The sequence below is a fragment of the Canis lupus genome, chromosome 15 (assembly GCF_003254725.2).
Source record: "Canis lupus dingo isolate Sandy chromosome 15, ASM325472v2, whole genome shotgun sequence".
In the NCBI taxonomy this organism is placed as follows: Eukaryota; Metazoa; Chordata; class Mammalia; order Carnivora; family Canidae; genus Canis; species Canis lupus.
In genome coordinates, this window is record NC_064257.1 from 51329397 (window position 1) to 51617754 (window position 288358).

Here is a 288358-nt window from a genome sequence, read left to right on the forward strand (position 1 = left end):
TTATTTCCACTAATATCCTGCCTGAGGCCTCCGGCCGGGCGCCGCCGCCCTCGCTCGTGGGTAATAACCCGACTGCGCCCGCGCTGCCCCAACAGAGAGGGGGGCACCCCAAAGTCCCTCCAATCGCGCCTGGCGACGGCGGCCCGGGGGCCCCTCCCGACCGCCGCGGGCCGTGCCGGGGGCCGGCGACTCGGGGAGGGCGCCGCGGGGCGCTGGGGGCGGGCGGCGGCCGCGGGGTCCGCGCGCGGGAGGGGCGCCCCGGGCCGCCGCGTTCGCACGGTCCGCGCCCCCCGCGCCCCCCGCGCCCCCCGCGCCCCGTCCCTCCCTATCGGCGGCGCACACGCGCGCACAGCCGGCGGCGCGCCCCGGGCTGGAGGCGCAGCAGCTGCGGCGGGGGCGGGGCCGGGGCGTGGCGAGGCGGGGGCGGGGCCGGGGCGGGGCGGAGGCGGGGGCGGAGGCGGGGGCGGGGGCGGGGCCGGGGCGGGGCGGCGCGGGGGCGGGCCCGGGGCGAGGCGGCCCCGGCGCCAGCGAGCGAGCGAGCGAGCCAGCCAGCGGCGAGCGCGGCGAGCACCCGAGAGGAGCGCGAGCACCAGCATGGCGGGGCTCCGACGCCCGCAGCCGGGCTGCTACTGCCGCACCGCCGCGGCGGTGAACCTCCTGCTGGGCGTCTTCCAGGTCCTCCTGCCCTGCTGTCGCCCGGGAGGGGCTCAGGGACAAGGTCAGCCGTGCGCCGCTGTGCTCGCGCTCGCTCCCCACCCCGCCCCCCCTTCTCTTTCTTTTAGGGAACTGCTGAAATCTATAAGAGGGCGAGGGGAGGAAGGGGAAAGGGCAGGGGGAGGAAGGAAGGCGGTTGCAATTCTCGGCCGATAACCTCTGCCGGCCGCCGCGTCCCCTCCCGCGCCCCCCGCCCCCGGCGGCCGGAGCCGGGCAGTGGCGGACTCGGGCACCGGCGCGGACCGCTAGCCGCACGCGCCCCGGAGCCTTTGTGCGCGGGCCCCGGGCGCCCCGGGCGCAGCCCCCGCTTTGTGTGGCGCGCGCGGGGGCCCCGCCGCGGCCCGGCTTGCTGCAGCTTTGTTCCCCAGCCCCGCCGCCGGGACCCTTCCCGCGGCCGCCCGCGCCAGATGCTCGGGATGCGGCGCGCCGGGTGGCTGCCCCGGCACCCCCGGGCCCGCGCCCCCTGCCCTCCGCCGGAGGGGCCCGACTCGCTCCCCGCCCATTGTGCGCGCGGCCCCGGGCGGCTGGTCGGGTGGCCGCGGCTTTGAGAAGGAAGGGGTGACTTGTCTGGGGGAGGCGGGTGCTCGGGGCACGGGAGGGAAACAGGAAGCGTCTCTTTTCCGTGCATTAAAACGCGGTGTGTTTTTTTTGGTGTCCGTGCAGCGATTGAGCCCCTGCCCAACGTGGTGGAGCTGTGGCAGGCGGAGGAGGGGGAACTGCTGCTGCCCACTCAGGTGAGGACGACCAGGTGACAGGGCGGCTGCGGGTGCGCGAGGGCGGAGGGGCCGGGAGGCCGCGGCCCCCCGGCGGCACCGGCGCTCGGGCCACTTTGCAAGGCAAATAAACGGTCGGGCCGAGCCTGAACACCTGGCAACGGTGGCCTGCCCAGCCTCCTCCCGCGCCATGTGACAGGGCGTGAGTCACGCCCGCCCCAAGTTCAGGAGCTGGGAGCCGAGGCCACCTCAGCAGGGCCGCGGCCCGCGGCCGCCTGGAGGAGGGGAAGGGCGGGCCCCTGGGCGGCCGCGGTCCCCGGAGCGCCGCGAGCCCCAGGAGCCCCGGGAGCCCCGGGAGCCCCGGGAGCCAGGAGCCGCGCCGCGAGCCCCAGGACAACAGGAATGCTGCTCTCAGACGTGTTAGCGACTGGCACTTGCCACTAGCCTTAAGCAGCTTCTGCAGGGAAGATGTGACTTTAAAAAGATTGTCGTCTTGGCTCTTTTCCAAGTGCCTTTAATTCGTGTAGGATACACCCTCTTTAGCAACTTGAATTTCAGGTTTCGGGGGCTCTCCCCCCTATGATACAGTGATTGCATGTGGAAAAATAATTACTAGCATTTCATTGAGAATCTGTGGCATCCTACCGGGTTCAGGGCTGCAAGTAGATACAGCCCCGCAAAGCGTCGTGTTAGGGTTTAACTTCTAACGTTTGTCTGCAGATGTATGCATTTAAGCATGATACGGTTGACTGCTTTTCAGCAGCAACAGTAGTGACCCCAAATACTTTTTTTTTTGGCGGGGGGGGAGGGAGGAGTTGAATTATAAGGGAATAGTTAGCTTGTGTGTGGTAATTTTTAAGATGTTCATTACTTCCCACATTGGTGGCAGCACTTAATTCTATGTTGTCTCTTGTGGCTGTTTGGAAAAACAGGATGTCTAGCTATAAGTTCACGGCTCTGCAGTTTTACAGTTGAGTTTCTCCAATCTGTGTGAAGCATTAGAGTGCTGGTTTTGAGACATTCAGAATATTCACTTTAACCAGGACTAATGAATAACAGCTTCAAGGCAGAGAGGTGACTTCTAGAGGAAAATTTTTTGTGGACCTTTCCTGAAGGCCAGCGAGCTGAAAGAGACCGGTCCTTTGAGAAAAAGCCTCATTGGGATGGAGAGCAAATAGTCTGCCCTTCTCTTAAAAGTTTATTCCCAAATGGGTTTCTTTCCCCTCCTCTGATCATAAATAACAGATGCGTATTGTTGAAGATTTGGAAAATACGGAAAGATAAAAAGAACCAAATAGAAATCATTCATGATTCTACCGGGAGACCCACATTTAAAATTTGACGTTTTTCCTTTTTTAAAATACAGTTATATTTGTGTCTTAATCATGATTGTTCAAAAGCAGCATTCGTGAGGTTCTGGGCTGGAGACTTCTGTGTTGCGGGGGCCTGTCCTGGGTGGAATTCTGTGTCCTGTGGGCTACAAGATGCCCAGCAGTTACAGCCTCGCTGTCCCTACTCAGTAGTTGCTGGTGGCACTTTCTCCTCCCTCTTGCCCCCAGGTCTGACAGCTAAAAATGTCCCCAGACGTTGCCAAATGTCCCTGGGGAGCAAAAGTGCCCGGGTTGAAAAGCACTGGTGTATATCTATACGTATTTGCATTTTTACTCATTTGTAGCCTGTACTCCTTACTGGCTAGTGTTGAAAGTCAACCCAGACAGAAAGGAAAGTAAATTGTAGACTCTCATTTGTTGCAGCATTAGTTGAAGATTTAGTCACTGTGCTCAGAGATGGAAACGTCAAGGCCTGTGATATGATCAATGATTATGTTTATAGCCTTAAAATTTATTTTATAAAATTCTTAATCTGTGGCTTTGTTTTGTTTATATGTGTAATATAGTTTGTTTTGGTGAAAAAAAATGCACACAATTTAGAAGCTGTCTTTCTGGAGTACTCACTAGAGAAGCCTTTGTAACTAAGCTATTTTAATGAAAGCTATAATGAAAGTGAAACTGATATTCAAAATAATTTTCTAAATACTTCATCTCTATCTATAGACACATCTTTTAGAGACTATTTACCCTGCTTGTACTGGGGTGGGGGTGGGGATATATGTGGATCTATCTGTATCTGTCAGTGTAAACTGCAGATATATATGCATATGTATTTATCTAAACTGCCTATACACTCACACACATATGTATATAAACTGCAGAAAGTTCTGAAGAAAGTTATTTTTAGAGAATTCTCTTCAAAGTATTTGGACTTTTTTTTCCCACAAAAAGCTCCCTTGTGTGTCATGGAGTCAGCTGAAAAAGAGAGTATTTATAGGTGTTTTTTAAATTTGAGGGTTTCTGCTTAATTAATTTGTAGGTTGGGTTCCTTTCACTCAGAAAGATCCCAAGGCAGCTGCAGAAGCTAAGATTTGTTAGTGATGGGAGAAATGGGAGTACCAGAAGGTGTGGCATCAAAAAATTGAATTTTTAAAAAAGGTTTATTTATTTATTTATTTTTCATTCATTCATTCATTCATTCATTCATTCATTCATGAGAGACACAGAGAAAGGGGAGGAGACACAGGCAGAGGGACAATCAGGGTCCCTGAGGGGAGCCCGATGTGAGGACTTCATCAGGGACTCCAGGATCACACCCTAAGTCAAAGGCAGACGCTTAACCACTTAGCCACCCAGATGCCCCCCCAAATTGAATATTAACATTTGTCACCACTTATTATTTATACAGTTGATATTTTTGGAAATGTTTTCTGGTGATTGGGTCTTTTTTTTTCTTTTTAAGTGAGCAAGGACTAGAAAAATGCATCTTTGGTGCATTTTTGGTGCAAAACCAAATAAAATAATTGAACTGTTATAATCTTCCAGACCTGCTGGATAGGTTTCCAGGATTTGACTCCCGGTTCCGTCCCTTTTCTCAGTTTCTTCATCTGCACAATGGGGGTGAGAATGGCCCTGATCTCAGAGGATTTTGTGAGGATTAAAACTGTCTTGAACTCAGCACTTCATGTCTGTTACCTATTATTTTGGTATACTTCTCAGCTGATTCCTAGATTTGGTCACTGGAGGTCATGGGAGTTTTCCTGCGTTGAAGAGGTTGAACCAGTGCAGAGAACTCAGTACTATTACTTGCTCTACAGTTGTGTAGATAGGTTATATTATTCACATCTTTTTGTTATGTGCTGTTTTTACATGGTAAGATTTTTGGTGTTCGAACATAAACTATGGTGATAATGAGAAGGAAGGGAAAAAAAACATGATTCTATTCTTAGATTTACAGAACTTTTCCTCTCTTCTGGCCTTACTTCACCTATACTTCAACACATTGAATCCAAAGTGGTGATGGTTAGGAACCAAACACACGTTTTCATTAGCTTATTATCAGGAAGTAATCCCATGTGTGCAAGATACTGCATTGCATACCTTCTTACTTTGCCTTCAAATAACCCTTCTGTGCTGGCCTGTGATGCCCTTGACCTGCCCTAGCTCTCAGGGCCTCCCGCAGTCTGACCCTGTGTATTGCTCTAGGCATTCCTCTGGGACGCAGGCCCCAGCATGACCCTTGGCAGAGCAGCTCCCCTGTGTATCTGTTGAATGAAAGAACAAATGTGATTGTCCTGCTGTTCCCATAGAGCCATCCTCCCAGACTTCTAACTCCGTAGTGGCACTATTGTCATTTCTCGCTTTCTGAGGTTCTTGAGCGTCTGGATTTTTTTTTTTTTCTTGGCCTTGATGTTCCTACTTGCCCTAACTGGATTCCCTGTAAGAGTTTGGGCTTTTCTAAGCTTGGTGGTCTTATTGCAGCCACACTGTTCTGCATACAGTAGGCATTGAGTAGTTAGCCCAGAGCTCTTCCTGGGGGGAGGAGAGGCAGTTATCAGTGTCTTGTCCTGTTTCTGAGGTTAGTTTCAAAGATGGTAGGCTAAATGCCTTAAGTGTTGATTTTGGTGGTTGTTTGTTTTTTTGGTATCCCTTCTGGCAGGAGGAAGGGCAATCTAGAATTGTTCTTTTAATCCATTCAGACTCTGCAGAGATAGAAGCCTCACTCCTAACAGCCCTGGTTAGATTTGGGACACTGACATTGGTGCTGAGTAGGAGCAGGAGTTACCTGATACAGAATCATGTTGGTCTGGTTTGGGGTGGCTGGGCTTAGTGCTTTTCTGGCCTTGTCTGTTCATCCCCCACGCCCAGCAAAGCCCCGGGATACAGCGATAAAGAAGGACGTCTCTGCCTTTAAAAATCTCATGTCTTACCCCCTTAAGTCTGTTATAGGTAACGGAAACTGGTAGAAAGTGAAACAGGAAATAGTACGCTGAGTATCTAAATTCTTTATTATCTCAGGTACTGTGTTATGTAATAGCATCTTGCTCTAGTCAGTGAATCATTGGCTGGTATTTGGAAATCTTTTTGTTATAGAGATTTATTTTGGGTTTAATCTACTTCCACTATCAACATAAAAAAATAAAACCTAACATGAATTGAATATTACTGGCATTAAGTACTTTATGAGTTTTTAATACTCATGTTAATACACTAAAAACCATGAAGTGTTCTGACCTGACATTACGGATGAGGAAATGGAGTCACAGAGTCATTAAATAATTTGCCCAAGGCTGAAGGAAAGTGGCAGTGGTGTGATTTGTACCTGGGAGGTGTTGAGCTTCAAAGCTTCTGCTCCTGGCCACTATGGCACTGTATGAGTTTTAGCAGTCTGACTGGGAAAGTATTGTGGTGGTGGATTTCCTGTGTTTCAGGGAGATCCCTTCATATTCTGTTTTGAGTTAGAAAAATTAGCTTAATGAAGTTTTAACAAATGGTCAGATCCACTAGTATTTCTGAAATTTTTGCTTAATATTTTTTTTTATTGAGGGATAATTGACATAGAACATTACATTCCTTTCAGGTGCACCACATAACAGTAAGTCTAGTTACCATCTGTCACCATACATATTGCATAAATTTTTTTTTTTTGTCTTGCGATAAGAACTTTTAAGATTTACTCTCAGTAACTTTCAAATTTGCAATACAGTGTTATTCGCTGGCCATCATGCTAAGTATTACATCCCCAGGATATAATATTTTAACTGGAATTTGTACCTTTTGACCAACTTTACCCATTGTGCTTCTCCACCGCCTGCCACCCCTGGTTCCCCAGCAATCACCAGTCTGTTCGCTGTATCTGTGAACTTGGTATTTGTTTTTTGTTCTTGTTTTGTTTTGTTTTTTCTTGTTTTGTTTTGTTTTGTTTTGTTTTTTAATTTTTATTTATTCATGATAGGCACACAGTGAGAGAGAGAGAGGCAGAGACACAGGCAGAGGGAGAAGCAGGCTCCATGCACCGGGAGCCTGACGTGGGATTCGATCCCGGGTCTCCAGGATCGCGCCCTGGGCCAAAGGCAGGCGCCAAACCACTGCGCCACCCAGGGATCCCTCTTGTTTTGTTTTTTAAAGGTTTTATTTATTTATTGAGAGGAAGCGCGAACAGGGGGAGGGGCAGAGGGAGAGAGAGAGCATCTCAAGCAGACTCTGTGGTGTTAGCTTGATCCCATGACCCTGAGATCATGACCTGAGCTGAAACCAAGTGTTGGAAGCTCAACTGACTGAGCCACCCAGGTGCCCCTGTTTTTGTTTTTTAAATTCTGTATTTGAGAGCTATCATCTATCATAGGTATTTGTCTTTCTCTGTTTGACTTATTTCACTTAGCACAGTGCCCTAAGGGTCTACCCATATTGTTGTTGAAATGAGATTTCATTTTTTTATGGCTGAACAGTATTTCATTATATATATGCACACATATGTATATATACAGGTACCCATGTATATGCACATACATACACATCACATCGTTATCCATTTATGTCATTAATTTAGGTTGTTTACATATCCTGCCTATTGTAAATAATGTTACTATGAACGTGAGGGTGTAGATATTTTTTTGAATTAGTGTTTTTGTTTCCTTCAGATAAATACCCAGAAGTGGACTTGTTAGATCGGTTTATAATGTTTTGAGGAACCTCCGTACTGTTCTCCACAGTGGCCACACTAGTTTGCTTTCCCATCAACAGTGCACAAGGGTTCCCTTTTCTCTACATCCTTGCCAACACTTATCTCTTATCTTTTTGATACTAGCCATTCTAACAGGTGTCAGGTATATATCCACGAGTATTTAAGAAACAGCGAGACTGCACTTAGCTCTATGGATACTTATTGAGTATGTACTGTGGCCCAGCACTGGTCTAGGTGCTTTGGATGTTGAACAAAAAAATACTGCCCTAGTGGAGCTTGCAGTCTAATAGTGGCATATAGATGGTAAAAAGAAGTAGAATAAATTGTAAATTCTTTAGTCTGTTGTTAGAAAGGCATCCATGCTGTAGGGTGGCAAACCGGGGGAAGATTAAGGTGATGGGAGCTGGAGTTTTAATTTAACAAGGCAAAGTTGGTCCCTTTGAGAAGGCCTGTATTTGACATTTGAGCCAACCCTCGAAAGCAGTGAGAGATTTAGAATAGCTAGTGCAAGGGCCCTGAGGCACTGCCAAGGGCGAGTGGGGTAGGGAGATTACAGGATTTGGTTCCCTCCTTTTGAGAGCCTGGTGGTGTTGGGGAGATAAGGCTGGTAATGCCCTGAGATAACACTCAAGTGCTGAAATGTAGCAACTGAGAGGAGAGAGGAGGAACCGTGTATATTGGAGGGGTCTGTTAAGGCTTAGGAGTAGGAGGGCTGCTTAGAGACCTGCATTAGCAAAAGTGTGAATGGGGCCTCCTCTAGATCCTTACATGAGTGACAGTGTTTTTAAGTTGATGCTTTGAACCGGAGCCCGGAGCTCCTGATGAAGTGTGGCTGTAGAGATAGGGATGTGTATGTCAAGGTCAGTTGACAGTTGCCCGGTTCCAGGTTAAGGAGCTTAGAGTACATCTGACTAGCAGTTAGTGAGTGGTAGTAGGCTCTTGAGTAGAGATTAACATGGTGACATTGGATGCTTGGTCCATACCAAGTGGGTCGTTAAGTCGTGGCTGATGTTGAAGAAAATTGGTCTTGCAGTGACACAAGGGATGGATTGGAGGCAGTGGTCTTCAGCAAAGTGAAAAGCCCTGTCTGTGATGGTAATGGAAGCCTGGAGTATGGTATACTGATGGCATACTGATGGTATGGGCATGGGCTACTTTGCTGGTGGACGGGGTGGAGAAGAAAGGACAGGTCTGTACCATGGTTCAGACAAGTGAGTAAGTCTTTATGGCTAGAGGTGAAGAAAGAGCAGTATAAGATGACCCTAAGGTTTGCCCAAGGGTCAAGGAGGGTGATGGTATCCTTGACAGAAGGAGGCTGGTTAGAACAGAAACCACTTGGGACGCCTGGTGGCTCAGAGGTTGAGCATCTGCCTTTGGCTTAGGTCATGATCCTGCGGTCCGAGGATCGAGTCCCGCGTTGGGCTTCCAACAGGGAGCCTACTTTTCCCCTCTGCCTGTGTCTCTCTTTCTCTCTCTGTCTCTCATGAATAAATAAATAAAAATCTTTTTTTTTTTTGGTAATAAATACAAATCTTAAAAAAAAAAAAAAACAGAAACCACTTGGCAGGGGCCCCATGTGTTGATAAGTCAGTGTTGGTCATAACTATTTTGGGAGAGAAAAAGTGCATATGTGCTGGAGGCATTTGCCAGTAGGTTTGGAGTTGCAGATGAATTCATCCTACAGGTATTGTGGAGTACCTGCCACATGCTGGCCACATACCAAAGCGGCAGGAGTCTTGCTCTCAGGAAAGATAGGCATTCCCTGAGTATCTACCCGTGTGATCGAGTGAGGAGTTGGGGTTGGCAGTAGGGATTTGGGCCTCACGGTGATGAGCGTGGGTCAGCATTCTGGGGGAATTGGTGTAGGGAGTCAGGGCCCAGGACTGGCAGTGACGAGGAGGAAGAGGGGGCAGAGAGGCATTAAGTGCCAACAGCCAAAGGTTAGGGAGAAGCTGGAGGACCAGGAAGGCTCGGTATTCCTGACCCCCCAACAGTGGAGAACTTTGGGGAAGAATGGTCAAGATTGTGTCCATCAGTTTACATGTAGGATTTATTTGGATCTGGCCTTTTGTTTCTATTTCAAGTTCCTTTTCTTTTTACCTTCCTGGTACATGACATGTGGTCAGATTTTGGTCTGGTTATCTGGGGGAGGATTTTGGAAGTGCTTTTGACGGTGATGTTTATGCCATTTATACAATCGATCAGCCTTTCTATGTTGATGTCAAAATGTATCAGGTATCCATGTAGGGGATTCTGAGCTAACCAAAGGCTCTTGGAGAGACAAGATGTCATCCTAATTTGGAAATTATGTTTAGGTCAAAATTTTAAGCAGGGAGAATCTGACACTATCTAAGGGATCACTTGGCAACTTACGGCTTTTAGGAGTGTCATTCTTTTTTTTTTAAAATATTTTATTTATTTATTCATGAGAGACACAGAGAGAAAGAGAGAGAGAGAGGCAGAGACACCGGCAGAGGGGGAGGCAGGCTCCATGCAGGGAGCCTGACGTGGGACTCGATCCTGGAACTTCAGGATCAAGCCCTGGGCCGAAGGCAGGCACCAAACCGCTGAGCCACCCAGGAATCCCTAGGAGTGTCATTCTTTCAATAAATTCATTGAATGCCTGCTGTGTATCAGGCGCTATTTTTATTTTAAAGATTTTACTTATTTATTGAGAGAGAGAGAGCGCGTGCGAGAGCGAGCACAAAAGTGGGAGAGGAGCAGAGGGAAAGAGGGAATCCCAAGCCAACTCCAGGCTGAGGGTGGAGCCCAACGTGGGGCTCTATCTCAGGACCTCCTCTGTCTCAGGAGATCATGACCTGAGCTGAAGAGCCAGATACTTAACTGACTGAGCTGCCAGGTGCCCCCAGGCAGTATTTCTAGACGTTCTTTACAAGTTCATCATCCATGTGAAATTTAAGAATTGCTTCTTTTCAGATTTCTGTGTTCTTCTTAAACAACTGTTAAACCATGTGTTTTGTTTTGGTTTTTAATCAATAGGGTGATTCTGAAGAGAATATGGAGGAGCATTCTCAAGAACAGAGGTAAGAAAAACCACAGGAGCAAATACCTGCATGCTGAACATTGCTGCCCACTTTGGATGCTATCTGAAGTCTTGGTATATGTACGTTTATGTTTATGTGTTTAATATATCTGTGATATACCTTGATCTTTGGCGCTTGGGATATCTGAACTCTAATAATTAATATGTCTTTGTTTTAAAATAAAGTTGTGCAGAAAGCTGTTAGAAATACCTCCTGCCACCCATTTTCTTTTTCTTTTTTAAAATTTTTATTTTATTTTATTTATTTATTCATGAGAGACAGAGAGAGAGAGAGAGAGAGGCAGAGACACAGGCAGAGGGAGAAGCAGGCTCCGTGCAGGGAGCCTGATGTGGGACTCGATCCTGGGTCTCCAGAGTCACGCCCTGGACCGAGGACGGCGCTAAACCACTGAGCCACCCGGGTTGCCCTTGCCACCCATTTTCAACTTTGCATTTTCCATAGCACACCTGTGCTATCCTGCTTGTTCAGAAATGCCTGTTGAACATGAGGCACAGTGCTGGGTGCTGGGCATGAAATATTGAATAAACCCTGTGCTGCACGTAGTAGTGGAGCCAGACCTTACTGTAAACAAAACAAAATGGTTGTGATTGTAGTAACTGTCAACAGTTGGATTGCCGTGGTACAGAATAACGAGGAAGATAGGGTGGTCAGGTGAGGCCCCTCTTAGGAGGTGACATTTGAGCTGAAGTCTGGAGGATGCAAAGGAATAGCCAGGTAGCAAACAGGGAGAGTGCTCTGGGCAGTGGGAGTGGTGGCAGATGCAAAGGCGCAGAGTTAGGAAGCACTAACAGTATTCCAAGAACTTGGAGAAGGCTCATGTGGTTTGTGGGATCGTGAGGTAAGATAGGACCTTAGAAAACACAGTAAGGAGGTTGGATTTTATATTTTTAACGGTGTAAGATTTGTTAGAGGATCTAAAGTAGGGGCTAGGAAATCGAAAGGTGTCAACTACATTTTTAAGAGAATGGTCGCGGAGCAGTCTCATGGTCACTTTTCAAACTGGGATGTCTGGTCCCTTGAAGGTACATGGAGACTCTAAATGGTACCTGGACATATGAAACTTTCAGGGAATCAGCTTTTAGATCCTGCCATCCAGAAAGTCTTCTGAAATTGAGCTGAGGTTGCAAGTTACCCTTTTCCACCTCTTCTTTTTGTAATCTCTCTTCCCCACTTTATAAAAGAAAGGCATACTTCTTACCTCGTCCACATCTTACTATGTGCTCAATGTTGGGCAAACAGAGGTGTGATTTAAAATACCGGCATTGGTCAGGAGAAGTGATAAACTCTGATTGGGTAACAAATTCTTTTGTAACTCTGGAGGTTTCTGAATCTATTGACAAAATTGAAGGGCACAATCAAATTGGCATTTGGTCATTGAAAGTTATTTTTAGGGGATCTCTGGGTGGCTCAGCAGTTTAGCGCCTGCCTTCAGGCCAGGGCATGATCCTGGAGTTCCGGGATCGAGTCCCACGTCAAGTTCCCTGCATTGAGCCTGCTTCTCCCTCTGCCTGTGTCTGTCTCTCTCTCTGTCTCTCATGAGTAAATAAATAAAATCTTTAAAAAAAACGTTACTTTTAATGATCATTGCTTTTTGGATAAACAGTGAAGGAGTTTAGAGAATATAGGGACAGTATTGTAACAGTACTCTTTCTATTCACGTTTTAGTTTATGTGAACAAGCTTTTTCAGTGCTTACACTTTTTAAAAAAGTGGACAAGAAAAATAATAGTCACATGAATCAATGACGAGGGGGTAAGACACTTTTCATCCATTTCACTAAAGAATGCATTTTCAGTAAATTTGTCTCTTTATGTTTAATCGCCTATCAAAATTTATGAAATTTCTTGATCAGTTGTATACTAAAGAAAATTATAATGACAGCTCAGTTCAGAAGAAAAAAATACTTAACACTTAAACACTGTGGTCATAGGAAATTAAAAAAAAAATCTAATGTTTCAGTTGAAACTCATAGTTTTGTTGCAAAAGACTTTGAACATTGTGATGTATGTATTAGATTTAAATACTTGGAGGGAATATCCAGTAATACAAGAATGCCTATTGGTGTGTTTAAAGAAATGGATGATGGGGGCACCTGGGTGGCTCTGTTGGTGAAGCGTCTGCCTTCAGTGTTGGTTATGATCCTGGGGGTCCTGGGATCATGCCCTGCGTCAGGCCTCCCTGCTCAATGGGGAGTCTGCTTCTCCCCCTCCCTCTGCTGCTCCCCTTGCTTGTGCTCTCTGTCAAATAAATAAAATCTTTTTTTAAAAAAGGATGATGAGGGGATCCCTGGGTGGCGCAGCGGTTTGGCGCCTGCCTTTGGCCCAGGGCGCGATCCTGGAGACCCGGGATCGAATCCCACATTGGGCTCCTGGTGCGTGGAGCCTGCTTCTCCCTCTGCCTGTGTCTCTGCCTCTCTCTCTCTCACTGTGTGCCTATCATAAATAAATAAAAAAAAAAAAAAAAAAAAAAAAGGATGATGATAGGGCGCTTGGATGGCTCAGTTGGTACAGCATGTGACTCTAGATCTTGGGGTCATGGGTTTGAGCCCCATTTTGGGTATAGAGATTATAAAAAAAAATAATGGTGGATTTCATTGCAGTAGTATTTGAGTTCCATTGAATGTATTTTAAAAAATGATTATGAGTTGAGATGCCTGGGTGGCTCAGTGGTTGAGCGTCTGCCTTTGGCTTAGTGCATGATCCCAGGATCTGGGATTGAGTCCCACATTGGGCTCCCTGAATAAATGAATAAATAAATAAAATCATGAATAAATGATTGAGTTTTATTAAAAATGCCCTCATTTATAATATGCCAGAGATTACGTTCTTTGAAGCCTTTTGAATTTATAGTACAAAATTTTACATGTGGGCTGAATGTATGAGGCAGAGTTCAGAGTTGGTTGCAGTCCTCTGAGTGTATGGGAGCAAGAAGAGGCAAGGATTGCCGGTAGTGGTTCAGGCGAGGCTGGTGGGAGTGGGGATGAAGGGACATGGGAAGTTCTGAGGTGAATTTTGGGGGTGGAACAGATTCATTACTTGTTGAATCAGTAGTAGAGCAAGAGGGACTAGACTGACTGACTGACTAGAATTTGGCTTGAGCATCTGGAGGGAGGACAGCTGAGATGGGAAAGGAATTAGGGGAGGGAAATCAGGAATTCTGGTTGGTTGTCTCATAGGAATGTCAGACTTGATATGACACGTCCCTGTGGCCGTGGCGCCTGAGCCCTGAGCTTGGAAGCCCTGGGCGGCCTCCAGGCGTGGGTGTGTCCAGCCTGTAGACAGCCTTGTTGCTCGCCTTAGCCTTTGTTCTTTCCTTTCTCGTCAGTCAGAACTAGTTTCTTTACCTCAGTTTTGTGTCAGACTCTAAGGTATTAGTAGGTTTTATCCCTACTGGTCTTTTGACCTAGTGTTCGATTGTTGGTGAAGGTGGTGGGGGGTAGGAGAATGATTAGAACAGTGGCTTTGAAACTTGTTGCCAGTGACTCACAGTAAGGGATGCGTTTCACGTCATGCTTACCTACCTGCTCATAGGCACATGCGTATGGCCGTATGAATGTGTGTGTGCGTGCTTTATTGATAAAATAGCGTGTCCCTTTACTACCTGTGACATACTCTTTTCTATTTCATTTTTTTTTGTCATGGTTAAATGTACATAACATTTACCATTTAAACCATATTTAAATGTACAGTTCTGTGGGATTGAGTACATCCCCGTTGCTGTGCATCCAGTCACTGCCGTCCATCCACAGAGGTTTTCTAGTTCATCTTATTTCATTAAAAAAAAAAAAAAAAAAACTTGGTTGCCACTACTAGATTTTAAAATTTCTTAATCATGATTCACATTTTGATTGGCCCTGATTTATATATTTTAATCTTCTCAATATCAGATATTCCAGTGTTTTGTGTTATATTATCCCTAGTTGCTTTCCTTTTAACTTGACTTCCAAGCCTCCTCCTCTTTGTTTTTTCTGGCCTTTTTTTTCCCCCCTTGGGATTTGTTCCTTATGTATAAAGACTAGATGATGACATGGGTTGGATGGCACTATTAGAGAATTTTCCTTGTGTTCATTTTTTGAAAGTGTAGGTTCTGGAGCTCTTTTAAGAAGTCTCTCTGTAAGTGTAATGTCCTGTGATAGCTAAATGAATAACCTAGGTACTTAGTATTCATTTACCTTTACTGTACAGTTGGGAATTTTCTTAAAATGAAAATTTTAGTACCTCCAAAGCTCATACAATGTTACTACAGTTAAAATAGATCTTTTGTTTCAGAATATATTTGGGTTTACAGAAAAACTGTGAAGACGGTACAAAGAGTTCTCCTATACCCCTCATGCAGTTTACCCAACCGTTAACATCTTCCATTAAGGTGGCACATTGGTTATAACTAGGAAACCCAACATTATTGGTATGTTACCATGAACTAAACTCCCTGCTATTTGAACTTCATTTGTTTTTCTCTGATGTCATTTTTCTGTCCAGGATCCCATCCAGGATGCTACATTACTTGTAGTTGTCATGTCTCCTTAGGACCTCTTGGTTGTGACAGTTTGTCAGACTTTCCTTGTTTTTGAGATCTTGACAGTTTTGAGGAGTACTGCTCCGGTATTTTGTAAAATGTCTCTCTGTTTGGGGTTGCCTGATATTTTCCCTTCTGGTTAGACTGGGATGTTACGGGTTTTGTGGAGGAAGACCGCAGCTATAAATTGGTATTCTCATGACATATCAAGGATATCTGCTATCAACATGGCTTATCACTTTGATATTGACCTTGATCACTTGGCTCTCTTTCTTCACCTCTTTCCGTGCAACACTCTCTGGCGGCAAGTCATTAAATGGAATTAAGCTCCACCTACACAGATTATTTGGCATTCTTCTGTATGGGAGATTTTGTTTATCTTCCCTCATTATTTATTAATTCATTTACTTATATCAGTTCAGTCATATGGGTATTTTACTTTATATTTTGGATTATAATCTGATATTAGATTTGCCCTGCTAGTTTTATGTCCATTATCCTAAATCTTATTTTTGAAGTTATTACTACCTCTTTACACATTTTATAAGATTTTATTTATTTATGCATGAGAGACACAGCGAGAGAGGCAGAGACACAGGCAGAGGGAGAAGCAGGCTCCATGCAGGGAGCCAGACACGGGACTCAATCCCAGGTCTCCAGGATCACACCCTGGGCTGAAGGCAGCACAAAACCGCTGAGCCACCTGGGCTGCCCTCTTTACACATTTTAAAAACATTTTAGTGGTTTTCATTTTGATCACTACTGCACAACGCCAACTCTCAATGATAAATAGGACTTGAGGTCGGTTGACCCAGTGCTCAGGAATTCTACAACATGAATGTCTCATCTCAGAGCACCCATATAGAGGAACACCTTGGGCCGCAAGATAGATTTGACCATAAAACAGAGTTTCAGGAGTGTGGGTGGCACTGACCTCTAACCCTGGTAAGAATCTAGATCTGAAGACGCTCTGTGTCTCACTCTCCCGACTGCCCAGGGTGGGGCCCAAAGCAGACCACCATTAATCCTGGGGTGGAGGGTTCTGGAGTCGCCAGCCTATGATCTCAAACAGTTTGGGAAAGCTTTCAGGGAAATTGGCCTCACTGAAGATTTTGTTTGTATTAACTTGACTTAATCTTCTATGAATGCTATGTAATTGTATTTGGTTGAAAGCCAGGAAAGCAATATTTGAAAGACTTTCTCCCCTCTTGCCTCTGCGTCCCCATTTTTCTCTCGGGTGTTCTCAAATATCAGCAGTAATCTTTTCCTTTGCTGAGAGTGAGAGATTGCATTTGGGACTCAGCGATGAGAGCAAGTGAGAGCGGACTTCAGCTCTTGCTGGAATTGAATACTCTCAGGGAAGCTGGTCTGGCTCTCTGTACATAGCTCCCATAAGCCTTGTTGGCATACATTTGTTAGAATGTGAAAAGTGTGAGCATTGGCAAAGTGAATAGTACAGCATATCAGCTTTTAAAAATAGTTACATAAAAATCATAAATACCGACTGGTCAGGTACAGTGTCTATGGGAGTTGTCATTGTGTTGTCTTTTTTTTTAATGTGCTTTTTTATATGATCAGTAACCGCAGCAAGCTGTGTTCTCCTGAAGCAATTTACATCAGTTAAAGGCAGATCCTAAGAGTCAGAACACGAAGAAAGTCTTGTTAACCTTTCAGCAACATACTGAAAGATAGAATTGCAGGGCAAAAATGACCTAATCGCTAGGGAAACTTCCTTTTGGCAGTGAAGGGGGTTTCAGAGCCCCCACAGGGAATGGAAGTGCTTTTCACTTTTCTTTGTTCTCCTTTAGAAGTTGAAAGCTGTGTTTTCAGTACAATCCTGAAGTTCATCATCGGTTGACAGGGTTTTAGCTTTCTAACCTGAGCGTGCCACTCTAGTAGGGTTCCATTGTGGGTGTTCTCTCCCTATCTGCCATTTCCCCAGGTGATCTCACCTGTTCTCCTGTGTCTTTCGCTGTATAGAAGGAACTTGACCTTAGATTGTACCTCTTAGCTGGGGGTCTCACCTGTGCAGTTGCCCACAGAGAGTTCCTTTTAGCTTTCAGATGCTATTAGCTCATTGAGCTCTTCGGCTCTGTTCCCTCTCAGCCTGCACCCAGCTGCCACACCATGCATTCATTTGTATAAACCAGAAACCAGGATCCCCCCCTCCCCAACCTTGATTCCTTTGTACTCCCACCCTAGTAGATGTCCAAGTGTGGCTGGATCTTCTTCAGATGGTCAGCTGCCTCCATTTTACAGCTACTCCAGCCTGTTAGGCACCTTCCTCCCTGAGGAATGTATCTCAGTTATACCTCCTTCCCCGTCATTCCTCCTACACACAACCCTGCCTTCATGATCAAGTGCAGACACCTGAGTGTGGCATAGAGGCCTTTTGTGATCTAGGCCCTGCTAACTTCTTCAGCCTTCCTGCCCCTGCTTCTCCCTTCCCTTCCCTTTCACATGGGCTTATGCTCTCTCTTTTCTCTGGCTGAGCCCCTCACCCAACCAACTCCATATGGCATCATGGCATTTCTAATACAGGGCATCTCCGTTTTAAAATTCACTGTCCTGAGTCTCATTTGACTAATTCCTTAGTGCCTAATCTAGTACCTAACACCTAGGTGAAGAACTGCTAGATGAAGGGATGCAAGCTCCTGATACAAATTTAAGTCTTTTAAGTTGATTACTTGTAATGATTCGCATGTTCTTCATATCCAAGCCCATGAGGCCCTATTTGCCCCTGAAATTAAAGCACTGGTATTAGTATTAGAGGTGTGGTTTTTAAATTAGGTCATTGCAGTTGGTGTGTTTTTAAAGAGAATGGGTTATTAGCTCTATCAGTGTGTGCCTCATGGTACCTTCTAGAGAGTCATGTGGGCCCCGGGAGGGTTGCAGAATGAATGCATTAAGTCATGGTCTTCATGGCCGTAACAGTGTAAATTTTCTTTGATTGTAATGGATTTCATAATTTAGATTGTTAGAATACAAGCTTTTTTTCAAGTGTTCTTGGTATAAAAATTGTCTTCAAGTCACAAAAACCTTTTTGGTTTTTTTTTTTTTTAGGTTGTGAAATTTTTAGCAGAGCTTTTGAGGCTTATTCATATAATTATTTAGCCCTCAATTGGAATTAATTAGAAAAATAGTGTAATAGGATCAGTATCCTAATTCTGATTTTCATTGAAATTATTACTTCCCCTAGATTTATCTTTTATAGACTCTGGAGTGATTAGGCTTATGCTTATTTATATCTTTTTATTGAAAAAGGCATTTGAACCAATTTTAATAATTGTATTTTGTATTTCCAAGTGTATACAAATAATTGTATTTCCAACTGTATTTTGAAGGGTTAATCTGGAATAAAAATAAGCAAAACATTTCATTACTATTCACATTCCCGAAACAATAAAGTAGAATTGAAGTCTGGGGATTGTGGATGTGGGTATGGCCCGTAAACATGGCATATCCAGGTTTGGAAAACTTGGTGTTCATTACCTTAGACTAGAGATTGCCTTTAGGAGAAGTGTCTTCATTCAGCATTTGAAGTGGGACTCTCAGCTGGCTTCATTCCACATGCTACCGGGTGGCTTGTCTGATTATTGCTACTGGTCACAAATATTTAACAGCCAAGTATCTCTGTGGAGTCTGTTCAGTCAGGTGTGCATCCTAAAGTAAGAGCTAGGCAGGTTCAACAGCCCAGGAAGACTTGCCTATGGAAATGACAACATGGCTATTAAAAAGTACATAAAAGATTTGTAAGGAGCTTGTATCAGACCAGAGTGAAGGTACCACTGTGAGCAAGAAAGAGGGACTTGGGTGTTTTGCCATTGGGAACCTAACTTCTATCTTCAAGAAGCTTATAGCTATATAGTTAGAGGTGAGTGGACACTATGGTTGTCTTAGGCGTCTTTTATACAGTGAGAATTGTGCTTTGGGTTGCCCTTTGCTCGTCATGGTGGGTTGATGAGAAATAAAAGTACTTTTTAGATGGATCCCAATATGTTGGCAGCAGTATCGGTCAATTCTGTGAAGGCATTCTGGATATGATGTGACACCAAACTTCTTATTGCCTAGGAGGGTGACAGAGCTTGGGATTTCAAGGTTCAGAGGAGAAATATAATTTCCCAAGGCAGTATTCTCTGTCTAGGAACACAAGTATTAAAATAATAGGGTCTCCTGGGAGCTTGTTACTCTAGTTTTAAATGAATTGACATCAAATTATTTGATTGTTGTTGCAGTCTTCCACATGTGACATACGACTCTAGAGTAATAATGATTCCCACCCCCGCTCCAGTTAATGTGACAAAAGAATGTTGCCACTTCACGAATAATTAACTAAGGTAGTCTAGACAGTACTTCACAGATGTTGTGCTCAGTAAAGATGTTTTTGCATTGCCTTTGCAAACTCATTTATGAATGATACAGGGAAAGTCTTGTTTGTTTATTGTGGCCTTTCTCAGTGTTTTCCCCCAAGTAGTGGGGATGTAGTTTTAAAAAGTTTGCTATAGGGACGCCTGGGTGGCTCAGTGGTTTAGCTCCTGCTTTTGGCCCAGGGCGTGATCCTGGAGTCCTGGGATTGAGTCCTGCATCGGGTTCCCTGAATGGAGCCTGCTTCTCCCTCTGCCTGTGTCTCTGCCTCTCTCTCTCTCTCTCTCTCTCTCTCTCTCTGTCTCTCTCTCTCTCTCTCTCTGTGTCTGTCTCTGTCTCTCATGAATAAATAAATAAAATCTTAAAAAAAAAATAAAACGTCTGCTATGAACGTGAAAATTCTTTGAGATTAAATTTTTTAAATTTATTGAGAATTTTAAATCATTTTAAAATTACTCATTGATAGTTCCTTTTTTCTTCGTCCAAAAATCTTTTAGTAAAATGTAAATTTTGGGAAGATAACCATATTTACCTCATGACATTATTTTCTCTACTACAAAAATACGTGTCCCAGTTTGAGGAACATGGTTGTACTGCCGTATATGCTTTTTCCCTGATGGCTAATTCCTGTTGTTTTTACCAGTTTTTTCAGATATTTCAATCAGAAGACATGGCTCTGGATGGCATGTGACTCTTGGGCTAAAACTAAACATTATCTATTAATAAACTATTGAGACTATACCAGACTAAAAAGCGTCTGCACAGTAAAGGAAACTGTGACCAAAATAAAAAGGCAACCTATGGGGACGCCTGGGTGGCTCAGTGGTTGAGCGTCTGCCTTTGGTTCAGGTCATGATCCTGGGTTCCTGGGATCGAGTCCCCATCAGGCTCCTTTGTGAGAAGCCTGCTTCTCCCTCTGCCTGTGTCTCTGTCTCTGTCTCTCTCATGAATAACTAAATAAAATCTTAAAAAAAAAAAAAAAAGGCAACCTATGGAATGGGAGGAGGTATTTGCAAATAACCTATCTGATAAAGTGTTAGTATCTAAAATATATAAAGAACTTCTACAACTCAACACCCCAGAAATGAATAATTCAATCAAAAAATGGGCAGCAGACATCATGAATAGACATTTCTCCAAAGAAGATATACAGATGGCCAACAAGGCACTTGAAAAATGCTCTATATCACTTATCGTCAGGGAAATGCAAATCAAAACCACAGTAAGATTCCACCTCACACTTTTCAGAATGGCTAAAATCAAACCCACAAGAAACAACAAGTGTTGGTGAGGATATGGAGAAAACGGAACCCTTGTGCACTGTTGATGGAATGCAAACTGGCGCAGTTACTGTGGAGAAGACTATGAAGGTTCCTCAAAAAATTAAAATTAGAAATACCATATGATCCAGTAATTCCAATGCTGGATATTTACCCAAGAAAATGAAAACACTAACTTGAAAAGATACATGCACCCCTATGTTTGTTGCAGTGTTATTTACAATAGCCAGAATATGGAAGCAACCCAAATGTTCCATTGATAGATGAATAAAGAAGAGATAATATGTGCGCATGTGCGTGTGCACACACACACAGGAATATTATTCAGCCAGCCATAGAAAGGAATGAAATTTTCCCATATGTGACAACATGGAAGGACTTAGAAAGTATTATGCTAAGTGAAATAATTCAAACAGAGAAAGATGAATACCATATGATTTCTCTTATATGTGGAATCTAAAACACAAAACAAATGAACAAATGAGAAAACCAGACTCTTAATTACAGAGAACAAACTGGTGGTTGCCAGAGGGAAAGTGGGGGGGGGATGAGTGAAATAGATGAAGGGGATTTAAGAGGTACAAACTTCCAGTTATAAAATAAATAAGTCATGCAGATGAAAAGTATAGCACAGGGAATATAGTCAATAATACTGTAATAATATTTTGTATGTTGACAGATGGGACTGTACTTATTGTGGTGAGCACTGAGTAACATACAGAATCGTGGAATCACTGTTGTACACCTGAAACTAATATAGCATCTATCAACTGTACTTCTGTAATTCTTTTAACTTCAAAAAAAACTTCACCCTCCAAAAACTAAACTTCTTCTATGGGAAAGATGATTTTCCACCTGTGAAATGTCCAAAGAAACCCACAACTGAAGGTAGTTCCCCGAGAATAGCTTCAGTAAAAGCAAAGACATTGTGCCTCTCACAATGACCATTGTGCAAATGTACATAGTAAATAATTCATGTTGATGTTATGCCTTGTACATCATTGACTTTCAGGGTTGTCCTACCTTATGGATGTCGGCTCCTTTCACTGCCACTAAATTATTGATAATAAAGTCCAGTTTGAATCACAATCCAGTGGCCCAGTTAATAGTTATAGCAGATGTATGTAATATGAAGCTTTGGTGAAGTAATTCCTCTGGGATTATGATTGATCTACCTCTTAAAATCAGGCCTTGCTAATCCAGTTAATCCATTAAAAATTGGATTTAAGTAATTGCCCTTGTATTATACTTTTTTTTTTAAAGATTTATTTATTTATTTATGCTGGACACACAGAGAGAGGCAGAGACACAGGCAGAGGGAGAAGCAGGCTCCATGCCGGGAGCCCGATGTGGGACTCGATCTCGGGACTCCAGGATCGCGCCCCGGGCCAAAGGCAGACGCCAAACCGCTGAGCCACCCAGGGATCCCCTGTATTATACTTTATAGTTTACAAAGTACTTTTACATGCATTGTCCCTTAGGTAACCAGGGATTCCCATTTAATAGATGAGGAGACAGGTTTTAAAAAGTAAAACAGTTTAAGATTACAGAGTATGAAGTGGCTGTACAGGCACATAATCTGAAGTTTCCTCTTTCTAGATACACTTGTTTATCTTGCATCTAAAACAGGGGCACCTGGTGGCTCAGTCGGTTAAGCATCTGCCTTTGGCTCAGATCACGATCTCAGGGTTCTGGAATCGAGCCACACTTAGGGCCCCTGCTCGGCGGAGAGCCTGTTTCTCCCTCTCCCTTTGTTCCTCCGGTGCCATTCCCCCCCGCCCCCCCAGCTTCTGTGCTCTATCTCTCTCAAATAAATAATAAAATCTTTTAAAAAATAAAGTGATATAGTTTGGGACACAATTTTCCCAATTAGTCTGCCCTCTATAGAAGGAGACCAAATCTAAGAATGATACGTGAAAGCAACTGAATTCTTTAGTAAACCCTGGTATTGGGCAGCCCCGGTGGCCCAGCGGTTTAGCGCCACCTTCAGCCTGGGGTGTGATCCTGGAGACCCAGGATCGAGTCCCACGTCAGGCTCCCTGCATGGAGCCTGCTTCTCCCTCTGCCTGTGTCTCTGCCTCTCTCTCTCTCTCCCTCTCTCTGTCATGAATAAATAAATAAAAAGTTTTTTTAAAAAAACAACCTGGTATTATATGGTTCATAGAAAACCCCTGAAGAAAATGAGCATGCCTCTTGTAAGAGAGATGCAGAGTTGGGACTTGGGTACAATGACACTTTACTGTGTGCTAGAGAGCTTCTTTCATTTTCTGTTTTTTTAAAGAAGTATTTGAGAGAGAGAGAGAGAGAGAGAGAGAGAGAGGGGAACACACACAAGCAGGGAGATGAGAGAGGGAGAATCTCAAGCAGACTCCTGTCGAGCTTGCAGCCCCATGCAGGGCTTGATCTCACGACCCTGAGATCATGACCTGAGCCCAAGAGTCAGATGCTTAACTGCGCCATCCAGGCACCCCATCATTTTCTATTCTGTTCTCTAAGTGCTGCTTATCCGTGACATTCAATTGCATAGCTTTTGAAAAAATTGGGAAATATAAATCTGGAATTTTAGGATTACTTTGTGGAACACATACCACTGTCGTGTGTGCTCTGAGAGGTTGTCTTTAGTCCTCGGATGGATATGTTATCCTGTTTGCTTTGCGATTAGATATTTTCAGCTTCAAGTAACAAAACCCTGACTCAACCAGCTCAGACAATGAAAAATGTATTATGTCACCTAACAAGAAGCCCGGAGGCTGGGTGGTTCTAGTCTGGTTTACTCAGCAGGTGAGTGTCAGCACCAGGCAGCCAGGTTTTTCCAACTCTCAGTTCTGCTGGCTCAGTGTGCCGCATGGCTCTCTTCAAGGTCCCAGGAGGCTGAGGCCTCACAGCCTCCTGTCCTCCCAGTGGAACATCCAATGGCAGGTTAAAAGAACCCTCCTCCCGTGCCTCTTTCTCAGGGGCACCCCTCAGCGGGACCCCCCCCCCCCCTTATATCTCACAGGCAAAACATGGTCCATGCTCACCTTGGCCGAGGGAGTGGTAGGACTACCCAGTTTGCTTTGCAGCAGGATTTACACAGCCACCAGGGAGTGGCGCTTACTGACCTCACTGAGGCTGTACCGTGTGGGAGAAGGTGATGGACTCGGGAAGGCCAGCAGCAGGGCCTGCTGTGTCCAGCTCGGGGCTTGTTCTGAGTGAGGAATGACAGGTCTAGGGCAGTGTTTCTCAAAGAGCAGTCCTGGGACCAGCAGAATCAGCACCTCCTGGGAACCTGCTAGACCAGTTCCCAGAGCCCACCACAGGCCTACTGAATCAGAAGCTCCAGGGGAGGGGCCTGTGATCTGTTTTAACAAGCCCTCCAGGTGATTATGATGCATGTTCAAGTTTGAGAATCATTGGTCTGGGGTGAGGCATCTAAGGAAGCACATTTCAAAATTTGCTTTGGTTGAAGATTAAATAATGGGCAGCAGAAATGGTCTTGTTGGTAAAACAGTGGAGTGGAAGTTGGGAGACAAAGGTTGCTTCCCCCTCCCCCCCGCAGCTCCACCCACTATCACTGGCCCAGGTTTTAGCAAACCTAGAATACTTACATATTCTTTGCAGATGGTATCAAGTTGCAGCCAGTTGACTTCAGTTTTTCTAAAAGGGTTCTGTCCTGATTATGGGGCTTGGAGGTGGGGTTCCAGGTTGAACTTTAGTGCCCACCCATTGGGGCCACCATGCTCTGGCACGCCTGGTAAACAGGTGGGTTGGGCCATTGCAGGTCAGCTTCCAGGAGAACTGAGGAACTTTCTCAGGGATAATTCATTCATTATAAGGGAAGTGAGTCTGGCAGGAAACCTTGGCCCAGTAACAAAAAGTCTCAGTTATTGGATGGGAGTGGCCACTCCCAGGACAGGGTGGTGTGTGTACTCAGATCTGCCTCTTGGCCCTGCTCCCTCTGGGCACGTGGCTGTGTGTGTGAGAGTGAGAGTGTGTGAGTCTGTAGGGTGTGGGGGGTGGTGGTGTTGGGGCATGAGGAAGGATATTACTGAACTAAAAACTGAAAGAAGCGTTCTAAAAATTCTGTGAGAAACTGGGGTGGGTGGATGCCAGAAGAGGCGCCGCCCACAGGGAAGGGAAGTTCCCCATCCTGCCCGAAGCCCCCCACGGCCACCCCCACAGTCCTGGACCCTTGGTCAGGAGCAGGATGGTGCTCAGGGGCAGGGTGGCCGCTGGAGAGAAGGAATAAAGCCCAGACGAGCGCCTATCCTAGCTTGCTTCGCCTGTCTGTTTGACACTTGAGTTTCCCCAACCAAACCACAGCCTGGGGATTCCCTGCAGCTCTTTCATGGTGCCCTGGGAGTATTTGCGCTGAGGGGGCAGGAGGAGGAAGAAGCCCAAGTTCAAGGGCGGTGCATTCCCTTTTCCTAGGGCTGCGTAACAAAGTGCCACAAACTGGGTGTCTTAAAACAACTGAAATTTATTCTCTCTCAGCTCTGGAGGCTAGAAGTCTGAAAGCAAGGTGTCGGCAGGGCCACGTTGCCTTTGAAACCTAGAGGGGATTTTTCCTTGCTTCTGGTTTGCTGGTAACCTTTGTTGTTTCTTGACTTGCAGCTACATTCGTCATTCTGGTCTCTGCCTCTGTCATCACACGACATTCTCCCTGTGTCTCTCCATGTCCTCTCGTGGCCGTCTTCTTAGAGGGACACCAGCTGTATTCTTTGAGGGGCCCACCCTACTCCGTGATGGCCTGATCTTAACAAATTATGTCTGCAAGGCCCTATTTCCAAATGAGGTCTCTTTCTGAGATACAGGGGGTTAGGACTTCAGTACATCATTTTCCGCCTGGAACACCCAGAGATTCTCCTCATCTCCTTTTCCTGCTCTCCCCCAAGTTTGGGGCTCCTAGCAGGTAACTTTGGTGTTGAGCTGTTGCCTTAAGCAGCCGTGATTTTTCGTTTCTTAGAGCTGCACTCCAGGCCCACTGCACTGTTGGAGGGCCGGAGCTCCAGAGGCAGCTGCAAGCCCTATAGATTTTTTTGACCAACTCACTGACCCTTTGGTTGAATGGCCTTTTGATTGAATGGACTTTATATTTCTAAACATTTTTTTTGCACATCCATAAGAGCCTATCTCAGGGAATTCTTTATGCTATTTACACATAGGCATGAGCGTTGGAAACAAGTGTCTTCTCTTCTGTTTTTATTTTTTTTACTTGTGGGAAATAAGTGGGAAGATTGACGAGTATTTTAGTATATACTGAAGCTTAACAGGCAAAGCCTTGAAATCGAGCCATACTCCTTTGACGAGAATGCAGAAAAATGCAGTTCCTGAGACTGTTGGCTGGCTGTGTGGTGTCTGTGTAAGTGCCTTCAACCTGTTTCCTTACTGGCTTAAACGTAGCACAGACAAGCACCTTTGGGTCGCCTCACAAACCAAAGCAGATGCCTGTGAGATTTGAGTCAATTTGACTCATTGACTCAAATCTCATTCATTGATTTGGTAGGGGAATCCTTTTGCTGTTTCTTGGAGATGCTTGCATCCACATTAGTCCCTTTCTGCTTATTTTAAAATAATAAAATACGTTATTTTAACTGCAGTTAGCCAGATGTATCCTAGTGCTAACCATAGGAGTAACTCTTATTGTGAACTTTAATACTTTGCCCATCAGTCCACTTTCAGGTGGATGAATGTCACATCCAAATTGCCTGTTAGTTTGACTTTCATGTAACTTAATTAGCAGATTTATGTTTTGGGAAAGTCTGATCTGTGATCTTGAAATTGGTTACGGTTGGTGTAATTCATGGGTAATTGGGTACCTTCAGAGTGACTCCTCCAGTCATTAGAGGGCTGGGGTGGTTTGCGGTTGAAATGGGAGAGGGGGAGAAAGCAATGGCTCCCCATGCCTTAATCTTTTAATCCATTTAACCTGGGTTGTCAGTTTGGGCCTCGTTTTAATTTGAAAGTATGCTTAGGTAGTTGGGAAGGGGTTTCATTAATTCACCACATTTAGACCATAATTAAGGGAGGAAGGATATCCCTAATTGCCTAAATTTCTTAAAGTTATCATGGGCACTGTAAGGGTCCATTAAAGTTATGCTTCTCCTTGTTGGAAACCAAAATTCTAGTTAAAAAAAAACAAAAACAAAACAAAACAAAAAAACGAGGCTAAAACCAAACAAAACAATCACAAAACCAAACTCCAGTTCAGAGATGTTTTGTGAGCGTGGTCCTCATGGATTCAGAAATGTATTTGTGGAATATGGAATAAGGTTTATGGACACACAGCAAGTTACCTGTTTCTTGCTGAATTCAGGGTCTGTCACTCGAATGCTCATTATTTACATTTTCTTTTTATTTTTGCTTTTGGATTGGGGATTAAAGGGAAAAATGGAGAAGGAGATGCTCCCGGACACCTGCACACCTGTAATATTGGCTAATAAAATAGAAGGGGGAGTAGGTGTGAAGTAAGTGGGGCAGGAAACTGGCTCAAGAAAGGGAGAATCTAGACGGTAGATGGAGGGCAGTTTTTGTTTTACACCCCTGTTAGGGGTTTTGATTTGGTAGATGGGGATTATAGTGTTAATCCTATGAAATGAAGTCACCAGGGTTTTGTAGAATTTTCTCAGTGGTCCATGTCAGTCTTCTGTTCCTCTGTAATCATTCAGGTGGTTAGTAAAAATCATTTTACTCCTGTAAGTCTATTGAGGAACAACTTTTAAGTATTTTTCCCTATTAGTCATTTTATTACAATTTGTGCATTTATTTTTTAAGATAGTACTCTATTTTTTAAAAAGTCTGTTTATTTAAGTAATTTCTACACCCAGTAGGAGATTTACAATCCTGAAGTCCTCTGCCAGCTGGGCCAGCCAGGCACCGCAACATAGTAGTGTTTTTTTTGAGGTTTCTTTTTTCTTTTTTTTTTTTTTTTTTAAGATTTTATTAATTTATTCATGAGAGAGAGGCAGAGACATGGGGAGGGAGAAGCAGGGAGCCCCATGGGGGACTCGATCCTAGGACTCCAGGATCATGCCCCGAGCCAAAGGCAGATGCTCAACCACTGAGCTACCCAGGCATCCCTAGGTTTTCTGAATAAAGACTTTGGTTTTCTGAATAAAGACTTTTAGTACCCAAAGGTTATTCAAGCTATTACAATATTAATTTTCTACACCAATACAGCTTTTAGAGTATTTTTCTTGTCATGTCTAGTTTTGGACATATTTGGCAACACTCAGTGCATGTTGTTTCCACCATAAAGTAGAAACCTGATTAAGAGACGTTAGCATACTTATTATAGCAAATAAATTAAATATTTAGCTTTTAATTTTTATGGAAATCAAAAACTCTAAAATTTTCATAGAAATTGAAGCCTTGGAAAGTTAAGTCTGTTCTGGCCTCAGGGAGAGGGACAGGTTGACTTGTGCATTGTACTTTATGGCACTGTACACAGGGTTGCCAGGCTGGACTGCTGCTCTTGGAGCCACATCCTCTCAGAGGAGGCATCTTACTCCCATTTGTACAAAAGCACCATATGGGCAAGTCCTGAACTTAACTCTGTTTAGCTCTGCTTACTTTTATTATCCTAAGCATGTATTCCTTTCGTAGCGTTAAAAAATTCAATTAATTAATTAATTAATTAAATCAGAAAGTTATTTAATAAATTAATTCATTAATTAAATTAGAAATTAAGTCTAAATGTTAATTATTAAAACTAAGTATACTTTCACATGCTGGGTTTTCAATGCAGTTACTAACATACCACACTTTTCGGTTTAAATCACATGGCTGTTTGTTCTCATTTGGTCTGAATAAGCTTGTAGAACAGATCTCATATGGAAAATGGGGATAATGAAACCAGGATTCTGGGTGTAGAAACATTTATTAACATTTCACATTTCTGAAGTCTTTATATATACTAGCTTATTTAATTCATAGGAACCTCCCAAGAGAAAATAGCCTTATTTCAATTTTACTGTATCTGTTGAGACTCCTGCCTCTCAAGGTTTCAGTTCTCACCACAACTGAGAGGTGTTGGGGGTAAGACCAGAGTCCAGGGATCAAGCCACCAGCCTTTGAATTTCGCACATTCACGGGTGTGATGTCAGTTGAAATGATTAGAAAATTCTCACTTGCTCTCATTTCTTCCTTTAGTTTCCTTCTATTCTGAGAAGAAAGAAAAACAAGATAGAATAGTATCATGTAGTTATAAATATTGAAATGTTAATGTGTGTAAGCTGGGGAAGAGGCAGTAGAGTTATAGAAACTTTGACCTGAAGATTATTAAAAGAAATTTTTTAAAAATATTTTTTTAGGGGCACCTGGGTGGCTCAATGGTTGAGTGTCTGCCTTTGTCTCAGGTCATGATCCTCTGGGATCCTGGAACAGAGTCCCGCATCAGGGAGCCTGCTTCTCCCTCTGCCTGTGTCTCTGCCTTTCTCTGTGTGTGTCTCATGAATAAATAAATAAAGTCTTTAAAAAAAAAAACCAATAAGAATATTTTTTTATTAGAGTGCGTGAGTAGTGGGGGGAGGGGAGGAGGGAGAGGGAATCCCTAAGCCGACTCCCAGCTGAGCACGGAGCCCAACCTCAGGGCTGGATCCTACAACCCTGAGATCACAATCTGAGCTGAAATCAAGTTGGACACTTAACCTACTGAGCCACCCAGGTGCCCCTAAAAAGAACATTAAAAACAACAAAACATAAGTTAGCTCAAGGAGGCTGATCAAAACTTCCATAATGATGGTAACTTATAATTAACATGCTGGTTTGATTGTAGATATTCCTAATAGTTAAATGCCTAGTACTAACATGTTTTTCTTTTGAGTTCACTCTGGATTAAAAATAGAGGGAGCTTGTTGAAAATTTGAATTTTCACTCACTCTTGTCCAAATCATTACATTTTCCAAATTAATAATGCTTCAATTAGATTTTTCAATGAGTATTTTGAATCTATTACATAATGTGTACAAAACTTTGCATAAATCATCGAGTTTCAAGGTTATGCATAATGCATAAAATATCTCAAACTTGCCAAATTGGATGTAGGGAAAACGAATATTCTGACTGTAATGACTGATTAAAAGGCAGGATGCTCCTAATAGGAAATGGGCATTGCAGAGTTACTGTAACCACCCCCCACCAAGCTTATTGGTTAACTAGTAGCTTATAAACACAGACTCTACTCTCAAGGAATGTATAGTTTTAAGAGAAAGAACACATGACTTTGGCAACACGTGAAGAAGTAATGTGTGCCTGTGAGCTGAGTTTTGAGTTCTTTCTACTTGCATCTTTTCTGGCTTCATATAATGTTGGGTTAGGGCTGTGGGTAGGGTGGAAAAAAGAACAGAAGAGAAAGTGGGACAAGGATGGGTAAGTGGAAGTGTAGTGCATAGGAGGAAGAGCAACAGGCAGAGGTGAGGAGGATACAGCTGGACAGGAGAAGTAGGGACAGGAAGCGAAATAAATGAGCCAAGGTCAGGAACCTGAGGTGGTTCACATGGGTTGGGCTGTGAAATAAGGTAGGTGAGACACAGACGGATATGGTACTGTTTATCTGAGGTGTAGGGTGTATTTTCCAACCTCAGGGTTGGGGAGTCACTCAGGGGCTAAATGATGTGCTTGGAGCCAGACCACCTTGGTTTGAATCTGACTTCCTACTTATTAGCTGGCCACTTTTGACAAGTTGCCAGAATGTTTTGTGCCTTAGTTTCCCTTCTTTAAACATATGAGTGTTACTAACAGTACCTACTGCGGAGTTTGCTTTAAGAAATAAATACAGGTAAGGCATTCAGGACAGCACTGTCCATGTCGCTGCCCCCATGTATGGCCTGCCGGGATTGAGAAGGTCCCCCTCAGTTTAGCTGCCCTGTCACGGTGGTATGCTGGCCCACACCCTTCCCTGGCTTCCAGGGGAGGACACTCTTTTTAGGCATTATTGCATCTGAGAAGCTGGAGCTGATGTGCACAGGATGTGAATCCTGTCTCTGTAGCTTACCAGGTGCGTGACCTCTGTTTCCTCATTTGTAAAATTGGGACAATTCACAAGATTGTGTGAGGATCAGTTAAAAGGGTTACATGTAAAAGATACTCGTAAGATGGAATATGCGGTTGGCAGCACGTATCAAAACACGTATGCTTTAAAGATACTGCACTCTTAAGAGTTTAAGGAAGCAGTGGGAAAAGTTTACAAAGACGTACTTAAAACGATGTCCATTGATTTATATTGGAAAAAAATTGTAACTGACCTAATTTACATTGGGAAAGAGGTAGAAGCAACTTGTATGTCTGACAGTACATCCACGTAGATCACCTCATAGTATTTAAAAGGGAAAGACGTTCACGATATTGAATTTTTGATAGAAAAAAATGGACAGATGATAACTAGATCCAATGCGATCATTTTGCAGTGTGTACAGATATCGAATCATTACATTGTACGTGTACGTGAACGTAATAGAATGTTGTATGTCAATTTTACCTCAATAAAAAAATTGTATAATGAAAGGTAGTAATGTTGACTGAGTCTGTGCCAGGTTTTGTGATAGAGTTCCTCAAATATTGCTTTGCTTTGTCCTTCTAACGGCTCCCAGGGGTGCCATTCAGAACCTAGAACTCCCTGTGTGACCCTGGGTAGACAAGCAGCCAGTGCCCTTGACAGCATCCAGTGTTTTCATTTGGTAGTGAAATGTTACTTTATTTCTGCTTATTATGCCATAAGGTTCATTAGAAACTAAGATGTGTGGAACTAGGGAAATTCACAATAAGGAGAGGAAACAGGTAAAGGGCGGATTATAATCCTCCGTACACTCTGAGTGCTGGGAGCCAAGGAAGCCCCTTCCTTCGGCCAACATGGTTTTTAATCTACATGAGGACCTTGCTTCAGGTAGTCTCTCACCTGAACAGTGGGGAGTTGTCTTTTTTTTTTTTTTTAGATTTTATTTATGTATTCATGAGAGACACACAGAGAGAGGCAGAGACACAGGCAGAGGGAGAAGCAGGCTCCCTGCAGGGAGCCCACCGCGGGACTCGATCCCAGGACCTCGGGATCACGCCCTGAGCTGAAGGCAGATGCCCAACACTGAGCCAGCCACCCAGGCGTCCCAGGAGTTGTCTTCTTGTGAATGAGGAGTGATTGTGGGGCTGGGAGGGGAAAGGTGGGAATGGCTATTTAGTTAACAGGAGTTTGGGGGGATCCCTGGGTGGCTCAGCGGTTTAGCGCCTGCCTTCGGCCTGAGGCGTGATCCTGGGGTCCCGGGATTGAGTCCCACGTCGGGCTCCTGCATGGAGCCTGCTTCTCCCTCTGCCTCTCTCTCTCTTTCTCTCTCTCTGTGTGTGTGTGTGTCTCATGAATAAATAAATAAAACTTAAAAAAAAAAAAGGAGTTTGGGATTGTGGAGGCAGAGCCGGCCAGAGCCAACAGCAGGGGCTGATCGGGAGGCAGTGGAGACCCAGCTCTGACACAGGGGTGCTGGAGGCAGTGGTGGGGGGGATGCTGGGCCAGGCGGTCACCCTTAGTTGCTCGGGTCCCGGGGAGGGGTGAGGGGTCCCAGGAGAGAAGTAGCTACTTAGCAAACAAGTATGAAAGCGTCTGAGCGTGTTAGCAGGGGTGGCTGTACTTGAGCTCAGGGGATGCGTGTCTTCCTCGGCGCAGAAGGAAGCCTGGGGATGAATTCCTAGAGTGCCAAGCTGGCCTCGCTGCACGGGGCGTGACTGAAGATCGGAAGGGTGGTTGGTTAAAGAGAATCCTGTTCAGAGTCAGAGTATCAAATTAGATTAGGCTATAGATTTAATGGATAGAAGTTCTTTAAAAAGGATCAACTAGTACTTGCCCAGGCGTTACTTCAGACGACTGGCCTCCACCAGTTTCAGAAAATGAAACACAAGATTTTAAGTCACTGAACACTTCATTTAGGCAGAATTTTCTGTGGAAGCCTAGTGTGAGAGATAAATACAGGCTGCTCCATTACAATGGGGATGGGGAGACCCACTGAGCCCAAGGGATGGACAGTGGGGATGGGGAGACCCACTGAGCCCAAGGGATGGTTACCTTTCAAGAATGTGGCAGGGAAAACTAACCTTGACCCCAGAGACGTTTCTTTTTTTCTTTTTTTTTTTAAAGATTTTATTTATTCATTCATAGAGACACAGAGAAGCAGAGACACAGGCAGAGGGAGAAGCAGGCTCCAATCAGGGAGCCCGACGCGGGACTCGATCCCAGGTCTCCAGGATCACACCCTGGGCTGCAGGCGGCGCTAAACTGTTGCGCCACCGGGGCTGCCCACGTTTCTAAGACAGTCCCCTTTGCTTAGATGTGTGTGTGGTGTGACCATGACAATCTCGCAGTTCCCTCAGTTTTGCCAGCGACAAATTTAGGGTTGGATGTTTATGAATGACAGTTTTGAAGGCAGAGTTGTTTGAGGACTTTGGGGAAAGTTTTCCTCACCTCAACAGCAGTTAGGATGTGATGCCGAGGGGATGGCAAGGTGGGGAGGTTCCACAGCTGGACCCCCCAGCCCTGGAAGTGTCTAGGACTTCAGGTCATGGGAGTCATGGGAGAGAAATACTCTTTATTTACCTTGTTCTGAGTTAGGCCTCATGCTGCTTGAAGCTGAAAACATCCTGTTACACCTGTGTTTTCCCATCTGGCCCTTGAGAGAAACCTGTGACTCTAACCCAGTTTAAAGCTTTTTGCTCCACGGAATCATCTACCCAGAGAGTTAATTCCACTAAATTAGGTCTCCCATTTTGCTATTCGTGTTTTCAAAGACTTGTTTTTAAAGTCTGCGTTTCAGGTAAAGCATTTTCCACATTGTAGTTGAATTACCTGTCTGTTGGAGCTGCTTTGTCCTATTCTGGAAAAGAAAGTTGTTTGTGTGCCGAACACACAGATTTGAAATCGGAACGTGGTGACACAAATGCCACACACATACGAACAACCAAACGAACCACACAAACCTCACCCACAACATGCATAGCAAGCAGAGCACACGCTCCCCACACTCGGACAATAAACATACGCCCCAAACAGGTTTTTTTTTTAGGTTTTTATTTATTTATTCATGAGAGATGGAGAGAGAGAGAGGCAGAGACACAGGCAGAGGGAGAAGCAGGCTCCATGCAGGGAGCCCGGCGCGGGACCCGATCCCGGGACTCCAGGATCAGGCCCCGGGCTGAAGGAGGCACTAAACCGCTGAGCCACCCGGGCTGCCCCTAAACCGGTTCTTCTTGTCATGGACTATATTCTTTCTATTCTTCACTATTTTCTCTATTTTCACACATAGAGAAATACTTTAAAAAATTTATAAAAGATTTCAAAAATAAAGAGAACTTGAAAAGACTGTGCAATGAACACCCAGATACACATCTCCTAGATTCAGCTTCTCCTGCCATCCTTACAGCTTTCAATAGCAGGGGCCAGTGTTTAAGCATTTTGAAGTTTTTGGCTAAATAAAGAAAAATGTTACGTTGCCTTCTTTTTTTGTTTTGTCAGATTGAAGGCACAGCTCCTTTTCAGCCTGCCTGCCGCTGCTCTGGGGTTTTGTGAAGCGTGAGGAGGCGGGTGGGAGAGGATGTAGGAAGATGGAAAATGAGCATCTTGCTTTTTCACTGATGTTGCTCAGTGGATCCTGGATGGAGGCAGGGGTTTTGAGGAGTCCTGCACAGGAGGCTCTTGCTCTTCAGCCCATTTTATGCTCCCACTGCTCCCTAAGAGGATGAAGAGGCGGCGAGAGGCCCTCCCCTGCTGGGAAGTTTTCCTAAAAGTCCACTTTGGGTAGAGGAGCAGATTGCAGCCGCAGAGCCAAGAAGGGCCGAGGCCAGCCTTCCCTGTTCTCCCACTCATTTCCGGCTCGCTGTTTAATTTGAAATCCTGGAACATGTGTTTTAGTGAATCGGTTCATAAAAATGTTTTCTTCAGGATTCTGGAATAGAGGCTGTGCATTCTTTAGTACAGCATACATGGATAATTGCACTCTGAGTGTGCGTGCACATGTGCAAGAGAGACTGTGTTATGTAGATTGTGTTTTTGGAGGTTGAGTAGGGAGGGAGAGGGTGAAGGTAGTTCTTCTAAACTCTCTCTTCATGTTTTCTCCCTTAGTACTTATGCAGAGAGTGCACAATGAAGAGTTGAGATTCTGTGACCTGCTGGGTCCCCAGGGTCTTCTCACTCGGCCCTTCTGGGCAAGGCTGGGCCTCTCTCTTTTTTTCTGTTTCAGTCACTTTGGAAACTAGTTAGAAGCTGGAAATTGAGAAGTTGCCATTTAGAAGTTTATACAACATATGCAAGAAAGAGTCTGTTCCAGACTTTGCAGTTACATCCACTTTGAGCTTTTCCCAACCTTTCATGGAATAAAGCCCACCAGAATTAGGTGAGAGCTCACAATACTGCACAGCATAGCTGATTCTGCATTAATAGTATCTGTGTAGTGTGTACGCCTGGATTGTGTGGTTTTTTTCTTTGCAGCCTGATGTGGAGAACTTGGGCTGTCTCTCATTTTCTGAAACCTTTATCTGGCTTATCCTAGACACAACCCATTTTTTTTTCCTCCCTTTTCTTTAGTGTTTAGGGGTGGGTTGGGCCTGAACTCATTGTTTTGTGGTACCAACACTGCACCTTATACCTTATGAGCACTGACTGGTCCCGGGCAGTCATTTTTCCACAGGGACTCCTCTTAGGTGCTATAGCTCAGCATGCCCTTTGGAGCTCTGGAAGTTGGCCAACTCTCTTCTGCCCATGGCTGCTGACCCACAGCATCATGCACCATGGCGAGGCAAGGCTGTGGTACATCCTTCTCTGGTGCATCAGTCTGGACAAGAATCATTTGGCTCTGCCAGTGAAGAAATAAGTCCTCTGATAACACCCTTCACACTTGATTGATTATTCAACTTTAGTGGGAATACTTCAGGTGATTGGGAGTTCACCACCTCGGAAACTGACTTCCCGTTTTTTGAGCCTCTCTCATTGTTAAGATGATGTTTGCTGGCTTAGGCCTCCCACCAGTTGATTCCATGGAGCCTGCCTTCTCGAGCAACACAGAAGAAGTCCGTGCTCTCTGCCGTCAGACAGATGGCAGTTCTGTGCAGATCTGGAGACCATTATCAAATTTCATCTCTAGGTTGATTATACCTAATTATTTTTTGTCGCTTCTTCAGGTTAAATTATTCCTCTCTTTTTTTCAGTTCTAATGTTAATTTGATCTGAACTTTTTTTTTTTTATTGTAAGTTTGGCCAATACTGGATAAAGTGATTTAGTTGAATCAGAATGGTGCCATATGCAGTGAGTTCTTTTTTTGGGGGGGTGGGGGGCGGTCTGGACTCTGCTTATCTTAATGAAGACGAGATTTCATCAGTACTTGTATTAGTCTCTTCCCATTTAGACCATGTTGATTTTATGGCCAGACAAAACCAAGGAGAAAGCCTCTACAAAACAACCCTTAAGCCTTTCTTTTTCTCTTTTCCTTTTTCTTCTTTTTACTAGGAACTGTTAAGTTCTTTTTCTCAACATATCTATGTTAAGGAAGTTGAGTTAATTGTTTTCTTCTTTTTTTTAAAAAAAATTATTTATTTGACAGAGAGCACGAGTGAAGAGAAAGGCAGAGACAGTGAGGAGAAGCAGACTCTCCACTAAGCAAGGAGCCGGATGTGGAGCTCCATCCAGGACCCCAGGATCACAACCTGAGCTGAAGGCAGACACTCGACTGACTGAGCCACCCAGGTGGCCCTAATTGCCTTCTAAAAAAAAAACGCCTTTATATATTTACGTTTGGTCTTATTAAGGTTCCATTTTGTTGATTCAGACCTTCCTTAGCCTTTTGAGATCAAAGGAAAATATATACACAACAGACACACACATGGATGCTCTTTTATTGTTAATTGTGAAATCGATTCCAGAGTGATCACATGACTTAGTCTTCTTTCTCCCCCAAGACCTCATTTAATATGACAGGACAGAAATTTGAAAGATGGAGAAAGCCCATAATGAATAAATGTTTGGGAGAAGTGCTGTCAGTTGTTAGGAAATGTCAAAAAGAGATCTGGAAGGTCAAAAATGGGTGAAGATGGTAACTGAGGGAGGAGCCAGAGAAAAGACTACAAAATGAAAGATTAGGGGGCTTACCAAACATATTGTGAAATGTCAGCATGACAGGATAAAGAGAAGATTCTCAAAGGTTTTGGGGAGAGGATGGGTGGGGTTTGGCAGGGAACAGTTCACTAATGAAGACACCACAGTGGGAACTGGGTGCTTGACTGGGGACATGGGGCGTAGTACGCATACCTCCCAAGGTTGTTGCAAGTATTGAAGTAAATAATCTATGTACGGTATTTTCTGGCACATGGTAAGAGCTCTAGGATGTGGGTGCGGTTGTTGCTCCTATCCTGACCATCCCTGCTACTACTGTGATGGTGAAAAAGTGTATTGGGATTAGGATCAGCTTCATAATGGCTAAAATTAACGACTCAGGAAATGACAGATGTTTGTGTGGATGAAGAGAGAGGGGAATCCTCATACACTGTCAGTGGGAATGCAAACTGGTACAACCTTATGGGAAACAGTATGGAGGTTCCTCAAAAAGTTGAAAATAGAGCTACCTATGATCCAGGATTGCACTACTAGGAATTTACCCCAGAGATACAAATTTAGCGATCTGAAGGGGCACCTGCATCCTAATGTTTATACCAGCAGCATCCACAATAGTCAAACTATGGAAGGAGCCCCGATGTCCATCGACAGATGAATGGATAAAGAAGATATGTGTGTGTGTGTGTGTGTGTGTGTGTATACATACACACATATATATGTGATGGAATATATATATATATCATATATACACATCATATATATACACACATATATATATGATGGAATACTCAGCCATCAAAAAAAAATGAAATCTTGCCATTTGCAACAACATGGATGGAAATAAGTAAATTAGAAAAAGACAGTTATATGAACTCACTCATATGTGGAATTAAAGAAACAAAACAGGATCATAGGGGAAGAGAGGAAAAAAATAAGACAAAATCAGAGAGTAAGACAAACCATAAGAGACTGTAAATCATAGGAAACAAACAGGGTTGCTGGAGGGGAGGGAGGAGGGGAGTGGGGTTACGTGGGTGATGGGCATTAAGGATGGCATGTGATATAATGAGCACTGGATGTCATGTAAGACTATTGAATCACTAACCTCTGTCTCTGAAACCAATAATATATGTTAATTACTTGAATTTCAATTAAAAAATGGTTCAGTTTTATGAGACAGGAAACCCAGTGGCATAAACAAGATAAAAGTGGAGTGAATGAGCTAGAAGCTTGCTTCTAGGCTGTTCCTCTGAAAGCAGGGGGCGAGCCAGTGCCCAGGTGATAGCTCCATGGTCATCAGGTTTGGCTCCTTCTGTCTCCTAGTTGAACATGACTACTCAACCTGCAAGATTGTGTCTTCGCTCCCAGCAAAGAGGAGCGAGCTGCAGTGGCGTTTGGCCTTTGATCATCCTTTAAGGTCATATCCTGGGAGTAGCCTCCAGATTCTAATATACATTTCATTTCCAGAACTTAGTCAACATGATTGCATCTCCATTGCAAGGCCAGCTGGGAAAAGGAGTCTACTCTGCAGCCATATGCCTAGTTAAGAATGACTTCCAAGGAGGAAGGGAAAACAGCTATTGATGTTGGCAGCCAGCATTCCCTTTGTCACAGTATACCTTTACTTACCAATATATTAGGTCCTCAACTTCTGGAATATAAGATTTGCTCCAGCTCTTTGGAATTTAACACAAAGGTCCATTAACATAACTTATATTTTGGTCAAGCTGTGAATTATTACGTGTTAAACTGGGCATTAAACTACAGAAGCTTTTCATATGGCTGACGCACATTGAAATATGCCCTGCTGAAAATACTCAGCTTAACATTACTTTTGGAAAGATCTGCAGATAAGGGAAAAATTGGAAGTTCCTAAGACTGTCATGTGCGGTTGGTAATAGACATTATGCTTCTGGTATGGAGACGATTCATGCAGATTGCTTTGACTGTTAGGTGCAGTTACAGCATTTGGTGTTTGTAACTTGTTATTTGATCTCTCTGCACTGGGAGTGCTAACTCTGCTGTCATTCCTTGGAAATCTACATCTTAGATTTTTCACATTATTCTCTTCTGTTTGGAGGATAGCAGTGGGATCCATGACCTTATTTCTAGATAAGAAATTTCTAGAAAGCCAATTATTGTGAAGTCTCATCTTGCTGGATGATTTTTTCCCCCCTGGTCTTCCTGACCATGTTTATTTCTATTGACCCAAATGCTTGAGATTTATTTTTAGTTGGAACGACTCAGAGATGCCTAAAGGTTAATCTTAAATTCTATAAACTATGCATTGAGACAAAGACATAATTTCAGTTTCTCACACTTAACTTGGAGAGTGCTTTCTCACTTAGGAAACTTTTCAAGAACCTTAACACTTAGCAAATGTTCATGTGATGTTTTCCATTGCTATAACTTTCTCGTTTAATTCACTTTTTCCCTTAATCATTTTTAAAACGCAAGAGAATTTTCACATTTCAGGGATCTGGTTGTTATTCCTTCTTGTCCTTGGAGCATAACATAGCTTTTAAACAAACTAGGACAGAATTAGCCATATTAAATAGGAAAGAAAGTTAAGTGGCACAAATGGGCGGCTCTTTGAAATATAACAAAATGAGTGAATTCTATGAGTTACTATCATTTTTTTATTTTATTTATTTATTTTTTACTATCATTTTTAAAATTCAGACATTATACAACTGCCAGGGTATAGCTTTGAAAAATCTGTTAGGATGTACTTTGTACTTTTGCATACACTGAAATAGTAATAGTTAAGAAAAAAGTTTTTGGTACATATTAAATTAATGCCTTAATTTGGTTTTGTGGCCAGAGTCAGGACCAGGAGTCAGAGAACCTGCGTCCGGCAGTTTACTAGTGATGTGATTTGGGACAAATCATTTGACTTTTGAGCATTTCATTACAAGAAGCAAAATAAGGCTAATGTCTGTCTTACCAGCCTCATAGCAAGAATGTAATAAAACACTGGTTGTAAAGTGTTTTGAAAATGATTAAGGGTCAGGAAATGTAAGATCATGTTATGAAAGAGTCATTGCTGAGACTAGAAGCAAATCTTTAATAAGAAACAGAAAACACTGCTTTTCAAAATACATTGTTTTTTTAATACACATATTGAAGCCTTTGCTATTAAATGTATAATGAAGACTAAATGTTTTGACTTTCTGTGTTTTATCCTTACCCAAGAGAAAAATCGGCTGATTAGATTGATGATTATTTTGTTGCTTGGCTAGTGTAATATAAATTTTCTTAGAAATGATCATTTTTTCCCTTTATTCCATAGAACTAGCAAAATGTGATTCTTTTAACTAGATTATAAGATTTGTTTCTACAAAAAGGCTTTTTTTTTTTTTTAAACAAATGAAATTTAGGATATATGAGAAATAATCCTTGACTTTTTGCCTCCTCATCCCTTTTGCCACTGGCACATGCCATTGTCAAGGATGGATGCATTCACTTAAATCTCAGCTTGTTTTTCCAGAGTGACCAGCCTTGCTGAGTAGTAACAGAGGTTATGGTTCAGGGGCCCATGTGGGAGGAGAAGACAGGGTTGGCTAGGTGCAAACTGTAGGTTTGTAGAGCCAGTGCCAGGGGACCCTGGTGGGAGGACAAAGACAACTTAGGTATATTTTGTGTTGATAAATATTTGTAAATAAACTATACTAGTCTGTAATGAACTCCAAAACTGTAATTTCAGTCTTTAACTACAATGGGAGTAAACACACGGTGCATCATTTGAATTAGGATTTGAAAGCATATTATGTACTGAAGGGGAAAAGAATAATGTTCTGTTTCTCAGTATTCAAGTTCTTTTTTTTTTTTAAGATTTTATTTATTCATGAGAGACACAGAGAGAGAGAGAGGCAGAGACACAGGCAGAGGGAGAAGCAGGCTCCATGCAGGGAGCCCAACATGGGACTCGATCCCGGGTCTCCAGGATCACACCCTGGGCTGCAGGTGGTGCCAAACCACTGCGCCACCGGGGCTGCCCCTCAAGTTCTTGTTCTGTTTGGAGAATAAGTCTTGAGCTCATGACCTGGTAATGGTACGAGATAGTACTGCAGTTTTATCACCCAGCTAAAATGTGTCATACCCCTAAAATGAGTTGAGCGATAAAATTGTAAGAATTCAGAAAAAGGGAGCCAATTTGAGATGAGAATGGTAAGCAGGGGGCTCATGAAATAAGCAGGTAAGGACTTAAGAGGAAGGAGAGACAACCTGGAAGCAAATAGGGCATGCTTGGGATGTCAGGAGGAGTGCCTGGCCAGAGCATGGGGCATGTTTTGTGGTGTTAGACATAAGTCTTCTAGATAAGTCGTAGCAGATTTTGATAGCTTGAATTCTTGCCTGGGAATTAAACTATTTCATGAAGCAGAGGGAAAGTGTTAGAAATAGAAAATGGTACTAAAGAAATAACAACTTATGTATAATTGGGATGTGAAGAAGAAAAACAGAATAGTGCAATGGTACTCATATTTATTTATTTTTTAAAAAGATTTTACTATATATAGAGAGAGCACAGGGGGAAGGGCAGAGGGAGAGGGAGAGAATGTCAAGCAGACTTCTCCCTGAGCACGGAACATGACAAGGGGCTCAGTGACCTTGAGATCATGACCTACCTGAGCTGAAACCAAGAGTCACACATTTTAATGGACTGTGCCACCTAGGTGCCCCAGTGGTACTAATATTTAAAATCCAAGAAGTTTCAGAAAAGAAGACCTGAATGTATAAATTGAAAGAGCCCATCAAGTACCTGACAAATTAACCCAAAATGATCAACCCCGAGATAGAGTCTAGGTGAAGTCTTAGACTTCAGAGAAAAGGAAACAACATTCCCAAGGACTGCTTGCAAAAAGATTAAATAGTATAAAAGGGCAAAACAAATTTGGCCATCATCACACTTCTCACAGTGACTTCCAAAGCAGGTCACAGTGGAGCTGTTATCTTCAGAAGGTCTTATGGAAACTATTACTGTGCAGTTGTGTCCAGCCAGGCAGTCCTTCAAGTATGAAGGTAGACAAGCAGCTTTATGCATATACAACTTCAGGGAAAAATGTATCTTTGAGCTGTTGTTGAGGAACCTATTAAGAGGCTGAACCTCATGTCAGCAAGTGTGACTAGAGAAATGGCAGCAAGGTGACTGAGCCTGAGCACCTCATATTTTGTTGGCAGACCTAAGACTCAGATCTTAGGAAGGGGCAGGGATGGGAGAATGAAAACCCTCCCCATAATTGTAATTGGGAGCTCTTGGAGATGGTTTTCTGTCTCAGGGTGTCTCTTAGAAGTCGTTGTAGAGACAGAGTTTGGTGTACAGGATATTTATGAAGGATTAACACCTGTGGAAGAGTCGGGCAGAGGAAGAGGTCAAATTGCAGTATAGGTCTGTACCGCTGAGCCAGCCCCACAGGGAACTTTAGAGTGTTTATGGCCTATCAGGGCTGTCGAGTGGTGGGCACAAATGGTTGGGCTGTTACACCCTTGTCTTTGTCAGTCATTGGATGTGGACTGCTCTTTGAAGGGCATGTTTTTGGATGGGTGGCTATCTATGTCCGAGGCATGCCCTAAAGGAACTCCCTGCCCAAGGCTGTCTGCCCACAGCCGTGTGGGTAGCACATGTCCATGTCCACCTTGTTTGCTTTTTCTTTAGTAGGAGGATTACGGTCAAAGTAATCATTTAGAAGATGAATTTCTTCTCATTGGTGATGGTAGCCACTCCCTTACCAGACCAGTTCTAAAAGTGATTTCTGCCTAGATGCTAGGACTGGCTGTAACCTAGAATCTGGCTGCAGTTAATAATGCCTTCAGAACCTGTAGAATGAGGGGTGCCTTGGCGGCTCAGTCAGTTGGGCTCCTGACTTCAGCTCAGGTCATGATCTCAGGGTCCTGGGATCGAGTCCTGAATCGGGCTTCCTGCTCAGCTGGGTGTCTGCTTCTTCCTCTCCCTCTGCCCCCTCCCTCTGCTTATGCTCTCTCTCTCTCAAATAAATAAATAAATAAATAAATAAATAAATAAATAAAATCTTTTAAAAAAACCTAAAACATGTAGAATGGATTCTGTCATTGGCAACTCAGAACCTGACACATGAGTAGAATGGATTGTGGGGAAAACAGCCTAGAGTCTGGGGGAGCACTTAAAAGACCACTGTGTAGTCCAAGTGGGAACTAGTGAAGGCCCAAACTACAAGAAACTTAGTTGAACATAAGAATGGATTTAAGGAGAGTCTGAAAGAGGGAATGCATCACACTTAAGGTCTTTAGAATAAAGAAATGGGGGATCCCTGGGTGGCTCACTGGTTTAGCGCCTGCCTTCAGCCCAGGGCGTGATCCTCGAGTCCCAGGACTCATCGGGCTCTTTGCATGGAACCTGCTTCTCCCTCTGCCTGTGTCTCTGGCTCTCTCTCTCTGTGATAAAATCTTAAATAATAAAAAAAAAGAATAAGGAAATGGTTGGTTAAATCAGATATCATTCATCCTTACCTCTGGGGAATGGATTTGGGTGTGACATAGGGATGGTTGGGTGTATGTAATAGGTAGATGTGCTTTTCAATTTATACCCTACTGTATGTTATGCTTATTATATGCTAATAATACTTTAATGGTTTAAAAACTCTAAAAAATAAAAATAAAAAAATTTAAAAAGCTCTAAGCTTTGAGCCAGGAAGATTAGAAACATTGTAGTGTTCAGTTATCAAAGTTTGCTTTGTATATTGTGCGTGAATTTGAGCATATTTTTTTTCTAATTCGAGAAGTCACAATAAGGCAAATGAAGGAAGGCTGTGATGACTGGCAATGTAAAGTTAGAAAACTAGGTACATGTTCTATCTGAATCCTCAGTGCAGAACTTACAAAGCACAATTACTGAGTTTCTGCTGTGTACCAGGCAATGTGCTAGGTTCCTTAAATGTTTCCTTCTCACATCTGTATTGTAGATAATATCATCCACTAAATAGATTCCCAGTGGAGAGTGATTGATGATACGTCTCATTGGCTTCCTCGAGTTGAGGAAATGTTATTTAATGTTTGCTTTAGATGGCCTCTTTTAGTAGAATCAGATCTATAAATACAGAGAACAAACTGATGTTTGCCAAAGCGGTAGGAAAATGAGTTAAAGGGGAGTGGGAGATACAGGGTTCCAGTTATGGAATGAATAAGTCAGAGCATAGGGAATACAATCAGTTATTCGAGTGATGTAACGGGACAGGTGGTAGCTACACTTGAGATAAACACAGCATAATGTATACATTTTGTCAAATCACTATATGTTGTACACCTGAAACTAATGTAACATTGTGTATCAAGTATACTAAAAAAAAGAGGCCTCTTTTCATAAGTCCAAAAGATGGTGCATTTTATCTGTATAGAACTCTGCCACCTATAATGCTTTTTAAACTATTAATAATATATCTTAAAAATTAAAATAGATTAACTATGGGCGAATTTGCAGATCAGAAATAAACATCACTCCACAATTAAAAACTAATTTTAATATTTAGATTTTAATTCAGTGGTTCTCAACCCTCGTCATATTACAGAATCACCTGGGGAGTTTTTTAGGGTGTTTGTTTGTTTTTTAACACTGATGTTACTGGCCTCACCTTGAACTAATTAAATCAGAATATGGGCAACCCGAGTTGAAACTGCTGCATCGGATTGCTTTTGTAATAGATCAACAGCTGCTTTTATGGTGCCCTTGTTTTGCTCTTGCTTAACTGGAATATGATCTGTCAGGAAGGAGATGACAATGTTCATTTTGAAGAAGGCTGAATTTTCATTTTAAAATGAAAGCACATCTGATGATGTGAAAGGGCATGAAAACATATCTCGAAGTTAAGATTTTGATACCGGACTCTCGGTTGTCAAAGAATATATGTGAAACAGCCCAAATTAGAATCAGACTTTGTGTGATTTTTTCTTAATCTTTATCCTGTGCTTCTCTGTCGTTCCCATCTGCCTTTGATCTTGAGGTCTATCCAAGACTCCTATAGGAGTCATAGAGCACTGGCTTTTAAATCCAAGAGGATGAACATCTAGGGATACTTTGAATGAAGCCTGTTCAAGGGATATGCAGGCACCTATAATTTAAAGAGAATCAATTTCAGATTCTTAGACCTTGAAAGTAATCAGTCCTGAAATTGACCTGCCTCAGAAAATATTTGTGGCCCAGGATGTCCGCTGGTTCTCCTTTCTTACCTCCCCTTTCAGAATATCTGTCTTTAAAGGAAAGGCACACCTCACGCTTGCCCTAATCATCAAGGTGCCAAGCAGAGGGATAATGAAAATATTGGTGTGTCTGCTGAGAAAGGGAAAATGGAAAATGGTCCTTTTGCAAATAAGTTTCCTATTCTTTACTGTCCATAAAATTGAGAAAAGACTTATGGAGTGGTCAGTTGATAAGTTATTAAATATCACACCCATGGATGCATATTACTACTCTCTGCTAGAAAAATCTTCTATTTCTGTCTACCTGTTTATGTGAACCCATATTCTCAGTGTGTACATCTGAAAGAACTAAATATAATAGATTTCATGTGGACTCTTGTCTCGTTCCAGTAATAAGTAATAATCTACAAAGAATGAACTAATGAGAGGGGAAGTCCCCTCCATGTCATTAAGATACACGTTTCCAGTAAAATTTTGAATAATTGTATTGAATAATGAATAATTGAATAATTATATTGAATAATTGTATTATTTTTTTGGGTCACTTTTGTCCTCATAATAGTAATTGTATTGAACTCAATTTAGAAGAAACTTTAACCCTGAATTTTATGGTTAAATACCTAAATCTCAATTTGTTTACAGATTTTTGTTGCAGAGAGGTAAGATGGTCTTAGGCATAAAAGTATATAGTAAGACAATACTGTAGGGAAAGTAAAATGGAAAGATGAAATCAAAGAGAAAGGGAAATCATGCACCATTTCCAACTTTTGAAAAGTTTATTCATTTATTTTTCAAATGGATGTTGATATGTAAAAACTGCTGATGGAATTTAGACTAGAATAGATATATTTAAAAAATGATGTAATAGTTTTATTTAAAACTCTGTATTTACAATATACAAGAAATTACATTCTTTGCAACCATTTCAAATTACGGTGTGAAATTTTGAATGTTGACTCTAAAATGGTGTGGAGTACATAGTTTTTCCGAATCCTTTTTGGGATTTTGCAAACACAAACATGAAGAACCGTAGGCCAGGCCTGTTGTGCGTGATGAGGGGTGATGAGGAAGACATGCTGATTTATTTTATTCCCTGGTTAAAATACCTGGAAAGATGATATGACTGGATGTTTTTTTAAGCCTCTCAGCAATATTTTAACAAGAAAAACACAATTGCCAAACTGTAATAGGGTGTCCAAAAATGCACTCTTCTGAGATCACTTAACTCCTTCTTCCCTGAGCCTTTAGGCCATTTGTGACCTGTCCATCTTCTGCCTTCCTCTTGCTTTTGAAGAATCTCTTTTAGAGGTGTTATTTAGATATGCAGGCCGTTTGTGTTATCAGGAGATGTTAATGGGTTTTGTTTTTCTAAAGAAAAACTTTATTTTTTTTTTTTTTGCATTTTTCGTAGTTGACACACAATATTACATTAGTTTCAGGCCTACAACATTGTGATTCTACAAGTGTAGCTACCATCAGTTAATGGGGTTTTAACTTACCAGTTTGTCACATACAGATGGCTTCACGTTCTAATTTTCATTTTTTATCTGCTGGTTTTAGTTTATCAAAGAGTCTAGAGAGATTGGGAATGCATAAGGAAGTAGTTGGAGCCCTGGAGAAAGAGTCTGGATATACTGTGGTCTAATTTTGGCTCTATTGCTAGCAAGCTGCTTGAATTTAGTTACTTTGCAGACTGTCCTGTTAGCCTAAGGGCGAGGCAGGGGTGCTGGTGGTGGGGTGGTGGGGGGGGGGGGGCGGTAGGGGTGGTGGTGGTGGAATTTGCCTTTCTTGTTGCCTTTGGCAGAGCACATTTGTGTACTTACTAGAGAATATCGTAGGATTGAGCTACAAAAGCTTATTTCTTTTGGTTCTAGGTCTCTACGCTGAGTAGAATAGGAGTTCTATTCTATCATTTTTGGGTTGACAATTTTGAAAAGATATAACCAGAAAATACCAAATGAGTAAACTGAAGATTGAAATAGGCAGAAGGCATGTGGTTTGCTTTTTTATATTTTGTGAGCAGATCATGTATTGGGGAAACAGTATAGATAGTCTTGTTTTCTTATATTTATCCTCAATTCCTGTACTGATGTTTCAGAAGCTGTCATAAAGCTATTTAATAATACAACACTTGTAAAATTGGTCTCCATTCAAACATGTCTTCCTGCTTAGAGGTGGCTTCTGTTCACCCACTTCCCAACTGGTCGGTAACTCTGGTCTTTGTGTTGGCTGTTGAAGATTAGAACATTGACAAAGAGTGATTATTGATGCTTCAAAAGAGGGTGATTTAAATATCAAAATATTAAGAGATGCCCTTGTAAAAATGACTATGGCCGTTAAATAGTCCTGGTAAAAATTACCTGCATGTGACTCCTATGTCCTATTATGCTAGTATTGGTCAAGAATTGTGCTAAAAAGGGCAGCCCTGGTGGCGCAGTGGTTTAGCGCCGCCTGCAGCCTGGGGTGTGATCCTGGAGACCCGGGATCGAGTCCCACATCAGGCTTCCTGCATGGAGCCTGCTTCTCTCTCTGCCTGTGTCTCTGCCTCTCTCTCGCTCTCTCTGAATGAATAAATAAATAAATCTTAAAAAAAAAAAGAATTGTGCTAAAAATTCTCAACTCTTGACTCATTCTTTGTTGCTGCTGAGACTTAGGGTATGGTTGGGATTTATAAGAACATTTTTAAAATATAAAATGCTTATTTTCATAGCTGAGTTTTGTTTTTTAAGATGTCAAGTCCCAGATAAGTCTCTTTTTTTCTCTTGCTCTTACTGTTGTGGATTTTAAGGGATTTCCTTTGAGGAGCTTCCTCTCCTGGTTCCGTACAAATTTTTCCTCAAATACGGCACAGCACAGGCTTTGGAAGCATAAATGTGGGTTTGAATTCTGGCTCAGCCTTTGGCTGGGGGCAGCCTTGGCCCAATAAATTTGTGCAAGCTTTAATTTCCTCCTCTGTAAAACAAGACTAATGGTACCTTTCTCAGTATTATTGAGAAGGTTTACTGGCAGCATACACATAAAGCACTTAGTGTGGGGCCTGCACAATAGCCAATGCTCCGTGATAGGACCAGAGGCTGTCATTAATTATTTGCCATGTTACTCTGGCATCTCAGTTGCTTTGCACTTGACATTTGTCTCAGCTGAGATGAGAATTGCTTCTTAATGATGTGAAACAAATCAAGAATGCGCAGTGATGGAAGTAGGAGGGCATGTTTCTGTTTTCAAAGTGAAAATACAGTAGTTTTTTATTTTAAAGGTTATAATCATAATAGCTTATTTTTGAGTGCTTTCTTTGTGCTGGATACTCTTTAAAGCCCTCTACAAATGGAAGCTCATTTAATTCTTTGACTAAAACTGTGAGCTAGATACTATTAAGATGGGTACCCATCACTAGGCCCATTTTGTAGTAGGAAATCAAAGTGACTATTTACTTAGGCCCAACTGAATAGTGTAATGCCTGTTGTTAAAAAATTTTTCTGAGGCACCTGGGTGGCTCAGTGGTTGAGCATCTGCCTTTGGCTCAGGGTGTGATCCTGCGGGTCCTGGGATCGAGTCCGCATCAGGCTCCCTGTGTCTCTCATGAATAAATAAATAACATCTTAAAAATTTTTTTTTCCTTAGGAAATACTATATAAAGAAGAAAATTAAAGCCACCATTTAAAAAAATAGCTTTATTTAGATATGATTCACAGTTCACACAGTCCCATGTAAACGTACCTGTTAAGGTGTATAGTTCACTGGTTTTAGTATACTGGTAGTTGTGCAACCATTGCCACAATCCAATTTTAGATCATTTCATCACCCCAAAAAGAAACCTCATTCCCACTACCAGCCACTTCCTGTTACCTCCACTCTAGTCCTTAGCAAGCACTACCCTATTTTCTGTTTCTTTGGATTTGCTCATTCTGAATATTTCATAAGAATGGGATCATACAACACGCAGCCTTCTGTGACTGGCCTGTTTCATTTAGCATGTTTTTGAGGTTCACTCACATTGTAGTATGTATCAACGCTTTGTTACTTTGTATGACCAACTAATATGCCCTTGTATGGATACTGATTCTGTACATTTGGGGTGGTTCCAGTTTTTTGGCTATTATGAGTAATGCTGCTGTGAACATTGGTGTGGACATATGTTTTCAATTCTGTTGGGTTATTTATCTAAGAGTAGCATTGCTGGTTCATATGTACTCTGTGTAACATTTCGAGGCCCTGTTAAACTGTTTGCCAAAGTGTTTGCACCACTTTACATTCCCACCAGCAAAGTAGGGGAAGGTTCCAGTGTCTCTACATCTTTACCAGCACTTAATTACTAGACATTTTGATTCTAGCCATGCTAGGTGTGATGTGAAGTGATACCTCATTGTGGTTTGGATTTGTATTTCTTTAATGACAGGTCATGTTGAGCATCTTTTCATGTGCTTAAGGGCTGTTTGTGTATTTTCTTTGGAGAAATACCCAAACCCTTTGCCCATTTTTAATTGGATTAATTGTAACTTTATTTTTAGTTGCGCAGTTGACCCTTGAACAACTTGGGTTTGAACTGCATAGGCCTAATCACGCATGAATTTTTTTTCAGTAAACTCAGTACAGTATTGTAAATGTGTTTTCCTTATGATTTTCTTCGCGATATTTTCTTTTCCCTAGCTTACTTTTTTTGGCGAGACTATAGTATAATACATATAACATATAAAACATATGCTAATCAACTGTTTATGTTATTGGCGAGGTCAACAGTAGGCTCTTAGTAGTTAAGTTTTTGGGGAGTCAAAAATTATATATAGGTTTTCAAGTGTCAGCCATATACTGTAAAGTTTGAACTTTTTTTCCATTAACAGTGCATATTCTTTTTACTGCATATTTTTGAATGGGATTATTTGACATGTACAATTTTGTATTTTATTTTTTCTTTCTTTTTCCAGTCTTACTGAGAAATAACTGACATATACCACTGTATATGTAAGTTTAAGGTATACAGCATGATGGTTTGACTTACCTATGTTGCGATTACTGCAGTAGGTTTAGTTAGCATCCGTCGTTTCATACATACAATAAAAAGAAAAAGCAAAAAAAAGAAGAACTTTTTTCCCCCTTGTGATGAGAATAACTTTTAAGATTTATACTCTTAACAACTTTCCTATATCTATACAGCAGTGTTGGCTCTAGTTATTTACTGTATGTTACACGCCCAGTGGTAACTGGAAGTTTGTATCTTCTAAACACCTTTCTCCAATCCTCTCCACCTCTGGTAACCACAAATCTGATCCCTTTTTTTTCTAGGAGTTTGGTTTATTTTTCTGTTTGTTTTAGATTCCACATATAAGTGACATCATACGGTACTGGTCTTTCTCTCTCTGACTTATTTCACTTAGCATCGTACCCTCCAGCTCCATTCATTTTGTCACAAAAGGCAAGATTTCCTTGGGCTTTTGTTTTTTTAAGGCTGACTCATATTCCGTGTGTGTGTGTGTGTGTGTGTGTGTGTGTGTGTGTGTTTCACTTCTTCATTCATTTATCCATCAGTGGACACTTAGGTTGTTTTCATGTCTTGGCTATTGTAAGTAATGCTACTATGAACGTGGGGGTGCAGGTATCTTTTTGAGTTAGTGTAATTTGATTTTAACTTTAATATATTGTGGCCATCTTTTCATGTCTGTATCTAATTACATCACTTGTAATGACTGTTTTGTAGTTCATTATATGAATGTTCCATAATGTCTCATATTTTATATATGGGTTTTATTTGAAAGGAAAGAAAAAAAACTGACACTGCATCTGCATCTTTGAACACTTGTGTGGTCATTTCTTGAGGATACTTTCCTCACTAGAACAGGAATTCCTGGGTCAAGAGATGGGCAGGTTTTAAAGACTTTGAAAAATATTCTCTAATTGCCCTCCAGAAACATGGTTCCAGTTTATACTCTCTTGCCAGTGACTTAGGACTGCCGGTTTCCCCACAACCTTCCCAACACTAAGCATCAGCATTTTTGTTAATTTTTAATCTGAGGGCCCCAATTGATATTCTGTACTTCTTTAAATTGGCATTCATTTATTAATGAAGTTGGTTGAAGTCTTTGTTTCCTGCCATTGTTCCCTGAGCCTGGAGATTTCCTCCTGTGCCTCTTCCAGATAGCTCTTTGCCTGGGCACCCCTGATATAAGAAGCTTTCCCAACCCTTTCCCCTGCCCACACAGACCCAAACATATTTTCTTATTCTCATTTGCATGGTTCCTTCCCAAGGCCCTGGGAGGGATCCAAGGAATGTGTTCACCTCGTGACATTTTTTAATACATTTTCAAAAGTAAGATATATTGTGAATTTTTTTCTTCCTGGAACATTCCCTGCTCCCCCAATAACTTTCAAAACCCCATAAATGCTGGATATCCCTGCCTGGGACAGGTTACATGTTCATTACAAAGTTAAGCTGAATGGCACCCATGAAGTTTAGTGCTTCATTAGTTTTTTTTAGCATTTGCAAAGGAACTTTTGTTCATCTGTGGCTTGGTTCCTCGTAGGCTCATGAAAAATATGGTAGCAGCCAAAGAAATACACTTTGAAGGCTTTTAACAGTTAAGATTAATTTTGTGGGTGGTATGTGTGTTTATGCAATCATGTGTTCCCAAACCTTTTTAACCAGAAGTCAGAAATCTATTTTGGTACATTACTGATTTCCTGTGATAACCCAGTCAAATTACTCATTGTCTGTATAGCCTCTTTCTTAAATCACTCTGATTCACCTCTTTTAAAGCCTTTACACTGAGGAGGAGTCTTTTAGAACTCTATTTTTTTTAATGTCTTGAAAATTTGCCTGGTTTGAGTGATGGGGCTTCAGTGTGATTAACTTTACTAGTTTTCCACATTTCCTAATCTTACTCTGCATGTGCATTTAATAATAGGGTGAAAAAAAACCAATAAACTGTTAAATGGAAAATTTCTGACTTGCTCCCAGTGAGACCTGAGACCTGGAGCATGGCTTTCACTTGACTCTAGTCTGGTTTGTGTTTAGAAGTGAGGTTGGTCAGCAGGTGTTTCAGCTCTCACAGGTTCTCTAGAACATGCTGTGCACTGTGAGTGGAGGATTGAGCCCTTAAACATTAGAATCTCTCTTTTGGTTAGATACCTGTGTTGGATCCTGCTGAGTATTAGAAGACAGTGTTTGGAGGATGACAGAGAACTACAGCAGCCAGGGGTAAGGGGGGATGTTCAGGAGCTGAGCCAAAGAGAAAATAGAATCGGAAGAAGCTGAGCCCATGTGGAAGTCTGTGAAAATAGGAAGCAGATACAATTAGCTGAGAAACTGTTAATGGAATAGAAAGGTTTGAAAACATAGTGAAGAAATCCATTTTTGTTTCAACATTAGATCATTCTGGAGAGAAAAATGTATGTAACAAGTGCAGTGTTGCAGGGTCAGGGTGTAGACTGACGAGACTTTAGCATGACACGTGGAAAGGGAAAATCAGGTAAATTATTAAGAAATTTCCTAATGATTAAAGTCATATCTGGCAGTTTCAAAAAATTATAATAGGCTTTGGTGTATGTTAGCATATGTTTACTTGCAGAAATCAATAGCCTCTCTTGGTGCTCAGACTCTATTTTCAGTGTTCCTAGGATATATCAGAGCCAGCTTTCAGCTTTCAGATGGAAGCTGTGACTCCAGGAACATTAATTAGCTACTTGCTGATCAGGCCTCCTTACTCTTGTTTGCTCCATTCCGAGGCAGGCACCTGGAAATCCTAGTGTTGAGGCTGGTACAGATCTCAAGAGACTTTAACCTGTGGTTTGTGTGTTGTAGTTTAAACTTTTGAACACCTTTCTTATTATTTCCTCTGATTGGTCTTTAGTTTCTATGTGTAATACTCTTTCCCCTGCTTTCCTGGGGGAGGGGGGGGATTCTATATGTAAGGGACCTGTTAAATTGGTGATATGGTCAGGCAGCCTTAGGAAAAGGTGAAATGTGTGCTGGTAAGCCAGAGAGGTGAGTGGTGGCTGTGTGGGATACTTTTTGTCCTTTGCTGAAAGATTTGGTAGGGAAAGTTCTCTGGGATTTCGACAGCAGTTGTTCTGAAATCTTATGTAAATATTGTCTCTTTGAGTTGCTTACTTGGGGCGGAGCTTTCAGTGAAAGTTGCTGAAGTGATAGAAGCTGTGATAGAAAATTGTTTAGTGGCATGGCATACTTGTTTATGAGGTTAAAGACTTTGTACTCGATTTGCATACTTAGGTCTCTCATTTTTTGCTCTTGCCACAGAGATTGTGAAGTTTTACTCAAACTTCAGGTGACATGAATGCCATAGAAGGAGAAGAGCTGAGATAAAAGTATGCAGATGCTTTAAATTGCTATGGAAGAAGTTTGACTATTGGTACCTGTCCAGCTCTATTGGCCAACACATTTAGAATATGGAAATGAGTAATTTTAAACTTGAATGCTCGGCTTGCATAGGAGGGGAACAACAGGCAAATATAATTTTAAAGCAGGTACATGAATTTAGTACACGTATAATTTGGCCAGGTTCCTTTGGCAGGGACAGAGGGAATGAGGCTCCATTAGTCAGTAGGGTAAATCGCTGTTCTTGCGTCAGAAGTAAGGGGCTTATCAGGCTTTAAGACGCAAGTTCACTGTGAGTCTGTAGGAAGATGGCCTGTTGGCTCCTTAAGCACTTTTTCTGAAGAACCTGCTGTACTGAGAATCTGTTATGTGTGAGAAATAGGACTCAGTGTGGTGGACAAATAGGGAAGTTTGGCCTTCCTCGATCACAGGGAGTTTACACATTTCTGCATGTGAAAACAAAACCACCAGGGCAAAGCCCAGTCTGTCAATGCCAAGCGAACGATGCACACAGACGTCATTCGCTCAGGGGAAGGTCTGGTCAGGAATTCACCACATGGGGGCCTTTGATGTGAACTCGTGGGAGGACAGCCAGGGCCTGTTTCCTCATCTGGGCTAACTTTGGGGGCTACGGGGTCCCTGGAGGCCTTGAACATGCACAGTCCCATCTGCCTTGGTTGCCACATTTGCTTAAGGCTTGGAGGGATGATTCAGATATTAAAATAAACCCAACAGTGAAGAGTGGATGTTCAGTTTGCATCCATCTTAAAAATAGACAACTAGCCTTTAAATATTTGTCACACTTCAGTTGGGAAACCAAGAAGGCCCTAGATCCATGGTGCCGTTCACCCCCCTCTGCCAGGGGCGTTTGGTGGGGGAGAGTTTGAGAAGCAGTGCTGAGAGAATAGGAAGGACCTGTTCCTGCAGCCTCGTCTCCTTTCCCCAGTGACTCAGTTGGGTGATAGAGGCCTCCGGTGGGCTAGGGTTCTTGAGTGGGATAGATTCAAAATTAAATGCAAAGAATTTGGCGCTGCTTGAAGTATTTTGTCTTCAGGGTGAGTTAGCGATCAGCATTGTGGAACCTTCTGCTATGTGACCTGATCAGAGGGGAGGCTGGGGGTGGGGGTGGGGAGTGAAAGGATTCACTCAAGACAGAACAAAGGAGATAGAAATGCATGGAATACACTGCAGGGGAGCAGCAAGGAGGACAGCAGATGAGAAACTGTATGCGGTGAGGTTGGGGGTATTGCTATAGTTCAGGCAGGGGAGTGAGGAGCTATGGGAACATATGGAATTTTACTTTTTGGGTACCTGTGCCTGGTTGTAAGTCACCCATTGGTCAGTAGGGTCTATGGCTATTTTGAGGTGGGTCGCCTGATGGGCCTGCTTGCATTGGTCACTGTGAGCCCTCTTACCTCACTCAGCTTTCTGCTGTTCAAGTCTGTTGCCCAAAAGCAGTCTCCATACCTTCTGCTTTTTCAGGAGTTTGGGTCTGGCGTTGAAAATAGAGCCCCACAGGTCTAGAGCAGGTGTTCAGGGTATATATACTGAGGGGTGGCGCAGGAAGGGTGAGGTGACTTGGCTTTGTGCGTAGGACTTTAGAGGGAGAAGGCAGTAATGGAGAGCCCACATGGGGGAGCTGCATTGCCCACAGGTTGGAGATGCACAGACTTCAGCCACCTTGAACCATGTAATCTTGGGCCTTTTTTCCTTCAGATACTGAAAGGGGACAATGCCTCCTTTTCTAGGGTAGTTGCAAGGCTGGAGGTGTAGCGTGTGTCAGGTAAATATATATTAGGGACTCAGCTAATGGTGGTGGTGTCTGTGTTGAGGATAACAGTGCTCATATCATTGGGAGGGTAGAGGGTGGCTGTTTCTCCAGGGAAAATTCTGGGCCTTTGTCTAGGCAGGACTCTCTCAATATACATATCCACTCTTGATGTTCTAGTTAGGAATTAGATAGGCTCTGTTACAATTGCTAGATCCACTGCGTATCCTTCAAAAAAGGGGATGTGTGGTATTAAAATACAGGTAGACCATAGTTTAGATACAATAAATTTCTCAAGACTGTTCTTTTAAAAAAATTATTTGTGATAAAATATATGTAATATAAAAATCGCCATTAGCCGGTCACATCACCGGGCTACCGTCACCAGCATCAGTCCACAGGACTCTCTTCATCATTCCCCCTCCCCAGCCCCTGACAGCCACTTTCTGCCATTATACATACTCCTCTAAGCACCTCATGTAAGTGGAGTCATGCAGTTATTTGTCCTTTGGGGACTGACTTATTTCACTTAGCGTAATGTCCTCAGGGTTCATCCATGTTGCAGCATGCGTTCCTTGTTGTTGTTTTTACTGTTCCTTGTCTTTTATTTCGTACTCTTATTTTTTATTTATTTATTTATTTATTTATTTATTTATTTATTTATTTATTTATTTATTTCTCTTATTACGAAAGGAAATACACGTTTATTTTAGTCTTTCAACAGTATAGGGAAGAAAAACATCCTGTATTTCTCCTACCTGACACAGCTTTTGCTATATTTCGGTATGTGCTTCTGCTAAGGCTGCCTCTGCAAGCAGAATGGTCTGGAGTAAATCCCACATGTACTGGGGCCTCTGGCCTCCCTGGATGTAAGGGGGGCTGTTGCATGGAAATTTGGAAGACAGTGAGAAATCAAGCAGGAGCATCTGTCAGCTGTGGTGACAGAGCCCGGGGAGAATGTGGGGCCGTGAAGTGGGAACCCGCAACCACCTTTTATGAAATGGGACATTCTCATCTTTGAAGCTTGAGCTTGTGGGTTTTGAGTTCCTGTTTGTGCCCTTTAATTTCAACTTTCTAAGTTCATAAGTTAGTAGTAAATAGGTGTCCTGGCTTTCATTATGTGCAGATATTAAGGAGACGTCGGAAGAGCAGTCTCTTCCCGCCAGGTGGGTGGGTTGGGCGGGTTGGGCGGGTTGGGAGGAGAGCTGCTGTGCTGAAGCACTGGGGAAGGAGGAGACCCAGCACAGAAGGAAGGCTCAGGGCGGTGCTGGGAGGCTGTGCTCTCCGGGTCCCCTGAGATCAGCCCCGGGGAGCTTCCAGGAAGCCCCAGCGCCCTGCTCCTTCTGCCAGAACATCCGGTGCTCGGCCTGCCTCATTCTCTAGTCTTTTGTTTGTCTCCACCTGGTGAGATGGAATTCTTAAGAGCACAGTCTTCTGTTACTTTCTTATTTTTGAGTACCTAACATGCTTAGCTGGGTGCCCTAGCCCTGGACTTCTATGGCCTTTAATAAATGTTCCCTCGAATGGAGAGCCTGCCTAGAAGGTAGTCTCCTGCTGTGCTGTCTTGATTCTCACTGCAGTGCTCCCCAGGACCCCCTGTCCCTCCCACAGCCCCCCCTTCAGCACCAGCCCTGCCTTTGGTGATTTAGATGATTGAAACAAGGCAGAGGAAATCCCCGTTGCCTCTGCCTCCGGGCTGCAGAGCTCCTGGGTTTCCCCGTAGCCCACAGTGATACTTGGTGGTTAGACTTTGCGGGACTTAAGGATTGAGTAGGTTTTTGTGGCTCCATCTAATTAACTTAACCATCGTGTCGTATTTCCATGGTACTGTGTTTTCTTTGGTCTGAAAAAGTGCTTAAAGACCATGTGACTGTAGGATTACCTGTTTTTTTTCCCCCCCTTTAGCTTTTGTTGTGTCTTTAGCATTTTCTGTCAAAATAAGACCTGAACTACAGTTTCCTGTGAATGTAATTCCCAGATGTTATGTTAGGCATTGGCAATTAAAACTACCTGAATTCTGTTGCTTTTTAAGTAGAGAAGTATTTATGAACCTTAGGTATATGTTCTAGGTCTCTCTGTTCCTGTCTGTTGAATGAAATTCATTCTGTAAGACCTGAGGTTAGGAGGTTTGCCTTAAGTTAGGGAAGGGAGGGCAGTTGTCTCAGGAATGAAATGAAGAGCGTAGAGAAGCATAATAAGCCAAAAAATTAAAAATTCAGAGGAAAACAGCACTGCACTGTGTAGGAGGAAACCAAATCTGATGCATGTTTGCAGGTAACACTTGTGATGAAGAGAAAGGGAAGTGTTTGAGGAAGAGGAACTGAGGCTTTAGAAATGCAGAGGCAGACATTTGCAGAATTGGTTGGCTGTTTTGCAGGGTATGTTGAGGAGAGCAGTCAAAAGGAGGTTGGCTGTATGCTTCTAACTCACCTCAGGCTCTGTAAGGAGTTCTTGTGTGATCATTGTTTAACACAGTATTATTGCTAAGACTGTGGGAAATGTCTACAGTTAGCTGGCCTTAAAAGAAAATTAAAACTTAGGTCGAAATCAGGGCCACAACCAGAAATGAAGCTGTCACCCCCAGAGATGACAGGGAACGTTTTGTTCTTGACCCCATGCTCAGACTGATCCCCAAGGTTCCAATCAGAAGAAGTCGTAGACATTCAGTAAAGGGAATCCATTCTAGTTGAATATCAACCCTGCCCTTCCTTCATGACAAGAGTTTTCAAAACCCTTGTATTTCTCATTACAAAATTCGCGTTTGTGGTCACAAGCTTAGGTAATTCAGAAAAGAACAAAAAGGGTAAGAATCATTTTCCCACTCTGCTCACTAAGACTATTTGCCAGCACCTCTCACTTTATGTATGCGGGGCTGCCCTTTATTTTTCCCAGATTTCACTTGTTTGACTTTTTCTATCTCTCCGGTAGAAAGTCTGATGGAGAATTTGATCACTGGCTGTGCCAGTGCCCTTCTCAAAGCTTTGCTCCCCAAGAACTCCCTTACAGTTCACGTAGTCTGGGGAAGGGCCCTGATGGATCTGGTGGGGTCACATGCAAGCCCCTGTGGCCAGGGAGGCTGGGTCTCTAACTGGAAGGAGGGCGTGGCCGAAAGCCATGGCTCCTCTGGATTAGCAGTCCAAGTATTCTCCCACAATACTTTGTAAATTTTTAAAAGACCAAAAAAAAAAAAAAAGTTGTTAATAACAAGTGCACAGATACAGTAATCTTTAATGGCAGGCATTGTTTGCAGGTAAAATGTGTTATATGGGAGTTATATTTTTATTTGCTTTATGTATGTCTTTTTAAAGAAATAGTTTATATAATAACAGTGTATACTTTCTGTCTGCTTTAAGGGACTTTAAGAAAGTAAGCTTGTGTAGTAGTGTATGGATTGGTTAGTAGGAGGCCTGGGTTTGTTTCTCAGTTGGCTTTGAACTGCATTTCTGACCTCGGGCAAGTGGTCATTTGGGTTTTCATTTACTGGCCTAGAGAAGAAGAAATTTAGACCCTGTGGCCTGTAAGGTCACATTTTACATAAAATTCCAATGCTATGGCTTGATTTTATTACTTTATATTGTTTAGAGGGTTTGGAGTTGTCTCATAGATTTTGTGCACCATTGTCATTACTATGATTTATTTGGTGTCTTTGGCCAGGATGTGACCCTTTGATTTTAATGTAGTTCCCATGGGAAGATATGATTGTCTTTATGTTATGGTTTCTAGGAATGTGCTGTGAAAATAAAGCAGGGATTGTCTCTGTGTAGGAAACTTCATTGGGTGGCTCATCTTTTTGGGTAGTGACACACAATGGCTAGTGACACGCAGTGATGCTAAGTGTACTAGGACAGCACGCTGTTCAAGTGTGACAGGTGTCTTTTTACTGTCCATGTGTTAGTTTTTCCTGCCTTAGTGGACTACCTTGTGTTTATTTCTCTCTAGTTTCATCTTTTTGGTATCAAATTTTTGTAATTTGAGAGGCTTTGGTTTTTGGTCTTGTGTATTTTAGAGTGTTAGCCATATCATTAGTGTGAGCAGCTGCTATTTCTCATGGTCTGTTCTGAATTTTCTTGGCATGCTGAAAGACATTGCCTACTGTGGCTGTGACATACATTCACTCCGAGTTTATCATGTCTCTGAAATGGAGAGCAGTGTGGATATGTATGGAGTTCTAGAACTGAGAGTAAAATATTGTAGCCTCAGCTTACTTCCAGCTTCCTCTTCAAAGACTGTATTATTTAGTCTTAAAAATGGAAATTTATTGATAGGGAGAATCTAGTATATGAAAACAGAACCGAGAGTAAGGCTGTATTTGAGCTCCTAGCAATTGGCATTGGTAGATTTGTGTGGGTTGAAAACATAAGTTTTAAATTTAGTGTATCCTTTTCCAGTGACTGGAGAAAACTATGTGGCATGTTTTAAAATACTGAAAAAAAGAGGACCAGTTTTAAAATAAGAGTGTCCAGTCTCATTGCAGTATTGCAGATAAACCCATTCACCTTGGAAATTTAGGGGGAAACCTCTAAGTTTAAAAACAACAAGACAGTTAAAAACAAGGTGAGAACAAGTGTCAGCTTAAAAGCAGGTAGAGGAGGAAAAGACTTATTTTGGAACTTAAGGAGGAAGTAACTGTCACTTCCGTTTTCTCTTATGTTCTTCTTACTTTCTTTAGAATACTGGTCTTGTCTCTTGTAGGTTCCCTTCCTGGACCTGTTTCATAAAATGTTTGTATTAAAGTTGCTATATATCAAGCAAAGCAGAGTTTCCAAGACTAAGAGAAATAGCAGAGCGATTTGGTTGGGATTGGAGGAGCTGGCCCCTCCGTCAGACTATGGCCTTGAGATAGGGTAGAAACTCGAGAAATGTTAGCTATAGTTTCTTATCTGATGATACGTGTTAGAGATCACACCAGGCTTTGGATTTGTGCTCTCTTTCTGTAGGGCAGCTTTGCATTTTGTCTGGTCTGGGAGGATCATGTCCTCTTGAAATAGGGTTCTGTGAAGTGAGGAAGAGCTTTCCATTGCTTTTACCCCACAGTCCAGAGGACTTCAGAGACCATTCATCAGTCCTTAATCTTTGGTGATTTGCAGGATGGTTCATAATTAATTTTATCTCAGTGCTTGTGAGAAATGGCACTTAACCTAGTGCCTGTGAACTTTGACTTTATAGGACGTGGAAATGTTCTGTTCCATATAGAGTTGGTTGTATTTGCGGTAGTAAAAGAAGTGATTCTTTTGAATTTTCTATTTAAGGAAATTGCATACAGCATGCTTCTAAAACGTGGAGGATGAGATGGAATCCTTTTACAAAAGAAATGGAAGTAAAGTTTTCACTTAAATTAGCAGGTTTAAAAAGAAATTAGCAGGTTTTTGTGGATGTGCCTCTTCTGCCTTCAGCATAACTTGAAGAGAAACTTACTCTGTGTATATGTGTCCACTTACTGAGAGTGAATATGGACAGTGAGGAACTTAATGTGGACTTCTTATTTAGAAACCGATGCTGCTGCTTTGGAAGGCAGTAGGCCAAAAGATATGAAAAGCCAGTGAGAAGAGAAAACTGAATCCCTCGGTGGGGGGTAGTGGTGGGGGTGTGCATCTTAATGCAAGCACAAATATGTTACCAAATATGTTAAATCTAGGAGTAAAAGTAGTTTAGTCACAGGAGAAAATAAATTAAGAAATTAAGGCTGCGTGTATATCTGACATACTGTAATATGCTCTCTGGCCTGGCTCCTTGGTGTTAGGAATGATTTTCTTTGCTTTAAAGATCTCCCTTCACTCCTCACCCTGGCCAGGTAACTCTGGGAGGTTTTCTGTTATTCACATAAGCTCGTGTTTGGAAGTCACACAGTGGTATTGTATTAAGTAAGATCTGATTGCAGAAATGGACACTGTGGGCTGTTACACAAGATGGTACCATATGTTCATTTCACGAGACCTCATGCATGCTTTAAGGAAGGAACAAACATTATTCTTTCAAATCTGAGTAGTTTATAGTTAATACTGGTGTCAAATATTCTAGTAAGCACCTAAAATTCTTGCTGTCTCTACTGTTCTTTTTTCTTAGGTCTCTGCTGCTCTTCTGAGAATACCATCTCCTTGTGGTCAGGGACTTTTATGCATTCATAGCACTTATGCTGTGTTGGACATATGGTTTAGAAAATACTGTGTAAAAAATACTGGTTGCATTTGTGCAGATCTTGATAATGTGATTATTGGAGTTGTCCTGTAGAGGTGGTGTGAGTATGTTTTTTATTCATCCTGTCTTGTTTAGTTCAAGTGGCATTAATTTGGTGAATGATGGGACTTGGGGGCAAAGATCCAGTTTATTGGATGATAAAACTAAGGACCTTATAGAAGACCTAGATGGGCTGGGGCTGTATTATGAGTGGAATCAAAAAAGAAGCTCAGAAGATACTAGGTACAGTACTGGGATCTGAATGAGCAGTTGTCCCCCCAGGAAGGGGAAATAGAAGAAAGGCCAGAGGAAGTACTGTTGGTGAGGGAGATGTGAGAGTGTTAAGGACTGTGGAATAGGTGAGTGCTGCATCAGTCTGTTGCAGAGTTGAGGTCCTTTGTTCAGGGGAGGCTGGCATGCTGGGCTTGGCTCTTGTGACCATTGTGTTTTTTTTTTTTTTTTTTTTTTTTTTTTTTTATTTATTTATCCATGCGAGACACACACAGAGAGAGGTAGAGATACAGGTAGAGGGAGAAGCATGCTCCATGCAGGAACCCGATGTGGGACTCGATTTCAGGTCTCCAGGATCATGCCCTGGGCTGAAGGCAGCGCTAAACCGCTGAGCCACCCAGGCTGCCCTCTTGTGACCATTGTTCAGGGCAGTAGCATCAGAAGCACATTCAGCTTATGGAAGTTCAACCTCTGGAATGTAGCAAAAAGTGAATGATTCTTCCCTTGATTTGACTTAGTGGATATGTGGCATAGGACCAGCAGTGGTGGCAGGGGCAACTCTCAGGTCCTGCGATCACAGCTGACAGGATGTTCCTGACTCAGCTCCAGGACTGCTTCCTGAAGTGGTACAGCTTCCCAGTGTGGCAGAGGTGCCCGTATCCTTGGTTGGGTCGCGTTCCTGTTTTTCTGGGAGTCCTTTCTGGAGGGCCCAGCAGAGAGGCTGCTCCCTTGAACCTTGCAGCAATCTCATAAGCATCTAATTCCCTATATTAAAATCTCTCTCTGCTTTAAAATAGCTAGCTTGTTTCCTGCAACCTGATTCTGAGATTGAAGAATTTTATGGTGAGAATGAATGAGCTGATTGGAAACAGAAGTATCCCTGGAAGGATCCCAGAATGAGCAGCAGAGGGATAGATAGGTGGATCTGTAGTTCTGAAATGCATGTGCTACTGCTTTCCTAATGGGTGCAAGGACTGTGGGATTGCCTAAGGGAGCTGTTCTCACAGTGCAGGTTTCCAGGCTCTGTCCCCAGAGATTTTGATTCAGGAAGAAGTGATGGAGTCCTAAAGTCTATATTTTTAAAAAGCTGTTCCTGGTTATCTCTGAGACATGGGTAAATTGAATACCAGTGGACTCATTTCTTGACTCTATGAGCTATGCTTATGATAATCCTTTTTTTTTTTTTTTTAAAGATTTGTTTATTTGAGAGACAGTGTGCTTGCATGCCCACCATGCTAGCAGGGGAGGGGCAGAGGAAGAGAGAATCTTCAGGCCAATTCCGGCTGAGTGCAGAGATGTCAGGGCTGGTCTCACCACCCTGAGATCATGACCTGAGCTAAAACCAAGAGTCAGGGGTTCAACTGACTGAGCCACCAGGGTGCCTCATGATGATCCTTTTTTTTTTTTAAAGGGAGGAAATGTTTAGGAGTTACACATTTTGAAAGATTCACTGCTGAGGATTAACCTTTTCTTGAATTTAATGGGATTAGCTCTGTGACTACTGCCAGAATGTGCTAGTATTTCTCGAGTGGAGTGTACAGGATTTCCTTCTTTTGTTATAACTAGAGGAAAGAAATATATTTCTGAAGTGTTACTGAATATAGGATAAAAATTGAGTTGTTTCTAATGAAAGTTAACAACTTAACTGAGTATAGTATTTTCTTGTTATCAATATGGTATTTTACAGTATAATACTTCCATTTCATTGTATAAAATGTTGTTAGTGTATTTTCTTACCTCTGTTTATAGTTAAAGGAAGATCACAATGGAAGCTATTTAAAATACGGAAATGCCTCCTCAGAAGAGAGGTCAAAGGATTATTTGGAGAACTGGCAAATTCAGAATAATTTAGTAGTTTTTAGAGTTCATTGAGCTCTGGAGGCCAGGTGGTTTAAGGATCAGGGCTCACATGTCCATGTAGATGAATACGGGGTTGGGGAGATGGCAGGGGAGAGAACATGTCTTGGTGTAAACACTCGTTCTGCTTTTGATTTCTTCACCCCCGCATTGTGCCTTCCTCCCCCCAAAGAAAAGAGAAACACCAGTCCTGATTTCTGCCCTTCTCGTTCATCCTCTCATGCTGGCTTTTTGAAGGTCCATGCTAACAGATGAAGAAGGAAGTCACCATTGTTCTGTGGTCGGATGGTGCCTACTTGATTGAAATTGATTAGCCCTAGATGATTGGAGGCCTTGTAACAGCGGGGGTTATATGTCAAACGGGCCTCCACTGACGGGCAAGACTCCTTTTCCTCTGCAGCTGCCAGACTGCTTGAAATTAGGCAGAATAATTTTGCACTTGGATAATAGGCAGGAATTAACTGCAGCTCACCAAGTGCTGCATAATGATGGGAAATGTGGATGGCGCTAATCAAATGCATCTGCATATGGCATTTTCATTATGTATAAGAGGCATCTGCGCGCAGAAAGGAAATGAGCTTGTAGGGCTTGTATGGGTGCATGTTTGAGAAGATGCATCTGCAGAAGTGGCCTCCTCTTTCCTTTGCTGCATTGAATCCTGACAGAAGTATTGAATTAGGAGGCTGGCACCATGTGGTTGCTATAGGTTCTTAAAAAAAAAATAACAGCTTTATTGAGACATAATTCATATATCGTACAGTTCGCCCATTTAAAGTACACAGTTCACTGTTTTTTCGTTTATCTCTGGGGCTGTGCAGCCATCACCACAATCTAATTTTAGAACATTTCTGTCCCTCTTAAAAGAAGCTATTGGTTCTTTTATAAAGAAAACATAGTTTGCACTTTTTAAGAGATATTGTTTCTGCTTTTTTTTTTTTTTTTTTTTTTTTTTTTGCTTTTGTTTTTTTGGTGGGAATGCAGATTTTCTTAGGCCCTCTGCAGAATCATCCTATTTCTCAGAAAGCATGTGCTTTTATAAACAGTTATAAAATATATTTAATGTTCCAAAGGTTACTTGCTTTTCTGACTTTTGGACTTAACCTCATGAATTATATGTTAGTAACTGGGTTTATCTAACTACTAGCTGGGACCTTTTCAGCTTCAAGTGATAGACTCTAATCATTTGGTTAAGCATTAAAAGACATTTGTTAGCTCTTAAAACCTGGAAGGAGGGTTGTTGGGTTCAAGGAGTGAGTGGATTTAAGGATTCTCCCTCCATCTCGCCGATGTTGATCTCCATGTTGACCACATTTGCCCCCCTGGTAGCCAGAGGACTCGTGTGGGGCTGGTGTGGGGCTGGTGTGGGGCTGGTGTGGGGCTGGGGTATGCATCGGCTCCCCACTGGTGCTGGTCCGGGGCTGCTGCTGAGCTGTTGGAAGTGAGGCTGAGGGTCAGGTGCCAGGGCTCACCTCAGCTTGCCTTGGTTTTTGTGTAACTGTTTTTTTATAAATACTGTAGGTTTTTATTTCTTCATTCTGGGATTATGAATCTACTCATTTAAGAGTGAGACCAAAGCAACCATCTCAGTCATATTGTAGTAACTAGTGATGCTGATTCAGATGGTTCTTCTGAGATTTGAACCAGGCCCAGGCCCCGGATGCTGCTTCTGAAAGATTCTTCACAGCCAGGGGTTAACAAAGCGGGTCTCCTGGGGTGCTGGCTTTTACCTCTCTGTGACGTTCAGTGCCTGAACCACTGCCGTATTTTCCTTAGTAGGTTCGGTTCTTTAAAATTTCTTTGTTGTGTTGACATTTTCTTAACAATTATAGCATCTGTGATTTTGTAAGTCACTCTAATTTGTATTCTCTTGATGTGACTAGGCCTGACTTTTTTTTTTTCTAAGATGAATAAAAAATATAACTTACCTGACATGGGTTTTTACCTGACATGTATGTTCTATACATAGTTTGCTCCCTACCTTTCTTTTCTTTTCTTTTCTTTTCTTTTCTTTTCTTTTCTTTTCTTTTCTTTTCTTTTCTTTTCCTTTTCTTTTTTCTTTTCTTTTTTCTTTCTTTTCTTTTGTTTTCTTTCTTCCTTTCTTTCTTCTTTCTTCTCTTAAAATTAGATTCAGTAAAGCTTTAAATCAAAATTTAGAAAACTTAAAAAAAAATAATCCTGTGGTACTGCTGTGTTATGGTGAGGCTGACTTTATGCTGGATAATTAAAAAGATATTCTGAGGCCTGAATTGTGATTTTCTAAATCCATGGCATCAGCTGAAAAGGTTTTCTTTTACTTAACAAGTCCTATTCAGCAGCCGTTCTCTAAATACTTGGGACACGTTGGCACACAAGACAGACCAAAATCCCTGTCCTGGTGGAACTTGCCATCAAATTGGTTATGGGAATGAGACAGCAAACCTAAATACAATAAACAACTGAAACTCATGGATGTTTGAAGACAGTATGTGGTATGGAGGAAGTTGCAAACTAGGTCAAGGGAAGAGATGAGGGTTGGGGGTAGGTTGGGGGCTGTCTTTAGGGTGTGGAGGCTTATTCAAAGGAAGGAATTTTGTACAGATTTGGAGGAGGTAAGGGTATTTGCCATGAAGCTGTGTGAGAGGAGAATGTTCTGATAGCAGCTAGTACCAAGGTACTTTAAGGTGGGAACTTAGGCCTGGAATGATCACAGAGCTGACCCTGTGCATAGGAGGGGCGGGAGTCTAAGGCAGTGAGGTCACTGGGAGGGCCCAGCAGGTTCGCCTGAGAACTTTGAAGTAGGCAGTGCTTGGGGGGGTTCTGAGCCGAGCACAGGACAGGATCAGAGTTAGATTTATAAAGGTTGATTTGGAGCCTAGACTGGAGGGAGGGCAGTTGAGGCCGTGCACCTGGTCACCAAGACATCGGGGAGACGAGGGTCCTCTGACCATCCAGAACGTGGTGACGAGGGTGGTAAGGGTCTGAGGTTCTGGATATGCTTTGAAAGCAGAGCTCACAAGATGTGGGGTATAAGGTAGAGAACCGTCCGAGGTGATTCCAAGATTATTGGCTTCAACAACTGGGCTCTGAGATGGCTATTGATGGAGTAAATTGGGGTAAGGAGTTTTGTTTTAGACTTTTTTTTTTTTTTAATGTCTTACAGACCTCCAGTTGACCTGTGGGTGGGCAGCCAGAGGGCTGCAATCCAGGAGAGGGCTGGGCCAGAGGTGTAAGTTTGGGGTGATGTTGGGACTCTGAGATTATACATCAGCCGGCGAGGGCCTGCAGGAGGGAGAGAGAAGGCTGGCAGCTTAGGGGTCTCAGTCTTGAAGATGTGGTGGAGGAAGAGGAGCCTCTGGGGGGCTGGAAAGTATAATGGGTGAGTTAGGGAAATAGAGCAAAGTACCAACCAAGTCTTCTGGAATTGAAATGTTAGCTTTTAAATAACTTCTAAAAGTGGAAATTTGAATTGATTTTAAAAATGATGACGTTATATTTAAGAAGAATGTGCCTTCCTATTGCTCTTGAGTTTTCTAAAAGCATGTAACTGAAAAAAATTTTTTAAAAATATTTTTATTTATTTTTTCATGAGAGACACAGAAAGAGAATGGCAGAGACACAGGCAGGGGGAGAAGGAGGCTCCATGCAGGGAGCCCGACGTGGGACTCCATCCCAGGTCTCCAGGATCAGGCCCTGGGCTGAAGGGGGCGCTAAACTGCTGAGCCACCCGGGCTGCCTGAAAAAAAATTTTTTTTAAAGATTTTATTTATTTATTTATGAGAGACACAGAGAGGCGGAGACATAGGCAGAGGGAGAAGCAGACTTTCCCGTAAGGAGCCCGATGTGGGACTCCATCCCAGGACCCCGGGATCATGACCTGAGCCAAAGGCAGACGCTCAACCGCTGAGCCACCCAGGCTGCCCATAACTGAAAAATTTTAATATTCTCAGAGACACAGAACCGCTTAACGGTTTTGGATAATCCGGGGAGAGGGAGATGTTACCGACTTCCCACCCGTCCTAACGTTGCCGTTAATATTTGGTAACTGTCTTCTCCTGTTCCTCTGTGTATTCTGTAGTTGTAGTCATTGTGCACATGACAGTTTTGTTTCCTTTTATTTACTTGTTAGCAGCTTTTTTTTTTTCACGGTGCTATTATTATTTTCAAAACAAAATTTTGGGACGCCTGGGTGGCTCAGCAGTTGAGCGTCGGCCTTCGGCTCAGGGCGTGATCCTGGAGTCCTGGAATCGAGTCACACATCCCTGAGTTCCTGCATGGAGCCTGCTTCTCCCTCTGCCTATGTCTCTGCCTCTCTCTTTCTCTCTGTCTCTCTGTCTCTCTCATGAATAAATAAATAAAATCTTAAAAAAAAAAACCACAAAATTTTTGTTAGGGAGCTCCGCTTATTTTGCAATTGGTGTGCCTTGACAAAAGGATTGAGTGGGTAAGACAGCTTTGCCACCAGCAGATCTTTGCTTTCCCCTCCCTTGTCTGCTGGGCCCTGGAGTCTGCGCTGGGTTCATCTCCTGTGCTTTGTCTGGGGATGGAGAATGCTGGAAGGAGAGGGGGAGATGTTAGAGACGGAGCTGGGGCTGCAAGGCTGGGTCAGTTCTGACCAGTGGGAGGGTAGCAAGCTTGCAGGGCCAGACAAAGGGAGGGAGGAGGGCCTGTGAAGAGGGGCCTCTCCCCTGGGCTTGAGGGACCACGGGGCCACTCTTTCTTGTGACATCTTCAGCAATAACACTTCAGTGCCTCAGGGGTTTGAAAGAAAAATTACAATTTAAAAGGAAAACTCTTCATGCACTATTTGCATATGAGTGGCGCCTGTATAATTAAGAACAATTAAATTCCCTGGGCTGGATTGAAAGGGAGGCTCCAGCTACTTGTGCTGCTGTTCCAGGGGAGTGCAGCCTGGAGCTGTCAGCTCCCTTGAATTAAGTTGGAGGCCTTCTGCCTGCCTGAACTGCCCCCCCCACCATCTCCTCCCTGTCTCCCTCCCAATAAATTAAATTTGAAAACAGACACTTTCTAGCCTTGTCCTGATTTATTTCTGTGGAGTCAGTGGAAATCAGAATATCAGTCTTCCTTATTTTGCTTTTCTGCTGACCTTAGAACTGACACTCCTCTCTCTACAACCTGGGCAAACACTCTGCTGGGTGCTTTGCAAGCTCTTTCCATACAAATTTCATTTAATCCTCACAGTGGACCTACCTGCCTTAATTTTACAGTAGTAGAAACTGAAATTCTGGTTACAAGAACAGTAGACGATCTCTTACACTTCTCTTTCTAGTTAATTCTCCTCTTGTGGGTTGGTTTCTGATTGGGATCCAGTCATCTGTAGGCCCTGGGAATGCTGTAAACTTATTTCATTGGTAAAACCTTTTTGTCCCTTGGATTCCTTCCTCCCAAGATGGAGTAGGAAATCGGACACCATTTCACCCGTTCTTCCTCTTCTGGTTTTGCAAGAGCTGTGTAGTTTGTCATAGTGTTGAAGGACATTGAGTGGAGCAGGAAGGTAGTTGCTTTCCATTCTAGGTTTCCTGTCATCCATCCCCTGGGGAGGGAGGCAGTGCATATCAATAATTGAGTGTGTTTCAAGTGCCTTTGAAAAGTAGAATAATTTTTATTCCTTACCTTCACTGAAGTGTAAATGGGTTCTTATTATGGGCAAGGCCCCTTTGAGGACTTATTCCTACAAGGCCAGGTGGGGACATAACCTGTGTGTCCCTTCTAGCACTTCTTATGTTTCTGCTGTGGTCATAAAACCTTCCTACCTTGGGTTTCCTGAAGTGTCTCACAGAGATCTCTCAGGTCCCTGCATGAAATTGTTCCTTCATTGTGTGGTCAGGAGCAGAACCATAGGTTCTAAACTCGAAGGTAGCTCCTGTGTGCCCAGTCCTAAATGCAGTTCATACACAAGCATTTCTCAGTTTACAACAGCTTGTGAACAAAGTCACCAGGAGCTTACTACCACAACCAGTGACTTTTCCCAGTGAAAGGCAGCCAGGAGCTATCCTTTCTTTACTTAAATTTTCTTTGTTTTGTCATCAGGTTTGGGTTACTTGTATTGCTTAACCATGTAGCCTTCTGATTCGTTGGGAAGCTATGGTTCTGGGCCACATGGAAGGGGATGCCACTGGGAGCTCATCTCTGAGGGTCAGCAGAGGTTAGAAGGATGGGAAATTACATAGTATTAGTTCTGTTTGGCAGTGGCCCCTTTCCAGTGTTTGAGAAGGGTGAGGGGTGCCTGGGTGGTTCAGGTGGGTAAATGTCTGCCTTTGGTCATGATTCCAGGGTCCTGGGATTGAGCCCTGCATCAGGCTTTCTGCTCAGGAGCACGTCTTCTTCCTCTGCCCCTCTCCCCCATTCATGCTCTCTCTCACTCTCAACTAAATAAATAAATCTAAAAAAAAAAAAAAAAAAAAAGAGAGAGAGAGAGAGAGAGAAATGTTTTAAAGAAAAAGGGTGAGAAGCTGTTTCAGTTAGAATTAGGTTTTTAGATAACAGAGTTACAAGATATTAGTGGTTTAAAACAAGATATATCCAAAATCTATGAAGAACTTATCAAACTCAACACCCAAAAAACCAAGTAATCCACTCAAAAAATGGGCAGAAAACATGAATAGACATTTCTTCAAAGAAAACATGCAAATGGAAAACAGACACCCAAAAAAATGTTCAATATCACTCGGCATCAGGGAAACTAGAGATCAAGACCACAATGAGATACCACTTCACACCAGTCAGAATGACTAAAATTAACAAGCCAGGAAATGGCAGATGTTGAGAAGGATGTGGAGAAAGGGGAACCCCCTTACACTGTTGGTGGGAATGCAAACTGATATAGTTACTCTGGAAAACAATGTGGAGATTCCTCAAAAAGTTAAAAATAGAGCCACCCTACAACCCAGCAATTGCACAACTGGATATTTATCCAGAGGATACAAGCACTGATTTAAAGGGGCATGTGCATCCCATTGTTTATAGCAGCAACACCCACAATAGCCAAACTATGGAAAGAGCCCAGATGTCCATCAATAGATTAATGGTAGAGAAGATGGTGGTACACACACACACACACACACACGTACACACACATAGGACTATTACTCAGGCATCAAAAAGAATGAAATCTTGCCATTTGCAATGATATGGATGGAACCTAGAGGGTTTTATGCTAAGCAAAATAAGTCAGTCAGAAAAAGACAAATACCACATGATTTCACTCATGTGGAATTTAAGAAGCAAAACAGATGAACATGGAGAAGGGAAAGAAAAATAAAACAAGATGAGAACAGAGAGGGAGACAAACGGTAAGAGATTCTTAACTGTAGGGAACAAACTGAGGGCTGCTGGGGGGTGGAGTAACTGGATGATGGGCATTAAGGAGGCACTTGATATAATGAACACTGGGTGTTGTATACAACTGATGAATCACAAACTCTACCTCTGAAACTAATAATATACTCTATGTTAATAATTGATTTTAAGTAAATAAAGTAAAAATACAGCAAAAAAATAAAAATGAAAGATAAAATTTTCTTCCTTCTGTGCAAGTATGACCTTTTGCATCCTCAGGCTCCAGGAAGTCTTAAGGACCTGTGCTCCCTCCATATCACCACATTTTCTTCCCTAGGGTACTGGGCCTGGTACTCAGGATGCAAGTGGAGACATTTGTGTTCATGGCAGCAGGTGAGAGGAAGGGATGAAGGAGAGAGCCAGAGGGCTCCTGGAAGCTGCTGCACAATACTTGAGCTGAGCGTCCATTTGTTGGAACTTGGTCCTATAGCTGTACCCAGCTGCAAGGGAGCCTGGGAATGGTGCCCGGCAAAAAAATATATGAAAGAGGGAGAGGGGGCATATTAAGGGCTGTAGAACAATCCCTGTCATACAGAACCCTGGGAAAGAAACCATGAAAACTTTACCATTATTTCTCAAGGGAAGATTGTTTTTGACATAACACATTTTTAAGCTACCCCCACTCCCCACCCCAATCCCTAGGGAAAAAAATAACTCAGCCCCTCTGATTTGTATTAAGGAGTACTTGTCTTTCTGGGAACATTCTAGTCTAGTTTCTCCAGTGTCAGTATTACTTGGATTTCACATGAGAAAAATCAGCTTTTAAGCTATTCTGACAGTGGGATTATATCATACAAGAAGTGAGCTTGGCAGTAGTAAGTTATGCTCTGTAGGCAAGTGTGTGGTGTATGCCCAGTGTGCTTAGTGGACAGCTTGACAGTCCAAAAAATCCTCTAAATTTTTTTTTTTTAATATTCAGAGGGTAGTTTTTTGTTTTGTTTTTAAAGAAGACTTGATCTTGTTGCATAATGACATGTCGTCCAGGTATTATAAGAAACAGGAATGCCAGGACACACGAGTTAGTATTGTACAGGACTAACAATCACCGTACTCTTCCCAGGAAGCTAACACTGGAGGTTCTTCACTTGCTCTGGCCAAGAAGGCCACAAGGCTGGCTGTTCAAGGAACAGTTTTTAAGTATAGAAATTTTTCTTGAGAGTTTTCCGACAGTATTGCTAATAATCTTTGTAATTGGCTGAAGATCATTTTGATATATCACTCACATTGGGTTTTTAAAAAATTGGGACACCTGGCTGGCTCAGTCGGTAGAGCATCCAATTCTTGATCTTTGGGTCATAAGTTCGAGCCCCATGTTGCATGTAGAGATCCCTGAAATAAATAAAAACTTGTTTTTTTAATTTAAAAAATTAAAAAGATCAGTTCATCATGTTTGAATTAAATGTTGTTCTGGGATGTGAAGTGATACAGGATTATTCTTTCATCCTACCAAGAAACTCTAAGAAATTACCTTATGTATGTCAGTTTTTACCTTATTTGCTTTTCTATAGTCTGTGTCCTCCATTTGTTTCTCCCCTTGTCTGGAATGCCTCTTCCATTTTCACCGGGAGACAGCACATCCAGCCTTCCAAGCCCCACCCCATGCCACCTCTTCCAGAACACTTTTCCTAACCTGCTCTACATCATTTTCCTCCTCCTATGGACTATGCTCCTCTTTGTATTATATACAAGATTGTAAGCCCTTTATTCATCTCTGGAGGCTTGGGTCCAACAGCCTTGACTGTTGTAATATCTTAATGCAGGACAGCTGAAGAAATTCATGGCAGTGTGATTTGGCATTGCTGCTTTTATAATGTGAATAAGTATACCTACCCAGTTGCTTAGAGGGTTATAGATGAGCTTTAAAAAAATAGCTGGTTCACGTTCAGAGAACTAGTATCTAAAGTATACTAGTATACTTTAGTATCAGTATCTAAAGTTACATGGACACTTCTGGGAGCTCAAAGTTGGTTTTCTAGAAATAGCCACGGTATATTGCAGGAACTTGCACTATCTACCTGTGATTGAGAAGGGCAAGTCCTTCATCCCTAATCTCCACATTCGCTTAGTGTTCATGTGAATTTGCCTCAGCTTCTGCTTCTGATATGTAGCATCTGGCCAACTCCATTGCTGTTTCGAGACTTCCTTTTTCATCCTAACTTGTTGTCCTAGAGCTGAAAGGTTGAGCACAATGCATTTTATATTCTGATTTAAAAATCACATTTAATTATTTCAACTTATCGTAGAATCTAGAAAAAAGATGTTAAATCTTTAAACCATAGATGAAAAGCTAAACATTGCGCTAAGGCATAAGTTGGAACAGGAGTTAAGAAACATGGGCTTAATTACTGGCCTTTTCTTTTCTTTCACTTATTTATTTATTCTGCCTTTTCTTTTAGAAGTTTTTGCAAATTTAATGACTTAACTAAAGGAATTCTTTATGGCATGTGGACTGTGGTATGAATAAATGTAATAATATATTTTTAAAATTCTTTGGAATGCAAATGTCATGTTCTTTTTGGGTTCCCAGACCCAATTTCAGTGTGTGTGGGGGCTCCTCTACATAAAACACCAAACAATTCTAGGACACCAGCAGGATGTCCAAGAATTCAACTCAGTTCTGACACTGCATACTCAGAGATTGCACAGGTTAAGGGGTCAGGTCTACAAGACTGCCCTCTCCACTTGGCCCTCCACTTCAGATGCCAGTCACCAGTTCCAGACTGTTAACCTGTGCTTCTGACTGACAGGTGCAGATTGGCCATTCTATTGACCTTCTCCTTAGGTTCAACTAATTTGCTAGAGCAGCTGTCAGAAATCAGGGAAACACTTAGGTTCACCAGTTTATTGAAGGATATGTTAAAAGATGTGTATGAATCAACAGCCAAATGAAGAGATACATTGGGTGAGGTCCGGGGAAAGGGTTCTGAGCTTCCATGCTCTCTCCAGACTACCACTCTTTCTGCCCCTCCACCACCTATACCTGTTTAGCAACCCAGAAGCCCTAGGAACCAATCTCTTTGGGTTTTTGTGGAGGCTTTCGTACATAGTAAGGATAGACTAAGTCACTGGCCATTGGCTGAATCAACCTACAGCCCCACCCCTCTCCCTGCCCAGAGGAGTTTGGGGGGTGGGTGGTGGTGACTGAAAATTCTAAGTCTCTAATCACAAGGTTGGTTCCCATGGCAACAGCCGCTCACCTTGATTGAGGTCCACCATTCATTAACATAACAAAAGACTCCTTTATCACCCTTAACGCAGGAAATTCTAAGAGTTCTGGGAGCTGTGAGCCATGAATTGTGGATAAAGACCAAATATATATGAGAAATAAATACTGACAAATCACAGTATTGCAAATGCCTTTTGAAGATAAAGTCCTGTTAGTGCCACTAGAAGGAGGGGACAGATTTGAATGGTGTGAATGTGTCATTTCAGCATCCATTGCAAGGGGAATTAAGTACAGGAGTCAGAAGCTCTACAAGTCTCCAGGTTGGGCGGGGTAGGAGGCCATAATTCACCAAGATAGGCATACGGTAGTCCGTCTCCTCTGAGGATAAATTCCAAGAACCCCAGTGAATGCCTGAAAACTGTAGATAGTATTGGGCCCTGTCTATACAGTTGACCCTTGAACAGCATGGGGCTGGGGCACTCATTCCTTATGCAGTTGAAAGTCCACATATATCTTTGGCTCCCCCAAGACTTAACTACAAATAGCCTACTATTGACTGGAAGCCCTACTAATGACATAAACAGTTAATACATTCTGTATGTTGTATGTATTCTATACTGTATTCTTACCATGAAGTAAGATAGAGGGAAAAAATGTTAAGAAAGCCATAAGCAAGAAAATTCACTTACAGTACTGTGTTTATTGAAAAAAATCCATGTATAAGTGGACCCATGCAGTTCAAACCTGTGTTGTTCAAGGATCAGCTGTGTTTTTTTTTCTGTAATCGTGCATACCTATGAAAAAGTTGAATTTATGAATTAGGCACAGTAGCAGGTTAATAACAATAATAAAATAGAACAATTATGACAATGTACTGTAATAAAATTTATAAGAATGTGATCTCTTTCAAAATACTTATTGTACTGCATTCACCCTTCTTGTGATGATGAGAGATGTGAAATGTCTACCTAATGAGGTAAATGGCATAGGCTTTTTGACCTAGCATTATAATGGCTAGTATTGACCTTCTAAGCGTATATCAGAAGAATAATTACCTGCTTCTGGACCGTGGTTGATGGCAGGTAACTGAAACCACAGCAAGCAAAACCATGCATGAGGGGGCCTAGTGTCCAGTGCTGGTGATCCAATGGGGAGTCTGAGAGAGATGTTGAATTCCACCATGGATTCCATTTGGATGTGCCTGTAGGCCATCTGCGGGATGGTGTCTGGTACATTTGGAAACCCGAGTCAGGAGCCCAGCAGAGTGGTCCAGGCCACAGAGACACAGTCTTGGGAAATGAATCAGTCAAACCACAGAAGCCAGCTCTGGCTGATTTAAGCAGAAAAGAAATGTATTGAAAAGATGTTGGGCAGCTCTCAGAATCTCTAGGAAGACTGAAGAACCAGGCTCAGAAAACAAAGAAAGAAGAGGGGACTTAGCAGGATAGAACCACAGCTAGAATTGTGCAGTGGAAGCAGATGCCCAGAACACTTCTGTCCTTGACATGTACCCCACTGCCTGACTGCCGTGGTTGTGACCAGAACCATTCTCACTTTCTTTCCTTCCTCATGGCACCAGCTCTTGATGCTCTGCTTCAGGCAGGTGAATCTGGCCAAGTCTGGGTCACATGCCAGCATCCTGGCTATAAGCAGGGCTTAGAAAAATTAGTAACTGGCCCTTCCAGAATCCAGGAAGGGTAGTAGTGGGAAGTCTGTGGTTGAAGTAAGGAAATTTGCATGCTGGGCAAAGAAATAACAGATGTCCGAAGAGGAAGCATCCCCCAGTAGGTGACAGTTGAAACTAGGGAGTAAGTGTGACTGGCCATAGTGAGACTTTAGGGAGAGCTGAGGGGTCAGTAGAGTGGGAGAGAGGAGCTTGGCACGGAGATGAGAAGGAACAGCACAGAGGGAGGAGGGAGACTGGGCAAGATTTCCTAGAAACCAAGGAGGGGCACTTCAGGAGAGGAGCCAGTGGGGAGATTGAGTAACCTCAGCACTTGCCTTCCCAGCTTGTCCTCACCAGTGACCTCAGAAAAGCATTTTTGGTAGAGTGAGGGGGCAGGACATCAGAGGCATGGATGGGAGGCAGTGTAGCATAGGGGCTTGTTCCCGTTAAACCCTCAAAACATCGGTTTCTTTGGGTGTGGAAATGGGATAACAATGGTATCCACACAAGGTTCTTAGGATTATATGGGATAGTGCTGCACACAACATCTAGTACACTGTCAGTGCTCAATAAGTGTAGTTCCTATCATTGTCACTTTCACTCACAGTTGGAAGGATGAAGGTCAAAGAGTGTTCTCAAGTGACAGGAGCTTGAGTCTCTCATGTGTATAAGTGGAGGAGAAAGCACAGGAGGGGATGCTGAGAATCCTGGAGAGGGTAGGATGGGTAAGAGCCTAGAATCAGCCCAGGTTCTATCCAGAAAGGGGCTCTTGGGCATTAGTCTTTGAGAGAAGGAACACCTCATCCGCGGGAGCTATGAATGGGGACAGATCTGTCCCTTCACAACTCGTGGGACAGATCGGCATGTCGGACATCCGCTCTGGCCTTGGGCAGGCCTGGCCAGCAGTGTGCAGGGCTGGTTTAAAACGCTGCATATCTCATTATCAGTGAGAGCACCTCTGACAGACTGGTAGTACTGCTCCCAGGATTTTCCTTTTCACTTTGACCTTGAAGTCTGAGGCTCCTGTACTAGAAGAAGCTAGAAAAATCATGTCCAACCAAATGATTCCCCCTACCCCCCTTGGGGATTCAATGGGAGAAAAATACTGGTTCCTGCTTTCATTGTTTTTTTTTTTAATTATTTTTTTTAAAGATTTTATTTATTTATTCATGAGAGACACACACACACACAGAGAGGCAGAGACACAGGCAGAGGGAGAAGCAGGCTCCAAACAGGGAGCCCGACGCGGGACTCGATCCCAGGTCTCCAGGATCAGGCCCTGGGCTGAAGGCGGCGCTAAACCGCTGAGCCACCCGGGCTGCCCTCCTGCTTTCATTGTTAAGTGGTTCTTTGCCAGTAGTACTATGCCAGGAAGATTGGCAGCTCTAACTTGAGTAGCCTTGCTTGTGTCTATCCTATCTTCCCGCCATTAACTTCTGGGTGAAGTATTTTTTAAGTTAGAAGTAAGAGCCGAACAAAAGCAACTTGTAGTGCTCAGATGATGATGTCGACTGTCATAAGGCAGGCCCAGTAAGTAGCTCAGTAGCACAGGATGTCTTTCCGTGAAGACTTCAGAGTCTAGACAATAGTGTTGTTTTGCTCCAGTCTCTTGTTACCTTTCTGAGGCAGAGAGGGTTCGTGAAATGTGTGGGAAGCCGGTCCTCTTGTCCTTGTCCTCATCGGGTGGCGGAAGCCTGGTCATGGCTGCTCTCTCGAGGTATTAGAAGAGTCTGCATGTAAAAGGCAGCGAACCATAGATGCTGGGGCTCTGAGGCGGATGGAAACCAGTCCATTGAGGAATATGGGAAACCAACCGGGCAGTTCCATCCTCCCTATAGGAGTCACTGTCAAATGACTGTCAGAGGGTGAAGGGAGGGTGGAGGGTTACCTGTTCAGAAGGGACTACAAATAGCCTCTGCAGGCCATCTTCTGCACAAACTGGTTCAACCTTTAGGTTCCTTTAGGGGGAAGGCCCAGCACAGACCCATGGCACGTGAGACTCATGTCACGGTGTGTTGTGGTGGGTGTCTGGCTCATGGACCGTCCCAGTGTTCTCATCCTCCAGTAAGGCCTCGTTGTTGGCTACCCTCCTGTCCTCACTGTTCATGCCCACCTCCCTTGCTGTATGCTCCGCACTCCCCTGCTCAGTGCCGCCAGCCCAGCCCAACTTTCTGAAGTGTTCTTCTTGCTTGGATGGGGTTCTCCAGATGTGGCCTGTGTATCTTAGCCTTTCCTTAGCCTTTGTGTCTTCCCTCTTGCCCTTATCTCAGTTTCCATTTGAGTTAACTGTTCTTTGAGGCCCCTGTCTCCCCCCACCCCCGGCCCCAAGCCTTTCCTGAGTCTTCCAGACATTTCTGTTCCTTTCTTTGAACTTTCTTGATCTTTGAGTTTTGTGAGTTGGGATGCTTCCTGGATTGTAACCTTGATGGGGAGACTCTTCCTAGAGCTAGCCACCTGCCCTGGTGTAGCAGCTTCTTCCTGAATTGTCAAGAGCTGTTGAGCCTGGGTCTGCAGTTCCTAGACCCCATTGCTCCTTTCCAGAGAGGTGGAGCACTGTGCTTGGGATGATTTGGTCAGATAACATTTCTGAATGGCCAGAACAGTTTGTTACAGTTAATTCATTTCCATATCGAAGTCACCGGACTGAAATTTTTTAATGGGTGTGTCTGATATTGGCAGATAGATTTCCTTTTCCTAGGAACACAGAGTCTGGGCATCTGAACGCTCCTCTTGGGATCTCGGGGCCACGCAGTCCAGTCCAGCCCCTTCAGTTTGCCAAGGAGGAAACTGAAGCCTGGTGTCACATGGGCACGCATATCATACCTGGGACCTGGACCAAGCTCTTCTCATTTCCAGAGAAATTTCTTTTCTCTTGTACTACCCACTCTTTTTGGAACTGTTTCTTTGTCTTACATATAGAGAAAAAAAAAAAGTTACCTGAAGTTTCTGAAAAAAGAGAAGAAGACAAAAGAGGAGAAGTCAGATAATCTCAGGCAGTGATACTCTTACCAAATAGCGTGTGTAGAATGCCTCGTCCACATGTCCCAACGCTGAGGGAAGAGTCAGCTCTTTGTGGAAGGCCGGTGTCTTCAGAAGGGCTACAAGAGAGTGTGGGACAGGGTCCATATAAAGAGCCCCCTCCCCTCAGATTACTGTCACCTCTATTTCTTCTCCCTGTGCTCCTTTTTTATTTTTCTCTTCTCATATAGGGCTTTTCCTTAGAATTATCTTAACTGGTGAGGGAGGAGTGAACACTGGAGAGATGTGGCATGAATTTAGCATTTGTGTTTACAAGATGCCTGAGTTTATTTTATGCCAGATGAGGGGACTCTTTAGAGGGAAGGAGGCAGGTGAACTGGGACATAAAAGAAACATCCGCATTATTAAGAGCACACATGCAAAAAGGTTAATGCTGACTTTTGAGTAAAGGAGAAAAGGGAAGGAACTTTGTCTTTTATTGCTGTAGCTCGTAAAGCTTAAGTTACTTTGATGTCATCGATTTGGAAATGAAAACTTTGGCGTCTTTAAACACAGTATAATTTCTTAGCTACCACTGACATTTGAGGATGGTTGTTGATGTCCATGGTTGGCTAAATTTTGGCAGTTTGCTGCCTTTTTCCCCCCTTCAGTCTTTAACAAATATTTGAGGGCATGTGCATGTGTGTGAGTACTGTCCAAGACCGTACCTACATCTAAATGGTTTTGTTGGGGATCCCTGGGTGGCTCAATGGTTTAGTGCCTGCCTTCAGCCCAAGGCATGATCCTGGAGTCCCAGGATCGAGTCCCACATCGGGCTCTCTGCATGGAGCCTGCTTCTACCTCTCCCTGTGTCTCTGCCTCTCTCTCTCTCTCTATCATGAATAAATAAAAAAATCTTTAAAAAAAATAAAATAAAAAACAAATTGCACAAACTGGTTCAACCTTTAGGTTCCTTTAGGGGGAAGGCCCAGCACAGACCCATGGCACGTGAGACTCATGTCACGGTGTGTTGTGGTGGGTGTCTGGCTCATGGACCGTCCCAGTGTTCTCATCCTCCAGTAAGGCCTCGTTGTCGGCTACCCTCCTGTCCTCACTGTTCATGCCCACCTCCCTTGCTGTATGCTCCGCACTCCCCTGCTCAGTGCCGCCAGCCCAGCCCAACTTTCTGAAGTGTTCTCCTTGCTTGGATGGGGTTCTTTGGGAGCCAACTTTTTAACTTAGTGATGTTAAATCTCCGTGTAACTTGGTCTCCTTTTCAAAATTGTAAAGTCAAGTGAGCCGAAACTGACCAAAGAGAAAAATGAATCTGTTCTATGACTTTTAGGCAGAAATATTGACATGGTTTTACTTCTCCATAATGAGATTGAAATAGAGTTTTCTTTGAAGTTAAAGAAACTCTGGTTATGTCTAGTTTATTACTTTAGGTTGGACCTTACATATCTGATTTTTGTTAGGTGTGTAAAACTTCCTGATTGTGGGATTTAGAAATCTCTGTTATGATATGAGATGGCCCTGGTTTAGATTTCATTTGTTCTATTCAGAGATAAGTACTGCTGCCCGTTTGGGACTTTTAAATCCCCAAGTCAGCTCTGACTCAAACTCAATTGGCTTCTCCATCTGTTCTCATTACTTTTCTTGTTAGATGACAGTCTTCCTCTTAGTAACATGATCTAATATTTATTGCACTTAACTCTGTGCCAGGCACGAAGCAAAGGCATTATTATCTCATTTTAACCTCAGGATAACTATGTGGTAGATATCTGTTGTCATCTTCATTTTAAGATAGTAAGGCTGAGACTTTTGAGAAGTTAAGTGATTGACCCACTCGGGACTACAGAGTGGTGGCCTTGGGCCTGGAATCCGAGTTTGTTGAGCTCTGAAGCCCAAACTCTCACCCAGCCGCTAGACTGCCTGGGTTCCTTGGGTAGGTTCCTGTGAACTTGAGTAGGCCTGAACTCCATACCAGCTTCATGTTTCTGACCTCAGCAGATCTGCATTGGAATTCTGGCTCTGACTCTTAGTAGCTATGTGATCTTGAGTGAATTACTTAAATACTTAAAACCTTGCCTTCATTCAGAAATTAGGTGTGAAATCTAATGATAAATCCACTTTTGGGTGTACAAGACAGGAAGAGACTATCTTTAATTATTTTACTTATTACTTATATAGTAGCCTGACTTTTCTAACATAATTTTTGGCATGTGAAATTGCCTGTTTTCTTTTTCTTCTGGAATGCTGAGCCCTGGCCAGCTCGATCTGGAGTGAGTGGCTGTGGTGCATGACATCCATCACCTCTGGGGGTTCTTCAGAACATTTCTGGAGGCAACTAGGTGTGTTGGTGACCTTTTTGTACACAAGTCTTGGAGTTAGTCCTGGCCTTTTGAGGTTGGAGGGAGACCAGTAAACAGCATACCTCTTCTCTGCTCAAGTTCAATGCAAGTGGAGAAGTGGCAGAGGCTGGGCAGATGGAGACTGAGCTGTCACCTTGATTTAGTTAGAGGCAGAGAAGTGGAGGGTGGAAGGAAAGATTGCAGCCAGGATTCTTCCTATCAGATGAGGATTTTAGAAGGGGTTCTCTGGTCTGTGTATTGTTTGTGACTTCAAGAAAAATGGGAGGTGGGCTTGCTGAAGGTCACAAAGCTTCTATTGGCCAGCAGCTCAGAAACTCAGACGTCTACTCCTGAACCAGTCTGGGGACCATGTTTGGTGGAGTGCTAGGTGGTGGGACGAGACAATGGAATGATTGTATTTTGGAAAGCTTGCTGGAGTCCTTGAAAACAGCTACACATGTTACATTTAAGGGCTTTTTCAGTTAAATATTTTGGATTACATGGCTTTTAAAATGTCACATGACCGGGGGCCCCTGGGTGGTTAAGTTGGTTTAGCGTTTGACTCTTGTTTTTGACCCAGGTCATGATCTCAGGGTTGTGAGATCACGTCCTGAGTTGGACTCTGTGCTCAGTGGGGAGTTTGCTTGAGATTCTTTCTCTCTATCCCTCCCCCACAAGCCCTGCCCCCAAGATACAAGAGCTCTGTCTCAAATAAATAAATATTAAAAAAAAAATGTCATATGATCATTGATAGTTTCTTGGTGTACATAATATACCACACATATATATACATACACACATTCTGTATTTTATGTCTTTAAGTATGTTTATGTATGTTATACATGTACATTTTTTCTTCTATTTTTTAAATATGTTTTTTGGTATGTTAATTTGTCTTGACTCTGAAGAAAAATCATTGTAATGATTAACATTTGTGGAAAGTATGACCTGCCATGTGGGTTTTTATGTGATGGTTATTCTTAAAAATACAGATTTGATGATGGGTTCAGCCTTTAGGGGCAACCCTGGCTGTGTTCCCCTCCCCATCATAAATAGTCTAGCTAATTTAGAGGCCAAATCTCCTTCCCTCCCAACCCCTCACTCCACTCACCTTACATGTATGTCTTTATTTGAAGTTTATGAAAATAGTCATGTTATTTGAATGCATCTAGAAATGAAGCCTATTAAAACTTAAATGCATCCCCATATTTGTTTTTTTAGTATATGTGCTGCCGAAGCAAGCACATATTTGTTGAATGCTTACAGAATCTGTACATTTGATATGAATTATACTAACCATAATCTAAAAGTATCTTGAATTTTTGCAGCTGTAGAATTATATTAGACTTCCAGTAATTCAATTTTTTAAATTTAAAATCTAGTTCAGACTCATCTATGAGGGGGTAAAATGATAGCTTGTAAGAGCCATTGGCCTAAGAATATACTTTAACTCAGCATTCAAATTTCAAAACAAAACAAAAAATAATGTCTTTTCTTTTCTTTTTTAGCTTCTCAGACAAACTATTTAGTGGAAAGGGCTTACATTTTCAGCCATCAGTTCTGGATTTCGGGATTCAGTAAGTATCTTTTCTTTATAATTTTTAGTAACTTTATTTGCATTTTTTGCTTTCAAGATATCATATATATTTAAAATATATTAATGTATATAAATATATTTTTATATAACACATATCTATATATAAAATGTTAAATACTTTTTAGGTATATTAGTAATATGAGGTATATTGATCCTAGGACTTGTTAAAAGGAATATTTTTGTGAAAAGGAGAGTGTAAGGTTGTGTTAGCCATTTCACCAATATTTAATAAATACACTTTATAATATTTTATAGTGATTGGAATTTAATAAGAAGTCAGTATTAAGTCCCTGTTTTTCTATAACAAATCAGGTTATTTTATAATGAAAAACACTAAATATTTATGGTTTCTGAATTCTTTTCATTAGATTCATTGGCTTGTTTTTACTGCTTGCTATGCTTTGAGATTCAGAATTGCACTGTACAACTGTTGCTACAATTAAGACTTTGGAAATGAGTTAAGTGGGGAAAACAGCATAGAAGCTGTAATTACTTACATCGTGTTCAGAACTGTTAGGATGAAGGGGATGTGATCTGAGTGTTGGTTGAGGGACGAATCTGGGAACTGGGAGAAGTTAAGAGAAGAGTGATGCTGTGCAGAAGGGGAGAATTTAAAGACTCTTTTTGGCTGTGACACTTAAAGTGGTTGAAGTTTGAAACTTCAGGTATTAAACTCCCTGGATGCAGAATATATCAGCACTGAAGAGATACAGTTTCACATTTGTAGAGATTTGAGTATGGAAGTAAAAGTATTTCAGATGTCAAAGCTCTGCTTATTTCAGCAGCCTGGAACATCACTGCAGTGTTACAAAGAACTTTTTTGAGTTACAGGAAAAGTTAGGTGAATGAAGTAGGCATGGTGCTAGGAGAGCATCTGGGGTGAGTTAGTGGTGGGCTCCTGGTGTGCTCTGCTTTATTCATCTGGATTTCCTTCTTTCCCTCTCCTTCTGATCAGCAAAAGATTAGAGCTGCAGGGAAGGAGAAGGAATTTTAAATTTAAAGTACCTTGTTGAGCTTTTAAAGGAGATTCTTGTAAAAGGAAGAAGAGAGAAAAGTGGGAAGGGCTCTTGCTGACTTTACAAGATTCTAGGTGTCTGCTTTTTTGTGTTTGAATTTGTACATTTTTATTCTTAGGTAAAGAAACATTCGAAGCTGCATTTTTGATCAAACCTCACTGGTTTGAGATTCTGAGAGATCACTTTACTTTGGTGAAGAGTGTTTATTCTAAAGAATTTTAATGCAGGACCTACTTTTAAAAATACATATTGCATAAGATTGTACTGTATGTTAACGAAATAAAAATATGGAAAAGAAAAAATATATGTCACAGATTGCTAAATATAATAAGATGGATAATAGTAAGTACAGTTAGATCAGGATAACTCCAGTTCATAGGACACTGACTGTCTATGATATATTTACAATTCAGTAAGATAAAAATCCTGCAATCAGGGCACATGGATGGGTGGGTACATTGGCTAAAAAAATTAATTAGCTATATGTATCAGATTCTGGTCCTGATAACTGGAAGCAGGTTGAAAAGCAAATGTTTAAAATCTTTTATTTGAAAAGGTTGCTACATTTTAGACTTGAATCACCTTTAGATGATTCATTTTTGTTTATCTAGTATTTTATACTTCTCAAAGTACAATCGTGTCTCTTGTCAGTTGTGTCTCCTGTCAATCCTGGAAGGATAGTGGAATAATGGGTGGGCGGTATTATCTAAGAGAGAGAGAGAGACAGTCTCATGTGTGTCATTTTCAAATCTCTCTCTACTTGAGCATGGACTACAGATGCTCATGAATTTGTTGCTGAGCAGTAATGTATTTTGCCCAAGGGCATTTCACTAAAAGCAATAGAATAAGTCCGATTTTTTTTTTTTTTAAATAAGTCTGATTTCTAAGCCAGCACATACCATGCTATTTTTTTTTTATAAGTGAGCTCTGGGATATAATTATGGGAATAAATTATTTTTGCTAAAGTTTTTTAAAAATCTCGATAACTGTAGTCTAAATTAGAACACTTCTAAAATCAGTCAAATTTTTCCTTACTTTTAATAAATGGTCTAATTTATAGGCAGTATATTCAAACTTCAGGCAGAGCTCTCATTTCTTCACTGCCCGTACAGCTTTTGCTATTGTTTATTTCAAAGTTGACCTTGGGCAAACCCCACCCTTTTTCATAGCTTTGGTTTCTTCTGGGATCCAGAATCAGGATCATGTTATTCACCTGCCTTCTGCCCACGTCTCAGGGTTTATTGTAAGGGTTAATATTCCACTGGTCCTGAGATTAAAAAGTGCTAATCATTCATAAGAGATTTTAATCATTCTTTTGTAGTATTAAATTAATAGAGTATCTTCCAGTTGTCACTAGTGAAGGAAATTCTTATCCTCATAACACTTTTAAAAATAGAATTAAAAAAATAGAATAAAAATAGCACAGTGGTAACTAGGTCTGTGTTAGGTCTGGTGAGGTTTCTGGTGGATGCAGTCACTGGACCTTGTAGAATTGCAGTTTGAAGTCTGATTTTCTAATGTGTTTTTGTTTGGGAAACATACGTATTTTTTTAAACTAAAAATCTTATATTCTGATGATATGAGTGGGATATAAAGCTTTGAGGATAAGTAGTAGTAACTTTGCATATTGAGTTGTATTATTTACCTAAAACCTAAAAGTATGAGGTCTTTATTTATTTAACTTAATGGAGGGAAAAGGGAAATGTGAGCCTGGTACTCCCAAGACAGGGCTCTCTGAGGTGACCCTTTATGCTTATGGTAGTATAAAAAAATTTTAGTCATATTAGATAACGCTAAAAAAAAAAAAAAAAAAAAAAAAAAAAAAAACCAAGGTTTTGATCACATTAGTGCTTATTTTTAAAAATACACATTGGCTGTATTAAACCTTCAGTTAATACTTGTGATTGAAAGTAGGAGGAGGTAGGGTGCCTGGGTGGCTCGGTTGGTTAAGCATCAGACTCTTGATATTAGCTTAGGTCTTGATTAGAGGGTCATGAGTTCAAGCTCCACATTGGACTCCATGCTGGGCATGGAACCTACTTTAAAAAAAAAAAGGGAAAAGAAAAGCTGGAAGAGGAATGTGAGGGATTTGATGGCAATGATACAGTAGTTTGGAAATCCCATTGTACACAGGACAGTATGTACTTCATTTTCCCTAAAACACACAACTCTTAGTATTAGAGAACTCAGAATAAAATCAGAGAAATACAAGTATAATTGAGATGAATTTTTGCTGAATTTAGATACAGTTTTACTTCTAGGCCATATTAAGGAGAGCTGTATATTTGGGTCCCTGCCACTGAGGGCTTTAAAACTGGAGAAACAGCTTCAGTGGAATTTTTGTGACTCTGTTTATGACGTGAGAGTGAATTTGGTATCAGGTGGTAGGAATCAGAGGGAAATGATTCTAGAGAACTTGGCAGGTAGGTGGGTCAGAAGTTAGCTACATTCCTTTGCTAGCCTTGCAGGTGGAAAGAGGAGGAAGGGAAGAGTCAACATGAATGTCCTCATCAGTTAGGGTGTTTGCTGGAAAGCGGACATTCTTACCTTAGTGCACGAATATTTTGATTATGTCTAAAGCTTGTGTGTATGTGTCTCTTTGTGGAGGGAAGATCCAAAGATTTCATCAGAATTTTCTAAAGGACTCATGATTTAAATGGATAAGAGCAAGCGCTAGAAAGTGCTGCTGACCTTCTTCTCAGAAGAATGGTCTTTAGCACCAATTAAGTTTTCCTTTCCTTAGATTTAATAGTCTCTCTGTGAGTTGAAATCCATTCCCCCAATCTTAAACTTACTACTTAGAGAAGAAACTTTTAAAAAACTGGGTTTTTCTAAGTGCAGTTTCTTTATCTAAACATATTTTCATTTGAATTAGAGCCCCGTCAGGCGAGCTCCTAGTTCCTACTCTGTATATTTGCAAGCATTTAATGGCCTATGCAGGTTGAATTCTTCTAACGCAAAAGTCAGTGAGGTGTTACCATTGGTTGGCTTAAGTGCCTCATAAAAGAAAGAATTCTTTTAACAGTTTTTGACGTGTGAATTAAATGCTTTATTAATAGCAGGATTTAATCATTGTTGCTTTTAACTTTAATGAACATCAACAGCTTTTTGGGTTTATTTTATTTTATTTTTTATTTATTTTTTTTAAAAAGATTTTTATTTATTTAATCATGAGAGACTCAGAAAGAGAGAGAGGCAGAGGGAGAAGCAGACTCCATGTAGGGAGCCCGACATGGGACTGGATCCTGGGCCTCCAGGATCACGCCCTGGGCTGAAGCTGGTGGCTAAACCGCTGAGCCACCTGGTCTGCCCACTTTCTAGGTTTAAAGTATATATATATGGGGATGGGTGGAGGGATGAGTGAACGGATAGCTATATTTATGACCACATAATACATTGGATTTTTTTTTCTCCTTGTTTCCCTTCTAGGTTCCTGGGTCACCCTGCAGCAAAGATTCTCTATGCTTACAACCCTAGTAGGGATAGTGAGGTCGTGGTGAATTCAGTGTTTACAGCTGCTAGACATTTTCATGTGCCTCCTGTTCATTGCAGGGTAAGTGTTGATGTACTCTTGGAAACTATGCTGTGGCAGGCTGCCAGGTTTTCTTGCTTTCTTTGGCCTGAAGTTTTTACCCTCTGCTCCCTGTCTCCCCTTTTTCTGCTACCCAAACTCTTTCCTTCTGTGTGTTTGCTTAAGCATTTATTTTTTCAGTTGTCCATAATTTTGGTGGGTCTTGCTATCTACATGGAAAAAAAAGTTTAGAATCTAAACAAGGTATAATCTTGTATATCTAATGGGACTTTTTCATGGTTAAAGAAACTTAGTATTATGTGTCTTGAAATGACTACAAATGCAGAACCATTTAGTAATTAGTACAAGGTTTATAGTCATGATCTCTTTGCCGGGCAAACCTACTAGAATAGGAATCCTTTCTAAATGTAGGAATGGGAGGTAGTGAATGGCTCCTTATAAAGCTAATTTGCACCATAGCAGAGAGCTCCAAACCCTGGTCTTCTGGTAGTTTAGATTTCAGTGGTCTTTAACTTTTAATGAAGATCCCAGTTAGTAGTGGGTTTTTCTTGTTTATTTAGCTTACTTATATCTACCTGATGCACTTTCCCTTATTTATTTATTTATTTATTAGCATTTTAAAGGACAACAGCTTTTTTTTTTTTTTTTTTTTTTAAGATTTTATCCATTTATTCATGAGAGACAGAGAGAGAGGCAGAGACACAGGCAGAGGGAGAAGCAGGCCCTGTGCAGGGAGCCCGACGTGGGACTCGATCCCAGGACTCCAGCATCACACCCTGGCCAAAGGCAGACGCTAAACCGCTGAGCCACCCAGGGATTTACTTATTTATTCATTCAGAGAGAGCGAGAGAGAGGCAGAGACACAGGCAGAGGGAGAAGCAGGCTCCATGCAGGGAGCCCGATGTGGGACTCGATCCCAGGTCTCCAGGATCACACCCCGGGCTGCAGGCGGCGCTAAACTGCTGCGCCACCGGGGCTGCCCGACTTTTTCCCTTTTAAATACAGGACCAAGGAGTTGGTGCAAGAGGGAGCCCAGTATTTTATGGTAGTCTGTCCAGATTAACACAGCTCCTGACTTCCATTAGGTATTGACAGGTTTGTACATTGGAGGCTCCTTTTACTTAAGTATGGTTAGAACTGTGTGTTTGGTAAAGGCCATTGACCATGTGGGTGTGGAGGAGGTGGGAAAAGGAAGAACACGAGGGCGTAGGATTCTCAATCCGAAGTGAAAAGACTTGTCAGCTATCCTGCCATAAGTCTGTGGCATATTCTTTGGTACATCCTCTTAGATTGTTGGATTTTGATCCACTTGATGATTCTCAGGGATTTGTGATACTTCTGAATCAAGGATACAGGATATACAGACATCTATCAGTGGAAATAGTCAAAAAGAAAGTCTCTGACTTTTTTTTTTTTTTTAAGAGGTCCATTCCAAATGACCATTTTGGTTCTTCCTTTCAGGTGATTCCAGCAATGGGGAAAACATCCTTCAGAATTATTTTCTTACCTACTGAAGAAGGAAGCATTGAAAGTTCTTTATTTATTAATACCTCCTCATATGGAATCCTTCACTATCATGTAAGTAACGTTTCCCTCTGGTCCCTTGATTTGTCGATTTAATAGAGGGGTTTGGATATTTTATAAAAGACTTTTGGAAATGCTGCCCCCTGGTTTATGTCATTAGAATATAAGATTGTTAGTGATAGTGTTTGTTAGTGATAAACTCGCCAGCTTTCCCCCCTTCTTCTGCCTCCCATGCCATACACAGTTGGCTGTCTTCTGCTCAGAGCACAGAACTGTGACTCTCACTATGGATCTTTGAAGGGCATTAGAACAAAACAAAGAAGCCTACCATATTATGTTTCTATTATAAAAGAGAACGGGCTTTCAGAACTCTCTGCCCTGACCTCATGAACAGGCCAGGGGGAGGAGGTATAAAAGCAGTTCCTAGTGATTTTTGCCCCCTTCCCTCCTGGGCTTGGGAATATTTTTGATCAGGGGACATGGATTGCATGCTTGGCAGCCAGTTCTCAAGGAGCTCACTATTCATATCAAGGCACCAGGGATGGAGTGTGAAGAATCTTTTTGTTGTTCACAAAAAGTAGTTAGGAATTCTTAAGTGGTATCTGTGACATCTTAAATAGGATGTGGCATCAAGCCAAGATCTATCATTTCTGTGGTTATTTCTTACTGGTTTCCATTAACCACTTGGTCCCTTATGGGGGAAAGTTGTTTATATCTGAAAAGATTAGCAATAGTGAGGAATATTCAACTTAAATATAGCAGCTTTTGTTGCTTTCTTTTGTAGACAAAGATATATAATAATTGGATTAATAGAATCTTAAAGGCCAAGGTGGTGAATACAGATTCCTTTGGAAAGGTGTTTTAACATTATGAGAAATATGTTTCAAAATGAATCAGGGAATGATTAACTTTTTTTTCTTTTTCCTGAAGGTATCTGGAATTGGCACTCGAAGAATCTCTACCGAAGGGTCTGCAAAGCAGTTACCAAATGCTTATTTTCTGCTTCCACAGGTCCAGAGCATTCAGCTTTCACAAACGCAGGTAATTTTAATAGATTTATTTTGAATTCTGATAAACACCAAACTTTGTAGTCCTCTAAATTTATCTTTTGCAGCCTTTTTTATATAGGATTATTAGAGATGTTAAGCTCATTAGCTTTCTGCCTTTAGAAAAAAATCCTGATATATAGATAAATTAAAAATATATATGTAAAGTGTCAGTGGAATCCATGTACTTCTTCTGAAAGGCTGTATAGTCTATGATGTTGCTTTCTCATAGTTAGCTTAATCTCATATTTGATCATTTGAAAACTTTCCAGTTTTTCATTATTATTACCATTAGGCCATGTACATGTTTTATAAGTTTCTTTATTTCCTTTTTGGATTACCTATTTCCTTGGGGTATATTTTGTAAAGGGAGATTCTGTAGTTAAAGAGTATGAACCATTTTATAGAGCTTGTTAAATCTTACTAGGTTGCTTCTCGGGAAGACAGAACCTCTGTGGTCACCAGTAATGATATTTTCTCAGAAATGCCTTACTATCTTCTCCTCTCTCAGCTTCCAATCTTTCCTGAGTGTGGCTTAGTGGAAAGAAATGTTTTTGATATTTTAGAATGTGTATCCAGTCAGCCCGTGAACAGTGCAGGGATTGTGGGTGCCCACCCCCTCCGCAGTTCAAAATCTGTGTGTAACTTTTGACTCCCCGGAAACTTAACCAGAAGGCCTACAGATAATGTAAAAAGTTGATTAACATGTATTTTGTGTTGTAGGTATTACATACTGTATTCTTACAATAAAGTAAGCTAGAGAAAAGGTTATTAAGAAAATCATAAAGACGAGAAAGTCTGTTTACTGTACTGTACTCTATTTATCGAAAAAAAATGGCCTGTAAGTGGACCTCTGTAGTTCAGCCTGTGTTGTTCCAGGGTCAAGTGTAATATCTTAATGTTCTTTCAATATGCATTTCATTAATAGCATATAGGTTTGATCATTTTTCCCTTTTGACTTATTTCCTGGTGACTATGGATAATGTTTGAAATTGAGAAAACTCTTGAACCAATGTATGATGAACTTTGCCACCTTACCTACCTACCCTTTACTTTCTGATTAGTGAATAAAGAACATTGCTTAGATCTTTGTGTGGGTCGCAGCAGTACCTGAGGCTCTCCCTCATTCAACAGTCTTATTGAACCAGTGCTATGGGCACACAGTTTCCATGTTCCTGGAGCTTACATCCCAGTGGGAAGACAAGACAAGCAAAACTAATTTACCTGTAATGTAATGTCTGAGAGATTTGTCATCATTTAGATAATTCTTGGGAGTTTTTGGTATTACTTTTATTTTTATAAAATTGAATAACCCCTCCTCCCAGGATTTTAAGGACGATTTCTTAAGGTTTGTGAATTTGGATTTGGTTTAAATCCTAAGACCAGCGGGGATGTATTGAAAGGCTTTAAGCATAAGAATGACGTGATCTGATTGCATTTTTGTAAGGGGTGAAAAGGACTGGAGTCAGTATAACTTACATATGCTGATAGCATGGATTTTTTCTGCTGCACATTTTTAGTCTTATCTCGGGGCTGTCCTTCAGCAAAGGGGGTGGCTGAGAATGGCCAGGTTTCGCTGGTTACTGAGACTGGAAGCTTTGAATGCCAGATGCCATATTCGTGGTGATAAAAGTATTGAAACAGAGACAGGTGTTCAGATATCCTAGTTAAGAGGTTAATTTAAGGATACAGGGAATTAAGAGAGAGGGGCAATGACCATGCTGTCCTCCCTATGAGGCCTGCAGGGGATCTTGCTATGAAGAGAACTTGCATGTAACAGGCTGTACCTGCAGCTCTTGTCTGCTCTCCTTGACAACACCCGCTACCCTTTCCTGCAGCGAGGCTGTCATCATCTCTTCCAGGCCACTCAAGTAGCCCCGAACAGACCCGCCAGCATCTACTCTGGCTCTTTCAGAAGTCTCTGTCCCCCAAATGCAAGTTGGACCACACTTGGTGGTAATATGAAATGAAATACATTTGAAATACATTTCAGATAAATGGAATACATTTCAGAATTTGTAGCTAAAATTCAAATTTGGGTGCTGATCTTTTGTTAGAAACCAGTATTTTGGGACGCCTAGGTGGCTCAGTGGTTGAGCGTCTGCCTTCGGCTCAGGATGTGTCCCAGGATCTAGTTTTGAGTCCCACACTGGGCTCCCTACATGGAACCTGCTTCTCCCTCTGCCTGTGTCTCTGCCTCTCTCTCTCTCTGTGTGTGTGTCTCCCATGAATAAATAAATAAATCTTTAAAAAAACAACAACAGTATTTTGAAGATCTCACAATCAAAGAATATCTCTCAAAAGGCAGTTATTTTAGTCTTCCATTTTGTACTGTGATTCAGAAAAAAGGACATTTTAAAGTATTTTTCAAGGCTTACTATACCTAAAAACCTGCAACATTAGACTAAAGAAATCATTATGGTATTCCTCAGAAAAAATTCTGACTATAATATTTCTGCATTGAAACCACATACATATATATGTGTTTGTGTTGTGTTTTTAGTGACGATAAAATTGTCAGCTCTCCTTCCTCAGAACTATCTTCATTTTGATATTCTGTCTTAAGTTTTCTTCTTTCTGATTTTTGTTTAAGAGGATTTGGAAGTATCACCTCTAGCTCAGTTTAGAGCTGGAAGGTAGATCTCTTAAAACACGAAAGAGTAAGAAGGTGTAGGTGGAAATTAAGATGTCCTCAACTTTGCTTTCACTTACCTCCTTAGCTCCACATGAAGAAAAATAAATTTGTTGTGTTTAGGACTAAAGTTTGAAGTTGAGAGAAGAAATACAGTTGCTTTATGTGAGTCCATGGAGTCATAAGAAAACGGAGACTAAGGTGATAATAACCATTTAAAAACATTTTCACTCAAACAATAATAGGGCCAAATACTTTTTAGATTTTTTTGTGTGAGTAAAATAGATAGCCTGCTTATACGTTTGGGTTACATATGGGCCTAAATAGAGTTGTATTTTAGTATATTTAACTGAGTATTAAGAAAAACTAACTGGCTTAAACATAGGCAACAGGAGAAAAGGACATGCACCCAAGGATTCCTGAATATAAAGTGTCTAAAAGGTGTAGATGCTGCTTGATTCTTCCAAGCTAGAAATGTTGACCAGAGAAAGAAAAACAGCAGGAGTATTTTGTAAAGCCATGAGGGTGGATCAGCAAATGTGCTTCAGGTGCTGCATTGAGGAGACGTTAATCAAATGGGATTTTTAACTTGGCCATAAGCTACCATTTCAAAACTTGAAAGAAATTTGAGTTGTTGGAATGATCGTGGAGGATATCAGATATTTTGCTGCTGTAAACCCAACAAAAGTCCATCATGAGAAATTAAATCAGAAACAAGAGACAGATGTGTATCTTTGTACAGTGTTGTGACATATATGACCTGAAACACTTGATGCAGTTGCCTGCACTGTAACTTAAATTTGTAAAGAAACAAAATTAGGTTTTGGTCATGTACCAGGATGCTAGAGAGCTTGAGAAGCTAAATACGAATAGCGAAAGCTGTTTATGCCTGCCCCTCACTTAGAACATCAGCTCTGCAGGTCAGGGATCTTTATTTTGTTCACTGATGGACACATTGTAGGTGTAGGGCACATGCAGGCATGAAGGCATGAAAGTTATGCTTAAGCATCCAGGGATAAACAGGAAAATTCTTAGCACATAAGATTATACAGAGCAAAAATATACATAGTTTCAAGGAGGCTTTAGAGAGATTGTTAGAAAAATATAAGTAGGTCATTAAGGGAGAGCTAGGGTGACACAGGGAGCATTTCCCACACCTTCAGGTTAAGTTGCATGAGTATAAATGGTTTCTCCCTCCATGCTGTACATTACATCTCCAGGAATTATTTCTTTTATAACTGGAAGTTTGTACCTTTTGACCACTTTCACCCATTCTCCTCCCCCTACACCACCCACCTCTGGCAGTCATGAATCTGTTCTGAGTTCAGTTGTGTGTGTATATGTGTATGTGTTTTTTTCCCTAGAATCCACATTTAAGTGAGATCATATTGCATTTGGTTTTCTCTGTCTCATTTCACTTAGTATAACGAACGCCCTTCAAGTCCATCCATGTGACACAAATGGCAGGATTTCCTTCTTTTTTAGGAGTGAATAATATTCTGTTGTATGTACATACCACATTTTCTTATCCATTCATCCCTTGATGGACACTTAGGTTATTTCCCTGTCTTGGCTATTGTAAAAAGATGCTAGAAGTGCCTGGATGGCTCAGTCGGTTAATCTTCAAACTCTTGATTTCAGCTCAGGTCATGATCTCAGGGTCGTGAGTCCAAGCCCTGTGTTGGGCCCCATGCTTGGTGTGGAGCCTACTTAAAATGAAAATGCTACAGTGAACATGAAAGTGCAGATATTTTTCCAAGTTAGTGTTTTCATTTCCTTTGGATAAATACTCAGAAGTGGAATTGCTGGATCATATGGTAGTTCTATTTTTAATACTTTGAGGAATGGTTGTATTGTTTCCATTGTGGCTGCACCAATTTACATTCCCACCAACAGTGCACTAGAATTCCCTTTCCTTCACATTCTTATAGACTTGTTATATGTATATATATGAAAAAGTGAATGTTGATGGAAGACCAGGGAGCTCTTTCCACTGGGGATCAGCTAGCTATACTGAGTTTTTCAGATAGAGGGGATTGTCACTGCTCTTCCCTCACACTTTCTTAAAATTGCTTCCTGAGGTAGCAACTGGAAATTTTTTGGAATCAGAACACCTTAGCTCATGTATCCTTGCTACTTAATACAGATTACCTCATGTGAATATACTGTGATAGCAGTTGGTGTTACTCTCCATGCCCAGCATGGAGCATGCATACATACATACATATATACATACATACATATATACATACATACATACATACATACATACATACATATTCAGATAGCTATGACAAAAGTCAAGTTTAAGCAATGCTTAAAAATTATGGATTTATTTTATGGATACAAACTGGAGGAAAAATTAATTACTATATGTTTCCAAGCCTAGGAATCTTTCCGCTGAGCCACACTGCTTGTTGGAAGCATTAAATGAGCATCTGTAAAGCACCTAGTACAGAGCTTAATCCCTAATCAGAGTATAACTTTATTAAAGTACTCCAAAAAGGGCATTATTTGATATTTTATCCTCCTTTTCTAGAAGAGCATGTATTATATAAGAGCATGTATTTATTTTATTTGATATTTTCTTTACTAGTAGGGGAAAAAAGTGTTTGTAATGTCACATAGATCATGATTGCTGCTCCCCCCCCTTTTTAAAGATTTATTTTATTTTTATTTTATTTTTATTTTTTAAAGATATATTTATTTATTTATGATAGACATAGAGAGGCAGAGACACAGGCAGAGGGAAAAACAGGCTCCATGCCGGGAGCCTGACGTGGGACTTGATCCCGGGTGTCCAGGATCGCGCCCTGGGCCAAAGGCAGGCACTACACCGCTGAGCCACCCAAGGATCCCCAGATTTATTTATTTTAGAGACAGTGAGAGAGTGCAATAGGGAGAGGGAGAGGGAGAGAGAAGCACAAGCAGACTCCACGCTGTGCATGGAGCGCAGTGTGGCGCTCCATCTTATGGCCCTGGGATTTTGACCTGAGCCAAAAACGGAGAGTTGATCACTTAACTGACTATACCACCCAGGCGCCTCTGCTTGTGCCCTTTTAATATGAATATCCTAAGTTTAAGATACCAGTTTGTTTCTTAGAATAACAAAAACAACGTGTCTATCTCATGACATAAACTAGGGTGCCAGTGAACAATTGTTATCACATTTTTTTTTGCAGCATGAGCTCATTTTGATCCTTTTTATTTGGTCTTTTACCCATTGGTGTCTGACGTTTGCTTCTTTCCTGCTCAGTTGAATCAGATAAAGTGGTTCAGTCTCGGGATCCCTGGGTGGCGCAGCGGTTTAGCGCCTGCCTTTGGACCAGGGCGCGATCCTGGAGACCCAGGATCGAATCCCACGTCAGGCTCCCGGCATGGAGCCTGCTTCTCCCTCTGCCTATGTCTCTGCCTCTCTCTCTCTCTTTCTGTGTGACTATCATAAATTTAAAAAAAAAAAAAAATTAAAAAAAAAAAGTGGTTCAGTCTCTTTTGCTGGAAACAGAAGTGTATGTGTGTGGTTCGTCTTCTCTCTAGATTCTTGCTGGCCCAGTGTGTTGTAGTGGCCGCTGAGTTTGGTGGGGAGGAGGATATACACTTGACATGTGGGTCTGCTCTTAGGAAGAAAGTAGGGGAGCAAGAGAACTTAAGATTGCTTTTTACTTTTTAAACCTTTTCATTTGGCCCTTCTTTTTCATTTGATGGAAATGAAGTGAGGGTTCCTAGCAGATGAGAAGTCACTGTTACAGTGGGTCCAAGTGAGAGTTTTAGGTTAGTCTGCTTTTGCTGTGCTCTTGTCATTATTTGTCCCTTGTCTTATCCTAGTCATTCTCTGCTCCAGTCCATGCATTACACTGCTGCTCTGATGTCCTCCAAAACAGTGCCATTCACTGCTTCCCTGGTGTCTGTCCTCATGGGGTCCTGTAGCGTGGTGTGTGAGGCCCTCGGCACCTGCTGCAGCTTCCTCTCCAGGCTCCGATGTCCCACCCTTCTCTTCTCTGCTCTGGTTACTCACTGTCAGAACATGCCGCATATCTCTTTTTACATGCCTTACCTTCATAAACTTTCACCCCATTCTAACTTGAATGATTCTTCTCATTCCATCCTTGGAGATCTGGTTGGGGTATCACCTCCTCGCAGCCTCCCCAGGGTCCTAGGCAAGACTGTGTTCCAGGTCCCCTGGCACTTGGTTCAGGCCCCTGCTTGAACATTTGGGGTCCTGTGTCATCTCCCTCTCTTGTTCTTCCACAAGGCCATCTAGGATAGGACCTGTTTCCTTTTCATTTTTATAATCTCAACATCAGTTTAGTGTATAGTACACTGAGGGCCTCCAGAGTTTTTAATAGCTACGTGAGTCAGTGGGCATCTGAGCTGAGGTCCCCAAATAGCATATCTACCTGTCTTTCCATGTAAGATTTGTATGACTTCACCTTTTCACCGCATCAGCCACTTTGACCTTCACCAGATTTACTACCAGGGCAGGTGGTAATATTCTTATTTTAGAAACTGTGGAGTAGACTCAGAGTTTAAGTGACTTGGTGGTAGCTGAGAGCAGAGCTGGAATTGGTAGTGCCAGCTTAATCTGCTGCCGGATTTTCCCCATATCTAGTAAGTGTTGTGATGACTTTCATATCTGTTGACTTAGCAATTCATTGTCCACAAAAGACAAATCGCAAATAAAATGGGATTTTTTTGCCGCATTTTTATAATGGCAGTAAAATAGGAACAGCTTTTAAAGGCTCAGCAGTATAGAGGATCCCTGGGTGGCTCAGTGGTTTAGTGCGTGCCTTTGGCCCAGGGCATGATCCTGGAGTCCTGGGATCGAGTCCCACATCAGGCTCTCTGCATGGAGCCTGCTTCTCCCTCTGCCTGTGTCTCTGTCTTTGTCTCTCTCTCTCTGTCTCATGAATAAATAAATAAAATCTGTTTAAAAAAAAATAAAGGCTCAACAGTAGAAAAAGGATTTGATAAATTTGATTACATCAATAGGTCAGACTATTAAGTAGGTCTTCCAAGTTATGATTATGATCCTTAATCTGACAAGTGAATAGTAGAATAGAAGCTAGACTATATTTGGTAATTGTAACTGCCAATATATGGTGGGATAGAATACATAAATATAGCTGTGTTAGGTTTATGAAAAAGTGAGAGTTTTTATTTTTTAATGTTTTTTACAGCACTGTTTTGATTCCAAACCATTGAGATTTGAGGAGTGTTTTAGTGGTTTATTTTGGCATAATTCAAACAATATTTGAAATTGGCATTGTCTCAGAATCTGGCATATATATAGGCTCACTGTCGCAATAAGCTCTTGGAGATTTACAAGAACTTAAGTTACTGTCATTAGAATCATTGTAAAATAATGTTTATTTTTTTAAAAAGACTTGTTTTATTTGAGAGAGAGAAAGCACAAGCAGGGGGAGCAGAGAGAGGGAGGGAGAAACACACTCCTCGCTGAGCGGGGAGCCTGATGCAGAGCTCCATCATGGGACCCTGAGATCATGACCTGAGGTGAAGACAGATGCTTAGCTGACTGAACCATGCAGGCACCCCTATAAAATAATGTTTACTGTTAAAAATAAAATGATAAGGCAATATGGAAAACCCAGAGAAGTTTTAAAATGTGAGGAAAGCCCATGACACACAGCCTCACCAAGTAAAGGGGTGTGTGTTTGTGTGTGTGTGTGTTCTAACATAGGATCATATTATCAAATTATCTAAAAGTGAGATTGTGGTTATAAACAATTATAATGTAATCATAAGCTAGCATGGGTAACCAGAGAAGTAAAAGATTAGTAGTAAGCCCCAAGACCCTGGTCACACTTGGCAAAGATAACTGGGATTAATGTTTTATCATCTGCTTTCAGTGTATTTCCTGAGTATGCATGTATGTGATGAGGGGTTCCCCTTCCCCACCACAGTATAGTGTTGCTGGCTTGTGGAAAGGAGAGATTCTTTCTGGGTGTGCTGTGTGGTATCTAATGCATTTCAGACCAGGAGTTCCTAACCTTTTCAGATTGGCACAGCCTTTGCTTTTGGAGTGGCGATATCGGGCCCTTGTGCCTGCCTGTCCAGGACAGGTGTTGGGCAGGGGCTGCATGGAGTCCAATGCCTGCCAGGCTGGGGGGAAGGTGTCCCAAGTTGCTTTCTTGCTTTTTGTCTCCTGAGGTGCTGATCCTTGTCAATTAAGTGTGGTGATCTGCAAGGGAAGCTGTAAAATCAGTATAGGGAGGGGACCTCGGAAAGTTTTTTCAATCACAGTTCAACGGAAGAGAAAGGGGCACATTTCTCACTAATAAATTGTAAGAGTCTGGTCTAGGATTTGGAGATGAAACATAGAGAACAGGAAAAGGTTCTTAAACCTCTGAGGCTGTCCTATTTTCTGGATGGGCTTCCATAATTAGTTAAATGAAAGAAACACTTTCTGAATGTGATAGCTGAGAATTCCTACAAATATATGTGTAATCAGTAATGTATTTAATATTATTTCTTTGCATGATGAAAGCTGTTTGATTTTCCTTTAACATAAAAATGATAGAGTATCAGAGTCTGGAAAGTACTACTATATGTTAGGTGAGTATATGCCAATACTTAATTTTTGTCTACCTACCTGAATATGGATTTTATTTTTTGAAATAAAATCTTTGTAAGTGCTGTGTGCATTCTTTAAATTAATAGTGGACATTAAGAAGGAAAAGAGACTACTAATATATCAATAATGAATACAGTGGTATGGAAAGTAGTATATATAAGAAGGAGAGTGTGGAACATTTGTATGAGTGGATATGGCTTTTAAAAATAGGGAAATTGGAAAACAAGGAAATTGCTTAATTTGTACATTTTTCTCTTTTTCATCTCATTCCAATGAAGATGATTCAAGGGGATGGGAACGTGGGAAGTGGAAAGTGGAAGGAAGAAAGCATGGGAAAGACTAGAGAGAAATGCCTAGATGTGTGGGGGTGGCTGTCTCTCTTCCTTCTGTTCTATAGGGCAGGGAGTCCCCTCCCCTCTGTCTTACCCTTGTTGCTTATCATCGAAATTCTCTGCTCTCTTGGCAAGAGAGAACAGTTCTTGGAGAGCTGTTTCCTGGTCTATCCTTTGACTCAGTGCTTCCTGTTTCTCTTCTGCCTCCAGGGAGAATTGACTAGCTCCTTAGGGAAAACCCTGAGAGACCCCTAGTGTAGCAAGTACAGTACTTAAAAGCTTTTGTTTTTAAGAGTGTCTTTTCCTTTGCCAAGATTATAAACTCCTTAAGGGCAGGAATCCTGTTTTAGCCAGTGTTTGTTTTCTTATCCAGCACGGTTTGGCCATATAACATGTGGTAAATAAATGCTTGAAAATTGAATAAATGATCTTAAAAAGGAAGAAACTATAATTTTAACATTTATGAACTTATGAGTTATGAATCGTTTTTGGCCTCTTTCAAACATTTATTATATTAGAATATTATAGAAACTTTTATTGGGGTATTTGAAGATGCCCAATAAATGACACCTGTATTCCTGGCCAAGTTCTGAACTAGTGGACATAGAAGAATCAGGAGTCAGGGGGTGCGCCTGGGTGGTTCAGTCAGTTAAATGTCTGACTTTTGATATCAGCTCAGGGCTTAATCTCAGGGTTGTGAGTTCAAGCCTCAGTTTGGGCTCCATGCTGGGCGTGGAGCCTAGTTAAAAAAAAAGAAAAGAAAAGAAAAGAATCAGGAGTCCGGAAACCAAAATGCCACTGTCATATTGCTGATAAGCCACATGCTCACATATCAGTTGAGGTCAGAGAACCAGTTACTAACTCCCTGTCCCCTTGGGTAGATCATGAGGTGGCCCATCAGAAGGAGGTTTGAGTCTGAAGGACAGAGATACCCTTCTCTAGAGTAGAGAGAAAAGAAACCAGTTCCTCCGTGAGCCCCCTACCCTTCTTGGTGCTGTCTACCACACATCATCATGGTCTGTTGCCCACTGACAGGCAGTCCCATCTACCTCCAAGTGGAGAAGAAGACTGGGGGCAAAAGGACAGGTGAATTTAGGGAAAGAGAATCCTTTCCTAATAGCATTCCTCATTTTTTTGTACCTGTGACTCATTGGGCTTGCCTGTGATCAAGAATGGGATCACCCGGGCAGCCCCGGTGGCTCAGCAGTTTAGTGCCGCCTGCAGCCCAGGGTGTGATCCTGGAGACCCGGGATCGAGTTCCACGTCGGACTTTCTGAATGGAGCCTACTTCTCCCTCTGCCTGTGTCCCTGCCTTTCTCTCTCTCCTCTCTGTGTATTCTCATGAATAAATAAATAAAATCTTAAAAAAAAAAAAAAAAAAAAAAGAATGGGATCACCCTTCCTCTGACAAGGAGATCAGCCGACTTCTGGCAACTGTGCCCCCACTTTCCTTAGTTTCTTCCTCTGTTCCTCCTCCCACTGGAACCAAACTCCCATTTCTTTGATCCTCCTCACACTGTTGGGGAGCATTGTTGAATTTGTCCCTAGAAAGCTCTGAGATAGATTAGAATAATTCATTAATAGTCTGTTCCAAAGCCACATTGCAGTCAAGGTTGAAAGTTCATGTCATCATCTGTTTCCTATTCTGAATTCTTTTCAAGTATGCTATCCAATACAGCTTATCAGTTTTTGCAGTGGGATCAAATAACAGAGTTAAGATACTCCAATAAAAAAAAAAAAAATACCAGCCATGTTAAGTGTGCCCCATCATAGAGATGCATAGTATAGTGAATAAGAAGGTGACTTCTAAAACCAGACCACCTGGGTAAAAATCTCAGTCACCTCTGAGTGACCTTGGCCAGATTACCTAACCTCTTCATGTCTGTTTACCCATAAAATAAAATAACACTACTTTATAAGATTGCTGTAGCTGTTGACTAAGTTCATGCTTGTGTACAACTAAAGTGCTTAGAACTAGTACCTGGCACCTAATTAAAATGCATTCATCACTTAAAAAAAAAAGTTTTGAACATAAACCTTCTGTTGTGAAATTCTTGGAGAATTTTTAAATTTAGGGATTCAGTCCTCTGGCAAGATGTGAAAGTTCAAGGCCATAGTCCCATATCAAATTATCTTGGCTTGTGAGTTAACATTAAAACAATTTGAAGCCCTCCCCAATTTCTTATTTTTTTGGTCTTAGCCCGAGAAGTTGTCCATGCCTGAGTGACCTGGGGAGCTAAGAGGCTGGCTCTCACTAGAGTGTGTGTGGCTTCCCCAAATTACATTGGCTTAATATTAAGTAACTTGGGGTACCTGACCGGCTCAGTTGGTCGAGCATGAGACTTTTGATCTTGGGATTGTGAGTTCGAGGCCCATGTTGGATATAGAGATTACTTAAAAATGAAAAAAAATATTTAAAAAAGTATCAAGTCTTTCTTGAGCTTTGCTTGAGTCTAGAATCTTAAGACATACAAGAATATCTGATAATCAACCTTACATCTACTGGATTTGGAAAATATGCCTCCCATCTCAGCCCTCAAGGGACTAATTCTAAGCAGAATTGTTTCCATACTTCATTTTTGCCAAAAAGAGGGATGGAGGATGCAGAGTATCACCTTGGTTTTGGCTTTAGTTTACGCCAGTTGTTTTGATTCCAAGACCTTTGCATTTAAAATCAATGGGAAGAGATCGCCTGTCCGGAGGCTGACTTGAGACCTCAGTGACTTGGTGAAGCACCACCTGCACTTACCGGCTCCTCTCAGGAAGTAGCCCGTGAGGCCCTGTAGTCTTCCCTCTGAGTTAGCAGAGTTAGTACTTCGTGGTGGTGGCAGCCCAGGCACAGATATGTCTTTGTTCTCCTTTCCTTCACGGAGCCTTTGTTTCTGGCATTCCTGTGCTGAATGATGTGGACATCCTGTTGGAGATGGAGCGGCTGCAGTGCCTGGGCAGGGGCATATGGGGATCTGTGCACACACTGGTTTCCATGGCCTCTTACAGTAGACTCACTGAGGCTTCTAGAACCTGCTTCTGAGAGAAGGCTTTTCCCTTTTAGTGTGCCCCCCCCCCCGCTTTTTTTTTAAAGATTTTATTTACTTATTCATGATAGACCTAGAGAGAGAGAGAGAGGCAGAGACACAGGAGAAGGGAAAGAAGCAGGCTCCATGCTGGGAGCCCAACGTGGGACAAAGGCAGGCGCTAAAACGATGAGCCACCCAGGGATTCCCCCCCCCACCCCCCTTCAAGTGGAGGATTGTTCTTAGCAGATTCTTGGAGGGGAGCTGCTATTGACCTTTCAGGAGCTTATGGCCTGGTGGGGAGAGCACCTTGGCCGTGAGCCGCTCACCGTCTCCTCCGGGTTGTGAGTGTGCCCCCCTTTCTCTGCAGTCAAGGGCTATGCCTCCAGGATGTGCTTGTCTTTTCCTGTCCCCTCTTCCTCTTGGGAAGGCTCAGTTGAGTTTTTAGCTATTTAACCAGCTTTTTTTTTTTTTTTTTTTTTCGGTCTTTTTATTTCTCTAACATCTGTAAAGCTGCTACTTTTTTTTGGAATCAAGTCGTTCCTTTTTCTTTTTGATCTAGATTATATATATATATATATATTTTTTTTTTCTCTCTCTCTCTCTCTCTCTCTCTAGATGTTCCTCTAGATATTTTCTGGTGAGTTCTCCTAAAGGGAGAGAGATAAAATCAATCAGTTATGGGTCTGCTGACAGCATCTGTTGTTCAAACAAATCTCTTCCCTGGGTTGGAGAGTCTTCCACAGGAGATGCTCTCCTATCATGCCAACATCTAAATCAGGCCTGGGGTCAGTCTTTCTTGATTTTCTTGCCTGGTTCCCCTTTAATGGGTTTCCTCTTTTTACTGTGCCTTCTCTTAGACTGAGTCCTACTTCTGTAAACTTCTCAGACATGTTCTCCCAGGGCATGGGCATTAACTGTGTTTCAACCTAATACTTTCAGAGCATTCTGCTCTGACTTTCCTGTCCCCTGCCCCTGTGAACCTGTCCAGGTCTTCTCTCGTAACTGGGTATAGCTGTCTCAGTACTCAGTTGGCTCTTACTAGGGGTTCTGCACCTGGCTTTAGAAGTGCTTGCCTTCGTAACTCCTATTACCGAATCCTGGTTCCTTCCTGGGGAACAGTTCCCATCTGCTGTGGTCTTGCTTTTCTTCCATTTTTTAAAGCTCCAGTGAGCACAAAGATCTGTCTCCTTCATTTCAGTTTGCTACCAGGCTTTCTCCATCTCTGTGTCTGTTGGACCTTTGAGGTCTTGTTTTCTCATTCGAATTTTGTCTAGTTGTTCTCTAAGAGATTAGTCTTTCTCTCTTTTTTAAAAGATTTTATTTATTCATGAGAGACAGGGAGACATAGGCAGAGGGAGAAGGAGGCTCTCTGCAGGGAGCCCGCTAAGGAACTTGATCTCAGGATCATGACCTGAGCCAAAGGCAGATGCTCAAACACTGAGCTACCCAGGTGCCCCCAGTTAGTCTTTCTCTCTCTTTTCTTTTTAATTTTAAAAAAATTTTTTAAGTCTTTCTCTTAAGGGGAACCCTGTCTTCCTCCTGCTTCATCAATCTGCCTTTTTTTGTTTTGTTTTCTCTTCATCTTGCTCTGATAGGAAAACTAAACCATGTTTCTCTAACCTTTTAGCACCCCTTTGATGTCCAGAGTGGACTGGATTGTTCCAAGGACAGACCTTCATGGTTGCCTTCTTTGTGCATGCAATAATTGTGTCACATTGCTTCTCGGACTCCACCCAAGATGAGAGCATATCTCTGTCTTCTACCCTTATTGCTTCTTTATTTATAAAATCTGCCATCCATCTGTGAATCTGTCTTTTTGGATCTTGAGCATCTAAAGCAGCAGTTGGCACTTAAGGGATTAATAAATCTAGAGCCAGTGAGTTGGGGAGGAACTTTTGAGTCTATGGGCCAGCCCACGTGAAGTTAAGCTAGACCCTTTCATAGTTTCAACTCTTAGCCATGAAGATAATGTATGAAAAAGGAACAGAATTCGGAGCAACTTGTCTGTACTGTCTGCCTGGAGGTGGACCCAACAGTCTGTTCACAATCTGACTATAAAAGCAATTGGTGCACTGGAAGTTCTCTCTATTGTGGGGGGAGCTCTGACTGTGACATCTTCTGCTCTTTCTTTTTCCTTCTCTCCTTTCCTTTCTTTTCCTAGTGGTAAAGTATATCATAAACTCCCATTTTAAGTGTGAGTTGAGTGGCATGAAGTACATTCACCCTGTTGTGGAACTGTCACCACCGTCCATTCCAGAACTTTTTCATCTTCCCTAACTGAAACTCTTATACACACTATATAGCAGCTCCCCATTAATCTCTCCTCTCAGTCCCCCATGACCATTACTCTGCTTTCTGGCTCTATGAATTTGACTATTTTAGGCACCCTCACATAATTGGAATCACAGAATGTTTGCCCTTTTGTGTCTGGCTTATTCCACTCTGATACAGCTTTTCAGGGCTTCTCTGTGTTGTCGTATATGTGTCAGAACTTCCTTCTCTTTTAAGACCAAATAACACTTCATTGCATGGATACACCATGTTTTGTTTATTCATTCGTCCTTGGATGAATTTTGGCTTTTGGTTTCTGCTTTTGACTGCTGTACATAATGCTGCTATAAATTTGGGTGTACAAATTATCTGTTCGAATCCCTCCTGTCACTTTTTTTTTTAAGATTTTATTTATTTATTCATGAGAGACAGAGAAAGAGAGAAGAAGCAGGCTCCATGCAGGAAGCCTGATGTGGGACTCGATCCCGGGACTCCAGGATCACGCCCTGGGCCAAACAAAGGCAGGCTCCAAACCGCTGAGCCACCCAGGGATCCCCCCTCCTGTCACTTTGAAGTAGAGTTGGTGGATCATACAGTAATTCCATGTTTGATTTTTTTGAGGAACCACCATACTGTTTCCACCACATCATCCTTTCTTCTATAGCCATAGCTGATCTTTGCCATGGCTACACCTGTTTAGGTAAAAGCTATGCCCACATTGCTCAAGGTCAAGCTACAAAGGCCTGCATCACAAAGGCTGAACTTTTGTTGAGCCTGGACCCAGGGTCAAGGCCGGAGCTAGGCCTTCAGTACCCACTTGTCATTTGCTTAAGGCCAGCAGCATCCAATTGTATAAAAATAGCTGCTTTGCCTTTGGATCAAGCCACCATATGCTGCATGATTTACTAAGGTGAAAATCCCACAAGGCTCTCCTGAAACTGCCAGCCCAGTTTGTAACAGTTAAAAGCTAGCTCCCCAAGTGCAAAAGCCAGAGTGTTGCACAATACAGGCCACTGTCACTGGGTTCAACGAAAAGTCTCAGTATCTAAGTGTTAACTTGTTCTCCACATTGCTTTTTGTCTGTCTTTCAGGGTTTTTGGCACATTTCAGGAGGGTGGAAGGTTGTGGGCAATAAATGGCTCTTCTCTCCTCTTTTGGGTTCTGAACCCAAAGTGAAATAAGACGAAAAGAATTTGAAATGTTTAAGAAAAAAACAAAAGAAAACAGCCCTCTTCTCTTAGAAACCAAAGGGGCATGGAAGAGGAGTTTCCCCTCTTAAAACTTTTGATGTGGGTTTTCCCAGAAGCATTTAAGTTATTTCTTGTGGAATTTTATTAATTTAATGCATTAATTGTGAATGAATAAGTAAAAACAATAACGCTCCCTTTTGAAGGTCTACTCTGCCTTGTGCTTGTCGTCTGTATCTCATTTAGGGCTCGTAACTGGCTTGAACTCACTCACTGTCTTATTGAAGAGGAAACTGAGTCTTAGGCAGGGTATGAGATGTCCCTAAGCTTTTGTGGCTGGAGTTTCATCTTGAATTTAGTTTATGGCAAAGCTTTTTCTAAAAAAGATGTGCATAAGAGAAAATGCAAAAATGTGTGTTTTTTAATCCCTCTTCCCTTAAAACAGAAAAACTAATTTCAGCCACTTCCTAGGATTTTACAAATATTTTAGTGAGGGGGGCCTGGCAATGTAGGTGAATTTTGTTTCCGTGGCTAAATATCTGAGGATTAGCACAGCAGTGGGGAGGGCTGAAGCACAGCCGCTGTTTAAGGGTGAAAGCAACCCTACAGTGCTGACTAATAACTCAGCTGAGTCCCTCTGTTGTGCAGGAAACACTAAATTAGGAGTTTGGTTATAGAGCATGGCCATTGTGTGGAAGGGACCCAAGAAAGTGTCTGTGTTATGCAAAATCACTTGCTGTGTAGATTCTGTTGTACGTAGCACTGTATATGTGGGCTACTGACTGGAATAGTCCCACGGCTTATACAGAATCTGGGTTCCTACTGATATACGTGCTGGCATAAGAAAATTGACCTGTGTAAGAACCTTTTAAAACTTAGCATTCAAAATTGTGGAGGAGGAGAAAAATAGGACCTAATATTGAGATTTATCTATAATTCTTTCATATTTCACAAGCTATGTTCCTTAAATACAAGGTTTCTGTGTGTGGTCATTACTGTGAACATCATAATTTCAAGGCTTTTGATCATTCTCTCTGGATTAATATATTATAGATTCTTATATACTTTTGTTAGGAGATTGGTTTATTCTTGTTAGTAAAAGTCATCTAAAGTGACAGGACTTGAAAGTCTCTCATTTTGTTTCCTCTTTACTTGTACATCATCACCTCAAATAACACTCTGCCCTGGCTTGGTGTGCAAAGACCAGCTTCTTAGCAGGTACAGAACTAGGTGATTTCTTCTCTTTTAGCTCCAGTTAACTAGACATGTAGCATAAAACCAAGGGAATATAAGCCGTTACAAAAGGTTTGTTTGTTTTTTAAACACTTCCATTTCCTTGACTATGGCATTATCTCTTGGTATGGTTTTCTAATGCATGTTCCCCATGGTGAAGAACTTCCCAGCTTTTAAATTCAGGAGAAGTAGACTTGGTCTGTTCTGATTTACTTAGAAAAAAAGTACTGACTTGTGTTAAAAGATCTGCTTTTTTTTTTTTTTTCCTTATTTCTCCACTAGCTAAATTTAGGATCTTTGATAAGTCATTTAACCCCTCCAAACCACATTTCTCCCCATCTTCTACAAGGGAATAATACCATATACTTTACGTGGAAACTACCAAGAAATTATTTGATTTTTTATCTGTAAAATTTATGAACTAATTTGTTAAAGTGATTTGGGGGATTTGAAAAGTAGAGAAGTTGGTTTCTATTTTCCTTTTATAATCTGCCCAGGCACACTCCTGGATAAGGGGATGTCCCACGGTCACAACAAATATGCTCAGCTGGGGCCCTTTCAGAGAGAATTTAATCCCAGTATGTGTGCAGTTGCCCCAGAGAGCTCATGTTTTGGTTATGGTTTACTTTCCTAAGTTAAGATTACAGTAGTTTTGGTTTTTTTTGATAAAGACATGAACGTTTAAATTGCTCTTTGAGAAAAATTGGCCCGCTTCAGGGACACTTTGGAGGTGCTGGAACTCCCCCTTGTGGGACTCTGAAGTGTTCTACAACAAATGAAACAATATAATTTATTTTTGTTACACTTCCAGCTAAGAGAGGAATCTTACTTAAAATGGTAAATTATAGAGTCATCGATCCAGAAACTTACCAAGAATGACAACCTACTGGGCTTTATAGTACATCAGGTGACTGTGCAAATTGGATTGTTTAATTGTTTTCAAAAATTATAGTTTTGAAGTTATAACATTTCAACATTTGAAGAAATATTTTAGGTAAGAGAATTACCTTGTGTGGTTAAGGCCTACAGTTAAATTGCTATAACTTTTCAAAAAATATAAATACATATGTTGAAAACGTGTTGATAGGTGGTTTTCTTTAAACTTTTTTTTTTTTAAGTTTAGGTCAGAAGTACATGTCAAATACAAGATTTTGGTATATTTTTTTACTTTATAGCCATTGTTTATTATTTTTAGTTTCTTGTCCATTTCAAGCTTGCCTTTTTATTTATTTTTAAGATTTTATTTATTTATTTATGAGAGACACAGAGAGAGAGGCAGAGACATAGGCGAGGGAGAAGCAGGCTCCCCACAAGGAACCCGATGTGGGGCTTGATCCTGGATCCTGGGATCATGCCCTGAGCCGAAGGCAGATGCTCAACTGCTGAGCCACCCAGGCATCCCTTAAGCTTGCTTTTTTCAAGCAAGCTGTCTATTGCTGTGTGCCCACTTCTTGTCATTCACTAATTGCATATTGAATTAGGTGGTAGGCGTTGTGGTAAAAGCATCAAACAAGGTGGTTACAATCTTCTGGCGAAGACAGACCTTGAGCCAGGAGTGTTATTATACCGAGGAGTGTTAAGGAAGGTCAGGGAAAAGGTGCTGTGGGTGTAAGTAGTGGACAGTTACCCTAGCTGTGGTGTCAGGGAAAGCCTTGGTGAAGGGGATGTTTAATCTGGATGTGAAGGTTTAGCTAGGTAGAGGAAGGATGGATTTCGGGGTGTGAGTTCACAGCAAAAGAGTAAGTTCGGAGGTTGAAGGCAAAACAGAGCAGAAAGTAGGCCAGTGAGGCTGGAGGATAAATAAGGAGGTGGAGACTAGGCAGGTGCCTGAGTTTTGAAGCTACAGTAAAGGAGTTGGTTTTTGAAGAGTTTCTAAGCAACTAGTGGCATTGCCTGATTTGCGTATTTGTAAACTCACTCTTGTTGCAGTGTGGAGACTGGAATGGAGAGGGCATAGGTAGACACAGGGAGACTAGCCTACCTGTCCCCTTCCTCCGTCTCCTACCTTCAACAAGGGCAAGCATCCCTAAACTTTTTCTGTAAAGGCCTTGAGAGTAAATTTTGGCTTTGCAGGCCATGCACTCTCTGTTGCAAGTACTCATCCCGGCAGTTAGAGCATGAAAGCAGTCATAGACAGTACACAAAGGAATGAACATGGCGGGGTCCCAATAAAACTTTATTTACAAACACAAGCAGTTAGCTAGATTTGCCCTTGGGCATAGTTTGCTGACTCCTGATCTCCAGGGTATTAGGAATGAAGAGAAGTGCATGGATTTAAGGGCCACTAAGGTGGGATTAGTATAATTTGGTTATGGGTTTGTTTGAGAAGGGTGAGGAGGTGGAGTGAAGTTGGTATGCAGGCCTCAGCCATAAATAACTTTATCAGTGATGGTGCCAGGGCAACATGCACAGCAAAGGTAGCTATCTTGACAAGTGTGAGCATTCAAGAGGATGCCTGGCCATCGGCTGGACATGGGTGGGTGTAGAGGTCTGAGCTGGAGAAAGTAGTGCAGGCAGTGTCAGTGTGTCACAGAGCTTCCGTAGAGAGAGAGTGAAGAGGGCAAAAGACAGAATCCAGAGTAACTAACATCTTGAGAGGACAGTGGGGAGAGCCACAAAGGAGGAACCAAAGAGGAAGGAGAAAGAACCAAGAGAAGCATATGTGGATAGTGGCAGCGTTAAATTGGCAGAAGAGTTGGGCAAAATGAAAAGTGTCTATTGGACTTGGATATGAGGAGGTCATTTATAACTTGGGTTAAAGCAATTTCAGAGAGTAGTAGGCTTTTTCTTGTTACGACTTTGATGGTGGAACTTGTTTACAGAAAGACAAATTCAGAAATCTAGTTCTTCCTTAAGATTTTACCTTTAGGGTTGCCTGGGTGGCCTAGTGGTTGAGCATCTGCCTTTGACTCAGGTCATGATCCCAAGATCCTGGGATCGAGTCCCACATTGAGCTCCCTGCACGGAGCCTGCTTCTCCCTCTGCTTATGTCTCTGCCTCTCTCTGTGTGTCTCTCATGAATAAATAAATAAAATATTTAAAAAATATATTTTACATTCAGTTTACAAATGGTATTAAGTCTAGCAGATAGTAGCAATAACTTTTTAAGAGAGCCTTTGGTTAATATTTGGTCCCATTTACAAGCTTCGTTAAGCTTAACTATCTTTACTGAATTTTAAAATGCTTTATATTACATTGTAGTTTTGGTACTTTAGTTGTTGAATGCAGTGGTTAAAAATGTTTTTTTTTTTTTTTTAAAACATAATGTACTTAGGTAATTCTTAATAAATCTAACAAATTAAATACCATCATGTTGGTTCTACTTAATACTAAATCTTCCTGGAGTGAATAAATGCTTACCAACAATTAAGTCAGCCAAGGATTTGGGGAATGCCTTCTTACCTTACTGAGATTTCTTGGAGTCCTGACTATGGCTGCCAAGCCAAGTGCCTTTTTATTTTATAATCACTATGCCAGACACATCAAACTGAACGAAAAAGGAACTCTCCCAGCTTTGGTTGTTTGAATTTACATGCCTCACTTCCTGACTTCCCTGTGCCTTCACTATCTATGCGCTGCCCCCCCCCCCCCACAAGCCCCCCACCCTCCTGTCCAAATGGCTGTATTCCTGGATTAGAATTTTCATTTCCTCCTCTTAAAGCTATGTCGGTTCTCATCTCATGTGGCTGTTAAGATCTTTGAACTTGACAAAATTCTGCATTCTTTTCATTTATTTTGGTCTCTTCCATCTGTAGCTCTTTCACATATTAAAAATGATTATGACAACCAGTGGCATTTTAGACTGTCTTACTGTTTTGTCACAGCTTCTAATGTCATTCTACTAATGGAAGGCAGACATAAAAACAAGTTAATTGGCTATTACTGGGTAAAGCTACTTTGAAATGAAAGACTCCTATGTTGAAACAAAGTTCAAAAAGTATAAGAAACGCCAAACTACAGTATCCTGTGTATATTTAGAACATATTTATCTCCTTATTGCCATAATAGGAATTTTCATGTTGCCCAAGGGAGAGTTTATGATTTCCATTAGAATGTAAGCTCAGTGACACATTTTTTTGTCTTATTCATGTTTATTTCCAGCTGCTAGAATAATATGCATTTAGCAGATAGTTCAATATTTATTAAATGAATAAATGAATGTCCTGAATAAATGATAGATTGTTCACTATGAATATGAGATTGAACTTTTTGCCTCTTGTAAGGTTTTTTTCCCCCTTTTTTTCCTTCTTTTAGGCAGAAACCACTAATACTAGCCTCTTGCAAGTACAACTGGAATGCAGTTTACGTAATAAAGTGTGTCAGCAGTTAAAGGTAAAATAAAAAATTCATTGTTTTTATCTTTCCTTTCCTACCTCTTGGCTTGGAAATAAAGAATAAGATGACACATTCTGTTTTCAGAAATATACATGCCCTTACCATAAGTGCTTTTCTTTTTTTAAATTTTGAAGTCACAAAGTTTGGATGATTTTTTTGTTGTTGTTTTTCGTGTTTTTCCATCCGTCTAATCTCAGAGTTGCTATATGGAATCTGATGATGTTTTACGGCTACAAATGAGCATAATTGTAACCATGGAAAACTCCTCAAAAGAATTTGAAGAAAACACACAAGATTTGTTAGATCATCTTTCTATTATTTATGTAGCTACAGATAAATCTGAGACCTCAGGTAAAGTGTAATCTTTTAAAATTTTTATTAAAATATGTTTTGATTAACATACATCATCATTCTCGTGGCATTTACATATTGATTGTATCATTGCAATGTAAGACAAAGAGCCTTTGATTTCATCATTAAGAGATTGAAACAGTAACTAGTTCTCAATCCGCAACTGCTAGTAAGGCTGTATTATTTTGGAGTAAATTAAGAGTGACTGCAAACCATTCTGAGTTCCCTTAGGATTAATTTTTCTTGGGATCCTGGAGAGAAACAAGTTAAATGGGCACAACAATCTAATATAAATATTCACAAAGTATTTTAAGTCTCATATCTCTTGTTCTATTGTTACTGGTTTGCAGAAGCTCAGTTAAATCATGCTGCTTTGTGTTTTTAATAGTTGATTGGGTGCCGGTTGTTCCTGGATGCCTGACAAGTTAGGATAGTGTGAACTCTAATGTCCATTTCTATGAATTTTGTCTTTGAAAATGTGTGTCCTATGTACCAGAAATTACCTAGTTCATCAATTTAAGTTTCTAAGAACTTTTGTAGGCAACACGTATTATATGGTCCATGACACTTATAACGTGGGGTTTGCTATTATCCATTGGTTAGCAAGACTGTTCTGGTATATATGTATATTTATATGTATGCGTATATATGTACACATATGTACATGCGAATGCACATATACACACTCATGTATATACATATACATATACACACACACACACACACATCCTGTACATATTTGGAGAAAGATTTGGTAGCAAAACATAATTTCATTTGGCAGTCTTAACTTTTGGTCAGACATCATTTACTTTCCATTCCTTAGAATTGATTGTAGTAGTAATGGTTCAGCAGGAGAGCTGTCCTGTCCTTGGGTTCATAGTTTTGGTGATTCACAGAATGGCCAGGTAGACAACAATGTAGAGAAGACCTCTGTCCCACAGGGAGCTCTTTTGGTGAAGGTTAAAAGGAAGGCTATGTTTTAAGATCCCAGGGTTTTGTTTTTCCACAAATATAATCTAAATAAGGAAATGAGGGGTTGTCTAATCAACAGGAGGACACAGCTTTATTTAAAGCTGTCCAATTAGTTAGTTTCATCCAGAAGAGTTCATAGTATGACCCTAGACTCAGAATTTCTCCACTGGTGGTTCATCATCCTTGAGGGATCCTATATTGGAAGGTCAATCTTTTTGTATGGATCTTTTTTCTTGTGTCTTATAAGAATATCCAACAGAAAATAGCTCCCAGCTTCAATTGTAGTGTTGAAAATCAAGTCACATTTTGTATAGAAATATGTGATGTGGTATTTTAACTACTATATTAAGGTGTGAGAATGAGATGGTTCTTTGTTTTTAATCTCATTGCTCTGATTCTTTTGGACAGATGATTCGGCAGTAAATATGTATATATTACATTCAGGAAACAGCCTTATTTGGATACAGGTAATTGTAAATGCTTACATTAAATTTTAAACTGACAAGTATGTGTTTAATTACAGAACATGAGGATTTTTCAGGAACAGATACAAAACCACTGTCTCAATTCTCTTTTGCTTTAATTTACACTCCTTTTCCCTTGCTTGAACCCATATTAGGATGAAGGTTGCCAGCACCCCCTTCATACTGTTACAGGCATATGCTGGGCAGTTGCTTGTATGCCAGTCTGAGCTATTTAGTTCTTTTAACAGAGTCAAATTGGATAAATACCCCTCTGAAAATACTAATGTGGATTTTTTTTTTTTTTTTGGTAGGACGTACATCATTTCTCACAGAAAGATGCTCTGTCTCTGCAGTTTGAACCAGTACTCCTTCCTGCTTCTACAACAAACTTTACAAAAATCGCCTCTTTCACTTGCAAAGGTACAGATTTTAAAAATATTGGAGACTGTCTATTTTCGTTATCTAGTTATGATAGCAATTCCTTCTGTGAAATGCCTTAGAACTGCAGAGTCAGCAAAGTTTTCAGAAAGTGAATGGGTTTGATTGTAGTACTGCAGCCTTAGTAGTTAACTACTAAGAGACAGAATGACAAAAAAAGAGATTGTTGATGCCACTTCTACCACACATAGGATTTTGCATTTAAAGCTTAACTGAGTTGGTGATTTGAAGGAGCAAGATGCAAATGTATTTGGTGGAGGTGCTGCTTTCACCTGTAGAGAGCTCTGCTGCCCAGGTGGTGTTTCTTGGTGCACAATGCTATGCAGATCTAGTGAGTATAAACCCAGTCCTCATTTTAGGTTCTTATTTACGGTAGAGTTCTGTAAAGAAATGCAAATGATTCTAAACATATGAACACATGACCTGCCTTACTTGTATTTCAAAAAATGTTAAAGCAACAAGTGAGATATAATTTTTTACTTAGATCAATAAGGATAAAAACATTGTTAGTATTCTGTGTTGGTAATGATTAGGGAAAAAACCCAGATATTTTTGACAAGAGTATAAACCAATGCAGGCTTTTTTTGGAGGGAAAATTGACAATCGCTGAAAATTTAAAATGCACATATATGCTCTTTGATCCTTAATTCTATGTCAAGGACTATCTATGGATATACTCATATATGCATGCAAAAAAGAAATGTGCACTGTTGGTGATAACAGAACAATGTAAACCTTCATTGATAGGAGGAGCCTGGTTAAATTGTAGCGCATTTACAGGTGGGTGTTCCCTGCAGCTTTTTGGAGGCATATGTACAGCAGTGCATGTGTGTATACTTGGTATTTTTATTTTATTTTATTTTTATTATTCATGAGAGACACAGAGAGAGAGGCAGACACACAGGCAGAGGGAGAAGCAGGCTCTACTCAGGGAGCCTGATGTGGAACTTGATCCCAGGACTCTAGGATCATGTCCTAAGCTGAAAGGTAGACGCTGAGCCACCCAGGCATCCCCACTTGGTATTTTTTAAAGCGTATTTATATGCTTGTGTATGTATAGAGCACTGGATAGATGTTTAAGAATCTACTAGCAGTTGTTTAAGATAATTGGGAATTTGGGTGAACAGTAGACTCTATTTTCACATTTTTGATAGCATTTGAATATTTTTTGGAGCCATATATGTAGCTTAAGGGGAAAAAAAAGACTAGAAGACTCTGGGTAGCTTAGTCAGGTAACCATCTGCTTTAGGCTCAGGTCATGATCCTCAGGTCCTGGGACTGAACTGGAGTAGGGGGTAGGGGGAGGGTCCCTGCTCAGTGGGGAGTCTGCTTGTACCACTTCCCCCTCCAGCCCCCCCCTCCCCGCCTGCTCTCTCTTGCCATCTCTCTCTCTCTCAAGTAAATAAATAAAATCTAAAAATTAAAAAAAGGCTTGAGTGTTAGTATCAGAGTTAGGAATTTAATACCAGTGCCTTAATGTTACGACCAAGCTCAAGGAAAGCTTAAAAGTGTTGTTTTGATAATTCACAGTGTTTTGGAATACATTGTGCTTTCACTGTGAAGCTCCTTCTTGCTATTTTGGATGTCTTCCTTTCTTGTTCATGCCTCCACATGCTCCTCTTCACCCCACCCAGTTGAGCGTCATTTTTCACTTTTGTCATTCCTGGCAGTACTAAAGACTTTCCTCTTATATATGGTGAATGCAGATCTTTGTAAAGAGAAGCCATAAAATGTTCATTCTCTCCCCCCCCCCCCCCCCCCCCCCCCCCCCGCCAAAAGAAGAAATGAGAGGGTGGTTTTAAAAAGGGGTAGATGGGGATGAGAGACTCCTGACTCTGGGAAACAAAGGGCTGCAGAAGGGGAGGTGAGTGGGGGAATGGGGTAACTGGGTGACAGGAACTAAGGAGGGCACATGATGGGATGAGCGCTGGGTGTTATACTATATGTTGGCACATTGAATTTAAATAAAAAAATTTAAAAGAGGGGTGGTTGGGGGCTGGTAGACATGGTGTTCTGGGTGATTAGCAACAAGGCAGCAGAGAAAAAAATGGGAGTGTTTGAGAAAGGATTTTACCATTGATATCTGATGCACTGTTTTAACGGAGACTGAAAAGCAAAGTAATAAGACAGAAATAAAATATATATCTTGTTTTTGTTCAGGGTAATGAAAGAAAAGATACTTATGCTTCACATTTATTTCTTTGTATCTCAAAACAGCTACATCATGTGACAGTGGAATTAAAGAGGACATGAGGAAGATAAAAAGCACTTCAACACTAAAAGCATGTCTCTCCTCTCCTGTGGTTCAAGGGTAGGATGATTCCACTTTCCCTTTAATCATGTTTGTTTGTTTGTTTGTTTTCATCTAGCAATAACTTAAAAATATAGCTGAGAAGATGTATATGACTCTCCCTCTCTGGGCTTGCCTTCCACACTTAACACTGCTTACCAAGCAGTGGGAGGGCTGAGTGCAGAATGGGAGCAGGGAAACAATGATTCAGTTTGTGGAACAGCTTCAGGGCCTGGGAGCCAGGTGTGGATCCTGACTTGGCCCTGGTGGCCTCTTTGAGCATCCTGGTCTTGGCCTGGTCACTCATCCTCTGGCCTTTCCGATGCTCCACTTGTGGGCGTGGAGGTTGAGGAAGGCAGTCTGAAGCTCGTTCCTAACACTAACATTCATTCTCTAACGTTTTCTGATGCTCCTCTTTTTGCATTCAGAGGCACCTTGAGTGCTGAACGTTGTCTCACACTCAGGCCTGATAGCATGCACGTCCTGTGTTCACAGGTATTTTAGAATGGACTCCTCTGCAACCCAGTTTCACATAGAGACTAACGAGAACACTTCAGGAGTTTGGTCAATGTGGTACCTCAACCATTTTGACCGTAGTGTTGTACTAAATGATGTGTTTGTTTCCAAGGAGACCAAGCACATTTTAAAGGTATCTATAGTATTTTTATCCAAGTTTTAGCCTATTTTACGATTTGTTTAAGGTCAGATGCTATGAAATCAATATTTATATTATTTAATTTTTATTTCTGATTTTTTAAAGCAAGTGTTTTTCTTTGAATATTTTCAGTTTCTAGGATCTCTTTGTTTTTTAAACTATTGTTTAGGGACCTCAAAGGGACCAAGATAAATTCTTAAATGATATTTGCTCTTAACATTATTCAAAGAGATTACAATGTATAATTTATACTAAAAAGATTGTATTTATTAAAAGTAAGCCTGAATAATGACACATAGACTTTTTCAAAATACCACCCATGAAAATTTTGAGATTATTTTTGTGAAATTTAAAAAGTAGCATATGAAACATTTAAAAACTGTCATTTATATTAAAAAAATTCAATCTTTGACCTGGAAATAATTGAGTAAAATTATGTTTTTAAAAGTACAGAAGAACCTTAGTATCATACTTTATAATAGTTTTAATCATAATTAGTGTTAGAAAAAGTAATTTCTCTTACTTTTTTTTCTTTTTAGATTCTGAATTTCACTGGCCCTTTATTTCTACCTCCAGGCTGTTGGAATATATTTTCTTTGAAACTTGCTGTTAAAGACATTGCCATAAATCTATTCACCAATGTATTTTTGACTACAAACATAGGTGCCATTTTTGCAATACCTCTACAGATTTACTCGGCCCCAACCAAGGTATTGTTTACAGCACTATGTGTTATAATTTTCATATAATTACTGTTTATTTTAATTCACTTCTGGTGCTTGGGTTTTATTGACAGAGTTTAAAGGCCCTGTTCTTTAAGACTATCTGAGAAATTTGCAGGATATTGCCAGGCTAATTGTAGATGATTGGTTGTTTAGATATAGAACTCTTGATTTGGAAAGAGTTTCTATTTTTCATAAAGTAATTTGAGGTTAGTAAATAAAATATTACAAATAGATTAATTTCATTTTCATTTATTTCCAAAATTTGAAGAGCAAGGAATATATGCTTGTAATAGAAAACACAGTTGGGCTTCTAGTGCATACTAGCAATGAATTCAAATAAATGAGATGATTAAATGCTTTAGTTAGGCCTCTGGTAAGTGACTCTTGGTTGCTTGTAATCCTTGCATTTCTTTAGTGGGCCAAATCAAAAGCCTTAACGGGTTCTCAGTTAAAATGCTTTCTAACATCTGGGTTAGCCGCATTTAATTTAGGTCTTATTAAACATGCCTCATTTTTTTCTTAATGTTTATTTATTTTTGTTTGGTTACTGTTATTGCTTCTTTTTTGATCCAAGCTATTCTGTATAACGCTGGGTTCTAATTTTTCACTATGAGACGTTCATGCAACCATCTTTATGATTTTTCTCACTTATTAGCATTGGTGTTTCATAGATAGAAATGCCTCATGCCTAGCTATAAGCTTAAAGGTAGGACCTCTAAAATTAAACTGCACAAGATGTAAGGTTAATTCCATTCATCTGTATTTCAAGCAGGGGAGATTTCTTAGAAATTTCCTTTTTCCGATCAAGAGATGCATATTAAGAAGAGCTACTTGTGGGAGGGAGTAGGCAGGTTTCACATATATATGGAAGTAGCAGGTCTGTGCTTCCCCAACCTGTAGGAAGTGGAACCTCAATTTAAGTGTCCCAGGCGGCTTAGGAGTTACTATAGATCAGTGTACTGTTTTTCAGAGGATTAGAGTACAGTAAAAAAAAAAAAAAAAAACCTATCAGGAATGTCCTGAGATTAACTTCTAATTCAGAAGGCAGCTCTGTGTCTTTGGGGCCCAAGGATCATCACTATGGGCATTGATGATTGTGCAGGATCCACCGGCCTGGTCCTTCTGTGAGAGACAGTTCTGAGCTCTCATTCAAGAAGGGAAGCCAAGAATTCACGTGCTTGTTGTTTGGCTTCTGGTTAAAGAGAAATTCACCCAGGTGGAGGCCATTGTCTCCTTCACATTTGAGTGCATTAGGATTTTTATGTTTAGTGTTGTGTTTTAAGTTATTCATATATTACTTTTCAATCTAGGAAGGGAGTCTGGGTTTTGAAGTGATAGCACATTGTGGCATGCATTATTTCATGGGAAAATCAAAAACAGGTAAGTATTTTGCCCTTAGATTTTCTGTAGAACTCTAGTTTGGGATTGGGTGGGAAGTAGTGAGGAAAAATAGCATTTACAGGTGGAATAATTAATACTGTAAACACAGCTTTGTCATATTTCATTCTAAAAGAGCATGATCATTCACAGAATGACTTGAAATTGTTAAGAATCCCCCCGAAAACACCCAACGTGCTTGTGTAATGGCCCTTAAGTAGCTGGAACTTTTCGTAAGGGATTATTTTTCAAACACTTTATTTGATGGTCACAGCAACCTCATGTCCAGGAAAAATTGGAAAACTGTGGTTCTTTTATAAAAGGGCTGACAACAAGTTAGTAAAAATAACCTAGACTTGCATTTGAAGACCTTAGTTATAGGAGCATAAACATCTTACAGGGGGCGCTAGTTGTTGAGTGTGAATGAATGCCATGGTTTTCATACAGAAGCTCTTTCTGGTCCCTTTCCTGCCTTTTGATTTATGAAAATAATAAGGATACTGTTAACACTACAGAGATTTCTCTGGGGGAGATTGCCATTTTTTTCATCCCGGCACACTCTTTAGCACAGATAAGACAGAATGGATAAGTGGAGAGGCCAAGGTGAACAGGAGGCCAGTTTGTAAATATAAACAGGCACCTTCTCCAGGCCCAGCCCCAGGTCTGTGCTCTTCTTTGGAAGGACCGCTGTTTTGTCCATCAGCACTGATCATAGTAACTGAAAGACTTAGTTAATGACCAGTTCTGTTTACAGGGAAGCAGTTTAGTCTGTTAGGTTGAAAGCTGTTAAAAATGTTTCAGGAATAATCTTAACTTGTTTCAAGCTATATTCATGAGCCATGTGTCTTTTATGTTATTACCTTTACATAATTCGATTTAGTTTTGTTTTATACATGTTTGTTTGATTTAATATATCATTTGCCATTGGGTTAGAGGGACTCTTAGTAAAGCAGTCAGAGGAAAGTGGGGGGTGTTTATTCACTCGGTGGTCCTCTCAGTTTGAGAAGTTTGACAGTCTGTGGCATTCTTTCCTAACTGAATTGCGTTTTCTGTACACTTAAATATTAAATATGATCTAACTTTTAGAAAATCCTAATTGGGAAGGGAGTCTTTCTCTGGATCGGTCAACCTGGGACGTGGATTCAGAACTTGCCAATAAATTGTATGAAAGATGGAAGAAATTTAAAACTGGTGACGGCTGCAAGTATGTCTTCTGTGTTCACCTTCCCTTGTTTCTTTTCTTCAGCACTGGTTGAGGGGGAGGGATCACTTACATAGTACTTCACTGAAATTGCAGGACTGAATTTTTAATAACTGGTATTTCTTTTCAGCCTTTTATTTTGACAAATTTCCAACCTCAGAAAAGTTGAAAGTGTAGTGCAGTGAATACCCAAATATTCCTCATACTGGATTCAGTAATTGTTCACATTTTACCACTCCTGCTTTCTTTCTCTCTCGACCTCTCTATCTTTGTAGACACACACATTTTGTTTTTGCTGAGTCATTTGAAAGTAAGCTGTAGATATCGTACTTCAACCCTCAATACTTTATTAGAAGATAGTTTATTTCCTCAGGAGAATATCCTCCTACATAGAACTATAATACCATTACCTACCCAACAAATTTAACATTGGTACAGTTATATTATCTAGGATACTATCTGTTTTCAGATTTCTCTCTTTGATCCACGAATATCCATTATGGCTGTCTTTTTATTTTTCCTTTTTTAAAATCCAGGATCCATTCAAGGATCATGCATTGCATTGCTTGTCATGTTTTCTTAGTTTTCTGTAGACTGTTTATCTCCGTGCTCCACCCCCCTTCCTTCATCCTTCATCATGTTGATACTTCAGAGAGTCTTAGCCAGTTATCTTATAGAACCTTTGGGGATCCCTGGGTGGCGCAGCGGTTTGGCGCCTGCCTTTGGCCCAGGGTGCGATCCTGGAGACCCGGGATCGAATCCCACGTCGGGCTCCCGGTGCATGGAGCCTGCTTCTCCCTCTGCCTATGTCTCTGCCTCTCTCTCTTTCTCTCTCTCTCTGTGTGACTATCATTAAAAAAAAAAAAAAAAAAAAAGAACCTTTAGCACTGTGAGTTTTTTGAATTGTTTCTTCAAGTTTACATTCACATTAAACATTTTTGGGAAGAGTGCTGACTACTTGGTTGATCTTGGGTCCTTACCATTGCATTACCTGGGAAGGGACTTATATATCAATGTGTCCCATTGTTGGTATTGTGAAGTTGAATCATTTGACTCACCCCATTGTATGTGTGACAGATCTCCATTATAGATAAATTTTTCCTTTAATAAGTAATTAAAAATTAAGTAATATGTGCTACAATAATTTGAGATCATATAAATTTCCTGTTCTCTAAGAGCATGTCACCCCCATAATTCTTGCCTGAATCAGTTAGTTGTTAAATTGATGGTTGCAAAATGGTGATGTTTCTAATTATTTTGTTCATTCTACATCCTTTTTGAGCATCCCTGCAGATTCTTTGTTCATTACCATTTACTGTCATTATTATTTTTGATGCTAAATTGTCCCAGATTTGGCTATTGAGAGCCTCTTCCAGCTAGCTTGTGGGTCCCTTAAACCCACAAGGGGGTTTGTGGTTTGTGATTCTTATCATTCATTCTTTGAGCACTTCTTGCTTTCTAGTAAAACAGAATGTTTTAGGATCATCTTGTACTTTCTCTTCCCCAAACCCAGAATAAGCCATATTTTCCCCCCAAGGGTCCTTGTTCCTTTTAGTGGGAGTGATATTTAATGATTTCCTTTTTTTTTTTAATGTCAAAATTATTTTTCCAAGTAATTTCTTTCTTTATGAATTACACAGGAGGACTGTTTTAGGAATGACTCGGTTTGGTCGCTTGAAGAAATCCAAGGAGTCAGAATCCTTTGTTTTCTTTCTGCCTCGTTTGATTGCAGAACCTGGCCTTGTGTTAAACTTCAGCGCAACTGCCCTAAGGAACAGTGTGGTGAGGATTGTGTGTCTCCTTGTCAGTGACATCCCAGCTCTAGGGTTTTTGAGTTACCAGTGTCTTCCCACCTTGAGAATACTGTTTCAGAACCAAAGAGAATTTAAATTCGTTTTAAGTGATACACATATGCCGTTAGGTGCACTTAGTAGGGAGGTGTCAGAAGAACAAAATGAGTAAAACTTCAACCAGATAAAATGCATGAAACAAATATATTTTCTGAAGTTTTTTTCCAATTAAAAATCTATGTGCCAAGAAAGTGTTCAACTATGAACAACAGAGAAAGTTTTTTTTTTTTTTGTAGGATTTCATTATTATTTTTTTAATTTGTTAAAGTAGTCTACACCCAATGTGGGCCTTGAATTTATAATCCTGAGATTGAGAGTCACATGCTCTTCCAGCTGGGCCAGCGGGACGTCCCACAACAGAGAAAACCTTGACTAGCACAGGCTCACATAGGAATTAGCTTGTTGCAGAATGAGAAGCTCAAAGCAGAGGAGTCCAAAGCTGATGCAGCAGCAGTGTGATGCCATTGAGAGCCTAGGCTCTGTCTGCCTGTTACCCTCTGTCCTTGGTGTGCTGACTCCCTCCCTGTGTGTGCTTCCTTCGATGAGCTAGGGAGGCCCAGAGAAAGGCACAGAAGTGATACCAGCAGGCTTCCATGTGTGTCTCAAGTCTCACTGCCAAAGAGCTGCATCACATGTGGTCTGGGGGATAATTTACACTTCATGAGGCACTCACTGGATTTCTTCGGGGTGGCATCTGAAGACTTTCCAAAAAATTTTCATTTTGAAATGATACCATCTTAAAAGTTTCAAGAGTTGTACCGAGAACTCCCAATCACCCTTCACAGAGATTCCCAGTTTTCCATGTTGGCCACATATGCTTTATCATTTCTTCTCTCTCTCTTTGCACACCCCCACCACACGCATGTTTATGAGCCATTTGAGAGTGTCAGGTGCCATGCCCCTTCTACCTCTACTTCAGTGTGAATTTCCTAAGAACAGGAGCATTTTCTCCCGTACAAGGATGTAATTAATCCTCAAAATCAGAACATGTGACATTAATCATAATAATGTTATCTAGTCTGCAGTCCATATTCAAATTTTTCCAGTTCTCCCACGCACATATCTTATGATAGTTTTTTTCCTCCCCAGTTCAGGATCCAGTTCAGGAGCTTGAATTGCAAGATCAAGTCTTTTTTGTCACCTCTAGTCTTCCTGAACCTTTCCTGGCCTTCATAGCGGAGACAGTGTTGAAGCAGGCAGGCTATTTATTCTCTAGAATGTTCCTCGATTTGATGTGCATTATGGTTCCTCGTGATTAGACTCAGGTTATGAATCTTTTGCAGGATTATTTCAGGGGTGACCTGTGCCTTCCTTGGGGTTTTGATTTTCCTTTCCCTGTATCTAGGTGAAGTACTTTGTGGTGAAGAACCCTTCCTCTTGGCCAGTCTCCTTGCAGCTCTTGCCTCTCTCCTTGTATCCTAAACCAGAAGCGGCAGTGCGCCTGCTCCACAAATGGTAAAGCGCCCAGTTGAGGACTTTCTGATGGGGTTTGGGAAATACTCTTATGACTCAGAATTATTCAGAGTCCTTCACATTTTTCACCTGGCCTGTACGTAGGTGTACGCAGTATTAACCCCAGTACCTGGACACCCAGCTCCTTGGGGCATATACATATACCTTGATGGAAATTGCCACTTCCCTTTGTTAGGTGGCCTCTTGAGTGTTACTGTGTCTAGTCTAGTTCCCAGCAGAATATTGTTTTTTTTGGCCAGGAAATCTGTACAATTGTGATTTTCCCACATGTACTCCTAAAGGTTAGAATCTAAATTGCAATGATCTCTGGGCAGCACAAGAAAATGAGTTTAGTGTTTTAGTACATTTCAGTCAAGTATTAAAAAGGATGATAATTCTCTTAGTTCATGTCTAAAAGATGTTAGACATTCACGTTTTATCTTATTTTTACAGAGCAATCACCGATTCTCTTAGAATGTTTCCTTCTTTGGCTTAGTAGAATCTACCCTGATTCCAGGGTGTCTCAGCTTCGGCATTATTGACATTTTGGACAAGATGATTTTCTCTTTGGGGGAGGAGGAGCTGTTCTGTGTTTCGGAGGATGTTTATAGCAGTATCCCTGGCTTCTACCCAATAGATGCCAGTAGATCCTCCCCAGCTGTGGTAACCAGAAATGTCTCCAGATACTATCAGATATCCACTGGAAGATAAAATTGTCCTTGGTTGAGAGTCACTTCCTGTCAGGTTCCATATGGACCATTTTGGGGGGAAAATGCTTCCTATTTAGAACTTTTGTTACCATATGCTTCTTTACATATGGTAAAGTGCTGGGCTGCCAAAGTCATTCATTCAACAGTATTGAGCACTGACAATATGCCAGGTACAGTGCAAGGGGCTGGGACACAGTAGTGACAGGATGTGACATGAATTGTGTATGCAAAAATATGTGCTCACATAATAGGTATATGTGCACACACGTATTAGTCTTTCTTTATTGGCAATCTGAATGTTAGTTCAAACATTTTTTTTCTCTTTATAGGTTTGGCACCGATATGCAGATGATTAATTTCACAACTGGTGAATTCCAGCTCACCAAAGCTTGCCCTTACCGGGTAGGATGTCATCTTTAAATAGAAAAAGAATGCTAACAAACTATACACATAGCATATGGGCTTTGCTGATTTATGTTTCAAGTTTCTTTACATAATATATGCAGCTTTCTTATTTTTATATTCTAGGCATTAAGTATACATAGCAGATTTTTCCAATTAACGAATACAGCAGGAGCTGCATGGTTCATGTTAGCCTGTAAATCATTTTAATTTGATAGTTTAGATTCATGTGAGTGAAGAAATAACAACTAAATCAGGGCTGTGTAGAAAACCATAAAACTTGAGACCCCAGAATTTATAATTCTCTTTTAGATTCCCCATCGAGTTTTTTTTAGGGCAACATAAGGTAAAAATGCACTTAAAAAAAGAATCTTCTCCTACCAAACTGGCTTCATGTTTTAAGCAAGTCACCCAGTTTCTTTGATGGTCGCCTCATCTGTAAAAAAGGATTTCTCTGAAATTCTTAAGCCTCTGGGCACTCATGAGGTCTTGCACAAATACTTAGGAGGAGGAGTAAACATGTCATGTGGTGAGGATGTTGTCTGGGGACTTGGCAGCCTTGTTTCTTAGTTTCCACTCAGTAGTTCTGTGGCTCTTTGTACTGAGCTGAGTGTTTTCCTCTCAAGTATCCTATGTGTGAGATCAAGTAGACTTGAAGCATCTGTTACAAATGTAAAAGCACACACGTAAGACTCATAGGCATACAACTATATTTCTCACACACACATATTTAAGTGCCTTGGGTATTTTCTTCTTTCTCCACATTTATCTCTCCAAAGATACCCTGTTGGCTCTAGATTAACTTGACTAGCATAAAGAGAGAAACCAGGTAACCTCCAACTAAGAGTTAAAACTCATCAAAGCAAGTTAGAGATTTAAAATAGGAAACACATTACAGCAAACATTCCTTGCTCTCTGTAAGTGGTCTAAGCGGCAGCATGGTCTTGTTTTTGTTAGTGAGCCTGTCCTCATTCCCTCTCATTCCCCTTTCCACTGAGCAGGCTCCCAGGGCTGTTGGGGGGTAAATGAGTCCAGAATACTAAGAGATCTTTTGCCCCAATGGTATTGAATCATATATAATTTAAAATTCCAAAAATAATGCCAAATTCCTTTTACATATAAGTGTTCTGTTCAAATTTGAGCAAATGATGTGACTCATTTGGGAAAAGACTTTGCTCTGTGATGGAAGGTTTTCCCCAAGGATATTACACCTTTTGCCATAAAGGACACTGTTACCTTCAAGAAGTTGTTACACTGACAAAAATAGTATCAGTGCCTTTGAGATACTTAAAAGTTTAATTCGAAATTCTTACTAAAACTGTGTCATGTAAAGAATGGCATGCATTTTTATGATACTGATTTGCTTTTAGAAACATAATTCCTGGGGATCCCTGGGTGGCTCAGCGGTTTAGCGCCTGCCTTTGGCCCAGGGCACGATCCCGGAGTCCCGGGATCGAGTCCCACGTCAGGCTCCTGGCATGGAGTCTGCTTCTCCCTCCACCTGTGTCTCTGCCTCTCTCTCTCTCTCTGTCTATCATAAATAAATAAATATTAAAAAAAAAAAAGAAACAGAATTCCTTTAGTTAAGAGCAGGGAAAATTGGACAGTCAGGGTTCTGAATCCAGGCTCTTCACATGTGTGCTGTGTGACCCTGGACAGCTTACTTAATCTCTCTATAGCTAGCCTCCTCTCTCCCACTTATAATAATGTGAGAAGATTCAGTAAGGTTTATGGAATGCTTAGCATCTTATGGACCTTACTATATTCTAGTGCTAGTATATAAGAACTATTTAATAAAGGGTGTTTTTATTACTAAGAGTTTTAATACTAAAAATCAGCTTTTTATTCAATATTTATATTAGATATATGTAAAGCCAGGTTCTCCCCTCAAGAAGTTTAGAATTCTAATGAAAATGAATCAAATATCATCACTATTTTTTCTTTCAGATAGCATGGGGACATGCCAGCCACAGTTGGATGATAAAACAAATTTAAAAATGAAGGGCTCAGAAAAGAGAATTATTACCATGTAGATTGTATGATCATAGTGCTAAAAAATTAATAAGTTGTTTTTAGTGAGAAGGAGCTGGAAAAAGCAGTGGAAAGAGGAAAAATAATGAAGAGCGCAATTTTGAATACTAAATTTAGAACACAAGGTTTAGTCAGAGAGAGTTAGAAATCTGGGGGAAGGTAAAGGAGGATGTGAATAGAGATCTTTCTCCTGAATGCAGAGACCAAATGTAATAACGATGGTTTCTGTATAAACCATAGCTCAATATTAAAGAGAAATTTAGGGTTGTCCAGCAGTGGATGAGTGTTGGGTCAGGTCCCTATAGCATTCATCAGAGGCTATTTGGTCTGTTTTCTGAGTGATGTTTTACAGTCGGAGCATCTTGGCAGAGAAGGCTGCTTCTGGCTGCAACTCCCATCCAAGCCAGGAAGCAAATCCCCTTTCCAGCATCCGTGGCAGGTAGTCCTGCAGCCTCTGCCTGCACTTTCTCAGCTGTGGTTTGGGAACTGTTTATTGGTGTGAGCTCTCAGGGTAAACAAGTTCAGCAGGTCGATTCGGGTAGTCACATCTGGACCTTAAAAGAAGAGCAATCATGGTTATACACTGTCATGCACATAATGAAGACGAAAGCTTTGCTCGACAGGACTCATTTAATTGCATTTATTAAATTTGCAGGGCATGCAGTCTGAGGAATCCAAGTTTGGCATCCTCCACTTGCATTTGCAGCCTCTGGAGATGAAAAGGGTCGGTGTAGTTTTCACGCCAGCCGACTACGGGAAAGTTACATCACTCATACTAATCCGGTAGGTGTGTCCCGTCACGGAGCCCGTTTCTTTCCCTCTGATGCGTCCAAGTCTCTGTCTCTGAAGAATACGTAATCTCTTTACTAAGAGCTGATATTCACCTCTTCGTCAGGCAGGTAGGGATGAGGCTGTGTTGCCTGGCAGATAGAGGAAAGGCTTACCTGAGGCTCCACACTTAAGTCCCCTGGGCTTCTGACCTTGCAAGGTAGGGGCCGTGTGCCCTTCCCTCCAAAAGCTGCATCTGCTGCTGTTCCCCACCCTCACCCCCCGCTGCTGCACACACACACACACACACACACACACACACACACACACACTTCTCTGACCTTAGCTCTGAAAAGTAATTGAAACTGCTATGTTCGTTTTCATTCCGCAGTGTTTGGATTTACTCCACTCTCATAGTTGCCTTGCTTCTGGAATTCTCTGTAGCCCCAAAGGACAGTGGACTAAGGACTCTCTTTTTTTCTTTTAAATGACAGTGGCTGCTCATTTTAAGCAGCTAAATGTTTTTCATTATTAAATCTTTTTCATCTTTAGGTAGTTTTTATTTAAAGTCTTCTTTCAAAAATGTACAGTAGATACAGATCTATGTGGAAGCTCTCTGCATTGGTGAGAAGTCTAATTTTTAATACATGACATTTTAGTTACTTTTTAAAGCTCTTCTAATATCAGACCAGCTGGTAAAGACTTTCTTATTCTGGACTTCCTTTAACATATCACATGAATTTGTTCTTCTGCAAGTGAATGCTCTGAAAAAGGGAAAGGTATTAAAAGTTTTTGAAAGAATATGTTCTACTGAGCATTTTAACCAAGACTTCTAATGCCTTGTTGACAATGTCTTTCATTTTAAACCTATTCTCCACTGAGGAACTAAGGTCCTGGGAAGTGCAGAGATAAACTTTACCTCATCCCAGGTTAAACTGACCTTGAAAAGTCTAAATTATTTCTAGTAGTTAATTTATTTTTGATGTTTCTGTATAGATAGCATTTTTCTATAGACAGTATCAGTCATCTGACGTAACTTTAAAGGCTTTTAAATGGTTAAGGATTCTTAATCCTTTAGGAAAAGATGTAAAGATATTGGTATATGTTGCATAATAAGGAATGAATTCTTTCTCTGCTTTTATGGTATTTACATTAATGAAGACTGGTTTTTACTCTAGTCTGCATCATTTAAACATCTATTCCATTTAACCTTTTTTGTCCTAGGAATCATGATTTCAGTTACTGAAAAGGTAGAAAGCTAGTCTGAATTTCTATTTGACGGCTAAGAACTTGAGTAGATATATGTTGTTGGTGGGATGACATAAATCTTTGATTCAAAAGAAACAGTGGGATTTTGTTTCTAGAATTATCCCTAAGGCAGAATTTCTTATGGTCACAATTACTATGAAAACTCCTTAACTCACCCTGCAAATGATTTTTGTCAATTAGTCTAAATTTATTAATATTTGTCTGAGGCCCCCAATTTATCTCCTCCGGTTTTTTTATTTTCTATTTATTTATTTTTCACTTGGAGGTCTGATCACCACTCTGGTGGCTGGTAATTAGAAAAACACGGCTTTTGCATTCTTGGGCCAAGGTGGGAGAGTGATTGTGAGCATTCACTTGTTCTTGCGGTTGTCAGCTTGTCTGGGCTCTTCTGAGCCCATTGGCAGCCTCCATTCCCTGGGACACCCTCTCATTCCATGAGATGGCAGGAGATGCTACACTATTTAAATTGAGTTTTCGCTTTCACAACTTTTCAGATGTCCTTGCTAAGTAGGAGTGTTTAAATCCAAGTGCACGGTATCTTGTGACTCTGTTGTAATACCTTTGTATTTGTGTTGTCCCAATAGGAACAACCTGACTGTTATTGACATGGTTGGCGTGGAAGGGTTTGGAGCCAGAGAGTTACTGAAAGTGGGCGGAAGGCTTCCTGGTGCAGGAGGTTCACTCCGATTCAAAGTGCCTGAGTCCACGCTGATGGACTGCCGGCGACGTGAGTTCATCCGTGTGGCACTCAGACAGGGAAGGCTTGGTGCTCAAGCCAAGGGCAAAAGAATTCCATAAGATTCTTTTTAAAATTTACAGTAAATTCATGGCATTGATGCAAATAATTAAATCAGGCAAACATTTGAGCATATTTAAGAGGCTGCTTAGGACAATAGCCTGAGATATTTAACCCAACTTACATGATACATATATAAACAGCGTAATTGTGCTAAATTATCAGTATAGTGACAGATATTTAAGATAAATAGTATGAAGCTGTCAATTTAGTTGTCAACTACATTTTCATAAAAAAGATCACACCAAAATGATGAATGCAGAGACTAAAGGTCTACTAACAAGTAGAACTTTATGCAGTAATGGAAATATTCTCTGTGTCACCCAGTGTAGCAAACACTAAGCACGTGTGATTAGTGAGCACTTAATATAGCTGGTGTGAGTTTTTAAATTTACTTAATTTTAATTTAATTTAATTTAAAGTAGTACATCTAGTGGCCACTGTATTAGATAGACATCACAGATTTAGAAATTTACCAAAATGTTGCATTAGAAATTTTCAAACCATGCATGTATTTAAATTACATGCTTCAAAATTATTTATGTTTGTTTCAAGAACTTCCTCAGGAACTAAGACAAAAATCAAACAATAGATGTAAAATTCTGTCTTGTTTTCTTATTATTATTTCCTATTATTGAATTTCTGGAACACACTGAAAGCGTTTTAGTGTTAATACTGTGCTTCCTATGAAGAAAGCTGATTGGCGAAAATATTGGATGATTTGAGACACTATCTAATGCCTGACTGGGATTTTTTTTCTTTTAAGAAAACTAAGCTAATTGAGGTTGAGAAGATTTACTGACCATTTGCATTCCAAATTCATCAGAGTATTCACTTTTCCATTCATTCAGAATTGACCTTGAAAGATGGAATTAAGGAAAATTCTAAAAACTACAGAACTAGATAAAATTTTAGTCCTTATGTAGAAAAGATTGTGGGTTATAAATTTATAGGAATAATTTAAAATTGTGGTAATTCTTTCTTTTTTAAACTCCCCATATAAAATGTGCTCTCATTTTTTTGCAGGGACTTAGCCACTTACTTCCTCTGAATGTAGTGGGTGTTTGAACTGTGTTTCTAGAGGCATACACCCTTGCTCTTTTTTTTTAAGGATTCATTTATTGATTGTAGAGAGAGAACACACAAACAGGGGGAGGGCACAAGGAGAGAACCTCAAGCAGGCTCTGACTACCCCCTAAGTGCACAGAGCCAGAAGTGGGGCTCAGTCTCACCACCCTGAGATCATGACCTGAGCTAAAATCCAGAGTTATCCACTTAACCAACTGAGGCACCCAGGCGCCCACACAAACTTGATTTTATCTGGTCCCTCCCTGTTCAGTGTGAAGATCCCAGGAGCAAAGTATGCATGGTGGCTAGGAGTATTCTAAACTACTTAGCTTCTGAGAAGAAGAAACTTCTAACCTTAACCTTTAATAAGTAAAAGAACAAAGGAGAGATTTTGATTACTTTTGGTACCTCGGAAGGTCATAGAACTTAAGAAAAATCTTGACTAGTTAAATGTTTTTATTGTATTCTCGTTGTAGAAGAGAATCTGTGACTGTTCTAGAAATTAGAGCTTATATTTGAATTCTTTCACATTTTAATACAGGTCATGGTTTATTGACTCAGTAAATTATTCTGAATAAGTTTTACAGTTCACACATACTAAATATCACTTTTTATCCTTACTAGAGCTGAAAGACAGCAAGCAAATTTTATCGATTACAAAGAACTTTAAAGTTGAGAATATCGGACCACTTCCTATAACTGTGACATCTCTGAAAATTAATGGGTATAATTGCCAAGGTTATGGATTCGAAGTGCTAGATTGTCATCAGTTTTCCCTGGCCCCAAATACATCCCGAGATATCAGCATCGTGTAAGCATTGAGTTTTAACCCCACTGAGGTTTTGTGGTGCATTCAATAATGGGGGGTGTGGGAAGAAAACCTATTTTGCATTAGTAAGACATGTTGTTTTCATGTAACTATTTTAAGTAAGAAATACGGCTGCTATTGGGATTATTTTGTTTTGTGCCTAAAATTAAAACAACTAAAGTCCATAAAGTTGACTCTTTTGCTATCAGGTTTACTCCAGACTTCACCTCTTCCTGGGTCATTCGTGAGCTGACTCTGGTAACTGCAGCAGACCTTGAGTTTCGCTTCACTCTCAATGTGACCCTCCCTCATCACCTGTTGCCTTTATGTGCTGATGTGGTTCCAGGACCCAGCTGGGAGGAGTCGTTTTGGAGGCTTACTGTCTTCTTTGTCAGGTGTGCTACTGCCTTCAGGAGACTTGCATGAAAATGTATTTTGCTGGGGCGTAAAAATGTATGAATAATCAAAAAACATATTCAAACCATCTGAATTGAGTGCCATTCGATGTCTACATAAAGTAGACAAAGCAGTTAACCGATAAGCTTTCAGATCATAGTAAACTAATTGTAGGGAGATTGATGAGACCTAGAAGTATAAGAGATCACTGTGCTCCCAATTCTTTCTTGGGCAGTCACAGTGGAAAATACGGAGGTTAATCCTATTGGCTCAGTGTGGTGACAATTTGGGATTGGAAGACTGAAATGACTCTTTTAGAGTGATTTTATCATGAAACTGCCTTTAAAAATGGAATTGGAATGTCAAACTTACAAATGTGCACGTTTTTAGAAATGTGGATTTTTAAAAAATCTTTAACGTCAGAAATTATTATTCCGTTTTATGGAATTTCTGTATCATATCTTTAGTAGACATTGTGCATCAGTCATCTACTGTTCTTCCATAAGAGAGCTAGTCTTTTTAATGCCCACCAGAACCATGCAGTAATGAACCTCATTGCTTTCTTCTTCAGTTTGTCCCTGTTGGGTGTGATTTTAATAGCCTTCCAACAAGCACAGTACATTCTTATGGAATTCATGAAAACAAGACAGAGGCAAAATGCTAGCTCATCTTCACAGCAAAACAGTAGTCCGATGGATGTAATTAGCTCCCATTCTCACAAGTAAGAATTTGTGTGTGTGTGTGTGTGTGTGTGTGTGTGTGTGTGTGTGTGAGGGAGGAGCTCTCACCTTTGATACTACTCAGTTCTGATTTTATTTTAAGGTAATATAAATATTACTCTGATTCCAGATTTGTCTTCATAAAATTTTCTTGAAGTTGTTGTGTGACAGCTGTAAGAGTTCTGTTGCAATAAGATAGACTTCATATTTAAGGACTTGGTTTGTTAAACTCATGGGCCTTTGGAAGAAGTAAAGATAATACTTCTTAATACACAGTATCGATTGCTACTTCTTTCTCATGGGTTTAGAAACAGAGGGGTAGGGTTTGAATCCATTTGGCTTTGTGTTAAATGTTTTTCTTCTTCAATTCAGAAGCAATTGCAAGAACTTTCTTGATACCTACAGCCCTTCCGATAAAGGCAGAGGGAAAAGCTGTCTTCCAGTAAACACTCCACAAAGCAGGATCCAGAGCGCGCCAAAGAGGAGCCCAGCTACCTACGGTCATTCTCAGAAGAAGCATAAGTGCTCAGTCTATTACAGCAAACACAAAACCAGCCCATCTGTCACCAGCAGTGCCAACACTACTACTGAGGAGAAACAGACTCCGGCTGTGGGCAGCTCCCTGTCTGCTCCTAAAGAGGACGTGTGCACTGATGTTATGGGTGAGAACTGGATCAAATATGCAAGTGGCATAAATGTCAACTTGCAAAAGAATTTAACCCTTCCCAAAAACTTACTGAATAAAGAAGAAAACACACTGAAAAACACAATTGTCAATAATACTTCTTCAGAATGTCATATGAAGGAGGCAATACAGACCTGTATGTTTCCTAAGGAAACGGACATTAAAATTTCAGAAAACATAGCTGAGCTCAAGGATCGAGAGCTCTGTCCTCTGAAGACTTCTAAGAAACTACCTGAAAATCACTTGCCAAGAAACTCACCTCAGTACCAGTCAGACTTGCCAGAGATTTCCAGGAAAAATAATGGTAATCTTTTCATCCTCCTGGATGATTCTTTTCTCCAGTTTATCTTCAGTCTTTTTTTTTTTTTTTAACAGAATTTGTTCTCACCTGTGACTTTAGTTTTAATCCTGGATGCTGAATTTTTAGTTCATGCACAAAGTTTAGCAAGATGTAAATGTTGAAATACAGTTTGTAAAATGAGAAGTTTAGAATGAGGCACCACATTTTTAGAATGTCGTGGCTAAGACGTTTACGTTTTAGTAACCTACGTTTAGAGGGATGTTAATGCCATATTTTGTTGTTGGGAGGATATGGACACCGTTTAAAATTATTTTCTATCCTGGATGTTCAGACTCTGTGAAAATTAATCAGTGCATAAAATGTTTCTGACCGAACAGAACTTACCAGCTTTGTACACGTAACAGCTGCTACCATCTCACGTTTCCTGGCCCTCATTCTTTTCTAAGTGTGTCCCTTGGTTAAAAGAAGATAGATGTTCTCTCACAGCAAATACGGGATGAGACTCAGAAAACCACCTACGTGTAAAGTTGTCATTAAGCTTTAATTGACCCCTTTGGCCTTTGGTAATAAGAGCCTGTGCTCATTTTTTTGGCCATTCTGACCATTTTAAATTGCACATTTCTGTACCTACTGAAAGTCAGATTTGGGGGGCACCTGGGTGGCTCAGTCAGTTAAGCATCTGACTCGATTTCGGCTCAAGTCATGATCTCAGGGTCGTGGGATCGAGCCCCATGACTGGTTCTGTGCTCAGTGGAGAGCCTGCTTGAGATTCTCTCCATCTCCCTCTGCCCTTCCCCCCTCAAATCATCCATCAATCCATCAGGCTGTCTTTTTTTTTTTTTTAAAGTCAGATTTTTAATACTTTTTAATCTGGAAAAATCAGTTACCTTTGATCTTATTTAAAACATCTAAATATAAATAACTTCATATTTTTTACTCCCCATTACCATAGAAAAGGAAAGAAGTGTTATGAATTGGCCAGTTCTGATGAGCTTTATGCATTTAGTTAAAAACCCAAACTGCATTTTAAGTGTTCCAAAAGAGGACATCTCCAATTTAAAAGAAAGCCGGAGTCCCCTGCATGGAACATGGTTTAGGCAATTGCACATGTACTCCTTAGGTACATCTTATTCCAACCAGTTTACACCGATTCCCGGGCGTCAGGTGACTCCTATCTGCAAGTCAGCGCCGTCCCCTGTGTTCTCCCATCTGATGTGTGATTCTCACTCTGGATGATGCATTCAAGCAGATCTTTAAATGAAATCCTAGCATATGTTGTCTGAGGATGTTTCATGTTGGGGTGGGTGGGCTGCCTCTTGTTCTATTTTTGTAGGGCCCCTACAACAAAACCTTTGTGAAAGGGTGTAATTAGGGGTGAGCCCTACCGGGCTTTTCCTTGTTTTGTGTCGTTTAAGCCCGAGTGCTGTGTTGACAGCCTTAGAATCATAGCTGTTTGAAGTGCTTCTGTGGTCCATTGCGTCCATCAGATGTCTGCATAAATGTGCCTCCGAACGCAGCAGCTGTGGCATTATGAATAGGTAGATGGGAAGGACCTTCTGCTGCATTGTAGTACATTGAAGTGGTTGAAATGTAGAGGCGTGGACCCACAGGGCAGCAGTGCCAGAGTGGGTCAGAGGATTTGAATCTGTGCTTCAGGATCTCCCTGTCCAACACTTGATATTTAATGCCCATTGTTTGAGCCTGGATGACCATGTAATAACACTTCCACAAGTGTGAGTATACTTAATATGGGAGTCCAGAAACACAGGATTTGCCTGTACCATCGTAGATGGCAATTCCACCCAGAATCTTTCCCTCCTGTGCAGATCATTAGCCTAATTTGCGTTTTAAAGGGAAATGGGTATCTTGCTATAGGAAGTTTTTAAAAACTGCTCTATGGTGGGATCAGTAGCATGTGAGGTGATATCAGAATGCTTGTTAATCAGATCAAATAAGAATTGATGGAAGAACTTTGTCTTCCTACCGTATTCAGACCAACATATTCAAAGGTGCTAATTCACCAGTGCTATATTTCTGTCCAGAATGAATAGGTCAGCGGGGAAAGCCATGCACTGACATGTATTTTGTCCTGACTGTTCTCTGTTCATGGCACTATTCTAGGAAAATATCAAAGAGGTTAAAAAAACCAAACATACTGCCTGCCATCCATTTACAATGTAAACATTTTAAAGAATTAACAGTGTTAAAAAAGGATGGAGAAATCTAGAGGAAGAGAATTGTAGTTTGAAGGTAGGATGTGGAGGTTTTATTTAGTAATATCAAGGATCTGGAGTTCTTTTTTTTTTTCAGATTTTAAAGGAAAGCATTGTAATAAACTGGCAGATGGTGAACAGGCATATATAATCGGCAGGGAATCCATAACGTGTGAAGAATGCTCAAGGATGAGAAAACCATGAGAATTTTCCCAGTTTCCGCTTCCAACTTTGAGTTTTAGTTCTTTTTTTTTTTTTTTATTTTGAGAAGTGTTTTACTTTGTGAGAAACATGTTTCCATCTTAAAATCATTCTAGAATCTGAGGAAAACAGCTTCAGTCTTAACTGCTGAACTCAGCCCACTCAATGGCGGGAAATCCCAAGTTCCTCGGCCTCGTTCCTCATGTCGCCCACCAGAGTGGGGAGCTTCCCTGTGCTCAGGGGAAGCCAGCCAGCGTGTTTGCCACATCCTGGCTGTTTCTCCTCAACTACACACATGTTCCTTAGAAACCAGTGTAGGGATAAGATCTCCTTTGGAAAAAGGGGAAGGGGGCAGGCGGTCTGTCTCCTAAGAGTACTTGAAGTGGTTTTATTAACCTGACAGGTGTCCTTGAGGCACCTGAGGAATTGAGCCTTCTCCTGTTCAGAGGCTTTTTTATTTTTCCCGAGGGTAACATATTGTGTGAGGAAAAAAAATATTCCAAGGTGTATATTAATGGCTCTGGCACTACATGCTCATTTTTGTCATTGAGAAACAATATTTTCTGAATAACAGAAATGTGTCTCATCCCTTTCCTGTTCTTTCTCTGGCCTTCTTCCGAGAGGCCTGTAGTAAATCATAAATTAAAATTCCCCGTAGAAATGAAGTCTGCTGACAGATGCTTCAGAGCTCTGTTTCCACACACTTGCTTTTTGGCATCCACCTGTCAAACAACAGCTCAGTTTTTCAGATGTTTGTTATGTGTTCCAGAATCTCTTAAGCATCTGACAAGAGTTGAGCCTTATGTGTCACATAAATGATCTTTTAAATATGCCTCTTTTCAAATGTTTATTTAATTTTTTATTTGTATGATCAAAATTCTAGATCTGAATTATTTTCATCATAGAGTTAAAGAGTAACGGACTCTGGAATTAAGGCTAAAGATAAGCAGCTGGCCTCGGCACTACAGAAGAGGAATAGTGACCAAATTATTTTATTGCTTTCTGTTTATAATAATGTAAAGGAGAATACATTTTTAAATTTAATAATACCGAAACCTTGGAATTAACAATACATGAAAGATTTCACTGAATTCAATAGATATGTCCAAATTTCTGAAATACCAGTATTTGAGAAATTCAAAAAAATAGTCTCATTTACTTATAGATACTAATAACTTGAAGATTAGCAGTTTACTCAGAATATACTGTGACTGGATTTGATACCATAAAAGTTTAATAAGCAGGATTCTGGTGAATTCATGTGTTCCTTGTTTTACTTGCTTTTTATCTTTGTGGCTCAAACACTGACTCTGTGAGATGGGTGTAAGGAAGTTGTATAACACTGTAAGTCATCATGCTTAATAAGATGACATGGATTGGCTCCATGTATTTTTTTTTTTTAATTTTATTTATTTATGATAGTCACAGAGAGAGAGAGAGAGAGAGAGGCAGAGACACAGGCAGAGGGAGAAGCAGGCTCCATGCACCGGGAGCCTGACGTGGGACTCGATCCCGGGTCTCCAGGATCGCGCCCTGGGCCAAAGGCAGGCGCCAAACCGCTGCGCCACCCAGGGATCCCGGCTCCATGTATTAAATGAAGAATGTACTTAAGAAATTTCTAAATTCTTAGATATTGTCATGCTAGAATTTGTCAAAGACTTAATGAAGAACTTGTTATTAGAATTCCTTTTACTATTTGTCCTGATTGCCAGCCCCACAGAAGGCGTTACTGAGAGTCTGTGCTTTACCACTTTTTGGGGGTAGTTCAGTGGTGGATATTAAGTTTGGATCCTTCCTGAGAAAGTCTGATGACGGATACTTTTAGTGCTGTTCTTACCTGAAAAAAACTTAAGGGAATCCATTTTCTCGTGAATCAAGACTCTAGGAAAGTTAGTGGCACGTTTTGGGGGGAGAATGTATGCGTTCTGTTTCATACATATGGTTTCCAGAATCCAAAATGATGTCCTTATGTATTTCTTTTTCTGTTTTGGACCCTGCCTCTTTTTCTCTCAGCTCTTTCCTTTACCACTTCATCATGGTGGATATTTTCCTCTGTACATGTCTTAACACCCAATCTGTGTCATAGAGGAATTAATGCTCCTTGGTGTTTTTATAGTTATGTAATATTATTTACACAATATTCCGTTAACAGAATAAAAGTATGCTTGCTTGTCAGTGTTATTTGTAAAATGTAAAATGTAAAATTGTAAAATGTATCCTGCTTTGAGTGAGGTCAGCTTCAGAGTTTCAGAATCAGAGAGGATTTGACTGCTTCTTTCATTTTGTGGGCAGAGACCTTCTCTGCCCCAAGTCCCCAAGCAGGGCCAGATTGGAGCCTCTGCTGAAGGCTGGTCAGGCGTGCATCTCCCCGGAGCCTGCAGCCTGCTTTGCTGTGAAATCTTTGCACTGTGGTCATCTAAACTTTCCCAGATTGCAAAGATATGGTAAGGGATTCTCTGTTAAAGAAAAAAGGAGAAAGTGTTGAAATAATTGGTTTCATATTAGGACACAGGCCAGTTATTGTGGGGTTGAAGTTGATTTGATTTTATTTTGACATAAAGGATAGAAGAAGAAATACACTTAGGAATGAAATCACTTGAAAGAAAAGTGGAAGAGTTGTGTTTTCAGGTGAGGTTTCTACCAGCACCAGCTGTTGCCACACGATTCACCTGTTGCTCATTTTCAGCATGGAGGTGCTGGGTACTGGGGGCAGGTGGACACCAACTATGGGAGGAGGACCTGCCCTGAAACAGGTCATGTGTTTTTGGGGTGAACTTTTCCATTTATAGGTCTTCCATTTTCATCTTTTAACGGTCAGGGTAGGCAGAGAAGGTGGTGCTTGCATTTTATAAAGAAACTGAAGAAGCTTAGGCAGTTTGAGATTGACTTTGAAAGCTAATTAGTAGCTGAGTCATGACTAGAAGGCAAGTCCTTAACCCCTCTCTCTCCCTTCCCCAACTTTTAAAAAAATTATGGTAAAATAGAACATAAAGTTTACTGTTTTCGTTATAAAAGCTCAGCGTCATTAAGTACATTCACACTGTTGTACAGCCATCACCGTCATCCATTTTCAGAACCTTTTCATCATCCCAAAAAGAAACTCTGTACCCATTGAACAGTAAGTATCTATATTCCCTCCCCTAGCCTCTGGTGACCACCATTCTACTCTTCATCTCTGAATTTGAGGACTCTAGCTCCCTCAAACAAGTAGAATCATGCAATGTTTATCTTTTGGGGACTGGTTTATTTCATTCAGCATAATGTCTTCTGAGATCATCCATGTTGTTACGTGTATCAGAATCACCTTCATTGCCCATCTCAGTCATTTTTGAGTGTACAATTCAGTAGTAGTAAGTATATTCACAGTGTTGTGCACTGATTCATTCCTCTTTGAGGCTGAGTGGTATTCCAGTATATGTATACCACGTTTTCCTTGTTTTTCTCTCCATCCACCCGCAGACACTGGGGTTGGTTCTACCTTTTGGCTGTTATGAATGATGCTGCTATGAATAATGGGGTACCTCCTCACCTTTTTTCCTTGAGCTCTTTTAAAGACTGCTTGTAGAACTCTTAATGTAAACACTGGTAAACCGGTAAATGCATTTCTAGAGTATCGTGAATGTCAGAAACAATCAAGTCTAGATCTCACTAAATTAGATTGTTTGGTGTAGGAAAGAGATTTAACTATGGGAACATGAATGGAAATAATTAGCTAGAGATTCAATCATTTTTATTTATTCAAGGGAATAACCAGCAAGTGCCTGTCAAGAATGAAGTAGATAACTGTGAAACTTTGAAGAAGGTTGACACAAAGTCTTCCTCAGAAAAGAAGATTCACAAAGCATCTAAAGAAGACATATGTTTTGAGAAACAGGATGTTCCTCCAGTCGAGGTCTGTATTCCATTTTCTCTTGCCTATCAGTACAAAACTCATTTTTAGGGCTTAGATGGCAAAGCTGTGTCATGTGTATTTCATACCTTTCAAAGGGGGCTAGTTATCATGCATTTGAATCTGCATTTATAAATTGTAAGTTGAGATGTTTGAAAAGTTTTGTTTATCTTCTAATTATATACAAGATATTAAAATAATTTATAGTAACATCAGATAGCTCTTGTTCTCAAGGGAAGCAGTCCTTAAGCAAATGGATTAAGGTAAAGATGGTAGAATAGAAGCAGATCACCTGTCTCTTCTCTCCAATTGTCCAACATCCATTTTAGGGTCTACTCTTGCTGAGTTGGAACCATAAGCCAAAATCCACAGGAGAGGGATGCGTATCTAGCTTGCTTGAGTGGGCCCTCATACAACAGAACCCAGAAGAGAACACGTAGTTGCATGCTGTCCTGGCGAGCTTGCTCTCTTCCTATCAGTGTAGGCTAATGAAAATCATCTGAGCACAACTGAACCTGTAACTCATAGGTGAAAGCAGATAGGTCCACGATAAAGGCAGGAAAGGTATTTAGGAGAATTTACCTACTTTACATCAGAACAGAAGTATTCATGTGTCAATATAAGCCCAGGGAAAACAGCATTCTGACTATGCAGATACATACCATGTACTATGCGCAGGTACACACACACATACACACACACACACACACACACACACACACACACTAAAAGTGAATGAAAGGAATAGAACATGGAAGACAGGTAAAGATCCTAATCTAGAAGAAAATATATCTGGAGACCAGAAGGAAACTCTTTACACTATAGATAATGAACTCAATAAAATAAGAGCTTTTTTTTAAAAAAAATATTTTATATATTTGAGAGAGAGCAAGTGAGCTCGCAGAGGGAGAGAGAGAGAGAATGAGAGAGAGAGAGAAGCAGACTCCCCACTGAGGAGGGAACCCGATGCAAGGCTCGGTCCCAGGACCCCAGGATCATGACTTGAGCTGAAGGCAGATGTTTAACTGACTGAGCCACACAGGGACCCCAAAATAAGAGCTTTTTTAAAAAAGAAAATTAATGGGACGCCTGGGTGGTGCAGTGGTTGAGCGTCTGCCTTTGGCTCAGGGCGTGATCCCAGGATCCGGGATCGAGTCCTGCATCGGGCTCCTTGCATCTTCCTTGCATCAGAGCCTGCTTCTCCCTCTGCCTGTGTCTCTGCCTGCCTCTCTCCCTCTCTCTCTCTCTGTGTGTCTTATGAATAAATAAAAATCTTTTAAAATAAAAATATGTAAGTAAATAAAGGGAAATTAATATATTTATAAAGCTAAGTCAATGAATGAAGACCCAAATGACATTACGCATTCTGCCAAAAATAGAATTACTGATGCTGAGAAAGACTTTGAGATAATCCAAATGAGTATGAAGGAAAAAACTGAAGAGCTGGAAGCATTTAGATACGGGACAAAGGAAGACAAAGCAGCCCAATGTAAGAATAATGAGTGTTGAAGTAAATGGCCCAGCAAATGGATCTGAAAGGTACTCAGAGATGTAATAGAAGAAAATTTTCCTGATATGAGGGAAGAATTAAATTTATAGAATGAAAGGGCACACTGTACACCAGGAAAAACTGACACATAATAATGGACATAGGCACAGCCTATGATCTTAAAGCATAAAGAATGGAGAAACACCAACTCAGGCTTGCCTCAGACTTTATAGAAACATCGAATGCCAGGGAACAGTCATATCATTAAGAGAATAAACATATGAACAAGAACATTCAAGCCAAGCTGACACTCAAGTACAAAGGCAGTGGACAGACATCCTTAAAGACAGTGAACTCATCATGAATCTTTCTGAAAAAATGAAGTTAATGAAATGTAGCCAACCAAGATACAAATAAAAACAAAGACCCAGGAGTACAGAAGCTGTGTCAACAGTCTGTTGAGATTTCTATCCATTTTGTATCTAGGATTAAGACTGAACAGTTGGCAATCATAATTGCAGTACAGATTGCATCTATTAAAATTCTAATAAAGCAAAAAGGTAACATAATCTGCAAAAAACGGGAGAAGTATTGAATGGTAGGTGACAACCAGTTTTAATTTTATTTTTCTTGGTAGAGAGTCAACACTATGTAAAACAACGTGTCATTTAATAGGGTGACAACTTAGGAAAATATCTTTCACAGTCTTTTTCTTAACCTTAGAGAGATCCTTAAGGAATTAATACATCATGTGGAGGCTAAACAATGATTTGAAAATTGGCAGTTCCCTGGGTTATACTTCAGTTTTTTATGTCAAATTCAAATAAAACCAAACCTTTAATTTTTATATAAAAAAATACATCTTCATTGTGCTCGCTTTGGCAGCACATATACTAAAAAAAAAATATTACATCGTCCCAATGTTATACATTATTCCCATCATCTCTCTTGCCATCCTGATGTGTCTGTAGGTTCATAGATGGTAAAAACAAGCTTTTCCAAATAATCCATGGCAGGCCGTGGTTTTCCTGCATGGTTGAATTTGGGGTGGTTTTTTCTTCTTTATATTTCTGTATTTTTGCTTAAACTTTATAACAAACAGGAATTTTTCCTTTAAATAACGTGAAAATGATGCAAAATATATATATACTAGATATCCCAAACTGGGAATTTGCAGTCTTTTAAAAGGACAGGATATTTTTAAGTAGCCAAGTGCCCTAATCAGTATACAGTGGAAGGGATTTCAGAGAGTGAGAAGTCAGTGTAGCCTGCAGCAGGCATAGGAACCACTGAGTCCCACAGCATAATGGGGAGCCGGAAGAAATCATCTCTGGGAAGAGGCCCACTCAGGAATGGGAAGTAATGGGAGGGAGGAGCGAGAGTCCCTCAAGGTGGTGAAGGTATGGCACACCAATTCAAAGTTTAGACTTTCTCCCCTAGATCTCAGCTAGAAGCACAAACAGGAACGAGGTGAGCACAGCAGTGAGAAGTGATGATGCCCGTAGAGTGTGGTTGGTTGCCCACTAAGGAACTTCACAGTCAGGTTTTCAAAAGCATATCTGTCCAAACAGAAGGTCTTTTTGGAGGATTTGGCTTGAGGATGGCCAGTTTGAGGGGACTCTGCTGCAAATGATGGGGAGCTAGGGAAGGTTTCTGAGCTGGGGGGTGAGCAGAGCGTAAATCACAAGTGGGAAACAGCCTGTAGACTGTGATTTTCTTGGAGGTCATTATTGAATATTTTTCAGTTCAGGTTGACAAAGATGGGCAGAAGGTCTATTACAGAGATTATAAAGTGTAGGTTAGTAAATGCTTGAATGAAGATGTGAATAATGCATTTTTGGAGGGTCAGTGTGAATGTTTTGAAGGCTGGGCTGGAGAGGGCACAAATGGACACCAGCTCTCTTGTAACAAGGAGGCTCTCACTCTCCTGGGAGGTGTGACACGAGGCTACATTTGGGCAGGAGCAAGGGGGAAGGACAAGGTGAGGAGGTAAGAGATTAGAAGAAAAACTACCAGAATTTCCCTGTACCTAATTGCATAAAGGAGAGGAGCTATCTTTTCTTATATAACTATTTGTAAAAAAAAAAAAAAAAAATAGCTCCAAGGTCGCAATGAGAAGATGGGGAATTCTGATGTACACAGTGAGTTCATTTTTATGTTTATCAAAGCAGTGTTGCATGTTTTTTTTTTTAAGATTTTATTTTTTCATGACAGAGGCAGAGCCATAGGCAGAGGGAGAAGCAGGCTCCCTGTGGGGAGCCCCATGCGGGACTCGATCCCAGGACCCCGGGATCATAGGCAGATGCTCCACCACCGAGCCACCTAGGTGCCCCTGCAGTGTTGCATATTAAGAGCATGGAGTGTGCAGCCAGACTTCTTGGGTTTGAATCCTAGTCGTCATTTATTTGCTCTATAGCATCAGGCAAGTTAGTTAAATGGCAGTTTCCTCATGTGACAAATGAGGGTAGTAACAGTGGGCCTCTGCGCTGGGGCTGAGGCTGGCTGAGCCAGCACGGGAAGGGCTTAGGGGAGCGCGCTCACCAAGTGCCGACGAGTGCTTGGTACAAAGGACAGGACGGCGTGTGACCACATCTGGCAGTGGGAAGGGCCGAACTGGGGCTCATGTGGCGACTCGGGCCTGGAGCTCGAGATTTGGGAGCTGTACCTGTTGGAGCTGGAGGGCGACGCTGAATTCTCGGAGGTGTGTGTGCACCCAGAAGAGCCGGGCCTGCGGGCGAGCCTGCGGTGGCCGTGCAGCTGCAGGTGGCCCGAGCGTGCGGTATAGCAGACGCACAGAACTCGAGGCCAGAACACTAAGCTGGGCCACGGGCTGTGCTTTCAGGAGCAGAGATGAAGTCATTGGATTTGAGGCAGGAGGGAATGGGTGAAATGAAAAATTGAGCCCTGGCAGCCTCTTGCCAAGGGCTTCGGGACTTCATGTTGCCCTGCAGCGAGACCGAAACCAACACTGAGATGGGATGACTCAGTGGCTGCGCAGCCGGCATGCGGGCGGGGCAGCTGGAACTGCTGCCAAGTCCCGCCGTCTGAGGGCCACAGGAGGAGGTGGCTCCCGGGAGCTGTGCTGCGTGGGGCTGCTGCTGCTGGCACCCATCTGCTACGTATAGGTGCCATTTCTGGATTGCAGACTGCGTGCCAGCCCCCGTGCCAGCCCCCGTGCCAGCCCCAGTCCTCTACGCTCGACCCCTTGCTTATTTTATGGCAGTTTTCGTAATTTATTCCTGTTGTTTACTCTGCGTATCTTCACTATTCCATCTTGGAGGGCACGGGCCTTGCCTTTTTTTTCTCTCCGTCCCTGGAGCTCAGATGTCGCTTGTGCAACAGTGCCAGGGGTCATGTAAGCTGCTCCTTCCTCTTCTGGTCTGGGAGCCTGTGTAAGAGAGACATGTGCGTCTGAGGATGGCGGCCAGCTCCACAGGAAGGCCACAGGGAGCTGGAGAATCTGGGGGAGGACCATGGTCTATTAACTTTTTTTTTTTTTTTTTTTTTTTGCTGTCTCCGTGACTCACTCCCAGATTTGCAAAGCTCTTCTTTAAAACCCTGCGAGTGTACTTTCCGTTTCATTGTTCGTTTGGAGAAATCGTTCTCAATAAACACATCCCCAAGGGCAGTACTCAGTGTTTGTTTTTCTTGTACATTCTTAGGGCCTAACTTTGCAGCTTAGAAAATTGTATAAATCTGTCTATAGTACATGGGGAACATTCCTCTCGATTTATTGGCAAAGAAGGTTGAAGCCCAGATTTGAGAGCTGCAAACTAAATTTTAACCCTAGCCCTGCTGTGTTTTTTTAGCAGACTTTTTTCCCCTTAGAAAAGGAATTCATGATTATTATAAAAAGGGAGAGAAAAGTCTATACAAAATGAACTACTTTGTACATATTTCTGTATTCTATTTTTTATGCAACTTTAAAAAAAAAACTCAGGACCATCATTATGTATATGTAGCATTGTTAATAATGTCGTAATTCCAAATTTTCTCATGTTCAGAACAAGGAGAACTTTGTTTTCAGTGGTTATATAACATTCCATCATTTAGCTATGCCCTAATCCTAAACCGTTCCCTTGCGGTTGGCCATTAAAGTTATTTACAGCCTTTTGGTTTCATAAATAGGACTATGATGAACTACATTGTTCTCAAGTCTTCCTTGTATACCTGGTATATCTTTGTTAGAGATTTCTGGAAGTAGAATTATAGAGTATCGTTATGTGTGCCCCAGATTGCTTTCCAGAAAAGTGGTCCTGATTCACATTGACATGGATGCTATAGGACAACACTGGCTTCCGCAGCTCCTGCCAGCACCATGTTTCTTGCAAAGTCTTAGCATGATAGGGAACTGTTTTGTTTTTCATTTCAATTTGTGTTTTTTTCCTAGGGAAAAGTGAGCACTTCCCTTCATTTCCTTTTTGGGTAAAATTCTGAAAAACAGGTAAAAAAAAAAATCATCCATCCGGGACGCTTGGGTGGCTCAGTGGTTGAGGGGCTGCCTTCCGCTCAGGGCATGATCCTGGAGTTCCGCTCAGGGTGTGATCCTGGAGTTCTGGGATTGGAATTGGGATGAGTCCCGTGTGGTGTCCGTCCTCCCCCCCAACCCCATTGGGCTCCTAGCAGGGAGCCTGCTTCTCCCTCTGCCTATGTCTCTGCCTCTCTTTGTGTTTCTCACGAATGTGTAAATAAAATCTTTAAAAGTAAATAAATCATCTATCCAAAATCCTACCCCCAAAATCCATCCATCCATCCTTCCTTCCTTCCTTCTTTTTTTTTTTTTTTTAAGTAAATTTGGAAGTGAATGACTCCCCCAGCACCACTTGTGCTCGGAGACAGACGCTGTTAATGGCACTCTGCCTCCCCGTGCTCTCCCCCCAGCTCTCTCCTGGTGTCTACAGGCAGAAACAGGCAATGTAAACACACTCGTGTTTTTTAAAACCAGCAACGAAAGATGAGGTACAGACTGGTCTGTAATTTGCCTTTCCTGAAAACATACTTTATTAAATATTTTGGATGGAGTCTTCATGGTTTTTAGCCTCTTATATTTCTTCTGTGAATTTGCATTTAACATGCTTTGCCCACTTTTCTGTTGCATGTGTTCTTATTTTCCTTGAGAACATATGGCACGGTATTGACTCTACCTATCAAACAACGTGTTTGGTTTTTTTTTTCTTAGTCTGCCCTTATTTTTTATTTGCTGTTACTTTTGTACAGCAGCTTAAAGAACGTTTTGTGGAGTCAGTCTGTGATTTCTCTTCTTTGATTTCTTTGCTTTTATAAAAGTTTAGAAATCTTTTTATTTGCCTACCCTGTAATCAGTGAAATTTTCCCTTCTGTCAGGAATGTCAGAGAACTTCTCTAGTTCAAGTAATTCAATAATGTGATAATAGGCATGTCTTCTATAAAGTGCTTGCTCTGTGTCGGGTCACTGACAGATGACCTCTTCACAACAGCCTGTTGAGGATGACGCAGGAAATTGAGGCAGAGAGAAGCTAAGTAACTTGCTGAGGATCACACAGCCAGTAAAAAGCGTGGAGTGAGATTCAAATCAGGCCATTTGGCCTCAAGAGCTGTGATCTCACTTGCAACTCTACATGGACTCTTGCCCTGGTTGGCACTGCCTCCCTCTGTGTGTGACACCCTCTCCGCCAGAAAGCCAAGAGCCAGATTGTCCTTTTATTCCCCCTCTCACTTCTTGACAAGTCTGTTGCTTTGAGTGTCTGGTTTCCTCCCCTGCCCCCCACCATCTGCTGCGTCCTGTGCTGGCCTGTTCTCCCCAAGCTGGACTGGGGCCCTTCCTCTTCACGGCTGTTCTTTCCTCCCTCCCCCTTCTCACACACACACAAACACACACACACACACACACACACAGGCAGGCCATTCATTGGTTTTTCATTCCTCAATATGTCCTCTATCTCTTCCCTCTTTTGTCTACACCCTCTTTCAGTCCCTGACCCCCCACCCCACTTTGTTTGCTCATGGATGCTGCTTCTTGCTCATTTCACTCACCTGAGTCCCGCGTGCAAAGCACTCTCCTGGTCATCACTAGCCAGTACTCAGAGATAGTGACTGTGCCTCCGACCACCCACTCCCACGTCTCTGTCTCTATAGTCCCTCTTGTTTGCACAGGATGAAGCTCTGACCAGATTGAGTGGAGGGAGACAGCCAAGTGTCAGTGTGACTACTGACCAGTTCACTCTGTCTCTGACCCAACTTAGAGACAGATCCCTTCTTTGTTTGTGACTCTGGAGGGGCAGAAAGACTAGCTGTGTTGAGAAACCTTTCTTGGCCCAAGGAGAGGGGAATTCTTTTCTCCTCCGAAGCTAGAAATAAGCAGGGAACAGTACATGAATGAATACGGTATATAGCTAATGTTTAACTTTGGATAATATCTGATCTTATGTTGTTAATGTGTTTGTTTAGCATCAAACATAAGCAGTTAGCATTAAGACCCTGTGAGGTAGGGCTTTGTGTGTTTAACTTGTGTTTTTAAAATGCCCTCAGAATCAGAAAAAAAGTTAATACATATTTATTGGGGGAGAAACTAAAGGTTATCAAGAAAAAAACACAAAAATCCCATTATCCCACCACATATATAGTTATGATTTCATTTCATTTCTAATATTAGTTTATTATAGTAAGCCTGCGGCTTTAATAGATACATGAGGCTTTCAGTACCCCAGATGTGTAACATGTAGGCATTTAAAACCTTTTATCTTTCTTCTTCCAAGTCCTGTGTGTCAGTCAAGTGTATGTTAGAAACTCATGATTTCCTTCTCTGATTTCTGGACCAGCCTTCTCAAAAAAAGAAGGTAAAATGAGCCAGTCTTCATTCTTTATGAATTGTGAATCCTAAAGGTCAACAGGAAGAGGACTCTGAGCTAGGGGATTTGCCTCTGTGAAGTCTCTGAAGGATGCATTTTTCAAGCCCTAGGGTCTCCATTTGTGAGCTCTATACCACCTCCCACATGCATGCAGATAGTGCCTCTGCTTTAAAGAGGCAGAGTGTTAGAAGGAAGAGAAAGAGTGTAAGGGACTTTGAAGGCAGGAGCTACTGCAGAATGTTAACAGGCAGGGGAATCCCCTCCCCTTGGGCAGATTAACAGATTTAGCCTAATGTACAAAAGGAAAAGACCCAAATTAAAAAATGATTACATATGTATGTATATATATTTATATATGTGTGTATTTATACACATACATATATATAATTTATAGATATGTATTTCATGCTAAATTAAGTTTTTCGAAACCACATTTAAAACATCAAGCATATTCTTATTTACAAAAGCTTAAATTACGTGGCACACTCAGTGGAGACTGGCTATCCTCCTAAAGGTTTTCTGTAAACAAATAAAAACGTAAATACACAAATTATTCCTACATTGAGTTTTTACATGATTTTTCTTCAGTAGTAATTCATGTGAATTGCACATACCAAATTAACAGGTGAACGTTGGAGAATTTATTGCTGCTGAAGTTAACAGCAAGCTGACCCTAAATTGCTAACAGATGTTTTTCCTTTTTAGCCCCTTTGGAATTTTATAGGCAACAATTGTTTCTTCTTTTTGCAGAGATTGAGGGAGGTAGAGCAAAAGGGAAATGAAAACAGGAGATTGAGAAATGCATGTCTCCATTTTCACCAGTGTTGGAGCATTCTAAATTCATATGGAGTTGATCTTCAAAAGCTGGGGGGAAAAAAGTCTTTTAAATGTATATTTAGTCACTTTAAAGCTTCATTTCAGATTTCTCTTTTCTCTTTAGCAAGAAGATCCTTATAAGAAGAAGAAGCTTCAGGAGAAAAAGGAAGGAAATTTACAAAATTTAAGTTGGAATAAAAATCGAACATGTAGAAAAAACAAGAAACGGGGTGCTGCTCAGGTCTTGAGGTGTGTAATTTTTACAACCCCTTTAAAATGTTCATCTGTTTTTACCCTCTAATTTTATACTTAGCTATTATCTTTAAATCTTATTTTTGTTATGTTGGATACCAAGAATAGAATATTGACATAAAAGCATGTTATTAAAATTGATATATATTCTGGTTATGTTTTCATTTATTTTGTTAAAATACCTTAAAGTGAATAGATTTTCTGTGTGTGTTCTTACTTTAAAAGGTGCTCAAAGCTATGGCAAGTTTTAAAGAAAAAGCGTAAAACATCCCCTGTGCCAGGCCCTTCTTTTCTGTGAAGTGCAGAAGCATTTGTGGGCAGGTGACAGAACAGCTGGGTGCTGGCAGGCCCCCCAGCTTTCCCCTCCCCCACGTGGGGTCCTATAGTGAAAGAGAATAGTCATCATTCACGGAACCGAGGTTCAGTCCTGCAGAAGCTAGGTTCTTATGTGTCTGGAAAGTGAGGTGTCTAGACACTGTGTGTCTTGCTGAAAGCCCCAGAATTTAAGTGGCAGGCCCAGAACTGGTATTCTCCTTTGGAAACCTTGCTTCCTGAGGTCACTTTAATCTCTCTGAGCTTTCATTTTGTTATCAGTAAAATGAAGGCACTGGATAGTGTTTTTGTGGAAATCCCATGTTTTTTCAACAGGTCAGTAGTGTGTACTTTTTTTTTTTTTAAGATTTTATTTATTTGAGAGAGAGAGGGCATGAGAGAGGGGAGGGGCAGCGGGAGAGGGAGAAACAACCCCCCCCCACCCCCCCTAGCAGTCTCAATCCCAGGACCCTGAGGTCATGAAGGCAGCCTCTTGCTGGACTGAGCTACCCCGGTGCCCCAGTAGTGCATGCATTCTGACTCCAGATCCACACGGTGACCTAGTCTCCGAATTATGTATATGTGCTGCCGAGCAAGCACTAGTCTCTGAATTTTGATTGCTTGGGTTAGACTTCTAAACACCCAACATGTGCCCAAGCTGAGAGCCTCCAGTAGAGATGCTTTCTCCTGCCTTTTCCTCCCTAAATCCATGGATGGAGCTTTTCAGGTGTCCCTCGCACTAACAGTGCCTCTGTCAAGGACCCCAGTTGTACTTAGGAACCAGTTCCGGCTCCCTGATTCCTGTTTGTGACTGTCTTGGAGTGGGAGAGGGTGGGGTATAATTAAACCCTACCCCCTGGGCTTTAAAGCCTGTTTCCTCCTGAGTAATCCCTGCATCTTCACCCACTCTGGCTTTTCCTTCTTTTGAGTCCTGGCATCTGGGGATTTCTTTCTTATGAGCTCAGCTAGGTATTTATATGTGTTTCTGCCAGATTGTTCTCTAGTGGCTCCAAATCTTCGTGTGGAAGGGGCTCCACCTTGCTGCGGATCTGCTTGTTGTTGGAAGGGGGCTCGGCCTACATTGAGGCCACGGCCTCGGGACGGGAAGCACACACGGTGCAATTTACGGTGTGTGTCCCTAGGTCCCTGAGGGCTAGCAATCTGGAGCTCAGAGCCGGTGATTCAGCGTCGTCGTAGCAGCTCCCCGGCATTGTCACATGTACTCCGCTGGAGAAGGCTCAGGCAGTTCCAAGGTCCCTAGTTCTCACACTGAGCAAACCGCAAAATACAAACATGAAAAAAGAACAGACTTGTGGTTTGTTTGCTAATACCAAACACTAATTGTTGGTAATTCTTTTTATTAGGCTAAATTATTTAAAAACTGCATTGTGGCATCTTGTAGAAAGGAAAGTTACACCTCATATTCCTTTTACATGTATTTTCAAAAAAAATTGACTTAGGTTACTCTAAAGTATTGTATTTTCCTAATATGAACATACAGGAAGATAGAAAATTTGAGTAGAATTTCACCAATTAAAAGTGTCATGGTATATTTCTACAAGCAGATTTCTGACATGCTAAAGAAACAAGTTGTTAAAATAGAACTTTAGCTTGTAGCTATTCAGAATGTTTTGATCACATGATGCTTAAGAAGTAGGTGGTTGTCAGATTGTTTCCTTGGCTCTTCTTCTGTTGTACTCTTTACCTTGAGTAGTCAGAAACCAGTGGAATCATGTGCTACAGGCCACATATTTTGTCGTCTTAATGGGCATCCTACAAACCTGCATGAAGTACTGAAACTGGACCATGTGACTAGCCATCTGCGGACTCCTGTGGCGTTCTGTTTCGCCATTTCTGTTTTGCCACTTACAAAACCATTACCATTCTTTCCCCAAGGAGTCTAGTAGATGTTATCATTGGGCTGTGAACTCCTTGGGAAAAGAACTTTAAATACATGGCACATTGTAGTCACTCAGCAAATGTTTGCTGAATGAATGGATGAGAGAAGATGTAAAGTAACGTTCAGTACCTTCCCCCAGACACCAAGGAGTAGGTTCATCTATTGAGAATCCTATATCATGCTAAATCCAAGGAAGATGAGCCAAGAATCTTGGCTTCTGGTTCTGAATTTGCCACTTAGGAGATGATGGAGGGACTCATTTAACCTTGTGGAGTTTTATTCCTATCACTGTGAACTAGGAAGTAGGTTAAATGAGCTCCAAATTGACTGTAGTTCTAAAACAGCAAAATCTTTGTCTTTTTGACATCCCTCTCTTGGTGTCTTCTCCCCCAAAACCCCAAGAACAGAGGTCTCAAGTTGTCTCAGGTTCATGTTTTCACCTTTAATAAGTCTCATGGAAAGCAAGAATGGATGGATGGATGATAACGTCCGGATGTGATTTTGTGTGTGTGTGTTTGGTTCTTCTAGGCCTTCTGAACAGAGTGAATTAAAACTTGTGTGCAATGAATTTGAAAGGTCTGAGTTGAACAGTGGCATCGATGTAAGAAACTGGTGTGTACAAGAAAGTCCTGGAGAAATTTGTAAAACAGATGGCGGCATGGGAGGCAGCTTACCTGCTGCACAGGGAGAGGCAGGTATGTAAGTAACCACATTGGGCTATGACTCGTGCTTCTCTTGGTATCTTTGGTTCCTCCAGGAAGTATCCAGGGTAAAGAAATGGGGTCGTAATGAGATTATCACTTGACAGGCAACTTCGCTTCCTAAAGTCCGAGTGGAAAGCTATCAGGATGAGACTGGAAACCTGAGATTCTTTTGAACCTGGGCAGGCTTCTGGTGTTGCTCGCTCATCCCTCCCCTTAGAACCTGGCCATTCTCAGCTCTCCCCATGTGGAGTGCTGAAGGAACAGGGGTTGCTTACTCTGGGGGATAGCCAGGTGAGAAAAGTGTTCTCCTCCCACACCTGAGCCAGGGAGTTCCTGCAGAGCCAGGCGGTTGTCCCAGCTGCTGGGTAGAGTCTCAGGGAATGGAGGGTGGAGGGCACCCAAAGCTAGGTCCAGGTGGGGCAGAGGATAGCGGGAGGCTCATGGGCCATTGAAGTTGGCTGTACATGAGGGGGTTGGGGTGTGGGAGTTGTAATCCTCCCACCAGCCAACACCCGTGTTTGCAGACACTCGTCAGCATCCATGTGCACAAACTAGCAGAGTTAATGAGCTTCTCTCTCCACCCTCTCATGCGTCCCCTTAATGCACATGTTGCTTTTTGGTCATATTGGAGATTTTTTCCATTCACACATAAATAATACTTTGAAGCTCCTAGAGGATATCTTAATAAAAGAGGGGAGGACATTACCTATAAATTTCCAGCTGTTGGAGTAGCCTGTTTTCTTCCCAGGAGTGTTTATTTCCAGAACCATTGGCAGATCACGGTAATCAGTGGTCTTGACAGACTGAGCCCCGGACGAGTGTCAGCGTCCATCCCGTAGGCAGAGTAGACGTAGCTCATCTCCTATTTCTTCAAGTCCCATCGTTGGTTTCAGTTCACTTCTTTCTTCTCCCTGGATGAGCAGAGGTAGCCGACCCTGGAGGTGAACCCGGCCTTCTTCATAATTTCACCTCTCCCCTTTGATGAGACATAGCATCAGGTTGAAAATCGTTCAGATGAAATGCGACTTGTCTCTCTGTCCCTGCAGAGGGTTACTGCCAGAAGCCTGGGAAGAAGTGCGTGGAGAAGTCTTGCTCCGATTCCAGCTCAGACTGCGGCAGCTCGTCGGGCAGCGTGCGGGCCAGCCGGGGCAGCTGGGGCAGCTGGAGCAGCAGCAGCAGCAGCTCCGACGGGGACAAGAAGCCTGTGGTGGGCCCTCAGCACTTCCTGCCAGCCGGTGAGTCCTGGGGGGACACCCTGGCCCTGGAGAGTGACCCTCCCTCCCAGCCTGCCTCCTGCCCCACCGTGGCCACCACCACCACTGCCACCACCACCATTGTGCCCAGTACAAGGCCTGGATGTGCCGTCCAGCGCCTGGAGCACACGCGGGACTGCCGACGGGAGTGTTTACTTAGCTTTGGGTTTCATTCACTCTCTTGATTTTTTTTCCCTTCCTTTTTCTTCCCTCCCCACTCTACCCTGTCGTCGTCGTCGTCATCATCATCACCATCATCATCATCATTGTAATGTCTGTCTTTGAAGCAGTTTAAAGACTTCCACATTTATTTTATTACTTGCACATTTTTATTATGGTAAAATATATATAACAGGATTTACCTTTTTTTTTTTTTTTTTTTGGATTTACCATTTTTAAGTGTGTACCGTTCAGTGGCCTTAAGAACACTACTCTTGTGTAACCATCACCATCACCCATTCCCCAAATCTTCTCATCAGCCCAAACAGGCTCCATACCTTTAAACAACAGCTGTCCATTCTCCACTCCCCCAGCCCCTGGAAGCCTCTCCTCTACTTCCCATCTTGATCAATTTTACTACACTAGCGTCCAAGTGGAGTCACGTGAACTGTCATTTTGTGTCTGGCTTATTTTGCTTAGCGTAACTTCTTCAAGGTTCACCTTTTTCACCTTTTTAAGGCCAAATAATATTCCATTGCACACACACACACCGCATTTTGATTATCCATTCATCTGTTGGTGACCACTTGGGTTGTTTCCACCTTCTGGCTCTTGTGAATAATACTACTAATGAACACTGTGGCCCTCTCTTGTTTTTGAGAAATTTGAAGATTTGGGAAAGGTCGAAGAATTAACTTACTTTTGTTATATTTACTCTCGTTTTTTTTTGTTGTTGTTGTTGTTGTTTTAATAATGCCTTAGAGTCCGTCCTACTTTTGCCACCTAAAGAGAATCACCGTCCACTCTTGTGAACTTGGCGTGCATTCTTTTAGTCCGTGTTTTATTTTACATTCATATGTCCATCAACAAAGTGTAGAATGTTTGTTTCTAACTTACGTAAAGGAAATCATACTTCAGTATATCATTCTGCATCCTGCTGCTTTCACTAGGTGGTTTTTTAAGCTCCATGCCTATGTAAAGATGGAGTTCATTCCTTCTCACTGTTATTGTTAATGTAGTAAACTCAGTCTTCATGTAAGGAAACTGTGGTGAGATTGAGGTGCTCACACATGTGAGGCCTTTGTTCACCGGTCACACTCCATCCACTCCCACACAGCCTTGAGAGAAAGGGCCAGTGTCCCTGGGCCCATCTGAGGGGTGAGGCCCCGGGCTCAGAGAGGTTGGCAGCTTGTTCCACACCCCAGTTTGCTCACCAGGGGCTCGGGCTTGAACCCCGTCTCCTCCCTGAGACAGGCTGCTTCAGGCAGACCCCTTCAGCGGCCTCTAGGCTGTCCTCTTCTCTGTCTCCTCTCAGCCGTGAGACCTATAAAAAAAGGCCCTTTCTGAGAGACCAGAGCACTAGTAGCCATAAAAACCTACACAAAGCACCCTGTGTCTTCAGACTGTTTCATTATCAGCCGCCTGCCAAGGAGCCTTTGAGACACTGTTTTCTTAATGACCGCTATAAAATTTTAATATCACTGATATGCACTGTTTATTACTGTGTACTGAGCTTCGGGCCTAAGAAGATAAGATCTTCTCAAGTCCCGACAAACACAGCCGTCCTGCTCCCTCTGGGGGACACTGTCGCCTGCATAGAGACACACACAAGCGCACATGAAGGCAGGCAGGCCCCTGTGCTTTGACAGCGGGGATGCATTTGGCCCGAGGAGGCTTGGTTTTCGCAGCCTCCATCCACCGCTGAAGACAAAGTTTGCTTGACAATGTTAATTCAAGATTTTGAAAAATCAGTACTTTGTAACAACAAAAAAAAAGAAGTGCAGCTTTTGCCGACAGGAGCAAGATGATAAAAATGGTTGATGGTGCTGCTAGACAGTGGCGTGTATGTAGTTTATAAGTTGTTGGAGGGTTATGGACTTCCAGGAAAAAGTCCCCAGTATAATTAATGATGTAAAAGACCATAAAGGCAAAGTACATATGAATTTTACACATATGCGTACACATAAAAGAGATTATAAGGAAACATATCTAATGTTGAATGGCAGTGTAATTGTAGGTACCTCCTGTTTTTCTTCTCTAATGTTTATATTCACAGATTTCCTACAATGTTACTTTTATAAACTGCGGGGGTCTATTTATATAGCAAGATTTCTTTTATCAGAAAAATCCCTGTGAGAAAGTTACATAATATTAATGGTTTCAGCTTTTTTCCCCCTGTAATTAAAACACTGTTAATCCAAAATTCATAAATTTAAATGTTGTGTTTTAGTAAGTTTTTGATGAAAAGATAAATATAATAGAGATTTTTTAAAGAATAAAATTAATGTGAAAATCAGTTACAAGTGAGAACTGAATTGCTAATTGGGCCTTAGTGGTATTAGCAATCTGTACTTTAATACACGGTACAGTTGAATTACACTCTAAAACCTTGTGATACTTTTTTTGCTTTTATGTAGGAGACAGTGTTTCACAAAATGACTTTCCTTCAGAAGCTCCCATCTCCTTGAATCTTTCTCATAACATCTGCAATCCCACGTAAGTTTAACTTCCTAACTTTGGCAGTGTTTAAAGTACTGCTTTTTCTGTCGCTGTGCTGCAGGTGATTTGCACTTTGCACTTGATTCTGCAGGTGGAAGTAGGAAGACTTTTTAAGGATGAGAGAAAAGAAAATCCAATTTTGCTAATAATTTAGAAAGTAGGATCCTTCCCAGTAAACATGTTTCAGATGGGCACGTCTTTGGGGTCCCCATCGGTGCCTGTGGCATAGCCACATTAGAAAACACCCCATTTCTGGGGCAGCTGGGGGGGCTCAGTAAGCGTCTATCTGCCTTCAACTCAGGTCATGATCCTGGGGTCCTGGGATTGAGCCCTGCATCCAGCTCCATTGGGCTCCATGCAGTAGGAGCCTGCAGTTTGCCTCAGTTAAACTTATTTTATTTTGTTGTTTACTAAAAAAAAAAAAGAAAAGAAAAGAAAAAGAAAGAAAGAAAAAAGGCTTTGCTGGGTCTTGGAAATTTGATATGCCTCAACCAACCCCTTTCTGGCTGTGTGCCTTTGTGTCTCTAGCATTTATGTGTCTTGGGGGGAGGACTCGTGTAAAACTCAGACATGATTGAACAAACATGGTGTGTCCTTGTACAGAAGGTGTCAGCAGATCTTCATTTTCTCCCTTTCTCCACAGGAACATGAATAATCTCCCACAATATGCAGAACCTCCCTGTCCCAGCCTTCCTGCCGGGCCTGCCGGTGTTGAGGAAGATAAAGGTGAGGTGCAGACTCTTGGTCCAGGCAGGGGTTCCTACACATCACAGGCCAAGGAGCTTACGAAGATGAGCAGGTTGGGTGGGGCTGGGTCCTGGGCCAGGGCCCTCTTGTCCGAGCCACGTCACTGGGCTTCCGTGCATTCAGAAGGCACCTGCCCTCTGCACCAGCGTCATCAGGGGCCTCTGACTCAGGCTACCCCCTCCTCATAGCCAAGGCACAGGTGTGCAGGGGGCTGCTGCTGTGTTTAGTCCACCTTTTCCTCCTGCGGTGACAGAAAAGTAGAGGAGGCAGTAGTGAGCCCTGGTTGGAGAGCTTGCCATGGGTGAGGTTCCAAGGCCTTAGCCCACTTCCCCTGCCCACTCCCCATCCTTCGTACCTCCCACATCTTAGAAGCCCCTTAACCTGGCCTGGCAGCCTCGGTGACCAGCCTGGCTCCCGGACCAGGCCTGAGACCAGGTGGGGAGAATGGCGGCCCAAGGGCATGGAAATGGGGTGGGTGGGAAGGAAACCCAAACCCCGCTGCCACCCAGTGTCTCCCTGTAGGAGGTTAATTCCAGTCTCCCTCATATTTCTTCTCCAGTTCTCTTTGTTACCCCTTATTGTCCTTGTCTTGTGTTCTTGTCCTGTTTTCTTCTAGTGTTTGCTCCCCACATGGCTAGCAGGGGTCAGGGATTGTTAGCCTGATGTTCACTCCCCATGGCATCACTGAGCTCTAATAGGAGTACTGCTTTTGCTTATATGAATTATGCTAGATTTGAAAACTGCTCTGTACTTGGGGGCCAACTTTGAAAGCACAGACTTCTGTGCTGTTCTTTGGATATGTTTTGGATTTGCTCTTGTTGAGCTGTCAGTGGAACAATGGCATTCTCCTTAGACCCGCCTTTCTGCTTTATATCCTGAAAGTATATCCCAAAAGGAGTTGCGGAAGGCAGAAGCAGTCAGCATGTGTGGGTGACTTTCCAGGAGTGTTTTCTAGAAAGAGACAAGGGAAGTTGAGCTGGTCCGGCAGGAAGGGAGGGCTGAGGGGGGCAAAGGGTAGACTGAAAAGCCTTGTTCTTGTCCTTAGGTCTTTACCCACCTGGAGACCTCTGGCCCACGCAGCCCGTGTGTGTGACGAGCAACTTCAACTGCGCCGTGGAGAACAGCATGCCTGGCGTGATGCAGGGCCCAGCCCCCGTGCATAATAGGTATGGAGTCTCTTCTCTGATCACTGCCTTGTTCAGCCTAAGAGCTTGCAGTGGGGAATTTGAATTCAGTCTGTGAGGCAGGCCTTCCAAAACTGGGGGCCAGCCTACCTTCCCCAGTGCACCTTAGCTGGATGTTTCCAGTTGCCTTTTGGAGTTGCATTGTGAGGTCTTAGAAACCAACAAAGCATGGGTAGGAGAAACATGAAAGGAAATAAGAGTAACATAGCTGGGACCCCAGCATTATTTTCCTTCTTAAGTTGAAAAGATGATCTGTTAATAGAGGCCCGTTTGGAAAGACAGTCACTCATAGTTCCCACCACCTACCAGAGCAGAGATTTCCATTTTCCTGTGGCAGTCATCACGAACACATTTAAAATATTAAGAAATGGGGCACCTGGGTGACTCCTGGGTGGTGGTGGAGCATCTGCCTTTTGCTCAGGTCATGATCCCGAGGTTCTGGGATCCAGTCTTGGATCACGCTCCCCTCAGGGAGCCTGCCTCTCCGTCTGCCTGTGTCTCTGCCTCAGTGTGTCTCTCATGAATAAATAAATAAAATCTTTAAAAAAATACAATGTTAAAAAAAATACAATGTTAAGAAAGATCAGATAGTTTGAGTATTAAAAAAACAGTTACACTATAGCAGTTTCTTGAATTTGCTCCTGGATGTTACTGTCATTCAGGAATGGAAACATGAGAAGATGTTGGCATCTCCTTTTAATCACAGAATCCATTTGAAGTTTTCTAGTTTGGTTCAGTGTATTACGGTGCTGTTTACTTTCTTCCCTGTATAACGAAGAATTCAGTTTATAATTGTGATCAATGTATCTGTTGCAAATCAGTCTCAGCACTTGTGGTTCCCCTGAGATGAATGCTGGCCCTGCTCCAGCTGAGGGGGCAGGTGTCAGAGCAGCGCCTCTGCCTCCGGGGGTTGGCTCAGACCCCCAGACTCTTCCGGAGTGCTCCTAACCCCCGCCCTGGACTCTGTATCGGATTAGACTCTCGCTGGCCAGGTTGTGAAGGTCGGCCTTGCAGGACAAGGCCGTGTCATTGGTGGAGAGCATTCCCTTGGAGGTCTTTGATCCCGAGACTTGAGAAAGTACATCTTTTCTTTTCCAAAACGGGGGTGGAGTTGGGGGGGGATTCACAGTGATTAGGATGCTGGGCAATAACATCGTTTTCCTCTTTCTGTACTTGATCTTTTGACCTCCTGTTTCTGAAACCAGACCTCTTGTTTTTTTGTAGCAGTTTCATTGATTGGAGTGCGACCTGTGAAGGCCCGTTCCCCAGTGTGTACTGTCCATTGGAACTGAACGATTATAATGCCTTTCCGGAAGGTAAAAGCTATTCGAGCAATCCCAGTGCCATTCTTTTACTCTCATGAAAGTCAAAGCAGGAAGTCTGTGGATCTGAGGCATGAACTGCAGAAGAACGTACCTTGTAAAAGACAACTTGGATATAATTGACACAGAACATTAGTTTCAGGTGCAGGGCATAACACGGGACGGGACGTGATGGCTCCAGTAAGTCTAGTTACCAGCCATCCCCGTACATTGTTACGGGTGTTCTCTCTTTTGAGGGAACCTTTTAACATCTCTTAGCAAGGTACAAAACAAGAACACAACTGTTCTTGATGATGATGATGCTGTTAACTCTGCCCCCCAGGACTGCACATGCTGTCTCCAGGCTTGATTCGTCTTACCACAGGGAGCTTATAGCTCTCGAGCAGCTTCACCCAATTTGCATACACCCCATTCCCCTCCACCCGACCCCTGCCTCTGACGACCACCTGTCTGTTCTCTGTATACATGGGCTTGGTTTTTTGTTGTCCTTTGTTTGTTTGTTAAGGATGTGCCTTTAAAAACAAAACAGATGAACACAGAGGAAGGGAAGGAAAAATAAGACAAAAATCAGGGAGACAAACTATAAGAGACTCCTAACCATAGACTGAGGGTTGCTGGAGGGGAGGTGGGTGTGGGATGACTGAGTGATGGGCATGAAGGAGGGCAGGTGATGGAATGAGCAACTGATGAATCACTAAATTCCACCTCTGAAGCTAATAATAAATGTTAATTAAATTGAAATCTTTTTTAAAAAAAGATTGCACCTTTAACGAGAACCTGTGAGAGTGGTTCCCGTTGTGCGTGCCCGCCGCGGATAATTGTACGTGGCCTCAAAAAGCCCTCTCCACCTGGCTGACGGGGGCCTTCTGCACATAACGCTCGCCTACGTAGTCCTTCACACGTGGTAGACCCGGGTCGCTTGGATGTCTGTGGCCCTAAGATCCTAGATTATCCTGGGAGGCCGAGGCGTTAGGTGTTTGCTGTGCTTGTTAGGGCAGCCAAGTCCCCTGTGAAGCTTGCCCCTACCGGGACCTGACTGCTGCCTGGGGCCGTGTCACGGAAGGACGGTGGCAGCAGAGCTGGGAGGGGAAATAGCGGACGCCTGGGCGCAGGCAGTGGTAAGGACGGCGGTAGGAGCTGCGAGGTGTCTGACAGGCCGCAGGGTGTTCTTACCCATTCCAGTCTGATCCTGATCCTGATTTTTCGCACTGGGCTCCCTTCCGGAGGCAGATGCCAGGGGTCTAAGCAGATGTACTTAAGGGGACTTGGGCCACGCCTTGCTCCGCGCCAGCCACAGGGGGGTGCTGTGGTGACTTTCTCCTGGCCTTGCGAGGCTGTGTCTATTACAGGGCACCCAGATGTCCCGCGGATGACACCCCCCCAACTATTGTCAGATAGTAGCCTCTCACTATGTCACAGTGTCACTCCTTCACCTCAGCTCATCTCCGCTCATCTCCTCACTGAGGCCGTTTATTACCTCCCAGGATCACAAGATATTTTGAGAGAGAAATAAAAAGAGGGCGGGTTCGCATAACTTCTATTATAGTATGTTATGATTTCTCCATTTTATGAGTCCTTTATAATTAATCATAAATTTATAAATTAAACTTCATTTCTAACTTACAAATTAAACTTCAGCTTGATTTATACGTGAAACTTGAGCACAGGTGTTTACACATAGGAAGGAAACCTAACGTACGTAGGGTTCACTAGTAGCCGCGGCTTCAGGCATCCACTGGGGGTCTTGGGACATATCTCCCGTGGACAAGGCAGGGGACAGCTGTACCTTCCTACTTAGCTAAGAAGTGCTGGTTTCCTATTGCTTTTGTCAGTCCACGTGGAATGTGTGCAGGAAGCTGAGGTGGGCGTGACGGGTAATAAAGGCAAACGTTGAGGACTGCTAAGAATCTGGACACAATTGGAATCTATAGTAGTGCTTATTGGAAAGCTTCCCATCAAATTGTCAAATACAGAAAAGTCAAGGCCAGAGGAAGACCTTCGTCACTGAGGGCTTCCCAGATAGTGTGCCTGATAAATAGTTTTAACCTTGAGAACAACAGCGTAACGGCCCGCCTGGTCCCCATGGGGTGAGCGTGTACACCTGTCTTTAACTCGTCGGTATAGTTTAAGCCTTGAAAGCTTTGGGCCTGTGAGTGAGAATTCAGGTCTGGCCCGCCATAAAAATGTTTACCTATGTTGTTGTTTTCCCTTCTTTGTAGAAAACATGAATTACCCCAATGGCTTCCCTTGTCCTGCCGAAATTCAGACAGACTTTTTGGATCACACCTCTCCATCTACCTGGAGCCCCCCGCCCAACATGCCTACTGCCTGGGGACATGCCGGTCTCCTCAATTCTCCGGTCAGTGACCTCGGGCAGCTCTGAGTTCTTTCTGGTGCTTGTTTCCTGGTCTCACTTAACTTGAGCGTTGGGTTCAGATCAGCCAAGGCCTGTTTCCTTGAGGTCTCAGAAGCCAGGCTAACCAGCCTCTGGGGGAACCTAACCCATGGTCAGACAGATGGGGGCTTGCAGACATTGGCAGGCTAGTCACCCTGAATGAGAGACGCCCCAGATGACACTGAGGAGCGTTGGTGTGTAGATAAGATCGAATCTGGACCAGGAAACCTTCCGTGTTTATGTGGCCCTGCTGATCTTTTCATCTGTGCTCAGAGATGAACATGAGTCCCAGGAAGGTCGGTCAGTGGTCAGTGACTGGGTCCCCAGGGCTTCCTGCCTGTCAGCACCCTTCTGAGCCTGAAAGCCCCGTGCCTTCTCCCTCTCACATCCACTCAAGACACTTCTTACAGATCGAGGACGTTTGGCCTAGGGGTCCTTCCTTGGGTTGAAAATGAGTTTATCCAGCTAGGTGAGGATTTCACAACCCTCTGAGAAAAGTGGCATTGAGGCATCCCAGAGGGTTGAGAATAGTTTACTGACTTCCAGGTGACTTGAATTGGCATCACTGTGGTGTCCACTGGTATGCATTCAACCTTGATGTTGCCTTTCCAAGAAGGTTTCTGGTTTGGTTTGTTTTTGTTTTTGTTTTTGAAGGCTTCTGTTTTTTAAAAAATTTTCTTTTTTTTCCCCTTCCTCATGTACACTTCAGCCCTACCTCACAAGCACCCGAAGCTTGTCTCCAATGTCTGGACTTTTTGGTTCCATCTGGGCCCCGCAAAGTGATGTATATGAAAATTGCTGCCCCATTAATCCCGCCACGGAACATTCAACTCACATGGAAAACCAGGCTGTCATGTGCAAGGAATACTACCCAGGGTTTAACCCGTTTCGTGCCTATATGAACCTGGACATATGGACTACCACGGCAAATAGGAATGCAAGCTTCCCACTATCCAGAGACTCGAGCTACTGTGGGAATGTGTGAAAAGGAATTTGATTTTTAAATAATGTGAATAAAGAGGTTTGTGTTTTCATTACTAGCATACTGGTTGTTGAGATAGAGTATGACATTGGTGGATATTTTGGCACTTTTATATGAAAATAAATTTTTTTAATGAAATCTGGGTGCTCTATTTTTTTTAACCCACTATAAATCATTGGTAGAAGCTTAAGCATCCCTATGTCATAACTTCATAACTTGTGTATCAGCCTCACTAAATGCTTTAAATTGGAACAAGGGGAATTTCTAAGAAGGTAAGAGTTGAGAAGGAAGTGGCTGCTCTGGTTCTCCTCCTTGGGCATCAGACTCCCTTCCTCCCCACATCCCCCAGGAACTTTGGAAATGACCTTTTTCTGGCGACATTGCCTGAAATTCTGATTGAACTGCCCCTTGGCTCAGGCAGGCAGGGTTTTGCTTCAAGCTCTGTGTTGATGGTGCGGTGCAGCCAGTGTTGAGAGCTGCTGGCCGGGAACCCTGCTGAGCAGCTTGCCCACTTGCCTGGATGGAGCCTGCTCAGGGTGGAGGGTGGCTCTTTCCCGTCCTGGTGGCCACAGCTGTTGGGTGAAGCAGAGAGCCTAGAGCTCTTCTGCTGGTTCGGGAGAGCCGGAGTGTTCCTGCCCCCATTGTGCCAGTGTGAGGGCAACAAGGGCAGCGGGGACGTTCTGGTAAGTGTTGGTCTCCCCCTGAGCGGGCAGGCTTACTCCAAGTATAAAAACTCAGGGGAGTTTGGTAGCCGAAGCATGTTTGCCAGACCGGTCTGTATCTGCTTGTCAGTGGTTTTAGAGATCCCTGATGGTGGAATTATCTGTGTGCATGTGTAAACTTGGGAACATTTTTAACTTTTAATAAAAGTGTCATAGTTTTACATTTTGTCTTGTCTTTATTGGAAATTCAGTAGGAGAGAGGTTTGAGTGGAGTGCTGGGTATGCCTGCTGCGAATTTCCCTTTGCCATGGCTGTCGGGGGGCCTGGGACGAGGAGGGCAGGTGTACCGTAATCCTGGGACCGCCTTTCTGTAAGGAGTGCCTCCAAGCATGCACAGTTGCTAGAAACTGCTCAGGTTGCCCCAGTTAGGCTCCTTCACCATGTTAGAAACCTGGGTGGCTCAGTGGTTGAGCATCTGCCTCGGCCCAGGGCATGATCCCCCTTCCGATGCCACCAAATCATAATTTTAGAGACTCTATGTCCCAGTGGACTCTCCCCCTCATGCACCAGAGAAGGTTTGGTACTTCCTCCTTTATGTCTACCTCGCCAGCCTCCCTCCTGACTTGGCCCTTTTCCCTCTACTCACATCTGCAGATTTCTACTTACACTTTTATTTCAGGGCTTTATTCCCTAGCCTGTTCTCACCCTTTCCTTGCCTATCCAGAAGGATGCTGTGTCTAGCATCTTGCTGTAAATATTGAACAGTGATTCTGTGTAAATAGCTGTGGCCATGCCCATGATGAAGAGCAAGCCTTCCAGGTCAGCACATTGAAGATCAGTTTGCTCATCGAAAAAAAAAAAAAAAAAACAAAAAAAATGGGATCGAGTTCTGCATCGGGCTCCCTGCATGGAGCCTGCTTCTCCCTCTGCCTGTGTCTCTGCCTCTCTCTGTTTTTCTCTCATGAATAAGTAAATAAAATCTTAAAAAAAAAAAAAAAAGAATCCTGATTTGGGTAAAGCAGACCTCCCGCCCCCAGTGTTGTGAGTCATGTTGAAATAGTTTAGGTCTAGGTATATACCCTGAAGAATTGAAAGCAGGGATTTCAATGTTTGCACACCCATGTTCATAGCATCATCATTCAGAATAGCTCAAAGGTGAGAACAACCTAGTTGCCCACTGACAGATGAATGGATAATCAAAACGTGGTTCTACATAGAATGGGATATTTAGCCTCAAAAAGGAAGACATTTCTGACCTATGCAACAACACGGAGGGCCCATGAAAACCTGATGCTAAGTGAACTAATAGGCCAGTCAAAGGACAGTTACCATATGATGCTACAGGTATGAGGTACCTCGAAGAGTCCCCGGGAGGGAGGTGGGGCGTGTCTAACGTGTACGGTTTTCGTTGGGGAGGATGAAAGTGTTCTGGGATGGATGGTGGTGATGGTTGCACAGCAGTGTGAATGGACTTCGTGCCGCTGACCTGCACACTTCAAAATGATGAAAATGGGAAGTTTTGCATTACGTATATTTTTTACCACACACAAAAATTATTTAGGTTAGCATAAAAGCCCCCAAAGTGTTCAGAATCAAATTTAAAACTCGCAATGGAGAGAGTGTGAGGTGCTAGATGTAGATTCTGTTGAGTAGGATTGTTGATTTTTCCACTTTCATTGATCCCCCAATTTTCCATCAGGAAAACATGAGAAGCCAAAGTTAAGTTTTTATTCCACTGTGTAAAAAAAAAGAAAGTAAAACTCTTCACTTTGACTAGAAGATGATCTTTAGCCCTAGGACTAAAATCAATGGCTGTGTGGTATGTGAGCAGATGTGTGAGATGCCAACTTTGGGTTGTGTTCCTAGTGGAAGGAGTGTGGCTGTCTCTTCCGTTTTCCTCCCACTGGCATTGTGGCCTGGACTCCTGACTCCGCTAAGGGTCCGTGTGAGGGCATCAGACCTGATACAGCCTTCCGCACTTGCCCGGCTCGCTGTCGTCTCCAGTGCCTAGCGTGGTAGCTGATACATAGTGGGGAGGGTAAGGATGCGAGGCGCTGGGGCTACAATTATCTGGCAATTGAAGGGAGTCTTCATTAATTTTTTTTTTAATTTTTATTTATTTATGATAGTCACACACAGAGAGAGAGAGGCAGAGACACAGGCAGAGGGAGAAGCAGGCTCCATGCACCGGGAGCCCGACGTGGGATTCGATTCCGGGTCTTCAGGATCACACCCTGGGCCAAAGGCAGGCGCTAAACCCCTGTGCCACCCAGGGATCCCGGGAGTCTTCATTATTAGAGAATACTCCAGATCTTCTGTGGTTGGGAGACAAGAAAAGGGCCACCAGCAAGGCAGCAGAGGGAGGGGAAAAATGTCACCACAATTCTTTACATATGAGTAACTTGAGACGTCAGCCTCTGTGCATGGAGCTCGTCATGACCACTGTTGTCACTGTTGGATTGACACTGTTGGACTGTTGTCACGATGGATTACAGTAACACGGGAAAATCTGAGAATCACTGGAGTAAAGGAGATAGAGGAGAACACTCATCCTGCCTTCCAGGACCTTCGAGTTGAATGGAGAATTCATGCTCTTTGGGACCAGATTTCCTGGGGTCTAACTCCTAGGAATCGAGTCCTACAAAAAATAGTAAGATCTTTAGTAAAAATTTTAAAAAGTAATTTTTTAAAAAGTTTAAAAAATAGTAAAAAGAAAAAACAGATACTACTTTTCTCTTGCTGCCATCGAAAATTCCCACAAACTTAGTGGCTTAAAACATCACAAATTTATGATCTTACAGGCTTGTGGGTCAGAAATCCAACACAAGTCTCACTGGGCTAAAATCATGTCACAGTATTTACTCCCGTGCAGAAGCACTGGGGGGGATCGGCCTTCACCTTTGCTTCCCCCAAGGAAGCTTCTCGAGGCCACCGTGTTCCTCCACTCGTGGTCCCCTTTCTCCATCTTCAAAGCCAGCAGCGGAGCATTGGGCTGGTAACTGCTCCCACTGTCACATCTTTTCAGATGATCTCAGGTGAGAAAGGTTCTCCTAGTCTGCGAACCCATGTGACTAGATTGGGCCACCCAGAGATTCTCCCATCTCAAGGTCCTTCTTTTATCCCGTCTTCAAAATCCTTTTTGTCGTTTGTACAGGTTCCAGGGTTTAGGGTGTGGACTCCTTTGGTGCAGAGTCATTTTTCTGCCTACCACAGATGATGTGTGAGCATGTTCACTACAGAGCTTAGAACAGTGATGAGGGGATCCCTGGGTGGCTCAGCCGTTTAGCGCCTGCCTTCGGCCCAGGGTGTGATCTTGGAGTCCCAGGATCGAGTCCCATGTCGGGCTCCCTGCATGGAGCCTGCTTCTCCCTCTGCCTGTGTCTCTGCCTCTCTGTATGTGTGTGTGTGTGTGTCTCTCATGAATAAATAAAATCTTAAAAAAAATAACAGTGATGAGTTAAAAACAAATGTCCTATAAGAGGAATGTTTAAGTTCTAGTACATACAGATGTTCGAATTCTGGGAAGCCTCTAAAAATTGCAATACAATGATCTAGGCAGTGAAAGAAGTAGGATACAAGGTTATACACAGCATGAACATGGATAGTTGTTTACATATAAATATGGATATTTTATATGGCACGAATTTGATAGGTGTATATAGCAGATCATGGTGTTGGAGGGAGTGATGTGCCATCTGGTGGGTGGGGTTGCAAGTGATTTTTATTTTCTTTTTTGTGTCTTTTTTTTTTCCTATGGTCTATTACAAGTGTGTATCACTATTACTCTGTCTCCTCCCAAATTTTTAATTAAATCTGAAGGGAAAACATTTTTTTTTAACAATGGGGAAAAGTAAGCATGTTAAAAAAACAAGTACTAAAGTCCTAATAAAAGTTACATCATATGCTATAAAGGGACGTAGTTTTAAGGCAAAGGCAAAGTGTAGCTTTCACTAAGCATTCCCTAATAAAAATCCTATAAAATGAGGTATGTGGTAATTACGTGGGTTAGGATTAAAGGCGCATCAGGATGTTTTTAAATACTGGTATAGCCAGCATGCAAAATGCAAGGCAATCTAATTATGGTTAATCGAAATACTAGACAAGCATTATAAAAGTCGCCTTAAAAATGCGACTTTGTTAAAATGCAGGTAACATTTATGCCAACTCAAATCAACATTTCAAAATAGTAATTTCTGGGCGGCCCGGGTGGCTCAGCGGTTAGCGCCGCCTGCAGCCCCAGGGCCTGACCCTGGGGTCCCGGGATCGAGTCCCGCGTCGGGCTCCCTGCGTGGCGCCTGCTTCTCCCTCTGCCTGTGTCTCTGCTTCTCTCTCTCTCTTTCTCTCTCTGTCTCTCTCTCTCATGAATGAATAAAATCTTAAAGAAAAAAGGAAACCCGTGCCGCCCCCGTGGTGGCCAGCACCCCCCCCCCCCCGCCCGGGGCGGACGCGGCTCCACACCCAGCGAGCGCGGGTGCGCGGTTCCCTGCGGCAGCAGCCCGGCCGGCGCTCGGGGCCCTGAGGGGCCGCGGGGGGACCTCGACGCTGGGGTGACAGGGCGCGGGGACCGCCGGGGGCCGACCGTCCAGCCGCGGCAGGGAGGCAGCCTGGGCCGGAGGCGGGAAGCCGCCCCTGAGGAGGAGGGCGAGGCCCGGGACAGTCAGCGGGGATCTGAGAGGCCGCGGGGGGATCTGAGAGGCCGCGGGGGGATCTGAGAAGTCGCGGGGGGATATGAGAGGCCGCGGGGGGATCTGAGAGGGGCAGGGGGATCTGAGAGGCCGCAGAGGGATCTGAGAGGGGCAGGGGGATCTGAGAGGGGCAGGGGGATCTGAGAGGCCGCAGAGGGATCTGAGAGGCCGCGGGGGGATCTGAGAGGGGCAGGGGGATCTGAGAGGCCGTGGGGGGATCTGAGAGGCCGCGGGGGGGATCTGAGAGGCCGCGGGGGATCTGAGAGGCCGCAGGGGATCTGAGAGGCCGCAGAGGGATCTGAGAGGGGCAGGGGGATCTGAGAGGCCGCGGGGGGATCTGAGAGGGGCAGGGGGATCTGAGAGGCCGCAGAGGGATCTGAGAGGCCTTGGGGGGATCTGAGAGGTGCTGGGGGATCTGAGAGGCCGCGGGGGATCTGAGAGGCGTGGAGCGATCTGAGAGGCGGCAAGAGATCTGAGTCGCGGCAGAGGGATCTCAGAGGTGGGGGGATGGGAGAGGCGGCAGAGGGATCTGAGAGGTGCTGGGGGTTCCGAGAGGCCGTAGGGGGATCTGAGCGGCTGCAGAGGGATGTGAGTGGCGATGGGGGATCTGAGAGGCGTCGAGCGATCTGAGAGGCGGCAAGAGATCTGAGACGGGGCAGAGGGATCTGGGAGGTGGCAGGGACGGCAGGGGCATCTCAGAGGCGGCTGCCGGGCAGGCCGGGGCTTGGCGCTGGGGACCTGCTGCACCGTGGCACCCGCAGGCCGTACTCTACCCAGCCAGAAATTGGCTTTTTTTTTTTTTCTTTAAGATTTTATTTATTCCCGAGAGATGCACAGAGACAGCAGAGGCACAGGCAGAGGGAGACGCAGGCTCCTCGCGGGGAGCCCCACACGGGACTCGATCGGGGTCCCCGAGGTCACGCCCTGGGCCCAAGGCAGACGCTCTCCCCTGAGCCCCCCCAGGCGTCCGGGCAGAAGTACCTTTATTGTTTGTCCTTTCTGTAGAAAATATGGATAACCGACAGGAAAAAAAAAAAAAAGAAAAAGACAATCATTCTAATCCGACCACCCATCCAGATCCAGAAGCGCTGACCGGTTCCGGGCGCTCCTCCGAGCTGGTCCCGCGAGCGCGCGTTTAGGAAAAGGCCGATCTGCGTCGTCCCGTGTGGCCTGGCGTCCTGAGCATCGAGCGGCAGGGCCCGGCCTTCCCCTTCCGAGGGCCCCGCCCGCGGGGCTCTGTCCGCCCGTCGGGCCGGCTTGATAGAGAGGCCTCAGCCTGGAGGCCGCCCTCCTCCCACTTGGTCACTACATCACTCATTTGTTCGACACATTTTTCTGAGGGGGCACTTGATGGGAGGAGCACTGGGCACTGGCTGTTCTATGTTGGCAAATCGAATTCAGATTTTTAAAAAATGTAAAAAAAAAAAAAAAAAAAACCCACGCCAATAAAACCCCCCACAGATTTTTACTTCATGAGTCCCCGCAGGCTCTGCAGGTGGCCTGTGACCTGGCCGGGGCTCATTCAATGCAGTGCAGCACCTGTCACTGCCAGGTTTGGGTTTTTGGTCTGGGCCTACCGGAGTGAAGGACACAGGCGCGACCCCTTCGGCCTTGGGGCCAGCGCTCCAGAGGAGGCCACAGTACACCCATGCATTAGCTATTTATGTCACCTGGCAAATCACCCCAGAATTTAGTGACTTAAAATGACAACACTTACTACCTCCCAGTTTCTGTGAGTCAGGAATCCAGGAAGGCCTTACTTGGGGCTTCTGCCCCAAAGAGGGGGTTGACTGGGCCTGAAGCCGCCTTAAGGCTCCGCTGAGGGCCTCTGTGCTTCCGAGCTCATGCGTGTGGCTTCTTACTGGTTGTCGGCCACAGGCTGCCTCAGTTTTTGGCTGCATCCGCCTCTCCATTTGGGCAGCTTCATCAGCGTGAGCAAGGAGAGAGAGAGGGAGAACTTACGGTCTTTGAGAACATTAGCTCACAAGTGGCGGCCCATCGTTTGGCCATATTCCACTGGCTAGAAGCAGGTCCCTAAGTCCTGCTCACACGCGGGGGACGGATGACACACAGACTCGAATATCAGCAAACGGGGATTTGGGAAAGCCATTTTAGAAGGCCGCCAACCATAGTCATCAATAAATAAGGCAATTCCAGATCATGTTCAGACCGGGAAGGAAGTCAAATAGGGAGGAGGCTTGGAGCCCCTGGAGCCCTGGGGAGGTCCTCCTGTGTGAGTGGTCAAGGGAGACCTCGGGAAGAGGCGCCAGGCAAGCAGAGACCGAATGACCAGACCCCATCTGAGGGCAGCCCGGGTGGCTCAGCAGTTTAGTGCCACCTTCAGCCCAGGGTGTGATCCTGGAGACCTGGGATCGAGTCCCACGTTGGGCTCCCTGCATGGAGCCTGCTTCTCCCTCTGCCTCTGTCTCTGCCTCTCTCGTGAATAAATAAAATCTTAAAAAAAAATAAAAAAGAAAGAGCCCATCTGAGAATATGCCTTCCAGATAGAGGGAACAGAAAATGCAAAGTGAAAGGATGGGCTCTGGGTCAGGGGAGGCCAGTGACATGGAGCCACGTAAGGTGAGAGCCTTATAACAAACCCATGAGGTAAATAGAATCTGCATTTTAAGATAATGAATAACTGCTCTAAGATCGCACAGCTTGGAGGTCACATAGCACACCCATGGGTTTGAGATTGTGCCTACCTGATGCTAAAATCCATGTTTTTGCCACACCAGTACCTTGTGGTTCATTGCAGAATCCACTAGAGAGGATGATGGAGGGTAATCAGCACCCCAGTGGCCCGGACAGGACACCAAAATAGTCCCGAGGAAGCTGGGGTAGTAGGTCATGGTAAAGGGAAAACCTGGCCAGCAAGCTCTTTAATGTGGCATGAAACCCAGGTTGAGCAGCAGCCCTGAGTCACCTGAGACTCAGCTGCTGCGTCTTTTGTAGCTAAGTGAATAAACGGAGTTTTGCAAATAACCCCACCTCGTTGCTAAAATCCAATGTTTACATACTGTTGCTTTGTTTCCTTCTGTTTTTCTCCAGTCATTCCTGTGAGAGAGCTGGCCCAACGTGCAGGTGCAATCCGGGCATCTTCAAGCTGGGAGAGGTGGAGGCTGGTTTGGACCAGTCCTCAGCCACCAGGCAGGACCTCGGGCCCGGGGCAGGGCTCCATGCTCCCTCAGACATCTTTCCCACTGGGCCTTCTGCTTGGGCACAGCTCTTGATAACTTGTGTCCCTTCCTGCATTACACCTCTCTCCCTCCCCCCACCAAGATGCTCAGTCCGGTGTCTGGCATGCAGAAGGTACTTCGTGAAAGTTCAACACCTGAATGACAGGACACCTACCTGTACACAGCAGACTGGGATGTGTGTGAAAACACTACAGCAGCGGAAGACAGAAGCTGAGCTGCAGCTATTATTTAACATTTATTTATTTAATTTATTATTTTTTAAAAGATGTGTTTATTTTTTTTAATTTTTTAATTTTTGTTTATTTATTTTAGAGAGCACAAGAGCTGAGGGAGGGGCAGAAAGGGAGGGAGAGAGAGAGAGAGAGAGAGAGAAAGGCAAACTTCCTGCTGAGCAGGGAGCCCAATGCAGGGCTTGATCTCATGACCCTGAGATCACGACCTGAGCCAAAATCAAGAGTTGGATGCCCAACCAACTAAGCCCCTCAGGGGCCCCTGGGTCGTAGCCATTTCTTTGCTTTGTTTGCTTTGCCATATCCAGATGACATAAACCAGGAAGTCAGTGACTCTATGTGTGACGAAACCCAGTGACTCAACCTGGGTTTTGTGCCACATTAAAGAGCCTTGTCTCTAAGATATCCCCAGTGGGAACTGGCATCTCTCCTCAAGGCAGTGGCCCTCCACTTCTCCGTGAGATCTGACCCTACACACCCGCCCTCCTTTTTAACCTCTCCTATTGTAAATTCTCCCACCTGAGGTGGTCCTCTGCTCCCAGTTACTTCTCCTTTCCTGACTGCTCTCCTGGCCTCCCTATACCCTGGGAGTGAATGACAGTACGACTGGGCCCTAGGCCGCCTTCTCTCCCTCCTCAGAGAACTCCGCACTCAGCTGTAGTCTTCACTCTGTGCTGATGACCACATGTTCCAGATGTTTTGTTTTTAAAGATTTTATTTATTCATGAAAGACAGAGAGAGAGAGAGAGAGAGAGAGAGAGGCAGAGACACAGGCAGAGGGAGAAGCAGGCTCCATGCAGAGAGCCCGACGTGGGACTCAATCCCGGGACCCCAGGATCACGCCCTGGGCCGAAGGCGGCACTAAACCGCTGAGCCACCCGGGCTGCCCTGTTCCAGATGTTTGATCACAGGATGATGCAGCCTGAATTACTGAGTACCTGGAGCAAATTTCCCTGGAGACTTGCCTGGATCCACAGTGGGTTCTGTATGTTTGTTACAGCAGCATCACCTGTTCTGATTGATACACATTCCCACCTGCCATCAATCCTTTCCCATTTACACTATTATATATGTATGCATATACATATATATTTACTTTATATATACATATATATACTTAAGCATTTAAGATTACTTGACATATTGTATATTTATTTACTTGTTTGTAGAGGCCATCAGTGCCACTCATCAAATATTTTCACCTCTCTGCCTCTGGATATGTGGTAAGATTGTGGTTGGGTCAGGCCGTGTTCTAGAGTTTTCCTTATGCACAACAACTGGCCCCTTGAACTTATTCTGGGTCCTAGAATGTGGCAAATAGACCCTAAGCTGGTCTCCGTGATTTCTAAAACCTGGTGTTTATGCCTTTGTATAATAGCCTCCTGTCCAGGGTGAGGAGACCTGTGACTTACTTGTAACCCATAGAATACAGTGAAGGTGATGGGATGTCACTCTCATAATTATGTTACCTTGTATAAGACTGTATCTTGCTAGCAAACTAATTCTCTCTCTCTCTCTCTCTCTCTCTCTCTCTCTCCCTGTTGCTGTCTTTGAAGATGAAAGCTGTTCATGAAGTAAGTAGCCACGTTGGAGAAGCCCAAGTAGCAACAAACTGCAGGTGGCCTAGTCTAGGAGCCAACAATGACCCCAAGTAAGAAACTGAAACGCAGGAAATGAAATTGGTCAACCTCAACCTAAACCTAAAACATCAGGAAATGAATTTGGCCGAAACCATGAGGGTGCTTGGAATTGAATTTTTTCCCAGTTTAGCCTGTGATGAGAGCCCCAGTCAAAACCTGGACTTCATCTGGATGAGAGCCTGAGCAGACGACCCAGGGAAGCCACGTCTGCCATGGTGGCCTCCCTTTCTACCTGACAAACTTCACGAGGGTAGAGAGTTTGTTTTGTTCGCTTGTATTTCTCCAGCGTTGCTTAGCACATAGTGGGCATGCAATAAGTATTTACTGGATGAATGAATAAATGGGAAAGAAATTTGTTTTGCTTAACTTAAAAGAGAGATAGTTGCCCATAATAAATTCATTACATTTAAGTTGTACACATATTAAATGCATTATGTATACATATAACATGTATTGAAAGATCTGCAGCAGTTAAACTTTGCCATTATTATTATTATTATATAATAATATAATATATTATTATAATATATTGTATATTATAATTATAATAATTATAATTATATAATATATAAATATATAATATACTATATTATTATTGTTGAATTCCAAGTCTTATTATGCACAAAGCTCATATGATTCGATCCGTGGTAGAATGAACTTTATTCTAAAGCAAAATAAGGATCATATAAAATGACTGTTTCTTAATCCATATAAATAAGACCAAATTTCCACTGGTTATGGGAAATTGGCTGTCAGTATTTCACCAAACTTGGAGAACACGTCTGGAATAGTCTGACTTACAACATAGGCTATGTAGTGTACAAGAAGTCAGTTAGTGGGATCCGGTGGTTTAAATACGAACCTCAAAATGCAAGGCATGAGGACAAGCCTCAGTTTGGCATAGAGCCATTTCTCACATGGACAACTTCATAAATGTACTCTAAATATTTATTATGTAATGACAGTTAAAATTCTCCTGAGCGATAGAAGAGATGAAGAGTCAGCCAGAAATCAAATATGTGGATGTTTGTGGTAAATGTTATATCGTGAAGCGGCCTCCATCTGCCAACTCTCAAGCTTCTGGACTCTTTTGGGTACAACTTGCGTAGAATCATGGCCCCCCAAAGGTATCTACATCTTAATCCCTGCAACCTGTGAACATGCCACGGTAGAGGGCAAAGAGGGACTGAGGTTGCCCATGGAATTAAGGGTGTCTTTCAGCTGGCTCTGAGATGGGGAGATTATTCTGGATTATCTGGGTAGGCCCAATGTCACCACAAGTGTCCTTGTGGGTGAGAGAGGGGGCCCAGGAGTTAGAGTCCGAGACAGAGCTGGAGCTGCAACGCAGCCAGCTTTGAAGACAGAGGAGGAAGGCGCAAAACTGACCCGTCCTGTTTCCCTGGACGCTGCTAGAACACAGGCGGCCACGGGCCCGGAGAGCAAGGGCAGCCTCTCACGGCCTGAGCCCAGATTGCCACAGGGCAAGGTTAGGAGGGCCAGGTGGCACCTGCACACAGGAGCGCGTGTGACGGGAGCCGAACCCTGACGCTAGGGAACGCAAATCACTCAGGCTGGGCTGCAAGCAGGCCTGCCCTCTGCTCCCGAGGGAGGCACCTGATCCGCCCAAGCTGAGAAGCGGAGTCATAGCACGAGAGCAATGGCTCTAGTGTACAGGCCACTTTTTACCTCTACCCTCTACTGTAACCTTTCTTATTTATTTTTTTTAAGGATTTTATTGACTAAATTTGAGAGAGAGAGAGAGAGAGAGAGGGAGAGAGAGAACAAGCAGGGGGAGCAGCAGAGGGAGAAAGAGAAGCAGAGTCCTGGCTGAGCCAGGAGCCTGACTGGGATCATGACCTGAGCCAAAGGCAGACTCTTGGTTGAGTGAGCCACCCCGGCGCCCCTCGTCTAACCTTTTAACAACCCCTTAAAGAGGTAACATTCCCAAGAACCTGAGGCCCTGAAACCCTGAATGACACACTCGAGACCACCCACCCAGTAAGGGCCGCCCCCCCCCCCTCCATGTTTCCTGTGTCTTCCCATTCTCATGCTATCGGTCAATAGGTCCATTTGAGCAGCTCCTCACCTTTGAGGGTATGAAAGTCTTATAAAAGAGTAGATTGTTATTCAGGCTCTCCCCCTGGTGATCTGCAAACGGCAGATACTAAATTCAGCCAATAGAAAGAACATGGGCTGTGGGATTAGATGTGGGTGGTTCAAATCCTGACTATGCGTCCCTAAGGAGCCTCAGACTACCCATCTGCAAAATGGGGTCATAATTCTTTCATAGGGATGCGAAGAGACTTGTGCCTCATGGGTCATGTCGTTCAGGCTGTCCCTCATGGAACTAGTTGCCCAGACTAGTGAGCTTCCCACAACTGTGAGCTTCTTGAGGAAGCCCACAGGGCCGTCGGCTTCTGGGCTGCTCCCCCCAGCAACTAGCACCATGCCTGACATAAAAAAAGACATGCTGAATAAACATTTGTTGACAGAGAAAGTCTGGCACCTCGTAGGTGCTTGATGGTTGTTGTCTCTTCCCACCTTCCCTTCACCAGCCCTGCCTTCTGGATCGGCTTCCCGGACGGAGGGCTGTGTGCCAGGCAAGGGGCGGTTTCAGCACTAAAGGAAGTCTGGGCTCTCCACGGTCACTGTCATCTCCTAGAACTGAAATTTCATTACGCAAGAGCAAATAATGCAGTCGTTCATGGACAGCCTGGCGCAGAACAGGCACCCGTCTCCGCTCCTGGCATAGCCGGCGCCGGCCCAGTTGTGCAAGCCTCTGAAGCTTGAAGCAGAGCGATTCTTCTTGTGTTTCTGTGAGCACCAGGGAAAACCCTCCTGGCAGAGCCATCCCTCGTTCTTGGGAGAGAGAACAATGCCCCTTTCCTTCCCACGGCCAAGTCCCACGTCCTCTCCTGTGAGAGAGGGGACTCAGTCACCTAGGACGAGGCCTGTAGCCCTCCCCTGACACAGAGGCAAAATTGGCAAAATGCTTCCACAAATGCAGTTTCCACTAAGTGGGTTCCTCCCTCCCTCCTTTCTCTGTCGCCTCCGTTTTCCTGGACTCGATTCTCTACTTCTGGGGGGGCTCCCCCTTCTTCCCAGATACCTTCCCTTTCCTGTCCCAGCTGAACCGGCGTGAGCTGACGCTCTCTGCCTCCAAACTGGGCCTCTGCTTGTTCAACCAAGACTCTGGCCCTCAGGGAAACTGAGCTCATCCCCTCGCACTATGGAAACAATATTCACATCAAAATGGAAAGCCCAATAATATTAACATTTCTTTTCTTTTTTTTTTAAGGATTTTGTTTATTTATTCATGAGAGACACACAGAGAGAGGCAGAGACACAGGCCGAGGGAGAGGCAGGCTTCCTGCAAGGAGCCCGATGTGGAACTCGATCCCGGGACCCCAGGATCACACCCTGAGCCAAAGGCAGATGCCCAACCATCGAGCCACCCAGGTGCCCTAATATTTACATTTCACAGTGTACGTGCTTTTTATCAAAGAGGCTTATTAATCCAAGTGAACGCTGTCTATAGCACAGTTTCCATAGAGAATTGTCGGCCAGCCCTTTGGAGAGGAAGATGATGGGGATCGTCAGTGGTCTCCACTGGATCAGGTCTGTCCCCGCCCTCTGGGTATCATGCCTCAGTGGGCCAGAGACTAGACAGGTTTGGGAGCTGATTATTTGAACAGTACTCGTTTATCTGAAAACTTCCCCAACAATCCGCTTAAGATCAGAAACAAATGCTTTTTAGGAAAAACAGTGGAGAAAAAAAAATCTACCCAGAAGTCCACACCTATTCAGGTTGTTTAATTTCCTCTTTAAATTTTTGTTCTTTGCCAGCACAGCTTTGAAGCTGTGTCATTTCATGTCTAAAAGGTCCTTGGTTGGGGTAGTGGAAAGGGACGTGGGGGGGGGGGGTTGGGGTGACTGGGTGACGGGCACTGAGGGGGGCACTTGGCAGGATGAGCACTGGGTGTTATGCTATATGTTGGCAAACTGAACTCCAATAAAAACAATTAAATTAAATTAAAAATAAATAAAATAAAAGTTCCTTGGTCGACCAACCTGCAATCCCCCCTCTTCTCGTTCCCCTCCTTACCTACTTTTGCCCAATGTTTTTGCCCGTATGTTGACAGACAGCTGTGTTTCTCCAGTTGCTTTTCCATGAAACAAAGATCTTTATTCATTTGACTCTCCCCACAGGGCAAGCCACATCTAGCACATACAGACGCAGGCATCACTCGCGTCCTGCCCAGGGCACCTTGCCTGGTGTCCACAACTTTGCTCACTGCACAGGGACCAGACCTTGGTCAAGACGGCACAGTCAGCAAGAGGGCCACCGTCTCCGTGGGCAGCTGCCACACTACACTGCCCTCCTGCTCTAGCTTCATGTTGTCAGAAATGTTTTAAAATCACTCTGAAATAATATTTCTCACAAAGGGCAAGAGCTGTAGCATCTGAACCTTCTAGAAGAGTGCCTGGACCGTTTGACAAATGAACAGTTAAGGTAGGACTCGACCCCACTGTACCCATAGCAAGCAGGTGTTCCTGCTGTTCCCTCCTTACCTGGCGATGCCATCATGAAGCTCAACAGGGTCTGGGGGTGGAGAGGTAGGGGCCGCTGGAATCAGAAAATCAAGGGGACCAGGACCAGAGGAAGCGACTCTGCGATATTCTTTTTCCCCAGGACAGACAGATGTTCTCATTATTTGCAGTTTGCTTCGATGGGCCGAACCTACAGCAAACTAGAGAGGACTAGGTTCTCATAGTTTAAGTCCTAGGGGCTGTCCTGAAATTCTGGGTGCTGTCTTCTGGGTAAGAACCGTCACCCCCACTTAACACACGTGAAAACTAGGTCGTGTGATCCATTCGGGCATAAAGCTAACTCGTGGAAGAGACAAAGCGCTGGCCCTCGACAGGCCATGTCCCCCTAATGCTGTGGAAGTGGGGCGCCACCGGGTGTGCCGAGCCCTGGAAATCAGGCTTTGGATCTCTGCTGCATGGGCCACGTTTGGGGGGCTGCCCCGAGTCACTCCAGAAGCTGATTTATGGCAGAGACTCAGAGTGGGTCTCTGAGGGCTGGCGTCGCATATTTTTAAGAACTTGTTTATTTTTGTAGGAGAGAAAGTGAAAGGCTGCAGTGATAATGATGACAATAACGGCTAATAGTTACTGACCTCCTTCCGTAGGCCAAGCCTTCTGTGAGTATCTGTGACCTCGCACAGGACAGAAAATCACCTGGGATTTGAGAGTCCCTCTCTCAAGCCCTTATTCGATGATCATTGAACTTTCTTCTTGGGCTTTCAAGAGCAAATGACATCATTTTAGGCAATGTTTGTTCCGCTCAAGATGCTTACATGTGGCAATCATCCTTGAATTGTGCAATGCATTTGGGCCACATTTGGGTAAAGAAATCTCACAACAAAATGGGCACACGGACACACAGTGCATAAAAAATTCAGTTTTCTGTGATTTGAGTGTTCACTTCACAGTCCCACTGAATATGTGTAGCAAGATCATGCAGCACGGGGAGTGGTCTACGGAGAGCTAGTGAAATGCACGGTGCGTGGGCTTTGAAACCAGTCACGTTGTGGCTCCAATCCCAGTTATGTTACTTAGCAAGTTCCTGAGCCCTTCTGAGTCTCCTTGAATTTAAAATACAGATAGTTGCATAAAATGCACCTGCCTCATTGACTTGCTATAGGAGTAAGCAAACACGCATAATGCAAGGAGCAGAGATCTTAGCACAAGCCAGGGTCTCAACAGGAGTTGAAACCTCCCACCCCTCCACCCCCACTGTGGATTCTACTTGCCAAACTTGACAGTGTTCCCTGACTTCTCCTTTCTTCAAGCTCTGTTCTGTGCCCTGATTTATAGTTCCTTATTTCCTGGTTATCTTGATTTGTTCATTTGCTTATTCAAAGTTTTTTATCGGGATCCTTGGGTGGCTCAGCGGTTTGGCACCTGCCTTTGGCCCAGGATGTGATCCTGGAGTCCCGGGATTGAGTCCCATGTCGAGCTTCCTGCCTGGAGCCTGCTTCTCCCTCTGCCTGTCTCTCTCTCCCTCTATCTGTGTCTTTCATGAGTAGATAAATAAAATCTTTTTTAATGGGTTTTATTTTATTTTTTTTTAATTTTATTTATTTATTCATGAGAGACACAGAGAGAGAGAGAGAGGCAGAGACACAGGCAGAGGGAGAAGCAGGCTCCATGCAGAGAGCCTGATGTGGGACTCGATCCCAGTTCTCCAGGATCATGCCCTGGGCCGAAGGCGGTGCTAAACCACTGAGCCACTGGGGCTGCCTGATAAATAAAATATTTTTTAAAAAAGTTTTTCTTATCAAATACATAACATGTGCAGGTTTTACTGGGTAGCCCTTGAGGATACAATGATGAACTAAATTAAAAAAAAAATCCTTTTCCCGTCCTGGTGAGAGAGTCAGATGTTAATCACACAAATGGGTGGGTAGTTACAAAGTGAGATGAATGCTATGAAGGAAAGGAACACACACTTAGGCTTTGGTGTAACGGAAGTGAAGGTGAGTCGAGATCAGAAAGAGAAGTGAGAGTGTCTGTGGCAGGTGGTGATGGTACTAGCGGAGTTGGTGACAATCAATGGTGGAGTTGGTAGTGATGGTAAAGGGTGTGTGGTAAAGGACAGCATTCACAAAAGGAATATGCAAAGGATTTGTGGGGGTGGGGGGTAGAAACTCTGTGTGTCTGGAAATCTGAAAGACCAATGTGGCTGGCACATAGATGGTAAGGGGAAGCGGGGACAGACACCAGAAGTTTCAGCAGAAGCCATACCACAGACCCTGCAGGGAAGGCCATGCAGCCTCTCTGGATTAGGATCCTCATCCTAAGAACAATTTAGAAGTCAGAGAAGAATTTTTGATAGGAGAGTAGTGTGAAATGATCGGATTTTGCACTGTAAAAAGAACATTCTAGATCTGTACTATCCAATAATGGTAGCTACTAGCTACACACAGCTCTTAAACACTTGAAATGTTCGTCTTAGTTGAGATTTAATGTCCATGTAAGACATGCACTGGATTTCATAGTATGAAAAAAGACTGTACAATATCTCATTCATTTTAAATTATTGATTCCATAATGAAATGATATTTTGGGTGAAATAAAATGTAATTAAAATCAATCTTACCTGTGTCTTACTAACTTTTAAAAACATAGCTACTAGAAAATTTAAATTGACCCTTGTAGCTTGCATCCGTGGCTCCCACTCTATTTTCATTAAACGGAGTTGCTCTAGATGCAGTGTGACCAAGGGGGTCCAGAGAAGGTGGAGCGGATCTGGAGGTTGTTGCTGTAGTCCAGGCGAGAGGCAGGCAGCTGGAACCCGGATCGTGGGAGTGGCCGTAACAGGAGTTGGGTGGGTTCCCGGTAAAATCAGTAGAACAAAGTCCTGTCGCAGAAGCATCTGGATGAGTGGTTGGTGCCACGTGTTGGCATTAAGACCTCTAGAAGAGGACTGGCCCCAGCGAGAAATACCATAAGCTCCGCGGTGGCTGTGTTGAGAGATTGTACTCTGGGACACCCAAGTAAGACAAATGTCTCAATGAGGCTTGGATGACATGTCTGGGCAGGGGACTTACCTTTGAAAGGGGCACTGGCACGTGGATGGGCACGAATGAGGTTCCTTAGGAAGGGAGGAGCGCCCTCGCCAGTGACGAGGGGCCTGGGACCTAGACTTGGGATACGGGCTGGGGAAGGATAAGTGTGAAAAGGAGAGTTGAAGAGGAAAACTAAGTGTGTGTGGTCATGGAAGCAAAGGGGGAGAGAATGTTTTGATAAGTCAGGAGCGGTCAGTAATGCCTCTGTCAGGACAGGTCAGGCAACTCGAAAAGTAAAAAATACCGGGAGTTAGCAACCTGGTGGTCATTGATAACACTTGCGAGGGCTGTTTGGGGTGATGGGGGTGGAAGCCGGGCTGGAGAAGAGTGCAGACTGGGGGGAGGTGAGGAAACAGGGCCAGACAATATAGAGTTCTTTTCAGATTTTGGACTATGAAGGAGGGGAGAGAGAAAGAGAAGCTTGAGGGAGATGATCTTTTTGTTGTTTGTTTTGTAAATAACTGGAAGAGACTTGAGCAGGTGTAAATTTGGGTAGGAATGGTCTAGTTGAGGTGGAGTGGCAGGGAGGCCGAGGGGCAGAAGGGATAATAAGCAGCCGTGGCCCCTGAGGACGCAGGGAGGGATAATGTTCCCTACTGGACTGGACCAGAGGGGGCCGACCCACCTCGCTGGGGTAGGAGGGAGCAGGATGGGTGTGGATGGAAGTTCAGAAGGGGGAAGTGGAGGGGATTTCTTCAGATGGCTTTAACGTGCTCTGTGAAGAAGTAAAGTCATCCCTGAGAGGATATGAGGAGCCAACGATGGTCCGTGACGGGAGGCGTGCGCTGAAAGTGTCTAATGTGGTGGAGGGTGCAGGTGACTCAGGAGACACAGGAGAGAAATGGAGAAAGAATGCCTGCTATCCCCTAAGAAAGCAGGCAGGAGGGGACACTCAGGTTTGGGACTGTGTTCTATAGGAGAAACATGAGAAGACACAGTGGTAGCTCTAGAATTTCTATCTGGCAGAGCAATCTGACTCAGGGGACGGAGGGCTGGAAGCTTTTTGTGTAGTATTTTACAGGCTATCATAGTGAGAAAACACAAATTGCTCATACTGAAGAACAGGGAAGCCTTGTGGAGACTGGGGAGGAAGTAAAGCCCTGGTCTTCAACCCCGTGTTTGGTTAACACCAAACGAAGGTGTTACGAAGATTGTGAACAAGAGGGACTGTGCCCGAGGCCTCCTGCTGGCACCCCACCCCAGCTGGCATGAACGTTCCCACTATCTGTTGGCCACACCCAGGTGGGTTTTTTTCCCCCCTATTAAAAGAAGGAAGGAGCTCTTTCCTGGTGAATCCAGAAATTTCTGGGCCAAGTATGATTCTCCATATGGTACTGAGAGAATGGGAACCCCAGGGGCTGCTGACCCTTCCATCTGTGAACGCCAGCTTGCACCATATGTGTGTCTCAATCTGCCCCAAATGAGCAAGGAAGAGGAGGAAGGAGACGACAAATGGATTGGGGAAAGAGGAAGGAAATCAGTGAACTCTGAGCAAGATGCAGGAGGCCTCAGTTAGAGCTTGGACGACTGTATGGCCAAGGTCAGGGAGTGGCGGGGGTAGCGCAGAGGGGAAGCTTCTGGGAGGAGGAAGTAAAGGGACCCAGAGGCTTTGGGAACAATGAAGCCAGCTGGGTGGCTGCTGGAAGATCTTGGTAAGAAGTCGTTGAGCCTGTGTCAAAGTCTTCAACAAGTGACAGGAAGGGACCAGGCGCTCAGCAGATGGTGACAGACGCAGGAGGCCAGAGGTCAAATGGCGTGACAGGAGCTCAGAGCCCCAGAAACTGGTTTTCTTACAGAGGACTGGGGAGGGAACAGACCGCGATTCCCAGACGTGGCCGGGGAACAGGCCCACGAAACGACAGACTAGTCTCATCATCTGAACCGGGTTCAGCACAGATCTTTTCAGCGATCTGGGGGGGCTAGAACCGTAGCGTGGCAGATAATGCACACACGTGCACACATGTGCACACCCGCTTGGCTCTGTCCCTGTGACACCGGCAGGACACCCCTGAGCCGCTGAGTGTCCAACAGGGCACTGACTCGGGAGACAGGAGGGGAGGAGCGCAGTGAGCCTGGGCAGGAACGAAGGACTTGGGGGTGGGTTTGGGTTTTGTTTGTTTCTTTTCTCTTTTTTTTCTTTTCTTTCCTTTCCTTTTCTTTCTTTTCTTCCTTTCTTTTTCTTTTCTTTTCTTTTTCTTTCTTTTTTTTTTTAATGACTTTAATTTTATTAACGTTGGCTTTTTAAAATGTCCTTGAGAATTTTTGTCTGTGGAGAGAATTCAGAAATTTGCTTTGGCTTTGTGGTTAATACCTAGATTACTAAATTTACAACGTGAAAAACCTTGTCTTTCTTTAAGGTTTTAGGTTTGACCAGCTATTTATAAATCTACCAAAATTTATGTATCACTTTAAAAAAAAAAGATTTTATTTATTTGAGAGAAAGAGAGACAGAGAGAGCACAAGCCAGAGGGAGGGGCAGAGGGAGAGGGAGAGGCCGACTCTGCTGAGCAGGGAGCCAAACACGAGGCTCAATCCCAGGACCTGGGATCACGACCTGAGCTGAAGGCAGATGCTTAACTGACTGAGCCACCTAGGAGCCCCTATATATCACTTTATTTATTTATTTATTTAGACTTTTTTTTTTTTTTTTTTTAATTCATGAGAGACACACAGAGAAAGGCAGAGGGAGAAGCAAGCTCCCTGCAGGGAGCCCGATGCGGGACTCTATCCCAGGATCCGGGGATCAGGACCTGAGCCCAAAGCAGATGCTCAACCGCTGAGCCACCCAGGCGTCCCTATATATCACTTTAAAAGAGACTTTGGCTTATGTTTGTCCTATTTACAAACATAGCTAATCTCTAAAATAGTTCAAGCTAATCAAAATAAATAAATAGAATAGCTCAAGATAGATTCATAAATGTAATATATTTCATCTCCTCTTTAAATGTCTCTGTTGACTTAACGAAACTTCCCTGAGTTCTTCAAGAACTCTTACATAACTAATACCCTTATGGCGAACTTTCAATCTTTCTTAAATGTTTCCATATATAACAAGTGATCAATCCGCGTTTCTACAAACAAAAATTTCAACTTAAAAATCACAAGTATAAATGAAGTATACATTTTATTTTTTACTGAGGTGTAATCGACATCCAACACGATATTAGTCTCAGGTACACAACACAGCAATTCCACACTCGGATCCATTGCAAAATGGTCACACAGTAAGTCTAGTTACCATGGAAAGTCACCTTACAAAGTTAATAAAGTATCGTTGACTATAATCCCCATGCTGTATCTTTACATCCTCGTGGCTTACCTATTTTATAGCTGAAAGTTTGTATTTCTTAATCCATTTCAACCCTGCCTCCAGTCCTCCCTCTCCTGTGGCAACCACCAATCTGTTCTCTATATCTGAGTCTGGATTTTTTTTTTCTTTTTGGATTCCACATATAAGTGAAATCATGCAGTATTTGTCTTTCTCCGTCTGACTTATTTTACCTAGCATAATATCCTGAAGGTCCATCCATGTTGTCACAAATAGCAAGATTTCGTTCTTTTTTATGGCTGAGGAGTATGTCATTATACACACATATGCCACATCTTCTTTACTTATTCACCCATTGATGGACATTTAGACTGTGTCCAAGTCTTGGCTATTGTAAATGATACTGCAATGAAATGAACGTCAGGGTGCACATATTTTTTTGAAATAATGTTTTCATTTTCTTTGGGCAGATACCCAGTAATAGAATTGCTGGATCATATGGTATTTCTATTTTTAGTTTTTTTGAGGAAGCTCCATACTGTTTTCCACAGTGGCTGCACCCACTTACAGTCCCGCTGACAATACATGAAGGTTCCCCTTTCTCCACATTCTTGTCAACATTTGTTTTTTTGTTTTGTTTTGTTTTGTCTTTTTAGTAAGTCTTTCTGACAGATGTGAGGTGATAACTCATCATAGTGTTGAACCATATGATGCTTTATAACAGGACTGAGCCTAGGAAGGCAGTGGTCACATAGCTCACATCTGTGGGTTTGAGTCATATCATGAGTTCACTTTTTCATCTACTGGAAGTCTGCAACCTCTACCCATATTGCCACACAACATGGTTGGATTGAGCAGTTACTTAATTTCAATGAATTTTCCAAGGAGTTTCAAAGAAGTAGGAACTTGATAAAAATCCTGCCCTCTTTTCATACCCTTTCTGCCCAGTAAGACCATATAACCCTTACAAACAGCAAAGTACTACCAGTTGTTCACCCACAATTTTCTTCAACTATATGTTCGGAAGTCAAGCACTAAATTTCTTCATTCCCATCTTTAAAAGAGGGGAGCTGTTGTGTGGCATGGTTAGGAAGTCAGGGCGAGGAGCCCCTGGTCAGACTTCTCTCCCCTACAGTCCCACTGTGTGTCTGCAATGGCCACTTCAGGTGTTTCTACTCCATTTCTCCAGACCTAACTGATGTTCTAAAAAGGCAGGTCAATTCAACACTCGACAACTAGTAGTTGATTCATGCCGTTATGCTGTGGGGGCTGGAGATACTTCACTGCAGAGGGAGAATAACATTTGCACCCTCATGAAATTTACAGCCAGCCTACATTCAGCCTACGTGTGTAAATTTGGAGTCTCCTTTACTATCGCCTAATGGAATTCTTACAATAGATGAAAATCATTGGCCTGGTCTTTGACAGTCTTGTGTCTTTGGCCTTATCCTGTAACAACTTACTTTGTATATTATCCTCATGGTTTGGTCCTTTGCTTCTAGGATAGTCCACCAAAGAACTTGGAGGGGAAGTATCTTTCTCTCTTCTTCTTCTGTATCCCAAATATTCCCCAAAATATTTATAAATTCTCTACATTAAAGAAATAACAGGAATTCTATGGACTTTCTGTTCTGAGTTAACTTAACATTGATGCTTCTAATCCTGAGATACATACCAAGAAGCCTGGAGTCAATGTAGAAGATCAGCAGATTGGGCCAACATATGAGACAGTCAATTTTATTTGGAGAGGTTTTCATTAATTTCCCTCCCTCCTTCCCTCTTTCCATCCAGAATGAACATTTAAATAATTCTGCCAAGAATATCTTATTTTCTGGCATCACTACAGTATGACGAGTTTAGTCCTTGAACAGACTTTGTGGAAGTTGGGTGTTGAATTGCTCTGAACAAGCCTGGAGTGATGTTAGGAAGATGGCAAGCCGAAAATGAGCATTACAGAAGGGATAAAACTATCTGAATACAATATGAGAAGATTCTATGATACTATGTTTTATGATATTATATTATTTCTGAGTTACTTAAAAGATTTAGTTTTCTTTCCATCAATAAATATGTTAGTTAGAGCTCTTTTGGTTGTGAGGGAAATCAGGATCAACATATTAAGGTAAAGGGAGATATTTTATAAGTGAGTGTATTTATTTTGCTTGATTTGCTGGAGACGTTAGATTTTTCTCCTTCCTTCTCTCACAGGGCTAGCAAAAAGGCAGCTCCTCTATTCTGGAGGCCTGATGGGTCTATCCTTTGCTCTAGGAGAGGAAAAAAAAAAAAAGGATCTTAAGAAGTTAGTTATTGAGATAATTTATGTCCAATAGAGTTTATCAATCTAAAGATACAATTTGATGGGCATTGGCAAAGACATGCAGGGCGTAACCACCACCACTGTCATGATGTAGAACATCTCCATCATTGCCAAAGTTCTCAGATGCTCTTTGTGGTCAGGCCCCTCCTACCACCTGGCTCCCTGGCACCTCCTGGATGACCTTTTGTCATGGTTTTGCTTTGTGTGGCATTTCCTGTAAATGCACTCTGTTTGTGTCTGACTTCTTTCACTTAGCATTGTGCTTTTGAGATCCACCCATATTCTTGCATATATCCGCTCTTCCTTCTCGTTGCTGAATAGAATTCTATTGTAGAGCTATGCAACAATTGTTTAAATTTGTTCACCAGCAGATAGATATTTGGGTTGTTTCTAGCTTTGAGCATAGTACATGACTTTGTGTGGCCTTACATTTTCATATCTAGAAGGTAGATACCCAAGAAGACGACTGCTGAGTCACAAATTAAGTGCATATTTAATTTTAGAAGAAGCTGTCAAACTTTCCCAAAGTGGGTGTACCATTTTGCATCCGCCCAGCAACGTATGAGAGTTTCAACTGCTGTACATCCTTACCAACACTAGGTATTGTCAGTCTTTAATTCTTGTGAGCTCATAGGGGTATCTCAGTGTGGTGTCTTCCCCAGTTTTATTGAGCTATATTTCATTCATATCTTTGTATTAAATGTGTATAACATAATTTGATAAATGTCCATACTATGAAATGATTACCACAATGTCTAGTTACCATCCGTCACCTCACATAGCTGTGTTTTTTCTTATGAGATGAGAACTTTCAAGAACTATTCTCTTAGCAACTTTCAAATATACAATAAAGTATTTATTAACTATAGTCATCATGTTGTAGATGACATCCCTGAACTTATTTATCTTATAACTGGAAGTTTGTAGCTTTTGATCCATATGAAGCACTTTTACCCTGAGAGGTTTTGGTTGATCTTTCAAGGTTCCAAAATGTTGAGAAGTAAGTAACAGAAAAGAACCCTACAGTCAAGCCCATGGTGGGGGGGTTGGGGGAAGGGGAAACAACCAAACAACGAGTATTAAAATGAGTTAAAGTAATAAAATAAAATTAGAAAATTAGTTATTGGAAGTAGAACTGGAAGACTGTGTACCTCAGGAAAATTATGAGAATTTTTTGAGATGATGGAGCTTTAAAGACATGCTTTTATATTAATTAAAGATATTCACAGTTGAAATTGCCAAAGTCGGCTTGATACCGTAACTTCTGTCACAGTGTTTTAAATCCCCAGGGTAATTGGATCTCAGTGAAAACTTGATAGTTGAAGTATAACTGAAACATTCAGTTTATAAGGATATCTGACACTCCCTGCATATCTCGAATTTTAGACAAAATAACCTATAAATTGTGGAAAATGTTACTTTAGAAAAACCCGACTAATCTTAATCTTGGTAAATGTACACTTGGTTCTTAACACTTACCAGTGGCCAGAAAAGTGGAATACTCAAATTTATCCAACAAAAATTCTACAATTTAACCCACAGTGTTTCCCAGACACTAGGCATAGGAGATGTTAGCAGTATCTCTTCGTTTTGCCACAATCTAAAGAACTTGGCCTTTTCAGGAATGTGTTGACGACACCATCAGATATTTCCTTCTTCTTTGAGAGTAAGCAGGCAAAGAACACTTTCTCGAAGGAGCAACTGGATTCCTTTCACAAGCTGCAGACCCTGGAGGCCGGTGGCAACAACTTCCTTTGCTCCTGTGAATTCCTGTCTTTCACTCAGGAGCAGCAGGCCCTGGCGGGGCTCCTGGTCAGCTGGCCAGAGGACTACCTGTGTGACTTGGCTCCCGGCTTCTGAGTTCCACTGGGTGGCTCTGGTGGCCCCTGTGCTGTGTCCTGCTCCTGCTGGCCCAGGGGGCTCCTCCCCCGCCCCCCAGACATCTGTTATGATGCCTTTGCTTTACAGGGAGCAGGATGCCTACTGGGTGGAGCACCTTCTGGTCCAGGAGCTGGAGCACTTCCACCCTGGGACTTTATTCCTGGCAAATGGATTATTGACAATATCACTGACTCCATCAAGAAGAGCCACAAAACCATCTTTGAGCTTTCTGAAAACTTCACCCGTTTGATGAGAACAGTAAGTGAAGCTGCCATTCTCATTCTTCTGGAGCCCAAGGAGAAAAAGGCCGCCCCCCAACAGGAAGTGTTGGGGCTGAAGAACATTATTCTAGTTTTATAAATGAAATATTCTCAGTTTTCAAAGCCTGGTTCTATGTGGATTTAGGGTTTTGCTATTATTTCGCACAGGCAGTATTAAGTACATTCTTTAAAAATTGCAGATGATTCATAAATCCGTTCAGAATAGACAAATTTTGAAGAATGGGCATATGTGTTTACAAAGCTCTATAAAATAGTTCTGGGATTATGTTAGATTTTCAGTAAGTGATTTTTGACAGGTGTACTTGCTATTATTTTATTTAACTATTGCAAGTCACTTTATATGAAAAGGAGACTGTGAATTTTGATAACTTCATTTTAGAATTTCAGCCACATGCTCAAAAATATAAATATCTACCAGAAGTTATCTTTTCCCAAACACCTTTTCATATTCTGCACTCATTTTCTGACTCAACAAATCAGTTTTGTAGTAAGTTGTAGAAAATCTTATGGGAAACAAAAAACAGACTGACTAGAGTCTCAGAGTCTAATCTGGGTTTGTCACTGAGCTGTGAGCCGTGCAACTTGAGACAAGTTCTCCAATCACTTGAGCTGAAGGTGTAATAATATCAGAGCCATTTATTTCACATGTTATTATGAGATTCAGATGAAAAGACGTATTTGAAAGTGCTTTGGAAATGTTTATGAAGCTTTATGGTATACAGATAACACTGGCAATAACTTGTGGGTAAATAAATGAGTTCCACCTGACTTTGCCAGAACATTCTAATTGGCTTTGGGATTGCAAAGCAATAATATCAATCGAGGCAGTTCGATTAAAGGCATATGGGGAAAGAACAGAGATTTTTTAGATTTGGCGGGGGCGGGGGGGGGGCGGTATTGGAAAGAAGTTTTCTTAGGTACACGCCCTAAGAACTCATGAGGAAGAGAGGTGGGGATTCACACAGTTACCTGTAGGGACAATCAGGCCCCACCCTCTGAAGTTCACCTTCATGCCTACGGATGAAGTTTGCCTGGATGCTGGAGCCGGTAATGAGGATTAGGGATGGGGACTAGGGCAAGACATAGCACCCTGGATTTAGGGTAAAATTCTCATTCCAAATCTCAGTACTGCCCTATTTGCATGGCATTTCCTCCGTGTGAGAGGAGCAAGAGAGCTTCCTCGGCCTCAATTTGTAAGGATCAGGTGTACTTATGAATAGAAGCAGCACTCAGTGAATACTACTAAGGCAGTTTGATTTTTTTTTTTTAAAGATTTTATTTATTTATTCATGAGACACACAGAGAGAGGCGGAGACCCAGGCAGAGGGAGACGCAGGCTCCCTGCGGGGAGCCCGACGCGGGGCTCGACCCCGGGGCCCCAGGATCGCGCCCTGGGCCGCAGGCGGCGCCGGACCGCCGAGCCCCGGGCTGCCCGAGGCAGTTTGATTCTTAAAAGGTAGGTCGTCCCCCTTGTAAACATTCTTCACTAGTTTCTGTGACACCGAAGAAAAGCCAACCCGAGACTTTTGGGAATGACGGGGAACGACCGGGAAGGAGCCGACGCAAGGTGCGGGCCTGGACTCAGTGTGGGCTGCGGGCGGGAGCCCCCCGGCGGCGGGACCGGGCTGCGCGGGCGCGGGCCGGCACCTCGGGGCCTCCCCTCCCTCCCCCTCCCTCCCCCGTGTCCTCCCTCCCCCCCCCTCCCGGCCGCGGGCAGGCGTCCTCACCCGCCGCTCGGGCAGGGCTCGGGTCCGTGGGTGCGGGCGGCGGCGGACGGCGGAGGCCGAGCACGAGCACGAGCACGAGCACGAGCGGCGGATCTGGGCCCCAGGCCGCGCCCCCACCGAGGGGGCCTCGCCGGAGCTCCGGGGGCGCCTGGGGCACTCGCTCCGCCCGCGAAGCCTCCCCGGGCCCCCCCCGCCGGACGCCCGCCCGCTGGCCCTCGGGGTCCCCGCCCCCGCCCCCGCCGGGAGGCACACCCGCCCTGCGCCCTGCGCCCTGCGCCCAACCCGCCCGGTGCGCCGCGTCCGGAGGCCGCTCGTCACCTCCCGGGTACGTCGGGCCGCTCGGCCCCCGCGCCCCCCGCGCCCCCCGCGCCCCCCGCGCCTCCCGCGGCCTCCCCGCGCCGCCCACCGCCCGGGTGCGCGGGCGTCCAGGCGGGCCGGGCTTCCCCGCAGCGCCGCGGACGGCGGGGGGCGCGGGGGGCGCGGGGGGCGCGGGCCCCGAAGGACCGACGCTCTCGTAAGCCCTCAGCGCTCCCCCCCCAGCGCCCCCCGGCCCGCAGCGCTCCCCGCCGGCCCCCAGCGGCCCCCCCCAGCGCCCCCAGCGCCACCAGGGTCGGTAAGGACTTTGGGGGGCGCGCTCGGGGCGGGGGCGGGCGCGGGGGCGGGCGCGGGGGCGTGTCTGCGCTCCCGGGTCTCCACGGGGACCACACGGCGCAAACCAGGGTTCATCACTGTGCGGAGAAGCGGGGAAGGGTCGGGATTCGGGGTGTGCCCATGCCCAGGAGCCTCGCACCGTAACCCCAGCCCGGCCTCTGCGCGGCGGGGGGCGAGTGTGAGCGGGTGTGAGCGGGTGTGAGCGCGAGAGCTTCCCCCCTCCGCGTTCCTCCACCCTTGAAACGCCCGAGTTCTGTCTCCGTTGAGAAAGTAACTTAGAGCACGTAAGCCTAGACGAGTTCTCTAAGTAAGGAGGCCCTGAAGTTCCCCCTCTAACTTCTCCAATTTCCTTCAATGAGAACTGTTGAGAACCTAGACGCAGCCCGCGGAGTGGTCTTACTGTTTTGTGTTTTGTGGGGAGAGAGATTGATGGACGGATGGATGAGGCTGAACAGCTCAGCTGGCTGAGATGGCGCTGACCTTGCGGAAGGTCTTGTCTGCGCTGTTACTAACTCAGATCTTCACCAAAAAGCAACTGGTTGATTTGAAAGTAGAGACCAAAAAAAAAAAAAAAAAAAAAAAAGGAAATGACATCCTATTTGAAAATGACTTATTCACCGATATTTTAAGTTTCTTCCTGTTCTAAGCAGAGAACATTTGCATCTTTAAACTTCTTTGTTTTCATCATTAAACTTCTTATGATGCACTTATTTTACAAAAATTGCCAGAAGGTTACAGCATGACTTGTACGTTTCTAAGCTATCAGTTCATTTTTTGTATTATTTTCTTTAAGAATTTGGCTTGGGTGGTTAGATACCTTGTTTTGATTTTCGTGATTGAGTACAATTTATGATTAAAACAGAGTTGTGGGTATGATCTTTTTATAAAGATTTCCTAATAAATATAAGTTGTATTTACTCCTCATCAAAAGACTTGCTTGGGGGATCCCTGGGTGGCCCAACGGTTTGGCGCCTGCCTTTGGCCCAGGGCTTGATTCTGGAGTCCTGGGATCGAGTTCCCCGGTCTGGTTCTGCACATGGAACCTGCTTCTCTCCCTGCCTGTGTCTCTACCACTCTCTCTCTTTCTCTATCTCATGAATAAATGAATAGAATAGAATAGAATAGAATAGAATAAATGACAAATGCTTGTCAAAATTCTGTTTACTCCCACATCATATAAAATTTATATTCCTTTTTCCTCATACTAAAAAGAAATGCCTGAGCCTTTGAATGCTGTCTTCTTTCTTATTAATTATTAAATTTAAAAAATGCAATCATTGCTTCTTGCTGCCTACTCTTACCAGGTTTATTCTGCAAATTGCGGAAGAACATATGTTTTGGGTTACGTCTTTCAGTGATAGACTCGGGCTAAAAATTCTTTTTTTTTTTTTTTTTTGTTTTGTTTTTGAGTGTCTGAAAATGCCTGCCTCACCTTTACTCTTGAATGATAATTTAAATGGGTATTGCCATCTAGATTGGCAGGTGTGTCTTCTTTGCCCTTGGAGAATACCATTACATTATTTTTGGGCAAAGTGAGGAATTTTTTTCTTTTTTTGCTGGAGATTCAATATTCATTTAAATTTAGCACCTTATTTTTTTCCCAATTTGAAAAAACTTTGAGTTACTCTGTCTTTTGATAGTTGGACCCGTAGCAGCATACAAGATAGGCTTTGAATTTTCATTTCTTATGGAGGATTTCTAGTAGGTTGGCTTTCAGCCAGGGCCAGAGGGCAGAGATTTGTTTTAGATCCTTATTCACATTAGGGGCAGCTGCTTTTTCCCTGCCGGTGTACTTTCAGTTTCTGACTGCACATTGGGCCCTGAGTCCCTTCTCCACTCCTGCTTCACCCAACCATCACAGCCCCAGCCCTGATGTGGGTATCTGGTCGTGGTTTTGCTGGGGGCCACAGGGCTTCAACTTCCTGTCAGTTCTCAATCAGTAGATGTGCACAGCACAATGCCAGGCTTACCAGTCAGACTGCTGTCTTTTTCTGGATCTCAGACCAGTAATGCCTCAGCATTTTGTTACTTTTCTGAATTCTTTTTTTAAAAAATATTTTATTTATTTACTCACAAGAGACACACAGAGAGAGGCAGAAGGAGAAGCAGGCTCCTTGCAGGGAGCCCAATGCGGGACTTGATCCCAGGACCCTGAAATCATACCCTGAGCTGAAGGCAGACACTTAACCACTGAGCCCCAAGGTGCCCTAATTTTCTGAATCTTTAAGCAGATGATTTTATATTTTGTCTAGACCTACCACCCTTATTAGATATGACTCCATTCAGTCTAACTGGAGCCATTGCTCTTCTCTTTCTCAGTGCCATGCCATTGCATAGAGGGGAAATGGGAGGAGAGAGATAAGACTTTCATCTTCAGTGTCAGATTGGTAGTGGTAGTTTTAATATCATTAATAATTAATATTTACTGAAAAGTTACCATGCAGTAGGTACCATGTAATATGTGGATGAACATAGCCCAAGATCCCTGCTCTGATTAATTTTACAGTTTAAAGACAGAAGGCTAGGAAAAATTTAAAAATAGATTTATCTGACCTTTAAATATTAGCTGGAAGCTTGTATGGATTTCTTAAGATTTGTGCTATTTATTACAAAATGATCAAGTAAATTTTGGTTGCCCAGGACAGTAATACTAAGATGATTTTTTTTCAATAATGGATTCAGCAGAAAGACAGTGGGATAAATATAGTACCAAACAGTATTCTTATCTCAACTTACCCCTGTCACTTTTAGAGATGGGGACAATGTTGGATCTATGTTCTTTATGGGTTAGTTTCCATTGCCTGCTAATTTTTGCTCTTCTCCTGGTCATTATTTTGCTTCCTTTAGTACCTGGTTGTTTTTTTATGGTGTACTGGACATTCACTTTGAAACATTTTTTTGTAGGAAGAAATTTGAAGCCTCAAATAGTAGTATTCTCTTCTTTTTTTTTAAATTTATTTATTTATGATAGTCACAGAGAGAGAGAGAGAGAGAGAGGCAGAGACACAGGCAGAGGGAGAAGCAGGCTCCATGCACCGGGAGCCCAATATGGGATTCAATCCCGGGTCTCCAGGATTGCGCCCTGGGCCAAAGTCAGGTGCCAAACCACTGCGCCACCCAGGGATCCCAGTAGTATTCTCTTCTAGAGAAAATTTCCCTTTGCTTCTGCAGGTATCTGAGCACTAGAATTCCAGAAATCATCTTAATCCCTTTTCAGAGCCTGAGACTGCCTGAGCCATCCAGATAAGTCAGAACTGTGCTACAATCTGTGTAAGGGCTCGGTTTCCCTTGGTTCAGTTCTGCCTTTCCATCTGTGATTGCCCCAGACCTTAACCTTACATATACTCTGTGTCCTTCAGGCTGTCAGAGTGTTGTATGGCCTATTGGATGAGGCTTACTATATTCAAGGTGGTGGAAGACAAGATTGAAAATATTGGCTGAGAACTGGAAACTATAAAAAATGACATACAGATGGAGAAAAGAACCAAATAGAAGTTAAATAGGTGAGAATGGCAGTAACTGCAAAATATAAATGCTGTGGCTGGATCTAACAATAGATTAAACACAGCTGAAGAGAGGAGAATAAACTGGAAAGTAGATCAGAAGGAAATATCGAGACTGAAACTTGAAGAGGTGAAATATAGAAAGAACAGAAGAGAAGGAGGCCTGGAAAATAGAGCTAAGCTAGAGCTTAGATGAAAATTTATAACCTTAAATGTATATATTAGACATGAAGAATGGCTGACGATTAATGAGCAGGTGTCTACCTTAAGAAATTAGAATAGGAACAATAAAATAAATCTAGAGGAAGCAGAAGGAAGGCAATAGTAATTTAAGAATAGAAATTCATGGAATAGAAAGGAAATAGAGGATCTATAAAATGAGAAGCTGGTTTTTGAAAATGCTAGTAAAAAATGATAAACCGCTGACACTGAAGACAATCATAAGGCACAAAAAACTCATCTAAGTTACAAGACAGGACATTAAAATAGTAAGATGAAAAAAATAAAATAAAATAGTAAGATGATATTCTAAGTAACTATGTCAGTAAATTTGCAAGTTTAAAAGAAAATGTTCAATCCCTTGAAAAACACAATTTACCAAAGCTGACAGATGATGAAGAAGAAAATCTGAATAGTTTCATAGCTGTTAAGTATATTTAATGAATTTTATAAAAACAAGATAAATATACAAATAATAGCAATAAATCTTGCAGGCTCAGAAGGTGGCATTGGTGAATTCTACCCACAGAAAAGAAAGGAAATGTATAGGGCAATTTTACTCTGAATATAGATGCAAACGTTCTAAAGGAAATATTAGTAAACAAATATACCCAGTAAAATATAAAAAAGGATAATATGTCCAGACTAACTTGGGTTTCTTCTAAACAATTCAACATTGTCTCAACACTAAATTGATTAATGTGAGGAAACCTGTGTTATTTCAATAGATATAGGAAGACAAAAAAATTTAATAAAGGTCAACATTCAGTAATCAAGAAAACAAACTAAAGGTATACGGATTGGGGGATCCCTGGGTGGCGCAGCGGTTTGGTGCCTGCCTTTGGCCCAGGGTGCGATCCTGGAGACCCGGGATCGAATCCCACGTCAGGCTCCCGGTGCATGGAGCCTGCTTCTCCCTCTGCCTATGTCTCTGCCTCTCTCTCTCTCTCTGTGTGACTATCATAAATAAATAAAAATTTAAAAAAATTAAAAAAAAAATAAAGGTATACGGATTGGAAAAATAATAAAGAGAATAGCTTCATGATAATATAAAAAAAGGCTTTTAAAACAGACCACAAAATCACTACTAAGAAACAAAATAGAAAATGTTTAAGAACATCTGTTCATCAAAAGATTCCACCAAGAAAGTGAAAAGGAAAGCCACACAGTGGAAGAAGAGAGAGGCATACCTTGTTTTATTGCATGTGGCAGATACTGTGGTTTTTTGTTTTTTGTTTTTTGTACAAATTCAAGGCCTGTGGCGACCCTGTGTTGAGCAAGTCTGTTGCTGTCATTTTTCCAACAGCACTTGCTCACTTTGTATTTTTTTTTTAACTTTTATTTATTTATGATAGTCATACAGAGAGAGAGAGAGGCAGAGACAGAGGCAGAGGGAGAAGCAGGCTCCATGCACTGGGAGCCCGACGTGGGATTCGATCACGAGTCTCCAGGATCGCGCCCTGGGCCAAAGGCAGGCGCTAAACCGCTGCGCCACCCAGGGATCCCACTTGCTCACTTTGTATCTCTGTGTCACATTTTGGTAATTCTGGCTGTATTTCTAACTTTAGTATATTCATTACGATGATCTGTGATCAGTGATAATGACTCACCGAAAGCTCAGATGATGGTTAGCATTCATTAGCAATAAATCCTTTTTTAAATGAAGGCGTGTGCTTGTTTTTGGACATTGCACATTTAACAGACTACTGTGTAGTACAAACATAGCTTGTGTGTGCACTGGGAAACTAGAAAATTCATTGGACTCTCTGTATTGTAATAGCCATTTTATTGTGGTGGAGCCAGACCCACAATATCTCTCAGCAATGCCTGTATTTGTAACACATGTATCTTCCGTTTTGAGAGTATACATTTTTATTTTCATATGTATGTAATATTTATAATAATTATTATGTTATAATAGCAACAACCCAATAGAAAACAGTAGGCCAAAAACTGAAAGAGGCACATTACAACCGAGAATTCCAAATGATCATACACAATATGATCCTATATGCAGATGTTCAGGCTCATTATTAGTCCAGGAAATAAAATTTAGACAACAGAGATTACACTACCTACCTACCAAAATCGCTAAAATTAAAAAGACTGGCAGTACTAAGTGGTAGCAAGATAGAAAGCAATTGGAACTCTCATACAGTGCTGATGGGAACGCAAACTATGGTTTATCCATACTAGGAAACACTGTGATCCATTGGGAAAGAATCAGAAAAGTTTCTATATGTGAACGTAGAAAGATGTCAAGTTATATTGTTAGGTGAAAAGTGAAAGTCTAGAATAATTATGCATGGTAGGTATGGCCCCATTTATCTAAAAGAGACAGGAGGGGGTGCAAAGCAGTTGCATTGGTGTGGCCATAAAGATTCTGGCTGCAACAGCTATTAAATTTCCAAACCAAGTATGTATTAATATTATTTGTGTTTTAATATCTGTTCCTACAAATTATACAGCCTAGGCCTTTATAACCTCAGATTCTGTGGGTGTGGGAAATTAATTTTACCCATAAAAAGTTTTGTTCTTGGGGTTATATTTTTTTTTTAAATTTGTGCAGTTTATGCAGTGAGTAAATACAGACAAAGGAGTACAAAGCATAAAGAATGAGAGAGCTGAATAGAGCCAAAGAGGGATACAGGGCCCAGAAAGAGGGCAGAGAGAGCAAGCGAGCGAGAGAGCTAGATTCATGACTGGAAAGAAACCAGCAGCGGTGGAGACCATGCAAACAGCTTTATTTCCCCCACATTCATCTGAATAGCCCATCCAGACCGGGGCACTGCTTTCTGCACTTCTCTGCAGGAAGAGAAGGTTCTGATGGTTGGTCTGATTGTCCCTCGGCCCAGCAAACCACCTTGCTCTGCCTGGAGTTCCCAGCATCCCTCCTGCCTGCTAGTAGTTAAGTGTCAGACAAGCTGGAGGAGCATGGGAACTTTTTCTTTTGCCACTGGAGCTGTGTTCAGTGAATAGTTGTCCCGCAAAAGCTGTGGTTGGGCTCTGTGACATCTCTAACTCATGGGGGCACCAAGGCAGGGAAAGAGTATGCTTATATCCAAGAAGGCTTGAAGCATAGGAGTAGGTGATTATAAATCCATACGGTTAAGCCTAGCTCACTTTTTTTTTAGATTTATTTATTTATTTGGGAGAGGGAGGGAGAACATGAGCATGAGTGGGAGGTGGGGCGAGGCAGAGGAAGAGGGAGAGAAGCAGACTCCCCGCAAACCTGGAGCCCAGTGCAGGGCCTGATCTCAAGACCCTGAGATCATGACCTGAGCCAAAGGCAAGAGTTGGATGCTGAACTGATTGAGCCACTCAGATGGTATAGGGCTTCTAGGTCTTGGCACAGGGGCAAGATCTCTGTGCTCATGTTGCTGGATGCACCAGGGAATCCATTTTTTAATCCCCATGCATACATTCCATTTGCCTTTCTGTTATTTCCTGGTAGGTAGGTGTGTGTGTGTGTGTGTGTGTGTGTGTGTGTGTGATGCCTTACAAAACATTTCTCAGGAACTGGAATCATAATAAACTGTCGAACACAATCACTCATTTGAACCTCTTTTATTTGTAGGTTGGATCACTGGACAATGTCACGTGTTTTGTGGACATTGTGGGTTTTGGGGGCTGTAACCAACCTCTCCAAGGAAGAGGCCCCTGACCAGTCTTCTTCTCTGTCCTGTGACCCCACTGGTGTCTGCGATGGCCGCTCCAGATCTTTGAACTCCATGCCCTCAGGGCTCACAGCAGCTGTGAGAAGCCTTGACCTCTCCAACAATGAGATCACCTACATTGGCAACAGTGACCTTCGGGATTGTGTGAACCTCAAGGCTCTGAGGCTGGAGTCTAATGGAATTAACACAATAGAGGAAGAATCTTTTTTTTCCCTGTGGAGTCTTGAACATTTGGACTTATCTTATAACCTCTTATCTAACTTATCATCCTCCTGGTTCAGGCCCCTTTCTTCATTGAAGTTCTTAAACCTACTGGGAAATCCTTACAAATCACTTGGGGAAACACCTCTTTTTTCTCAGCTCACAAATCTAAGAATTCTGAAAGTAGGAAATATCTACAGCTTCACTGAGATTCAGGATAAGGATTTTGCTGGGCTAACCTTTCTTGAGGAACTGGAGATCGATGCTTCAAATCTCCAGAGGTATGAGCCAAAGAGTTTGAAATCGATTCAGAACATCAGCTATCTGGCCCTCCGTATGAAGCAGCCTGTTTTACTGGTGGAGATTTTTGTAGATCTTTCCAGTTCCTTGAAACATTTAGAACTGAGAGATACTCATTTGGACACTTTCCACTTTTCAGAGGCATCCATCAATGAAACACATACGTTGGTTAAAAAGTGGACATTTAGAAATGTGAAAGTCACCGATAGAAGTTTTACTGAGGTTGTGAGACTGTTGAATTATGTTTCTGGAGTGTTAGAAGTAGAGTTTGAGGACTGTACCCTTTATGGGCTCGGTGATTTTGACATACCTGATGTGGACAAAATTAAAAATATAGGTCAGATAGAGACACTAACAGTACGGAGGTTGCATATTCCACACTTTTACTCATTTTACGATATGAGTAGTATATATTCACTTACAGAAGATGTTAAAAGAATCACAGTAGAAAGCAGTAAGGTCTTTCTGGTTCCTTGCTCACTTTCACAACATTTAAAATCCCTAGAATATTTGGATCTCAGCGACAATTTAATGGTTGAAGAATACTTGAGAAACTCAGCCTGTCAGCATGCTTGGCCCCTCCTGCAAACCTTAATTTTAAGGCAAAATCGTTTGAAATCCTTAGAGAAAACTGGAGAAACTTTGCTTACTTTGAAAAACCTGGTGAACCTTGATATTAGTAAGAATAATTATCTTTCTATGCCTGAAACTTGTCAGTGGCCAGAAAAGCTGAAATGTTTGAACTTATCCGACACAAGAATGCAAAGTATAACCCGTTGCATCCCTCAGACACTGGAAATTTTAGATGTTAGCAATAATAATCTCGAGTCATTTTCCCTGATTTTGCCACAACTTAAAGAACTTTCTATTTCCAGAAATAAGTTGAAGACTCTACCAGATGCCTCCTTCTTACCCACCTTACAAATTATGAGAATCAGCAGAAACACAATAAACGCTTTCTCGAAGGAGCAACTGGATTCCTTTCACAGGCTGCAGACCCTGGAGGCCGGTGGCAACAACTTCCTTTGCTCCTGTGAATTCCTGTCTTTCACTCAGGAGCAGCAGGCCCTGGCCGGGCTCCTGGTCGGCTGGCCAGAGGACTACCTGTGCCACTCCCCCTCCTACGTGCGGGGCCAGCGGGTTGGGACCGCCCGGCTCCCGGCTTCTGAGTGCCACCGGACAGCTCTGGTGGCCGCCGTGTGCTGTGTCTTGCTCCTGCTGGTCCTGCTCACGGCGGGGGCGTGCCACCATTTCCACGGGCTGTGGTACCTGAGAATGCTGTGGGCCTGGCTCCAGGCCAAAAGGAAGCCCAGGAAAGCCCCCTCCAGGGACGTCTGTTATGACGCCTTTGTGTCTTACAGTGAGCATGATTCCTACTGGGTGGAGAACCTTCTGGTCCAGAAGCTGGAGCACTTCAATCCCCCGTTCAAGTTGTGCCTTCACAAGCGGGACTTTATTCCCGGCAAGTGGATTATTGACAATATCATTGACTCCATCGAGAAGAGCCACAAAACCATCTTTGTGCTTTCTGAAAACTTCGTGAAGAGCGAGTGGTGCAAGTACGAGCTGGACTTCTCCCATTTTCGCCTCTTTGATGAGAACAACGATGCTGCCATCCTCATTCTTCTGGAGCCCATTGAGAAAAAGGCCATCCCCCAGCGATTCTGTAAGCTGCGGAAGATAATGAACACCAAGACGTACCTGGAGTGGCCCACCGATGATGCTCAGCAGGAAGGGTTTTGGTTAAATTTGAGAACAGCAATAAAATCCTAGATTCCTTCATGAAAGGCTAGTCTGGGCCTGGCCTTCATATCACTGGTTGCAGCTAAGTCCGCTCTGACACAGTTGTCTCTCAACTACATGAACGCACTGTCCTTTGCAGACTTGCTTACTAAAGCCACTACTACTGTTCATATTTTGTCTAGAGTGCTGTCTTATAAAAACTACCAGATGGGAAAGAAGAGGTTCTTGGTTTTTTCCTTATCCTATGAGATAATCATGATCCAAGTCCACTGTTGACGTCAGAATTATCTGTAGTCATTGGCTTAGTTCATCAGGAAATAGCACCAATCAGCAGCCTTGCTGATAAGATAAACAGCCGATTAACACACCTTTTGTATGTTATATGATTATATATGGTATTCTTATTAAAGTCAGCTAGAAAAAAGAAAATGTCATTAAGAAAATCATAAATCTGGGGATCCCTGGGTGGCTCAGTGGTTTAGTACCTGCCATTGGCTCGGGAAGTGATCCTGGAGTCCCAGGATCGAGTCCAGGGATCGAGTCCCACATCGGGCGCCCTGCATAGAGCCTGCTTCTCCCTCTGCCTGTGTCTCTGCCTCTCTCTCTCTCTGTGTCTCCCATGAATGAATAAAATCTTTAAAAAAAAAATCATAAATCTGCATAAATGGGCCCATGCGGTTGAAACCAGTGTTGTTCAAGGGCCAAGTGTAAATAAAATACTCAATTTAGAGGATTTCCAAAGAAGCTCCCACATCCCTGAGTCTGATCCTCCATCAGCATTTAACTCCATGTGAAGTTCTTTTTTTAAAAAAATTTTTTAAAAAAAATTTTTGATAGTCACACACACAGAGAGAGAGAGAGAGGGAGGCAGAGAGAGAAGCAGGCTCCATGCACCGGGAGCCTGACGTGGGATTCGATCCTGGATCTCCAGGATCGTGCCCTGGGCCAAAGGCAGACGCTAAACCGCTGCGCCACCCAGGGATCCCCTCCATGTGAAGTTCTGATTAGTTTCTAGTTACCCCGTCTTCTAATCCATTTCCTCTGAAGCATCATGCTTTCTTCTTCTGAAAAAGTCTTATTTGATTCTAAAAAAGGCTCCTTTTCTCCCTCTGAACATTTACAAAAGCGCATGTGGGCTAAATAGATTTTTAGACGAATATATACCCAGTGATTCCTCAAAATGGCCCAAAAAATAGTGGATACACAATAATTTAAAGATAGATAGTACTTCCACGTGTTAATCTTTATGATCTAGAGTTAATATACATTATATTTAATGCAATTAATTAGGCTAGAGCTATTTCCTGATTCAACGCAAATTTCTTCTTAAGATGGGAGCCACCCGCGACAGGACTGGAACTTCCTCTGACCTGCTCAGTTTGTAGACAGAACTGGGTCTGTGTGGTTGATTGGCCTCTCAGGTCAGAAAAATCTGGGTCAGTAGAAGCATATCTCTAGGTAAGTCACTTAACTGACCCCAAATATTTTTCTGCCCTTACAGCAGGAACACTAATATCTACATCATGTGGGTGTGAATGTACAGTTGTGTAGGCTAACCACTGAGTGTGTGCCCCTCACTTACCATTCCCTCTGGATGGGTGGGGAGGGTGGAGGGACCAAGCCTCTGAGAATAAGAACCATGGATGATGCTCACATGGGGTAACAGCAATGCCTGTAGTAGGTGTTTGCTATTATTTTTTTTTCCTGAGATGCGATTCATCTTTTTATAGATCATAATCTGTGAATGTAGAAATTCCTATTAGGGGTACAAGCTTTGCCACAGGGACCCTGTTTTTCACAGAAAAATATCCCAGGGAAATAAGCGCATAGTTTCTGGGGAAAGTCAAAGAGTGTTTCTTCTCTCTCATACCAACTCCTGGGAGAGTGTTATGGAGGAAATAGTAGCCAGCCTAAGAAAAACAATGGACGAGTTCAGGGGAAGGAAATGAGGTGCTACAGAAACAAAAGACAATAATGGACTTTTTGCTTTATTTCTCTATATCCTACATTTAAGCACGATGTTAATTACCATGAGAACCAGACAAATTTAACATGAATTTGGTCCGTAGATTTAATTTAAATAATCTAGACAGCAAGAGAAAGAGCTCTGTAGTTGGTTGGTAGATTGAAAGTAATGTTATAAAAATCATCTTTATTTTTCTCATCACAGATGTTTTCTTTTTAAAAGACTTATTTATTTATTCATGATAGAGAGAGAGAGAGAGAGAGGCAGAGACACAGGCAGAGGGAGAAGCAGGCTCCATGCCGGGAGCCTGATGTGGGACTCGATTCCGGGTCTCCAGGATCACGCCCTGGGCTAAAGGCAGGTGCTAAACCACTGAGCCACCCAGGGATCCCCTCATCACAGATGTTAAACACGTTCACTGTAGACATTTTGGGAAAGAGATAAGAGCCTATAAAGAAAGAATTTTTCTTATCCCTTCACCTTGGGATAACCACTGGTAACTGTAGTGTATAGCTCGCCATAATTTTTTCTATATATATATATAGAAAACTATATATATATATATAACTTCATGAAATTGGGATTAGATTTTAAATACCTAAACTATAAAGAAAATAGCATCTTTATTTTGTGTGTGTTTGAAGTTGTTTAGGGATTATCCAACATTTCTGAACTCCGAGGGTCGTTCAGAACTCCATGCAGATACATACTGGTTTACCTGCCCAGAGTTCTAAAGGGTTCTAAAAGCTACCCTCATGCAGTTGCTGTCCATAAAAGATAAATGGGAGGGGTGTCTGGATGGCTCTGTTGGATAAGCACCCAACTCAATTTTGGCTCAGGTCATGGTCTCAGGGTCATGAGACTGAGCCCTACATTGGGCTCCATGCTCACTGCAGTCTGCTCGAGATTCTCTCTCTCTGTCTCCTTCTATTCCTCCTCCCACTCTCTCTCTTAAAAAAAATAACTGGGGGCGGCCTGGGTGGCTCAGCGGTTTAGTGCTGCCTTCAGCTCAGGTCGTGATCCTGGCGTCCCGGGATCGAGTCCCATGTCAGGCTCCCTGCATGGAGCCTGCTTCTCCCTCTGCCTGTGTCTCTGCCTCTCTCTTTCTCTCTCTCTCTCTCTCTCTCTCTCTCTCTGTCTCTCATGAATAAATAAATAAAATCTTAAAAAAAAATAACTGGGAAATACATCAGAGATCAATTTAAGGGCTCCTTCTTTTATAGAAGAAAAAACATGTTAGCTAATACTTTAGCCAGCAATGAGGTCTTTTGTCAGTAAACTATAAGCTCAGGGATCTTGTTTTATCTCCTTAAACCAGGGTTAAATCTAATAATCTAGATCGTGAACCAATCATAATACTGAAGCATTGAGCAGTTTCAAGAAGGCAAATTACCAACAGGTAAAGATCTTAGCATGAGTTTTCTTCATTACAACTGTAATAAGGCTTTGAATAGCATTAAGTTCATTGCCTGTGTTTTTGACAATAGATGTGCTTCCCTGTCTACTTCCTGTAAGTGTAATGTCTCCAGGTAACGAGAACAGATGTCTGATATTAGGCATACAGTGGTGGCTGTTTAGTAACTTGCCAGCAATTAAAAACAAATATGTTTGGGGAGGCCAATGTATTGTTCTTAATTCTCTCTGACTACTCTTTCCTATTTTATTAATTTTGTTCCTTCCTGCTGGATTAATTAATTAATCCATTCTCTTTTTTAAAAAGATTTTATTTATTTATTCATGGGAGACATACAGAGAGAGGCAGAGACACAGGCAGAGGGAGAAGCAGGCTCCATGTGGGAAGACCAATGCGGGACTCGATCCCAGGACCCCCGGATCACAATCTGAACCAAAGACAGATGCTCAATCCCTGAGCCAACCAGGCGCCCCTGATTCATTCTTTCAACAAATATTTATTGAGTGCCTATTAGGTAACAGGCACTACTCTGAGTGCTGGACATAAAATAGGGAACTAAATAGATCAAATCCTCTGCCTTCATGGAGGGGAAGACAAATAAAAAAATAAATGTATGATATGATTTCAGGTATTGATAAGTGCTATGAAGAAAATAAAAGCAGAGTATAGCAAGAGAGTGATGTCACGTGTGTGTGTGTGCGTGTGTGTGTGTGTGAACGGAGTGGCACAGAAGAAGAGAGTGGTTCTCCCCTTTTTTAGTGCAGCCCTTGGATGGGTCAGGTGCACTTGGAAGGCCCAGCAAATGCAGTGCACGTCTGGCTCATTGAATGGGCTGTGGCACCTAATGCCAGACAGTTCCAGAATAACACCCTCCATGCCAAAGGGCTTTATGTCACCAAAGCTGCCACGTGGTGACAAGAAGAGAGCAGAGAAGACCTTATCCTTAAACTGTAGTTTACATAACAACTCTGCCTACTTCTTTGAATTGATCAGAAGATCCTAGTTATAGCTAAATGCTGTAGTAAGAAGTACCTTATCAGCCACATTAGAGATAGCAGGTCCATGGTGGGTTTAACAAATGGGCTGCACGCATGGATTAGAAAACGATCACAATGGGAAAGATGCAAAGGATGCTGTGTTTGTTTATGCTGTTGCTCACGTTAAAATCAAACACAGAGACCAGACTTAGAAGTCCCAGAGCAGACAAAACCAGTTTTTAGTCTCACAAGCAAAGCTTGATTTAGCTTACTTTGCAAGACAAGTGAGGGTAACTTGCCCCAGGTGCTTTTTGCTTACGCCTCTGAAAATCATAAGCAAAACTTAAATTGTTTTCCCAAAATTGATATGAGGTGATCACTAATCAATTCCCTTTCCATAAAGAAAATTCCAATATTGTAACCAATCACTGTGAAGAATAAACAGTCACTGCCTCCAAACTAGATAAGCGGTTGTGTAACCCATACCTCTGAGCTTCCTTCTGTGTTTTGGTCTGAGTGCTCCTGGTTTGCAAACTATCTTTTTGATGTGTGCATAACAAACTTTTACTAATTACTACTTTGCTGATTCATTGGTTTTCTGGTTTTTTTCTGAACTTTTGACATTCAACTTCTCTTTTAAATTCTTTCCACATAGGCAGATTGCCTTTTTTGTAGGGTCCTGAGTTTTATCCAGGTCTAAAAACTCTTGCGCTTATCTCTGAAATTAAAAAAAAAAAGAATATCAATAATAAATGTAGGATCAAGGATTTAAAAATATTTCAACATGCAACTTGTTGCTTCTGGAGTAGGTCTGCTGTACTACTCCAGCCCTAGTGAATAATTAATGCCTTGAACTATTCCAATCACCACGGGTTGCCAGGCCACCAAATAACGAAGCCAATCAAGGATTTGTCCATACAAAAAGTGTGTGCGCTCCCAGCTAAATCTCAGTTAAGGAGGTTGCTCTACGTACAGTCAAGTAGCAGACATATTCACGAATCTCATTTGCAAATACAATAAGCAACGCCATGAGGGGGTATTTCCTTTCTCATTAATTCTATGTGCTCATTTAAAAGCATTTATAACAAATATGTATATCCTTTAGCTTTATAAGGTATTAACCAGAAGTGGTTCTTGACTCGGTCTGCCCATATTAGAAGGGACTTCAGGGCAGGTGCGTGAAGAGGAGGGAGGGAGAAGCTGCACACACCTTTAGCCTCGGTTGTGCTTCAGTTACGCTGACTCACTGAGAAAGGCCAAGCCCATAGATGGAGCTGGTGGCTGCACAGGTGCTCTGCTGCTGTGGCCCTACGACACAGCCAGCCACGGTGCTGCCTCCCCTGCTACCCTAACAGCAAATCTTCCCTTGATTGGCAGTTCTCAGAGATGGACGCATTGCTGCCAACAGCCATCGTTAAATCCATGTATAGGGTTGGGGAAGAGTAGGGGAGCAGGGAACAAGGGCGGTATCTCCGTTAGCACTGTAAAATTTGGGTGACCGGTACCTAGAAAGTGTAGTGGCTCTTAGGCGAAGAGAGAGTACTTGGCAGGTTGATGCTGACCTCTCAGTGTTTTCTCCTTAGGGTTGGGATATGTTTTAATCCCATGTACCCTCCTAGAGGACATATACCATGGTCTTGGGCCAGTGGGGTTGAGGACTAAGTCTTTATAGTCAGCTCTGGATGGGGTCATTGAGGCTTCCTGTGGCCTCAGTTGGAGAAGCATGGTGTCTATAAAAATCCTAGCTGTCTCTAGGTCCTCATTTTCTTTCTTTTTTTAAATTTATTTTTATTTTTTATTATTTTATTTTATTTTTTTTCTCATTTTCTTTCAATATTATTATCCCTCAGGTTTAGCTTAAGACAAGATGAGGCATGGTAAGGAATTTAAAAGGCCAAAATACAGGGGGTAAACAACTCTACTCATTTCTGGAAATAATAAAATTTAGCACACCCTCAAAATTCCTTTCCATATTGTAGTTCACATTTGAGGCTTTTGAAATTTCAATTCCAGGGGCACCTGAGTGGCCCAGTCAATTAAGTGTCTGTCTTGGGCTCAGGTCATGATCTTGGGGTCCTGGGAGGGAGCCCTGCCTCAAATCCCACATGAGCTCCCCGCTCAGCAGGGAGTCTGCTTCTCCCTCTACCTCTCCTCCTCCTCCTCCACCCCTACTCCACTCCCTCTCATGCTCTCCCAAATAAATAAATAAACAAAATCTTTAAAAGAAATTTTAATTCCAGTCTATATATTTATCTACCCACCTACTCATCCCATCCGCCCATTACCTGTCATCCATCTATCTGCCCATCCATCCATCCATCATCTATTTATATATCTATCATCTATCTATCATCTATCTAATCCTTCCATATATTTACCTATCTCTCGCAATATCCCATCACATTTTCACTAAAGCCCTTAGGGTGGAACATTATGGAATATGGAGAGTAGAATGTTTCTTTTTTGGCACTCAAGTTCCTAGCCAGAGTATTAAGATAGGCACAGGGGAGAAAAGAGACCAGTAAGTTGTTTTGAAATAAATGGCTAGGGAAAACAAACTTTTTCTGCTAAAACTTTCATGAAGGTAATGAAAATTTTGATTGAAGAATGCATTACCACAAATATTTAAGGTAATACTTCACAACTTTTTTAAAAAAGGATACGGGTTATTGATCATCCTCTTCAAATCAACCTTCTCTTTGCAGTAAGGGCAAGTTTGCTTTTTACCAACTATACACCAACCGCGGATGCAGAATTCATGAAAGCTTAGGTATCTCGTTATGGAAGTTTCTAGATATTAAAGGGCAAGGTCTACTTCATGATGGCATAATGGAAATGACCCCATCTGCGGGAGGTGGAGGGGGGAGTAGAGGATGAGAATGGCTCAGTCATGACTTGATTGTGTACATCACTATTTAAGGAAGATTCGGCAGGACCACGGAACCCCCAGGGACTGGGAGCTTGCATCAGAGCTGCTATAGCTTTAGGACCCTTCAGAGTTTACGTGGCTCCTTGGTTTTGTTCTTGCTTCACTTGATTCTTCCAGGATTTAAAGTAGATAAAGAATATGAAAGTGCCTTTCTACAGTAATATTTTATGTAAATGTATCACGGTGTTTCCCTGCCTCGCTCATCGTGTGTTTCTCATGCATTTACCATAGCACCTCCCTATCCTACTTTTTGGGCACTACTCATTACCTACTGTACTGTGGAATCAGCCTTATCTTAAGGACTTAGGCAAGCTTAGGGAACTTGTAGTCATAAACCGCAAACTTACAGATATTTCTATTAGCTTCATAGTCCTATCTCAGGTTATTTGTTACTGATAAGGAGCCACTTATTTTTAATAGAATATAAACCTAATAAAATTCTGAAACCCTAGGCATTTACAAACTCATTTGCATATATCTCCCTGTCTAGAGAGTTTGGCCCTTTGCCCCTAAAGTTGAGAGCACATCCTATGTTTTCCCACAGCATCAGGGGACCGCTCCTATTAAAGCTCCTATCACATTGTATCATGACATTCAATGAGCATACACGTCTCTCCTGGACTGCATGCTACTTGTGGGACCAGGTCTCATTCTTCTGTTTCCTCAGCACCGTAAGCAGTGCCTGAGGGCCTATTTATTAAATAAATGTTTGAATGGATCACTCAAAACCAGTTGCTTTTGCAAATACATTTTCTCAGGTTTGACAACATTGTAGATTTGAGCAAAGTGATTAACAGTAGTGAGATCTGTCCTATTGATCCATCCTAGTGGTTTATTTTTTTCTACAGTTGTTGATCTCACTGTGGCTCTCTGGATCCAGATCACAGGACTTTCTGACTAGTCCGCTGTCACCCACGTGAACAGCAATGATGTGGAGGTCTCCTCTCTAACAAGTGGAGAACTGTGAGGTGTAGACAAGTGGAGGCCGTGTACGTAGTTCCTCAATATCAGATCTTCACGCAGCTAAGAGTTTCCACTATTTTATGTTCTTGGAGTTGGGTCACCTTTGCAATAGGCTTGGGTTTATATAAAGTGGTGTACTACAACAAAGATTTTAAACCAAAACCCTTACAGCTCTATATTCAAAAGGGCTGGAGGATGGCCCCATCTTTTAGAGAGATACAGAGTTCAGGGGTCCTAGAGACAGCAGTGAAATGTCCACCTCCTCTTTAATAATCTTGGTCTCATCTTCAAAATCTCAATGCTGTAAAGTCTCCAAGCTGTCAGAATTGCTGCAGAGCAATATTCTGATTCCTTCTCCTGCCTCACGTTATTAATATGACTCACGTTTGCCTGCTCCTTGCTAATCTGACTCGTGCCAAAGTGGGCCATTAGTAATACTCCCTGCAAAGCAAATTTAAAGGTGACTACATTTTAGAGTACATACGCACACGTGTACAACAATCCCTAAGTGCTTTTAAAGGTGGAGAGAGAAAATATTTCCACTTGCAAATGGCAGAAGGGGCTCTGTTCCAACATTTGAAAAGTAATCACATTTAAAACTAAGGCCAGATTTGGAAAATTTCTACCAAAGAAGGATAGTTTTTTGGGAAAGTTGTCACACTGAAAAACCACCACAGAATTCTATATGGGTTGTCTTTGTATTTTTTAATCTTAAAATAGTAAGGCTTAGGGATCCCTGGGTGGCGCAGGGGTTTGGCGCCTGCCTTTGGCCCAGGGCGTGATCCTGGAGACCCGGGATCGAATCCCACGTTGGGCTCCCGGTGCATGGAGCCTGCTTCTCCCTCTGCCTATGTCTCTGCCTCTCTCTCTCTCTCTGTGTGTGACTATCATAAAAAAAAAAAAAAAAAAAATTTAACTGAGATATGGCTTAAATGTTGGAGTGAGGGCTCCGAGTACATTTCAGATGCATTTAGTCCACTTTTTAACTCTCAGGATTGAAAAATTGGAATCTGTCCAGATGAAATAGAACGGGATCAGGGGCACTGCACGTCTAGAGTATTAGCGAGCTCGGTGGGCTTCAGAGGCAAAAGATAGATGGTTTAACCACCTGATAATGCCAGAGGTCTGAACTGGGTGTAGAGCAATATTATCAAATTGATATTGTAGTATAAAATAAAGAAAAATGATACCTCCCCCCCCCCCCCGTATTTAGAAAAGAATTAAAATACCGACTGTCGGCCAACCCACACACGACTTTAGTGTCCAGAGTTCCATGCTTAGGCAGCATAAGCTGCTTCGCTCAAGGATCTTGAGCCCAGTGTGTTTCCGCATACTGAGGTCTTCCTCAACAGTCACTGGAATCCCCAAAGAATGCTAGTTTCCAGGCCCAGGCTTGTCTGGTTCCTAACACCTAAAGATCTGTCAGCCACTTGGGGTGGAATTCACAGGCAGAGGAGCCAAGTGGTCCAAGAACTGGGTGCAAGTGTTGGTCCCTCTTTCCTACTGCTTGTGCCACTAGCCTCTTTCTACGACCAAAGCTGACACCACCTGGTTGCCCACCCCCTCCACCAACTGTTGACACAAGCAGGTTTCTAGGATTATTTCTAAGCAAAGCACACTTTGTTGCATTCAGTCCTGTGAGACTCAGACGCAGACTCCACCTGGATAGTCCTGAGTAGTTCCCTGAACCTGAAACTCCACTTTTTCTCATCCCCAAACCTTTCCCTCCCTGGGCCTTGATGGCTATCTGTCCGCTTACGGCTTTGCCAACTTTCCCAGCCAGCGTTTGGGCAGAGGATGCAGTTTTCCTGTCCATGTGGCATTAAGATTCATTTTTACAAAGGAAATTACTGGGAGAACTTCACCTCAGTTAGCATTCATTTTTCAGCAGGGATTATCAGAAAGTCTCAACAAGACAGGTGGCAAAGGATAAAGGCCTGGGGTTTGAGGATGGGAGTTGAGCAAGCAGAGGAGATGGTGAGCGGGGAGGAGAGGAGGGAGGAGGAAGGGATGAGATGAGCTCCCTGACTTGACATCTGCCATGACCAACACAGATTCTTTGAAAGTGGCCTCCCATCACTGGCTTGATGAAGCCCATACGGTTTCCTGTGAAAAGGATACACATGATTGCATGAGAGCTGGTAGGTATTTTCAATGAGTCCTTCCTCATCGAGCTCCACAATGATCTTCTGCCCACAGACGGCACAGACGTTATCCCCCAAGCTCCTCGTGGGCATCCCACTCATGCTGTAGAACTGTTGGGGGACATGCACAGAGCGCTGTTGGAAAGGCGAGCACGTGCCATGCATACTCCGAACACAGGGAAGCCACTGCCAGGTTTTGGGACACAGTCTTTACTGCTTCTTCATTGGTCTAGAACTTGAAACACTCTTCCCCAAAGGAATGCTTCAGTGGGGCCAGGGTCTCCAGGCAAAAACCTACTGAACCCCAAGTGGACCCAAGGCACATGGCTAATTATAACTTCCAATTTAATCTTCCCATTGAGGAATCCTTCAAGGGGAAAGGTTTTAATTGAACACTAATAAAAAAATAAATTTATTTTAAAAAAATAAAAAATTTAAAAAAAAGGGGGGGAAAGTTTTTATCCAGGGCTATAGTTCAGAGTCACACAGGAGGCTTTTTAAGCTTACCCATAGCCTGACTCTTCCTCTTATTTTGGAGTTTGATTCACACACAGATCTGGGGTAAGCTGAGGCATCTCCATATTTTTTAATTCCCATGTGATGAGAAGGAGCACACAGATTAATCCCACTGGGAGGCGATGCTTTTAGAGTTCTAACTTGGGATACCCATATCTTTCCAGTACTGCGGTGATTATTGCTTTTTTAAAAGATAAATATTCATTTAATATTTGTTTTAAATAGAAGATAGGAAGATAATACAAGTCCCCATATACCATGTACCTTGTTTCCCCTATTATTAACCTCTAACATTAGTACGGTACCTTCATCACAATCAATGAACCAACATTGACACTAATTATGAAATAAAGTACATACTTGATGCAGATTACTTAGGTTTTGTTGTTGTTGTTGTTGTTAATCTAGTCTTTATTCTGTTCCAGAATCTCATCTAGGATACCACTTAGTCTTTATGTTTCCTTAGGCTCCTTTTGGTTATGGTGGCTTCTCAGACTTTGCCTTTTTTCCTATGATTTTGACAGTGTAGGGGAGTATTTTGTGGAATGTCCCTCAGTTGCAACTTAACTGGTGTTTTTCTCTTCATTATACTGAGTGTGGGTTTTAGGGAAGGAGACAACAAAGGTGACATTCTTATCACACCACAGCGAGGTACATGCTATCGGCATGACTTACCACTGTTGCTATTAACTTTAATCACCTGGCTTGTGGCAGTGTTTGTCAAGTTTCTCCACTAGCTACTCTTTCTTTTACTCCTCCTTGTTCTGTACTCTTTGGAAGGACATCACCATGAGCAGCCCATTCATAAGGAGGGGTCGGCTATGCTCTATCTCAGTGTCAGTGAGGTTTCTCTAGAAAAAAGGAACCCATGGTGTGTGTGTGTGTGTGTGTGTGTGTGTGTGTGTGTGTGTATCTAGACTAGTGTTTGACTATGTGATCAGACAGTTGAGCACCATAACCTACCCAAGTTGACACAAAAAACTTAACCACACAACCTTCTTATGGTTGGAGTATCTACATAAATTATGTGGAATTCTTCTGAATAGGAGATTTGTTTGTTCTCCTCCATTTATTCATTCATGTCATATGGACTCTTGATATTTATTTCATACTTTGTTATAACCCAGTGCTGCTGCTGCTGCTGCTGCTGCTATTTTGTTGTACAGATTGTTCTAGCTTTGGCCATTGGGAGCTTTTTCAGTATCTCTTTGACTTTCCCTCATCTTTGTGGGTTTTTTTTTTTTTTTTTTTTGTGGTTTGGTTTTTTGAGCACTTCCTTAACTTCTGGAAATACAAGATACTTCAGGTTCAATTGAATGTTCCTGCCAAGACCTAGAATCAACTATTTCTCCAGGAAGCCCTGGTTCCTTTTATTGTACAATGGTATTAGAAAAGATCTGGGCACGAGGTGTGCTCCTTGTTACTGGGGTGTCATTGCTTTAGGGCTTCTTAGCTAACAGAGCAAGGAAATATATATGTATATACTAACTCATGTTTATAACATAGCAATAGACAGTCCTTTATGTGCCCATCTATGTTAAGATACATATAATCTATATTAAGCTAAACATGAGTTCAGATTGAAGTCTTTAACTCTTATCCATTACCACATGGATCATTCTAGCCTTCTCTCCTTACCTGTTTGGAACCCTCTGGGAGTGAGAAACATAGCTCCCATTAAGGGCTCTCCACTTACGTAGCCGTGCAATTCCAGAATACATGTAGAGCAGTGTCAGGATTGTCACCCATAGTCACCCATAGCCCTGAGGGAAACCACTGTATGAACTAGAGTACAGAGCTTATGTTCAGTTCCTTTGCTTTTAATCTTGGATTTCTGTTCACTTCAGAGGTACTCAGATCTGCACTTTCTTTTCCTACTTCCTTCACTGTGGGTATTTCATGTATTTGTAATACACTTAAATTCTTTTGTCACAGTCTACATTCTTTCCTAGAATTCTCTTACATCTTAAATGATTTTCTGGATTTGTATACATTGTTTCCCCCTCTCTGCTTCAAAATACTATTGATTTTGACAAATGGATAGTGTCGTGTATTTACCATTACAGTGTCATACTGAATAATTTCACTGCCCTAAAAAATTCCTTGTATTTCACCTATTCAACACTGCTCCCTCCCTAAGCCCCTGGCAACCACTGACCTGTTTACTATCTCCGTAGTTGTACCCTTTCCAAAATGTCATATAAATGGAATCATACTATGTAGCCTTTTTGGACTGCCTTCTTTCACTTAGCAATATGTATTTACAGTTCATCCGTGTTCTTGCATGGCCTGATAGCTCATTCCTTTTCCTGAGGAGATTTAAAACAAAGCAGATGCATTGGCTCCACTTCTAGAGATTTCGACTTAATTAGTCTGGTGTGGGGCTTAGGCACTGGTGTGAGAATGGAAATTGTTCCTCCTTTGCCTCCTCCTTACCTCTGTCATAGGCCTGTGTACAAACTTGCACACGTGTGCGCGCATGCACACACACACACATACACATACACACACACACACACCATCAGTTGAAGTCAATGGTGGTTATGCCAATGCTTGGAGCAGTGGGTTTTATATATTTGGTAGATGGAGTTAAGATGACAAAGGATGACAAGAAGGGGTTTTTTTTTTTTTTTTTTTTTAGGATGACAAGAAGTTGAAGACTTCTGAGGTGGGATCAGATGAGAAGTCTCCAGAAAGTTAGTGCTTAAAAACTTGTCTTGGGAGGTTGAATCTCTTCTTCCTGGCCCACAGAGGACATACAACTCTTCTCCTTGTCTTCTGTCCATAAACAAGTACAAGAGGCTTTGGGGATTTTTTAAGGAGTATGGCTTTTGGCTTTTGCTGGAGGAAGTAGGAGTGGAAATATTCCCTCCCATGCGCACCATAAACATTAGAAAAAAAAAAGGCAGTTGTCTTGTAGATGACACATGACAGAGGAATCCCAAAAGGCATTTTGTTCCAGCATTTCACCACAGAAGTTGTATTCCAGGCTATCAGAAAAGAATAAGATAGAACCTACAGAAATGGAGAAGGGCAGATGCAATGGGAATGGAGTTTGGGTCATGTCTACTTAGTCTCACCCCATAAATGGAGAGAGAGAAGAACAGTCCTTGACACTCACACTAGCTTTTCCATTTCATATCTGTTGTGTACCAAGGGACCGATAGAGGACAGAGACATGAAATTCTTGAAACCACTGGGTCATCCCTGGAGCCCCTGTAAATTTTAAGGAGATATGCATGTCTCAGACATAGATGAATGCTGCTAATACCTGAATCTGGAATACATCTAACCAGAAAGTATGTCTATTTGGAGTTTTAATCGTAAAAGAGTATTTAAAAAAGATGTTAGGGATATTTTTTAAATTCTAGAGACCGACATACAGTCAGAACATATTTAGCAGTTTTTGTATCTTCTTCTACTTCTTCTAATGCTATATGATGATAACTGATCTTTATGAAGAGTTACCCGGAGGCACTGATTGATTCCAAAGTGCTTTATGTGCATCAAATATGACTTTCTGTATTAGGCCGATACCAAGGTTTTTGTTATTATTGAATTTTTACTAATCCTTTCTTTTTTTTCTTATTTTAGAGAGATGAGGGAAGGGGAGAGGGAGAGGGAGAGAGAATCTGAGGCAGGCTCCATGGCCAGCACAGAGTCTGACATGGGGCCCAATCTCACAACTGTAAGACCATGACCTGAGCTGAAATCAAGAGTTGGACGCTTAACTCACTGAGCCACCCAGGTGCCCCTACTAATCCTTTCAATATTGACAATTGGAGTATGCTACATAAGGTTGCTTTTAAATTATTATTTTATTTAGTAAGAGGGCTTTGGGGGCACCTGGCTGGCCAAGTCAGTAGAGTATGTGACTCTTGATCTCAGGGTTGTGAGTTTGAGCCCCACGTTGTGTGTAGAGGTCACTTAAACATAAATAGATAAATAAATAAATAAATAAATAAATAAATAAATAAATACGATGAGATGCCTTGTTTCCCAATCACTTTATAGAAATAAGAAGTATATTTTCTAATGCATTAGCAAAGATAATTTTTGGTGCCGGGAGAATCAGGGAGCAGTTGGCCTGGGACAACCAAAAAAGACATGTATTTCTGAATCCGGATACAAATATGTAAGATGAGACCAAATCTCCATGTGCTGTGGTGGTTTCAGAGAATGAGAACAACACTTACCCCTATTGTAGAAGCCATATAATCCGAACAGATCTCTGCAAAATCTCTTCCCATTACTCCATAGTAGAGGCCATAGAACAAGGACACAATGCCAAAATCCATGGAATCTCTAGCCTTGATTCTATTGAAAACAAGAGTGTAAGGAAACAAGAATGTGGCATTTAGGGGGCTCTGGAAGACTGCAGCTTAGAAGAAATTTCCTGCCATAGTATCTAACAGAAACTTGGGAGTGTTTTTTTTTAATGGATTTTTTTTTAAATCCCCTCCCCCCTTTTTTAAAAGAATTTTAAAATTCTCTAAATTCCCCTTAAACTTGACTACTTAGTGGTAAGTGGACAAAGTAATTCTTGAGAGGGTCTTCTAACTAGTGGTTCTCAAGCTGAGCTATGCAAAGAAAAGCCTGGGTAGCTTGTAAAACTGCTCATCTGCCCCTTGCATCCCAGGCCCATGACATCAGATTCTCTGGGGGTAGGGCCTGTGCAGCAATATTTTTGGAACCTCTCCAGATCCCAGGTGACTCTAGTGGGCAGCTAACATTAAGAACTTCTTTAATAGAGCAGTGGTTCTCAGCCCTAGATATAGATTAGAATTAAGCCCGGGGAGATTTAAGACTCCACTGATTAGGAGCTGTAATGTAAGTGGCTTGGGGTGGAGTCCACACAGCAGTGCTTTTTAGAAGCTTCTCAGATTGGGATTTCTTGTTATCAAACTTAGATTTTACAGACTGTTTGCAAATACTTCACTTACCTAGCAAATACTTGAGGTAGACAAGATTATCCTCATTTTGCATTTGAAGAATATGGAGATTTGGAAAAAAAGCGATTTGCTCATCATGACAATTGGTACAAAACAAAACCAGGGATCGAGCTCCAATTTTGAGGCCCTTTGCTACTGTGTCATAGTTGCCATATATTAATTAGAGAAAAAATTTTGCAAGTTGGATCATATTTCAAATACAGTAGGATTATCTATGATACACCCCACCTCATTTCTAAGGGGAATATTTCTTTCTTTTTTTTTTTTTTGGAATATTTCTTTAAAAAGTGAACAATCAGCCCCTAATTTAATTAGCCCCTAATTTAATGAATCTTAATCATAGTACATATGGTTTGCTGTATCTGTCAACAGTTTCAAATATTAGCCCTGGCCAGATCTGATTGAGTCAGGCAATGAGTAGGGAGTGGAGGGGAGCTGGGTAGTCTCTCTCTGGACACTATCTGGTTGTTTTGTGCTCTGTTAATTTGAGGAGGAAGGAGTAAAGGCAGATTGCTTTGTAGACTTAGAGGTACAGATCTTTTGGTAATGTGAATTGGGAATTCCAACACAAATGGTGGCTTTATTCTTTCAAGATTTGCCTGGGTTTATTTGAGAACTGGGGCAGTGGGGAGGAATAAAGATTCTCTCCATGTTTGGAGAAGGATGTATTATGATCTTACTGATAAAAAGTATAGTGACAGATTTGTGGTTCCACAGAAAAGAATTTTAAAACAGTGATAATCAATAACAGTAAAAAACAATTCCTTGCCAGCCTGAAGGGTTAAGTTCTTGGTAAACCTCATTGTAAGAGGAGTCATGGCTGAGGATCTTAAAATCTTATGGACAATAGTCTTGGGACAACTATAGGCTCAGTGATTTCATACAGCCCTTATAAATATTTTTACAGTCACTAATGTAAAGTTATGTAGACAGTACGCTGAAAAAAGAATTCAGAATCTTTCTATATGCAAAATAATATGGAAATCATAGGTGTGTACACTTACTTTCTATCCCTTTCCTGCTAGAAAAGGGTGGGAGCTCCTGCTCTGGAAGTGTCATGAAATGCTTATAAAATCAGTAATGTTGCCATAGAAGAGTCTTTCCCCTCAGAGCTGACAACCCCATCCAACTGCCTACCCTATTTTATGAGTTAAGGGTCACCGATCTGTGCCCTTATATTTCTGTTAAGTTCCCAGACACTTAGAGGAACTTCAATGTGAGAGATATTCTGAGGAATTTTTTATTTGAGCTGCTTTCCATAGCTGGGTGGTAGGTCTCAAATCCCCTTTTTCAGACCACAGGGTGGTGTCACACAGCCATTGCTCTGCCCACGAGAACCTCATCCACAGCACATCTCAGCAACCAACTTTCTAGTGGGTGCTCTGTTCTGAGTTATAATTATCCTGATTTCCTTGATTGCTCCCAAGATGAAATTTCTTGTTCTATTATCTCCTTACTCCTCATTTCAAGTTCTAAGCACTTAGTTTTGTCCTTTTCTGACTGCCCTAAGCAAAAGGGATTTCATGGGTAGCAGAAACAAAATTCTAGAGCAGTGCTGTTCATGGCAATATAGAAATCTAGATTAAAAATTTCCTAGTAGTCACGTTAAAAAGAAACACAAATTAATTTCACTAATACATCCCAAATGCTGTATTTCAACAGTCAATATAAAAAATTCTTTTTCATACTTTGACATGTGTATTTTATAGTTACAGATAATTTTATTTCATAATTTAGGTGCTCAACGATCACATGATCTATCGTATACTGCACCAGACAGTGTAGTTCTAGAGGTTTTAAGGAAGAAGATATATACAAGGAAATGATGCTTCAGAATTTTATGGAGGGGAAATTTGTAGTTCAATCAGACTTACTCTACCACAAATGTAGCCTGCTTTTAATGGTGATCTTTAAAATATGCCTATCAAGTATGGATTTTCTTTAAAGCTTACAATTTTTTGAAAATTTTTCTTCTCTAGGGTTTCCTCTTATACTTTTCTAGCGGTTTCCACCAATGATGTCTACTACAAACAATGTGGGCCTGGAACATCACAGGGCCAAATGATTTCAGATACAGAGAATGCGACCAGGTGAATGTTGTGAACAAGGGCTTGCAGATATTAAGATCTTAACTAGAGATACTTACTTGAAAAATAAATTGAATCCACACATTGTGAACATGATAGCCAAATAACCCACAACACCAAATGCATAGCTGAGTTTGTAGATTAGAAGAAACCATTTGTAGACCAATCTGTGGAGTGTAAAATGGGGAGAAAAACAGAACATGATACATTAGAAAGTATTTTATCTTTTTCAAACATTTTTGTAAGTCAGTTTTTAATTTCTAGAATTCTGTTCATTATGTAATATACATAGCATAGATTATATCAGCTAAACTCAATAATAATCTATAGTTTTAAAAAAATTTTATTTATTTATTTATGAGAGACAGAGAGAGAGAGAGAGAGAGAGGCAGAGACACAGGCAGAGGGAGGAGCAGACTCCATGCAGGGAGCTGGATGTGGGACTCGATCCCGGGTCTCCAGGATCACACCCCAGGCCACCGGGGCTGCCCAATAATCTATAGGTTTAATGTATCTGTACTATATACATAGTATCGTGCATATACAGTTTCATTGTAACTTATCTGCGTTCCTCATGTAAGAGTGGCCTTGGGGGATGGTTTCTCTGCCTGGGACCCCGCCTCCCCTTCTTCTCTTGTTTGGCCCCAGGGTTAGCTTAGAGTGGTTTTGGCAAGAGTAGCTTGGAGGTAAGGAAAAGATGAGCAGAGAAGTCAAGAGGGGGGACCTCCTCCCCCAGGAGTTTTTCTGCACAGCTGCACCTGCTGCCCCTCAAACCCCAGCCCCAGGGCAGATGGCAGCCGTGGTGGCCTCAGCCTCATCCCAATCCCTCCACTCACACAGCCCCTCCCCCAGCCCAAGGGTGGAATCACCAGTGAGCCTCAGGCGGGGTTTCTCCTGCTGTGTGCATGGGGCCTCTGTGCACCCAGCAAGTACCATGACCACTCTTAAAGGCTTTGCCTCTTCCCATGGGCTCAAAGTGGAGAAGTGGGAGATGGGGATCGAGAGGAAGGGTGTAGATGATCTATCTCCAAGGGAGCCGCGCACCCTGTTTCCCTTATGCCTGGCGGTGAGAGCCCTTAGAAAGACCCCAGAAGGGGCCACGTGGCTGCTGCATGCCTGGGAGCATGTGGGGGAGGCTGGGAGCCCAGATCCATCCGTCCTGTGCCCACGGAACAAGAAGTGGGGGTGGAGAAAGGAGCAGCTGGATGCCGTCCTGGGTGCTGGGAGAGAAGAAGGGGGGTGGCTGACCGCTGCTCCTGAGCAGGTCTCCCACCGTCCCACTTCCTCCCAGGGGGAGCCGTGCTCCCAAGGCTCACGCTCCGGGGTATTGCCCAGGTAAGGTCTCGACGTTAGTTTAAAAGATCTACGCCCCGCTTCATTGAATTCTGGTCAGAAGGGACCTTCTGGAACACGGTGCTTTAAATGGGGGTTCACGGGCGGGCCTGAGACCTGGGTTGTCAGTCACCTCGCCCTGGGAAAGGCTCCCCGGGTTGGGGGCCGCGCCTCCTGCGGCAGGTGCAACCCCGCCGGGTGGGGGGACCCTGCGGCCTCGGGTCAAGGCGCTCCTGGCCGTAGTCCTCTCCACGAGGGGGGCCTTTCCGCCCCCCAAGCAACTCCCTTTGATCCGCAGGCGCTGGGCCACTGGCTCGCTGCTCTGGGCAGCCGGCCGGGGCTTGCTGTCGCTAGAAGGGGGAACGGGGGGCAGCGTCCCGGTGGGGGTCCCCCGACTCCATGAGCCCTTTCTGCCCCCGGAGGGGCTCCTCTCAAGGCTGAGCCAGCACCTGGCTCTTCCTGACTCTACCTGTGCCGCTTCTTTGGGCCAAGAAGCCACCTGTGAGGTCAGGAAGGCCGTATCAGTATTTTTTTTTTTTTTAAGATTTTATTTATTTATTCTTGAGAGACAGAGACAGAGAGAGAAAGAGAGAGAGAGGCAGAGACCCAGGCAGAGGGAGAAGCAGGCTCCATGCAGGGAGCCTGTCGCGGGATTCGATCCCAGGACCCCAGGATCAGGCCCTGGGCTGAAGACGGTGCTAACCGCTGGGCCACCCGGGCTGCCCGGGTCACATCATTATTACAGACAGGCTAGATACTCCCAAATCCCCTCCACCCCCAAATCCTCCTGCCTACTGGGGGCACAGGTGTCCAGGGCACTGGGAGCCCAGAACTCCCTTGCTGGGCAGCCCCGGTGGCGCAGTGGTTTGGTGCCGCCTGCAGCCCGGGGTGTGATCCTGGAGACCCTGGATCGAGTCCCACATCAGGCTCTTTGCAAGGGGCCTGCTTCTCCCTCTGCCTGTGTCATTGCCTCTCATTCTCTTTCTGTGTCTCTATGAATAAATAAATAAAATCTTTAAAAAAAAATTACCTGTAAGAAAAAAAAAAAAAAAAAAAGAACCCCTTTGCTCCCCAGATTACAGCCGGAAGGTGAGCGCCTCAGAGCAGCCTCCAGAAGGACAGCTTGGCCTGGAACTGATGGCACCAAGCTCAGCTTTTTGTGGCCAGCGTGTGGCCTGTTTGGGGGCCTGAATCCTGCTGCAGGAGAGAAGAAACTCACTCCACTTCTCTGTTATTCTGACCCACAGCCAGGGGGAGGAACAGCCGGGTTTTAAACCCCACCATGGGGGGAACCACTCCTCCTGGGCTCGCTTTTGCACCATGCGGATCTGCTCGGATCAGTTTTCCCAGCCTGTAATGAAATCTTGTTTCAAATGGAAAATCGCTAAGAAGTGACTTACCTATAATATGATGATCAAAGAAAGATCCATAAAGATCTTTAGGGCCTAACTACCTCTCACAAACAGGAGCTTCTTTACCCAGAAGAAATGGGGTCCTAATTAGCCTTTCCCATTGTTGGCTCTTCACATGGTGGCTAGGTCTTTCTTTAAGGGTTAATGAGGTGTGCAGGCAGGAGAAGCTGACCTGGGTAGACTGTGGGCCCGAGAAGGAGACGGCCGGGCCCCTGGCCATCTGAGGTAAATGAGGCATGGAGTGTAACAAGGCAGCAGTTGGATATTTCTTGCCATGAAGTTCCTCTGCACTGAATGAGCTGACATGCACAGAAATACTGTGTTTAACTAGAATAATTCATTCTACAGTGGAGAAGCAAACTATTCTCACTGAAATACAATATAGGTTATATCTAGGGAATGAAAACCAGTACATTTTGAGTCATACAAAATTTGGATTACTATCACAAGTCTTAAATAACTTACAACATTTTTTAAGAAGGAGAAAGTGTTCTGTATGTCCATGTGCTGATGGGGAGACTAGGCCAAAAAGGCTGTCTAAAACCCCAACTTGGCCAGTTTAGGAAGTCTCCTAACACCACCCCAAAGCTCTTCCCATAATTAATTAATTAATTTAATTAATTTTGATTTTAATTAGTTAAAATTTAAATTAAAATATCAACCTGAATTCATTTACTTGAATATTAATCTTTTCTTTTAATTATTTTTTTAAGCAAGCTCTACATCCAACGTGGGGCTTGAACTCATCAAGAGTCGCATGCTCTTCTGATTGAGCCAGCCAAGAGTCCCTTGAATATTAATCTTTTTCATTACATTTATTTATCTGATTTTTCTCACTGCATATTTTTTCTTCTCCAGAGTGGAAGGAAAAGTTGGTATTTGTCTCTCCCACTCTTTTAGAGGATTAAGAATGGCCAAATAATCATAAAAGCATTTCACAGGAGCTTATGATTTATTCTTCAACAGAGATCAAAATTTGACATTGTCTTATTACCATGTAACACCTTGTACATTTTTCCCTTTATCCTACTTGAGGTTTATCTAGATTCAGATTCAGATCTTATCTACAGGACAAGGACAGTGAAAGTAAACTTGTGGGCACATTATGAAGTTTGTAAGCACTTTGGAAAGATTTGTAGATGATGTGATCGAATCATAGCAATGTCAAGAGGTTGGCAATGGTAATTATGATGATCACCGGAATATTAAAGCATCATTTGTTATGAGAGGAATAAGTTATCCATTACTTATGATTTATCTAACATAAAACACATTTATAGTTGTTAGAAATATAAGCATCTAACTCTCGCTCTATTATAACATGTGTGTGACCCAACTTATAACGGAGTCAAACAAAATGCTGAGCTAAAAATAAATATGCAAACAGTGTTCTAGAAGGTTTAATCAATACTTTCACTTCTCTTTCTTCTGGCTTTTATTAGTAGCTGATGTAATATATTTTACCTGTATGTCTGAATAGTCATTAAATAATGAACATGATCCAACAGCAGTATAGCTAATATCCAAACAGTTTTGTTACTGGAGGCAAAAGAAGTGTAATCCCCTCCTCTCCCATCTGGGAAAATGGAATTAAAGCTTACTTCTTAGTGCTTACAATAAGAAGGACATCAAGGAAGGAGGAAATGGAATACATACCGTGGTGTTCTCCCTGAGAGGGGTTTTCGGGTAGCTCTGAAGAGGATGTAACTGGTAATAGCTGAGAACATTCCCCACATAGACAGAAACCGCCACCAGTAAAGTTTTATCGTGAAATACAGAGGGACAACCCACATCTGCAACAGTGTCACCAGCTGTTGGAAAAATGAACAGAAAGTCTCTTTCAATGACTGAGGGCCAGGAATGTTATGTCCACTACTAAATGATTCAGAAGCTACTCTTGGGGGGAAACCATCCTCACCATCCCGCCTGGCACATGCAACTGGTTCACCATCCAGCTATGAGCTCTTCTATACGTGCAAAGTTTTGGAAGGACTTGGTGTGATCAACTGAACATTCATATGGGAAAGAATCCAAAATATTCTTCTTCTTTTTTTTTTTTTTCTTTCTTCTTTTCTCCTGGATAGTTCAGGTGAAAACAACTTTGGGCTTTAAAAGCTATGTGATTTTGAACAAATGAACCTCACTTTTATTGTAAAATTGGAGATAAAAATGCCTGCCCTGCTTGCCCGTGCTGACCGGTGGGGAATGCTCTGGAAACAGTACTGTAATACATGGAGCCAGGGGGCTGTTGTTTCCATCATGTGCACATGTACGGATGCAGGGATGGCAAAGAAGGAATGGCGTCCCAGTATCTTCTGGGACCTCTTTTGCTTGCTGCCTCAGTGCACCCTGCAGGGTTCAGTACAGAGGCCCAAGGGTGAGGCCCCCTCACCCCTGACTAGTGGATATGCAGCCCACCTTTATGCTTCTTGTCTTCCCTTTTTTTAAAAAATCGATTTTATTTATTTATTCATGAGAGACAGAGAGAGAGGCAGGGACACGGGCAGAGGGAGAAGCAGGCTCCCAGTGGGGAGCCCGATGTAGGACTCGATCCTGGGACCCCGGGATCATGCTCTGAACCGAAGGCAGACACTCAACCACTGAACCACTCAGGCGCCCCTCTTGTCTTTCCTTTTTAGTTACTGGTGCCTTTTCCAGGCAGGCCAAGATGCAGATCAAACTCCTGCTCACCTGTGTGTAACTCTTCTATGACTTGTGCCATTGACCTGAGTGCCAGTGGCCTGCAAAGGGTTCTTTAAGTTGGCTGGCCCCAATCCCATGTGGCAGAAACAGGATGGATCGAGCTGCAGGGTTGTCTGTCAACAACCTGATATGGTGACCACAGTGTCACTCTTGTTCTTGAAATCAGGCCAAACACTAGCTATGACCTCTCTTGTGAAAAGAAGACAGGTTTGAATAATAGCCAGAACCTCTGATCGTTTGTGTTTTATCACATGCAGACTAACCACCTATTATTTGCCTAGCACCAGTGGAAGAGGGGGATAGCAAAGGGGTTTTGTCTCAGGTGTGGACCTTAAGTAGTGGCACCTGGCAATGCTCTGTTGAGGAGGATGCTGAGCCTGGGTCTTGGTGTAGAGTATCGTGATGGGTTAATTATGCCTGCCAGTGATGCAGAAGCAGTGGTTGGAGCATGCATTTTATATATTTGTCATCTGAGTATAACAACTACTGATGTCATTTGTTTGTTTGTTTTATTTTATTTATTTATTTTTTACTTTCTTCATATTGGTCATAAAAGGAGGCAGCTTGGAAAAAAAAGTTTATGGATATATTTTTGGATCCTTTAATATTTTTTCTTTCCTGTTTTTTTTTTTAAGATTTTATTTATTTATTCATGAGAGACACACACACACAGAGGCAGAGACACAGGCAGAGGGAGAAACAGGCTCCATGAATGGAGCCTGATGTGGGACTCGATCCTGGGTCTCCAGGATCAGGCCCTGGGCTGAAGGTGGCGCTAAACCGCTGAGCTGCCCAGGCTGCCCATGGGTCCTTTAATAAAGTCTCAGTTGTAATAGCCTTAAGGTCAAGAGCCAATATTATCTGATAAGACTTTCAAATGTCCATGAAAAAGGCAAGGCCACAGCCATTCCTCTTTCCACACCAAATAAGAAGACATTTCCGAGGCTTTTCATTTCTTTATTGCTTCATTCCCATAAACAACGTGATCTAAAGTCTTCTGAGAGTTGCTCTAAATCTTTGAGAGAACACTAGGGTTGTTGTTATTGAACATGTGCACTTCACCAAAAATACACATGGAGCCAATCTGAAGTAACTATCTGGAGAGTTTTGGGGAAAAATATCCTTATAACCTCCTTTTTTTTTTCCCCCCAAATTCCAGGCAGTACTTTAAGGGAAGAGTATTCTTTACTCTGGCCTGAATTAGTCAGATACAGACCTGTCTCATTTTATTGAGCTTTGAAGATACTGGATTTTTACAAAGTGAAGGTTTGTGGCAATCTTATGTCCAGAGCATCTATTGGCGCCTCGTTTCCAGCAGCATTTACTCACTTTGTGTCTCTGTGTCACATTTTGATACTTCTGGCTATTGCCAAGAAGTATGTCAAGTATGTCAAGTTTTTTTCATTATGGTATTTGTTACGGTCAACTGTGATCAGTGATTACAACTCCCTGAAAGCTCAGGTGATGGTTAGAATTGTTTTAGCAATATTTTCTAATTAAGGTACATACAATTTTTTTTAGACATAGGCTATTATTACATACTTAATAGACTACTGGATAGTGTGAACATAGCTAAGATATGCATTGGAAAACCCCAAAATTCACTGGACTCGCTTTCTTGGGATACTTGCTTTATTGTGGTGGTCTGGAACCAAACCCGCAGTGTCTCCAAGGTATGCATGTAATTGCTTTAAAAAATTTTTTTTAAAGGTTTTATATTTATTTATTCATGAGAGACAGAGGAAGAGAGGGGGGTGGCAGGGGGAGAAGCAGGCCCCTGTGGGGAGTCTGATGTGGGACTCAATCCCAGACCTCGGGATCACGACCTGAGCCAAAGGCAGACGCTCAACCACTGAGTGATCCAGGCGTCCCTGTAATTGCTTTATTTTTTTATTTTTTATTTTTTTCCTGTAATTGCTTTAATTTTCCATCCTACCTCATGAGTGTGGTTAGAGTAAATACGTGAGTTAGCACCTTTACTTACAAAGTCAAGATGACTATAATATCTAAACAGGACAAACAGGCTTTACTTACAGAAGTAAAATGTGGATCCTGAGAGCCAGAAACCGTGTACTAGGTAAGACACGACGGAGGCCTACTTTGGCACTAGCAACTGACACCCTGTGCTGTTGAAAGTAAAAACGGGAGACCCCAGTATTTTGGTCATTTATTTCCTATAGCTGATTTTGGAGATGGTTACCTATGATAAATGATAGGTCTTCTGGCTTTTTTAGTTCATGACTTCTGATATTAAAAAGGAAATGGACATGAACTCCATTTTTCAAAACCTGATCATCAATCTTTTGCATTTTTTATCTTTCTGTCTTAACAGTTTGATTCATCTTGAGCTCTGGAGGTTGTAAGTGATGAACCACTGAATTCTACTCCTGAGACCAACATTGCACTGCATGTTAACTAACTAGAGTGTAAATAAAAATTTGAAAAAAAAATTTGATTCATCTTTACATTTCTCCCATAAAAATGGTGAATTTTTAAAAAATAAGTTAACAGTTCATTTTAATTTAGCAAAACTACCATGCCTGTATACTTTTATACTTTAGATCATAAGCCAAAATAGATAAGACTAATCCATTTCTTCAAATCCATGGAGTTATTATAATCTATAATATTTTGAAGCAATGATTGGATTACATTTTTATAATACTAGTTCTCCTTGTGAATCTATAAGTGCTACTCATTTCTAGAAGATCCCAAATTTCTCTTATTTGATACCTGGGTTTAATTGAATAACAATGTTCAAATGTATAGACACACTACTTAGTAAAAATAGGCCTTAGAGATCAGAAATAAAAGAAAATAAAAAAAATCATTATATCAGGAATGCAAATATTTAATTTCTTAACTATCTTTAAAGTGTATAGCCAGTGCCATATTTTCTCATCATATAAGGGGAAAGGTCAGAAATTTACATTATGAATTCAGTAACTGTAGAGGTCATTTTGAAATGAAGGCCACATTTTGTATCAATTTAAAAGATTCTTTATCAATATCCAGAGCAGTTAAAACTTCTCATTTTTAATAGCAACTGCCACATATGAAATGTAGGAATTTGGTGCCTCATAAATAAATGCACGATATATGTGAAATCGAGGTGCATGCATGCAAAGAAGGCGGCCTGGCAGCTGGGACGCATTAATAATGCCAGAGGGGTCACCATCTGGGCATGTGCATATAAAACGCAGCTGCATTACTGGCGGAGGGCGCCCGGTGCATCTGGATCACATCACCCAATGTTCTCCCCACCCACACATTGTGGCAGAAGGAATTTCCTGACGAATCAGATGCTGCCCAAAGGTACCACGTTTTTTTTTTTTTCTTGTAGCTATGCCCATAATGAATCTGAAAAGGATAGCAAATCAAGTCAAAACAAAGATATCTTTTTATTTGCCTAATTATACAGAATGATGAATGGACCACACAACATGAGAGAGAGAGAGAGAGAGAGAGAAGGAGAGGGAGTGGGGGGTGGGGAGAGAAGGAGAAGGAGAGAAAGAAAGAAAGAAAGAAAGAAAGAAAGAAAGAAAGAAAGAAAGAAAGAGAGAGAGAGAAAGAGAGAGAGAAGGAGGCAGGGAGGGTGGGAGGAAGTTGTGTGATGCTCATTTCCTTTTCACGGCAAATCCCAGAATATTTGCAGCCGTTTGCACATGTGTCTGTGTGTATTTGTATAGGTGGAGGTGGAGCAAGAGCAAGGGGATGCCAGAGGTAAGCAGAAAATTATCATATAAATAAATGACTCCAGGCAATGCTGCTGCTATTATTAGTACAAAGCCAACGAAGGAGGACAGAAATCAGACAAGTTAAAGTACGGAATCTTGGCTATGAAGGGCTCTTTGAAATTCCCTTGGTCCTTACTTCTGTCTTCAAATCAATTCACACTGCTAATTTTGTTCTTTAAATTCTTAAAGGAGGGATCCCTGGGTGGCGCAGCGGTTTAGCGCCTGCCTTTGGCCCAGGGCGCGATCCTGGAGACCCGGGATCGAATCCCACTTCGGGCTCCAGGTGCATGGAGCCTGCTTCTCCCTCTGCCTATGTCTCTGCCTCTCTCTCTCTCTCACTGTGTGCCTATAATAAATAAATAAAATTTAAAAAAAATCTTAAAGGAGATCCTGCGATGCTATGTTTGTATGTATGTATTTGTGTATTGCCTCATTTTAAAAAGATTCAAGCAGGCACAAGGCTTCATTGGTACAGTAATATGTTCTAGTGTTTCACAGCTATTAACGGGCAGGAAGTTGATTTAAATAGAGCAATGTTTCAATCTGTGGCAAATTATTTGCCCGTGTGCTGAGGCAAGTTAACAGTGTGTCCCAAGCCCAAATTCTGTGCATGGAGTCATCAGGCCTTCTACTGATTTGAAGGGAAGTAGAAGGATTCTTTTTTGGCACCTTCCCCCCTATTTCCTGCAGATATGAAAAGCAGGATATATAAAAGAAGGTGGAGAGGGTGGTGTTGAATGAAATTTCATTTTTAATTAAATGCCGTTTAAAAAACGCTGTTAAAAGCATTTGGAAATGATTTAACTTTGAAGCTTTGCCACGTCTACACCATATCAACACCATCAGCTCGAGAGAGAAAAATTCAAATTCCCAGATGCTCTGCCTATATGGTACTAAAAATGTGGCTATTTGGAAACATCCAGGTATTTATTTATTTGTTTTAAATATTTTATTTATTTATTTTAAAGAGGGAGTGAGAGAATGAACAGTTGGGAGGGGCAGAAGGAGAGAGAGAGAGAGAGAGAGAGAGAGAGAAACAGACTCCCTGCCGAGCAGAGAGCCCCATGCAGAGCTCGATCTCAGGAGCTGGAGATTGTAACCGGAGCTGAAGGCAGCCACTTAACCGACTGAGCCACCCAGGTGCCCCAGAAACAGCCAGGTATTTAGTAGTATTCCAAACAAAATAAGAATTTTCCACTTCCTATCTACTTCCACTCTTCACTTTTTGACATCCCCTAGGAGCAATAATGTTCTATTTTTTAAACTTTGTTTTCTAAATAACACGTTTCCTTTGCTTTAGGTATTTATAATAAGCTGATGGGACATATACCGCTCCTACAGACCACAGAACAGAATTTTTTTTTTTTTTTATTATAGAACAGAACCTAAGACAAACGGTGACTTCAGAACAGAAGACAGACATACTTCTTACCAGCTGCAATCTGAAAAAAATTTTGAGTGTTTTGGATTAGTCCTAACTCTCACCTCTTTAGTACATGATCCAAATTATTCATGAAATAATGTGAAAATAATAGTATTTTGTATATAACAAACAATATCCTCAAGGTGTAAATAGGTAACCTGGTTCCCACCATCTGTCATCTATTTGCTTGATTGTTCCACTCCACTATCTATAGAGAGCAGTTCTATCAGCAAGGTACAGAGCGCATGTGCAAGTCCTATCGCCTCAATCTTACAGACTCTGATTTCCAAGGCACTTAGAGCAGCACCTTTCTCCCAATTCCCTTCAGTGAAGTTGTTTCATAGATTTGTAATGTGGTTAGATTCTCTTGTCACCATCTGCCTTTCGTGGGGATTCTTCAGTCTCCTAAATGAATTTTTAAAAATTTGCATGCCTTGACCTCTAGTCTGTGTGCTATACTGTTCAATGGGATTTGATAAATGCATACAAGCTTATATCCACAACTACAGCATCATATGGGCCAATTTTACGGCCCCAGCATCCCCATTTCACTTGTTTGTCCTTCCCTTTTTCCTCCTTGAACCACTGGTAACCACTGATCATATTACTGTCTCTAGGACTTTGTATTTTTCAGAATGTTATATAATTGGAATCGTACAGCATGCAGCCTTTTCATATTAGCTTGTTTAATCAAGTTTCTTTCATGCCTTTTCATGGCTTTCATAGCTTATAATATTCCATTGTATGGATGGATATACCACCATTTACTTATTTATTCCTTTTTTTTTTAAAAGATTTATTTATTTATTTATTTATGATAGACATAGAGAGAGAGAGAGAGGCAGAGACACAGGAGGAGGGAGAAGCAGGCTCCATGCCGGGAGCCCGACGTGGGACTCGATCCCGGGACTCCAGGATCGCACCCTGGGCCAAAGGCAGGTGCCAAACCGCTGAGCCACCCAGGGATCCCCTATTTATTCCTATTTTAAAGGAGATCTTGGTTGTTTCCGGTTCAGGGTCATTATGGATAAAGGTGCTATAAGTATTTGCATACAGGCTTTTGTGTGAATGTAGATTTTCAGTTCAACTGGGTAAATACTTAGTAGATTTATTGCTGGATTATATAGGCAGACTGCTTAGCTTTATGGGAAACTGCCAAACTGACTTCCAAAGTGGCTTTACCATTTTGCATTCCCACCAAGATTCCCTGCTCTCCGCATCTTCATCAGTGGTTAGCATTATCAGTTTGTTCAGATTCTAGTCATTCTAATAGATATGTATTAGTATCTTATTATTGTTTTAATTTACAATTCCCTAATAACATATGATGATGAACAGCTTTCCATCTGTAAGCACTTGCCATCTGTATATCCTCCTTGCTGAGTTCTCTTTTCAGATCTTTCACCATTTAGCTTATTTTCTTATGATTGAATTTTTTAGGGTTTTATCTATTTGACAGAGAGAGAGGAAGGGGAGAGAGAGAGAGAGCGAGAGCGAGAGAGTGCATAAGCAAGGGGAGCAGGAGAGGGAGAAGCAGGTTCTTTCCTGAGCAGGGAGCCCAATGTGGGGCTCAATCTCAGGTCCCTGGGATCGTGACCTGAGCCAAAGGCAGAGCCACCCAGGTGCCCCTTATGATTGAATTTTAAGTATATTTTAAGTATAACTGTCCTAAAATGGATATTTGTTTTACAGTTATTTTCCCCCTCTGTGGCTTGTCTTTTTCTTTCATAGTATCTCTCATAGACCAATTTTTAATTGCAATAAAATCCAACTTATCAATATTTTCTTTCATGGACCATGTTTTTGGTGTTGTATCTAAAAATTCATCACCAAACCCAAGTTCGCCCCTATGTTATCTTCTAGAGGTTTATAGTTTTGCATTTTACATTTAGATCCATGATCTATTTTGAGTTAATTTTGAGTGAAATACATGTTCTAGATTTTTTTTTTTTTTGCATATGGGTGTCCAGTTGTTCAGTGTGGGACCCAGGAAATCTAACAAAAATCCCCTACCCCTGGACAAGCAGAGCAGGACTAACTCCATTTTGTGCTACACCTGCCATCTCATGTAAACCGCCCCCCCCCCACGACCTGCTATTGTTTAAGGCACTCCCTCACCCTAGTTTAGCTATTAAGCACACCCTTATCAGAAACTAGCACACATAGGAATGCAGGACCTCTGACCTTTAACCAGCCAAGGAATGAAAACCCCTCTTTTTCCCGCCAAACCTGCGCACCAATTCTAACTAGAATAGTAGGCTAGTTCAAATGGTCACTATAGGGTGAATCATAATTCAATTAGCCACCTGCGTGTGGACTGACATGACTGTGCAACTTTCTACGTATGTTACAATCTCATTGGCCACGACCCCTATAACACTACTATGCTTCTTAGTCTCAGGGTCCAAGCCCTTGCTCTGCTGTATGGAGTATACTTGGACCCAAGCTTGAGCTTGTAAATAAACCCTCATGTACTTGCATCGGTGTCGGCTCCTTGGTGGTTTCTCGGATTCGCAATCTTGGGCACAACACCAGCACCATTTGTTGGAAAGATGATCCTTTCTCTATTGATTTATCTTTGCTCCTTTGTCATGGACCAGTTGACTTTATTTGTGTGGGTCTATTTCTGGGCTCTCTATTCTATTCCATTGATCTATATGTCTCTTCTTTCACCAATATCACACTGTATTGATTACTATAGCTTTATAGGAAGTCTTGACGTTGGGTAGTTCAGTCCTCCAACACTGTTTTTCTTCAGTAGTGTATTGTCTATTCTGGATCTTTTACCTCTTCGTAAAAGATCCAGATTTAGTTTGTTGATAGTCACAAAATAGCCTGCTATGATTTTGATTGGGATTGTACTGAATCTATAGCTCAAACTGGGAAGACCTGACATCTTAGCAATATTGAATCTTCCAACCCATGAATATGGATTATCTTTCCATTTATTTTAAGTCTTCTCAGTTTTTGCATATACATCTTATACATAATTTGTCAGATTTATGCCTAATTATTCCCTTTTTGAGTGCTATTGTAAACAGTATTGTGTTTTAATTTCAAATTCCAGTTGTTCATTGCTAGTATATAAGAAAGCAATTGACTTGTGTATATTGACCTTGTATACTGCAACTCTGTCATTATCAGTTATTAGTTCCAGGGTTATTTTTTCGTTGTTGATTCTTTGCAGTTTTCCATACAGTCATGTCATCTGCAAACAAAGATGCTTTTATTTTTCCTTCCTAATCTGTATACCTTTTATCTGCTCCCCTTTTTCTGTCCTATTGCAGTAGCTAAAACTTACAGTACAATTCAAATAGGAGTGGTGAGAGAGGACTTTCTTTTAGCCTTCCTTATCTTAAGGTGAAAGCATCCAGTTTCTCACCACTAAGTATAATGTTAGCTGTAGGTTTTTTATAGATATTTTTAATCAATTTGAAGAAGTTCTTCTCTATTTCTAGTTTGTTGATAGTTTTTATATGAAAGGCTGTTGGACCTTGTCAAATGCTTTTTTCTACATCTATTAATATGATCATATGATTTTTCTTCTTTAGCTTCTTAATGTGATTGATTACATAAATTGATTTTTAATTGTTGAACCAACCTTACATATCTGGAATAAATCTCACTTGGTCATAGTGTGTAATTCTTTTTACACATTGTTTAATTTGATTTGCTAATATTTTGTAGAGATTTTTACATTTATGTTCATGATAGATATTGGTATAATTTCTCCTTCTTGCAGTGTCTTCATCAGGTTTTGGTATTAGGGTAATGCTGGCCTCCAAGAATGAGTTCTGATGTGTTCCCTCTGCTTCTAGTTTCTGAAAGATTGTAAAGAATTGGTATCAATTCTTCCTTAAATGAGTGGTGGAATTCACTGCTGAAAGCATCTGGAATGGTGCTTTCCTTTTTAGAAAGTTGCTGATTATTGACTCAATTTTCTTTCTTTCTTTCTTTCTTTCTTTCTTTCTTTCTTTCTTTCTTTCTTTCTTTCTTTCTTCTCTTCTTTCCTTTATTTTAAGAGAGAAAGTGTGAGCAGGGTTTGGTAGGGGAGAGGAATAGAGAGAGAGAATCTTAAGCAGGCTCCATGCCCAGTGCACAGCCCATATGTTATTGGTAAGGCTCCTGGTCAACAGTAGGCAGTTAGTAGTTAAGTTCTTGGGATGTCAAAAGTTATATGCAGATTTTTTTAAATGCAGATTTTCAACTCTGTCAGCACCCTAATCCTCCTGTTGTTCAAGGGTCAACTGTACATTGTTACTATTTCTACTTTGAACAAATAGCTATCTATTTGGTTAATTAATAATAAGAAATAAAAGATTTTATTTTATCTACATTTATTCCTTCTCTGACACTCTTCCTTTCTTTATGTATACTTGGGTTTCTGACCTATATAATTTTACTTTTTTCTGAAGCACTTCTTTTAACATTTCTTGCAGGTCAAGTCTACTGGTGATGAATTCCCTCATTATTTTTTTGTTTATCTGAGAGAGAAGATACTTTTTACTTTCACTTTCACTTTGAAGGTTAATTTCTCTGGATATAGAATTCTAGGTTGGTGGATTTTTTTCTTTCAATACTTTAAATATTTCACTCTATTCTCTTCTTGCATATATGGTTTGTGAAGAAAAGTCTGATGTAATTCTTATCCTGTTCCTCCATAGGTAGGTGTTTTTCCCCTCTGGCTGTTTTAAAATTTTCTCTTTGTCATTCTGCAGTTATAAATTGGATATGTCCAGGTATAGATTTATTTTTTAAAAAATATTTTTTCTTATAATTTTCTCTTATGGATTTTCATTTTTCTTTTAAAAATTTATTTATTTATGAGAGACAGAGAGAGAGAGAGAGGCAGAGATACAGGCAGACAGAGGAGAAGCAGGCTCCATGCAGGGAGCCTGATGTGGGACTCGATCCCGGGTCTCCAGGATCATGCCCTGGGCCAAAGGCAGATGCTCAACTGCTGAGCCACCCAGGTGTCCCCAGGTATAGATTTCTTGATATTTGTTCTGCTTCTTCTTAGAGTTTCTTAGGTCTTTGGTTTGGTGTCTGTCATTAATTAAACAAAAATCGTTGGCTATTATTACTTCAAATATTTTTTTAGCTCCACATTTCTTTCTTTTCCTTTTGGCATTCCAAATGTGTATATTATTTTTTTTGGAATTGTTTCACAGTTCTTTAATATTCTGGTTTTTTAAATTATTTTTTTCCTTTTTGTATATTATTAGTCTGGGGGAGATTCTGCTAATATTATTTTCAAGCTCCCTGATTCTTTCATCAACCATGTTTACCTTATTGATAAGCCTACTGAAGGCATTCTTCATTTCTATTACAGTTTTCTTTTTTAATTTTAACATTTCTTTAATTTTTTTCATAGAGTTTCCACCTCTTTGCTTACATCACACATCTATTCTTACATGTTGTCTACTTTTTTCCATTAGAGTTCTTATCATATTAACTATAATTATTTTACATTCATAGTGTGATGATTCCCAAGTCTGCAGTATCTGGGCCTGGTTCTGATGCTTGCTTTGGTCTCTTCTGATTGTGTTTTAGTCTTCCTTTAGTATGACTTTTCAATTTTGGTTGAAAGGTATACATAATGTATAGGGTAATAAGAACTGAGATAAATAGATCTTTTGTGTTAATTTGCTAGGGGTTGGGCTAAGATCAATGTTTGCTGTAGGTATCAGAGGCTTCAATTTGCACTAGTATACTTGTTTGTGTCTCCATCTTTGTCTTTGGGTTTCCATAAAAACTCCTTGTATAGCATCTGAGTCTTGCAGCTCTCTCAGCTATAATCCACTGTTATATTGGACAACTGTTGATGTGGTGGTAAGGCATGGGGACAGTGCAAGTATTCTATCATTCTGTGATTAAGTCTTTGTGTCTTTGTGAGCCTCTGTCTCTGTGGCATGACCTTCACAAGTGTTTTTTAAAATTTTGTTTTCCCTTTAAGTGAGGCAGGAAGTCTCTAGGAGGTTGGGGTGGGTAATTTCTCTTCCCCCACATTGGAGAAGGGTCTGCTTTCCATTGCTGTATACGTCTTTGTTATGGGGAACACTCTGCATCTAGAATGATTACTTTCTCCCTCCCCCAGTTAGAAGCACAAGGATTTTTTTGTTGGTCTTATATCATGGGAATCTACTAGGGTTCCTAGAGCTAAAACCTAAAAAAATATCGAAAAGCCCCTAAGATTGTGGCCCCCAAGAGTTTACACTCTTACACTAGTCTAAACTCTACTTCCAGGAATTCTTCAAATTTATCCCCTAAGTGTTTCTACCATTGTGTGGCTCTTACAGCTTCTGCTCCCAGTCAGCAGATTTTGGTTGTGATTCCCTCCATTCTCCTGTGTTTCTTGATTTGAGGTGGTGGTTTTCTCACTAACCTCAGTTCTCAGATAGATCCAAGAAAGCTTCTTGACATGCAGTTTGTCTATTTTTTTCTCATTGTAAGATGGGGTGATGACTTTCAAGCTTTTTACATGTCAGAGTTATGACCAAAAGTCCTTCCCATTTAAAAAAATTCCATCATTTGAAAGAGCAGGAAACTGAGGCTCATTGTGGTTAAACGAGTGGCTAAAGTCTTCTAACTCCTAAGCTGGTGCTCTTCCCTTCACCATCTTGCCTCTGGTTGCTATTAATACCTCTCACAAAATCAGTCTGGGGAACCCTCTGCAGGTAAAGCATATGGTAGAGCAGAGGGTATGGCAAGGCGGGAGAAAAAGGTGTACTGCTTTGAAAAAAACAATGCATTGAAATCTCCTAACAGAGAGCGCACACTAATAGCTGAGTGTTCACTTTAGCTTTACAAAAGTGTTCAGAAAATGATTCTTTTATTACTAAACTGGTTTTATAGTGTATGATTAAATTTGTAAAACTGTTACATACATCAATCTCACACACACACACACACACACACACACACACACACTCTCTCTTTTAAAGATTCCATTCATTCACTCTTGAGAGACACAGAGACACAGGCAGAGGGAGAAGTAGGCTCCATGCAGGGAGCCCAATGCAGGACTCCATCCCAGAACCTGGGATCATGCCCCAAGCCAAAGGCAGATGCTTAATCACTGAGCCACCCAGGTGCCCCTACATCAGTATCTCTTGAATGCAACTGTTAGTTGATTGGCTCTCACCTTGAGCCAAAGATTGTCAACAGAGACATGCAGGGGAGAGGGGCTACTCCACCCATTCCTTTGAGACATGTGATAATAAATATAGATGGGCAGCCCGGGTGGCTCAGCGGTTTAGTGCCACCTTCAGCCCAGGATGTGGTCCTGGAGACTCGGGATTGAGTCCCACGTCGGGTTCCCTGCATGGAATGGAGCCTGCTTCTCCCTCTGCCTGTGTCTCTGCCTCTCTCTCTCTTTCTCTGTGTCTCTCATGAATAAATAAAATATTTAAAGTTTTTAATAAATATAGATGTACTGATGGGCAAAGAAGTAGAAAATAGTCTAAAGGCCAACCATGTCTAAGAGCTAATCTAACAGAGTCCCAACAGGGCCACCATGAGACCCAAATCTGTCCTTGACCACTGTGGAGTAACTTTATCTAGGCTCCTGGCTTTGTTAAACTGCCGGGTAGGATCACTCTAAGAAAGGCCACTATCACAGGCATCTGGCCACCTCCAAGGGGATCCTTAGGACCACAGAGTCCCTCTCAGTAGCCATAAAATAGAGGAGCTGTGTGACAGAACACAGAAACAGCAACCTTGGAGAGCTGAAGTGCAGTGACTAAGGGATACCAGTTGTACGTGAGGTATAGGGTGCAAGCAAAAGTAACAAGCCCACAAAGTTTTTTCAGGCAGCACAGCTTGTGCAGTGAGCAACAGGAAACAGTTTGAGAAGATCACTCCAGCTAATCAAGAGTTGTTAAGCTCAGGGACATCTATCTACCTGGTTCCAATGTCGCCTGAGTTGTCAAGGGTTAGAACCTCCAAAGGCAACAAGTCCTTCAAGTGGCTTTGGACTTATGAGCAGGTCTATGAGGCAGGTAGAGCCAGGGTATTAGCTCCATATCGAGTTGGTACAATGATATACATCTTCACAGGGTTGACAAAGGGGCAATTTCTTCAAACACAAGACAAGGACAGATTCTTTTTGGCATAAGCCACCCCCAAAATCATCAAATACATCAAATACAAATGGCAGAGGAGTAGTGAGACACAGTGTAGGTCAGTTGGTGCACATGACATTTCCTTGCAAGGGCAGGGGGCTTTCTATGCAAAATCTACCCCTGCGTTGCCATGGGAACTGAACATGTTTTTTAAAATATCTAATCCAGAGATTATTATCAGTTAGGGTTAGGGATGATGGAACAGGGATATGAATGGTTTCCTTAGGAAGCCAGTGTTCTTCCTACTTAAGAATTCCAGAATTCTGTATATTAGGTTATTTCCGTTTTGCAGATAAGAAAACCATGATTAAGATATATTTAAGGAGCTTTTTTTGATATTAGTGAATAACTAATGCAGTTTCACTCTAGTCAAAACAATTTGTTCAAGAGCAATATAGAGGATGTTTAGTTTAATTGGCAAGACATTGGAGGCAAGGCAGCAAAAGAATGTGTTTGCTTAAAAAAGCAAAGAGACAAGATTTCCCTTTCTAAAGAAAACACTCCAATTGTCTAAACTTAAACATTATACAGAATTCAAAAGAATTCCTTTAGATCCTGTGCTAGACAGGGAATAATTTCTATGATGGGTAAAAATAAAATACAGTAAAATACTGGTCTAAGCCAGCACTTCCTACGTCTGTGACATTATTTTTACAATGACCAGTCCAAGACCCAGAGCCCTGTGGAGTATTAATTGAAGACGTTCTTTCTTTGCAACATACTCAAGTCTAAATGATTGGTTCTTCAATGTGGTCTCAGATCGGGTGCACCAGCACCACCTGGGAACTTGTTAGCCATGCAAATTCTTGGGCCCCTATTGAATCAGAGACTTTGGGGGTGGGACCTGGGAATCTGATTAATAATCTGATTCACCTCTCCGGGTGATTCTGATGCACCTTAAGAATTGAGAACCACTGCTCCAAACATGGCAATGGCAAGGTCTCATCCAAGATGGCCTTGGCTGTGATCTCAGGATCAGGCCCTGAGGTGGCAAAGTTCCAGTGGACATGCTCAGGTGGGATTGATCTGTGCAAATGGGATCACGCTCTGTGTTGCTGAGGTGAGCACAACGTTTGCACTAACACATTTCCATAGATATGCAATCTATGGATGCCAAGAGAGTTTCTTGCTAACAAAAAGGAAGTTAGCCTCAATCTTTTGTTTCTGCTGTTCCAAATCCTCCTTCTCCTAGGCCATTGGTCGAAGTTGTTCAGGCTAAAGGAAAACTGATTTACTTAAACCACGGTCTCTTAGTCTTGTCACTATTGATATTTTATCGTGAGGAGCTGTCCTGGGCATGTTTAGTGGCATCTGTGGCCTCTACCCACTCGATGCCAGAAGCAATTCCCATCCTCTTCCCCGCTCCCACTAAGGCATGACAATCAAAAATGCTTCCAGATGTTGCCAAGTATCTCCTGCGGGTGAAACTGCACCCTGTCGAGAACCACTGACTGAAACCAAAGCATTTCCTTCAAAGTGGTGAGAAGGGAGGGATGTGGCAGGAGGAGGAGCAGGCTCCCAGAGGCCCCGGGGGGCAACTCACGTTGTAGGACGGGCCGTGCCTCTGTCTCCACTGTACCAGCACTATCTGGGCGATGACCAGGGTGCAGAGGAAGATTAAGATCATCTCCACGTGCATGGACTCATGGCCACGGTGCATCTTGTACATCTTCTCCTGCTGCAGGCTGCAACCAGCAAATGAGGTCATCTGAAAAAGCCTTCAACCCTTGCACAGCACATTTAGGGGGAAAAGAAATGTCTGGGCTCATAGAAAGCCATCGGAGATTTCAAACATAGGGGGTTTTAAGCTTTGATTATGGTTTTCCTAAGTTTTTCTTGGTTTTTCCTTTATACCCAGGCTTGAGGAGGGGGAGGCAGAGGGGAGGAGCCTGAGTGCAGCAGGGGAACCAGTTCCTCTCAGCCTTAGCTAGCCTGTGTGGTTTTGGTCTCAGCCTTGTCCTTTCACGTTAAGTGATGGGGCAAAAAAAAAAAAAAAAAAGGCAGGGATGGGCTCTGGAAAGACCGGGGGATGCCAGTCCCTGATCTGCTATGTCATTGCCACACAGACCCGTGGAAGTCACTCATCCTCTCGGCACCTCAGTATCCTCCTTTGCAAACTTAAAATATGATCCCTCTGTACTTCATGAGATTGTTCGAGAACTGCAACATCCATGTTATTTTATTTGTTCTTAAAGAAGCATAATAATTAGTAGATTAAAACATGAAATTGCCATTTTTGAAAGTCAAAATACTAAAATCATGGTAATTTCAAGTAACCTTTAATATTCTGAAATAAAAGGATATCCTGCAGATGGTGCCAATGGACCGAATATTACCTAAAGGGCTCCAGAAAATTCCTGAAGGAGCTGTATACATTTTTATTTTATTTTAAGGAGAAAGAAGAAGCCTAACTATTACCTTAGGCAGGCATAAACGTTTGGAGGATGGCTGAGTATCTCAGTTTTTAGTTGGACTCTGGGTCTGTATAACGGTAGAGGAGACACTATAGTAGTATGTCACCTGGTTTAAATTCCTATAGCAGAGGTGGCTTCAGATAAAGCCGAGCGCAGTGGTTCTTTATGTTGGCTGCAAATTGGAAATCACTAGAGAGCTTTTTTTTTTTTTTTAAGATTTTATTTGTTTATTTGACAGAGAGAGAGCGAGACAGAGCATGTGAGCACGAGCAGGAATGGCAGGGAGAGGCAGAGGGAGAAGCAGGCTCCCCTGGAGCAGGGACCCTGGATCATGACCTGAGTCGAAGGCAGATGCTTAACTGACTGAGCCACCAGGCACCTGTCACTGGGGAGCTTTTTTTTTTTTTTTAAGATTTTATTTATTTATTCATGAGAGAAAGAGAGAGAGAGAGAGAGGCAGAGACACAGGCAGAGGGAGAAGCAGGCTCCATGCAGGGAGCCCGACGTGGGACTCGATCCTGGGTCTCCAGGATCAGGTCCTGGGCTGAAGGCGGCGCTAAACCACTGAGCCACCCGGGCTGCCCACTGGGGAGCTTTTAAAAGTCCCACTGTCCAACCTGTGACCAGATCAATCAAATGACCATTTCTGCATGTTCTGGGCTGATCTGTGCCCACCCGAATTCATATGTTGAAGTCCTGCCCCTGTTCCTCAGGTGACTGTATGTGGAGACAGGAATTTAAGGAGGCAAATAAGGTGAAATGCCATCGCTGAATGGGCCCTAATCCAATCTGACCCGTGTCCATTGAAGAAGAGGATATTTGGATAGAAACTCACACAGAGGGAAGACTGCGTGAAGATGCAGTGAGAAGGCAGGCATCTGCAAGGCAAGGAGAAGTGTCAGGAGAAACCAAACCTGGGACACCTTGACCTTTGACCTCTGGCTCCCAGAAGGGTGAAAAAATAAAGTTCTGTTGTTTAAGCCACCAGGGCTGTGGTACTGGTATGGCACTTCAAGATCCACATGTGATTTTTAGGTGCAGCCAAGATCGAGAACCACTGGGCTATAGGAAGACCCAGCAGTCCAGGGTCAAGATTAGGGACAGTGGGAAAATTATGAATGTTGCCAATCAAGTACTTTATAAATAGTGGTTAGCATTATCTTTCACCCCAGTGGGGCACCATACGTCACAAAATCTCTTGAAGTTTCCACTTACGACTGGCTATAGTGTGCATTTAATGTACCGATTAGAAAACACTGCAGGGTAATGTCTGTGCTATAAGACTGTGGCCTTTTTTTTTTTTTTTTTTTTTTTTTTTTTTTTTAAGACTGTGGCCTTTTAAAGGCACTCATTGGGTCTGCGGTTGGGTTCTCCCCCTTTACCAGTAATTTATCCAGCTACTCTAAAAAGTACCAAGTGCCTCCGAAAAGGGCACTGAGGCTGCCCCCTGCTGGAGATGTGTGGAAATGAGCCTGCGGAGCCTAGTAAATATTCCTGCCTGAGTTGAGCTTCTTTGGGATGGAATCTTAGAGCCTTAATGCTGGAAGGTACACTAGATGTGCTGAAACCCCTACGTTTATCAAATGAAGAGGCTTAAGTCCGTATCAGGTAAGCAGTCTGAATAAAATTACATTGTTAACGGTCTGTGTGTGTTGGAAGCTGAGCTTAAGACAAGACTGATTTTCAGAAGCTCATTAAAAAATGCGCTCATTTCTCTGAAGAAATGGGAAGTGAAGAAAAACAAAGTACAAGCACTTATAGTTTTTACAGTCCCTAGTCCAAAATATCTATTTAATATTCTTTTCAGTGAATAGACTTTCAACTTATGCCATGTAGATAGAAGAGTGAATTTATCATCGATCTAAAATGGACTTGCATGGATATAAAACAAAATATGCTTTTTGACATTCATCTCTTTTGTGTATATATAATGAAAACACATCTCAAATATGAAATGGATAACCTATGTGGATGTACCTTGCAAAGTATAAAGTAGTATGCAAATATAGTAAGTGTTTCCTATTTTGATTAGGAATACATTCAGAATTGATTACCATCATGCAAAAAAGGAGGAACTTTTCATTTTTATTTCATTTCATTTGGTGCCCAAGGGCCCTAATGGCCCCATAGTAAGTACCAGAACACAGGGGAAATAGCATATAAAGAAAACCAGATGGATCTTGTGCCTAAAATAAATACTGACTTGACACTGCCTTATTTTGAAGGACATACAAATCCAGCTTTGTAGGACTGCATGGAACACACTGTAGGAAACATGGAATCCCTGTGGTGTCGGTTTATCTTTGCCCATCCATGCTATGCTAACCCACCTTCTGTAGCTCAAGGTATTTACAAATAAATCATGCTTTGTTTAATTTCTCAAAATGCTAAGGTGGAAATGTAACTTTTAGTATAATAGCTGTAAAAAATGTAAATATTAATCACTTACTTCCACTCATCATCCGCAGAAAGCTTTGTTTGAGAGATCTGAAAGAAACAAAAAGAGCCCTTCTCAAAATTTCTTTGTTTTTGCAGCTTGTATTTTACAGCATTAAATGGAAAACCCAAACCATGAAAAATAGTGATGTTTTCTAGCACTAGAATAACTTAAGATGACAGCCCTAGTAGAATATTTGCTTATGGAAGTAACACACACCCACACACCCCAAAACAAAAGGGTAATAAGATTACTATTAATAAATATTTGATTCTGCTCCTAAGTCAGAGAACCAGATGCAGCTTCATTTCTGTAGTTTACCAGGCAATTTAGTCTAGGTTGTAGAGTGTGGCCTCCCAATAGGCAGCATCACCCTGGCTTTTGAGATATATGCGAATCCCAGAGAATCTCTCTTGCTGGTGTCCCCAGTGATGCCAATGAATGAATATCTCCACATTCAAGGTTTTGGAGACAGAGCTGACCAGAGGCTCTACCTGTTTAGAGCATTTTTTGTGTCCTGCTTATTTAATTTAAGGCCTTGCCCTTGCAGACTGAGCTGGAGAGCATAGAGACTACCCCAGGAAGTGCTTTTGTATGACCTACAGATTGTAGCCACAGGCTGCCTGCCTTCCCTCGATCACTGCTAATCCACTACATTTGGTTATTTGGAGCCTTTAAGGCAATCCTTGAAAAGGTATAACTTATAATTTTTATGGAGAGCACAGAGAGCTTAATCCCTAGTTCTATATGTTAAAAGCTAAGCTCCCCAATGATGGCAAAGAAGGGAAGGCAAATATAACATTTGTTACACAAATATGATACTACCTAGGTTTTTTTCTATATATTTTTTCAAATGGCATCAGCAAGTTTGACAAATGGGAAAAAACAATGCCATTTATAGTTCAATCTAGGTTTCTCTGGCTCCGGTAAAGATTCCATAATAAAATCTGTGCTTCTGCCAGAGGCTTGAGGGATTCTCTTAGAAGAGAGAACAAGACTTCAGATAATACAGCTAAGTAGGGGCTTGGGCAATATTTGCACAATGCCAGGACTTGCCAGGTTAATGCCAGGAAAGAGGAAGTGGGGAAAGCAGCAAGTGATGCTGGCAGCTTCTCTATGGCTCCCTGCTCCTGGATGATCCCATCAGGTGGTCCCTGATATTCAAACAGAGGTCAGAACAGCTGGGCTCCATGCTGCCCTCTAGGAGCAAAGCCTTAGTGGCAACCCTTAGGGAGTAGCAGCACCTGAGTCCCCACCTGACAGGTCCCTCTCTGCTGACTGGTGTTTTGGGGTAGAAAACATTGTTATGGGTTTAGAGCCATGAATGATGCACCCATTTAGCACCGCCAGCACTGGACATTGAGCTAACTCGTTCCTTGGGTAACTTTGGGCACATCAATAGCCTGTGATTGTCTCAGTTTCCTTATTAGAAACTGGGGATTGATAGAATAGCTGCTCTTGTTAGCTTTGGTGGGACTGTTGTGAGTATAAATAAGATTTGTTGGTGCTCAACCCAAGGGCCAATTATCTCAATAGAAGTTATAACTTACTACTTCTACTACTCTCTTCTACTTCTCTTTTTGCTATTCAGCATCACAGGTTCACAGTGCTTCTTATTAAAAATCAATTTTAAAAAGGGAACCGAGTCTTTAGTTGAGAAGAAAAATTACTTTTGCCTATGACTAATTATATAACCCTGGGCATAAATGTGTAACTATTCACCAGATTACAAGTCATTTTTAATGAAGCATGATAAATTATTCTACTGAAGACCAGGAAAGCTTAGGGAGTAGAAATTATAGCTGAAAAGATTTCTACTAAACACAAGTAAGAACTTTGTTAGATCAAGTATACTGAAAAACACTCATTTCCTGGGGATAAAGTGAATATGATGATGATGATGATGATGATGATGATGATGATATTTTTGGAGACATCTCTTTTCTAGTGATAGTCCCCCGTAGTACGATATTTTTTTTCGAGGGTGGAGTCTACTTTTTGACAATTTTTTTTTTCTGGTATGCTATTATGCAAGCCCATTCAATATCTTATGAGGATTTATTTTGGAAATTAAAATGACACTAAAATTCATCTGGAAAGATGAGCATGTCTAAGGATAGTGCGGAAAACTCAAGAGAAGAGTAAAGACTGGACATTTGGCCTGCCACGTACTGAAATGCACAATAAAGCCACAGAAATTAATTAAAAGTATTACTGGTCCAAGGAACAGATCCAAGTACGCATGATAAATGAGTCACTTCAAATCAGCGAGAAAAAAAAAATGGATTGTTCGACAAATGTTGCTGAGACAACTGGTTAGGCATTTGAAAAAATATATATACAGCTGGATCCACACTCCACATCTCAAAATAAATTCCAGATGTACCAAATATTTGAATGTAAAAAAGAAAGTCTTAAAAGCACTAGAAGAAAATATGGGTAAATGTTTTGGTAATCATATAGTGGACAAAATATTCTTAAGTACTGGAAAAATTTTATGGAGAAGGGTAGACATGCAGATCCCATGGGGTCAAAACCGCATTCATAGGGACTTGCCTTATCTGCAAACTAAATATTTAGTTGAGGAAGTCAGAATGCAATTATTACAAGTAAAGACGCTAGGGATACATTGATAATTAAGGTTAATATTATATTTATTACTACTTTTCAGGGTTTGTCTGAAACTAATTGATTGGAAGTCAATTGTACTAGCTGATACTAAAGAAGTAGAATCCTCATCAGTAAATAGAAACTATAGGAATAATCAGACTACATCAACGAAATGTCAGTAACATGCAGCAGCTTCAAATCCGAAATGGTGGTTGGATGTAAAATGGAAATATAATTGTTGAAGGAAATAGACAATGAGGAAAGTTGAGCCAATAATTACATGTAATCCGTGGAATCCTATGGCTATGAAGAAGGTAGAGCCATAGACTCCATCTGAGATAGTAAAAGATGTTTTGTAGTATTCTGAAGCTTGAAGAAGTGTAAAATAAACACCTAGGTAAATAGTGATGAATAGGGCTTGGAACATGTGTTTGCGGTTTCCTTCTATAAGGCTGTGGTGGGCTCAGGTCACCGAGACTCCGGAGGCTAAGAGAACAGAGATGTTGAGTAGTGGAACTTCTAGGGGATTAAGGGGAACGATGCCTGTAGGCGGCCAGCAGCCCCCAAGTTGGAGGGTTGGACCTAAACTAGAGTGGTAAAAAGCTCAGAAGAATCCCGCAAAGAAGAATACTTCTGATACAATAAATAAAATTATTCCATAGCACAGTCCTTTTTGGACAATGGGAGTCTGGTATCCCTGGAATGTACTTTGTTGGATGACATCTCATCATCATTGATATATAGTTAGTGTGTTGGTTGTCAGCCCTAATGCTAGTAGGGCTATTGAGTTAAAGTGAAATCGTATGATTAAGCCTGAAGTCATAAGAAGGGCTGAAAGAGCTGCTGTTAGTGGTCATGGGCTTGGGTTTACTATGTGATAAGCATGAGTTTGGTGGGTCATTAGGTGCTATCATGTAGATATAAACTCACTAGCAGGGTGAAAACATAGGCTTGAGTTAAGGCCATGGTGAATTCGAGAATGGTCTCAGTGATTATATAGCATTAAGGCAGAACAAGTTTCAAAATATGAAAGTGGGACTATTTCAAGAACGATTGTTATAAAACTATGATTGGATCCACAGATTTTGGAGCACAATACAAGGCCTCAAGTTTAATTACCCAGCAAATTTCTTCAAATTCTCCAATCTCTTAGGCTATTATCCTATCATCATACACCACTTCACACCAAAAATAAACCTATTAATAAGCCAAAAATCAGCATTAATACTCCTAGACATAATCGGACTAGAAAATGTATTACCCAAATCGATTTCTTATTTCCACATAAAATCCTCCCCCTTAATTTCTGACCAAAAAGGCCTAATTAAATTCTATTTTCTCTCTTTTATAATTACTATAGCCCTTAGCCTACTAATTCTTAATTACCATGAGTGACTTCTATAATCACTAAAACACCAGTCAACAATGATCAACCAGTAACAATCACCAATCAAGTTCCATAACTACATAATGCGGCAATTCCCATAGCCTCCTCACTGAAAAACCCTGAATCTCCTGTACCATAAATTAATCACCTATTCCATTAAATTTCAGCACTACCTCAACCTCATCATCCTTTAAAATATAGCAAGCAGTTCAACAACTCAGATAACAAACTAGTAATAAATGCAGCCAATACAGCCTTATTAGAAACCCAAACCTCAGGATACTGCTCAGTAGCTACAGCAGTCATATAACCAAAACCCACAAGCATATCCCCTAAATAAATTAAAAAGACTATCAGCCCCAAAAAGGATCCTCCAAAATTCAACACAATAGCAGAACCAATACCTCCACTAATCATTAGTACGAGCCCACCATAAATAAGAGAAGGTTTCGTGGCAAAACCCACTAAACTTATTACAAAGACAATACTTAAAATAAAGACAATGCATGTTATCATTATTCCTACATGGACTCTACCATGACTAATGACATGAAAAATCATCGTTGTGGTTCGATTACAAGAATATTAATGACCAACATTCGAAAAACTCACCCACTAGCCAAAATTGTTAACAGCTCATTCATTGATCTTCCTGCACCATCAAATATTTCAGCATGATGAAACTGCGGATCCCTACTGGGTGTATGCCTAATCCTACAAATTCCAACAGGACTATTCCTAGCCATACACTACACATCAGACACAGCAACAGCCTTTTCATCAGTCACCCATATTTGCCAAGACGTAAATTACGACTGAATTATCCGATATATACATGTAAATGGAGCCTCCATATTTTTCATTTGTCTATTTATACACAAAGGATGGGGATTATATTACGGCTCCTACGTATTCATAGAAACATGAAATATTGGAATTATCCTCCTATTTGCAACTATAGCCACGGCATTCATAGGTTACGTCTTACCATGAAGACAAATATCTTTTTGAAGAGCAACTGTCATCACAAACTTACTTTCAGCAATTTTCTACATTGGAACAAGTGTAGTTGAATGAATCTGACGTGGTTTCTCAGTCGACAAAGCAACCCTAACATGATTCTTTGCATTCCGCTTTATTCTCCCATTCATCCTTGCTGCCCTAGCTATAGTTCACTTACTGTCCCTACATGAAACAGGATCCAACAATCCTTCAGGAATTTCATCCGACTCAGACAAAATCCCATTCCACCTCTACTATATAATCAAAGACACTCTAGGAGCATCAGTCCTTATTCTAACATTAATATCACTAGTCCTATTCACACCTGACCTACTAGGAGACCCGGACAACTGTATTCCTGCAAACCCTCTTAACACCCCTCCACATACCAAGCCTGAATAATATTTTCTAATTGCCTACGCTATCTTACAATCCATCCCCAATAAACTAGGAGGAGTGCTCGCCCTAGTATTCTCCATCCTAATCCTAGCAATCATCCCCTTACTTCACACATCCAAACAGCGTGGAATGATATTTTGACCACTTAGCCAATGCATATTTTGATTATTAACAGCAGACCTGCTCACATTACATGAGTTGGGGGACAACCAGTAGAACATCCCTTTATAGTTATATAAGTGATAATTGGTCAAATAGCATCAATTCTATACTTCACAATCCTAATCCTAATACCAATCACTAGCATTATCAAAAACAACCTCCTAAAGTGAAGAGTCTATGTAGTATAATAATTATTTTGGTCTTGTAAACCAAAGATGGAGAATAATCATTCTCCCCAAGACTCAAGAAAGAAGCATCATCTCCACCATCAGCACTCAAAGCTGAAATTCTATTTTTGAACTATTCCCTGATAGACAAATCCTACCCGACAACTTTCTCAATTCATATATTGCTATAACTCTAATGTGCTATGCCCGTATGCCTAAAAAAATTTCCATTCCCACTACCCAACCAATACAAAAGTCAACATTCTCGAACCCTTTCCTCTCTACCATAGCCATACATCAATGGCCCATAGTCTTCGACATCCCTACGTATGTTGTGCATTAGTGGTTTGCCCCATGCATATAAGCATGTTACATGTTATTATTAATATTAATATTACATAAGGACATACATTCAATCACTATTTCTCTTCAACTGGAAATGAACTATTGCTCTTTATTTAGTCCAGTAAGGGCTTGATCCCCAGGCCTCGAGAAACCATCAATCCTTGTGTGAAGTGTTCTTGCTCTGGGCCCATTTCCACGTGGGGGTTTCTAGCCTGAAACTATACCTGGCATCTGGTTCTGGTTCTTACTTCAGGGCCATGTTCTCCTTTACTCCTATCCTATAATCCTCTCAAATGGGACATCTCGATGGACTAATGACTAATCAGCCCATGATCACACATAACTGTGGTGTCATGCATTTGGTATCTTTTAATTTTTAGGGGTAGGGGACTTGGTATCACTCAGCTATGACTGTAAAGGTCTTGATGCAGTCAAATAACTTGTAGCCAGGCTTAATTAATATCATAAACCAGCATCACATAACTATAAGGTGCAATTCAGTCAAGGGTCACAAGACATATGAATTTTCAGGGATCCCTGGGTGGCTCAGCGGTTTAGTGCCTGCCTTTGGCCCAGGGTGTGATCCTGGAGACCCGGGATCGAGTCCCACATCGGGCTCTCTGCATGGAGCCTGCTTCCCCCTCTGCCTGTGTCTCTCTCTCTCTCTGTCTCTCATGAATAAATAAAATCTTAAAAAAAAAGGACATACAAATTTTCGTAGACATATGCGTATATGTATGCACATACACGTAAGACATTAACTTAACCAAACCCCCCTTATGCCCATAAACTTATAATGTACACAATGTACACAATATACTTATTTGTGTCCCACCAAATCCCCCAAACAGGACTAAGTGAATGCAACATATATATGCTAGTATCCAAATTTCATACAACAAATTTAACACCTTAGCTAATTCAGCAAAACAATTACAACCCTTAGATCTGCAATCTATAGATAGGCCTTCCTTGACTCCATCCTTCCATTTAATATATAATAAATTCAAACTTAACATTTACATAAATTTGTGCCAATACAAATATACTTGTTAATGTAGCTTAATAAATAAAGCAAGGCACTGAAAATGCCTGGATGAGTCATAAGACTCCATAAACACAAAGGTTTGGTCCTAGCCTTCCTATTAGTCCTTAGTAAGATTACACACGCACCCTCCACACCCCAGTGAGAATGCCCTCAACATCACCGATGATTTAAAGGAGTGAGTATCAAGCACACTCATAAAGTAGCTCATGACACCTTGCTGAGCCTAACCCCCACGGGATACAGCAGTGATAAAAATTAAGCCATGAACGAAAGTTCGACTAAGCTATATTAAAGACAGTTGGTAAATTTTGTGCCAGCCACGAAAAATTTCTGGTAGAGACCAGAAATTATAGAGTTAAAAAAAAACAACAAAGGCAACAGTTGTTTTTTGTTTTTGTTTTTGTTTTTCCTGGGTAGAATGAAAGTTAGAACTTTACTTTGGTAGTGAAAGTGGTTAGCCAGGAGGAGCTCATGGTCAGAGCCTTGCCCAAAGGGATGGTTTAAAACCTGTGGGACTTTGAGGGGGATTTGGTTGGACCAGAAACCAGGTTGGGGTCACACGGAGAGCCTCAGGGGGTCCACTGAGAGAGCTAGTTGAATCTTTAGATCCCAGGATCCCCCAGCCCTGCCTTCTCTAGGACAGTGAGGTGACTGGTGGGGCCAAGGGGCAGGCAGACATTGTAGGGGAAAAGGTAGGGGGGTTGTCCACTCACTCCAGCCATGGATGAGTCCATTCACTGCACCTCGCCCATTATCCTTGACTCCACATGCAGGGCGACAGGGAGGTGATGGGGTACAGTCACTTCATTACTGTGGGCAGAGGACCCAGGGTGCCTGCTGCCTGGGAGTAGGGAGGTGGGACACACGGGGTGGTCTGGGAGGTGGCTCCTGCACTCTCTTGCTTCTGGATGTCCCCTATTGCAGGGCTGAGAGTGAGAAGGTCATCCCTGGGGTTGGGGAGGATAAGTCCCTCTGAGCACTGGAATCTTCTGTGAGCATGAGAATGCTGCTGCCCTGGTGTTGAGCCCCTGCCTGCCACCTGCCAGGGAGGGTCCACTACCGGTTCCTGAGAACAGTTCAAAGTTGTTGCCTCTGGAGAGTGGAAAATCAGGAACGGGAAAGAGTGGGGTGGTGATGGGGTCCCATTGGGTGTTTTTGTTTTAAGTCTTGTAGAATGGGATCCCTGGGTGGCGCAGCGGTTTGGCGCCTGCCTTTGGCCCAGGGCGCGATCCTGGAGACCCAGGATTGAAACCCACATCGGGCTCCCTGCATGGGGCCTGCTTCTCCCTCTGCCTGTGTCTCTGCCTCTCTCTCTCTGTGACTATCATAAATAAATAAAAATTAAAAAAATTTAAAAAAAAGTCTTGTAGAACTATTTGACTCCTTAAAATGTGGGCGTCCATAGTTTTAATAAAAATTAACATTAATAAGAAAAAATGTCCATAACTGTAAGACAAAATTTTCATTTAAAAGGGAAAAACGTTTAGTGCGGGCATCAGCCAGTGCTGTTGAGGAAAATAGCCTTCCTGTGCCCTTCAGGTATGTTGTGTACATGAAGACAGTTTCTCTGAACAGAAATTTGGCAAGGCATGTCAACATTTTAAGTGTTCGTTTATCCTATGTAGAATGGTCTAGGAATATTCTCTCATGAAGCGAAGAGAAAAACACAGGGAAAGATGACACAGGTGTTCTCATAGTTTTATTTATGATATTGAGAAACTATCTATGTGTCAACCCCCCTATGTGGGGAATCGGTTAATCGGTTATGATACATCTATAACAAAGGAAATCTATTGGCTCTTAAAATCATTGTGCAGATATTTATTTACTTATTTATCTATTTTAAAGATTTTTATTTATTCATGAGAGACAGACAGACACACAGGCTGGGGGAGAAGCAGGCTCCATGCAGGGAGCCCAAGGTGGGACTTGATCCCAGGTCTCCAGGATCAGGCCCTGGGCTGAAGGCGGCGCTAAACTGCTGAGCCACCCGGGCTGCCCAGATCTATACTTATTGACACAGAAGCATCTCCATGACATTTTAAGAGAAAAAACATGCTTAAAAAACAGTTGTATGGGGGCTCAGTGGTTGACCATCTGCCTTTGGCTCGGGTCGTGATCCCAGGATCCGGGATCGAGTCCCACATCAGGTTCCCCGTAGGGAGCCTGCTTCTCCCTCTGCCTGTGTCTCCACCTCTCTCTGTGTGTCTCTCATGAATAAATAAATAAAATTTTTTTTAATAAATAAAATCTTTAAAAAAGTTGTATATAATGTAAACCTATTAATGTAAATATATAGTTACGTAGAATAAAGAAACATTGATGTAAAAAAAAAAAAGAGTGAAGAAACATCGAGAAGAAAGAGATGTGCAGAATGGTCACCCAAGTGCTGACAGGAATGATCCGTGAGTGCTGATGTGTACTGGAATACTTACTCCTTTTTAATACTTGTCTATATTGAATATATTCTGCATGAACATATGTCATTTAAAAGAAGTTGTTATTCTGATGCTGCTTCTCTTTTCTCCTCCTTGTCTATCGGTTGCCTAGTCCTTTTTCCCTATTTACCTCTCCTCCCCTTTTAGCTCACTTAGAGCTTCAGATTCTTCTCTCCAAGTGCCTTCCACAGATCTCCACTGGGATGTCCCTCAGACACACAAGCTCAGCCTGGCCCACACTGAACATACCAATTTGCATCCAACCTGCTTCCACCTCAGTGCACCCCTTCTCACTCAATAGACCCACATCCCATCTTTCAAAACAGAACTGTGGGGCACCATTCTTGACCCTAACCCTCCACCCCCAACCCAGTACCCTTCTGCCATTTCATTCATTCAACAAACATCTACTGACTACCTCCTGGGTGCCAGGCACTCGGGCAGGAGCTGGCATGCAATAAAGGTGAGTAAGACAGACAAGGTTCCTGTTCTCATGAACTGAGCCTTGTGTTCTAGACAAAGTATGGACAATAAACAAGGAAAACAAAGACCGAATGTGGTCAATTCTCTGAAGAAACTAAACAGGTTGTGTAGTTAAAAAAAAAAAAAAAAGGCAGCATGGGGAGGGGCTGTTACTCTCTAGACTGGTGGGCAAGGGAAGGCCTCTCTGAGCCCGCAGAGAGATCCAACGCAGCATGCAGAGTGTTCTTCACAAGGGGCTCTTGCCTTCACTTCTTTTCTCCCTTCGAGCAGGGAGGGTGATCCAATGAAAAGCAAACTGATGCCGTTTGATCCCCTGCTCAAAAGCCAAGTGGCTGCCCTTGTCACTAACATGGCTCCTGGGGCTCTTTCCAGCTTCATTTCTCTCCACAGCCCCTGCATACCCTTCGCTCCAGCCAAGTAGTACCTTCCTTCCCCTGAACGCTTTTCCTCCACCCCCAGGCATACTTTGGGGATGCTCTGTATTCTTCTTCCTCCAGGAAGCCTTTTGGGTTAGGCCTCTCCAGGAGACCCACTCTCCAGGGAACATTGCTACCAAACTGCATGGTCACTGGTGATTTCGTACCTGTCTCACCCCACCCTGGGTACCCCCTGTCTGGCACATCGCGTACTCAATCAATATGCAGTTGATCTTTGAACAATGCAGGGGTTAGGAATGCCAATCCAGTCCCCATACAGTCAAAAATCTGCATATAACTTTTATTCCCCAAGGCTTAGCTAACAGTCTGCTGAGGACTAGAAGCCTTCCCAATAACATAAACAGCCAAGCAACACGTATTACATATGTCATATGTATGACGACCGTGTTCTTATGAGAAAGTCCCCTAAAGAAAATGTTATGAAAATCAGAAAGCAAATGCACTTACAGTACTGCACTGTAAATAACCTGCATCTAAGTGGATCCGTGTAGTTCAAACCCATGTTGTTCAAGGGTCCACCGTATTTGAAGATGCCTCTCTCTTAGGGCCAGTGCTCCCCTCTCACCTCAGCTGTCGCCTCCAAATTGGTGTCCCCACTTTGAATGATTCCCTCACAAAAATCCATCTGTTAGGAAAATCTTGCTAGAAATGTGTGGAGAAACCTGAATAGTCAACTCAAACTACTGCTGTCCCTGGGACCTATGTGAGGGCGGTAGGGACGTGTTAAGCTTGGAGAGATGTGTTTAATGTAATGGAATCCATGGCACTGGGTGAGGACAAAACTTCCATGGATGGAGGGGAGGGAAGTGTTGTGTCTGGCCTGCTCCAAGGCAGAGAACCATGTTGGGGCAGAGGTGGGTCCTCTGAGGAAAATCAGACGCTGCAAAGCAGGCCTCAGACAAGCAGAAGAGGGAACTGCTGGATCCACCCTGTCTGCTCTCTTGTACCTCAACTTTGAGGAGTCTTGGGAGTAGACAGGGTGTGTAGCTGGCTCAAAAGACCACAGGGTGTATAGCTTGGGGGTGGGGGTTGGAGGATGGGGAATAGGGAGATGTTGTTTGTCCCAAAAAGGTATACAGGGAGGTGGGCAGATCATGAAGTTGTAGGTTTATTATTTACTCACTTATTTGTCCAATAAACATTTCCTGAGGCCCTGTCATTTGCCAGGCTCTGTGCTGGGTTCTGGAAATACAGTAGCCAGCAAAGCAGATCAAGTGTCTGTTTTGCTGGAGCTTCCAAGGTGTTAGAGATTCTCAGAAAAACAAATAGACATTCTTCAAGGGGTAATAAGGATGATGAATGACAATAAAATAGGGGAAGGTTTAGAGTCAGAGGGTGCTGTAATATACAGGGAGTTCAGTTAATTCTTATGGGGTTGGGGTGGTCAGTAACCATACCTATGTTTCTTTCACTATCCTCAGCTCTTATAAAGTCTATTTTAAACTAGCACTTCTCCAACTTTGATGTGCAGTCACCCAGGGGTTTGGTTAAAATGCAGATTGGAAGCCAGTAGGTTTGGGGTGGGGGACTGAGACTCTGCATTTCTAATCAGCTGTCAGGTGATACCTTGGCTGTTGTTTCCTAGACCACATGGCTCTGCTCTGGGGGATTAAGGGAAAAGCTTTGAGTTCCTCCCAGGGCAGCGTTAACAGGGGACCATGCCTCCTGAGGGCAGTGGGCAAGGCGGTGACAGCAGCCTTAGGGACAGCAGACCTTAGCTGCAGAAGTGACTCTCCCAGTCTCCGGCCCTTCGCAGCTTGCAGACTTCTTCATCTGAAACCCACAGTGAAGGACTTGATCTGGGTTTGAACTCAGCAAGTAAGTCATGGAGTTCCCTTATAGCTTCCCCATTTTTAGAAAATAAATCTCCAGTGCATACTACGGTACAAGACTTGTCACTACTGGGATGCCTGGGTGGCTCAGTGGTTGAGCATCTGCCTTTGACTCAGGGGATGATCCTGGAGTCCCGGGATCGAGTCCCACATCGGGCTCCCTACATGGAGCCTGCTTCTCCCTCTGCTTGTGTCTCTGTCTCTCTCTGTGTGGCTCTCATGAATAAATTAATAAAGTCTTAAAAAAAAAAAAAAAGACTTGTCACTACCAAGCTTTCCCTTCTGGCTAGGCTTCACGAACCCTGGATTTCTATCCAGGTCACAGTGAATATCCACCCCCACCCCACCTTTCTCCATGCTCACCTCTCATCTCCCAACAGTTTTTTTCATCTCCACGTAGTTTTGGTATTTCTGTTTCCTCCGCAGAGAACTCTCATCTCCCCTCCTGGCCACATGGAATCTCATCCATCTGAGGCTCAGCTCACAAAATCCACGCCATCCCCTCCCAATCAGCCAGCCTGTGCCCACCCTCCCTGCCAGAAGCAATTCCTTGCTTCCTAGAAATCCTACAAAACTTCATTTGAACCTCTTCTGGGGACAGTAATCCCTTCTACCCTCGATGAGTTATTTTATCCTTGTTACACTTTCGTTCCAGGATGTGAGCTCCCAGAGGAAAGGTCTACCTCTACCTGCGGCCCCCTTACCCTTACCCACGAGCAGCACAGTTCTTGGCATGTGATCATGGCCTAAGACTCGTCTATGAACGAAAAATAGTAATGACTTAGATTTGAAATCACGAAAGGGCGTGGGTGGGGAGAGCCTGGGGGATAGAAAGTGCCAGCCCAGGAGTTCTCAAAACGTCAGCATTAGCCCCTCTGGTAATTAATCAGACTTCTAAGGGATGACCAGGTACTATCCCTGACGTCAGGAGCTGGAAACCCTGGGGGCTGAGCCCAACTATCTGCTTTTTATTTTTATAATTTTTGTGACCAACTGACGAGGGCTGTTTACATTTATTTATTTGCCACCACAGAGTGAACCACCCCGCGCTCACCCCGTCACGTGCCCCCCTCGGCGCCGTCGCCACTAAGCAGCCTTCAGAGAGGGACTCGATGCCCGCGCCCTTCCGGAGCCCACAGTCGAAGGCGCTGCCCACCCAGCACCCTCCAGCCGCCCGCTGCCTGCGCCCTCCGCCTTCTGGGGGCCCTGGGGCTCCTGCGGGGAGCGGGGAGCGGGGAGCGGGGAGGGGGGCCGCCAGCAGGGACCACGGGGAACAGCTAGGGATGCGGCAGGTGAGGCTCGGAGGGGCCCCGGGGTGGGGAGCGGAGGGCGGGCGGGAGAAGCAGCAGGGGCCCGGAGAAGGGGCAGGGCACGGAAATGGGGAGGGGCTCGGCTCCCCGGGGTGGGGGGCGAAGCGACGAGCACCTTCCGGGGAGGTCATCCGCCCCTCCATCCCGCGCCCCGGCGGGAGGCTCGGGGACCTGCGGACGCCCCGCCCCGCGTGGGCCTCGGGAGGCCAGACCCGCCCCGCGCCCCGCGCCTGCCCTTGCTGGGGAGGCGCCGCCCCGCGCCCCGCGGCCCCCGCCCCGCGCCCCGCACCTGCTCCCCCTGGGGAGGCGCCACCCCGCGCCCCGCACCTGCTCCCCCTGGGGAGGCGCCGCCCCGCGCCCCGCACCTGCTCCCCCTGGGGAGGCGCCGCCCCGCGCCCCGCGGCCCCCGCCCCGCGACCCGCACCTGCGCCCCCTGGGGAGGAGCCTCCCCGCGCCCCGCGCCCCGCACCTGCTCCCCCTGGGGAGGCGCCGCCCCGCCCCCCGCGCCCGCACCTGCTCCTGCTGGGGAGGCGCCGCCCCGCCCCCCGCGCCCCGCACCTGCCCCCCTCGGGAGGCGCCGCCCCGCGCCCCGCGCCCGCACCTGCTCCTGCTGGGGAGGCGCCGCCCCGCGCCCCGCGGCCCCCGCGGCCATGCCTCCGCCGCCCTGGGCCGCGCCTTCTCCGGCCGCGCGGGTGGGGCGGGCCCGGGTGCCTGCGGCCCCCCGCCCGGGCCCTGCGGGAGCCTCCCGCCCGCCGCCGCCGCCGCCGCGGGGACCCTGGGGCAGCGCGGGTGGGTCCCGCAGTCCCGCGGTCGGCGGGGGCTCCTGCGCGTCCGGGCCGGGCCCGCGCTGTCCCCGGGGGGCGGGGCTGCGGACGCGGCGGGCTCGGGGAGTGAGAGGCGGGAGGGTCCTTTCCTCCGGCCGCTTCCTTCAGAAGCCTTTACCCGAAGACACGAGCTCGGGTGGCCGCGCGGAGCCCCGAGACTGAGCCCTCCCTGCTGCGTCTCCAGTGCCTTCCAGTTCCGGGCCCGCCGCCCCTTCTGCCCTGTTATCCGCAGTTTTGATGATCTAGACAGGTCCCCGGTGAGGTCACACTTGGCTCCTCCAAAGATGACAAGGGAGGGAAACTCAACTGTGGGGAGAGGGCTGGCCCTTTAGGCCTCTGTGCTGCTTTGCCCTGCACTCGCCCCTGGGAAATCACCCTCAGCTGGCCTTTGTCCCTTGGGGACAGAAGGGTCCCCAGCAGAAGGCTGAGTCTGGTCTTTTTTTTTTTTTTTTTTAATTTATTTATTCATGAGAGAGAGAGAGAGAGAGAGAGGCAGAGACACAGGCAGAGGGGGAAGCAGGCTCCACGCAGGGAGCCCGACGTGGGACTCGATCTGGGATCCCAGGATCACGCACTCACCCAAAGGCAGACGCTCAACCGCTGAGCCACCCAGAAGTCCCTGAGTCTGGTCTTATGGCTAGGAACAATCTGGAACATTTGGGGAGGCTTTGAGGAGTGCACTGGTAGGGCAATAGACAAAAAGGGAACATGTAAGTAGATAGTCTGACTTACAAAATACGGCTCACTCCATCCCAGGTTGTGGTGGCTCATTGTTTTCAACACCTACAAGGAGCTACCAGTGGGGACTGACCAACAGACGGACACCTCCTGGCCATCGTAGAACGTCTGGTCTAGCAGGGTGTAGAGACAAACATCCAGTGCCATTAACTGTGCCGAGTGCTTCCTATTCCAAGTACTTTACTCGGTGTTAACTCACTCAGTTTTCAAAGGCCACCAGGCAGGGGTGTTATTACCTCCATTTTACACGAGAAGATTGAATCACAGACAGGTGCAGACGTTTGTCCAAGTTTCAAACCCAGTAGGGGGTGCAGTGGGAATTTGCCTTTTAGCTTCAAGGGTGAGCAGGAGGTCTCAACTATGATTCAAGACGGGGGGGGCCTGTCAGAAAGCTCTTGCTGTAGTTCCAGTTAAACACAGCAATGACCTTGGTGGTGAATGTGCATATGTGCAGGGATGGCGGGGAGGGGAAGGGAGGTGGAGAGATGTGGATGGAGCCAAGAGATTTAGGTGATAGACTACATAAGACTTACGGATCCTCAAGGATGGCTCCCAGGCATGCGGCTTGAGCAGCTCAGTATTTGGGCAGAGGGTGCTGAGAATGGGAATATGGAAAGAGCAGCAGATTTCCGGGAACAAAGATAATGACATGTTGCCTCACTGTCTGGCTCTTGGCTTTTCTTCATGTGGAAAAGGCCATTTTTCCCCCTCTCCACTCCAGGATGTCTCAAATTCCTCTGGATTCCTCTAGGTCAACTACTCCTGCCCCCCAAGGTATGGATGGAAATAGACTTTTTCTATCCTATAAAATTCTGGTCCATTATCATTATATAAGTTCTGATTCCCTGATATGAGATTCTTTTCCCTGGATGACTGACACCAGGAACGTCCACGTGTTTCACTGGAGACACATGTAAGCACAAAGGAAATCATCTTCCTTCTGATTTCAGCTCAACAGTCATCAGGGAATAAAACTCAAAAGACCATTTCTTCCCTACTGGTAGTGATGGACTTACTCTGCTCTACTCTATCATATCTGGTTCCTTTAGTGACTCCTTTCCAGATACAGAACTAATATCTTGTTTTCCAGAAAGTAACCATTGCTTTCTGGGGTGGCTTGCCCAAACCAAAGTTAGTTACTTTGCAACTTTGTTTCCCAAATCAAATGCTTGGCAACTGACTGCTCCAAATCCTGGAGTAGATCAACAGCCTTCCTGTTGCTTAGAGCTCATCTCTTCAGCATATTAGCCATAGCTCATGTATCCTCCTGTCATGTCTTGGTCTAGAGCCCTGAGGTGATTGTAATGATGTAATGAAAGAAATGAGCTAATGTCATAAAGGTGTTTGGAAAAAAAGGCGGATTCAAGAATATCTAGAAAATTAAATATGCTGTTTGGTGCAGGAGTAGAGAAATAGACCCATGCGTTTATGGGAAGCTAGTTTTGGGACAGGAGTGGCAAATTGGTAGGAGGGATGCATGGACTATTTAGTAGTTGGTTTGCCATGCCAAGAAAAAACAGGTGATTTAAAAAGTAAAAGTTTAAGAAGACAGTTTAAAAGAATATCTTTATCATCTCAAGATAGTGAAAAATATATTAAACAAAATTCAAAAAGAACAAATCATAATGGAAAAGATTAGTAAATTGGTCTATGTCAAAATTTTAAATTTCTGTACAATAAAAAGTTGACATTAAAAAGAAGCAAGCCATGGGCCAAGAGAATGTAATGTGCATATATCTAGCTATCAAAGAATTAGTGCTCAGAAAAAAAAACAGCAGAACTGTTGGAAATTACTTTTTAAAAAGTTTAAATCAATAGAATGTGGGGATAGAAACCAATTTTAAGAACTAAAATTATGAGACATTTCATAATTTTAAGGGAATTTATGTTTGCATTTATATATATGTGAATCAATCTAGAATGCAGTTCATAGGAATACCTTGTGTTTGTTAAATTATTTACTGCAGAGTGGCTGCCTTCAGCCTTCTTATCCACTTCCTGACTAGCATTCATTAATATTTCCCTTTTCTGCTGTCCTTCTCAGGACAACCCAACCGCCCTGGGATGATGGTACCACCTAATGGTAAGATCTTACAGAAGTCCTCTCTATTGTCTTACAAATGGTCTTTTTAAAGTAACTTTCTTTTTCAATGTACTCCTTTCCTGTACTCTCATGTCTTTTTCATACTTACAGATTATATATAATATACGTAACATATTATATATATTGGATGATATATATATATATAATATATATGTATATACATTGTATATATATATAATCTTTAGCCTCACAGCTAGAATGGGTGATTTTGAGCGACTTTAACCAGGTGCATTATTGGTCATGTGGAGCAGGTGGTAGAGGAAGGGAGTCCAAACAGCTGTGGGGACTCCCCTCCCTGAAGGGGATGGCAATAGAAGAGTCAGTCTAAACAGGGGTAGGGGTGTCAAATTCAAACCATCCAGGTGATGTGAGTATCCAAGAGAGCTTGTCTGACCTCAGAAATTGGTGTGAAAAAGGCACCAAAAGTTCTGCACTTCTGTAATCCTTGGGGTCAGGGGCAGACTGGGTTGTAGATGGGGGTTATCATGTCTAACGGGAGGGACACTGAAGCTAGATCCTACCTTGGCTGATGAAATGGCTGCGTAGAGATACTCTGGCTTTTTCAGTCCCCCTCCACTTGCTAACCACCTCCGCCCCTGGGTGTTAGGTTGGTCTTCAGGTGTAGACATTAGTCTCTGAGAATTGGTAGAAATCTTGCAGGCTAGTCTGATTCTCAACTGCAGGGGTTCCTGACTACAGTCCCAGTGTTCCCTGGCCTTTCCACCTCATGGAGTAGACCTTTTCATTCTCCTTTCATTAAATCTGCCTTTGCTTAAACACTACCCACTCAAGATAAATGAAAGATAGTCAACTTTATTATTTATCTCATTCTTTAAAAATGAAAAAGATTTATTTACCTGAAAGAGAGAGAACATGCACACACATGAGTGGGGGGAGAGGCAGAGGGGGACAGAGGGAGAATCCCAACTAGACTCCCCACTGAGTGGGGAGCCTACCGTGGGGCTTAACCTCACTATCCATGAGATTATGACCTAAGCCAAAAATCACAAGTGGGATGCCTAACCAACTGAGCCCCTGTTTATCTCCTTCTTTAATTATTAATGTTGTAATATGATTGACCTCTACTCTTTCTTTGGCTAAAATGTGCAGAGCGTAGCTATATTATGATTACAGGGAGTTTTGTGAGCTGGCGTGTGGCCCTAATCACCATTTATAACATTGCTTCTTTGGGAAAGTGCACTCTGCCTTTCAAACCACAGCCTTCCAAATGCACATTTGGAACACAATCCGTTTGTGAGCTGGGAACTCTCTGTATTAATGTCTGTTGGCCCAGGGCAGCCCCACAACCAACTGACATGTGGTTTAAGGTTCATGTAACAGCCGGTTCATTTAAATAATGTTAGCTGGAGCTCAGTTCAGGTTCTCAGGTTTCTGGTTAATTTGGAATAGAGGAGGCAGCAGAGTCACAGTGTTCAAACAGCATGTGTAAGGCTCCCCACTCCCTGTAGAGGGATGGCACATTTCTGCTTTTCATGATGTACCCTGTAGGTTTTAGGACCCTCGGAACCTCTTCTGAGGGCAAGCTCTTTCGTTCTGCTGAACAACTCATCTTGAAAAAAGAACTGCTTTTAAAAACCAACTATACTTTCAAGCTTGGAAGTTCAGCTAGGGTCATTCTCATTTATTGAGTTCAGGGGCCCTCTCTTTAGGAGGGAAAACCACATTTAAGTCCTTGATGGGGTTCCTTGCCCTTCCCACCTTGTTTTCCTTTCCTGATGTCTCCTTTAAGAAGTCTCAGCTTGGGGACGCCAGGGTGGTTCAGTGGTTGAGGGGCTGCCTTCACCTCAGGGCATGATCCCTCTCCCCTCGGGGAGCCTCTTCTCCTTCTGCCTTTGTCTCTGCCTCTGTGTGTGTGTGTGTGTGTGTGTGTGTGTGTCTCTCATGAATAAATAAATAAAATCTTAAAGAAAAAAGTCTCAGCTTTAGTAAGTTAGAAGCCAGACAGCTTGTGCCAGACAAGCCAGTCTTTACTGTATTTACTGTAAAAAGGGTAAACATTTATGAAACACCCACAGTGTGTCAGGCATTGGGCTAAGCACGCTATGTATCTGGTATCATTTCATCCTCAGAATGAGCCAGAGTGACAGGTATCACGGTCCATGTCTCACAGATGAAGACATTGAGTTAGAAGAAGTTAATTGCTTTATCTGATAATGTTATAGTAGCAACCACTGCTCTGCCGGCTCCCCAATCTCTCCGTTGGATGGGAGGCCACTGCTTTACTAGGGGTGACCCCAGGAAACTCCTGGTGTGGAAGTTGTATTTGTCATTTCTTTCTTTTTTTAAAAAAAATTTATTTATTTATTCATGGGAGACACAGAGAAAGATGCAGAGACACAGGCAGAGAGAGAAGCAGGATCCCTGCAGGGATCCCGATGTGGGACTCAATCCTGGGATCCTGGGGTCATGACCCACGCCAAAGGCAGACACTCAACCCCTGAGCCACCCAGGTGCCCCATATTTGTCATTTCTAGTTGAGACCAAGGACTTGCCTTCCCAGTTCCTACACCTCAGGTTAATTGCCAAGACCATAACACACCTCCATTCTGCAAAAGTCACATTCTCATGGAAGAAAAATACTAATGTTCCTTTTTTTTCTCTTGAAGCCTGACATGAGGCTCAATCCCAGGACCCCAGGGTCATGACCTGAGCCAAAGGCAGATGTGTAAGCAACTGAGCCACTCAGGCACCCTTCTCTTGAGTTTAGATATTTGTCCTACTTGGGGGCTTGAAACAACATCAGTTATAGGAGCAATGACAAGAGGACACAGATATTTTTTGCTGGAGTATAAAGCCTTCCAGTGAGTACTCCTGGTTTTACTACACTCCCTGCCCATGATAATAGCTACAGCTTTTGATAGTGCCTACTAGGGCCAGGAACTTTCTTTATATTTAATCTTCAAACCACCCTCCAAGGTAGGTGTACTATTATTATCTTAATTCTACAATTAAGGACAAAGAAGGTCATTTTTGAGCCATCACTGCTGCTTATAATGCCCTTTTCTTTTCTCATTTCAACCTGCGGAAATCGTTTTGCCTCACCCCATCCGAGGGCCTGACCAGCTCTATTCTCTCATCAGACTCTCCCAAATCCCCAGTGGAAATACATTTCTTTCAACCCTATGCTCCACAGCTTTTGCATTTGCCTCTATTCCACACTTGTGCTCTAGGTGCTGGTACATATGTCTCTATGAGCCACCAATTGCAAACATGGGGAAAGCAGAGACTCTGTTCTAATCTTCTTGTGCTCACTGCTGTATCTAGCACAATGGCTGGTCTGGGGCCAGAATGGGTTGGTGTGGTCACATTTCCAGGTGATCCTGCTTGTGTCCTCAGCCTCTTCCTGGCTTATGGAGGGAGAGTGAAGGCAAGTGGATTCCCATAGCCCATTAGCTCCAGGAAGAAGGGGCTATTATCACCATAGCCTTTTGCTGTCTACCCATAACAGGACCATTGAGACTTCTGCACATTGATATGGACATAAACTTAAAATATAAAAAGGGGCCTAACTTGTGCCCTTAACATAATCCCACGCAGTCCAGATGTGCATATATTACAATTTGTTTTATAATGTGTCATTGTTAATCAGAACGGGGACCCACGTTTGCTGATACTTAATGATGCTGAGATGTGGTTGGGAGAAGGAGAGCAGTGTAAAGGGTAAGACCTGACTCCACTCCATTCTACCTGTTATCTTATTCTTATATTGAATGAACATAAATTTTTGTGTTTAGCCACATAACTGCTGAGAATATGTGCCACACATTGAGTGTTGGTGATGAGTTGCTTTTCTGATTTATTCTAATAAACGTAGTAGTCCTGAAATATTATATGAATAGTTGAAATAGTGCATGCATGGAAATAAAATACATATTTACTTTATTTTAGAATATCGGAGAAATGAAATGTCAGTGTTTTTGGTTATTTGTTGTTGATTGCTATTTTTCTTTGGGAAGGATTTCAATTATTCTAAATTACCAAATGGCTATAAACAAAAATTTTGTGCCGGGCATGTTGTCTAATGACTTTTTAAAATTTAATATTCTGGGGTGCCTGGGGGGTGTGCAGTCAGCTAAGTGTCTAGCTCTTGGTTTTGGCTCAGATCATGATCTGAGGTTCTTGAGATAGAGACCCGTGTCAGGCTCCATGCTCAAGGCAGAATGTGCTTAAAATCTTTCTCCCTCTCCCCCTCCTGCTCATACCCTCTCTTAAAATAAAATAAATAAATCTTAGAAAAAATAAAATTTAGTATCCTGACTTAAAGTTATATATGTTTAATTTTTACACTAAACATTTTGCTGGATCTCAAAAGAAGGAAAATTTTAGAAGTCATCCTGGATGCAGTAGTTAGGGGGTAATTTAAGGAATAGCTAGACTGTACTACTTTAAGATTTTCCTGAATCTTACGAATATCCATCAAAGTGGCCATAGTTTTGGGGATGACTTCAAGTAAACATCTCAAAGGAAGTTTTATCCTGTTAGAAACATGGAGAAGTACATTGTGTGCTTTCAATACACTGCAAGACTTGAGTTGGGGTACTGTCTGTACTACTGGATCCCTAGAGTGTTTGGGAGAGACAGCCTTTATTTTTTCCCCCTTAGTTGCTATTATATTCATACTTGAAGTATACATTTAAAGCTTTATTAAGGGATCCCTGGGTGGCGCAGCGGTTTGGCGCCTGCCTTTGGCCCAGGGCGCGATCCCGGAGACCCGGAATCGAATCCCACATCGGGCTCCCGGTGCATGGAGCCTGCTTCTCCCTCTGCCTGTGTCTCTGCCTCTCTCTCTCTCTGTGACTATCATTAAAAAAAAAAAAAAAAAAAAAAAAAAGCTTTATTAATAGTGAAATGAGAATGAAAATCTCTTGGTAATATGTCATCCAAGTGAAGAATTATCAAAAAGAATAGTCAGAGCTGGTAACACAAGCATGAAAAACCCGATCATTTACTGGGTTTGGGGTGGGTTAATCATCTTTGTTTTCTAAATGGCTTTAGGATTGGAAGGGACAGCAGCTTATGAAGAATACCACCAGTAAGAGATATTCATCAAAAAGGTTGTGGAAGAGGAAGTTATTTTGGTTTAACATGAGTTGCTTTTGAGGCACCTCTAGGCCACTCAGGCAGAGCTGTCTCTGGCTTGAGAAGAAAGTTAGGGATAGAGAGAGATTTGGTGTTTGATAGTGATGAATTCTATAGGAGTGAGTAACTATTTCCAGAAAACCTGTAACGTGAGAAGAGAAGGAGGTTCAGGAATATAGGTGATAATTAAGACAGCAGGATTCATAATCAAACAAATTTGGCTTCAAGTTTCAATTGTAACACATTCATGTGTCCCCTTAAGATTTGGGACATCTGACTTTTCTCACTAACAGATCTGAGATATTAATTCACATACCATACAATTCACCATGAATTAAAGTGTATGATTCAGTGGTTTTTAGTATATTCACAAAACAATGCAACTACCATTGCTGTCTAATTCCAGAACATTTTCATCACCTCCCAAAAGAAACTTGTATTCACTAGTAGTCATTCCCCATTTCCCACTTCCTTCATCCCCAGCAACCATTAATTTCTTTGTGTGGATTTGCTTCTTTTAGATGGTTATACCACCACATTTTGTCTATCTACTCATCAATTGATGGACTTACAGGTTTTTTTCTACATTTTGGCTGTTATGAATAATGCTGCTATGGAAGTTCATATATAAGTATTTTTTTGGATATATGTTCTCAAATCTCTTTGAGTATATATTCCTAAATATATAGGAGTACACTTGCTGGGTCATATAGTAACTTTCTGTTTAAGATTTCGAGGAACTGCCACACTATTTTCCAAATTAGCTAAATCATTTTACAATTCCACCAGCAATGTATGAAGGTTCCAGTTTTTTCACAACTTTACTAATAGTTGTCATTATCTGACTAGTTGATTGTAGCCATTCTAGTTGGTGTGAAGTAGTATCTCATTGTGATTTATTTTGATTTTTATTCCCTAATGACTAGTAATGTTGAACATCATTTCACGTGATTATTGGCCATTTGTATATCTTCTTTGAAAGATATATACATATATATATATATATTCTTTACTTTTTTGCCCATTTTATTTATTTTTTATTTTATTTTATTTTTTTGCCCATTTTAAAATTAGGTCACTAGTGTTCTTATTGTTGAGTTTTAAGAGTTCTGTATATTCTGGATATCAGTTCTTTATCAGCTATATGATTTGCAAAGGTTTCCTTCCATTCTGTGGATTTTCTTTTTATTTATCCTTTGATGGTATGCTTTGAAGTACAAAAGTTCTAAATGTATCTATTTTTGCTTTTGTATATGTGCTTGTATATAAAAAAAATCATCACCTAATCTTAGGCAATAGAGATTTACTACTATGGTTTTTTCTAAGAGTTTTAGAGTTTTAGTTCTTATATGAAGGTCTTTAATCTGAGTTAATTTTTGTACATGGTATGAGGTAGGGATCCAACTTCGTTCTTTTGTATGCTGATATCCAGTTGTCCCAGCATCATTTGTTGAAAAGACTATTCTTTCCCCATTGAATTATTATCTTGGCCACCCTTGTCATAAATCAAGTGCGTAAATATGACGGTTTATTTCTGGACTCTTAATTCTATTCTTTGATCTGTGTGTCTGTCTGTCTATCCTTGTGCTAGTACTACACTGTTCTTGATTACAGTAGCTTTGTATTAAGTTTTGAATTTGGGAAGTGAAAGTCTTCCAACTTTGTTTTTATTTCCCAAGATTGTCTTAGCTATTTTTGGTGCCTTGTATTTTCTTAAGGATTTTAGAGTCAGATTTTCAGTTTCTGCAAAAAATACAACTGTAATATTGATAGGGATTGTACTGAATCTATAAACCAATTTTGGGGTATTGCCATATTAACAATATTAAGTCTTCCAATTCATGAACATGGGATTTAAAAAGTTTAGTTAGTTCTTTAACTTCTTTCAGTAATGTTTTGTAATTTTCAGTGTACAAATCTTAAACTGCATTTGTTAAATTTATTCCTAAGTATTTTATTCTTTTTAGTTCTAAATGGAATCATTTTCTTAATTTTGTTTTTGAATTATTCAATGTTAGAATATAGAATTACAGTTTATTTTGTATGTTGATCTTGGATCCTGTATTCTTGCTGAACTCATTTTAGTTCTAATAGTTTTTTAGTGGATTCCTTAAGATTTTCTATGTACAAGTTACTTCTTCCTCTTCAATCTGGATTCTTGTGCTCTCTCTCCCTTTCTTTCTCTCCCCTCCTCTCCCCCCTTCCCCCTCCTCTCCTCCCCTTCCCTCCTTTTCTGTTCCCTTCCTTCCCTTCTCTCCTTTCCTCTACTCTCCCCTCCTTCCCCTTCCCTCCTCTCCCCTTCCCTTCCCTTCTTTCTTCTTTCTCCCCCAACCATTTTTTTCCTTAGGCTTTTTCAAGTGCTTTTCTGTATCTGTTGATGTGATCAGTATGGTTTTTGTGCTTTGTTCTATTAATACAGTGTATTATATAGATTGATTTTCATATGTTAAACCAAGTTAGCATTCCTGGGATGAGTCACACTTGGTCATGGTATATAATTCTTTTAATATGCTGCTGGATTGTTGAGCATTTTTGCATCTATATTCATAAAGTATATTGGCTTGTAGTCTTTTCTTGTGATTTCTTGTGAGTGTCTAGTTGTAGTAATCAGGGTAATGCTGGCCTCATAGAATGACCTGGGAAGTGTTTCCTTCTCTTCTATTTTTTTGGATGAGTTTGTCAATGACTGATGTTAATTTTTAAAATATTTGTTAGAATTCACCAGTGAAACCCTCTGGGCTAGAGCTTTTCTTTGTGGGATAATTTTTGATTAACAATTCACTGCTTTACTTGTCATAGGTCTTTTTACATTTTCTACTTGCACTTGAGTTAGCTTTGGTGTTTTGTGTTTTTCTAAGAATTTGTCAATTTTGTTTAAGTTGTCTAATTTGTTGGCATAAAACTGTTTGTAGTATTCCCTTATGATTCTTTTTACTTCTGTGGGTTTGGTAGTAATATCCCTCTTTCATTCCTGGTTTTAGTAATTTATTTATTTATTTTTTATTTTTTTAAAGATTTTATTTATGAGAGAGAGAGAGAGAGAGAGAGAGAGAGAGAGAGAGAGAGAGAGAGGCATAGACCTAGGCAGAGGGAGAAGCAGGCTCCATGCAGGGAATCTGACGTGGGACTTGATCTGGGGTCTCCAGGATCAGGCCCTGGGCCGAAGCCAGCGCTATACTGCTGAGCCACCAGGGCTGCCCTGGTTTAGTAATTTAGATCCTTTCTCTTTTTATTTTGGTCGGTCTAGCTAAATTTTCATCAGTTTTAGTAGACAGACGCTTAACTAACTGAGCCACTCAGGTGCCCCAATTTTCATGATCTTTTTAAGTAATCAACTTTTCTCTATTGTTCTTCTAAGCTCAGTTTTATCTATTTCTACTTTGATTTATATAATTTCCCATCTTATATTTGCTTTGGGCTTAATTTGCTCTTCTTGTTTTTTTTTTTTTTTTTAAGACAGAAGGTTAAGTTACTGATTTGAGATCTTTCTCCTTTTTTAATGTAGCTTTACAGCTGTTTCCTGCGGAGCATTACTTTAGCTGCATATATTCATTTTTGGCATATTGAGTTTTTGTTTTCATTCATCTAAGTTTCAAACACATTTAGGAATGTGTTGTGTAATTTTCACATATTTGTGAATTTCCCAAGTTTCTTCCTGTGATGTTTCTAGTTTCATTCCATTATTGTTGGAGAACATACTTTGCATGATCTGGGTCCTTTTAAATGTATTGAGGTTAGTTATATGGCCTAATAAATGGTCTGTCCTGGAGAATGTTCCCTGGGCACATGTGTGTTAAAGGATTTCAGGGCTGATCAAGGAAAGACAGGAACATGAGATGGCAATATTGCACAATCATATTATTGGGTCATATTTTGCTGGGGTTACAGGAGAAGGGAAGACCCTTATAGCAGGAGGCTAACAGGGGAAGAGGAAAAGGGAACTCCCAGGGAGGAGGGGAATGGAGAGGGGGCTTATGTATCTAGATGGCATCATTCATTGGCAAGATGGGGAGTGTCTGAGTCAGAAAGCACTACAGGGCAGCAGAGGTTTGGGGTCTTTTATAGCCACAGGGTTTATCTGATCTATGGTTAGCAGATATTTGGTGCGGTTTTGCAGGGTATGTAAAGCAGGCAGGTCCTAAATGGCTAAAAATATTATTTTGGATACGCAAGACTTTGAGTTTGGTTTTGAGCTAATGGTATCAATTTGTTGCGAAAAGATAAACAACATAAAGGCCAATATATAGGGGCTATCTTTGGCCCATTTATATAACAAATTGAGAAAAATGTGTATTCTACTGTTGTTTAGTGGGGTGTTCTATAGATGTCTGTTAGGTATAGTTGGCTTTAGTGTTGTTCCAGTCTTCTATTTCCTTCTTTACCTTCTGCGTACTTGTCCAATCTATCATTGAAAGTGGGGGCATTGGAGTCTCTGTTATTGTTGGATTTTCAATTTCTCCATTTTGTCCCCTCTCTGCATCTCTCCCACCTTCTCTTTTGCCTAGATAACTCTTTCTCGTAACCTAAAAAGTTTAGAATTTATGGTGGTCTGGCTTTTCTGGGCAGGGGGTAACTTTATTGGTTTGGGAGTGGTTTTCAGTTTAATTTTTCTTTTCTAGTCTTGCATCACAGGCCATTGTGCACATTCTAATCCTTTATTGGACAAGAGTTTAATGTAGTTAGGCCAGGAAATGTGATAGGGACCATGCTACACTCAGAACCTCTCCCCTTTCAATTGCTGTAGCTAGCGAGAGTTAAGATTGTTAAAAGTACAAAAGACTAAAAAGGAGTATTATGACCTCCCCATACCACCTCCTGATTTTCCTTCTTATTTTAAAAGGTGTAAGTAAGTATACAATGACTTGGTTTTCCCCTATGTTAACTATTTTTTTAAAAAGGTTTTATTTATTTATTCATGAGACACACACACACACAGAGAAAGAGTGAGAGAGAGGAAGAGACATAGGCAGAGGAAGAAGCAGCCTCCATGCAGGGAGCCCGATGTGGGACTTGATTCCAGGGCTCATCCCAGGACTCCAGGATCACACCCTGGGCCAAAGGCAGGGGCTGAACTGCTGAGCCATCCAGAGATCCCCCTTCCCTATGTTAACTATTTTAATACTTAAAAAAAAAAAGTCAAATCCAAATACTTTTCTCCCTTTTTCCTGTTTTTGGAACTACTGCTTTATTGGGACCCCAAACACAATGTTTTGCCCACTATAGAATCAAATACTACAGGGAAGTCTCCTTTGTTGCCTAAGACCTGGGTGCCAAGCATCTGGGGCATGACTACCACTCCCTCCTCCCATGCCTGTGTGAACATCATCAAAACCATATGTATATCCTCTTCCACCAAATATCTGTTCATGACTTTTACTCATTTTCTACATGCATTGTGATTTTTTACTGTTAAGTTTTGACAGTTTTCTATATATTCTAGATACAAACCCTTTGTTAAATATGTGGTTTGCAAGTGTTTTCTCTAATCTGTAATTTGTCATTTCCTTCTATTAACGGGTTCTTTTTCCTCCTCAGTTTTATTGATGTAGAATTGACAACTTGAAGGATATTGAAAGTGTACAATGTCATGACTTGGTGTACTTTTAACAGGATCTTTTGGATAGTAACAATTTTAAATTTTGAAGAGGTTTATCAATTTTTCCTTTTATGGATGATGATTTTGGCACCAAATTTAAGAATGCTTTGCCAAATACTAAGTCTTGAAAGAATAAATTTGTCTACTGTTTTTTCTAAAAATTTTATAGTTTTATGCTTTACACTTAAGTCCATGATCTGTTTCGAGTTAATTTTTGTATATAATGGGAGGTTTAGATTATTAGTTTTTTTTTTTTTGCCAGTGGGATAGCCACTTGCTCTAGTACCACTTGTTGAAAATGCTATCCTTACTCCATTGTATTACATTTACATCTTTGTCAAAAAATAATTGAGCAGATTTGTATGGGTTCATTTCTGGGTTCTCTATTCTGTTTTATTGATTAGGAATACATCTATTCCTTTACCTCTACCACACAGTCTTGATTACTATAGTATAACAGGAAGCCTTACTCTTGGGAAGGATAACTTTCTCCCACTTTATTCTTTTTCAAAATTATTCTGGTCTTCTAGAGCCTGTACCATTCAATATAAATTTTAGAAGAAAGTTGTCGATGTTTACAAAGAAGCTTGCTGAGATTTTGAAATAAGAATTACATTAAACCTGTGGATAAATTTGAGAAGAATTGACATCTTTACAATATTGAGTCTTCCAATCTATGAACATGGTATGTCTTTCCAATCTTGAATACCTTGAAGAAACTCAACATGGTTGTAGTGTATTATTCTTTTATTTTATTTATTTATTTTTTGGTATTATTCTTTTAAAACATTGTTTGATTTGATTTGTGAGTATTTTGTTGAGAATTTTTGTATCTACGTTCATGAGAAATATTGGTCTACAGCTTTCGTTTTTCATGCAGTTTTTTGTCTAGTTTTGGTGTAGCACAATACTAGCCTCATAAGATGAATTGGGAAGCAGCCCCTCTTCTATTTTCTGGAAAGAGTTGTGCAAAACTGGTTTCAATTCTTCTTTAAATGTTTGATGGAATTCTCCAGTTAAACTTTCTGGTCTTGGACATTTTGATTTTACCATTATTTTGATGTGAACTTATTTATACTCTGAAGAACAAATAGGGTTGTTCTTCAACACACAGGATTGCTGTGTCCAGGAAGGTCTGGAGAAATTTGGGTCTCAATTAGTATTGTCTGTCAAATGTGTAAGTTCACATTAGACTGTGAACTTCTTCAGAGTTCCCATACTGTGTTGGTCATCATTGGAACCTCAGCACCTAAGATAGCACCTGGAGTGCAGGAGGTTGCTCAGTGTAAGATTGGTGAATAATTGAATGAATTCTCAGCCCTAGAATTGTGCAGATTGGAAGCCTGATGCGTTTAGAGAAGCCTAGTGAGGAGAGGGTAGCATGGAAGTTCTGGAGTCCTATTTTGGAGATGGAAAAATCTCTTTGGAAGAAAGGAGGAGTTGGCAGATAGGAGGAAGAAATGGAGCCCATTTATGGCTCCATTTCTTCCTCCTATCTGCCTGAGCCACTACCACTCAGGCTCTGATCACCCATACCAGCTATAGTAATCCATTGTGCTGAAGAATTTGAAGAGCATGGGGAGCTGGTGGAGCAGAGGGGTATGCAGGGGATAGGACTAGGACTGGCTGTAGACTGGTGCTCTTTCCTGCTATTGGTGTTTCCTTACACAGAAATATGCTCTGAGAATTATACTTCAAAACTGAGGAAGGAAAAGAGATGACAATGTATTGAGCCTAGGCATAGTTTGTAGAGTAGTAATTCTTTATTTAGAGTTGAATAGTCTCAGGTTTGCAGAAGTAATTAAATTGCCTAAGTTGTTATGAATTTCAAAAGCTACCCCAAGGTGTTTTCCACTTGTACTGTAATTTCTAGTTGGTTAAGTGTTTGTTTTGATATTCCTTAAATTATCCAGTTTTAGAAGATTTTCTGCTAGAGCTTCATTTGTGTGTAGGTGCACATGAGGGCACATACTATGCATGAACTGAAATGCATGAATTTTTAGATGTATTTCTACTGAGACCCAGTTACTAAGTTCTAGTACTTTGCTTATTTCATAGCATAGCAGAATGCCTGGATTGTTAAATAAATGATTACTTTTAAAAGAAGATGTATTTATTTATTTGAGAGAGAGAGAGAGAGAGAGAGAGAGCGTGCATGTGGAAGACGGGGAGGGCAGAGGGAGCGAGAGACAGAGAGAGAGAGAGAGAGAGAGAGAGAGAGGGAGAAACAGACTTCCCACTGAGCCTGGAGCTAATGCAGGGCTGGATCCCAGGATCCTGATCATGACCTGAACCAAAATCAGAAGTCAGTCACTTTAACTGATTATTATTACTCTGTATTGGGACATCTTATGGCATTTAAATCCATAAGATTTGTTTTTCTAGCACTATTTGTATTAACTGCTATCTTCAGTAATTGAAATTTTTTTTAGCACCCACTTATCTACATCACTCTCTGGACAATCATGGACTGCTATTTGTTTCTGAGCTAAATGTTGATCCATTGTTTTGTAATTTGAGAATTTGGGAATTTTATGGATTATGAAAGCAATGGACCTTATGCTAGTTTATTGATAGTGTTTAGAATAATACCTTCAGCGTGATAATTGCACAATCAACTATGGTTGATGGGTCAATATGTAAAACTGATTATAAATACTGAGTTTCTTAGGTTGTGTCCTAATAGAAGATATTCTCGTGCAACTCACTGAAAGTTCTTTCCTTAAAAGCATCTTTACCCTGATCCTAAGTTTAGCTTTAACCAAACATTCTATTTTGTACCTGAGTTAACAGCTCTCTCCTCTGTGCCATCCCTAGGCGTGTATACATCACCCTCTTAACAGAGTATTGGTAAAACTTGTTTACATGCATTTTCTGCTTGTTGGATTGTTAATTCCCTTTGGGCAGGATCCATCTCTGTAACTCTAGTGCCTAATACAATTCCTAATTCCTAATTTAAAGTATAAGCTGAAGGAGGAGAATCACTTTGTATCCACGACAAAGGATAGTGCCGACATGAAGGAAAAAATTCAATAAATTATTGAATAAATAAATTAGTGGCAATAGTTGGTGCTCAGGAAGTCTTGGATGAGTTAATAAATTGGTTTGTAGTGATGCAGTGTGCTTCATAGGTGAAAATCACAGTCATAATGTGGATGTAGTAACTGTATGAGGGATACATAGGCCTGGATTTGTTTTTCAAAGTGACCTCTTCCCTCAGCAAGAACATTGAACACCTGATAGTAAACAAGAGTTGGATTATCATTGGATGAGAGAACAGACAATGAGGAATGGAGGGTGCTATTAGATCACATGGATTCTTTTTAACCCTATGAATTTCAGTACACTGAGTTGTGTATGTGGAAAGGACCTTTGTCCTTCACACATTTAGGAAATGCTGGCCAAAACAGTTTTATACATTTCTCAAGTAAAACAACTCATTTCTCAAGTTATTTAGGAAAGGGAAGAGGAATTGCATGGAAAGTAGATATGTAGTTTTCATATTTTTTAACTTTTCTGTTTTGACTGTTCCTCTACTTGCAGCATTTTAGCAGTTTATGGACAGATCATTGATCATTTTAGGAAAAGGTAGAAATACAGTGTTTTCTTCTTCCAATAATGGGTAGACATTCATGTTTTCATCTGCCTTATAAAAGAAATCTGTAGTTAGAAAAGTTAGAGTACAAACATGGTTATTTCAAGAATAACAAGAATAAATATATATTTCATACATATTTGAACCATCATGCAAAACAGAATGAAAAATCAAACTAAAACCTACCTGCTCAAGCATGTCTCATTGGCTCATAGCTTCATCAAAGATGGGAACGGGTGTTAGAAAGTCCATAGAGGGACACCTGGGTGGCTCAGCCGTTTAGCACCTGCCCAGAGCGTGATCCTGGAGTCCCAGAATCAATTCCCACATCAGGCTCCCTGAGAGGAGCCTGATTCTTCCTCTGCCTGTGTCTGCCTCTCCTTCTCTCTGTGTCTCTCATGAGTAAATAAATAAAATCTTAAAAAAAAATAAAGTCCATAGAGAGGATGTATGGCAGGAGGCAGATATTGAAGTGATGCCTGAGCTGCTGGCTCTTCAAAATATGACTGAAGGAGGCCGTGTCTGGCATTCAGATGCTTTTCAGAGCTGAGGCTTTTGCTTCCCGTTATATGCAAAGGGGTTTTTGCCTTGACTGGAGAGGGAGCTATTCAGATATATCAATGTCTTCCAAATTACTTCTTTCCTTTAGTTTTTGGTGCATTGTACATATTTCCCCCTTCTAATTCCTAATTTCTTGGATTCCTGTTGCCTCTTTAATCTTTTTTCTTTTTTTTTTTGCCTTTTACAGGGTCCCTAGTCTCCTATTCCAAATGCTTAAAATGAGTGCTAGCCTTGATCCATGAGCATCCTTCTTCAAGTCTAGTCCATAGGCACCTTGTAGGAAGGGGGTTTTAGGTTTCTGGAATCGGATGAGAAGCAGCCAAGTGGCAACTTAGAGGAAGATGGAAAGGATTGTCAGATTCCCATAGCTCAGGAAGTGAGCAATACTGACTTTTGGTGCCAGAAGATCTTGAAGTACGGTAGAGAGGTCATGGATGTATGTTCGGGAAACTTGTAAAGTAAATCAATAAAATGCTACCAGATAAAGGCTTCACATGAATGCCAGTAAAAACTTCATATTTGATGGGGACAGTCTATTGCTCTCACATATTACTTGTAGTTATACTTCATATAACTGGTAAGTTATAAATACATAATTGTAATTGTGATTATTTTGTTTCACTCCCTTATATAAGCTCCATAAGAACAAGGATTAATGTATGTATTCCCAGCATGTAGAACAGGGCAAGGCATGTAGCAGATTACCAATAAATATTTGCTAAATATAGAAGTGCCACCATGTTTCTCTATTCCAGTCCTAGGTGGAATAGGAGACTGAATTTGTCATCCGAAAGGCCTGTTTCAGACCTGGCTCTGCCTTTTTTGAGCTGTGCTGTCCAGCCCCTCAGAGCCTCAGTATCTTAAGAATTTAATAGAATTTCTGTGGAGGTTCCCAAATAACAAAGCATTTGGTTGGACATTTTATGGTTGGATGTCTGTCTGTGCTCTTCTCACCCTAATGCCAGTTTTTCACCATCCTTTCATTATCCCCTTGCCTTCCAACTGATATTCTTCAAATCAGGGCTCTTTACCTAAGGGTTAGAGTTTAAGTGGAGAAAGAACTAACATTTTGCAATGGTTTTTTCATTACAAAGATCTCAGGAAACAAAAAGCACAACTGTAAGGCTCATGAACCTTAGGTTTTCTTGCCACATAGCAGCAGCTGAACTGCTGAGAAGGGACAAAAGCAGGAAAGTCTTTTGCAAAGCCTGCAAATCTCTGCCTCCCCGCAGGGTCTGGGGCGGTAAAATCTGTATGAGATGTGAGGCACAAGGCCACAGCCAGGTGTTGTGTGTTGTGGGGCCGGGGTGGGGGGAGGCTACACATTTTCCTGAGTCACTTAAGAAACAGACCCTTCAAACTGCGGGAAGGCTGGGCCTCAGGAGAGGGGAGGCAGCCACTCTGGTTACTCTTGTAAGTTGCTTTCCCATTTCCTTCCACTAAGAAGAAAAGACAGAAGACGGGCAGTAGGTAAAACAGGATGTAAAGTTTATATACAAGAATATAATGTTTATCTGAAATATTTACAGTGTTGGTTAAAGCAATATTTTTACAACTTTTTAAGGTCAACTACTATGTATATTACAGGTAAGCTACAATGGTTTAATTTGCAAAATTAAGTAAAAAATGTTTTAAACAAAGCTTAAAGTACTCAGGTCAATTATAAAATCTGTTTTGCCCTTTATTCGAAGAACTCATGCTATGGTGGTTAATGTGCTTTTGATAAATGGAAGTACTCTACCCGGAGATGCAGTACATGCTGCTACTGTTGTAAGTTCCCAACGGGGGTGTAAAATGACAGGTGAATTATTATAAGACTTAGGCTCTGAGTCTCAGGCTGGAGCTGAGAGACGTCGAGATAACAGCCAGCTTTATCTCAACGAGGATTGTGACCCACCACAGTTTGGGCCACATCGAAAAATGAAGCCATTTGCACGTTACGGCAACCTTAGCAGAGAGTGAAAATCAGTTGGCCCAAACCAAACAGAAAGAAGGAAAGTCAGACCCAAGTCACAGCTGTACCTATTCAAAACTAAAGTGAGCTATTTAAAAACTTCGTAAAAATATTCATGATTTTATTAGTTTGAACATTTCTACAAGATCTGGGTGGGTTCTTCCTGTATGTGAAAACAGCTATCCACTCCTGAGGCCTCCTAAGGCCTTATAACTCAGGAGATGCCAGGGTGCAAACGTGCAAAAGGCAAGGGAAGCTGCTCCAGGCTGGGGCCAGAGCTGCAAGGGCCTGTGCTTGGGGGGATGAGAGCTGGGGACCCAGAGCGGAAGTGGTCAGCCTGGCTCTGGAGGCGGCCTGGGGAGGGGGGGGCAAACTAGCACTGCAACTTGCGGATGCTGCGGGAGATGCGCTTGAACTCTCTCTGCCCCTTTTGCCACCGCTTCACTGAGGTGATCACCAGCTCCCCACCTAGTTTCTGTCCCATGACCAGATAAGGCGCGTTGATGTCATTCATCTCCTCGCAGGTGCACTGCAGGCTGTCTTTCAGCCACAGCACGGATTTCTTCAGGTCCCTTTCAGACACACCGTTCAGCTTGTAAATGGTCTTGCTCTTGGTCTCCAGGATGATTTTGGTATCTCTGTTGATGTAGGTTATCTCCTTCACTTTTATTTTCAGTGCTACGGAAGACAAGAGGGGTGAGAATCACACCGGTTGTAATAAGGGGATGCGCACTACACAGAGTGGGAGCTTTGCTCACCCTTTTCCGCTGCATATTTGTGTGACTTGGCCTGGGGGAGGGAAGAAGAGCTTCCTGCAGCTAATGAGACTATCAGGGGCTGCAGGTGGGGGGTGGGGAGCCGGAGGCAGCAGGTGGCTTCATTTCTAAAGCCTCAAAGGGCTAGCCAGGCGCTTTATTTCAAATCAGCCATCCTTTCAAAAATCTCTTGGCGGGACTCAATTAACTTTTCTTCCTCACCCTTGTGTTCTTGTGTTTGTACGTAGGTTGCATGTGGTTTGTGCTCTCCTCAACAAATGACTTCCCCTATTGCAAACTTCAGCATGAAAAGAAATGCCTGACTCTTAGGTGAAACGTGATCCATCTGTGGCCATAAACTTTAAACTCAATTTATTACGTTGGAGAGGTTTTTGGACAAACCTGTAAGGAAATTATATCACACAATCATTGTTTTCTAAAGAACAGACTACGGGGAAGGAGAATTGATCTTACAGCAGCTGCATTTGATTTGGTAAAGCAACTAGGAGAAAAAAATATCCAAGACTGTAAGAGCACAACATGTTTAGCTGTAAAAGTGTTTTTCTGAAGATCTCATCCTCATCTGCTATCATTTGCCTGTCCAAAGCCAAGGCGTTTACAGATCATATATGTACCGTTTCCAAAATGGATATGTAGACTCACTAGAATGCTAAGACCACAAGTAAGTGGTTCACTTTATATAAAAGACACATTTTACAGTCATGAGCACTCTGCTTTGGGAAAGAATACCCTCCAAGCATACATGCTGGAATTAAATTTCGAGACTTCTTGAAGGCAGGGAAAGGGTAGAGTTTTAAGGTTGGAAAGGATCATCCAGTTAGAATCTCTTGTTGATACAAAAACAATTTGAAATCCAGAGAAGTTAGTTGACTTACATGAGGTCACCCCAGTTGGGTTGCGTCCTGGCTAAGTCTAGTTGTGGAACCCTGGTCCCCAAACCTCCTCCTCTTAACACTGCTGTGCTCTCTTAAACTTCTGGTCCTGTTCAGAACATTAACATGCCGAACTGTAACGTAGCCTAAGACTCTTCATGACATTGACAAGTATTCCATATAGATGATGTGCAAATGGCACTTCCTGACTTTGATGGAGTTTAATGTATTATTTAAATTAGTAATAGAGGAAGAGGTTTTTTTTTTTTTTTTTTTTTTCCTCTGTGTGTGTGTGTGTGTAACTGCTTTGGGGATCTCTCTCTCTCTCTCTCTCTCTCTCTCTCTCTTTCCCTCTCCCTCTCCCAGAAAGGGAATTTGAATAATCATGGCTTTTCTGGCCAACCAGGACATGATGAAGCTCAACCAGATAAATCAAGGGTGCTGTGATTTGGCCAACCATTATTTTGTCAGATGTGCATCTAAACCATAGTACGGAGTTCTCAGGGTTTATGAGACTGAAGTCATGGAATAAGTCCCATGGAGATGTCACACGTTCCTGATGCCTCTGCGTAAGGGGTGGGTGGGAAAGTCACATGGTGGTAGAGTTGATTATATGTTACCTGGGAGCCTTACCTATAGCACAGATAGAGCATGTGTGATAGAGCACCTGGTCAAATTAAACATTCTTGAGCTCAAAACATCAGAAAACCATTACTTTTAACCAGGAGGAAGATTTATTACTTAGTTTTTTCTAGTTATAAAATAATCAACTATGCAAAAGCTCACCATGGGAAGACAACAGGCATTTCCTCTCTGGATTTTCAGCTGGGACCAAATATAGAGAATCAAAGCCCTAAAATAACTTTTCCTGCCTTGGAAGATGTGAATGGGGATGCAGAAAGTGATAAGAAACAGAGGTGATGGTACTAACTGATCCAACAATAGATTGTATGCAGAGGCAGGCAGCTCTGGGCTATTCTTTCTGCACCAGTACTTTTACCATTGAAATAAGGAGGCCTTCTACATTTTTCTCTATACTTCAGGACTGCAGTGGGGAAAGAGTGTGAGCTTTTGTGGAGGTTTAAGTTAAGTAAATTAGATTTCTACCCTTGGTCCTTCTACTTTTCCATTACTTTCCAAAGTATAGAGGCAATACAGAGTACTGCTTATAAACCAGGAGTATATATGATGCACTTCAAAGCTACCATTCAGGTTCATTATCCCTTTTGGGACAAGCTTAATGTGAGGAAATAGCAAACACAGCTGTGAGGTAGTCTGTGTGTGTGATAGCTTAAATGTGATGATACCCATGTTCTCAAAGGCTTTCTCCTCTAAGAAGAGAACACTAGGACACACACTCTCACACACATACGCACTTTTTTGGGGGGCTAGGTCTTGATAGAACATCCTTAGGAAGTGGGTCTTTTGTAAAGGAAGCCATAAAACAAGTATTAGTATGTGTATGTGTACACGTGCCCTAATTTCAATCATTTTAGAGTCCTATCATATAACTAACTTTTTCGTGGAAAGTTAGGAGAGACAGCTGTGCTATTATATCTAGTGCAAAGGACATAAGCTACTAGAAGAAAATGATATTTTATATATATTTTAATGTAAATCCTATTAAAATTCTATTTTTCTATTTTTCCCTTAATTAAATCATGTAGCATGGAAGCTCAGAAGTGTGTTTTGGTAAGGCGCTGGAGATCTGAGATGGCTGCTACCAGCCTGCCTGGCCTTCACTACTTACAGTTGTATATATTTAAATAGAGGCATACGAAACCCTATCATCCCATTTGTGGTTCCTCCTGAGGGGACAGATTGGTTAGAATTTAGGATCGCCTCTTTTCTTTTTCCCTTCCTTAGCAGTGTGAAGTTTTTCCTAAAGCTACGGCTATTCTAGGATCAGCTAAAGTTAAACCCAGGACACTTCTGGAAGAGACCCGGGGTTGTAAGGAATAGTGATAGCGTAGTTTCCAAAGGTTCAGGGACCTGATCAGGTCTGAGATTGCTGGGATGAGAAGTTCTAAGGAGCCCATGGGAAGGCAGCCCCAGCAGAGAGTGCTGAAGTGATGTCTCTCAGTTTCAAGGACTCCGTTGACTATACAACAATTTTAATATAAATCTGCTAGGCTCTGTTATTGTTAGATAGAACGGGAACTGTATCTGCTTACCAGTAAGTTCAACCGTCTGGCTGAATACTTTTAAGGGATACCAGCCTCTCAAAAACATCAAAATGTGCCTCCTCTTGGAATGGGACAAAGACAAGAATGTCCCCGTGAACGTCTGCGTGAAGTTCATGGCCACTCCTGACTCCAAAGTTAGCATTGATTCTGGGTCTAGCTGGGCTCCTGCCCTCACCACAGAGCTCTCAGGGTGGTGGAGAGGTGCTGATGAAGCTCTGTGTGGATAGTCTCCATCCCTCTTTCCTCTAAAATTCTCTCTTAAGGTTAGTGACCTACACGCTGTGAACCTGGGTAACAAATCACACCCATTATCGTCCCCAAGCCCGGTATCATCATGGCACCTCTCATGTATTTTGCCAAAGTAAATTCCTAGACCTTATTTTATTTTTAAATTTAAAGAATGCCTCCCCCCGGGATTGTTAACCAATACCTTGGATGTAGTCACTAGTCACATAGTCACTAGCAATGGGAGGTAAAGGAGCAAAGTGTTATGGGCTACGAACAAGGTAAACATATTTGAGGCTGGAGTAAACTTTTATTTTTTGCTTACTAATGCCTTCAAAATGTTTTTGCTGGGGCTAATATTTACATGCTTCTATTCCTGATACGCGTATCAAGGGACTGAAAGAGAACACGACCCAAGATTATGCTTACTGGCAAACAAAAGTCAAAGTGAAATGAAAAATGGGCCATTGAAAATTCCTAATTTGAGTAATTCTCATCATTTGATTATTGCTTAACAGAACAATGAATCTCACCTAAAAAGATACAGCTTAGAGCAAGATAGTTAGCATAGGGAGGCCACTGGGATAGAGCAAGTTGGAAGACTTTGGGAAAGAAGAGCTATGATGGTATATTATGCAAGTTTTATCCAGTGACATCTTAACGATTTGTACTTTTAAGTTTTACTGGTAAATAAAACTTTTGAATGTGAAATCTTTTGCTGTTGGTGGCGTATTACTTACCAAAATCATTTTTACAAAGAGTTTCCATTATGTCGTTGTCATCCTCATTTTTATTTTTGCAGGCTTCGCATACCTTTGGAGCTAGAAACGTGAAAAATTAGTAAATGTGCAACAGCAGGTGGCATTTGTAAACAACTCAAAGGGGCTTATCCAGACAAGAGTAGTAATTGTACAGTAAGACCCCAGCTTCTGCCTCCTTTGAAAAGGATCACTCATTCCCAAGAAAGTCTTCCATGACTTCTGTTTTTTGATGGGCAAAACTAGAATACCTATCGTTGTGTTTAATAAATGATGAATCAACAACCCACCCGCACCCCACAAGGGGGTTAGGGGCAGAGTATACAGAGGGTTTTGGCTTTTTAGCTCTTCCTCCCCACCCCTGAGACAAATTCTGTCTCTGAAAAAAGTTGTTTCCAAAGCCTCTCTGAAGAGAAAGCACCAGAGAAACCTCGAGGGGTTTTGGAAAATTGGATACCACAAAATATGGCCAAGAGATTGTCTTTTTCAGCTGCAGGACACCAGTGCAGCTCAGTCTCTGCTGGACTCTTCAGGAGACTCGTGTCTTGGGGAGGTCACTTCAAGAGATTTTCAAGTCTGGACAGGGAGAGGTGGTCAGTGCTGTAGGGGTTACGTATGGGCTCTTCCCTCTTTGGAAAGACACCTCAACAACCACAGCAGCCTGCTCTCACTGGTTCTGCACCCCCCCCCCCCCCCCCCCCCCCCCCCCCCCCCGTGCTTTCTGTCAAGTTTGTGGCAGGGGTAAGCTGCTTTTATGTCACTGTTATCTTCCTCTCCCTTGCAGGTTCTTCTTGCTCCTCTTTGTTCATTTCAGACTCCCCAAAACAAACAATCCCCCACCCCCCAACAACCTCAAACCAAAAAACAATCAGCCAAACAAACAAACAAACAAAAAAACCCAAAGCTTTTTCTGAAGTGAATCATAATTGAAGCAAACTGTCTATGGGGGTCTGACCAAATGTAGGCGCCAAGGATCAGAGAGCCTACTAAAGGCTCTTCTAAAAGAGTCTGATTTTGGGGGAAAAAAAGCAAACATACTATTCCCTTTCTTGCATTTATAAACGTGCTAATGCTAGGTCTAAATTTTAGGTAAAATTTGCTTTTCATTAATATGAAATTGAATTGTCACAGAAAAAAACCTTGGTGACTCATGATGTAAGAGACATGTACCAAATTAGAAAAATTGCAGAGCATATTTTGAAGACCATAAACTTTTTATTTTGAAGGGGGAAAATGGCGATTTGGAGAAATGTAGTTTTTATAACGTTGGTGCGGATGGTGGAAAGAAATAAAAACAAAAGTAACACACATAAAACTGTCCTTAATTCCCCTCACTCAAACAAAATGAAACATTTCCAATTAGGAGCTCTAGGAATGTATATAAAATGTTACTAACCTGTATTGGTTGGTCTGTGGTATATGTTGGACAAATGTTTGAAATATGCCAAACATTTGCAATAAATTAGAAATCTAACCAATAAGATGATTGCAAGCCCGAGGTGCCTGCCAGGAAAGATTGCTAAACAACTGTGCATTTTCTTTAACCAATGATGGCTATAGGAAAACAATTAGAGATTGAAAGAGAGGCTGCTGGAGCCCTGCAGGGGATTAGGAAGCTCCCTTTCCATCTCCTGGGGACCTGAATCGGCTCAGACACATTGTGTACGTTTTTCTTCCAGGAAGAGTATCAAGAACCATGAGGTTTTCATTGCTTTGATGGTTTTTTTTTTTTTTTTTTTTGCACAGGAACTCCCCCTCTGTTTTCTGAAAACCTGGGAAACTCTCTTTTGCACGATTTTCTCCAGTTAATTAAAACCACTCCTAAGATATAAGCTGATTAGTGATAGAAAAATGATTCCTGGAGGTTCGCTTTCTGCCCTCTTCCTTAGATACCCGAACAGCACAACCAGTGCTCCATTTTCAACGTGCTGCGAGCCAGCCCGGCTTTTATTTCCAAAACCTAAGTGGGCAAAGAACAGAAAACACCGTAAAAGACTATCTGTGCGCTCTGGGTACCCGGCCTGTGCGGCAACGTTTCCGTGCCTAGGACCCTGCCCGGCGGTGACAACTGTCGCCTGGGGCCGAGCGAGAAAGCTCTGGCCAGGGTGCTCACTCCCAGCGCCTCCTCCCCCGGGACGGCCAGCGCTCTCAGACGTGAGCTCCCAGGACTAACCTCTTTAAAAAACTGCATATGTCGAAGAGAAAAGAGAAACGCCTTTCAGTTGTTTTCTTTTTTTTCTTTTTCTTTTAATCTTCTCTAAGAAAGAGCAACTGGTATAACTCGGAAGGGGATGAGAGGCTCGGAGGGGGTGTGTGTGTGTATGTGTGGGGCCTCAAAATCGTCCCGATGCCACGGGAGGGCAAGAGGAGCGTCTGCCCCGCCTGGGACTGGCACCCGAGGCGGGGACACGTCGGGGTGTGCGGCGTGCGCCGCGAGCTTCTGCACAAAAAGCCTTAGCAGAGCGGGGTGGGGGCCGGGGTGGGGCCGGGGTGGGGGCGGAGACGAGCAGAGGCTTACCTTCCTCGGTGGCCGGCAGGAGATGGTCGCTGCTAGCGAGGGGTATGCAGAGGTCGTTGTCCTGGGGGAATCGGTCGCACTCGAGCATGTCCGGCCAGGGGAAGCCGAAGGCCGACATGACCGGGGCGCAGCGGTCCTTCACCTGCACGCAGAGAGAGTGGCACGGCTGGATGGTCTCGTCCAGGTCGTCGAGGCACACGGGGGCGAAGAGCGAGCAGAGGAACTTCTTGGTGTCCGGGTGGCACTGCTTCATGACCAGCGGGATCCAGGCGCCCGCCTGCTCCAGCACCTCCTTCATGGTCTCGTGGCCCAGCAGGTTGGGCAGCCGCATGTTCTGGTACTCGATGCCGTGGCACAGCTGCAGGTTGGCCGGGATGGGCTTGCAGTTGCTGCGCTTGTAGGAGAAGTCGGGCTGGCCGAAGAAGAGCCCGCGCGCCGAGCCCAAGCAGCAGTGCGACGCTAGGACGAGCAGCAGCAGCGAGCCGGGGCCCCGCGGCATCGTGGGCGCGCGACCCCCGCGGGGCGGAGAGCCGAGAGCGGAGCCTGGGCAGCAAGCGGAGGCAGCCGCGCCGAGTCGGTCCCCGCCGGCTCGCCCTGTCGGCGCGCTGGGGGCCTGGAGAGGCGGCGGCCGCAGCGCCGAGGCACCGGGAGCGCCGAGGGCCCGCGGGAGACGCCGTGCGCTGGGCTTGGCGCCGCTCGCCCGAGCTCGGCTCCGGGGGGCTCCGACCCGGGGGAGCAGACTGAGCCGCTGCTGGGGCCCCGCCAGAGGTTCCTTGGCCTTTTTTATGCAAATCTGGGGGGTGGGGGGAGAAAGGGAGGAGCCAGCGGAGAGTAATCCGAGGAGGCTTGGTCACTACTCTTTTGGTCTGGTTTTCCGTTGCGAATGCCCCTCACGCGCTCCCCGAAGGAAATTCCGCCTCCACCCCCTTCAGATGCTGCAGACCGTGTGCAACGCGGTTGCTTTAAACAACAAGCAACCCGGCCGGCCTGGCCGCGGCGCCCCCTCCCGCCCCCCGCCCCCCGCCCCCCGCCCTCCGGCCCCGGGGGCCTGCGGAGCTGGGGGGCCGCGGCGGGCGCCTGGCCACCCGGCCCCGGCGGCAGCGCGCTCCGCCCCCCGCGAGGCCCAGGTCTGGGGCTGTTGGACCCCGGCCCGGAGCTTCGGCCTCGACCCCGGAGCTGCGCGGCCGAACTGCATCTGCCGCAGTTCTTTGTGCCTCGGTCCCGCGCGCCCGGGACCTGTCCGCGGGAGGCCGCGCCGGCGAGCCTGGTTTCCTCTCCGATCTGCAGCCACGGGTCCCCCGGACGGGCCCATTTCCATACGGTGTGATGTGTGCCCTTAAAAGAAAAAAAAAAAAATCAGAATTACAAATAAAGTCGTGCGGGCAAGACTTTTACGCGGAAAGGGGAATTTCCGCCCAAACGTTGGGGTTGTTACGCTGTTGGAAGTAAGTCTAGATTTTGCCGTTGTGTTAATGCCTTTGCAGAGTCTCATCAGACGCACACACAACTGCCCACCATTTCCCGGGTTTGGAAAAGAGACCTGCCTCCCCCCCCCACCCCCCACCCCCCACCCCCTTAAATGAAAGTGATGACTCAATGCTCGAGGGGAGCGCGGGCCCTAACACACAGGCCCTCGCGGCGCGGCGCTCGGGGGAGCCCGAGTTTGGAAAGAATCGCGCCGGGCCCGTAGGACTTGGCAGAAAATGTGCCAGGTGGGCAGCCTGCAAGGGGGTAGGGGCAGAGCAAGGAGCCCTGCCTAGAGATCCACGAGCGCCAGTCGGGGCCTTGGCGGCGGTGGTTCGTGCATCCTGCACAGGCCAGCGGGCCCCTAGTGTGCAGCAGGAGGCAGGCCGCCCTTCGCTCTCGTGGGGCCGGGGCTCTGCTACTGCCCTTGAGGACTGCAAACAGTAAGTTTACAGCTGGAAACCGGGCCTTGGGTGCCAGGAGAGGGACGATGCGTGCGTGTGTGTGTGTGTGTGTAGGGGCCTCCTTCTCGCTAATCGCTAGTCTGCCCTAAGGGCAGGTCGTCTCCGCCCCCTCAGCCTCCCTAGCTTGGTGGCCGTGCAGATCCAAGCAAATGATCCCCGGAGAGCCACCCGGCCAGGGTTCTTGCACACGCGAGGTAGCGCATTGTTATCACTCCCCGGCCGCTCCGCTCGGAGCTCGCCACGGGCTCCGTCCGCAGCGTCCCCGTCTCCCTCCTTCCGGAAAGATGCAGTGGCCCCAGCGGCCTCCCAGGTTCAAGTCGTCCCGCCCGCATCGGGGTCCGAGTGCTTTGGGGAGGGGCTACGTGTGTGGATGGGGAAAGCCCACTCGGTGTTATTTCCGTCCCCTCCCGGCCGTACACACATCAGGGAAATCACCGTCTGGAGGGAGAGCATCTGCTGGCCTCCGAGAACCTGTGTCCCTGCATGTAGATGCAGCTTCTAGCTTTTCTGTGACCCCGTGATCTTCTGGGGGCAGCGCCTGGGGCGGCAGCCAAAGGCCATTCTTCCGCGGGACTGGCCCCAGGCCTTTTCGTTTCCAGCTAAAGCACCAACAGGCCTAAAACCTCCGCTCCCCAACACAAACTATTTTGAAAATAAACCCCACAGGAAACAGAAGCACACCGAATCCAGCAATTAAGCAGAACCCGAGCTCTGGGAGATGCTAGGACGTGGGCCTGGGGCGGGACGGGGCCATCCCGCCTCCACCGCCCCCAACCCCAACGCCCTCCCTTGGGGTCGTCTCGGGCCTTCAGACTCCCGAGCTCGGGGCCGGGGAGCCCGATGCGGGTGCGGCTCGGGGAAGGCGGGGACGGCCGCACGCCCCCAGCAGCCAGGACGCCGGGCGCCCTCGCGGCCGCGGGGGCCCCAGGCATTGTTTCCGCAGCGCGCGCGCGGCCACCCGCCGCCAGGGGGCGCCGGGAGCCGCGCTGGAGCCGCCGCCGCCGTCGCCACCGCGCGCCGCGTCCGGCCTTGGCCTGCGGGGTTCCGCGGCCCGCCGAGCCCCGGTCGCACCTGCGCCCCCCGATCTCGACCTCATCGCGCGCAGGCTGCGCCTTGCTGTCCCCCACTCACTCCCTTCACCTTCAGCCGTTGGGTTTCCCCCCCGCGCCCGGTCAAGCGTGTGCGTGCGTGACAGGCGCGCCCGCGGGACCGGATTGAGCGGGAACAGGAAAATAACCGCCCGCAGGGGCCGGGGCGCCGGCAAGGACCTCCGCCTGAGTGGGAACCGCGCGGGCGCCGGTGCCGGGGTCAGTCCCCGCGCCTCCCCAGCCGGGGTCGCTGTGCCCCCGCGGAGACGTGCGCGCACGTGGTGCAGCCGGCGGCGGGGCGCCCTCGCTCGGCGGGCTCCTGCGCTCCGGGGCGGCCCGCGGGCCTCCCGGCCTCCTCGGAGCCCCGCCACCTCGCGCAAGTAACCGAAGCTCTTGCTTTTACAAACCGAGAGCCAGTGCCTGCCCCGCTCCTGCCCCCCGCCCCCCGCAGTCCATGCGGTACTTGCCCGTTTTAGGAACGGAAACTGTATTCACTGAAACCCAGGGTCAGCGGGGTGGGTGCTCGCTCCCCTGCGGGCTGCCCAGGCGGCCCCGGGGATGGGGGCGGCCGTCTTCCCCGCACTCCGTGTCCCCGCAGCGAGCGACATCCCGCCAGATGCTGCAGGCTCCGCGCAGAGCCTCGGCCATCCAGGTTCTGGACGCGGCTCGGCTCCCTGCCCGAGTCGTGCCCGGGCAGCGCAGGCCCCGAGGAGTCCCGGGCACAACCTTGTCGCCAGTCTGGCCAGAGGGATCGCGCTGTGCCAGCCGCCATCGGGGCCCTCACGGTCGCGCTCAGAGGTTCGGGGGGTGGCCGGGGTCTCTAAGCTGCGGCCGGCGGGCCCCGGTGCGCGGGGCTGGGGCGCGGGGCTGGGGCGTGGGGCCGGGCACCTGGCGCCCCCCAGCGCCGCTCGCCGACACTGGCGCTGCTGAGGGGTGGGAGCGCGGGGTACCGGGAGCAGGACCCCGTGCACCCCGTGCATCCCGTGCACCCCGTGCACGATACGCGGGTTTCTGGACTCTCAAACCCCGGCTCCGGCTCCGGCTCCGGAGGGGCAGTCTCGCTCGACCCGCAAACCAGCTTCTGAGCCCCCGAGGCACGGTCCCACTGACCGCCCGGCCTTTCGCCCGGAGAGCCTGGTTTGGACGCTCCCCACGGGACGCGCGGCCTCCTGCGAGGCTTTAAGCCCCGACGGCCCGCAAGCCCCGGGCCGGGCCCACGCAGGTCCCTGCGCCAGCAGGCTGGGGAAGCTTGGCGAGGGGCGACCCGCCGCACTAGCACACGGGCTGCAGGGCACTCCGTCCCCCGAAATCCTCAGGGCCGCCCCCAGGTGGGTGTGGGGGTCGTCGCTTTGCAAGTAAGGCGCCCCGGGGGGACACTGAGGCACGGGGGCTTGAGGCGCTGGAAGCAGGTCCCACCGCCAGGGCCAGCCGCTGGTATGACGCGTGCGCACCAGGCGTAGGCGCGGCCCGGGCGGCCTCGGGGGTCGCGGCCAGACCCGGCGGGGGTCTCCCGCTCGCAGGCCGCTGGGTGACGTCACCGCCCGCCCGGGGCCGCGGTCCCGGGCCCTCCCGCTTCGGGCCGGACCCGGGGCCGCGCGGGCCGCAGCATCCTTCCGCGGGACTCGGCGCAGCCATCTGGGGGCGCCGTCTCCCCAAACAGAGGGCGCTGGGGGGTGGCGGTTCGGCTTCCTGCTCGCTTCCGAGGTTCGGAGGGCTTCTGCGTGTCCAGGAGCTGGGCGTGGGGGCGGGGAGATCGGCTCGTTCTTGCCCCGCGGCCTTCCCTCCGCCGCGCTCCAGAGCGGGGCGCCCCCGGCGGCAGGTGCCGCCCCCCCTCCCGCCGCGCGCCGCGGGGGCCGGGGGGACCCGACGCCGTTCCGCGGTACCTGGTCGCGGCCTGGGGCGGGAGAGCCCTGGCCTCGGGTCTTAGGGAAACAAGAGTCGGGGCGGAGTCCGCGCGGTGCCCCGACTGCTACCCCGAATTCTTGCGCCTCTGCTGCTGTCCGGGGTCGAGGGGCCGGCGGGCCCCAATTTGGAGCTGGAAAAGCCAACGAAGGGTCTAGGGAGGTTCGGCCCCGGGTCCCTCCTTCCGCCAGGACGGGCGGGCCGGCCGAGGGAGGCGGCGGAGGGGCGGCGGAGAGCACGACCCCGGCGCGTGAGGCCCGCGGCCCGGGCCTTCCCCGCGGAGCCCGACGCAGCCCCCCCCCCCCCCCCCCGCCCCCGCCAAGTTCCAGAGGCTCTTCGAACCGAGCGCGCGCACCAGCCCTTTGAGAAAGGCCCGAAGGCCGGATGCATACGGTCGGAGCTCAGCAGGATTGAAAACAGGGGCTCCAAAACGATAAAAGCAAGACAAAAACCAACCAACCAAACGAAACCCCGTTTCACTCCCAGTGAGCATCTCCTACTGCAGCAGATCATTTTCTTGCTCGTCCCCAGCCTCAGGAGTGTCCTAGCCAGACGCTGGCTTGGGACGCACCGAGGAAGATGCTGTGTAGTGTAGTTTTCTCAGGCACATCATGGAGGCCCTGTGTTGGTGGTGCTTTGGGGAGAGGCAGTTCTGTTTCTTTCATGGTTACCTCAATGGGAAAATGGCCCTAGACATTTGGGGAGAAGGACTGGTGTCCTACTTGCATCCCTGGACTGCTTCTCCTCTAAA

At 42.9% G+C, this 288358-nt stretch overlaps 4 protein-coding genes and 1 long non-coding RNA gene across 16 annotated transcripts; 3 read left to right on the forward strand and 2 right to left on the reverse strand.

Annotated features, from left to right (window-relative positions):
- The first annotated feature begins 514 nt into the window (after nt 1–514).
- TMEM131L (transmembrane 131 like) lies at nt 515–162049 on the forward strand. 5 transcript variants are annotated; one of them, XM_035699049.2, is made up of 35 exons: nt 515–718; nt 1378–1448; nt 10443–10486; nt 82234–82302; nt 86768–86891; nt 88332–88448; nt 89325–89435; nt 110959–111036; nt 111237–111390; nt 112771–112829; nt 113138–113246; nt 115482–115575; nt 116050–116203; nt 116749–116919; nt 118245–118314; nt 119398–119515; nt 121153–121294; nt 122708–122817; nt 123854–123926; nt 126613–126740; nt 128579–128721; nt 130483–130669; nt 130876–131061; nt 131634–131783; nt 132157–132770; nt 138925–139073; nt 148327–148451; nt 151195–151361; nt 152417–152605; nt 155200–155278; nt 155925–156007; nt 157074–157194; nt 158437–158528; nt 160754–160893; nt 161639–162049. In XM_035699049.2, exons 1-35 carry the CDS (start codon nt 595–597, stop codon nt 161912–161914), a joined length of 4821 nt encoding a protein of 1606 aa, XP_035554942.2. In that variant the 5' UTR covers nt 515–594; the 3' UTR covers nt 161915–162049. The 5 variants fall into 5 exon arrangements, with proteins under 5 accessions (XP_035554942.2, XP_025295334.3, XP_025295337.3 ...); XM_025439549.3 differs by having other exon boundaries at nt 516–718; nt 132154–132770; XM_025439552.3 differs by lacking the exons at nt 515–718; nt 1378–1448 and having other exon boundaries at nt 10443–10566; nt 132154–132770.
- Nucleotides 162050–170838: 8789 nt separating this feature from the next.
- On the forward strand, nt 170839–179458 carry LOC118350760 (uncharacterized). Of its 5 annotated transcripts, none has more exons than XR_007402465.1 (5): nt 170839–173455; nt 174884–175144; nt 175627–175813; nt 176538–176841; nt 177454–179458. It is a non-coding gene; the product is annotated as an uncharacterized LOC118350760 (long non-coding RNA). The 5 variants fall into 5 exon arrangements; XR_007402464.1 differs by having other exon boundaries at nt 175627–175787; XR_004805172.2 differs by having other exon boundaries at nt 170839–172578; nt 173294–173455; nt 175627–176841.
- Nucleotides 179459–189150: 9692 nt separating this feature from the next.
- Nucleotides 189151–199951, forward strand: TLR2 (toll like receptor 2). Of its 4 annotated transcripts, none has more exons than XM_025439170.3 (2): nt 189151–189168; nt 197390–199951. In XM_025439170.3, exon 2 carries the CDS (start codon nt 197406–197408, stop codon nt 199761–199763), a length of 2358 nt encoding a protein of 785 aa, XP_025294955.1. In that variant the 5' UTR covers nt 189151–189168; nt 197390–197405; the 3' UTR covers nt 199764–199951. The 4 variants fall into 4 exon arrangements, with proteins under 4 accessions (XP_025294955.1, XP_025294952.3, XP_025294953.1 ...); XM_025439167.3 differs by having other exon boundaries at nt 189164–189279; XM_025439168.3 differs by lacking the exon at nt 189151–189168 and adding an exon at nt 189640–189764.
- Nucleotides 199952–202827: 2876 nt separating this feature from the next.
- Nucleotides 202828–238079, reverse strand: RNF175 (ring finger protein 175). The gene is made up of 7 exons (XM_025439337.3): nt 237955–238079; nt 222082–222236; nt 217741–217848; nt 214839–214959; nt 210104–210237; nt 206754–206855; nt 202828–205030 (listed from the first exon to the last, which is right to left on the reverse strand). The coding sequence occupies exons 1-7, from the start codon at nt 238069–238071 to the stop codon at nt 204910–204912; spliced, it is 858 nt and encodes a 285-aa protein (XP_025295122.3). The 5' UTR covers nt 238072–238079; the 3' UTR covers nt 202828–204909.
- A 36787-nt stretch (nt 238080–274866) lies between these two features.
- On the reverse strand, nt 274867–283325 carry SFRP2 (secreted frizzled related protein 2). The gene is made up of 3 exons (XM_025439138.3): nt 282690–283325; nt 280154–280234; nt 274867–276032 (listed from the first exon to the last, which is right to left on the reverse strand). Exons 1-3 carry the CDS (start codon nt 283186–283188, stop codon nt 275728–275730), a joined length of 885 nt encoding a protein of 294 aa, XP_025294923.1. The 5' UTR covers nt 283189–283325; the 3' UTR covers nt 274867–275727.
- Between the last annotated feature and the right edge of the window lie 5033 nt (nt 283326–288358).

Excerpts from the sequence above, each read along its gene's own strand:
- TMEM131L (XM_025439549.3), top strand. The coding sequence starts at position 595 with ATGGCGGGGCTCCGACGCCCGCAGCCGGGCTGCTACTGCCGCACCGCC. Across the intron at positions 122,818-123,853 it reads GTGCGCCTGCTCCACAAATG|GTTTGGCACCGATATGCAGA; the intron begins GTAAAGCGCCCA and ends TTCTCTTTATAG. Across the intron at positions 131,062-131,633 it reads CTTACTGTCTTCTTTGTCAG|TTTGTCCCTGTTGGGTGTGA; the intron begins GTGTGCTACTGC and ends TTTCTTCTTCAG.
- TLR2 (XM_025439167.3), top strand. The coding sequence starts at position 189,245 with ATGACGGGGAACGACCGGGAAGGAGCCGACGCAAG. Across the intron at positions 189,280-197,389 it reads CGGGAAGGAGCCGACGCAAG|GTTGGATCACTGGACAATGT; the intron begins GTGCGGGCCTGG and ends TTTTATTTGTAG.
- RNF175 (XM_025439337.3), bottom strand. The coding sequence starts at position 238,071 with ATGCACCGTGGCCATGAGTCCATGCACGTGGAGATGATCTTAATCTTC. Across the intron at positions 217,849-222,081 it reads CTCTCAGGGAGAACACCACG|ATTGGTCTACAAATGGTTTC; the intron begins GTATGTATTCCA and ends TACACTCCACAG. Across the intron at positions 205,031-206,753 it reads AAGAGGATGATCAATAACCC|CTGGGAGCGCACACACTTTT; the intron begins GTATCCTTTTTT and ends ACTGAGATTTAG.
- SFRP2 (XM_025439138.3), bottom strand. The coding sequence starts at position 283,188 with ATGCCGCGGGGCCCCGGCTCGCTGCTGCTGCTCGTCCTAGCGTCGCAC. Across the intron at positions 280,235-282,689 it reads CCTGCCGGCCACCGAGGAAG|CTCCAAAGGTATGCGAAGCC; the intron begins GTAAGCCTCTGC and ends TCACGTTTCTAG. Across the intron at positions 276,033-280,153 it reads TCTTTGTAAAAATGATTTTG|CACTGAAAATAAAAGTGAAG; the intron begins GTAAGTAATACG and ends TGTCTTCCGTAG.